Raw genomic sequence first — 288,358 nt, 5'->3', positions numbered from 1 at the left:
GATCCCATGGCCAGTTTGAACCAGTCTCCTCTGTAGAACCTTCCTTAGTAAAGTTCATATAAATCAGATCTATTGCTGCTTTCATCAGTACACATTGTCACTTCTTCAAATAATTCAATCAACTGTCTCAGACAGGAGGTACCCCTAACAAATGCATGTTGGCCTTCTTTGATTAGCTCCTGCCTTTCTAAATGATCATCAGTGCTTTCCTCAGAACTTCTGCCAGTCTAATCCCCACCACTGATATGATGCTCACAGGTCTGTAACTATCAGCCTTTCCCTGCTACCTTTTTTTGAAAAGGAGGGGCCACATTTGCTGTACCTCAGTCAACTGGTAACTAAAATATGTGTCAAGTGAAGATTTAAAAATCTCAGCAGATCCCTAGTAATCTCTTCTCATAGTAGCCTAGGATAAATCCCATTCAGTGCTGTGGATTGATCTATCTTTAGATTAGGGGTTCCCAGCCTTTTTTATACCATGGACCCCTAGCATTAACTGAGGGGTTCGTGGACCTCAGGTTGGGAACCACTGCTTTAGGTAAAGACATTAAGTACCTCTGCTTCATTTATGGGGACCTGCACCAGAGTCACACCTACCCCTTCTGTGAATTCTCCAACAGCAAAGTCCATGAGGTAAAATTTATTTAGCTCGAGGCTGGTGGACCTATGGAATTCATTGCCACAGACGGCTGTGGAGGCTAGGTCACTGGGTATATTTAAAGTGGAAGTTGATAGGTCCTTGATTTGTAAGGGCATCCAAGGTTATGGGGAGAAGGCAAGAGAATGGACTTGACAGGGAAAATAAATCAGCCATGATCAAGTAGTGGAAGAGACTCAATGGGCCGAATGCTCCTATATTTTGTGGTTTAAGCCTGTTCCCTTTGTAAATACAAATGAAAAGTATTTACTTAGGACCTCACCTCTGCCTCCTGGCTCCATACAGATTGCCAGGTTGTCATCAATGGCCCTACTTCTCCCTTACCCTGTCAGCCAGTGATTTTTCAAGACTCCTTTACCTTCCTAACTTCCTTTCTAAAAGCCTCCTGACACATTTTATTATCTCGACATACCTCCCTTGACTTGTCATATATTTCCTTTTTTTCTCTTTATCCAATCTTCAATATCCCTCAACATCCAAGGTTCCCAATACATGTTATTCTTTTTATTCTTGTAGGAACATATTGGCTTTGGATCTTGCTATTTCTTCTTTGAATGTTTCCAACAGTGCTGAGGTAGACATATTTACACCGAGACTCTATCTCCATTTACACAACCTCGTACCCTACTAGCTCATCTCATCCAGGCCTCCACTTCACCATGATATGACTATTCCAATGCACAATTGGCTGCCCTCGCATTTCTGTAGAGCCACCTGTACTGATTAAGAACTTAAGCATTGGAACATTGTTTTATTTATAGCTTTAATTAGTCTTGTGTTGTTCTTTTAAATCCTCTGAAGTGCAACTTTGTCAGAAACATCTTGAACTGGGATATTTAATTAACAACCTGAATAAAAGCTGTTCAGCAAAATGCTTGTTATCTCTATACTGTATATCTCATCAATACGAAGAATGATCACCATAACAGTTTTTGTGTGATGCTGAGAGACCAGTGTATATGGTTGAAATCACTTAATTATGAAGATTTTTTTAAGAATACCTTTAATAAACACCCAGAGGGGATAAACCAGCCTTTCTAAACAAGTAGTTAATGAAAAGCATGGGTTTGAGTTGAACTTTCTTTGTCATGCCACTGGGGAATTTGTAGAAGGAGGGGCTTAAATTTTTAATCATTGGAGACTGAGCATTGAATTTGAAGAGCACTAATTAAATGTTTCAAGCTCAATGCTTCTAACAGGCTAATAGTCAATGATATAAGACATTGGAGCCGTAGCATATTGTGATAAGAAAATGAGGAAAGTTTGGAACGTAAACGTCCAGGATTGAACAAAGATTGTGACGGATTGTCAGTTTTATGTAAGAGCCAAGATGCTATTATATTGCACCAGTGTTTCCATCATAGATCTAGGTATAGAATACAGGTTGGCTGTGTTGAGGGGAAAAAGTGGACAGAAAGAGGCAGGAATGCAGCCAGCAAGGATGGGCTAATGGTGGGTTGTGAGCTTGAGGACATCAAGATCTGGGAAGATATGGAAATTGATGAACAGCGCATGGAGATTCAGGTGGTAGGGTTTGCTTGTGGTAACAGCAACAGTGGGATAGAGTCTGATTGGTAGGTAGAATCAGAGACATAATCAAACATCAGAAACATTTATTAAAGCAGGACTTATCTCGGAGAAAATCCAAGCATTGGACTTTATTTCAGATAGTGTAAAAACATGCCTCAATTCTCTTACTAAGGCACAATATTTGACATCAGTGCATCAATATCCTTTATAATAGTCCATCTACCAAACATTTGTCTCGTTTAGCCTAGGTTATATTCCTTTCCAAATGCTTTGTATTCTCCTCATACCTGGCTTTCACACCCATCTTTGCACGTCAAGTGATTTAGCTACCAAATGCACAGCTATAAAAATTTGATTGATTTTCACCTACATCTGGTGTGCCAAGTGGGCTCCAGGCCAGATTACTACACTGGAACTCTTGCTTTAAGGGAGTGGTTTGGGAAGGCACAGTGGAAAATTGAGATAGAAGGGATAATGTAAAGAAGGGAAAGAGTAAACTGGAGCTAGGGGAAGATAATGAGACTCCCTGTGCTATAGACTGGGCACTGTGCCATGTTCAGGCTGCTGCTTCAGTGATCACCAGGACAACAGCGCTGCCTGTCGACTAAAGTGCAGTACTCATAAATCAACGTGAGAGAGGAAATGAAGGTAGTATCAGTGCCCCAATGAGTATCCTTCATTCTAGATATGGTTTCTAGCTTTATGTGTAAAATTAGATGCAATTTCCATTTGTAAATCAAATGTACTCAGTGTGCAATAATGAAATAACTACAAACGTACATATATGAAATCTGATAGAGAAATGTCATCCTCATTAGAGTAAAATGCAACAGGAATTGACCAGCCCTGTTTCCTGGTAAGCTTGGACATTTGGTGGGCACAAACACTACGTGAAATACATTTTATGCACAATTAATGCATTATCAATACTCTAGTCTCCAAGACATTCACCATCTACTCTCTTCCTTTTAATGTATTTGCACCTCTAGTTTTCTGTTCTGATATTTCTGGCGAATAATTAATTTTAGGCCTGTTAATTTTGTTTTAGAATCCTTTGGATTTTTTAAAGATCTTGCAATTTTCTGGGATGCTATTTAATTGGCACAAAATATATGGTTTCTTTTAATTTAATACTCTCCTTAACTTCCTTATTTAGCCATGGATGGATTATTCTTCTTGCAAAACTTTTCCTCTATGATCTCCAGCCTTCAAAGGAGTAAAATGAGTGGGGGTCAGGGAGATCAGTGGAGCAGATTGTTAGAGGGATTGTAGACTTTGGGCAATGGTATTACATGTAGGGAGGATTGATTACTGAGCAAAGAAGACTGGGAACTGTGTGAAGGTGAAGGGATATCTCAATGGGCAGTGGAAACAATCAGTTGGGGAGCAGAGTTTAAGGCTTGCGTCTTTCTTGAGACTCCCAGGAATGGTGACTATTTCCACAATGGTAGTGTAGCGGGTAATGCAATTGATTTACAGTGTCAGTGATCACTGATTGGGGTTTGATTCCTACCACTGTCTGTAAGAAGTTGGTACATTATCCCTGCGACCATATTGGTTTCCTCCATGCTTGAGTTTCTTCTCACATTCCAAAGGCCTATAGGAAAGGGTTAATAAGTTATTGGCATGCCATGTTGGTGCCAGAAGAATGGAAGCACTTGTGGACCGCCCAGCACAATCCTTGCTGATTTGAAGCAACTTATGCATTTCACTGTGTGTTTGATGTACATGTAACAAATAAAACTAATCTTTAATCTTTTGATTTTGAAAATTTTGAGGATTTCATATTGATTGGTGACACTGCTTGGACAAGATGGTGCAAGTAAACAATGGCGACGTTTTGCAGACAATTCACAAACTATTTCTTCTTCTGAACTGTGATTGCAGCAGCCTGCAGCCTGCAATTTCCCTTTTAAGGTTGCACTTTTGAACCAAGTAAATGATCTGGCACTTTTGTGATCTCCTGGGGGATTTGGCAAATTAGACTCTCGAGAGTGCAGGTATAGCCCGGGCAGCCATTTGTGGGGATTGATGCTACATTGAGGCCTGATGGCAGGTGATGAACCCGTGGTCAGTGCCATTACTTTGAGCCAATTGAAACATTGAGCAAGATGAAAATCATTGAGGAAGAGAGTGGAAAATGAAGAGGTGTTCAACACTGTCCCCAGTCTCCCTCTCTTTTCATTGCTGCCATTGGGTGGGAGGTGCAAGAGTCTTGGCTCCCATGCCAGTAGATTTGGGGGCAGTTGTTGCCCTGCAGCTATCGGGATACTGGACAGGCTTCACTCACCTGACCGCTGAATGGGGTCTGCAGCTGTGAACTCACTTTTGGGGACTCAGCAGTTGATGTTCCATGTGCTCTTGTTCACTTTTTTTTTACTATTTGCACAATTTGATCAAGTTGTCAAGGCCAAGGGCAAAGGGTGAACTGGTGCCCAGGTCACTACTCCACAAGGTTTCCTCGCTTCAACGCTGAAATGATTCTGCAGCTGTGCCCTGCAGTCATTGGCACTTGCCTCAAGGCGGCTGCAGACTGACTTTCAGGGACACCATGGTTCGTGTTCTGTGTGTTACTTGTTTACTTTTTATTGTTTGCATGATTTTTTTTATTTTTATTGCATACTGGGTGTTTTATGGTCTTTGCTGTGTGAGTTTTTAAAAAAAACGGATTCTATTGTGTTTCTTTGTTTTGTGGTTGCCTGCAAGAAGACAAATCTCAAATTTGTATACAGTGTACATACCTCGATGATAAAAGTACCTTGAACTTCAATGGGCTCCAGGCAGATGCACATAAGACTTGGATTAAAGATCCCTAAATATGTTAGTGATGAACATCATAATTTTGGTAGAATTCTATTTTGTTGTGCATTAAAAATTACATGTTGCATAGAATTTCTAGGCCTTAACCTTTCTCGACATACATTTTATTTTTCATGTGTGAAGACTCTTACAGCACAAAATCAGACAAATTAAGCACACCTCCTCTAGAGCCAAAGTTCAAATTTTATGTGTAAAATCCTATAAACTTTTTATGAAATGGTAGCAAAAAGAACTGAATGCTGAATTGGGGCAGAGCTTTAGAAAATTGGCTGAATGCTTGGGCAAAAGATGTGGAATATTTGTTTGATAGTCAAGAAATCTCTTGTGACAAAAAGAAAGAGGGGTGTAATGGATCAGAGTTGAAAGAACAGCTTAGAGGAGGTTACAGAGGTTAAGTACTGAAGCCTCGCAGTGATTGGAAAGGAAAGAAAGTGATTCTATATTTAATGCATCCAGAATTAGAGAAGTATTCTAGGTCAATGAAAGGAGAGCAGGCTAATATAGGCTGGAATAAAGGATACTATCTTTTGTACTGTTTGGGAGTATAACAAAGGTAATGATAAAAGAGAACATGTGAATGATTAGGTTTAGAACTGAATACAGGCTCAAGTATATTTCTCAGCAGTGAGGTGTCTTACAGAGGATTGGAAGCAGATACTGACTGACTTTTACCGCCATATCTTTGAGAGCATACTCACCAACTGCATCTCAGTGTGGTATAGCAAATATCCTGTATCGGACCGCAAAGCAGTCCAGCATGTAGTGAAAGTTGCCCAGTGGATTATCGGCACCCAATTGCCCACCATTGAGAACATCTACCATAAACGTTGCCTGGGCAGGACGAAAAGCATTATCATCAAGGATGCATCTCACCCTAACCAAGGATTTTTTACTCTCCTCCCATCCAGTAGGCACTACAGGAGCCTCCACTCCTGCACCAGAGGCACAGGGAGAGCTCCTTCCCTGTGGCTGTGACCCTGCTGAACCTTACATCACGGCATTAAGCAGTATTGCACCCATATTGTACTGTCTCAGTACTTTTATATTTATGTGCTGTAGCATTTACTTTCTATTCACAGTTATTTTGTAAATAACACTATTCTTTGCATTTCTGGTTAGATGCTAACTGCATTTCATTGGCTTTGTATCTGTACTCAGCACAATGACAATAAAGTTGAATCTAATCTGATCTAATAAATTGTGAAGCAGGATATGTTCAATTATGGTTGACAAGAAGGTGGATGATTTGAAGCCTTATTTGGGGTGAAAGATACTTCAAGGTTCCATTGATGTTCATTAGCATGAAAGTGTCATTGGAAAGTGGATGGAGATTGTTACAGATCCAAGAGTAATAGCGTGACTCAATTGTTACATGTGGAAGTTGATAACAAGATGGCTATAGGAGAAAATAGTGAATTTCTTTAGGAGAAATATGTACAATTTGTTTTCATAAAGCTTTCAGATTTTTTAATATGGGAAATAAAAAGAAATGCAAGTCTTTGTTCTTTGTTGACAAGAAAGAGCTTAGTTTCAGAAGAATATCTATAAAAGTTAATGACAGGCCAATATGCAATAGCAGAAGAGTTAATGTATAGATGAGGGGAAACAGAGACCCAAGGCCAGTTTGTGAGTGTTGCATCTCTGCCTGAATGTGCAATGTGCAAATTATAATTTTTAATAAACAGCATGTACAGTAAGATATACAACAGAAGTCAATAAAGCTTAGAAATACAATTGTGTCAGTGTGAATTAATCAGTCTGATGATCTGGTGGAAGAAGCTGTCCTGGAGCCTATTGGTCCTGGCTTTTATGCTCTGGTACCGTTTCCCGAATGGTAGCAACTGGTTGGGGTGACTCGGGTCTCCAACGATCCTTTGGGCCTTTTTTTACGCACCATTCGCTGTAAATGTCCTGGAATGTGGGAAGTTCACATCCACAGATGTGCTGGGCTGTCTTCACTACTCTCTGCAGAGGCCTGCGATTGAGAGAAGTACAGTCCCCATACCAGGCAGTGATACAGCCAGTCAGGATGCTCTCATTTGTGCCCCTGTAGTAAGTCCTTAGGATTTGGGGACTCATGCCAAACTTCTTCAACCATATGAGGTGAAAGAGGTGTGGTTGTGCTTTTTTCCACCACACAGCTGTATGTACAGACCAAACCTATACATTTGGTCAGATCAGGCTTAAGTGTTGTAATGAACCTGATGAGTGAATGCACAACATCGTGAAATTTAGTGTTAAAATGATATCATACATACAGTCATATAGCACAGAAACGGCTCTTTTGCCCCACTAAGTCTGTGCCAACTGTCAACTCTCCATTTACACTATTCTAATTACTTATTCTCCCCACATTCCTATTCAATGCACCCATATTCTGCTAGCCACTTATATTTCAGAGGAAATTCACAAGTGATGTACCAACCAGCAAGTTTTTATGATGTGGGATGAAATCTGGTCATGTGAAGGAAACTGACATGACCAGAGAAAGAACATGTAAACTTCACACAGACAGCACACAGGGTCAGGATTGGACCCAGAGTAGATATCAATAACAACAGTTGGAAAGATATTGCAAATAATGATGTTTCACTGATTAGAAGGTGGGTAAAGAGAGGGTCAGGAAAGAAGGGAGTCACATAAAATACATCATTTTGTAGTCAGCAAGGGAGGGAAAAATGCAAAATATTTAAGACAGGGAGATGGGTCAGAGAGAGCAGGCACTGAAAAAGTTGCCTTAATAGAGTCAATCTTGGGAAACTGAGCTTGTTGCATTGGATATGAGATGGAAAGACAAGATGCAGAAGTTTGAGTGGATCTCTTAATGACAAAGAGGAACTTGGGATTTAATTTTTTTGTATTCAAGCTATTTTGGAATACCTCACAGTTTTGGCAGAGAATAAAGCATAGCAAACTTAAAATGGTTAAGCATTATATAGCAACTTAAGAGAAAGGAGTCAGTGTGCTGAGTTTTAAAACTTTAATTATTTCACATGAACCACAGTAAATCAGTTTGAAAGTTATCACATAACTTTAGAAAAAACTCTGCAGCGTGTTAACATTGTACAAGGCAAAAATAAGTTATTTACAGAACATAAATCACACATTGTTGCTGACATAGTTCCCAAGAGTCAATGACACTTCATAATTTATTTGCCAAAAGATTTATAATGCAGTGGAACGGATTCTGACTGTTTGATATTTGACCTTTTGCTTTACTTACAGAAGGCAGCATAAATTCAATTAGTAAGCTGTCAACCTTTAAATCTCTCTTCAAGTTAATCATACATGAAAGAATCAACAATCGGAGATGTATGCAGGGGACTGTTTCTCCCCAACAGGAAAATACTAAGACGACATCAGCGAGAGCATCTATACATAACATTTTCCAAATTCCTCATGATACTCCAATCACCAGATAACAAAAAATTCTGCAGTAATTAACTTGTTTACTTGTTACATCTTCAAAGAATGAAAGCAAATAGGATATACTCAGGAGATTCTGCAGTTGCTGGAAATCTAGAGCCACGCATACAAATTTGTCTAGGAATTCAGTAGGTGAGAAAGGAACAAACAGTTTACGTTTTGGGTTGAGAGTGGTGCCTGATCGTCCTCCAACATTTTGTGTATATTGTCAATAGGATTTCTCTTTTCCTAAAACTATAATATCTCTACCTTATTGCGTTATGTTTTTCTAAATGTCCTTGATAACAGATTACAGCATTCCTCATAACAAACGTGAGGCCAAATATTTTACTTTGTGCCCTTTTTAAAAACCAAAGGTGTTATATTTCCAGTTTTCTCATTCTCCAGCAGCTCTACAGGATCCAGCGGATAGCGTACAACAGATTCATTCACTATCCCTGCAGCCACTTCCATTAACACCCAATGATGCAGGCCTTTAGACCTATTAATTTAGTTAATTTTTTTAAACCCACAAATAAGAGCTATTGTTTTAAATTGTTCATTTCCTATAACTCCTTGATTATCTACACTTATTATTGGGATGATTTAGTGTCTTCCAGGGCTAAATCCTCATGTTTTTCCCAAGTCTAAATCCCCACAATCATCCACCACTTTAGCTGCTCTCAGCTTTTTAAGATAACGAAGAGCCAGAAGAGTAAAGGTTAAAGGTAGAAATAAGAATGATAAGCACAGGGGCAGATGAGATGCATTGGGAAGGTGTCCCGGGCGACCAGTCGCTCCTCACCGCCTGTCTTGCTTTGCGCCGAACCGGGAGCGGCCTCTAATTGGCTGCGAGTGACCCCCTGGCGACCCCAGCGCCGCCTCTCCATAGATACCGAGTCTTACCAACCAGCCGCCATTTTAACATCGGGCTCCCGGGGTTGCTGGACTGGGCGGTAGGATTGAGCGTTGCTGAGGGAGAGACCCGGGGGGAGGAGAAACCCCGAGGCGTTGGCCGCTAGCGATCTGAAGTTAACTCACACTCCTTCCCCCCCCCCTTTCCCCGTTCCCTCCCTGGGCCCCTACTGAGATGAGCAGCTCGGATAACCAGACGGACGGGAACGAGATGAAGAAGCAGGGCGGCAGCGTGCTCAATAGGATAAAGAGCAGGAAGAACCCAGAGCCCGATTGCTTGACTCCGGTCACCGAGGCCGAGCTGCTGCAGAAGGACTGCATCAACCCGCTCAACGTGCTGTGCCTACAGAGTGCCACCGAGAGTAAGTGTCGGCTCCAACCTCACAGCTGGCGGCTGATGGGTGGATGTGGGTGTCCAGCGGTTATCCTCAATTAGGCCCAGGACTTGGAGGTTCCTTATCAGAGCCCAGCACTGGGGCCAAATGAATATCCCCCTCCCCATTTAACACCCCTGATACCTGTTCATGTTTAATTAATATACACCGATCAATTAAAAGAAGCCGCGCTGCCCATTTGCTTCAGAGTTCGCGATTCGCTGTAATACGAGGTTGGTAGTGAGGAGGAGGGTCGTGGAAGATGTCTGGCCACGGAGCAACCCCTTTCTCCACTATCAACCCTTTTAAAGATAAATACTTCGTTCAGTTGAATTTCCGCAGCAGGCTCACTGTTAAATTAGCGTTACATGTAACTTTAAATGCAATTGCCCATGCAATAGGCGTTAGTAAGTATCTTACTTAAGACATTAGTTAACGCCTATTACTACTGCCGACAGCAGCTCGCCAGAGTCTTCTATCCTGGGCCAGTCTTTCAAGTTGTCCCCGGGTACAGCCCGTCTTCTGGGCGAAAATCATTCCTCTCCCGGAACTAAGGTTTTTGGAGCTTCTTTTCGCATTTATGTACCTATGAGGTGTTTTTACGGATTGAGGTTGCTAACACTACGTCCGACCCTCCTTTCGTAGCCAGGATTGAGACCGTTCATCGCGGATTTAGGTAATCAGGATTGCGTTTTTTAAAGAAGTCATCTGTTTTGTAAACAAGGCCGTTACAGACATCCAGACAGAAACTGCGAATTGTGTGGGGAAAATTTGCAATTTTGGCCTTGGTCGGTACCTCAAAATTACCTTCATTGTTATGTCTTTAACATTAATCACTGCTGATACAATGTTGACTATTTAATGGATATAATGAACCTCGTGTTTGAAAGTTTTTTAAATTTAAAATTTGAAACACCTTAATTATTCTGAACTTGTCATAACATGGTTTCTTTTGCTTCCTTCCCTTTCCACTAAAAGACGGAACTTAAATTACAATTCGCTGCCATACACTTATTATTTAAGCATTTTCTTTGATAACGCAAGTACAGACTACTGGCGATAACTAATGAACCTTGGAGAAAATAGAAGTGAAAGCAGCATGCCCATGCATTTTCAAGTTATTTCAACAGCTGTGCATAATGTTTTTCCTTTTTGGTTAGCACCTCCTTGTACAGAGCAGCCATAAGTGCATGAAAGCAAAATATAAAACAGTTTCTAGGTCTCTGTAAAGCTGACTTCAACGTGATTAGCGTTCAAAAGGGAAGCTTAAAATAGCTTCTAAGATCCTGTTTCGATAAGGTTGACTTCAATATGACAGAACAAAGACTGCCCATCAGAAGCCAGAAATATCTCAATGTATAAAACAAGAGCAGTACAAGAGATACTGCAGATGCTGGAATCTGGAGGAAAATATAAACTGTTGGGGGACATAGTGGGTCAGGCTGCATCTGTAGAGACAAAGGGATAGTTGGAATAAGGCATTCATCAGTAAAGTAGAAATAGACAGAATAAAGAAGTGAGAGGAAGTGTGAGACAGGAGCTGATATGTGGAACCAGGTGAGGAAGGTTATGATGGACAGATTGAGCCAGGTGGGTGAGAGGTAGAGGTGGGCTACAGTGGCTAGAGGGTGATTGATAGTGACAGATAAGAGTTTGGGGGGGGGGGGGGTGGAAAGCAGATGAAGTTTGACCTGCTAAATTCTTCCAGCAGTTTTTTTTGTATAAAACAACAGATTTGTGTTTGGTGATCAAAAAAACAATTTAACATGTGGGACTGGAAGATATAAAGATGGAAATAAGAAGTCAAAAAAGAAGTTAGTAGTAACAAGATCAATGCAATCCTACAGATTTTGTTGGGGGGAGTTATTTGGGACCTCATTCTTATTTTCTGATGACGTAGAAGGCCTTTTGAACCTCTGCCAATTCTATTTGTCCCGTTCCCCCACTTATTTTCCTTTAACTGTTCTTTCTTGCATATGTGTCAAGTGTCTCAATTCTTCTGCCACACAACTATACAGTAATTCACAGTAGATAATTAACCTACCATCCAGCAGATCTTCAGGATATGGGAAGAAACAGAGGAGCTGGGGAGCTGCTCTTAAAATTACAGCAGTAATATTGTATTTGGTAAAACAAGGAAATTGTAGATGTGTTGAATAACTAGATTTCAAAACATTTACATTGGAGTAAGATATCCAGTGGAAACTACTGTTAAATCGGATAAAGGAACTCTCCAAACTTGACTGAAATAAAATTAAAAATAATTAAGAAGATAAAGATGCTGAAAATAAATCCTCTGACCAGATGGTTCCATCCTGAGTGTCCTAAAGGAAGTATTTTTATTTAATCCTTCTGCCCTTGACTCCTCCAATCTCATCACAATATTTGCTGATGTTCATGGAGCTCTTTTCCTCTAAGATTGAAGCAGCCCCCTTCCTTTAGATTAAACTTTAAGGTAATTCTTTATGAACACCTTTTCCTATTTTCTCCCCTCCTCCCAATCCCCCCTTTCATGCTCATCTTGTATGCTTGATCCATCTGCTATTCTCTTGACTTTATTTCCACTTCTCCAACTTATTATTTATTTCCAGCTTCTCTCTGGCTCCAGGTTTAGGTGTTATTAAGTTTTCTTTCAACAGTTATTATACTGTTTTCTTCAAGTCTGTCACCCATTTAAAATTCTTTTTGGAAACTGCACCTCATTTGGCTGTTTCTTCAAAGTTTTTAAATGTGATGCAACCTCTCAGATTTTATGCCCCTCATTCCTAGAGTTGAATTCTTTCAATAAGGTTTCTGTCTTGCCAGAGTACTGCTAAGTGTTGTGAAGTTTCACAGGGCATGTATCCTTGCATGTTGTTTAGCTGCAGTCATTGTCAAAGTTACCATTCTCATGTCTACAGAGTATACAATCATCCTTCATATACAAGCTGTGGTCAATGAGCCCTACCTCATTGTTACCAGTCTACTATCTCTAAATTGTATGGCTGCTCATGGGAGCTGAAATTTCTTCTTTGGAATATTCAGAAGTCTGTTGTTTTCAGACCCCAAGCTCTGTTCTGTAAGTATCAACTACGTTCTCTCCCTGGAATCTCTGAAACTGAACCAGCCAGTTTGCAATATTGGTGTAACACAATTGACCTCCGGATGACCTTTACATCACTTGTGTGCACCATCATTAAGCGTATCCATTCTTTTACCAATGATGTTTACTGAAAGCCCTTCATCCTAGCTCATCTCCCACAGAATATTTTATGCATTCCTTTGTTCAACTGTTTTAAAGTACTCCTGGTCACTCACCTTCATTCTACCCATTGCTAAGTTGATGTTACTGAAAATCCTCGTCCTTTTGCTTTGACACTACTTATCCATCCCTCTTTGGTTCCTTCATTAATTATGAAGATTTTACACTTGCATTCATGTCTGCTCTGTTCCATATCTTGGTCACTTTTTCCAGAACTATGCCTCGTTGATCTGGCTGCCCTCTGAGCATTCCCAAATTTAAGTGTTCCACCTTTAGCAATGCTTTGAGTTGCTGAAATCTTAAAAACCACGACTCCCTTCAATTACCTCTCTACCTTCCTTTAAGTTTTTTTTCCTTAGAAGTTACCCTCTGGCCACGCTTTTAATCAAGTTTTCATTGTTTGTGTCTTTATATCTTAGAAGGGGCTAGGAATGTTTTGCTATGTTTAAAGTGCAACACTTTTGTTTTTGGAGGACAAACAGCACATTGCGTATACCCAATAAGTTCTTTAGAGCTATCTCTTTTGATTAGATGGTTGAACAATGCCACTTTGCCATTTAAGTAAAGAGGATCAATGCAGGGATTTGTAGATCAGTTAGCTTAGTGGCTTTTGGGAAATTACTGGAATCTGTAACAAAGGACTAAGCATCTTGTGAGCATTTTTACTGAACAGAAAGCCAGCAAAGAATCACGTGGGGAAAGCCACAGCTATAAAACCAATCATATATTTTTTAAGGCTACAGGGAAAGGACTTGAAAGGAAAAAAAAATGCAAGGCTATGGTGAGAGAGTGTGGAAGTGAGATGAGATAGATTGCACATTGAGTTGACATGGGCACAATGGGCCAAATAGCCTCCTTCCATTCTGCAACCTTTGAGATTCTGACAAGTGCAAATGTTAAGGAGTTGTACAACTCATAAACAGGTCTTTGGTCTTTTAAGGGTGTACTCATAAAGCAGTTATTTTATTCTCCCCTCATTTCCATCAAATCTGCTCTCACCCTACCATTGTTCTACACTTTAGGGGCAACTTATAGTAGCTGACTAACCTGGTAAGCTGAAAGTCCTTGGGTTATGGAAAGAAACAGCAGCACAGGAGGAAACCCATGTGATCACAGAACATTGCAGTTGTGTGACACTATCCAATGCATTATTTTGCTATGGAGTTAACTATATAAGTGAACTGGGAACTCCTGTATCACATTCTAGAAGGTATTTGAAGAAGTCCCTCAAAAGTCTATCAGCTAACATCAAAGATCATAGTATTAAAAGAAAATTGTTGACTAGGATAGGGAGAAAAGAGGCTTACAGGAGATAATGGGCAGATACACCAAAAATAATCGAATTGTTTAGATGAGTGAGGAACTCGTGTATTCAAATTTGTCAGAAACTCAAAGATGAATAGTATTGTAAGAAGCATTAAATGCAAAGAAATATGAATAGATGCAGTGAATGGACAAAGCTGTCACTAAGTAGGATCAAATGTTAATAGATTGGAGCATCAGTAGTTGTTTGGCCGGATGAATTAAATTTTCTATACAGTACTCTAGATTTCCACAGGAAGTAAAGGAAAGCTACTTGACCATTTAGTCTAAATTGGCTCTTCTAGCAACCTAATTAATCTCATCCCCCTCACTTTCCCTGTAACCTATTCTCTCTCATGATGATCACTACACACCTAACTGTGCCTGGAACAATTAACTTAACAACAAATATGCCTTTGGGGTGTGAGAGGAAAGTGAGGACAACCTATGGCAGGGGTCGGCAACCTTTTTGCCTCTGTGGGCCGGATCATGTATTAATGAATGGACGGTGGGCCAGATAAATGCCATAAAAACTTGAAATATGGGAATTATCCATTTAAATGCATCTAGCAATGTATTGCCTCAAATTAATGAATAATGCATGCTAGAAAATCATTTGTGCTTAAGGTTGCCTACCCCTGACCTATGGGGTCATCATGCGAATGTGCAAACTCCAAGCACATTTCTGGAGGTTAGGATTGAACCCAATATTCAGGAGTTATAAGGCTCCTGGAGGAGTTGTAATGTGTTATCTGTTGCACAACTTTGCCACCCTTAATGGTAAATAAAGTTCAAAGGACCACAACATCTGTTCTTCACAGGTTCTTGATTGTTGGAATTATACTTTTTGTTTTTATGGAATAATATTGCTACTGTCCAAAAATTAAAAACAAATCTGTTATTTAAATTTGCATCAATAATTAAATAAGTTTGGCAAAATAATTTTGCACAAAGTCATTTCTTATTATAAATAGATGCAAGAGTGTGATGTATCGTAATTTTGAAAATGTCTTGACTTCTGTATTGTTACTTGTATTGGCTTATTTGAAGTTATTCTTTTGCACTTTCTTTAGTTTACCAAGTGGTAAACGGAGCTGGATCAGCAGGGCCTTGTTTTTGCAAATAAATGTTGTTATATTTTCTAAAACTGAATGGTATATTTGTGACTTTCTACTATAATCATGATTACATTTTTGAATGAGGAATAAGTTTCTTAGTGAACAGAATAAGTATAGTCGGCCGTCCTTATCTGCGAGTTCTGCATCTGTGAATTCAACCAACCACGAATTGAGAAAACCCGTAAGTGCTCTTCCAGCACTTGTTGTTCGAGCATGTACAGACTTCTTTTTTCTTGCCATTATTCCCTAAACAATGCAGTATAACAACCATTTTACATAGCATTTACATTGTATTAGGTATTATAAGTAATCTAGAGATGATTTAAAATACACAGGAGGATGTGAGTGGGTTATTGTGGATCAGGATCGAAAAAAATCGGAAGTTCTCTTACTAAGTAAGTCAGAACAGGTACATCCGGTATTATTTAGCGTCAGTTAGTCAAATGTTTGTCTTGGTATATAGTATATATTTTACCTTTCTATGCATATAAAATACTTAAGAACGTATGTTTCAGCACCGGGCTCAGGAACGGAAGTTCCCAAGTTCGATCTAGTAACAGACTGCTATCGAGTGCGCTCTCCAGGTTGATGTGGAGGATCAAAAACTCAAAACCCCAAAACCCAATAATTGTAGCTTTCATTGGGGCAGGGCCTTTCTCACTTTATCCTTTAAAATTGTTCCGATCATTGACTGACGTAGCCTAACTCTTTTACAATGACTGATGGCATTTCACCTCTTTCCGATCACATTATTTCCACTTTATTTTCAATCATGATTATTTTCGTGAACAGAAGCACTGCGGTTTCAGAGCACCGCCACCGGGTACTAATGTCCTCCGCACTGAGAAAGGTTAAATAAGGTCTTGGGTTCCGCTGGGTCCTAATATCCACCACATTGAGCCAAGTTGAATAAGGGACTTGAGTATCCGTGGTTTTTGGTATCCACAAGGAACCAATCCCTCGCGGATAAGGAGGGCAGACTGTACTCTGTGTGTAAATTTGATAGTAAGCATGCATTACTCACCTCTTTTGAGTTAGCCAGACTAATCTTGAGGGTTGTGCTTGTATTTTCAGTTCAGAAAATCTGCTTCTGATTGCAGTGGAGGTGTATCTGTGGAAAATGCATGCTTAAGTATAATGGAGTCATGGTATACCCAATGTAGTTAACAGTTGCTGACAATAACCATGCAGATTATATATAAACAAAGGTCAGTTTGATGCACTAATGAGATTCCATGATGAAGCAGCTTTGGGAGAGGTGAGAAAGCTCATGAGAAAATTGTATATGGCGTTCTTTAACAGACTGTTCTTTGATCACTGAAGAATTTTTTGGGTTGAATCTGCTTGGTGCTGAAAAGTTGAAATAAATCCAAGATAATTTGATTGTTTACCTTCATTTCTAAAGTTAGAATTGTTTTCTTTCAAAAACTGTGCTGAAGGACTGCCTGATGATTGTTTTCTGCATTAATCCTGTGATAGCTGCAGTTCAGTTTGTATTGATCAGTTGATTATTCTGATACTGAGATAGAAGATGTCTTGGTTTGCAACTCAGTGAAATTAGTGCTTAATATTATGGTTGAGAGTTGCAAAGGCAGTTTTCTTCAGTAGATTGATATCAGTCCTTATCTCTAATCAGCATGTACAAATACAGATACGTAATGGACTTTTAAGTTTTTATTCATTATGAACTAGCTGTTTAACGAGATATTTTTCATGACTTCCGAAAACAATGTTTATTTACTTTGCATTATTTTCTTTGATAGTCTTTAGCAAAGTTAACTTGACATTTGGTAGCTAATTGAAGCAGCACCTACTGCGAATTACTGTGCATTTCTGGCCTATAATTTAGATTTGGGCATGAATTTTTGTCATTTAATGCTACTTTAAGATTGATTTAGTGCATTTGTTAAATGTCAGAGACTTGGCATAGCACAAAGTAACAAGCTATCAAATACTCTGAGCACATATGTTATTAAAATACAGTTATCACAATGACATTAACTGCTCAACTAAATTTAGCTAAATGTGGGAGTGTGATTGGTTATAGAATCAGTGAATCAATTTTGCTGGAGACTGTGCACTTATAATGTATTGCTTTCAGATCAAAGGGAAAAATTATGCTTACAAGCTGATTACAGTTATCACAGCAGGGATTTTGTTTCAAGTTGGCACTTTTCTTGGACTTTTTAGTCCTTTCAACTCAACAGTCCTTGCTGTGTTACATCGTACTCGCTTTCTGGAAAGTTTGGAGATTTGATTGTTGATGTCTCATTCTATCTTTTGATATTTAGTTTTGGAAAAGTAGTTAAGACCTCTCAGCTGCTTCATCTGAAAATTATGTTTTGATTCATCAATATAATTTTTCAACCTCCACAAACCCAACTTTCTCCATGTTCTGTTAGGAAGTGAGAATTCTTACTAATTTATTTTAATCATTTTAGTATTGGTGTGAGGTGTGAATAGTCATGGTTGTTAAACAAGTAGAAAAAGAAATATATTTGAGCTTAATTTTCTATTACAATTATGGTCATCTAACAATTCGTTTAATGGGACAAAAGGAGTTGTGCAAATTAGATGTAACGTAAGGAGGCAGTTAAAATGGAAATGTCATAAGGGGCCAGATATTTTGAAAACCTGAAAGACTCAAAATTGTCAGGTGCTTTTGATTAAGATTTGAAGAAGAGGGGGCTAATAGTGTCAGGCAAGCCAGATGCAGCAGAAACCTAATGTACAGATTTGCATCTACTGTCAGCTGACTCTTTTGATAACTCTTGAAATCATGAATTTACAAGAAAGGTTGAGAGGAGGTGGAGTCAAATCTATTTCAGCAGAAGTAACATTAAGCTTGTGCTGAAATCATATATGCCTTGCAGCTATACCCACTCATGGGGAAGCTTTTGGGAGTAAATCCTTAGGGAATATCTGCAGCTGGAGACCCTAGGCAATCCTATGTTGAGTTCAACGCTGACTGGCAAATCCTGCGATGCCACTGGCGTCAAACTGTATCTGTCTCTGTTTCTTTGAATTCACTGGCTGTATGGGGGGGTGGGGGATGTCTGCTTCACGGGCTGATTCTCCATATTGTATTGCCCTGGCATGCATGTGTCAGCTAGGGCCCATCCATGATGCACCTCAACCACTGGAGGCGTCAAACTTACTTTGACCTAATGAAGATGGTTACCAGCGTCTACTGGCAGCTGAATGAGGTATGGCTTTAAAATGTCATGGCATTCTGTTGTATTTGGTTAGTTGGTAGTCTGTTTGTTTATCATTCTTAGTATGTTTAATTTATCGTCACACTCCAAGAAAAATTACCCCAAAGTGAATTATTGCTTGTAACATAAATGTGAGAATAAACCAAAAAAACCACTGGAAATGCTGAGCAGATCATGCAGCATCTGTGGATGGGATAGCAGAATTAAAATTTCAGGTTGATAATCTTTCATCAGAACATCATGCTGTGATTGGATGCTGCTAATCTAAAGCTACTATTGTTAACAAAGTACGTATATGTCACCATATACAATTCTGAGATTGATTTTCTTGTGGACATTCACAGTAGGTGCGAGAAAAACAATAGAATCAATGAAGACGGCCCCAAATAGGATGGACAAACAATTAGTGTGCAAAAGACAACAAGCTGATTGCAGCAACAAGAAGAAAGCATGGCCTTGATAGATGACTGCTTTTCTGTGAGAGTGCTCCTTGTTGATCTGTTTAGTGGTGGGGAGGGCTTTACCTGTAATGGACTGCGTTGTATCCATTACTTTTTTTTTCAAGGACATTGGTATTCCCATACCAGGCTGGGATGCAACCAATTAGTAGACTCTCCACTGTGATTCTATTGATGCTTGTTCAAGTTTAAGATGTCATGCTGAATCTGCGCAAATTAATAAGGAAGTAGAGGTGCTTCAGTGCCTTGTTCCATTATTTCATTACTGGGCTTATATGCTTAGCATGGGAAGATTTCATAAAGATGGAATTATACTTAAATTCAAGTTCTGAAATAATCATGTGTGTCACTACTTGCAATATTGTGTTACATTTGGAAAGTTGCTTACTGTTTTCAAAGCACTGCATTGTAGTCTCAGTTTAATAAAATACTGACTCACAATGTTGACTACTATATTTAGCTTAATGAAATTTGGGGATTAAGAATCATAAACTGCAGCTACATGGTGGGCAGGGTGGGTTGTAGTACATTCTTTTACTAATTTTGAAACTGGAATGAGAAAACTAATGCTAAATCTTCACTGAAATCCTGGCTCAAGAGTGTGCAAAACCTTGTGTCTGAAATAATCATGGAGCTTTAATTTTTGGTCCAGCCAGTACCTGTAATGTATTTGTACAAAACCTGATGATGATTGCGATTTCAGAAATCCTCTTTGTCTGCTGAGCCTTGATTCTCTGTCTAAATATAACCTTGCGATAACAGTGCTTGAGGTCACTCCAAATAGCTCACAGCAATCTTGCCAGGTTGCAAGTGAGAATTCAAGTTGAGTGTCCTATGTTGTCATTCATTTTGATGTTAATTAGTCTGGATTAGTGCCATGATAATTTATTAGATAAGAAAATCAGTCATTTACAAACAACTTCAGTTAAGCACAAGATGAGCTTGGTGTAGCCTGATGGCATTTTTGTGGGTGTGGTTAGGGGAATAGCCAGACTAGTTCAAGCTGACAGGAAAACATCAGTAACTCAAAAAAAACACAAGTTACAACAATGGTGTGTGGAAGAGCATCTCAGAATGCCCATGTCAAATCTTGAAGTGGATAGGCAATAGCAGCAGAGGACCACAATGACTTCCACTGCTATACCCAACAAAGTGGCCACTGAATGATATGTGCAATAGTGGATTGTAAGTGCTCAAAACCAAACTACTTTGATTAGAAATAAATGTTTAGGCAATGTAGAAGCATTTCTGTTTTTGACCTCTAGTCAGAACTGAGAAAAGTTGGAAAGAATCATTTTAAGTTACAGAGAAAAAGGTGAGGAAAGAACAACGGGGAAGTTTTCTGCTTGGGTAGAAGACAGGCAAGATTGAGTAAAGAAATGATGGCTGAAAGGGGTTAACAGAGAAGGTGTAACCAGACATAGATGAATGAAATCTGAAGTGCTGGAAGTACAGAGGAGAGGTAAAAATGAATGTTGAAAAGTCAGATATATGACTAAGGTGGCTAACTGTCTGTAATTGCTGAATCTGATATTGATCTGGAAGTCTCTAATGCATTTGGCTTTAAAAAAAAATTCAGAGTAAATTTATTATCACAATACATAGGTCACCATATAGAACCCCGAGATTCGTTTTCTTGTGGTCATGCACAGTATGTCCAAGGAACACTGTAGAATCAATGAAGGACTACTCCCAACAGGACAGACAAACAGCCAATGTGCAAAAGACAAACTGTGTAAATACAAAAAAGGAGAAAAAAAGTAAGTAAGCAATAATTATCAAGAATGTTAGATGAAGAGTCCTTGAAAGTGAGTCCATAGGTTTTCAATCGTTATAGTGATTATTTTCGTGAACAGAAACACCGCGGATTCAGATCTCTGCCGCTGTGTCCTAATGTCCGCCGCACTGAGACAGGTTGAATAAGGGACTTGAGCATCCGTGAATTTTGGTATCCGTGAGGGATCCCAGAACAAATCCCTCGCGGATAAGGAGGGCCGACTATTTTAAAGCAAGATTTTGATGAATGATGTTTGCCACTTGATTGTGCCTGTGTAAGTAATCAAATTGAGTTAAACTGCTATAGGATCCTGTAACGTGTTGGATTACTTCTGGTTTCTCTTGGCATTTTCTGTATTTATCGTCTGAATTTGTTCTTTATTATGCATTTTTGATTTTTTTTGTGTTAGCCAACTGGTCCTGTATTGCCACGAGGAATCCTACTGTTACTGGGAAGCAGACTCTTAACTCTGAGCCAGGTGTTCAATGCTTCATTGTTAACATCTAGTCTGCTCATACCATAGGGGTGTCTTCCGTAGAAGGTCATTCTCTTCCATTGGTTAACTTTTTCTTTTGTAGTGATAATTTCTTCAATTTTCTGGGTTGTGCTCTCATTTAAGTTTAATGTCTTGAACTTGTTGGAATTGCATGCACTCGCATACAATGCTGAATCATGTTTTCATTGATGAAAATATCCTTGGGAGTTTTTATTTGAATGTTGTGTAAATTTTGAATGTCTGTTATTCCTCTTCCTCTTATTGTCTTGGGTAGTGTTAATCTATGTGTGTTTCAGTGTATGTCGTGTTTCCCAAAATTTGTCATTTCAATTTTTATTTTTCCTTGTATGTTTTCGTGATTGGACCAAGATAATTATGTCAAAAGAATATGTTAATATGGACATAGTGGAAGTGTTTATTGCCTTTGTTATATTTTTACTATTGAGATCTGTTGGCAGATTTTCTTGAGCCTGAAATAAATTCTGTTACGTTTTCCTTTTATTGCACTATGATCTATTTTGTTTGCTTGTTGATATCTCAGATACTAATGTTTCATATTCACCTATTAGTTTTATCGTATCCTGCTGCTCTGTTTTATATTCTGTTAGCTCTATTGCACTTTCTTTATATTTAACATTTTGCACTTCTGTAAATCCAAAGTACATCTTTGTATTGTTAGAAAATGGTTCTACTATTTGAGTTAATTATTTTAGCTTTACTAATGGAGTGTATCATTTCAAATTATCCATGTATAGGTGTTTCAAGGTATAATTTGGTTGTTTCTGATCCAATACCCTATTTTCATCTGATTCAGCAAATTTGAGAGTCGTCTTGAAAAAAGTGTTTTTCATAAGATGTTCATTTTTGATTACTAATAGATAGTGATTGTACTAAGCCAATACTTCATCAGATGTAGGAATTTCACAAGTATTGGGTGTTTATAAGTATTGCCTCTGACTTCCACCATGCCTCTAAATTTACGGTCCATCTTTGATACCTCCTTCACTTTTCTCGATCTTTGGAGACAAACTGTCAACTGACAGCTGACCATCTTTTATAAGCCCAATGATTCCCATGATTATGTTGGCTATACCTCTTCTCACCTCAACTCCTGTTTAAAAAATATGCTATTTCCTTTTCTCAGTTTCTTCACCTCTGCTGCACTTGTTCTCAGGACATGCTTTCTATTCCAGGACACCAGAGATGTCCTCCTCCTTTAAAGAAGGGGTTTCTCTCTATTATTGATGCTACCCTCACCTGCATCTCTTCCATTTCCCATACATCCGCGCTCACTCCTGCACTCCATTTTCCTGCCGCCTTATAGTAAGAGTTCCTCTTGCTCTTACCACCTTATCAGTCTCTGCATCTGATACATTATCCTCTGTAACTTCTGCCATCTCCAGAGGGATCCTACCTCTAAATATATCTTTACCTCCACCTCCCCACTCTCCTTCCCCTGCTTTCTGCAGGGATCGCTCCCTCCACAATTCCCTTGTCTATTCGTTCTTCCCCACTAATCTCTCTCCTGGCACTTATCCCTGCAAACAGCCTAAGTGCTACAATTGCCCATATATCACCTCCCTCACTTCCATTTAGGGTCCCAGGCAGTCCTTCCAGATGAGGCAGTTCACTTGCAAATCTGCTGAGGTTGTCTGTTGTGTCCCGTGCTCCCGATGCAGCCTTCTCTGCATTGGTGAGACCCGTCATAAATTGGGGGACCACTTCATTGAGTGCCCCTACACCATCTGCCACAAGTGGGACTTCTCAGTGGCCGAACATTTTAATTCTGATTCCCATTCCGTTCTAATGTGTCGATCCGTGGCCTCCTCTTGTGCCAAAATGAGGCCGCCCTCAGGGTGGAGGAGCAACACCCTATATTCCATCTGGACAGCCCCCAATCTGATGATATGAATAACAATTTCTCTTTCTGGTAAACAGATTTACCCCCCCCACCCCCAATCTCCATTCTGACCTGTTACTTCTTCCTACCTGCTTAATACTTTACTTGGGTCCCCTCCTCCTTCCCTTTCTCCATTGGTCTTTTGTCCTCTCCTATGAGATTCTTCCTTTTCCTGCCCTTGACCTTCCTCATTTACCTGGTTTTACCTATCACCTTCCAGCTAGCCTCTTTCCCCTCCCTCCCCCACCCATCTTTTTACTGTGGCATTTTCTCCTTTCCACCTTAGTCCTGAAGAAGGGTCTTGGCCTGAAACGTCGACTATCTATTAATTTCCATTGATGACTCCTGACCTGGTGAGCTCCTCCAACATTTTGCAGAAATATTCCAGGATTTCCAGCAATATTTTCTGCTGGGCCTGGTTTAGAGTTACAGAATCTATTATCAGTTGCTCTTTCGGCATCCTTTCTGCTCTTCAAGTATATTGTAGTTATCCAAGTGAGTGGAGATTAGTTATGAGGTGCATGATTTTACACTTTTATATATAGTTTGTAAACGAGTAGTAAGATGATATTTTGATGGGTCATTTGTGATCTCTGCTTTAGGTAAGAGATACGTTTTACCTTCTGTCAAAAATTCGGGCACTTTTTCAGGATTTTTAAGAAAATAATTTATGTATTAATGGGTATGGGTTATTATTATTTTTCTCTTTTGTATTTGCAGAGTTTGTTATCTTTTGCACATTGGTTGTTTGTCCAGATGGAAGTGGTCTTTAATTGATTCTCTTATGGTTCTTAGATTTACTGAGCATACCTGCAAGAAAATGAATTTCAGGTTGTACAAAAATGAGAAAATTCAGGGTTATATATGGTGACATGTATGTATTTTGATAATAAATTTACTTTGAACTTTGGATTTCTCATGCTCAGGTTCAACTCTAGAGACCAAACATAGTCAGGATGAAGTAGACAATTATAGTGACGGATAACTGAAAGGTCAGGGTCACAGTTCTTGACTGGTCTTGGATTTTGTACAAAAGTCACCCATATGGCAACACACTTACACCTGTGCATAGGAGATCATATGGTGCACACCAACTGGAATAAGCAAACTACAAAATGGAAAGTGTGCAGGTTATTTCCTTGCCATTTTAATTCCCCAGATGGTGGGAAATGAGGTGGTAAAGGGGTGATCTTATGCTATTTTATGAGAAGATGCCATTAAACTGGGATGTGGGATGTTAGTGGATTTTGAAGGTGATGTAGGGCTTTGTGGGAGGGAAAAGAGACTGGACATCCATGAGAAAGTGGATTGATTGAGACCAGGTAACTGTTACTGTGTAGGAAGCTGTTGAAATTTTTGCAATGTAGGTAGAGTCTGGAGGAAGAGAGAGAAAAAATAAATGAAGGAAGAAATTGTTTTGTGGAACATAACCAGGCCCGTGATAAACCTTGCAGTTAACACAGGCACACTTCAAGGATGTGAGCTTTAGCCCACTGCTCTGCTCTCTCATGATTGTGTGGTTGGGCATGCTCAAACACCATCTATAAATTTGCCAATGACACCACTGTTGGCAGAATCACAGATGATGATGAGGGGGCATACAGGAGTGAAATCGATTGGCTAGTTAAGTGGTATTGTAACAGAAACTTTGCACTCGACGTAAGTTTGAGGAACTGATTGTGGTCTTCAGACAGGGAAGGTTGGAAGATTGTATACCAATTCTCATCAAGAGGTCTGTAGTGGAAAGGGTGAGCAGATTCATTTTCCTGGGTGTCAGCTTCTGAGGGGTTCTATTCTGGGCCCAACATATTGATGAAAACATGAAGTTGGCACACTACCAGCTAAACTTCATTAGGAAATTGAGGTGATTTGGTATAGTATGTCACCAAAGATTGAAGCAAATTTCTATGGACGACCAGGGGAGCTTTCTGACTGGTTCCATTACTACCTGATATGGAGGCTTCAATGCACAGGATTGAAAACAAATTCTACAGAGGTATTTATGCTCAGCCAGCACAAGCCTCTCCACCATCGAGGATTACTTCAAAAGGCAATGCCTCAAGAAAGCAGCATCCAACATAAAGGATTCTCACCATCTGGGATATGTCCTCTTCTTACGACTACCATCAGAGAGTTGGTACTGGAGCCTGAAGAGAGATACTCAACAATTTTGGAATGTTTCCCCCTCCTCCATTAGATTTCTGAACGGTCCATGAACACTACCTTACTATTTTGCTTTCTTTTCACTGTTTATTTGTCTATTATAACCTACAGCATTTTTGTAACATGCTGCTGCTGCAAAACAACAAATTTCATGGCATATGTCAGTGATAATAGATCTTATTCTAATTCTGTCTGTTAATATAGTCTTTATTAAATTTTGGAGAGGAGATAGAAATTGTGTATTGTTGAGGAGCTAAGGTTCCCAAGTTGGATCTCCAGAGGATATTAACTTAGGTACATTCTGGGAAACACTGTTTGATGTTTTCTGATGGGATCCTTATTGTAAGGGAGGTATGATAAGGTTTCAAACAATTATTGTTCAGCCTCTGCTAGTTTACCCAAAAAAAAAACAGACTTTTCCTCTAGTTTGAAATAATGTTGGTGTTGATCATTGGTGAGCAGAGTGTTAAATGCTCAGAGACAGGTGAATTAGATTGGGAATTTCATTCTCACAGTATTTGCAGCAACAATACCAGAAGATGTTAAAAGGATCCAAGAGAAAAGATTTGGGTATTTTCAGAAATCTGAATTCAGGAGGAAGAGACATAAAGATTTCTTTTGGAGGAAATAAACACAAGACAAAAGCAAGTCAAGTCAAGTTTGTTGTCATTTGACCATGAACTGCTGGTACAGTACACAGTAAAATCGCAACAATGTTCCTCCAGGACCCTGGTGCTGCATGAAACAACACAAAACTACACTAGACTATGTGAGACAGCACAAGGCTACACTAGACCATGTAAAATAACATAAAAACTACACTAGACTACAGACCTGCACAGGACCATATAAGATGCATGAAACAGTGCAGGGCAGTACAATAATTAATAAACAAGACAATAGGCACAGTAGAGGACAAATTACAATATAATAATAAATGATGTAGATGTCAGTCTGGACTCTTATTGAGGATTCTGATAGCTTGGGGGAAGAAACTGTTGCATAGTCTGGTTGTGAGAGTCCGAATGCTTTGGTACCTTTTGCCAGATGGCAGGAGGGAGAAGAGTTTGTGTGAAGGGTGCATGGGGTCTTTCACAATGCTGTTAGCTTTGTGTGTGCAGCATGTGGTATCAATGTCTGTAATAGTGGGAAGAGAGACCCCAATGAGCTTCTCAGCTGACCTCACTAACCTTGCAGGGTCCTGCGATCTGAGACGGTGCAATTCCCGAACCAGGCAGTGATGTAGCTGCTTAGGATGCTCTCGATACATCCTTTGTGGAATGTGGTGAGGATGGTGGGTGGGAGATGGACTTTTCTCAGTTTTTGCAGAAAGTAGAGACACTGCTGGGCTTTCTTGGCTATGGAGCTGGTGTTGAGGGACCAGGTGAGATTTTTTGCCAGGTGAACACCAAGAAATTTGGTGCTCTTAATGATCTCAGTGGATGAGCCGTCAATGTTCAGCAGAAAAGCTCCATATTGCATCAGAATCAGGGTTCATTGACATGGGGTTGTAGGGGATAAAGCCTACATTGGCCTTATCCAATGGATATCAGAGAGAAGATTGGAAGAGATGCTGAAAACAGCACGAATAGGTCTGAAAGATGGGGGTGGGGTGAGGATGTAGACTGCATTAGAATTAAGAATTGAAGGGTGTGAGCTTTAGACATTTGAAAGGAAGGAGAAAAGTCCTCAAGCACTGACTTTTTGGAGGAAGAATTGGGACAATGGATCATGACAGCTTTGAAAGAGGGCAAATCAGTGCTGATGGATGCGAGGACTCTGAGATGCACAGTATTTTCTATTTCAACTTTGTTATTGGCAATGTTGTAAAGTCTTGTTTTACAGCACTAGTGGAGGACATAAAATTAGTTACAAATAAATAGTGTAAAGATAAATAACAAGGTAGAGTTCATAGACTGAGCAGAAATCTGATGACGGAGGCGAAGAAGCTGTTCTTAAAATATTGTGTGTGGGTCTGCAGGCTCTTGCAGCTTCTCCTTGATTGTAGCAATGAGAAGAGGGCAAGTTTTGGTGAAGGACTTTAATGATGGATGCCACCTTCTTGAGATTGTACAGTACAATGAAATCAGTTGTGCAAGAAATGCTTAATATCTATAGAATCTGTGGAAACTGTTGATGTGTTGATTGTTTGTTATACTCTACCAGGAATAGATGTTATTATCAGAAATCCAAAATGCTAGAGGAACTCACATGAAGGGTCTTGGCCTGAAACATTGGCTTTATATTCCTTTCCACTGACACTGCCTGACCTGCTGAGTTCCTTCAGCATTTTGTGTATTACTTTTTCAAATCTGTCTTATATACACATTCAAAAATTATCCAATACCAGAGATGATTCAGAGGCCACATTGTCTGTTTTAAAGCCTTTGGGTTAAAAATACTATGGTGGAGTGCTTCTTGTTGGTACTGATTTATTTTTCTTAATATTATCAATGGCAAAGTTTCCTTTCTACATTTGTCATTAAAAAGAAGGTAATAGAATTATGTAAAGCATGAAAGCAGCCCCTTCAGTCTAACTTGTCCAAGTTACCTACCTGAGCTGGTTCTATTTGGCCACTTTTGAATCTTTTCTTTCCAGATACTCCTAAGTGTGTTTTAAACATTGTAATTGTACTATCACTGCCACTTCATCTTATTTCCTCTGGAAAAGTTGGTCTCCCATGCCCCTTTATAAAATTTTTGCTTCTCACCTTAAATCTCTGCCCTCTAATTTTTGACTTTCTATCCAGGAAAAAAGACTGTAACCATTCACCTTCTATGTCCCTTATGATTTTATATACTTAAATAAGGTCACCCTTCAGAATTCTTCACTCCAAGGGGGTTGGGGGTGGTGGGTACGCCAGCCTTCTTAATATGTCCTCGTAACTCAAGCCTTTCAGGTCTGGAAACATCCTTGTGATTTCTTTTCTCTCTCTGCTCCACTTCCAGCTAAATAAGATCATCCCCATAGCTTGGGAACCAGAAATGTTCACAGTACTTGTCAATGTCTTGTAAAATTATAACACAACATCCCAACTCATGTACTCATTGTCTGGACTGATGAAAGCAAGAATGCCAAAGCTGGTTTCAAACTGTCACCACTTTCAGGGAACAATGCATTTGAATCTCAAGTTCTCTCTGTTCTCTAGGACTCTGCCATTTACTTTGCAAATCTTGTCTTGCAACAGTTTATGTTAAAACTCCATTAACTATTCCATGGCGTACCTTCCCAGTTGATCTAGATCCTATTGCAATAAGTTTCTTCGTTGTCCACTGCACTGCTAATTTTGATGTCATCCACAAAGTTGCCATACCAACGACATTCTCATCCCAATTGTTTATACATTTAGCAAGCAACAGTGGACCCAGTACCGTTTTTAGCAGTACTGTTAGTCACAGGCTTCTAATCTGAAAAAAAAACTCTCCAATGCCACCTGTTGATTTATCCCACCAAGCCAATTTTATATCCAATTATCTAGCTCATTGGATCATGTGATCAGTTAGTTTTCAGTTTTCAGTTTTCTTATTGACAATTGCTCTTTTTTGCCTTGCACCATCATCCCTTTTATTACTTGCCCTCTCCTGCCCTCCACTATACCATTCTTCTTTCCTCTGCTCCCTTTAGTTTCATCTTAAAATTCATTACATCTACATTTTTTTAGTAATGATGAAAGGATGTCGCACTGAGACATTAATTCTGTCGTTCCTCATAAACTCTGCTTGACCTGCACTGGCTGCAACATGCTGTATTTTATTAAGGTTTTTATTAAGGTTTTTACAAAGCTGAAAGTAGAACCAGGAGTGGACCATTAGGCCTCTTATGCCTGCTTGGGCACTCATTAAGGTTATAGCTAGTCCTTCACCTTAGCGCCACTGTGTTGGAATATCTCTTCTACTGAAGTCACCAGTATCATGCTTTTCCTTGGAATTTTGGAAACGTTAGTTTGCACAACAAAAAAAATTGCAGCTGAACTCTTCCAAGGAGATAGCACACAGTGACACTTTGCCAGAAAATGTGTGCTCCTAAAAGAATCCAGCTGCTAAGGAGGTACCTCGCCAATTACTGGAAATTAAGGAGATGAAAAGTAGTTGCCAAAAATAGTTTATTTAGCCTTCATGCCCTTTCTAATTATTGCTTTATTACTAATATTACTGCATTAAACCCTATATTCTCTTAATATTTCAAATTCTGTCAACTCTGTCTTGCATATATTTGATGATGGAGCCTCCGTATTCCTGCTAGTTGGAAAATTCTAAAAATTCAGTACACGCTGTCTGAAAAAAATCTTTCTGAAGAATGGCCAACCAGCTAGAACTTAAGCAGTTGGATCAAGAGTAGGTCCTATAGCTCTTTGAGCTTACACTGCCAGTCATTAGGATAATGATTGATGTATTTGAGCATTATCTTGTTGCGCACTTGTATATCTCAATTCCCTTGATGTCTAGAAAACTCTGCTTGGAAGTGAACACAATGCCTGCAATTTCAGAGCCTTACAGTGTAGAAAAATTTCAGTGATTCACCAATCCCTGAGTAAGGAAATCTCTCTGCTGTCCTAAAAGACCTATCATTAATTCTAATACCATGCCTCTAGACCTAGATTATTGCAACCAGGGAAATAATCTTCACTCCATCAAACCTATTTAGCCTCATATTTTGTAATTTCTTTCTTCTAAACTCGTGTGCAAGCTCTTTCTGCTCAACTGCTCCCTATTTGTTATAACTGACATGCCACTGAATCAATCTGAACCTTTACTGGATCAAAGTTCAAAGAAAATTCATTATCGAAGTATGTCTGCCACTATATACAACCCTGAGATAACTTTTCTTCCGGGAATTCACAATAAGTACAAGAAACGCAATAAATCACATCCAACATGATGGAAAACACATGTGCAAAAGACAACAAATTGAACAAATGCAAAACAAGTATCACATAATAATAACAACAAATAACAACAAGCAATGAACATAGAGGACATGAGATGAAGAGTTCTTGAAAGTGAGTCCATAGGCCTTAGAATCAGCTCAGTGTTGGGGTGAGTGAAATTATCTGCTCTGGTTCAAGAGCCTGATGGATGACATGTAATAACTATTCCTGAACCTGGTATTGTAGGTCCTGAGGCTCTTGTACCACCTCTGGCAGTAGTGCGAAGAGAGTATGGCATGAACAGTGAGGCCCTTGATGGATGCTGCTTTCCTGTAATAGTGTTCCTTTAGATATGCTCAATGATGGGGAGGGCTTTATCTATGATGGACTGGGCAGTATTCACTGCTTTTTCTTTGGCTTTTCCGTTCAAGGGTGCTTCCATACCAGGCTGTGATGCAACCAGTCAATATACTCTCCACTTCACATCTTTCGAAATTTGCCAAAGTTTTAGATGACATGCCGAATCTTCGCAAACTCCTAAGAAAGTAGAGGTGCTGTTGTGCCTTCTTTGTAATGACACTTACATGCTGGACCCAGGACAGATGCTCAGAAATGATAATGCTGAGGAATTTAAAGTTGCCAAAGTGTAATTGTTTCTTTGCTTGTATTGAGAGATCAGCCCGGAACATAGTATTCCAGCTACAGACTTGTAATTCTGCGTAACTGGAACAAGATGTGTGTTCAGAGCTACACCATTGTAAAAAAAGATAGCATGCATAATATCACTGATTTGCTTTTAATCTGTACCTGCCACTCCATAAAATATAATAATTCCTTTTTTAAAGAGGTCTATATATTTGGGGCTTGCAACCTCAAAGGTAATTTGAGAAAACTTAATTGTGCAACAAAAATAGTTCTCATCATTTGCACAAAGCTCTTACTTGCTTTTTAATATACTACCAGCTTGGCCAAGGTTTTGAATTGCATGATGGCTTGATCAAAGTCATTTTCACTAAATCACTGGGCTAAGTTTTTAAAAAGAATATCTTGTACCTTTCATTTGTGCTAATAAGTTTAAGTAATTTTGTTGCTATATCAGTCGAGCCTCAAAACAACATTACTTGTTTTCTAGCCTACTTGTGTAAGCCTGAAGATAATGTATACAACATTGACTTCACACGGTTTAAGATTCGCGATATGGAAACTGGGACGGTTTTGTTTGAAATTGCCAAGCCACCATCCTCTGGTAAGTAGCCACTGGTAATGCTCCTAAAGTCTTTAAAGCTGAGAGGTTGTTGATGGTTTTCTTAGATAAAACTTTATTTGAGTCTATGGCTAGTTCTAGACAGTGTTTCAGTAGTTAATTCGTTTTTTGTTAGTTCCACCTTTTTTTTATGTATGTTATACTTTTGTGTAGAGTGAGCGAAATCTCTGAAAGTTTTAATGTTCTAATTAATCAGGTTGGTTGTGAAAAATTGAAGCTGCTTGCAAATCTAGGGCAATCTTATTGCTACAATATTTGCTCTGAATTTTGGATCTTTATATATTTGTAAATATAATCACTTCACGTCATGAAGGTTTGTTTCCTTCAGTGCACTTATCTTTTAGTATGTCCAATCTATCTTTTTATTAGTTTCAAAAATGCTTCGATTTATTTTTCCATTTCTTCCCTGGACTATGAGACATCTAATTATTTTTATTAGTAGCCTGTAATAACAAGGTATTTTTAAATTTCAAGATCCAAGCATGAGTTGAAACTTAACCAATGACCATTTAGCTGAAGTAGTCCCTGTTCCCTTAGATCTCTTTGAATCCTGAAACCTTCGATCAATAAAAAGGGAGGGACAAGAGTGTGAAACCAAGCAAGTGGGTAAAGAGAAAGGATCTACACATGCTAATATCAGTAGTCCCAGTGTTTTTTTTCATTTCCATATTGATCAGCTTCCATAAATAATTACTTGATGTCAATTAACACCAACTTATGTTATTTATTTCGGTCTCTACCTTCACGTAGTCATTACCTTTGTTCTTCCCATTCCCTCTCCGTAAAAATTGATCATTTTTTAAATTTTTCCAGTTCTAAATATCACTTGTTTACCCTGTTTCTATCTATAAAGTCACCTCTGAGCTTTCCAGCATTTTATGTTTATTCTTGGGTTCACAGTAATTTTAAAACCTGGATTTCATAGCTGCATTCTGGGGTCTCTACAAGGGGTAACTGCAAGAATATTGCATGCACTTGTTGTATTACCTTTTCTAATTTCCTATATTCTTGGAAGATTCCAGCAGATTGGAAATGTATTCTGGATTGCCCCTAATGCTAGTTTACCCTTATTTTAAAAATAGGAGATCAGCAAGTGGAAATGGAGAGGATGTTTCCATTAGTAGGGGAGTAGGACCTAGGGGCACAAACTTAGGATATAATGACGTTCCTTTAGAACAGAGATGAGGAATTCCTTTAGCCAGAAAATGATTAATTTGTGTAATTCATTGCCACAGACAAGTATGGAGGCCAAGTCATGGGTATATTTAAAGCAGACATTGATAGATTCTTGATTAGGAAAGGCGTTGAAGCTTACATAGAGAAGGCAAAAGATAGGGCTGAGAGGGATAATAAATCTGATTGAATAGCGGAGCAGACTCAATGAGCCGAATGGCCTAATTCTACTTATGGTCTTATGGTCAAAATAGGTGCACACTATTCTAGGTGTGTCCTCACCAAAATGTTCAATGCAACAAATCTTCTCTTTTAAATTCCTGCAACCAAGCAATAAAGGACCATATGCCATTTGTCTTAATTTCATAAGCAGCTTGCTTGCTAACTTTTTGTGTTAGACAGTTAATGGCAGGGCTGTAGAGAGCGCTGTTTAATAAGGAGATTCATGATTTGGAGCAACACCTATAGTTAAGTTGATAAAGAAGGAATTTGCTGTAACAATGGGCATTGAGTACATGGTTTGGGGCATTATCTTAGGAGGCATTGGTGAGAGTCCACAGAGTATTCTGTGTAGTTCTGGTCTCCTAGCTATAGGAAGGATGTCATTTGAGTTGAAAAGGGTGCAGAAAAGATGTGCGAAAATTTTGCCAGGACTGGAGGACTGGTGTTTGAGGAACAACAGTATTAGCAGGGGCTTTTCTCCCTGGAGCAGGGGAGGCTGAAGATGACCATATAAAGATAGAGAAAATCATGAAGGGCATAGAAAGAGTGGTTTGTTTCTGCCTTTTACCCCAATGTGGGGGAGGGGTGGGCTTTAAAACTAGATGGCATAGATTTAAGGTGTGATGAAAATTTGTTGACCTGAAACTTCAATTTGGGGAGAGGGTAGGGAAGTTGTATTGTGAACAGCCATCAACTCCACCTTGAACTGGCAATTTTGGAACCGATTCAGTTGGCTACACAGTCTATATTAATTCCTGCTCCTAATGTCTGGAAGGATCATTACAAAGTGGATTATATATTTCTAGAAGGAAAGTGTCTCAATTAGAATGTGATTATAATTTGATTTTTGAGGCATTTTTACACTGAGGCTTGTTGTGAGAGTAATCTTGCATTGTTTGCAAACTAAAAGAAAACAAATCGTCCCTCTAATTGATATTTACTTAAAAGCATTGAAGTTGTTCATTTTGATTTTTTTTTTAAATCCTCATTAAGTAACTGGAACACCTCAGAAGCAACATGTTCAATGCTCATTTTGTTCTGAACAAGCTAATTTCATCCAGAGATGAGGATGCTTTCCTGTAGGTATTACTGTTTGCTTCAATCCTCATTTTGTTTTAATTATAAGAGGTGGTGGCGGGAATTGTTCTTACTGTGTCCTGTTGAAGTGAATGTGCATAATTTTCTGTTGAAGGCATGGTTGATTTTTTTCTATCTCATTACCACCCTTCTCAAATATTGTGCTTTCAAGTGGCAAGGTGTAAATACGCAATAAACAATAACATATTGACAATGGAGAGGTTTTGACATGTGCAAAACTAATCTTAGAAAATTGATAGAAAAGCACATGTTTTGTTTCTCCTGTGACAATTATGAAACTAAATTCAGTAAATATATTAACTCCTGATAGGGTACAGAGGTTAGATTTCATCTAGATCAGAAGTTCCCAACCTCTTTTATGCCATGGATCCCTACCATTAACCGAGGGATCTGTGGATCCCAGATTGGAAACCCCTGATCTAGCGGAATGTTCCTTGACTGACTCACACATTGGTTGACTTGCAGTGATGTGGACCCTTCATTGTACAAGTTATGACAGAGCACCATTTCTACCTTATGCCAATTCTAGTTGCCAATTAATAGATAATCCATTGACTTTTTAAAAGTAGCACATGGAAATTTTTATCTTTGTTCATTACAACTATGGATGGGCATCCTTGTATCACAGCGAAACAGCATAAGATACTTCACAAACCATAAATGACAACTATCACAATTCAGAATTATTCAGTTTATCAGATTTTTCATAATGTGCAGTAGGGTGTCTGTAGATCTTTAAATGTTGAATTGTTAAATTTACATCTTCAGAGTTAGAAGACGACGATGATGAGAACGGGAGAATGGATTCCAGTTCTGGAAGGTTTGTTCGTTACCAATTCACTCCTGCCTTCTTGAGGCTGAGAACAGTTGGTGCAACGTAAGTTCAATTTATTTTTCTTTCTGCTCCTTTAATATTCGGTTAGAATTACCTGTAGAGTATGCATAGTATTTGATCTGCTTACAGCCTGATACTATCAGTGATGAGGGAAGATGTCTACCACTTTCTTGTGTAACATTTCTTTTCCATTCTTGGTCTACAACAAATGCCAAGACGATAAATCATATTTCATCCAATCCTCACCTATGTATCGCTTGTAGATTTATCTGAACAAGGCAGAATTGGCAGAAGAGACAACCTCACAGTTCTGTCTGAGGGTACCTGTAAGTGCTGAGTGGAACTATCATCCTGCTGTCATCCTTGGATCTGGGGATCAGCTTTAATGAGGAGTTGTATACACAGTGTACAAAAGTAGATACAGTAATACACTATACAAAGCAGAAGAAACTGAAAATGAAGTACTGTACAGATAAAGCTACACCGTAAACTTAAAAGGTATGCTAAAGCAAGTTACAAACAAGTCTGAACTATCTAACAAGCAGTCAATTACAACAAAGTTTTATAGTCCAGCCACATAGTGTAAATGTATTTGCAGGTGTCTTCAGTCCTTTAAAATCAATGGAGCGGCTGATTGTAGTTAGCACATTAAGAGTTAGGGATTCTAGCAACAACAGTTGTAATGCTGAAATTTTGCACTCCAGATTTAGCTATGCTTTTTTGAAGTTGTTTCAATATAGTCATAAAGTGAAGAAGTATTAGAACATTCAATTTAGGTTCCACTCAGGACTACATATACAACAGGGCTCTTAACAGTCTTCTCCAAAATTAAGCCAAAGAATTGAATTCCAGGTGTATGTCTGCTCTTGATATCAAAGCAGTACTTAACAGTGCGACATGCAAGACCACAGTAAATTTTAAGTGAATTTGGATAGAGAGAAAGTGCTCCAGTTGTAGGGGTAATAGCTAGAACAAAGGAAAACATTAAACACAAGAAAAGGAAAATATTGTTGTTGAAGCCAGTCATTTTACTTGCAGACATTATTGTTGCTGAATCTTAGGTAGTATTCCAGCACCAGCCACTTGCTTCATCAGCAACCTTTGCTCCATCATAAGGGCTATCATAAGGATATTTACTGATGACTATGTATTCAGTTCCATTTACAAATACTTGCATAATAATTGGACACAAGTCATGAGGTCAATGTAGGTTGTAGAGTCCGCCAAGTCAATGGCTTGCTGTCTGCCAATCTGTCAAACTGGTCTCATGCCCCCACTCTGTTCCTGTAGCACTGTGAGCTTGTTTACCTCCTGTTTATCCATTTTAATTCCCAACTTATTAATCATCATTACTTCAATCCATTCTGTAGGTGATGAATTCTTGGTCAATACAACTGTTTTGAAAAGTTATTACTTGCTTTCCTGCATGAATCTTGCCCAATTCTTGCACCATTCATTCTGTCAATTTTATCCAAGCTTGGTATGATTTTATGCATTTCAGTCAAATTTCCCCTCAACATACCTTCCTCCAAAGATGATAGTCCCAGTATCTCCAACCAATCTTGAAAGCTGAAATTCTTCATCCTTGGAGCCTTCACAGTGATCTACTCATCACCCTTGAGTACCTTCATTTCCATCATAAACTGGAAGTAATATTCTAGTTGTGAAGAATATCAGAATAATTCTGTTGTCATTACCTCTTCTGAAGCCCAGGATTCTGCATATTAACTGTTCTCTTAATGTATCTTTCAAAAATGGTTGCATATGCAAAGTAGAAGCTGTCCTTGAGCCTGGAGGTACATGCTTTCAGGATTATGTTTCTTCTGCCTGATGGGGGAGGGGAGAAGGGAAAATATATTCATATTTTTCTGAATTGGGATGTGGACTGCTGTCAGGATAGCTGAAGTGAACTCTCTGGCAGTTAGTATGGGCAACACTTTGCCATTAGATAATCCAACCAGGTAGAGTAGGAGCCCATCAGAACCATTACGTATAAATCTATGAAATACTGTAAAGAAATTAACTCAACATTTTTTGATTGTACCCTGGTTTCCTCACTTCCTTAAACTGTGTCTAAAACTATACAATACAGCTTCCAGTTATTAAAATTACACTGCAGAATCATTTTAACATTTTGTCTCAGCAAGTTGTTTCTATCCAGATCAATGGAAGTAAATTGGCACTGTAGATCCATATCGCATAGAAGGGAGATAGTTGGCATTTTGAACCATCACTTTGAAAAGAACCGTCTAATTTATTGCACTTTTCTACTTCTGTTCCATGGCCATGCAGTTATTTTTTTCCCCATTTTTTAATTTACATATCCAGTTCCATTTCTTTGAAGTTACTATTGAGATTGTTTCACTCATCTGATCAATAAGTACATTCTATTCACGACAAATGGGTACATGAATACTTTTCAAAGTTCAAAGTAAATTTATTATCAAACTACATACATGTTATCTACTGCCCTGAGATTTGTTGTCTTATGGGGCATTAATTAAAGGTTCGTCCATCATCATCAATGAAGACCTCGACACCATTAGTACTTTTTACGAAGTTGAGTTGCTAGCTCGACGCTCAAATAAAGGAGACTATGATGGTATGAGAGCGGAATTGCTTAAGATGGATTGGGAAAATAGATTAAAGGGTAGATTGGTACTTGATCAGTGGTGTATATTTAAGGAGTTATTTTACAACTATCAAGAAAAATATATTCCACTGAAGAAAAAAGGGTGTAAAAGAAAAAATAGTTATCCGTGGCTAAGTAAAGAAATAAAGCAAAGTATACGACTAAAAAGAAAGTTATATAAGGTAGCTAAATCTAGTGGGAAGATTGAAGATCAAGAAGCTTTTAAAGATCAGCAGCAAATAACAAAAAGATTGATTAAGAAGGGGAAGATAGATTATGAAAGTAAATTGGCGAAAAACATAAAAGCAGATAGTAAGAGTTTTTATAGTTACATAAAAAGAAAAAAGGTGGCTAAAGTAAATGTTGGTCCCCTAGAAGATGAGACTGGGAAATTAATGGTAGGGGACATGGAGATGGTGGAAACGCTGAACAAATATTTTCTATCAGTTTTTACAGTAGAGGACACTCAAAATATCCCAACACTGGATAAACAGGGGGCTCTAGGGGGAGAGAAGCTAACTACGATTCAAATCACCAAGGAAATGGTACTTGATAAATTAATGGGACTGAAGGTGGATAAATCCCCTGGACCGGATGGCTTGCATCCTAGGGTCTTAAGGGAAGTGGCGGTCGGGATTGTGGATGCATTAGTGATAATTTTTCAAAACTTGCTGGACTCGGCAGATTGGAAAAATGCTAATGTAACTCCTTTATTTAAAAAGGGCAATAGACAGAAGGCTGGGAATTATAGGCCAGTTAGCCTAACATCTGTGGTTGGCAAAATGTCGGAATCAATAATTAAGGAAACAGTAACAGGGCATTTGGATAAACATAGCTTAATAGGACAAAGTCAGCATGGCTTTACAAAAGGGAAGTCATGTTTGACAAATTTGTTGGAGTACTTTGAGGGCATACCATATAGGGTAGATAAAGGGGAACCAGTGAATGTGGTGTATTTGGACTTCCAAAAGGCATTTGACAAGGTACCACACCAAAGATTAATACTTAAAGTAGAAAATCATGGGATTGGGGGTAATATTCTGGCCTGGGTGGAGGATTGGCTTTCTAACAGAAAACAAATGGTTTATTCTCAGACTGGCAGTTGGTGACTAGTGGTGACCCCAACTCTTTACAATCTATATTAATGATTTGGAGAAAGGGAATAAGTGCAACGTATCGAAGTTTGCTGATGACACAAAGATGGGAGGGAGTGTAATGAGTGCGGAGGACATTGAAACCCTGCAGGGGGACATAGATAGGCAGACATTTGGCAGATGAAATATAATACTGACAAGTGTGAGGTCTTGCACTTTGGCAGGAAAAATAATAGAGCAAGTTATTATTTAAATGGAGAGAAACTGTAAAGTGCTTCTGTGCAGGAAACACAAAAAGTTAGTATGCAAGTGCAGCAGGTGGTCAAGAAGGCCAATGGAATGCTGGCTTTTATTGCTAGGGGGATGGAGTATAAGAACAGGGAAGTCTTACTGCAGTTGTACCGGGTATTGGTGAGACCACACCTGGAGTACTGCGTGCAGTTCTGGTGTCCATATTTAAGAAAGGACATACTGGCTCTCGAGGCAGTGCAGAGAAGGTTCACTAGGTTAATTCCGGGGATGGGTGGGTTGATGTATGATGAGAGGTTGAGTAGATTGGGACTCTACTCATTGGAGTTCTGAAGAAAGAGAGGCGATCTTATTGAAACATATAAGATTATGAAGGGGCTTGATCGGGTGGATGCGGGGAGAATGTTCCCAATGATGGGTGAAACTAGGTCTAGGGGGCATAATCTTAAAATAAGGGGATGCCGTTCCAGGACTGAGCTGAGGAGAAATTTCTTCACTCAGAGGGTAGTGGGGCTGTGGAATTTACTGCCCCAGAGAGCTGTGGAAGGTACTACACTCAATAAATTCAAAACGGAGATAGACATTTTCCTGGATAAAAATGGCATTAGGGGATATGGTGAGCGAGCAGGTAAGTGGACATGAGGCTAGGTTTAGATCAGCCATGTGATCTCCTGGGCCAGTTTTCGATAACCTGGATGGGTCGGAGAGGAATTTTCCAGATTTTTTCTCCTCAATTGGCAAATCGTTTTTTTTTCCTCAGGTGATCTCATGGGTTTGGGTGGGATGAATAATAAAATAAAATGGGCGGCATGGTGCCCTGTTGGTTGGCACTGTTGCCTTGTGGGATTCGGTGATAACTAGAGTTAAGATTGGATCAGCCAAGATCTTGTTGAATGGCGGAGCAGGCTTGAGGGGCAGATTGGCCTACTCCTGCTCCTATCTCTTATGTTAACCCAGCACGGATGGAGGGCGTGCATAGGAGCCGGCCGGATTCGAACTCCAGACCTCTCACCCCAAAGTCCAGCGCTGATGACTAGAGCTTGATTTGGATTTAAGTGAAGGAGAGTTGTACAGCATCAGCCTCACTCTTTCTTCCCAATTCCCATTTGGTTCCAGTGGCAAGACAAGAGTTTAGATGGCTGGAGATGGGACTAGGTACAGTGGATGATCCACTATGCGTACCACGACGCTTGCAGAGTCTGCCTTTTTGACCGTTGGGCCTTCCATTGGTCATCTCCACTCAATTTGTATTCACATGCTGGGATAGACAACTCCCAGGGGCATTCATAGTAAATACAAAGAAACAATAGAATCAATGAAAACAAATCACACAACAAAGATGGGCAAACAATCGATAAGTAAATGAGAATAAACTGCAAATACAGAAAAATACTAATAAATAAGTAATAAATATTAAGAACATGAGTTGTAGAGTCCTTGAAGTGAATCCATGGTTGTGGAATCAGCTCAGTGTTAAGGTGAGTGAAGTTATCCATGTTGGTTCAACAGTCTAATCATTAGTGGGTAATAACTGTTCCTGAAACTGTCATATAGGACATTGGCTATTGTTCCATCTCCCTGATAGCAGCGGAGAGAAAGGAGCATGGCCTAGATGGATGGGGTCCTTGATGACTGATGCTGCTTTCCTGTGACAGTGTTCCTTGCAGATGGACTCAGTGATGGTCAGTGCTTTACTTGGGATGGACTGTGTGGTGTCCACTACATTTTGTAGGCTTTTCCATTCAAGGGTATTAGTGTTACCATACCAGGCTGTGATATAACCAGTCAGTATACTTACCACCGTCCATCTATAGTTTATCAAAGTTTTACATGACATGCCAAATCTACTGCTGTGCTGTCTTTGTAATGGTAGTTACATGCTGGACCCAGGGCAGATCCTCAGAAATGATAAAAGGATTTCTTCTTTTTTGTCTGTGCTTTTTTGCCATTTATCTTCATTTCTTGTGAAAATTTTCTTTTTTAAAATGTTAAAACTTCTTGCCATTTTGGCCACCTCTTTACCCTGCCTCCCTATTTTGAGGACAATCCTAGCTTCAGTCTTTCCACATAACTTTAGTGTGCTCAAACGTCTGATATTCTTCCTGAAAACCAGTCACAGTGTTCTGTGTGAGGCCAGCCTATGCCTGATGCAATTTTAATCTTTCCTGGCTTTTGTACTGCATGTCTTCATGAGTGAAATTAAGGTTTTCATATGCATTTAAGCCAATCAATGTTTCTGCTGGATTTGATTTGTGTGAATGCCATCCCTTTTCCTAAAACTTTTGTAGAATTGTGTAATTTAATTTACAAAGTCTTTCTCCATTCTTCCTTCCAAATGAATCTCTTCTCTTCCAAAATAGAAATCTTTATTATGTTCAATGGCCAATAGTTATTTAAATAACTATTAAATAATTACAACGAATAGCTAACTATTACAACGAATAGCTAATTAAGTACTTTGAAAGATTGGTGGAGTTGTGAATGGGGAAGTGTGACTTTGAAAGATTGGTGGAGTTGTGAATGGGGAAGTGTGATCGGGTTGGGTTATGTCAGGGGTTGCTGAGGGGGTGTGGCTCTCAACAATTCTACTGTGTCCTAAACTGCATGATTTCTACAAAGCCACTATTTATGCGGTGGTTTCCGGTTAATTGTAACACATCAGGACCAGTACATTTTGGCCCAATTAAGTGCCAGCCCCAATTAGCTGAAGTTTCATGGAAATAGTTTTTTAAAAAGTATATAAAAAAAAGACAAACTACCATTTAACTGAGTAACAAATTGTTCTGTATTTCATTTAGTTATGCAAATTAGAACACTACCATTACTACTGCAGTATTATAAAACTATGTATCTGTGTCTAATAGTTATCAACAGAGGAATTCATCTAGTGTACACCACTATGTTCTTTTGATTTCCTGTAAATGAACAAAATCAGCACAGGCACCTAATGCAAATAATGGTCTACCTTCATTGCCTTCCTGCATGAAGCAGTGTCATAGTCCAGTAATAAGTTTCCTGGCATCCTTTGTCGTCACTAGTTCAAGTTCAGATGTGTCATCTTAATCACTTCCTTTGTCTTCATATTTTCTGCCTTGGTGTTTGATACAATGTTCTCGATGATTGCATCCTCCCAGGTCTTCACTGCTTTTTGAATCGGTGTCCATTGGCCCAAATAGATAACACAACAAGCATACTCAATTGACACATGTTAGAAACTGTTTGCCAATTAAGCAGCAGAGTGTCCCATATAAGTAAAGGGAATCCTGGCTATTTTCTTGATTAGCTTTTGAGTTTTGCCAAATAAGCAGCTCCCCCAGTTTAACTAATGGCCCAATGAAGTAGAATCTACTGTATAAATGGAAGACATTGATGTACAGAGGGATCTTGGCGTCCAGGTCCATAGCTGCTTGAAATTGACAACACATGTAGATAATGCATTGAAGTTGTTGAATAGCATACTTCATCAGTCAGGGCACTGAATATAAAAGTATGAGTCAGGAAGTTGCATTGCAGTTGCATAAAACCTCGGCTAGGTTGCATTTGGAGTATTGTATTCCGTCCTGATCAGGGCGTTGCAGGAAGGATGTGGAGGCTTTGGAAACGGTGCTGAATAGGTTCATTGGGTTGTTGCCTGTATTAAAAAGCATTAGCTATGAGTCAGTTCTCCAGCATTTTGTGTGCACTAGATTTCAAGATTCTGTGGAATCAAGGGTATTTTCATGGTGAAGAAGGTATCTTGTCTCGATGAGAATCATTTGGTGGTCACTTCCACTGATCCTTTTGTGGAAAGGTGCATCTGTGATAAGTAGACTAGTAAGGTTGAGTTCCGGTATGTTTCTCCCTCTTGCCTGTTCCCTCGTATGTTGAATTTGCTAGAAGTCAGCCTCAAGTAGCACGTAGTCATATCAGGGCATTACTTTAAACAGATATTAGTTTCTGATTGCAAGTGTTTACAAATAAGCAGAGTCTGTGTTTAAAAAAAAAAACTTTTCCCACTGAGGTTGGGTGAGAGTAGAACAAGAAGTTATAGGTTAAAAGTGAAAGGTGAAATGTTCAAGGGGAACATCTTTACTCAGAGGGTGCTGAGAGTGTAGAATGGTCTGCCAGCAGAAGTGATTGATGCAGGTTTGATTTCAGCATTTAAGAGAGGTTTGGTTAGATAGATTGATGGAAGGGATATGGAGGGCTATGATCCAGATTCAGTTTTGATGGAACTAAGCAGAATAATCATTCGGCATGGACTAGATGGGCCAAAGACCATGTTTCTGTGCTGTAGTGCTTTATGACACTGACTCTACAGGTTGGGCAAACATCGATTGTTCTCTGTTGTATTGGAGGTGACCTTATAGAAGTTTATAAAATTTTAGGAGGCATATGTAGGGCTGACAGTCTTTCCCAGGGTAGAAATTTCACTTGCTACAAGATGTAGCTTTAAGTTGATAGAAAGTTTAAAGATGTACTAGGCAAGTTTTTCTTACACAGTAATAGATACCTGCAATAAACTGCAGCAGTGGTGGTGGAATCAGAAATGATGGTGGCCTTTACAAAGCATTTGGAAAGGTACACAAACAGGAAATTAATGGAGGGATATGGATCATGTGTAGAAAGTTGGAATTAGTTTAGTTTGGCATCATGGCTGGCACAGGTATCATGGGCAAAGGGCTATTCCTATGCTGCCCTCTTCCTACATGAGTTAAAGCACTTTGTCCCTGATCAATTAATTCCAGAATACAGCTTCAGGTAGTGTTCAGTTTTGTAGATTACTATGCCTAGAACATTGATGGCAGCATTTCAGGCCTTCTTAGAATATGAGCTAATAGTTTATCAAAAGATTAGCATACCCGTGTTTTGTTACCAACAATTAAAACTGAATTGATTATTGGTAATTTGTCACATCTATTGAGATACAGCAAAAAACTTTGTTTTGCATGCTGACCTTGCAGATCATTCAATCACATCAGTACCTTGAGAAAGTACAAGAGAAATCAATAACAGAATGCTGTTATAGTTACAGAAAAAGTGTAGGCAGACAATAAACTAAATCCATAACAAACTAGATTGTGAGGTAAAAGCCCATCTTATCGTTCTAGGGGAGCATTCAGTAGTCTTATAACAGCAAGATAGAAACTGCCCTTGAACCTGTCGGTATGTGCTTTCAAGCTTTTGTATCTTCTGCCCAGTGGGTTGGGGGGAAGAAAAGGAAGTCTGGGGTGGGTGAGGTCTTGATTATGTTGGGCCTTTAGCTCACATAGCTAGGCGGGTGCTTTTGTTTAAATGGAAAGATGTTTTTCCTCCTACTCGTGCTCAATGGTTATGTGAAGTTATGTCATGTTTAGATTTAGAGAAGATTCGTTGATCAATTTCTGAATCTCGTCAAGACTTTCAAACATTGTGGGGACCCTTTCTGAATTATTTTCAAAGCCTTCAACTCGTCGTTTAAATTCAGATGTTGGCTATTATCAATTTTTATTATATGAGAAGGTATTTTACCTTTTCTCCTTAATAAACAGTTTCAGTCTTGGTAGGGGTTAGATTTTGTAATAAATTAGTATATTTCAATATAACTATTGATTAACTTACATGAATACGGGGTAATGAGATTGTTGTTATGAACAGATATAATGTAATTGGTAGTTTTTAAATTTTTTTTGACTTTTTATATATACTTTATTGTACTGTATTCTTTCTTCTATGTAGAAACTAATAAAAATATTGGAAAGAGATTACGTTGTCTGCTTGTGGTCTCAGGCAGAGCGTTGCCATACCAAGCCATAATGAAAAGGATAGGATGCTTTGTATAAGTGCATCTATAAAAACTGATGAGATTCCAAGTGGACATGCTAAACTTCTTTAGCCTTCTGAGGAAATAAACACACTGGTCCCCTCTTTTGGCCATAGTGTCTGTATGATTGGAACCATGGCAGGCTATTGGTGATGTTCATTCAAGGGAAACAAACTCTTTTAATCTCAGCACTGTTGAGGTAACAGGAGTGTGCGCACTGCCCCCTTCCCAAAGTCAATGACCAGCTCCTTTGTTTTGTTAGTATTGAGAGAAAAGTTGCTGTCATGACACCATGTTAACTAAGCTGTCTATCTTCCTGTACCCTGATTCATTATTAGTTCATCATTATATCATGGATTGAGAATTGGCTTGCCCACAGAAAGAAAAAGGTGGTTGTAGATCAAGTATACTCTGCCTGGTGGTTGGTAACCAGTGGTCTGCAAGGATCTGTTCTTTGTGATTTTCATAAATTAGTTGAAGAAGTGGAGGGCTGTGTTAGTTAATCTGCAGATGAGACAAAGATTGATGGTGTGAATAGTGTAGAAGGTTGTTGGGGGTTGCAGTGGGCATTGGTAGGATGCACAGCTGGGCTAAGAGGTGGCAGTTGAAGTTCGATGTGCAAAAGTGTGAAATAATACATTTTGGAAGGTCAAACTTGAAAGCAGAATACAGAGTTAATGGCAGTGTGGAGGAACAGTGAGATCTCAGGGTCCAAGTCCGTAGATCCCTCAAAGTTGCTGGGCAGGATGATAGGGTGGTAAAGAGGTTTATAATGTGTTGGCCTTCATTAGTATTGAGTTCAACAGCCACAAGGCAATGTTGCAGCTCAGTAAAACTTTGGTTTGACCACACTTAGTACATTGTGTTCAATTCTGGTCACCTGGTCTTAAGAATGTCGAACTATAGAGAGAGTGCAGAGAAGTTTTTCCCGGATGCTGCCTGGATTAGAGAGCATCTCTTGTGAGAAAAGACTGAGTGATGTAGAGCTTTTCTCTTTGAAGGGAAGGAGAATAGGAGGTGACTTGTTCCAGGGTAGAATTGGCTAATTTAAGAGGGAATAATTTTAAGCTAATTAGCAGAAAGTATAGGGAGGATTTCTGAGCTTTTTTTTAAACAGAGGCTGGTAGATGCATGGAATGCATTGCTAGGGTGCTGGTAGAGGCAGATACATCAGGGTACATTTTAAGAGACTCTTTTGATAGACACATGAGTGAAAGAAAAATGGAGGGCAATGAGGGAGGGAAATACTGGAATGATCTTAGAGTAGTTTAAAAACTTAGCACAACATAGTGAGCTGAAGGATTTGTTCTGTGCTATATTGTTCAGTTCTTTGCTTGATGTCTCAGAACCCTCCTAGTGCTCTTTTGAACTGTACCATTTCAGTTGAAATCAACTTTATTCTCATTCCTTTTATCAAAATGCATTTTATCTACATATTCTGCCAACCTTGGGTTCTTGGTTTCATTGGGACTTGGAATACCTGGCCAACGAAAGTGCATATATCAGGAAGTTCTTTATTGATCAGCATTCAATGTGGTCTTCACTCAAAACTAATCACTAAGCTCCAGGACTTAAGTGGCACCACTCTGTACAATTGGATCCTCAATTTCTTCACTTGCAAGCCCCAGTCAGAATGATGGGCAATAACATCTCCTCCACAGTCACCATCGGCACGAGCAACACAAAGCAGTGTGTTTAGTCTCTGCTCTACTCGCTTTATACTGATGGACTGTGTGGCTAAGTGCAGCTCCAATGCCATATTTAAGTTTACTGATGACACCACTGTTGTTGGTTGATTTGAAGGTAGTGATGAATTGGTATACAGGAGTGAGATTGATTACCTGGGTGAGTGTTGCCACAACATGAACCTCACTCAGTCAGCAAATCCAAAGAGTTGATTATTGACTATAAAAGGAAGAAGCCAGAAGTACATGAGCCAGTCCTTATTAGGGGATTGGACGCGGAAGCGGTAAGAAACTTTAAATTTCAGAGGAGGTGTCTTGGGACCAGTAGGTAAGTGATGTCACAAAGAAAGTGTGACAGCACCTCTACTTCCTTAGAAGTTTTCACAGATTCAACCTGTCATCTAAAACTTGGAAACACTTCCATAGATGCATAGTGAAGTGTATCCTGACAGGTTGCATCATAGTCTGGTATGGAAACAAAAATGGAAAAGTCTAAAAAAGTGCCTGTCCGTCACAGGCAAAACCCTCCCACCATTGAGCACATCTACAAGGAGCACTGCCACATGAAAGAAGCATCCATCATCAGGGACCCCACCATCCAGGCCATGTCCTCTTCTTGCTACTGCCATAGGGAAAGAGGTACAGGAGCCTTGGGGCCCAACACCAGGTTCATGCAATGTTCTGTAGACTCACCTTCAAGGACACTACAACTTGTGTCTGTCTGTTTATTATTATTCACTTTGGTATTATTTATTTTTAATTGCACGTTTGTTGTTTATCAGTCTTCGTGTGTAGTTTTTCCATTGAGCCTATTGTTTTTTTTTGCTCCACTGTGAATATTGGCAAGAAAATCTCATGATAGTACTGTGGATTCCAGTAAATTGAGCCTTCAACTAATCAGGCCAGCACTTATTTGGGACAACTCCCTCAACTAATTTCTATTACCTATCTAAATGGCCCTTTCCTCCTTGTAACCTGCTCTTACCTATTTGTCCAGTTACCTCGCTTCTTTCTTGCCTCGTCTCTCCACCACTCTTCATTGTCCTCTTTATTGTCCAACTCTATTTGTCTCTTCCCATATTTTCACATGTATATTAAAAAAAAATTCCACTTTGATATTTTTGAAACATTTCACACTAAATTAGCAAACTCCCCCCTCTGTCCTGCTGCCAACCATTTGCCCCCTCCCCATCCTGATTGTAGTGTGAGCCAAAGGTGTTTCTTCAGTTACTGTTTAACTGGAGGAATGTTAAACTTAACCAAGGCTGAGTATTAGGCATTCTGGGAACAGACAGGAATTGGAGATTGAGAAATAGTAGGGATGTAGAACTTTGCAAGATAGTGATGTACTGAGGACGCTGTATTGCTCAACATAGACTGCACCATTAATCCAAAAAGATGTTCAGCTCTTTCCCCATGTGCTACTCAAAATTCATAATCAGATATGACTGACGAACGTTAAACCACAGGCCATGCACTTTCCAGATGTTGCTCTCTATTTGTGAATTATTATGGGGATCAAGGATAATGCCATTCTTTTCTCCACCAACAGCCATCAATCCTCTGTACTAGACAGAAGCACAAGGTGTTAGTTGTGATAAAGCCATTCATTTTGCTGTTTACAGTTACTGTTCTATAGATTTGCTAAGTGTGCCATGTGTACCTTGATAATAAATTTTACTTTGAACTTTGAATGTTAGCTGCACCTGATTCTTAAAATATAGATTAAATAGGACTGAACATTCAAAGACCTTAGTTTCAAAATGATCTTATTGTTTCCATGGCAATGTTAGACTTTTGCTTTGAAGTAACAGGTGATGTTTTTCAGATTTGTTTTCACTCTCGTACAGCCTGTTGAAACTTAATGAAGAAGCATGATTAGTTCTGGCAGATTTACTATAAGTGAACAAATTCATTGAAAAATATAATTTGTGATCAAAACAAAATAAATGTACAACTTGGTTCACATGTCTATTTGTTGATTTACTTCCTTTATATTATGTATTCTATTTTTACCCTTTTCCTTGCTTTTACAGGGTAGAATTTACAGTTGGAGACAAGCCTGTGAATAGCTTCAGAATGATTGAAAGACATTACTTCAGGGAGAAGCTGTTGAAGAGTTTTGATTTTGACTTTGGATTCTGTATTCCTAACAGCAGAAATACGTGCGAGCACATATATGAATTCCCTCAACTTTCTGAAGAAATTAGTATGTATTTTTAGTTTTTAGAATCAGGTTTATTATCACCAGCATGTGACATAAAATTTGTTAACTTAGTAGTAGCAGTTCAATGCAATACATATTATAGAAGAAAAATTAAAAATAATAATGAAAAAATATAATAATATATCAATTATAGTATACATATAGATAGAAATATAGATACAAATAGATAAATAGATACAAATAGATTTTAAAAAGTCAAAAAAAAGACTGTATATTTTTTTAAAAAGTGAGGTCGTGTCCAAGGTTTCAATGAACATTTAGGAGTAGGATGGCAGAAGAGAAGAAGCTGTTCCTGAATCACTGAGTGTGTGCCTTCAGGCTTCCGTATCTCCTACCTGATGCCCTGATGAGAAAAGGGCATGCCCTGGGTGCTGGAGATCCTTAATAATGGACACTGCCTTACTGAGACACTGCTCCCTGAGGATGTCCTGGGTACTTAGTAGGGTTGTACCCAAGATGGAGCTGATTAGATTTCGAAACTTCTGCATCTTCTCTCGGTCCTGTGCAGTAGCCCCCCCCCCGTACCTGACAGTGATGCAGCCTGTCAGAATGCTCTCTACAGTACATCTATAGAAGTTTTTGAGTGTATTTCTTGACATGCCAAATCTTTTCAAACTCCTAATGAAGCATAGCTACTGTCTTGCCTTCTTTATAACTGCATCAAGTCAAGTTAAGTCACTTTTATTGTCATTTCGACCATAACTGCTATGTACAATACACAGTAAAAATGAGACAACATTTTTCAGGACCATGGTGTTACATGACACAGTACAAAAACTAGACTGAACTATGTAAAAAAAACAACTACACTAGACTACAAACCTACCCAGGACTGCATACAATAAATAATAAACAGGACAATAGGGCAGTAAGGTATTGAGGAGTCTGATAGCTTGGGGGAAGAAACTGTTACATAGTCTGGTTGTGAGAGCCTGAATGCTTTGATGCCTTTTCCCAGATGGCAGGAGGGAGAAGAGTTTGTATGAGGGGTGTGTGGGGTCCTTCAAAATGCCGTTTGCTTTGCGGATGCAGCGTGTAGTGTAAATGTCTGTGGTGGCGGGAAGAGAGATCCTGATGATCTTCTCAGCTGACCTCACTAGCCGCTGCAGGGTCATGTGATCCGAGATGGTGCAATTTCCGAACCAGGCAGTGATGCAGCTGCTCAGGATGCTCTCAATACAACCCCTGTAGAATGTGATGAGGATGGGGGGTGGGAGATGGACTTTCCTAAGCCTTCGCAGAAAGTAGAGATGCTGCTGGGCTTTCTTTGCTATGAAGTTGATGTTGAGGGACCGGGTGAGATTCTCCGCCAGGTGAACACCAAGAAATTTAGTGCTCTTAACGATTTCTACCGAGGAGCCGTTGATGTTCAGCGGGGAGTGGTCACTCTGTGCCCTCCTGAAGTCAACAACCATCTCTTTTGTTCACATTCAGAGACAGGTTGTTGGCTCTGCACCAGTCTGTTAGCCACTGCACCTCCTCTCTGTAAGCTGACTCGTCGTTCTTGCTGATTAGACCCACCACAGTCGTGTCATCAGCAAACTCGATGATGTGGTTCAAACTGTGTATTGCAGCACAGTCATGTGTCAGCAGAGTGAACAGCAGTGGACTGAGCACACAGCCCTGGGGTGGCGGGGGGGGGGGGGTCCCTGTGCTCAGTGTGATGGTGTTGGAGATGCTGCTCCCGATCCGGACTGACTGAGGTCTCCCAGTCAGGAAGTCTAGGATCCAGTTGCAGAGGGAGGTGTTCAGGTCCAGTAGGCTCAGCTTTCCAATCAGTTTCTGGGGGATGATTGTGTTGAATGCAGAACTGAAGTCTATGAACAGTATCCGAACATATGTTGGGACCAGGTTAGATCCTCAGAGATCTTAACTCCCAAGAACGTGAAGCTGCTCACTCTCTCCACTTCTGATCCCTCTATGAGGATTGGTATGTGTTCCTTCGTCTTGCCCTTCCTGAAGTCCACAATCAGCTCTTTCGTCTTACTGATGTTGAGTGCCACGTTGTTGCTGTGGCACCACTCCACTAGTTGGCATGTTTCACTCCAGTACTCCCTCTCGTCATCACCTGAGATTCGACCAACAATGTTTGTATCATCAGCAAATTTATTGATGGTATTTGAGCTATGCCTAGCCGCACAGTCAGGTGTATATAGAAAGTACAGCAGTGGGCTAAGCACACACCCCTGAGGTGCACCAGTGTTGATCATCAGTGAGGAGGATATGTTATCACAAATCCGCACAGATTGTGGTCTTCCGATTAGGAAGTTGAGAATCCAATTGCAGAGGGAGGTACAGAATCCCAAGTTCTGCAACTTCTCAATCAGGATTGTGGGAATGATGGTATTAAATGCTGAGCTATAGTTGATGAACAGCATCCTGATGTAGGTTTTTGTGTTGTCCAGGTGGTTGAAAGCTGTGCGGAGAGCCATTGAGATTGTGTCTGCTGTTGACCTATTGTGGCGATGGGCAAATTGCAGTGGGTCCAGGTCCTTACTGAGACAGGAGTTCAGTCTAGTCATGATCAACCTCTAAGTATTTCATCACAGTCGATGTGAGTGCTACCGGGCGATAGTCATTACGGCAGCCCACTTTATTCTTCTTTGGCACTGGTATAATTATTTCCTTTTTGAAGCAAGTGGGAGGTTGAAAATGTCCTTGAATACTCCTGCTAGTTGGTTGACCCAGGTTTTCAGAGCCTTACCAGGTACTCGCAACGGGACCTTCTGCCTTGTGAGGGTTCACTCTCTTTAAAGACAGTTAACATCGGCCTCTGAGACAGATCACAGGGTCATCAGTTGCAGCAGCGATCTTCACAGCTGTAGTTGTGTTTTCCCTTTCAAAGCAGCATAGAAGGCATTGAGTTCATCTGGTGGTGAAGCATCACTGCCATTCATGCTATTGGGTTTCGCTTTGTAGGAAGTAATGTGTTGCAAACCCTGCCAGAGTTGCTGTGCATCCGATGCCACCTCCAACCTCATTCGAAATTGTCTCTTCGCCCTTGAAATAGCCCTCCACAAATCATACCTGGTTTTCTGGTACAGGTCAGACATGAATGCTGCCGATCTAGCCTTCAGCAGGTGATGTAGCTCCTGGTTTGTCCATGGCTTTTGGTTTGGGAATGTGCAGTAAGTCTTTGTGGGCACACACTCATCCACACAGGTTTTAGTGAAGTCGATAACAACTGCAGCATACTCATCCAGGTTCGAAGATGAATCCCTGAATACAGTCCAGTCCACAGATTCAAAGCCATTCTGTAGCGCTCCTGTACTTCCCTTGTCGAAACCTTCTTGTCCTCACTGCTGGTGCTGCAGTCTTCAGTCTCTGCTTATACTCGGGGAGTAGAAGTACAGCTGGGTGATCAGACTTCCTGAAGTGAGGGCGTGGAATAGCACGATAGGCATTCTTGATGGTGGTGTAGCAATGGTCCAGTGTGTTTTTTTCCTCTGGTATTGCCAGTGATCTGTTGATGGTAATTGCTTAGTGATTTTTTTTCAGATTGGCCTGGTTAAGATCTCCCAAAATGATGGTGAAGGCATTAGGATGCGCTGTTTCGTGCATGTTGATCCCATTGCTCCAATCATCTAAAGCCTACTTGCCACTTGCCTGAGGTGGAATATATATACCTCTACCAAAATGGGCCCAGAGAATTCCCGTGGTAGGTAAAAAGGACAGCACTTAACTGCTAGATATTCCAGGTCTGGTGAGCAGAATTGGGACAGCACTGGTATATTTGTGCACCAGGAAGAGTTGATCATGAGGCATACTCCACCTCCTCTGCTTTTGAGAGAATATAGCTCTTATCCTGACGGTATAGTAAACCCGTCGATCTGAATCAGCATCCGGTATGGAAGGGGTTAACCAGGATTCCGCAAAACAAAGGATACAAGTGGTCCTAATTTTCCTCTGATTCAACACCCTAGCTCTGAGATCTTCGATTTTGTTCACCAGAGACCGCACATTTGCTAGCATTTAGATTTAGAGATGCTGCTTGGTAGTAGGCCCTTCTGGCCCAGTGAGTTTGCGCCACCCTGTTACAGCCTTGTGACTAATTAACCTACTAACCCTGCATCTTTGGAATGTGAGAGGAAACTGAAGCACCTGGAGGAAACCCATGCAGTCACGGGGAGAACGCAGAAGCGGCAGCGGAATTTAACCCAGCCCATCAGTGCTATAATTGCATTATGCTAACTGCTATGCTACTGTGCTGCCTAAATTTCTAAAAGCAAAATTGTTGGTTAACCAGATTTATCTCTATTTTCTAGTGTTTGAATATCAGGTGTGTGCAGAGTCTAGTATAGATTTCTCTTTTTTTTATTACATAGTTCAGTCTAGTTTTTGTACTGTGTCATGTAAACCACGGTCCTGAAAAACATTGTCTCATTTTTACTATGCACTGTACCAGCAGTTATGGTCGAAACGACAATAAAAGTTGAATTGACTTGACTTGAGTTGGGTTTTTTATCTTCACCCAAGGTTTGTGAGTCTAAAATTAGGGACATAGAGTTTAGAGTGAAAGGGGATAGATTTAAAAGGGACCTGGAGGATAACTTTTTCATGGAGAGGGTACAAAGTATATGGAACAAGCTGTCCAAGGAAGTGATTCTGACAGATATGGTGCAATCACTTGAGAAGCACTATAGGTACGTGAAGGGGTTCGACTTGGAGGGATGAATGCTGAACACATGAACTGGATGGTACCTGGTCAGCATGGACTCGAGGACGGATGAACCTCTATCCATGCTGTATGATGCTGTAAGTGAGTATGCATGCTCAGCTTGGAAATTGAAGTTGAAATGACCTGGGATCTGAAGTGGATCTGCCACTGGTCGCTTCCTTTTTGTCTTGAAGATTGCCACCAATCAAAAAACCTTGTTGGTGCCAATTTTTAACATTGTGACAAAAAAGAATTAGTGTTGAGGTGATGTTTCAGTGGGGCTTGATTTCAGTCCACGCTGAGATTGGGTCTATTACTGATTAAAAGCACAGCTTGCTTGCTGTTATGTAGCAGGCGCAAGATGAGGTGACTTTCTGTTGGCAGACGAATCACAAGTTTGCTCCAGTGCCCTCTTAATGAAAACTAAACTTAGTGACTTTTTTTTTTAAAAAGAAGGCTTTCTGTTGTGGCCTTTGCTGGTCCTTGGATTTTTCTTGGAGTTAGAACGTGGTGAAAATCATGTCCATCATGCTGCTATGAAATTGGAATCCACTTTGTGATTTGGGGAGAACTTTGTGGCCACTGGAAGAAAATTGAGGGTTCATGGCAATAATGTTCCCTGTGATAGAAGGCACACCACATTGTAGTTACTGAAATGGGATATGTATCATTTCATTAAATACTTGTGCTCCACAACACATTATCCTCTAAGACATCATCAAGTGTGCTTTTGAGTCTGTGACTAACATACTTCTCCATGAAATTTCAGAAATTCAGTGGGTTTACAGTTGTATTTTGGCAGAATTATTATTTTCCAAATGGCAAGTCTGGACCAAATAGTTTGCTAGAATAGTTTATATGCACAGATTCAAGCAATGAATATAGTTTTGGGCATTAGAATTGTAGGAGAGATTATACAATCAAAATAGTTGTACAATCATGCAAACTTCCTATTCTGAAATATTACAGTTGGAATTTTTTGCCTGTGGTCGGCCAGATTTTTTTTGGTGAAGTTCCTTCGTGGAGATTGTATGTAGTCTGTTAAAGAACAAAACTAATTAGCATAACCCCTCTTGCAAATTTTGTAACTGAAATAAAATGTTTTGGAATATTTGCCAAGTTATCCTTAATAGATGCAAAATTTACTTTCAATTAATTTCTAAAGCTGGTATAACTATTTGGAGCATTTCATGAATAAACTTAAATGTGATTGAAAATTAAATTTGACCTTTAAGCTCCAACTATTTTTGTTACATTGGGTATTCTACTGGACCAGTACTGTAGCAGAGCACAATGATCTCTCATTGGTTCAGCAGATCTCATACAAGCATCATGTAAATCTATTAGCGTGAATAAATAAGTTGAAACTTTTTCTCTGTGACATGGCAGGACACTATTGCGTCTACATAGGTTTAGAGACAAGCCCATCAGTCTCATTCCCCCATAGCTCATTCTCTCGCATAACCCTTCATTAGTTAGAGCATGAAAAGATACAGGGAGAAGACAGGAAATTGGGCCTGAGAGGAAAATTGGATCAGCCATGATGAAATGGTGGAGCAGACTCAATGGGCCAAATGGTCTAATTCTGCTCCTACATCTTATGGTCTAATGCCCATCAATAACTCCTGAGTTTTCTACTGCTCACTCACACTCCGGGCAGTTTACTATAGTCAATTAAACTTTGGGAAGTGGGAAGAAACATCATAACCCTAGGGAAGTCATGTGGGCACAGGGAAAGGTGCAAATTCCAAAAATGGCCCTCAAGATCTGAATTGTACTCTTGACTGCTGGAGCTGTGAGACAATTGAACCATCCTGCTGCCCAAACGTGGCATAGCACCAATAGGAACAAAATGCCTAATTTTTGAAATGAATTTACTTTCTAAATTGTTCAAAACACTAAATATTTCACCTTAAGTTTTCCGTAAGCTTTTATTACATTACCAACACTTGCTTTCTCTTTCTTTGCAGTCCAAGAGATGGTGGACAATCCTTATGATACACGGTCTGACAGTTTTTACTTTGTGGACAGCAAGCTGATCATGCACAACAAGGCAGATTATGCATACAATGGAGGGCAGTAGTGAACCTGTGCACAATATATATTTCTGCAACACCACCCATTCGGTCTAAGCTTGCACTGATAACGAAGAGGTTGGCTTTTTGGCTGGGTGAATGAATTACGTTTTATCATTTCTATGCATTCTGTATCAGAAGGAAATCATTTGGTTAAGTTTATAAAGGTGATTCAGTTGGAAACTCCATCCCTCGGTGTATGTATTGTTTACTATATCTAAAATGAATGCCTAGTTGTGATGAAAGATTCCTCATAAAAGAAGTACATTTATTTTTCTGTAATTATAGTCAAAGATTAATGCCACTGAGTTTGAACATAGCCTTGAACTATGTTCGAATAAGAGGGAGTTTGATTAGTGGTTCAAATAATTCCCCATTTAAACAAAAATGGTTTCAGGCTGCTGAGCCACTTTCTGTTACAGTGCACATTTTTCTAAAAACAAAATCCATTTACTTTGTGACCACATTGCAGTACTTCAAATCTTCCATGGAGCAGTAAGTATCCAAGGCAGAACTTGAATATCTACATTGAATGTTACATATTTATCACCAGCTGGAGTTAAGTCTTCTCAAACAATTAAATGAAAAGACTTGCAATATTGTTTATTTTTACATTGAGGGTGGAAAATCTTAAAAATGTTGTTGTCCTGGTTTCTAGTTCAGACATTGTTTATCTTTAATTTAAGGATCTGATCCTTTCCAGGTCTATGAGTACTTTTTCATATTAATTGTTGAATATGAGTAACAAAATAAGCACCATTGAAAGCTATTTAGAGCATTACCGAGAAATAGTTTTATGATAGTCAAAACCATTGTGGGGCACTGAAGGTTCCTGGTTTTATTTAATTTCCTTGTTTTCTCACATTGTTACAATCTTCAACCAGCAAAATAAAAATGACTTTCCTGTAGTTGATATATGAAAATACTATCTCAATTCTAGATTAAAGTTTGAAGTTTTGAAACAGAACTATAATAGTTATTAGTTCTATTAATTTCCTATATATCTTGGAAAACACTGATATCATTCCGTGATGTCCTGTAGCATAGCTTACAAGTCGGTAAAGTTGGTTATAAGGGATACAAAGAAGGTCATGATGAACTAAAATTTGCTCTTTAATTTAGCCAGTGCGTCTGATTTCCATTTAATTCCATTGACATGATTTGAATGTATTTACCAATATTGGAAGTGATTATGTTAAAAGCATAAATTAGATGAAACTGAAATAACTCATATTTAATTTCTGCCTGCTTTTAATCATAAAAGCTATCTCTGGCACACCATTTTGTATATTTTTAGTATATCTGTCTAAAACATGACACCAACTGTTAATTTTATAGTTTGCATCCTATAACAATACCTTTTGATTGCTGCTAAATCTTTTGTGTCTTGGCTAGTAGTAAAAAGCAGCTGTGAGTTTAAACCTGTGGGGTCTCAGAACTAATCACAGACTTTACAGGAATTTCATTTCTGATTTAAATTTCTGACTGCAAATTCCAGAAAAGTCTACTACCAGCATCTTTGTACTGATATCATTCTGAGCACAGAAAAATCTGATATTGTCTCCATTTTACAGTCATAGATGAAAGAAGCTGCTTGGAATTGATCATGAATACCAGTTGAGTCAAAGATTTGACTTAGTTAAAATATGTTGCTTGCATTTGGTCTGTGCACAGTTTAAAATTTAGATGATAGCTTGTCACTGGTAGGCACAGGAGTATTTTAAGGGTATTAGGATAATTGTTTCATACCTGATTGATCTCGGAACATGCTGATAGTGCAATGCTGCTATCAGTATTTTCACCAGAATCAGTTCAGCATCAGGTCATTGAAAAGTCAAAGTAGCGGTGGAATGGTTAATTATTTCTTGATAATTTAAAACCATATTTTACTTTAAATTGTGATGTGAAGAACTTCCTCTGTGTGATTAAATGTTATCAATAGTTGAATGTTATCATCTTCCACCATTGCATTGACAGTCTCCTTGAGACTTTCTTAATATTACTTCCATGCTAGTATGCATCAATGTATGCTTTTTTAAAAAAAATGTAAGCACAGCAAGAATTGCAATGGCTGATGTCCCTTGAGGCAAAATGTAAGTTACTTCAGATATATTAAGTGCTTGGAATTCCACTGATCTTGGCAAAATGTTGATTAAGGCTACGTCCACACTAGACCAGATAATTTTGAATATGTCGGTTTTGCATAAAAACGATAGGCGTCCACACTATGCGTTTTTAAAAATATCTCTGTCCACATTGAAATGGAGATTTTGTCGAATCTCCTACTGTGCATGCACTGGACACATCAACCAAAAACAAGCGACATGTTTGGTGTTGAATCTCGCTGTGAAAGATGGTGCGTGTTTGTTCAGTTGGCTGTTGTGCAGGAAGATTTAAAAGTTAAAAAAAAACACAAATTGCAAAAAAACAAATACTGAAGCATATGGCGGCAACTGATGGGGAGTTCACAGACTGTATGACCTGGCTCATGAACATTGAAAAGCTGACTATTTGTTGTATTAATAAAGCACCTTGTTAAATGTATAAAACATGTCTGCATCAGTGTTATCTTGTATTTCCATACAATGTTACATTAGGCTGTTACACATGTATTGTCAGAAGTACTTGCATAAATAGGTAAACCACTTTCATACGAGCAAGGACAGAAAACAGGGCAAAGTGAGTACAATATACTTATTTATTCAGTAAGTTATGGGTCAAAGTATTTGGTGAGTACATTTCTAACTCTTCTGGCTTCAGTCTTGCTGTCTGTTCTGAAATTGTTAGGTTGCATTCAAGAAAACAATGAAATGGTGTGCTGCCGTCTGACAGCGTTTTCAGAAGTCTCCAGTTACCCTGTCCACACTGATCTGCCCGAGCAGCATTTTCAAAAATACCCACCCTGGAAAGCATTTCTGAGAAGCTCTGGTTTTGGGGGATGAAAACGCCGTTTTAGTGTGGATGGAGGGTAAAAACGAAGAGAAAAAGCTTCGGTTATGGATTTATCTGGCGTAGTGTGGACATAGCCTAATTTTCAGTTTTAATTTTCAAGTGTTCTTCCCTAATTTGCTTTACTATTTCTAATGCTCTGCTACTCCTTCCCCTCTCCTGTACCTCCTCCCCCCCCCCCCCACCCCCCAAATCATTTTCTTTCTCTGGCTTTTCCTCTTCATTTCCACTACTGATAAAGGCTTGTATCCCAAAATGTCGACTGTTTATTCCTGAGTTCTACCAGCAGTTCATGCGATGCTCTGGATTTCTGCATCTGCAGGTCTCTTGTGTTTATGGCTGTTTCTATTTTTCTCTTGCTATCTTTTCACCGTAGTTTTCAGCAAAAGAGAATTGCCCAAAGATCGAGCAAACACCACTGATAAAAGAAACCATTAGGGAAGAGCTTGAATGTGGTTGATTGAAACTGATGAACCCAGGGTCTATTAATAGGAAATGGTGAAGTTGGCTGGTTGCTTTTTTTTGATAGATGGTGAGGGAGCTAGAGGCAATCAGACTTCCTTTGTAGGAATTGGCAGATGAACTTTTGTTATTGATTTGGTTGTTTTTACTAGCCAATGGAAACTTGGGTCTCATGGCTTGTGTTAATCTACTCATACATAGTTTCTGAGCACAGACTAACATTACTACGAGGGTAAATGTGTTTACATCTGGTAATAAATTTGGGTAGAGGTTATAGTTAATTTCTGTTCAGTCAGGCCTTTTGATGTTCTAGACAAGCAAGGAATCACAGTAAATCTATTACATGTAATTTATCAAGAACTTTATTATTCTGTCAACTGGTGTTATTTGGTAGTTCTGCACATTTGTTTTTAACTGTTCTGATTTCTGATCTACTTATGGCTCGAAAATTTATGGATATTGTTTGTATTTCTAAGCTGTTAGCTGGCACTGCCAGAAATCAGAGCAAATGTATAAGAAGTTTTTTTTTGTTTTACTATTAGTTGCTTTTTATAATATGTATATCTGTAGTATCAGAATCTCTTGCCCCTTTTCAGTTAGTTGCCAACATAATTTAAATTTTTTGAAACATTTATGAAAAATTGAAATGCCACTATCTGATACTTTTACGGTTGCAATTGTACATTTCAATGGTTCAATGGTTGCATTTAAGATCAGAGAGTGTATACAATGTACAATCTGAAATTCTCACTCTCCGCAGACGTCCTCCAAACACAAGAAAAATATCCCCAAAAAGGAATGACAGAAAAAAAATGTAAGAACCCCTAAAGACCCGTACATCCCTCCCATGCACGAGCAGCATCAACCCTCTCCCCCCCCCCACAACCACTATGCAAGCAACAGCAAAGCCCCCAAAGAGAAAGCATGGTCTACAGTACATTAGAAACTAACTGTTTATTCCAACATTTCAACATCCCACAGTGTCTCTGTCTCTCCCCCATCTCCCCCCTCCCCCTTCTAGACTTCCCTGACTCCAGAATTGTTAGCAAACTCTCACCATCAAGAAATCAGGGTCCAGAGGCTTTTCATTTGGAAGTATTTGACAGGCTTCCTAAAAGAGTCTGTCTTCATGAGTTTGGGGTCTGATTTGGTTTTCTTGCTCAATTTAACCTACAAATACAAGCTTGATGTGAATCGATGCACAATTTATTCTGATTTTCAATGTAGAGTGTTGGGTTCTTCTGTTTAGTTCTACCAAGTTCCTACTACAAATTCTGTTCAATGATATCCCCTTCACCTTAAGTTTGTATATTTTTCCTCTATGTTAAAGGACTTCAATTGCTGCCATTTGACACCTTCAAACCCCACCATAAGTTAGTGGACCCCCACTGGGTCAGCTTTCTTTACCCGCCACGTTCTTAAAAAGAAAGCTGAAAATGTCAGAGTTGCTTTAATTTGAAGGTCTGTATTTATGAATTAGTTTTAAATTACAATTGTATGGTCAGCCGCAAGTGAAATTATAGCAGGAACAGTAATCATTTTTTTCAGCTGTTGGTAAATGAATGTTATCTTTCTGTGTGTAGGTTGCCATTAGTTAACAGCATTTGTCTTTAAAAATTGTCATTGTTTTACAGGTATGATATTGCAGTCCATTGCTGTATTCTTTCTCCCCAAGTCCCTTTATGTATTTTTCACTCTAATTTTTGTTCCACATTGCGGTAGATTTTTGTCTTCAGTTGATGATTACAATTCTCTTATTAATAAAAGACCCCTGATAATGTTTCACATTGTTTTTCATTTGGAGCCATATTGTGGCCTAAAAAACTATTAAATGTTTTATTTACAATAGGAAAGCTTTGTAATTTTTACTCTTGAGAAACTGGAAAAGAGGTGGTGATACTTGCAATGTACTAATCCCTTGGACCAATTACTATTATGTAAATATGGAAACTTTGCAGTTTACAGGCTGTGATTCATGAACTCAAAAGCCTAAACAAGTTGAGGTGCATAGTTCTACTAGGAAAATTAATTGGGTGAATAACGGAAGCAAAATAGAAAACAGTTATCATTTGGACTATATTAAAACATTCCAGATATGTTATTAGATATGTTAACATCTAGAACTTAATACTTTTCCCATATTGGTTTCCTTTTTAATCTAATATCCACCATGGAAAATATAACCTGGCAAATAGCCTTCCATTTATATTAATGTATTGCATAAGCTTTCCTACATTGCTATAGAAATTGCAGAAACTAATAAAACAAGTCCTGATTGAGGAAAAAAATACTAAGATTGCTTTCTCATTGGCAAGAAAAGTCCATCTGATACGTAATCATGTAATTACTTTAAGTGTCTGAACATCTGGATCATGACTTAGTCTTTACATTATGTTTCCCAACCTCTATCTATGTGGCTCTAGGGTTGAAATGCGATGGAGGAATTGAAACCAGGTTACTTGTTTTGCTTTCTATTCTGAAAACCAATAATTCTGTTAATGACCAACAAATGACTGGATTTCTCAAATATAGCCAAATGTATCTGAGGATGCCTGGATGTGACTATTAGTGTTACTGAACTGTATTTTCACTGACTCAGTGTTCATTGTCTTCTGAATAAAGAGGGGTACATTAAGTGTTGTTGTTACTGTTGAAGTTTCTATTGTACCAAAAGTCTCTACTGTGAAGTTCCTGTCCCTTGGCATTTGCTGACAGAATTTGGATGAGATTGATTGTACCAACTTACATGAGTGAACTTTTGAATTAAAGCCATTGTATTTATCACTCATTGATCTGGATTCTCTGCAATGAAATTCAAGGTCTTCAAACTATACTTAAACTTGAAAGCTCAAGTTTTTTTTTCATGTGCTATTTCCAAAAATCCTTCTAGAAACTAAAATGTTCATCTGAACGAGGCTCAGATACTGAAGCTAATTGGAAATGCATGCAAAATATAGCAGTTTGGAAATTTCTCTTGGTGATGGTGTAATGGTTCTTGTATTTGCATACAAATCTATCTGTAATATTTTTGATGTTTCACTCTTACACAGTTTACTTTTTCATTGTTTCACTGTTTCATCAAAACTTTGCCCATTCCATATTGTTACCAAATTGAATTGGTGATGTGAAATGTATTTTGGGGACTATTATGAAAGGTAATAAATGTCACTGAGTAAATTCTATATTTTTGAACAACAATTTGTTTAATATTTTCACAGCAAATGTAAAATGCATACATTCATATCTGTGACTGGATGCTTTGTAATTGCATTAGAACGTTGAATTGTATTTTGTAACACCCTGTCATCAATTTTTCATGTTTTAAAGTGATAGGTGGCTTGTTTGTATAAAATGTTATTTTGTCACAACAGAATAGTAATAAAGATTTTTGATTTTCAAATTTGCATTTGCTAATTGTGACGCTAGCCTTTGGAGCCCTGAGCAACATACTACTCCTTCAGACAAAACCATGTGAGTGACATAACTAACATCTTCAAAACCTTTTTACCCATTTGGGGTGTAGGAGTAAGGGCTCTCTGAAGAGTTTCTCTGCCTTTGTTTCTCTACAGGGTGCTGCCATCCTATAAGATAGCTGCTACACCAGTAAATTCTAGCACCTGTCATATTACTGTATTAAAGTAAACAATGGTGAACATAACTGGCTTCAGATGTTAAAAACACTTAAGTCACATCTCTGCAAATTCATCGTATCTTATCCACCACAGAATGGAAGACCTGACATGATCCAAACTATCGTATAAGAGGGTCAAAACAATGTATGTTTTAATAGTGATGAGGAATCAATGTTTTAATTTAACAGTAATGTTCTGAGCAAAATCCTTGTCATTAACCCTGCAGAACTAAAACCCAAATTATATCCTCAATGGAATTTATTGAAGGTGTGTCATAATTTACACTGGCAAAAATTAAGTTTCATTAGCACTGCAGCAGCAACAAACATGGTCAAAATTTATACCCTTCAGGGAATGTGGTGGGCATCCTATGCCCCAGAATCAAATCCCGGACATCAATAATACTGCTGTTTAATAAGTGGACCAATTCTCTGCCATAGGTGTGTCCTCTTAAAACCCATTTCATCTGTGAAATTCTGCAACCTCATTCTGACATAGGACATATTTCTTCTGTATTGCATTATTCCACTTCAAGATGAATTGCTTTAACAAGTGGAACACAGAAATCTATGAGACCATTATCATAGCATCTGAGGACAGTTTTGCCTTTGCCCTGATTGCAATATTTTTTTTGTGTTCCCTTAGTGTAAATCATCTTGCCCACTCCCCTCCCCAGCATCTTGGCATCTCACCATGCCCAATCGCTTCCAAGGGATAGAGGATGGTGATGGTGAAACCTACTGGATCACCAACCATTATTTGACTGCTCTAATGGTAGTTAATGGTATTTTTAACAAACTTTTAATAGGATACCGAGATAGTTTCACAATTAAATGCGATGGAACTGTGGTTCTGCCTGACAATCTTAGCATTGACACCACCCAAAATGGCCTTAGTCATATCATTTATAACACTTCTTTGATATCTCTAGCAAGGAAAATTGTACCACTATACAAGATGGGCAAAAATGACAATTTCTTATAAGCAGAGACAACTGCTGCTTTTATGAAGACGCTGCTTTTGTATGTGAGTGGTTGAAATATCAAAAGAGGGCTGGATATGAATGATTGTAAAAGTATTCAGAGTCAAATTGTAGAAGTAGTTAATTGTAGTGTTGAAGTGGGTGGTTTATTGTTTCCATTATCTGCCTGTTACATTGCTGGCTTTTAGGGCAGTAATGAATGTCCTCCATTTCTGTCTTGATCTTGGCAGTGTTTAGGGCTTCCTTTATTGTGCCAGTACAGTTGCAAGAAAAAGTTTGTGCACCCTTTGCAATTACCCAGTTTTCTACACTAATTACTTATAAAATGTGGTCTGATCTTTAAGTCACAAAGACAAATGCAATCTGCCTAAGCTAATAACACACAAATAATTATACTTTTCATGTCTATTGAATGCATTGTTCAATCATTCACAGTCCAGGCTGGAAAAAGTATGTAAACCCTTGTATTTAATAAATGGTGGCAATAACCTCCACTAAATGCTGATCAGACTTACACAATGGTCAAGAGGAATTTTAGACCATTCCTCCATACAAAATAGTTTTTCATCAATATTTCTTGGATACCTTACATTGAACAACCTTCATTTCAATTGGATTAAGGTCTGGATTCTGACTTGGTCATTCTAAGATACACTTTCTTCTAAACCATTCTGTTGTTGATTTACTTGTCTTTTGGGTCATTCTCTTGGTTCATCATCCAACTTCTATTAAGCTTCAGGTGATGGACCACAACCCTGACATTCTCCTGTAAAATGTCTTGATACAATTTTGAATTCCCTCAATGATTGCAAGCTATCCAGACCCTGAGACAGCAAAGCAGCTTCAAACCTTGATGCTCCTTCCACCATGCTTCACAGTTGGGATGAGGTTTTGGTTTTGCTGTGCAGTATCTTTTTTCTTCTGAACAGAGTTGTATGCATTTCTTCCATAAAGTTAAAATTTTGTCTCAAATGTCGTCCACAGAACATTGTCCCAGCAATATGATGGAACATCCAGGTGGTCTTTTGCAAACTTGAGATGTGCAGCAATATATTTTTTGGGAGAGCAGTGGTTTCCTCCTTCCATTCTTGTGCAGTGCTTTTCTTACAGTGGACACATGAATAGAGACTTTAGCTAGTTCTAGAGATTTCTGCAGGTCGTTTACTGTTACCCTTGGGTTCTTTTTCACCTCCTTCAGCATTGTACATTGTGCTCTTGATGTGATCTTTGCTAGGGAGAGCAGTAACAGTACTGAATTTCTTCCATTTGTAGACAATTTCTCTCATTGTGGACTTAACATTAAGGTCTTTAAAAATGCTATTGTAGCCTTTTCAAGTTTCATGCATCTTTACAATTTTTCTAAGGTCCTCTGAATGTTGTTTTGATTGAGGCATAAACCGATCTTCCTGACAGGCTCTGTCAGTAACCTGACTTTGTGTGTCTTTTTTATAGGGCAGGGCACCTCTACAACCCATGCCTCCAATCTCATCTCATTGATTGGAACACCTGACTCCAAATAGCTTTTGTAGAAGGCATTACCCCAGAGATTCATATACTTTTGAACCTAGACTGTGAATGTTCAAATAGGGTACTCAGTATTGACAAGAAGTAGTACAATTGTTTGTGTTATTAGTTTAGGCATATTGTGTTTGTCTATTATTGTGACTTGAGTGAAGATCAGACTGCATTTTATGAGTATATGAGTAATGTAGAAAACCAAGTACTTGCTCATGCAACTGTAGCTTGCTGTGTTATTACTGTCAATCATGCAAATCCCAGGTGGAGACTCAGAAATACAATCATACACAAATTGAGGATTCTTCATTGTATTTGCCACAATACAATATAATAAAAAGGCAGGGGGTCGTGGTGGAATGGAACATCAAATAAGCCAGAATTAAATATGTTACTGTTGAAGATACTCCCATTGGCAAAGGAAGACCATTACTGAAAAATTGCTTCTTGAAATAATCCATGATATACTGGCTGGGTAGGAGCACTGTTATTGGATATATTCTTGAAATTTGCAATACAACAGCAATGTTGGGGGGGGGGTCACCTACAGTAACTAGAAGCAATGTAACAGTTCAAGGAAATGGTTCACCAACATCACCTACAGACCATAGCTGTTCCATTAGAAAGATCCACAAAGGAAAAGCCATTGAAAGTTGTCCCCACTTCTGTTATTAAATTTATTTCCTAAAATACATTAAAATTAATCTTACCATCCTTTCTAGTCAGAGTAGGAAATGGAGAGAAAGGAGGACAGTAACACAATAGAGAGTGCAAATATTGGAAATCTGGTCTCGGCCTGAATGTCAGTTGTTCATTTTCCTCCATTGATGCTGCCTGAAAAGCTGAGTTCCTCCAGTGTTTTGTGTGTGTTACAAAGGCGGATAGGTTTGGCAAATGATACACAGGTAGAAATTCAGCCAGGATCTTTACAATTGGTCCTGTCATAAAACAAGACACTGGAAACACCGTAGCAGGTCTGACAGGATCTGTGGAAAGAAAAAGTAGAGTTAATTGTTTGGGTTGAAGACTCTTCATCAGAATTGGGAATGTGAGAAAACATTTGAAGTTGCCGAGTCGTGGGGGGGGGGGGGTGGTGTTGGTGGGATGGAATTGATAGAACAAAAGGAGACATTGGATGAGGTTCTGGTGCTCCGCTGATAAGTACAACCTGAGGCATCTGGTTGATAGGTAATGAGGGCAGCTTGAGGAACGGAAAATAAAGGATCGAGTAAAAACTGTAAAATACAGAGCTGTGGGAAATACCCAGCAAATCAGCTTATGCTGATGGAGAGAAAAAACAGAACGGCACAGGCCTTTAAGTCAATTAAACTATATTCATAGTTAAGGTAGATATCCACAGTACACGTGGAATCGGACGTGCACGGAAATCTTGAGGTACCTGAAGGTCATGAATTTGATGTCGAATCTGGGTGGCTGCAATGCGCCCAGCCGACGATGGGTTGATGTATCTAAAGCTTGCATTCAGCTTTTTTTTATATATATAGCATCTGTCGGAGACCACTGATAGGTCAGAGTGGGAATGGGATGGTGAATTAAAGTAGCAAAATCTTGGAACTGGTGAGTACTTTCAGCTTTTTAAATCTTATATTTAGAACATTGGAGGTTTTTTAAATTTTCATCTACACCTGCTCCAATTTCTTACGCCTTAGCTCCAATGGTAGTACAAAACCCGAATGTGTCAGTCGCCTTTTTTGTCTCACTTCCTATTTTCCGTCACTTGCTTTCTCTTTACATTCACAGTGCTGCTTTAAAAGAAAACATTTCAATTATTACCCAGTTGTTCTCTGTGGTGAAAAGTTTTAGTTTACATTTTGCCCCTGCAGCCCCAGGGTTGTTGTTTGACAGAGTAATGCACAGTAACTAGTTTCCTCTCGCACTAAAAGTTGCCGGACTCATCACGACACCGAGACTAAGGTGACGTTAACGTAATACGGCAACGTTTTGCGGCAGCTCCCCAAAATACCGGACTTGCTGTGTATTGGAAGTTTAACTTTGGACTTTGGACATAGCAGCTCTAGGAGTGCAGGCCGTGTGCTTGGGAGCGGAACGCGAGGCCCGGGTCCGGGGGAGTCGGGTACGCAAAAGCCGGCCGGATGGGGTCGTTGCTATGGAGAGTCGTCGGAGCTCCGAGTGAGTTTGATAAGATGTAAACTTGTCAAGTAAGGGGAGGGCTGCACAGCGAACACTACGAGAGGATGGAATGAGGTGCCGCCGGAACCGGTGAACCTCTTCTGACGGAACCCGCCCTTTAAAATGACAACATTAAACATTCATCAGTTCACAGAACTCCTGTGGAGAGAGGAGCAAGGCGAATGATTCAGGTCTGGAACCACATTGTTGCTGACAGTCGAAACAGATGAAATATCAGTTTCTTTCCCCCAAAGATCATAGCTAACGCAGTGGATAGCCATTATACTGTCACAAGGATTTTATTAAAGTTATGGGAAAGGTTTTCACTTGAGGGTATGTTTACGCTCTTGTGATACGTATTCAGAAGTTGTTTGCCTTCATGTCAAAATATATTGATTGAAACTTAAAACAATTTTACAGGGCTCCACAATGAATGAAGGGCTGTTGTTTCCCCTAGGCTAAGGTAAATCCAGGAAGGGTAAAGACTAGTCAAGGATAGACCATTTGAAACTGAGAGCAGGCTGGAAAACTGTAAGTATAAGTAATGAAATGTTTGAGTCTGCAGGCAGAAAGCACCAAAAATGTGCCTTTGTAATGCTGAAAGAAAGACTTGCAGTACCTTAGCTCCACACACATTCATGCAGATAAACAAGATGTTAGTGGAAATGAAGAAGTTGTGCAGTGTGAATTTAGATTCAGCCAGGTAAATGAGTGTATTGGTTGAGGGGCATTGATTGGGCTTCCATTCAAAGAGAAAGTGGAGGGCCTTCGTTGGAGGTAGGGAAGGGTTTACATCCATTGTGGTAACTTCTACTTTACGAAAAGACCACTCACAATTTGATGGCCAAAAGAACTCCTTTATCTGGGACGGCAAATGATATTTACAATACAGAGGCTTCCAGGTACCTCGTGCGGCATGGGTGGAGGAACTATATACAATGCATACTGGGAATAAAAAGAACGGAAGTAAAAACCCCATCAACCCGGGATCCCACCTCTCGTTACCAACAGTTTCCCGATTAGTATTAACTTACTTTTAATAATACTCACATTACTACACTTCTCCCCCTTTAAAATCCAACATTCCCGAATATAGAAGAACTGGGAAATAAAAACAGTGGTATCATTAGCAACAGGTTACCAATTCAAAAACACCTAAAGAAAACATGGCAAATTCAACATTCAATCTAACAACAAAAGAAACTGTCCAATCAAAGATTCAGTCTGTCAGGAGGTTTGCGAGGGCGCTGTGATCTACGCACTACCCCCGGTGACCCAGCAGGCACCACTGGTGAGGATGTTTTGGGTGGATCTGGTGGTAGGGACACGAGAGGGGCCTGTGTGTCCGCGTGAGAATGTCCATCCTCCTCAGGGGACTCTGCCCCCTCTGGCAAAGTCACTGGTGGACATGCTTCCCCAGTAGTCTGTCTCCCCATTGGAACTCCATGGATCTGTCCACCTCTGAGCCGGAATCAGACGCAGGCGCACGTGGTCCTGATGTCTGCGGAAAACACGCCCATCGGTCAGCTTAACAACATAGGAGACTGGACCACTCTGCTTAAGAATAACACCAGGTAGCCATTGCTGATTGTTTCTCACATAGACATTGTCATCCAGTTCGAACTGTCTGTCTCGCGCATGTTGATCATGTCCCTCCTTCTGCTTTTTCTGCTTTCTCTCCACTTTTGCCTTCATGTCCGGGTGCAGCAAGTCCAGTTTTGACTTGGGTCTACGCCCCATCAGCATCTCTGCTGGAGTGCGTGCAGTCATAGTCTGTGGAGTGAGGCGGTATTTAAACAGGAAACGTGACAGCCGGGTACTAAGAGAGTCCCCTGTCATCCGCTTCAGGCCTTCCTTCACTGTCTGAGCAGCTCGCTCAGCCAAACCATTTGAGGCTGGGTGGAAAGGGGCTGTCCGAATGTGACGAATGCCATTCTGCCCCATGAACTCACTGAACAGCTCACTGGTGAACGTTGGGCCGTTATCAGTGACCAGAGTGTCAGGCAACCCGTGGACTGCAAACACTTGCCTGAGTTCGTCTATGGTTGAGGGGGCTGTGATGTTGCTCATGATGTGAGCTTCGATCCATTTGGAATGCGCATCTACCATTACAAGAAACATCTGTCCCATAAAGGGGCCAGCAAGGTCCAAATGTAGCCTAGACCAGGAGTAGACTGGCCACTCCCATGGGTGCAAAGGAGCTGGTGGTGGCATGTTCTGATTGGTCTGACATTGAGTGCGTGATTTTACCTTGTTCTCCAGATCCTGATCCATTCTTGGCCACCAGACGTAGGATCTTGCAAGGCTTTTCATTCGAGACACCCCTGGGTGAGTCTCACGAATCTCTTCCACAATCTGTGAATGGCCAGGGGGAGGCACGATGACACTTATCCCCCCCAGAAAATGCAACCATCCTGCAGACTCAGTTCAGTCTTGTGTTTGGCATAAGGCCTCAGTTCCTCTCCTTCCACAACTCTGGGCCAACCTTGTAAAAGAAAAGTCTTGACTTGAGACAGCACTGGGTCCTTCTCTGTCCGTTGCTTGATCTGGGTCGCCTTTACAGGAGTCGCGGACAGCCTCTGCAATGAAAACACAGTCTCTGGAGGCACATCTGGAGTAACAGGTGTCTCAGGTAAAGGGAGTCGACTCAGCGCATCGGCGTTTGCATTATCCCCACCCGCTCTGTACACAATAGTATACTGGTAGATGACAATGTGAGAGCCCAATGCTGTATCCTGGCTGAGGCTAGCAGTGGGATGCATCTGGTCTCCCTAAAAAGGCTCATCAGTGGTTTATAGTCCGTATAAATTGTGAATGCACGTCTATAGAGGTACTGATGAAAACGTTTGACCACAAAAACATTATCCAGACCTGTGTCTAGCTGTGAATATCCCTTCTCAGCAGCTGTCAGGGTACGTGAAGCAAAACCAATAGGCTTCTCTGAACGGTCCTCCATTATGTGTGAGAGAACTGCCCTGACTCCATTGGGCAAAGCATCGCATGGAAGGGTGATCTCCTTGTCTGGGTCACAGTGAACGAGCAGCTTCGCTGAGTGGAGGAGTTCTTTCACTTCCTTGAAAGCTTCCTCCTGCTCTTCACCCCACTGCCATTTAGTGTCATTGTGAAGCAGCTTATACAGTGGGGCCAAAACCTTTGAGAGGTCCGGAAGAAACTTGCCATAATAATTCACCATGCCCAAAAATGATCTGAGTTCAGTGACGCTCTTGGGGCTTGGGGCCTCCTTGATAGCTCTCACTTTGTCCTCCACTGGGCAAAGCCCCTCACCTGTAATCTCGTGTCCCAGGTTGGTCACACTCGGAGCCAGGAACACACATTTTCCGCATTTTCAACCACAGACCTGCATCTGAGAGTCTCTTCAGCACCTGTTCTAAATTAGCCAGATGCTCCCCCTCTGTGGCTCCTGTGATCAAAATATCATCAAGATACACTGCTACGTGCGGAATTCCCTGCAGCAAAGAGTCCATTGTCCTTTGGAAAATGGCAGGGCTAGACGCCACTCCAAACACCAGGCGACTGTATTTGAATAATCCCTTGTGCGTATTGATGGTGACATACTTTGAATCCTTGTCAAGCAGCAGCTGTTGGTAGGCGTGGCTCACGTTCAGCTTTTTGAACAGCTTACCCCCTGACAGGGTCACAAACAGGTCATCCACCCGTGGCAATGGGTACTCCTCCAGCTTAGAGACCTGATTCACCGTAAGCTTGTAGTCCCCACATATCCTCATCGTTTTATCTGCCTTCAGAACTGGAACAATAGGAGCCGCCCACCTTGAAAACTGGACAGGCTCAATGATGCCCAGCCCCTGTAAACGTTCCAGCTCCGCCTGGACTTTGCCTTTCATGGCATAGGACACTGACCTGGGCTTAAAGAAACATGGTGTGGCCTCAGGGTCGACATGGAGTTTCATGGTCACACCCTTCAGTGTGCCCAGCTCGTCCCTGAAAACGTCACTATACCACTGCAGAATGTCGTCCATTGTGCGTGCATACTTAATTTCATGCCAGTTGAGCTGGATTTTGCAAAGCCAATCACGGCCCAAAAGACTGGGCCCAATGTCCTTAACTATCACCAGCCTGGCTTCAGCCTTCTGGCCCCCGGCCGAAATATCCACAGATAACACCCCTAAGTGAGGTATGGGCTGCCCTGTATAGGTCCTGAGTTGGAGCTTAGATGGTCTGATGGGAGGCAGGTTGGATCCCCATGTCCTCCTGTAGGTCTCTTCACTAATGACCGATGCTGTAGCCCCTGATTTAATCTTGAACTTAATGTCCTTTCCCTTGACAGTGACTGTGGCATAATATGGTTCAGGTGGTCCCTCATCTGTTTCCACCCCAAACACGTTGTAGGCACATGCTGCCTCTCCGTCTGCTTCTCCTCGGTGGTGTGTGGCTGCCCGAGTCTGCTGAGCTTTCCCCTGCCCAGGCTTAACCTTACCCTTTATGCTCCTGCACTTTTTAACTAAATGTCCCTTCTTGCTACAAGCATGGCAGACAGTATCTTTGAATTTACAAACATTTGCATAGTGCATTCTTCCACACTGAAAACATTCCACCGGCTTTGCCTGTTTACCAGTCTCCCTCCTGACTTGGAGCACTGCTGCTGACTGCAACCCCCCATATCCTTTCTGTATATCCTCGGCATTATTAGGACCCATCTCCATGCCTTGGGCAATCTCTAGGACTTTCTTGGAAGTCAATGGTGGGGTTTGTTCAAACAAGCTGCGTTGTGTGACGTCATTATTAATGCCGCATACTAATCTATCACAGAGCATGTCATCCAACACGCAATGCTCTGCCAGCTGCCAAAGCTCAGCCACAAAATCGTCCACAAACTGACCTGGCTTCCGGACATGGCTGTGAAACTTGAACTGTTGAACTATAACCAAAGGCTTTGGATTGTGGTGGTTCCCCAAGAGCTTGACCAGTTCGTCGTATGGAATTTCTCCCGGTTTCCACGGTGTAGCTAAGTTCCTTATCAGCTTGTATGTCCATGCCCCACACACACTCAGGAGAATAGAGTGCTTCTTAGCCTCCTCAGTAATTCCATTAGCACTGAAAAAGTGGCCCAACCTTTCCTCATACTCCGGTTAATCCTCGATTTGCTCGTCGAACACACCGATTGTTCCGAATGTAGCCATCCGAACACAAGGCTCCTCGCCCACTCACAGCTCCTGATCGAAAACAGGGCCGACCCGTCCACAAAACCAGTTTACCTCGTCTCCAAAAATATGTGGTAACTTCTACTTTACAAAAAGACCACTCGACAATTTGATGGCCAAAAGAACACTTTATCTGGGCCGGCAAATGATATTCACAGTACAGAGGCTTGCAGTTACCTCGTGCGACATGGGTGGAGGAACTATATACAATGCATACTGGCAGTAAAAAGAGCGGAAGTAAAAACCCCATCCACCCCGGATCCCGACCAACAGCTTCCTGATTAGTATTAACTTACTTTTAATAATACCCGCATTACAACATCCATGGTAAAGGAAAGCAAGTTTGGACCAGGAAAATGGAAATTTTCAGAGTGCTGGGAGACATCAGAAGTGTCACAGATGTATGCAGGTATAGGCTGGACCTGGGGAGAAAGGAGGGAGTCAAAATAGGAAGGAACAATTTTAGTGGAGCAAGGGGCAGGCTCAAGGTTTCCTGCAGAAACATGCTAGTAGAAATAGTGTGTGCTTAAATGAATGTGACTGGTGAAGGGTGACTAGTCAGTTATTGGTAACTAGAAGCAAGAGGAGGTTCATCTGCCCCTTCTTCCACTTAGTAAGATGGTAGCTGATCTTTTACTTCAACAACAACTTTCCTGCACTAACAGATATCCTGATTTCCTTAATGTCTTCCTTCCCATTGATCTCTGCTTTGAATATAATTCCTGATTGAGCCTGTACAGCCCCTCTTCGGCAGAGATTTCCAAAGACTCAGCATTTTGAATTTTAAAGAAGTTATTTTTGTCTCTGTCTTAAATGGCCAATCATTTGTAGTGGATCTAGTCTCCCCAGCCAAGAGGGACACTATATATCTTGTCATACTCCATAAAAATTCTGCATGTATCAGGTCAACAGCAGACACAATCTCAATGGCTCTTCAAATGGTCTTAGACCACCTGGACAACACAAACACCTATGTCAGGATGCTGTTCGTCGACTGTAGCTCAGCATTTAACACCATCATTCCCACAATCCTGATTGATAAGTTATAGAACCTGGGCCTCTGTACCTCCCTCTGCTATTGTATCCTCAGCTTCCTAACTGGAAGACCACAATCTGTGTGGATTGGTGATAATATCTCCTCCTCACTGACGATCAACACTGGTGCACTTCAGGGGTATGTGCTTAGCCCACTGCTCTATTCTCTCTGTACACATGACTGTGTGGCTAGGCATAGCTCAAATACCATCTATAAATTGGCTGACGATACAACCATTGTTGGTAGAATCTCAGATGGAGATGAGAGGGTGTATAGGAGCAAGATATGCCAACTAGTGGAGTGGTGTCACAGCAACAACCTTGCACTCAATGTCAGTAGGGTGAAAGAGATGATTGTGGACTTCAGCAAGGGTAAGATGAAGGAATACATACCAATCCTCATAGAGGGATCAGAAGTGGAGAGAGTGAGTAATTTCAGATTCCTCAGTGTCAAGATCTCTGAGGACCTAACCTGGTCCCAACATATTGATGCAGCTATAAAGAAGGCAAGACAGCGACTATACTTCATTAGAAGTTTCAAGAGATTTGGTATGTCAACAAAAACACTCAAAAACTTCTCTAGATGTACTGTAGAGAACATTCTCACAGGCTGCATCACTGTCTGATATGGGGTGGGGGGGGGGGGCTACTGCACAGGACTGAAAGAAGCTGTAGAGGGTTGTAAATTTAGTCAGCTCCATCTTGGCTACTAGCCTACAAAGTACTTAGGAACTCTTCAAGGAGCAGTGTCTTAGAACAGCAGCATCCATTATTAAGGACTCGATCCCCAGCACCCAAAGCATGCCGTTTTCTCATTGTTACCATCAGGTAGGGGGTACAGAAGCCTGAAGGTACATATTCAGCAAATCAGGAACAGCTTTTTCCTCTCTTCCATCTCATTCTTAAATGGACATTGAACCCATGAACTCTACCTCACTTTTAAATATATATTATTTCTGTTTTTGCATGATTTTTAATTTATTCTATATATGTATACTGCAAATGATTTATTTTTTCTTCTATATGATGTTCTGCATTGAACTGTTGCTGCTAAATTAACAAATTTCATGACACATGCCACTGATTATAAATCTGATTCTGATTCTGAAATAATATAAGGGCAGTTTGCTTAATCTCTCTTTGTATGACATGCTTAACATACCCGGAATTAATTTGCTGAACCTTTCCTGCACTCCTTTAGCCAGGGAGATCAGATATATACAGTGCTCCAGAAATGGTCTCACTAGGGCCAGGTGTAACTGAAGCTAGACATCTTAATTCTTGTACTTAAACCTTCTTTAATAAAGACTAGTGTAGCTTTGGCCTTCCAAATTGCTGGCTGTACTTGATGTTAACTTTCATCTTCCCATCAGTCATGACCAGGTTTCCAGTCCCTGCAGCTGAGAAACATCCCCATGGCATGATGCTACCTTAACCATACTTAACAGTAGGGATGGTGTTACCTGGCTGATGCACAGCATTAGATTTAACCCATACGTACCACTTAATGTTGACATCAAAAAGTTCCACTTTGGTCTCATCCAATCTTCTTCCACACTTTTATAGTATCTTCTAAGTTATGCTTCACCAAGTCTTTACAGAAAAGGATGTACTTTTTTTAAAAAAAAATCCAGGTTTCTTCCTTGCCACTCTCCTATAAATACCCTATTTGTGCAAGGCTATGAATTTGTGAACTGTTCAAGTGGGTAGATTAATCAAGCAATTTCAGAATATTCTTCATTTTGCTTTATCACAATGCGATTCAGCTGACATTTTCTCCTTCTAGCCATGAAATCAAAATGTCTACGCCAACTGCACACTGTTTATCAGATGGTTGAGCTTCCAGAAACTCATCAGTTGTTGAGAGACACCTGCAGAGGGTTTGCAGAAAAAGAACTTGTTCCAATTGCTGCGCAGCTGGACAAAGAACATAAGTTTCCTGCAGAACAGGTAATGCGTTTCAAAGAAATCTGTGGATGCAAATGGAAACAGAAAATAGACTCTTCTCCACACTTCCACCGTTAGTATCACGTCTCTCTTGCTTTCCCTCCCAATCAGCCCACTACCTCAATTGATGTCTGTATTTCTAAGAGTACAAGAGATCTGAAGTAATGATATCAGTGAAACATGGGTTTAAGATTTGTTTATTACAAATTGGTGGTGGTAATGATCTATTCTTCCCCTCCCTCCACAAGCTTTGGCCTGCCATCTTCTCCCGAACTTCAAATTATCTTTTGTTTTATCCCTTTTTCCTAGTACTGATAAAGGGTCTCAGATCTGAAACATTAATTTTGTTTCTCATACCAACTTGATTGTGGATCATTGACTTTAGTAATGCATTAGAAAGTCTGAAATAATGCCATGGGATATCTACTGTAATTATTTGATTTACTGTTCACCATAAAATGGGATGAACATAGTGTAACATGGACAACATAGCAGATCTTATTGTGCAGTTTAATGTATAAAAACAAGATGACATGTATTTTAGAAATAAAGTTGAATAGGAATTGTTTAATAAATTAAAATTGGAATAAGAGAGCAGTGTACTTTAATCTGAAAATGCACAAATTATTATAAGCATTAAGGTAATTTGTTTTTTCTCTTTTCCAATTCCCACAGAGGGTCCTTGACTAGAAATGTTAATTATGTTTCTTTTTCCACGGATACTGCCTGACCTACTGAGTGTTTCTAGTGCTTCCTGTTTTTATTTCAGATTTCCAACATCTGGAGTTCTTTTTGACTTTTCTCCCTGTCTCTATTCTCTTTCTCTTAAATAGTCTCTTCTTTTTCGCACTTCCCACATTTCCAAGTAGGAAATGTGTAAAGGAAGACCGGGAGTTCTATAACTCAATATACTGTATACTTCTGAAACCCTTTGTGAATTGATATATGGAGAGTTGATTACTTCCTGCTCATAGTGGGAGTAGGGTGGGGTGGAGATTGGGGCTCAGGTACAGGATGTTCCTTCTCTTGTCCACTGTCAGTACCCTGGACTCCAAGTTAGCAGCAGAGAACCATAATATTATTTCAGACATTGTTACTGTTTTAAAACCACAATATGGTATTTGCTGCCATCTAGTTTGTATCAAAGATGCCAGACATCTGATGCCTCTCCAACTTCAATGGCTTACATAGATTAAAGCTCACTGTAGTATAGGTTTATAATGATCAGACACCATGTATATTATGTATTATCCATGCAAAGAGGTATATGTTCTAATCTCCTGAGCACAGCTTTCTGAACACTATAAGACTTTTGGCAAAGATCAAAGGTTTGAAAGGTACATTTAATGTCAGAGAAATGTTTACAATGTACATCTTGAAATGCTTTTTCTTCACAACCATCCATGAAAACAGAGGAGTGCCCCTAAGAATGAATGACAGTTAAATGTTAGAACCCCAAAGCACCCCTCCAGCTCCCCCCACATGTAAGCAACAGCAAAGCAACAACTCCCCCCCAGCCAGCAAAAAACACATAAAGCGTGAAGCAAAGCAACAGCAAAGACAGACACAGTTCTCCAAAGACTACTCGTTCACCTAGTATTTGATAAATGACTGTGTGTGTCTCTCCCCCTCTCTCCCCCTCTCTCCCCCTCTCTCCCCCTCTCTCCCCCCTCTCCCCCCTCTCCCCCCTCTCCCCCCTCTCCCCCCTCTCCCCCCTCTCCCCCCTCTCCCCCCCTCCCCCTCCCCCCCCTCTCCCCCCTCCCCCCTCCCCCCTCCCCCCTCCCCCCTCCCCCCTCCCCCCTCCCCCCTCCCCCCCTCCCCCCTCCCCCCTCCCCCCTCCCCCCTCCCCCCCTCTCCCCCCCTCTCCCCCCTCTCCCCCCTCTCCCCCCTCTCCCCCCTCTCCCCCCTCTTCCCCCCCTCTTCCCCCCCTCTTCCCCCCCTCTTCCCCCCCTCTTCCCCCCTCTTCCCCCCTCTTCCCCCCTCTTCCCCCCTCTTCCCCCCTCTTCCCCCCTCTTCCCCCCTCTTCCCCCCTCTTCCCCCCTCTTCCCCCCTCTTCCCCCCCTCTTCCCCCCTCTTCCCCCCTCTTCCCCCCTCTTCCCCCCTTCCCCCCTCTTCCCCCCTCTCTTCCCCCCTCTCTTCCCCCCTCTCTTCCCCCCTCTCTCCCCCCCTCTCTCCCCCCTCTCTCCCCCCTCTCTCCCCCCCCTCTCCCCCCCCTCTCCCCCCCCTCTCCCCCCCCTCTCCCCCCCCTCCCCCCCCTCCCCCCCTCCCCCCCCTCCCCCCCCTCTCCCCCCTCCCCCCCTCTCCCCCCCTCTCCCCCCCTCTCCCCCCCTCTCCCCCCCTCTCCCCCCCTCTCCCCCCCTCTTCCCCCCCTCTTCCCCCGTCTTCCCCCCTCTTCCCCCCTCTCTTCCCCCCTCTCTCCCCCCTCTCTCCCCCCTCTCTCCCCCCTCTCCCCCCCCTCTCCCCCCCCTCTCCCCCCCCTCCCCCCCCCTCCCCCCCCCTCTCCCCCCCTCTCCCCCCCCTCTCCCCCCCCTCTTCCCCCCCTCTTCCCCCCCTCCCCCTCTTTCCCTAATAAGGGAGAAAGAGGTGTCTCAATTTTACAGCGACAGGAGAGACATAATAAACAACTTGCTGATTTACAAAGTTAAAAATCTGTTGCATTGCTTTTTCCGAGCTTTGTGCCCAAAGCTCTCTGGTCTCTGGGCACACAGCCAGAGATATTCCGTCTCTCACTGCCAGGCCACTGACCTTTAGTCCACCCGTCTCGAGAGCCACGAAATCCCGGATCTCTGAAGGTGAGCTAATCTCTTAGACGGCATGTTTGGCATATTGAATAATGGCCAGTCATGAAACCCCTTCCAGCAAAGAACTGAAGTCAGCATGTAACTCCAGGTCAGAATCTTCAAAAGTACCCTGAAAGGGAAAAAGAGAGATACTGAAGATGGAAATAGAGCTGTTTCTGAAGATGCAAAGGAGTCACCATTAGGTGCCATTTCTCATCCTAAGCTCTTTATTGCTACGTAAATGAATGATTAAAATAAGCAGACAGAATAAACAGTTCTTTAAATGAAATTATTTAAGTTAAATTCTATCTTAGCAGACTTGAAACATGATTTCAAACTTGCATTAAATACCAGGAGGGGTCAATTCACTCAATTCCAAATACTAAAGACAGATTTTTACTTTTTCAAATTTCTAGCCAGGAAATTTAATTGTGTAACCCATTGCTAGCCCAACAGTGGATAAGGGACAAAGGGTTAATTTTGCTGTAATGTGTAGTTCAGTAACACTCTGCTTGACTAATCTCTGAGGGTAGGTTGGCTGATTGTTTTATTTTGAAGGCCATTTAATTGCAGGGTTATTATCTTTGGAGTCCTGTTTCATCAATGTCACAAACTGTTTGCTTGTTTTCCCTGGAAACAATTGATTGTTTAATTTATTATACAGCAGCCTAATTTTTCCTCAGCCAGTTTGTGTTGTCCACAGAGATTCTGATCCTTCCTATTTTCCAATAATAATGATTGACGAACACACTTGCATCACTTGTAAACCCAGTTTCCATCTTTCAGAGACAGCAGTGAGCCCAGTGCTGCCATTGCTCGTGTACTTACCCCACAGACATCCAATTCATCAACTTTAAAAATGCTATTCCTTTAAGATCAGGAAGATATTTGGAATCAGAATCACATTTAACATCACTGATATACATTTTGACATTTTTGTTTTGCAGCTGCAATATAGTGCAATATGTAAAAATATTATAAATCACAGTAAGAAATATATATTAAAAATAAGAGTGCAAAATTAGAGCAAAAATAGAGAGGTGGTATTAATGGGTTCATTGTCCATTCAGAAAGCTGATGGTAAAGTGTTCCTAAAATGTTGAGAATGTGTCTTCAGACTCCTTTTATCTCCTCTTTGATGGTAGAAATCTGAAGAGATGTGTGATGGGGGTTCTTTGATGTGTGATGAATGCTGCCTCCATCACCTTTTGAAGATGTTTTTGATGCTGGGGAGCCTGGTGTCTATGTTGGTGTTGGCTGAGTTTGCAACCTTCTGCAGATTTTTCCAATTCTGTACAGTGGCCCCTCCATATCAATCAGTGAGGTAACCAGTTACCTGCTCTCTCTGGTACTTCTGTAACAATGTTAAAAAAAAAGCAATATTTTCTATAAGCTGTTGTGAAGTGAATAGAAAAATGTAAAAAAATGTAAATCTGAAATTAAAACTGAAAAAGAAATCTGAGCTTTTACTTCATATTGATACCTTGGATCATCTCCTTAGTCTCTTTACTAACCATTTATCAGATGCTGCTTGACATGGTGTGTTTTAACATCTTCTATTTCGCATAATCATGAGGTAACATTTTCTCCTTTCAGCTAAAACATCTTCTATGTTGCATTAATAGAAACTAAGTCTTCCAAATGGATAGGAGGAGATAGAGATGGCATGCTGGTAAATCTGAGATATATTTAAAAGAGGAAAATTAGATTGCTTTGATCTTCAATTTCTTCACTTACAGACCCCAGTCAATTTGACTTGGCAACAGCATCTCCTCCACAACCTCCATCAGCACAGGTGCACTACATGTCTGTGTGTTTAGCCCCTGCTGTACTCACTGTATACTTGTGACTGTGAAGCTAAGCACAGCTCCACTACCTTATTTACATTTGCTGACATCAGCACTGTCATTGGCCAAATCAAAGATGGTGATAAATCAGCATATAGGAGGGAGATTGAAAATCTGGCTGAGTGGTGCTGTAACAACCTCTTTCTCAATGCCAGCAAGACTGTGGAGCTGTTTGTTGAATTCAGGAGGAGAAAACTTGGGGCACATGAGCCAGTCCATGTTTTTGGGAATCAGAGCTGGATGGAGTCAGCAACTTTAGTTTCCTTAATGTTATCATTTCAGACGATTGGTCCTGGATCCAGCACATAAATTCTGTTATGGAGAAAGTATGCAATTCCTCTACTTTCTTAGAAGTTTGTAGTGGATAAGGCCTAGTTCATCACAGTGAAGCCTTCCCAACCATTGAGCACATCTATAGAGAGCGCTGTCACAGGAAAGCAGCATCCATCATCAGTGACCTCCACCATCCAGGCCATGCTCTCTTCTCACTGGTGCCATCAGGAAGAAGGTACAGGCGCCTCAGGGCCCACTCCACCAGGTTCAGGAATACTTATTACCTTTCAACCATCAAGATTTTGAACCAGAGGGGATAATTTCACTCAACTTCACTCTTTCAATCACTGAACTGTTCGAACAACTTGTGGACTAATTTTCAAGGACTCTTCATATCACATTCTCTATACTTATTGGTTATTTATTACCTATTATTTCTTTTTGTATTTGCACAGTTTGTTGTCTTTTTCACTTTGGTTGCTGCCTGTACTGCTGGGTGTGGTCTTTCATTAATTTTATTGTGTTTCTAGTATTTACTATGAATACCCACAAGAAAACAAATTTCAGCCTTGTAGGTGGTGACATGTATGTACTTCATAAATTTACTTTGAACTTTGGTATAGTACCAAATGTAGTATTCAAAACATTGTGAAAAGCCTGTGATTGCATCCTACTGCAAGTGGGACTCTGCATTGAAAGGTCTTGGCCCAAAACCTCGACTGTTCACTCTTTTCCGTAGGTGCTGCCTGGCCTGCTGAGTTCCTCCAGCATCTTATGTGTGTTGCTTGGATTTCCAGCATCTGCAGATTTTTTTCATGTTTGTGATTAAAAATAATCATATCTGCTTAGTACCATCAGTCATTTAAGTAATTATAATTTAGTCAGATGAAAAACAGAAGGGTACCCCCTTGATAAATTGGCTGATTATTGAGTGTATACAGTGCAATATGACTGAATGTTTCTTTTTATTATCTTCCAATAAGTCAACTGTAATTTTTAGTTGTATTGTACATTTAATGTCTCAAGCTGCTTTACAGGAGAGAACTTGAAATAATATTTGTCACTCAGCCTTATAAGAAGCAATTTGGAATAGTTAATTAAAGAGGTAGCTTTTAGAAGAATCTCAGAAATAACCAAAGCTTCGATGAGAGCATTCTCAGATACCATTATTTGAAGTGCTGTTTGAATTTACTTACAAGGGATAGACACTGCCTTACAAACAGAGTTGTTTTATCTATATAAAAAAACAGAAATTTGCATTTTGAAGATAGCTTAGGAGTCTGCAAGCACATACCAGAATATAAATTCTCATATCCAGACCATTCCCCAGATTTGCTGGAAGAGTGATGCAGGTGCCTTGTTTGATATAGGCCAATTAGTATAGCCCTTTGTCTTATGTTTAGCTTTGGAATACAAGAACATCTCATTGTCACTTCACTTTGCAAGTCACATCTCCAGAGGAGTAAGCCTCCTTCTGTGGGCCAGCAGCATGTGTTCCATAGACACCTTTTTAATTGCAAAACTGAATGCATGTTTTTCTTTTGAAGAACAGTGGTTCTTGTTTGTATTAATACCTGCTGTCCCTATTTTGCACTCCCAAAAGATGTCCCGTGTGTGATATTAATGTAAGGCAGGTCACAGAAGTAATAAATAGTGGTGTAATACAAGAGATGCTGCTATTGTTTTTAATATAACCTCTCCAAAACAGTTTACCATGATCTAATGAAAGTAGAAATTTTACTACATATATGTGTTAAATACGTATATTCTTATATTTTACTGAATATTACATGTCGGGAGTGTGAAATTCTCTAAGCATAGCATTTTAACACCAAGAACAAATGTGCTAGGAAGAAGAAAGTAAGCTCATTTACATAGTGTCTTGTTGTGCAATCAACACACTTAAATTAAGTATTTTTGGAATGCAGAGGTCTAATGTAGTTAAATTTGTGTCATGTCTACTATGAATGCTCCTTTCCTTAATGAGGCAGACTCTGATTGGCACTGCACAGTAAAAAGATCATTTCATACAGTCAGGACCTTTGAACAGTCAGCCATTTCTCAATGCTGACTTTCAAAACTAGTGTTTGATTTTTGTGTATAGCCTTGGTTTCTTCCTTAGTCCCAATTTAGAACAATGAATTTATAAACAACTTGGGAAAATGGTATTCTTGCCGTCTCATACTAAGTCTGCCTGCGGATTAATAACTCAGAGAAGAAACTGCAACAGGGAAATCCAATTTAAGGTAATCCCTGTCTTAATTGTGTACCAAAATAGAACCTTTAAAAGAGGGATAGAATACTTAAGAGGTCTTCACATGAAATGGTTAAAAAAAAATCGTTCTCAAAGTGTGAACATTTCCTTAACCCCTTCCGATAGTGGAAGCCCTGATGTTAGTATCATGGTTTAGAGTCTGAGTAATTATGTGGGATGGAGGATATTTGATCAGTCACTGTTTTTACATCACTCACAGTTCAAAGCTCCTAATATTTCCAAGCAGTTACTGTGAGGTCAGATTGAGAGCTCTGAGCAGAAAGCTTTGGTGCCTTCATAGAACATAGAACAGTACAGCACATTACAGGCCCTTCGGCCCACAATGTTGTGCCGACCCTCAAACCCTGCCTCCCATATAACCCCCACCTTAAATTCCACCATGTACTTGTCTAGTAGTCTCTTAAACTTCACTAGTGTATCTGCCTCCACCACTGACTCGGGCAGTGCATTGCACGCACGAACCACTCTCTGAGTGAAAAACCTTCCTCTAATACCCCCCTTGAACTTCCCTCTCCTTACCTTAAAGCCATGTCCTCTTGTACTGAGCAGTGGTGCCCTGGGGAAGAGGTGCTGGCTGTCCACTCTGTTTATTCCCCTTAATATCTTGTATGCCTCTATCATGTCTCCTTTCATCCTTCTTCTCTCCAAAGAGTAAAGCCCTAGCTCCCTTAATCTCTGATCATATTCCGTACTCTCTAAACCAGGCAGCATTCATAGTCTCTTTACTTATTTCCTGTGTATTTGCACTCTCTTAAGACAATAAGACTATAAGGCATAGGAACAGAATTAGGCTATCTGGCCCATTCAATTATGGCTGATCCTTTTTTTCTATCTCCTCCACAACCCCAGTTCCCAGCCTTCTCCCTGAACCTTTGATGCCACGTCCAATTGAGAACCTATCAATCTCTGCCTTAAATACATCCAACGACCTGGCCTCCACAGCTGCATGTGGCAACAAATTCCACAAATTCATCACCCTTTGGCTAAAGAAATTTCTCTGCATCTCTGTTTTGAGAGGGCACCCCTCTATCTTGAGGATGTGCCCTCTTGTTCTAGGCTCTCCCATCATGGGAAACATCTTTTCCACATTTACTCTGTCTAGCCCTTTCAACATTCGAAAGATTTCAATGAGATCCCCCCCTTATCCTTCTGATTTCCAGCAAGTTCGGACCCAGAGCCATCAAACGTTCCTTGTATGATAACCCTTTCATTTCTGGAATCATCCCTGTGAACCTGCTCTGGACCCTTTCCAATGCTAGCACATCTTTTCTAAGATGAGGAGCCCAAAACTGTTCACAATACTCAAGGTGAGGCCTCACCAGTGTCTTATAAAGCCTCAGCAACACATCCTTGCTCTTGTATTCTAGACCTCTTGAAATGAATGCTAACGTGGTATTTGAATTCCTTACCACCAACTCAACCTGCCAGTTAACCTTTAGGGTGTTCTGCACTAGGACTCCAAGTCCCTCTGCATCTCAGATTCCTGGATTTTCTCCCTGGTTAGAAAATACTCTGCACATTTATTTCTAGTACCAAAGTATATGACCATGCATTTTCTAATATTGTACTTCATTTACCACTTTCTTGCCCATTCTGCTAATCTGTCTAAGTCCTTCTGCATCCTACCTGTTTCCTCAACACTACCTGTCCCTCCACCAATCTTCATATCATCTGTGAACTTAGCATCAAAGCCATCTATTCCATCATCTAAATCATTTATATACAGCACAAAAAGAAGTGGTCCAAATACCGACCCCTGCTGAACACCACTAGTCACTGGTAACCAACCAGAAAAGAATCCTTTTATTCCCACTTGCTGCCTCCTACCGATCAGCCAATGCTCTAACCATGTTAGTAGCTTTACTGTAATACCATGGGCTCTTAACTTGGTAAACAGCCTCTTGTCAAAGGTCTTCTGAAAGTCCAAGTATATAACATCTACTGCATTCCTTTTATCTATCCTGCTTGTAATCTCCTCAAAGGATTCCAACAGGTTCTTTGGGCGGGAATTTCCCTGAGGGAAGCCATGCTGATTTTTTCCTGTGTCACCAAGTACACCATCACCTCATCCTTAACAATTGACTCCCAACATCTTCCCGCCCACTGATGTCAGGCTGATTGGTCTATGATTTCTGTTCTGCTGCCTTCCTCCTTTCTTAAAGAGTGGAGTAACATTTGCAATTTTCCAGTCCTCTGGCACCATGCCAGAGACCATGGACTGCCCTACTTAGAACAACAAGAGAGACATTAGAATTGAATTGAATTACATCATTATTAAAGATCCATATGTAAATCTATTGATACTTTGTATTGGAGAGCGGGGAGAGAATTGTTTGGGCATTGGGAATCAAACATCAATGCTCCTTTTTCATTGTTGTTTCCAGTTGCCCACATTGCAGGAGGTAAGCGTTTCTGTACAGTAAGCTTGCATAGAAACACTTGCATGGCTTGTGTAGGACACCCATTTTTGTAATCTGCTTATTACCTGCCTCACATTGATCAACATCACAGGGGATTGTTCTGTACTTGGTAGGACAGGAGGCCTACCAGTTGCGGACAGATGAATGTAACAGAAACCTAGAGTTGAACGATCTTTTTGCACTATAAAACACCATTTTAAAGAGGGGGTTCTGACAGATGATAGTGATCTGCTTTGAAATATCTGTCGTTTAAATAATTGTCCAGTGATTTTTATGAAGGACGCAGGTGACCCCTGTGTTGTAGGTGGGGTTGCTTTCCTAGAAAAAAGGCCATGCAATGATTTTCCATATCTATTTAGAGATACAGCGCAAAACAGGCTCTTCCAGCCCTTTGAGCCTGCTGCCCAGCAATCCCTGATAAACCCCGATATAACCTGAGCCTAATCATGGACCAATTTACAATGACCAACTAACCTCCTAACCAGTTGGTCTTTGGATGCAAAGTCAAGTCATCTACATACAGATGAGTTGAAGAAAAAGGAAAATTTTGGAAAGTAATCTGTGAATTCTTTGAATTTTTTCCTCGTTCAGTCTGGTAATCTCTTCCCATAGTATCTGAATAAGTTTCAGTTTTCAGAGGTGCAAAAGACGTCACAACAGTAACTACTCTTCAAAGCAGTTGATTATTTGTGTGTACAATGTTCCTGGAATGATCTGAAGTTATGAAAGGTATCCTGTAATGCTGTTTATTTTTACAGAAGTGGTAAACCTTGCTATTGAACAAGGGTCCTGATGCAGGGTCTCAATGTGAAACATTATTTATTTCTTGAGATATAGTGTGGAATAGGCCTTTCCAGCTCTTTGAGCCATGCTGCCCAGCAATCCCCAGATTTTTAATCCTAGTCTAGTCACAGGACACTTTACAATGACCAATTAGCCTACCAACCAGTAGGTCTTTGGACTGTGGAAGAAAACTGGAGCACCCGGAGGAAACCCTCGCGGTCCTGGGGAGTACATACAAACTCCTTCCAGGCAGCGGCAGGATTTGAACCCAGGTCACCTGTATTGTAAGGCATTATGCTAACCACTACACTACCATCCCACCCATTTATCCCATGGATTTCATTTCTTTTATTGCATGGCTGCTGCGCGACCCATTGATTTCTGACAGCATTGTTTTGTGCCCCTTGTAAATCGTGTTGTATGAATTTTGAATATCTTCTGGTTTTGCAATCATTAAGAAAGTTCTTGCAATGCTATTCTCAGGTAAAGAAGATGGGAGAACTTGGACTTTTGGCAATGGATGTGTCTGAGAAATATGGTGGAGCAGGATTAGATTATCTGGCTTATGCCATTGCCTTAGAAGAGATAAGTCGGGGCTGTGCTTCCACTGGCGTCATCATGAGTGTAAATAATGTGAGTTTACAATAAACGTAATTGAAATCAAGGAATTGTTACAGCACAGGACATGCTTAATCCATGCTAGTGTGGTTAATGATTCGCTTCAGCTAAACTTTGACTGTTTCACAGAATTATTGATATATTTCTGATATTGTAAATAAAAAAAAATCAATTTTCAGTTTAATTTCCCTGAGTAAGCAGCCAGTTATGTAAGTTCACTTTCTAAATCCAGTCCAAAATTTTGTTAGCTCACTTTAACTGAGAAAGCTATAAGCCCCAAACAGTTCAGCAAGGCAGAAGAGATGCTGCATTGATTTGAGTAGTTTTCAGAAGAGGCGTTTTAAAGGGTGAGTGAATAGGGGGTGAATTTAAACTAAGTTGAGTTTGTAACTTCTGAAATAAGTTGAGTTCTGTGCCGAAGTTGCATACATGGACACAGGGTGAAGCGCATTGGCTCTCAATATGAATATATTGGAGGTAGGTGTCAGGGAAGCCACTGCATCCAAGGAGGTGAGAAAATCCAATGAAAGGGGAGTGTTGTAGCATTGACAAGTGCTGAGTAAAAGTAACAAGACTTGTGAATCAGTGAATCTTTTGTACAATTTTCTGCTATGAAGTAAAAGCCCCCTAATGAAGATTAAATTTTAATTTAGTTTTGCAGATTTCTTCCCATCCTTACTTTGAGCATCAGCATCAAGTCATTGATGGGTGTGGTTTCACAGATACTTGGTGCTCCAAAGTATTTTTTCAACTAGAATTGTATGTTACCTACTAAACAACACACACAAAATGCTGGTGGAACGCAGCAGGTCAGGCAGCATCTATAAGGAGAAGCGCTGTCGACGTTTTGGGCCAAGACCCTTTGTCAGGACTAACTGAAAGGAAAGATAGTAAGAGATTTGAAAGTAGGAGGGGGAGGAGAAAATGTAAAATGATAGGAGAAGACTGGAGGGGGTTGAGTGAAGCTGAGAGCCAGACAGGTGATTGGCAAAAGGGATACAGAGCTAGAGAAGGGAAAGGATCATGGGACGGGAGGCCTAAGGAGAAAGAAAGGGAGAGGGAAGCACCAGAGGGAGATGGAGAACAGGCAGAGTGATGGGCAGAGAGAGAGAAAAAAATCTAAATATATCAGGGATGGGGTAAGAAGGGGATGGGCATTAATGGAAGTTAGAGAAGTCAATGTTCATGCCATCAGGTTAGAGGCTACCCAGCCGGTATATAAGGTATTGTTCTTCCAACCTGAGAAGACCCCCCGGTCTTCTCCTACCATTTTGCATTTTCCCCTCCCCCTCCTACTTTCAAATCTCTTAGTATCTTTCCTTTCAGTTCGTCCTGACAAAGGGTCTCGGCTTGAAACATCGACAGCGCTTCTCTTTGTAGATACTGCCTGGCCTGCTGTTTTCCCCCAGCATTTTGTGTGTGTTGCTTGAATTTCCAGCATCTGCAGATTTCCTTGTGTTACCTACTCATGTGACTTTGGAATTTGCTACTGCAGAATCTGTTCTTGTCTCAGTTAGTGTGTTCCTGGATAGTTTGCAAACCTATCATCTTCTCCCTAACCTTGCAGCCCCTCAAGATGATCCTCCCACAGCCATTTAGTTGTTTGTGTTTACCTTACCATTATATTATTTGCTAAAAATGAATTTAAATATCATAAATTTCTCTTTTTCCAGTCTTTATATTTGGGTCCAATTTTGAAATTTGGTTCAGAAGAACAAAAGCACAAGTGGATTAGCCCTTTCACAAATGGAACTAAAATTGGCTGCTTTGCCCTGAGTGAGCCAGGTAAGGTACAATACTTGTATGAAGATAGGTGTATAATGTCAGCATACGATTCATTGGAGAGGGGTTGTGGTATGTTAAGGAATTACAACTTGGTTTTCTGCTAAAATTAGAAAGGTGTCTAATTTACCAAGGAGAATAGAATCACAGTTCAAAGTAAATTTTATTATCAAAGGTTTTATACTATATGCTACGCTGAGATTAATTTTCTTGTGGGTTTACTCATCTAATCTATAGAACAGTGACTATAACAGAATCAGTGAATGACCATCAAACCAGGGCTTTCAACCAGAGTGCAGAAGACAACAAACTATGCTCATGCAAAAAGAAGAAACAATAACATTATTAAAGAAACAATAAATATCAAGAACATGAGATGAAGTGTTCTTGAAAGTGAGTCCATTGGTTGTGGGAACAGTTCAATGAAGGAGCAAGTGAAGTTATCCCCTTTGTTTAGAGCCTGATGGCTGAGGGGTAGTATCTTCCTAAAACTGGTGGTGTGAGTCCTAAAGCTCTTGTACCTTTTTCCTGATGGCATCAATGAGAAAAGAACATATCCTGGGTGGCTTGGATCCCTAATGAGAGATGCTGCTTCCCTGCAACAGCATTTCATGTAGATATGCTCAGTGACTGAGAGGGCTTTATCCATGATGGACTGGGCCAAATCCACCTCCTTGAGTAGGAATTTCCGTTCAAGGGCATTAGTGTTTCTATACCAGGCCTTAATGCAGCCAGTCAATATATTCTCCACTACACATCTATAAAAGTTTGTCGAAGATTTAAATGTTATGCCAAATCTCTGCAAACTCCTAAGGAAGTAGAGGCACTGCTGTGCTTTCTTCATAATTGTATTTACATGCTGGGCCCAGGACAGGTTCTCTGAAATAATAACGCCTAAGAATTTAAAGTTACTGACCCTCTGCACCTCTGATCCTCCAATGAGGACTGTCTCATGGACCTCTATCTTCCTTCTGCTGAAGTCAATAATCAGCTCCTTGGTCTTGCTGATATTGAGTAAGAGGTTGTTGTGGCACCACTCAGTCAGATTTTCAATCTCCCTCCTACATGCTGATGTAGAATGCTGATGAATTGGCCAACAACAGTGGTGATATCAGCAAACTTGAATATGGCATTGGGGCTGTCCTTAGCCACTCAGTCATAAGTGTAAAGTAAGCAGAGCAGGGAAAGAAACACCCAGCCTTGCGGTGCTCCTGTCTAATGGGGATTGTAGAGGAGCTGTTGTTACCAATCTGAACTGACTGGGCAAGTAAGGAAATCCAGGATCTAGTTGCACAAGGAGGTCTTTATTGAGTAGATTTGAGGGGAGCTTGGCATTGAAAACTAAGCTGTAGTTGTTAAGGAGCACATTGATGTACGCATCTTTGTTGTCCAGATGTTCCAGGGTTGAGTGAAGAGCCAAAGACATGGCATCTGCTCTGGACCTGTTGCCCCAGTAGGCAAATTGGAACGGATCTAAGTTGCTTCTCAGGCAGGAGTTGATGTGTTTCATCACCAACCTCTCAAAGCACTTCATCGCTGTGGATATGAGTGCTACTGGACAATAGTCACTGAGGCAGGTCACCACACTCTTCTTGGGCACCGGTGTAATTGAAGCGTGCTTGAAGCAGGTGTGTATCACATGCTGCGAAGTGAGAGGTTAAAGATCTGTGAACACACCATCCAGTTGATCAGCGCAGGTTTTTAGTAAGTGGCCAGGTACCCCAATCGGGTCAGTTGCTTTTTGTGGGTTCACCCTCCTAAAGGCAGCTCACACATTGGCTTCAAAGACTGACGTCATAGGATCATCAGGGTATGTGGGGAGTTCATAGTGGTTTGTCATCTTCCAGTTGTCAAAGTGAGCATAGAAGGCATTGAGCGAACCCCTGCAGTCTCCCATGTCACTTGATTTAACTTTATAATAGGTAATAGTAATCAAGCCCTGCCACACTGTTAAGCATCCTTCATTGACTTAAGAAGGTCCAGAATTTCCACTTCGCCCATGAGATGACTTTCCAGAGATCATAACTGGACCTTGTGTAACTTTCTTAGTCACCAGACTTGCTGATCTGGCTCTCTACAGATTTCCGATCTTCTGAAATGGGGAAGATTCTGAATGATTTAGTAGGGACACACTCATCTACAGCTGTTTTAATAAAGTCTATTACAACCATGGTATATTCAGACAGATTCCCTAGATGAGTGCTTGAACGTGTCCCAGCCCACTGACTCAAAGCAATCTTGTAGCCAATTCTTCACTTCCTGCAACCACCTCTTTGTCCTAATCTCTGGAGCTATACTCTTTTGCCTCTGCCTGTATGCAGGTAGGAGAAGGACAGGCAAATAGTCTGATCTACAAAAATATGGTCTGGGCGAGGAATGGTAGGCATTCGTTATCTTAGTATAACAGTAGCCAATGGGTAGTCTGTTGGCACTTCTGGTTCTACAGGTTATTATGGTAATGGGCAGGGTTTTCTTCAAACAAGCCAAGTTGAAGTCTTCTGTGATCCGAAATGCATTGAGATGTACTATTTCTTGTTTGGTGATGCCATCATGCAGTATTGTGGGTGCTTGATTAGAGTGTGCTGCTGATGCTATGTAAACTGTGGCCAGGGTTACGGAAGAGAACTCCCTAAGTATTTGTTAGGCGTTCAAGGTCAGGGGAACACAAGTTTGACAAAACTGCCACATCAGAGCACCAGTGGGAGTTTATCATAAAACCCACCTCCTCCTTTTATCGTGAATCAGCAGTTCGGTGCATTGTGTAAATCAAGAAGCCTTCGGGTTTGATCACAGTATCTTGTGTGGCTGGAGAAAAGTCACGTTTCAATGATGATGACACAATACAATCGCACTGAAGGCAAAGGAAGGCCGCAGCAGTGAAGGATCCCCGTCTTTTTACCCTCCATGCCACCGTATCCTCCACCCGATGTGTCAAGGACCTTGTGGTGGTTGCCCACGCAGCACCCTATCCATGTTAAGCAAAGTCACGAACAACCATTCTCCATTAAGGGAATCCACCTTCTTGATTATGTGGATTCTGGATTGGTCTCGACAGCCAGCTGAGGAACCACATCATACTTGAGTGATTGGATTACTTCCACATCATCATATTGAATGACTGTGCGACCATGAGTGGCCAGTTCCTGTCCTGTTTTTTTTTGTTTCTTTTTGTCTTTTCCTCACACGTTATATGAGAAAGTTGACAGTGCAATCAAATGCAGATCTAATGTACTATATATTCCTCATGATTAAGATTCACTTAAACTCTTTGATCTAGTTAAGATTCTTTTCAGTAAAAAGACTATGTGATAGGTTCACAGGTTGAAACTAGGTAACATAAATTAATTAATATGGTATTCTTGGAGCTGGCGCTTTTTATTTTGGAGAAGTGTAGACTTGACAGAATTTTGATCTCTAGAGTACATTCTAAATTTTAAAAAAAAGATGAATCTGATTGCCAAGTTGTAAGTATTCTTTACCTGGCCTAACAAGTAAGTATAGGCACATTATGCAAACAAACACAAGGAATGGTTACTCAGGGCTCACACAGACTTTCAGTACTTTGCCCCTATGTTTTAAAGGGAATGGAAGTGATGCTGGTGCAGCCTTAACCACTGCCAGGCTAGATGGTGACAGCTGGATTTTAAATGGCACAAAGGCTTGGATTACAAATAGCTGGGAAGCTTCTGCTGCAATTGTCTTTGCCACCACAGACAAAGCACTTAAACACAAGGTAAGTAAAAGTGACATTTACTTGCAGATTCCCCATTACAGAGACTGTTTGAAAGCGACAGTGGTCGAATGATGGTGTGAGTTTTTACTAAAGTTCAAAAGTAAACCTATTGCTTGATTTTTGTGCATGTTGCTGTGGGTAATGGTTGGGAATTACTTTGATGCATGAAAGGAAATGTAGGCTGCACATATCCTTTAGGACTGAGTTGAGATTAGTCCATGCATAAACAAGGAAGTCGCAGGAGACTTGACTTGATCTGAACTGAAGAATTGAGAATATTGCTGCAAACCAATCAATGAAAGGTAGTCTCATTACAGTCAGATTTTTTATGATTTGCTGCATTAGTTTTAGGGTACCTTGATGAGTTGGTAGCAGAATTGCAATTCCTTCACCCTTGGTGAAGTGAGCACATGAGGAAGTATGATACTAGAGTTCTTCACAGATGTGGAAGAATTGTTCTGAACCAAGGACTGACAATTTTGTAATAATTTCTGAAGTCACTGTATACCTTCCGTTCTGATGATTTGTGACAAATCATTCTGATGATGTGCAGTGTTATGATAGGTACTATATTCTTTTAAAGGTGCACAGTATCAGGAAGTTGCACAAGGAGGTGACTTTTTGAACTAATGGAGTTCCTTTTTAACTTTGCTTTTGCTGTTTTTAGCAAGAACTTCCCTGCATTTTATGAAAGATTTTTGTTGAAATGTTTTGGATCATTTCTGATATTTTTACTGTATGGTGTTACAATAAAAGTAATAAAATTATGAAAGAAATAGTGAGGTAGTGTTCATGGGTTCACTGGCCATTCAGAAATGTGATGGTGGAATAGGAGAAGCTTTTCCTGAAAGTGCGCACTCAACGTTTTAGGAAGTGCTTCATCCTGTACACAGATTTCTGAACCCACAATATTTTTGCTGGTTATTATGAGGCACACCGCCTCACTATATTTTGATCTCTTTTTGCACTACTTATTTAATTTAAAAAGTATATATTAATATAACTTACAGTGAACTTTATTACACTATACTGCTGCTACAAAAGACAAATTACAGGACATATGTCAGTTACAAGTCTGATTCTAACTTTTTGATTCTGATTCTGAAATGGCAAAGTATTTTTAGTTAATAGCGTGCGTTAAGGGTTGTAAACCAGGTACTAAATAAGTAAAAAAAAAAATTGGTTGCTGTTTGGACTTGGTTTTGTTTATATGGAGAATGAAAATCCAGTTGTAGTCTTTGAGCAATTAAGAGTGTGGGTAATGTATGCATATGGATATGGATGATTTTGAGAACTTTTTTTGATGAATTGAGACCAGCATTTATTGCTGTACTCCAGGTGCTCTTGAGCCAGTAGTGAGCCTTTTTGGCCTGTTGCAGTTCAGGAGGGTAAGCTGCTCCCACAGTGCAAGGAGACTCCAGTGTTTTCACTTTGGAATGATGGAAGTGTGATGATATTTGATTACAAAGATGTGTGGGTGATTTTGAAAGTGACAACAATAGTATAGTGCCCTTACTCCTGTTGGTGGTACTGGATTTGAGTTGAATGGTACTGATGAAGGAGTAGGGTTAATATACATTGCAGATACATATGAATATTGTATAGAACAGAACACAGCTAGAATGTTTGTAAATAATATGGATGGTTATTCTAGATGTATCTGTAATGTACATGGTTTGGTTTGTTTGGAAAGTTTAAATAAAGTGCAGTGTTCTTTAAAAATCCCACCACATTTACTGCTGTCAGTTTTGAAAATTTAAATGACTTTTTAATGCTTTAATGCAACATGCAGTCACAGAACAAATTAATGAAAAAAGAGTTATTATCTTCCTTTAAAAAGCATCTAATGTAAGTAATGTAAGTGAGACCGAGACTTTTATCAGTTGGTGATTGGTGAAAAATAATTATCGGTCTCAGAGGTTGTAAGGCTACCCCTCTCGAAGTCTGGCAGCATGCTCTTCCCTTAGGAAATAGTTTGAAATTGCCTTATGACTGCCCTGTAACATTTGGGAGCATCTTCACCAGATGCTGTACAATACTTTAAGAAAAATTACCACTGACTTAAGTGCATCTGGGGTCGGGCAAGAAATGCTGGTTATAGTTGCAATGCCTTCATCAAAAGAAAATTATTTTAAAACCACCCACACCCATAAGTACAACTGTGTGTGCGTTATTGTTCTCATCATCATGTCTAAATTCTTTGAAACTTTTCTTTGTTTTTTCAATATTTGGTTCCTAATGTGATTTTACAAGCATAAAGAACGGAAACAATTTAAGTGTGAATTATTTATTATGTATTAATTTCAGTGCATATCAAAGAAGCTAGCAGGAAAAGTTTTCAAAATCTATAGTAAATTTATAGTAATTGTCCTTGCATTTTTGTTTCTAAAAAAAGATGTAGATTTGCTTTATCATAAAATTATCATAAAATGATTATAGGAAATATGATGATTAGTGAACAATGGAAAAGAAGATTAAGTGTAATGACTGAGCATCCATAATTCACTATTAATACCCGCATATAGTTTTTGTTGAGCTTTACATGTTTTAAGTTGGATTATTGCCTTTTGAATTTTTTTCTATTGCTGATCTCAGATAATGGGACTGAAACTGTTGTTATGAAACATTGGCATTATTGGCTCACTCAAAAGTTGAAATTGTGATTGGACTGAAAATAAATAAACAAGGTTGGAGGTCAGAGGTGTAAAGGAAAAGTCAATTATACAGGAGGGAGTAAACTGGCAAACAAATTGAAAAATGCATGAATGCTGCAGGAAGAAAGCAGGACAGAGAAGGCAACGATCATCTATGGTTCATGATCTAGTGCAGGGGTCGGCAACGTTTACCACTAAAAGAGCCAATATGGACCCATTTCCCACAGAAAAGAAAACACTGGGAGCCACAAAATGAAATAACACTGCATACAACGGGTTTTTTTTGCCTTTATGCTATGTATAAACAAACTATAATGTGTTGCATTTTTGAAATTGATGAACTCCTGCAGAGAAAACGAAATTACATTTCTGCATGCAACAAAAACATTTTGAACTCCGAAAAAAAGACGTTGGGTTGAAGGTTACTACATAGGTAGCCTACCTTGGATCGAAGAATTAAAAGAAAGCGCGCACTGGCGGGTGTCAGGCATTGGCTGTGGTGATGTATATTAATAGCGATAAAAAACACGTTGTAGCGGTGTAGCGCTACACGCAGCGCTAAAATAAAGACTGCAGTCAAAGGTAACTTTATTCGAACTAAACAGCCTTGCTTTTAAGCCTCCCTCAACCCATCCCCGTGGGCGCGGATGCTGCAAAAGACGCGTACTCACAAACCCCCGTAGGCTATCTCCCTTAGCCGGAATGCTGGCTAATTGTGAGGAAATGTGTCGCCACACTTAGATTGTACAAGATCACCATAATCTTCAAATTTAGAATTACATTTCAAAAGCTAACAAACTAACATAAAATACATTTTAATTAAATACTGACCAATTATTTCCCAAAGCCACAGGGAGCCGCAGCACAGAGGTGAAAGAGCCACAAATGGCTCGGGAGCCGCAGGTTGCCGACCCCCGATCTAGTGTGTTGTTTCGTAATAGTTAAAAAGTTATTGACCAAAAGAACCTGTGAATTGTCCAACTGACATCATGATTGAACTCCTGTTTCCACACTCAGTGTACTAAATTACAGAGGGGAATGCTAGCCATCACATCTAATTTGAGTACATAACTAACTCTGCTTCATACTGTCATGAAATTGGGTGCAACCTATTGGCATGGCCATAGTTCCCTGTAATTTCATGCAGTCCTGCTCTCATTGCCATCCTGTTGAATATACAACTCCTCCTTGAAACCTGTATAAGTTAAGTACACAGACCTTCCTTTATGCACTACGTTTCGACATGCTCCAAAATATGCCAAGTTCAATTCGATCCAGGAACAGATTCTAGTAAATTCCTGAACAGAGGCATTAGGCCTATTGATTTATATTTTCGTATTTAGTACCTATTCATGATATTGACAATTTTCTATGGTTTCTTTTTAATTTTCATATAAATTTCATGTTACTTATCCTTTCTCTCTACTAATCTATTAGAAAGCATCTGGATGAGCACTTGAATTGCCAAGAATATGTACATGACTATGAAAGAACATTTATGAAAACATGGAAGTGCCAGGTCTATTTCCAGATTGATGTGATTTCACCTGGACATGATTACTACTGCAATGTGTTCCAGTTTAAATCCCTTTCCTGCATGATATGCATATATAGACAGCTAATAATCTATCCAGTTTCATGGTGATTCCTTGGGATACTTTGTTTTTGCAGCTCTGCTAGATGCTTGTGTTCATTTGTAGTGTTTTATGTATGTTCCAGCCCATGGGAGCTCTTTTATTTTTGTTTCTACTTTTTTCACATCTCCTGTGGTACAGGGTTGTTTAATTTAAACAAAGGACCTCTTTCCCATTTTACACTCAGTGGCTTCTTCATTAGGTATACCCGTACACCTGCTTGTTAATGAAAATATCACCAATCACATGGCAGCAACACTACGCATAAAAGCATGCTGACATGGTCAGGAGGTTCATTTGTTGTTCAGACCAAACATCAGAATGGGGAAGAAATGTGATCTAAGTGACTTTGACCAGGGAATGATTGTTGGTGCCAGATGGGGACGTTTGGGTATCTCAGAAACTGCTGATCTCTTGGGATTTTCACGCACAGCAGTCTCTACCGTTTAAGAAAATGGTGTGACAAAGAAAAAAACACATCCAGTGAGCAGCAACTCTGTGGGTGAAAGTGCCTTGTTAATGAGAGAGGTCAGAGGACAATGGCCAGACCAGTTCAAGCTGACAGGAACTTTGAACGTAGAATAGAACAGTACAGCACAGGAATGTGCTCTTAGGCCCACAATGTTATGCCAAACCAGACGAAAAACACCCAAACAGTAATCCCTTCTACCTAAACAATGCTCTGTTTGATCCTAACTTTCATAGCTTAACATACTTTTCCTTTTTCTTCTGACTAATTTCATCACTTCTGTGGGCATCCAATGTTCTCTTATCTTTCCATCCCTGTCCTTCCTTCTAACAGGAACATACCTCTCCTGTACTCCATATAATTGATCTTTAAACACCCTCCACACATCTGATGTGGACTTGCCAGATAAACGGTGTTCCCAATTAACCCTGCTTAGTTCCTGCCTAATGCCCTCGTAATTTGCCCTACTTCAATTTCAAATTCTCCCACAAGACCATACTGATCCTTATTTATATTAAGAAGTTCTGGTCACTGTTCCCTAACTGCTCACAGTAACTTAAATAAACAGGTGTTACAACAGTGTTGTGCAGAAGAGCTTCGCTGAATGTACAACACATCGAACCTTGCTGTGTTACAGCAGCAGAAGACCATGAACATACTGTACAGTCAGAAACAGCATCTAAATATGGTTTAATATCACTGGCATATTGTAGCATTGAATCAGGTTCATGGGTCTGGCAAGTGAGACAGAAAGCACGGACTGCGAGTTGGTCTATTAATCATTTATTTACAAACAATTAATATTCTACCAAACATTCATGTTCCCCATGTTACAGAAGCTACAAAGCTGAATATTCAGCAAACACAAATTCAACAGGCATGCTTAGTTAAAAGTGCGCCCAGAGCATACCTCCCTCCCAATGGTAATGTGCACCACTTGCCTTAAACTAAGGAAGAGAGAGAAAGCCTCTTCCATGCGCTATTTTATATCTGGGATATTTGAAACTGCACACCAGGCATCTAACCATTGGGGAAAGCAGCTGCAGTTTCTCAACTAACCAATCATGACAAAGTGACTTTCCGACAGACAGAATAAACCATGATCTCCACAAGAAACATGTAGTGTAATTTGTTGTGTTGCAGCAGCAGCAGATTGCAATACATAATTAAAAAACTATTAAAAGTATATATAAAAATAAATAAATAGTGTAAAAAGTGAGAGAAATAGTGAGGTGATGTTTCTGGGTTCATTTTCCATTCGGGCAACTGAAGGCAGAGGGGAAGAAGCTGTTTTGAAAAGGTTGAGTGTGTATCTTCATGCTCCTGAACCATCTCCTTGATGGCAACAAGAGAAGAGGGCATATCCTGGGTGATGGGGGTCCTTGATGATGGATGCCACATTTTAGATGCATTGCCTTTCAAAGGTGTCCTCAGGCTGAAGAAGCTAGTGCCCGTGATGGAGAGGGCTGAGCTTATAACTTTCTGCAGCTTTTTCCATTCCTGTGTAGTGACCCCTTCCATACCATATGGTGATGCAACCAAATAGAATGCTCTCCACGATAATCTGTAGAAATTTGCAAGTCTTTGGTGACATATCAAGTCTCATTGAACTCCTAATGAAATATAGTCGTTGTTGTGCCTTCTTTGTAGTGGCATCAATATGTTGGGCCCGCATTAACTTTATTAAGAGATACCTGTTAAAAATGGCCACTGAGTGTATATAATGTATTCTGCTATATGGTTCTTTTAACACTTTTATCTGTATTTTTACTTGTTAGAAAAAATTAAGCTTTTTTTTTAAAAAAATGCCTGTTTATTATTCTTTCTCTCCTTATCAGACATAGTTGAATTTGTTCATGGTAGATCATTGTGAGCAAGTACTGTGGGATTGAAAACTAATACTGTATCCAGACCAGCAGATGGCACACTCTGACAGCTTTTCAGTGCAATCCAAATAAAACATTCAGGGGGATAAATATTAGACAATAGCTCCAATCTTTTGAATGATTCAGGCAGTTTAATCTTTTTAACTCATACTATGGTCAGGCTTTTTAGTTAAGTCGGGTTGATTGCTAATAATTTTATAAAATTCTTTTTTTTGCTGATTTTTATTGTGTGAAGTCCAGCCAGCCAGAGGCCCGGAAATGCAGCTAACCACAATTTTTGCCAGTTGTGACAAATACAGTTTAATTTTATCATAGTAGCAATTAGGATGGTATAATTAGTTAAGTAGTCAATATTAGCCTTAGTTACACTCTATTATAGTGACACTCAAGCTGCAGTTCCTTTAAATAAAAAAAACATTTCTGCAAAATTGTTACTCTATTGTCACAGGAGACACTTGTACTAAAAACTTTGTAAGTGCAAACTTAATGGCTAAACAAAAATTTAACCTTATCAATACAAGAGTCAAGAGTTATTGGGAAAAGGCAAAAAAGTTGGCTTGTCACTGTCATTTTTTGGGTTTATCTTCCTAGAGCGGGGGTCGGCAACCTGCGGCTCCCGAGCCATTTGTGGCTCTTTCACCTCTGTGCTGCGGCTCCCTGTGGCTTTGGGAAATAATTGGTCAGTATTTAATTAAAATGTATTTTATGTTAGTTTGTTAGCTTTTGAAATGTAATTCTAAATTTGAAGATTATGGTGATCTTGTACAATCTAAGTGTGGCGACACATTTCCTGGCACATCCGAAACGGCTCACAATTAGCCAGCATTCCGGCTAAGGGAGATAGCCTACGGGGGTTTGTGAGTACGCGTCTTTTGCAGCATCTGCGTCCATGGGGGCTGGGTTGAGGGAGGCTTAAAAGCAAGGCTGTTTAGTTCGAATAAAGTTATTCGACTGCAGTTTACTGACTGCGTGAGCACACCGCTACAACGTGTTTTTATCGCTATTAATATACGTCACCACTGCCAATACCTGACACCCGCCAGTGCGCGATTTCTTTAATTTTTCGATCCAAGGTAAGCCAACTATGGAGAATTCTAAAAAAAGAAAAGTGACTGAAGAAAACAGAACGTTTAATGATACGTGGACAGATTCATTTGCTTTCACTGTTAATGAGAAACTAGCAAACAACAAAAAGTCAAATGTCGCAAGGCATTTCCAGAATAAACACGCAGCCTTTGCTCAAAAATATCCGGATGGAGATGAGAGAAAAAAAGCCGTTTCGGAACTGATGCGGAAGGTTGATCTGAGCAAAAATCATTTCCAGAAATGGATGAAGTCTGGAAAATCAACGACATACGCCAGTTATATTGCCGCTCAGGAAATAGTCAGGCACGGGAAGCAGTTTACAGATGGTGAATATATAAAAGAATCTTTCATTAAGATTTCAGAACATCTATTCACGGACTTTAAAAACAAGAGTGAAATTGTGCAGAAAATCAGGGATATGCCCCTCTCTGCAAAGACTGTCAAAGACAGAACCATAAAAATGGCAGAAGACATCACAAGACAGCAAATTAAAGACATCAATTCAGCTGTGGCCTACTCGATTGCCTGTGACGAGTCTAAAGACAAAGGTGATATTGAACAAATAGCGTTGTTCTGCCGGTATGTAAACTCTGCCGGGCCACAGGAAGAACTGATTGAGTTGATACCTCTAAAAGACCAAACACGGGGGGAGGACATCTGTGAGGCTGTCTTGAATTGTTTAAGAGCCAAAGGAATAAAGACCACCCATCTGGTGTCAGTAGCTACTGATGGGGCACCGAATATGACGGGAACGCACAAGGGATTTGTGGCTTTACTGCAGAAGTCGCTGGACAGAAAGCTGCTGACTTTTCACTGCACCTTGCACCAAGAGGCACTGTGCGCTCAAATATGTCCTCTTGAATGCACAGAAGTAATGGATGTTGTCATTCAGATTGTCAATAAAATAATGGCAAAAAGTTTAAATCACCGTCAATTCCGTTTGTTACTGGACGAGCTGGAAAGCGCATATTCTGATCTCCTGCTGCACAACAAAGTCCGGTGGCTGTCCAAAGGGGAGGTGCTGAAACGCTTTGTCGCGTGTCTGGAAGAAGTGAAAACTTTCCTGGGCAGCAAAGGGCTCACCTTTCCTGAGCTGGAACAGCCAGAGTGGCTGGAAAAGCTACACTTCATGGTAGACATGACAGCGCACCTGAACACGCTGAACACAGCTCTTCAGGGGAAAGGACGCACAGCCCTGCACATGTTGGAGGATGTCTTGGCATTCGAGCGCAAGTTGACAGTGCTTGCCAGAGATTTACAGAAAGGCACTTTGTCTCACTTCCCCAATTTGAGAGAGTTCAAACAAGGTCACGACATGATAATTTCGGAGTATTTACATTCTGCAATCATCGCAATGCAAACATCGTTTGGGAAACGCTTCTGTGAGTTCAGAGAGGAAAAAAACACATTATCCTTCCCGGTCACTCCCTTAAGCATCGATCCTTCCCTACTGAATACGACTGCATTGGCAGGTGTGAGTCAACCTGATCTTGAGATGGAACTGGCCGACATAGCCGACAAAGACATATGGGTGTCCAAGTTTAGACGCTTGACAGCAGACCTTGAAGATGTTGCCCGTCAGAAGGCCGTTCTTGCTCAGAATCACAAATGGAGTGATATTGAAAACCTTCCAAAACCGGACAAACTTGTGTTCGAAACATGGAATGCTATGCCCGACATTTATGTAAACATGAAAAAGTATGCGCTTGGAGTCCTGTCGATCTTTGGATCCACATATGTATGTGAGCAGGTGTTCTCCAACATGAACTTTATTAAAAACAAACATCGCGCACGCCTCACAGATGACAGCTTGCGATCCTGTGTAAAGATGAAGGTGACGTCATACAGCCCTGATGTGCAGACGCTGTGCGCTGAGGTCCAGGAGCAGAAATCCCATTAACCAAGTATGATAAATATTTTAATTGCCTATTATTTTATGTATATTCATATTTTTTCATTGTTCAGTGAAATAGTCCTTTTATTTTTCAGGCTGACAGCTGGCTGATGTTATTTTTGGTTTGCTGCTGGCGGAAAATTTAAGTTCGGCGTTTTTCATAAATACAAGAAGGACTCAAATAGACATTGAGTATTTTACTTAAAAGTAACTTTCAACCCAACGTCTTTTTTTCGGAGTTCAAAATGTTTTTGTTGCATGCAGAAATGTAATTTCGTTTTCTCTGCAGGAGTTCATCAATTTCATAAATGCAACACATTATAGTTTGTTTATACATAGCATAAAGGCAAAAAAAACGTTGTATGCAGTGTTATTTCATTTTAAATGTCAAACGGGTTTTGCGGCTCCCAGTGTTTTCTTTTCTGTGGGAAACGGGTCCAAGTGGCTCTTTCAGTGGTAAAGGTTGCTGACCCCTGTCCTAGAGGCATCAGAATTTGTATAGGCCAATTTAGGAGCATAAGAACATAAGAAGTAAGAGCAGGAGTCGGCCATCTGACCCATCGAGCCTGCCCCACCATTCAATAAGATCATGGCTGATCTGGCCATGGACTCATCTCCTCCTACCTGCTTTTTTCCCATAATCCTTAATTCCCCAACTATGCAAAAATCTATCCAAACTTGTCTTAAATATATTTACTGAGGTAGCCTCCGCTGCTTCATTGGGCAGAGAATTTTACAGATTCACCACTTCCTGGGAAAAACAGTTCCTCTTCATCTCTGTCCTAAATCTACTCCCCTGAATCTTGAGGCTATAATCCCTCTTTCTAATTTGGCTTGCTAATTCAACACCTGGGATTAGCTTTTTTATTCTATAAGGGAAGGTTGGACTGATTGTGCCTTGAACTTCCAGGAATATAGAAAAGTCTGAATATCTGACTTTTTTCCTATAGAGATTTTGTTAAGGTTTGTGCTGAGAGGCCTGCTCTGTTACAGAGTCTAGAACCAGGATAAAACGTGGGACTGAAATAGGGACAAATGACTTCGCTGTGAAGGTGGTGAATCACAGAGGGCTGTGAATGTTCACTCTGAGTAAACTCGGGCTGGGACTGTTAGATTTTTGGGCATTGTGGGGATAGTGTGGGAATTGTAATTGATGTGGTTAATGATGATAATAGATTAAGTATGAGGTCCACTAGTGTTTCTTAATATGTTCTGTGGATAAAAAAGCAAAACTTGTGGAGGTTAAGTGAGAATGGAATCCCTTGATATCATCTCAACATTGTACTGAGCATGATATGGAGCCTCAATAGTATTTAAGTCACCGAGGAATGAAAATGAGGATAGAAATTGGATCATGCCTATTCTATGATGTTGTATAAGGTCCTTCGCATAAGATACAAAGTAATTAATTTATTGCACTACTATCCAAGAACCTACACTGTCGATGTCACTGAAATGAAATTCAGTCTCACCACATTAGTCTGGAATAAACAACTGACACTAATAATTGTAACCAGGATTACGGGATCGTTTTTTAAAAGAAGTCTGATTCACTAATAGCCCTCAAGAAGAAAATCTGCCACCCTTGCCTAGTCCATCGGACAGTTGGTGATGGACAGTAAATCCTAGCTTTGTTATAGATGACCATGCTCAACAAATGAATAAATAAAAGTTTGGAGCTATTGTTGGGGACTAATTGTCTTAGCCTGACTTATGTCAGTCATGTCAGAAAATGACAAATCATTTTAATTTTAATGATTTTCCCTCCCTCTCGAACAGAGTTCCTCCAGGTGTACCCAGTGAGTGAAATGTCTTTCGATGCGTTGTTGAATTTTTTTTCAGCCTGATTTTGATGTTATCTTTGAAGCATTTCCTTTGCCCACCAAGGCTCACTGACCTTCCTTCAACTGGGAGTTTGGGGAGAATTGAGTCAGGCATTCGAATGACATGACCTATCCATCAGAGATGGAGTTGCTTTATCATGGTGAAGATGTTGTTTGTGTAGGCCTCCTTCAATGAACTGGTGTTAGTGCTTCCAGCTGATCCTTAAAATCTTTCTTGTAGAAGGCACTGCACCAACTCACAAAGACTTCTTTGACATCTGTTCCCAAACTCATAAAGTCAAAGGAAAGAAAGTATCTCACTGACATTCATTTGCTGAGTTAATCTTCAGGAACTCCTGCATAACAACACTGTAGTGATACCTCTGCCATGTAGAGAAGAGCAGTTCAAAATAATGCCTCACCACCATTTCCCCCCCCCCACCCCCCAAGGGCAACTGGATTTGGTCAATTAATGTTACTCTTGTCAGACTCTTCACATAGCCTGAATGAATAAGCTGGTTCCTGATAGCTCTGTAGAGATCCTTCCTGGAAAGTACTTACTATATACATTAGGAAGGATAGAATGGGTTTGACTAAAATACAAGACAAAAATGTCATCATTCTATTTAATTACAGGAGTGCATGACACTTGTGTTCTCCTGGATGCCCTGCTTGGCTGGATTCCATCCAAATGGAGCAATTCCTTCATTGCTGGATGTTGGAAATTGGAAACGGACCAATAATTCATTTATAATAAGAACTTTAAGTGAGAAATGATCCACTTTAACAACATGATGCATTAAGCACCTTTAATTAAGTAAAATGACCCAAACACTTTGTGGGATATTGTCAAACAGAATTAGATTATGAGCCACAAAAAGGAAATTCTAAGGTAGACGATTGCGAGCTTGGTTGTAGGGAGAGCATCAAAGCAATTGGCAAGGCACTTAGGCTGAAAGCATTGGTATCATAATTGGACAGGTGTGGATATCACAGTGAAGATCAGAACAGGTGGACAGTAGGATTAGCTGGGTGGTAGTCAAGTAAATTTTAATACCATGTTAGTTTGGTATAGGATTGTTATTTTTAATTACCTTCATTTTGATTATTCCTGTTGCATTTTTACAAATGAACCTTTCACAGTCTTACAGTGTGATAAAAGCAGTAAACAATGCCAGTACAAAGGAAATTTTTCCAATTGATGCACAATATAATTTTCCCAGAGCCTTTTGTGCATGTTTGGGCACAATGGAGCATTGGCTTTGGTTACAATTTGAGCTGGTGATATGGAAAATAAATTGTAAAGAGAATTCATAACTGCTAATTGGGTCGAGATTGTTTTTGCTGGTATTCAATGGCTGGATTTCCAATGAATAACTTCTGTCAGAGAAGACAAATCAAAATGTTCAATTAAGTGGTTTAGATTCCATTAAAGCATGCAGGATCACAGGCAAAACTGTTTGCAGCCTGTCAGCTGCAATGGCATTCCAACTATGGAAGCAGCCCAACGCTATTATAAAAAGAGTTTTAAGTAAGAAATGATGCATCACTTAAGCACCTTTAATTAAACACAACTTTGCAAAGTACTTCATAGGAATGTTGTCAAACAAAATTTGAAACTGCATTACAAAATGAGATATTAGGATAGATGAACAGACCAGAAAATTTGAACCATTGTACTTTGATATTTGCTCTTCGTGAATATCCTTTATTTTGCTTTCACAGTCAATCTCAAATTTAAATGGGCAAGTGGAAATTTATCTCTTACTCTGGAGAAATGCCATTAGTCCTGCCTTTGGCAAGATGGCACTTGTGAAAAATGCTGATGCTTTGCGGGCAACTTATAAAACTTCGAAATACTCTCACTGCAATCTGCAGCTTGTAATTTCCCTTTAAGTAATGTACTCTTGAACTGTCTTAACGAATTAGAAATTTCATGATCTTTTGAAGGACTTGATGGACTTAACTCTCAAGAATGCAGGTATGGCACCTTTAAGCAGATGAAAGTACATCACCATGGCTGTAAGAGGGAGAGGAGGGGAGGTCTTCAGGCCAGGATAAAATGCTGAGGTATGAAACTTCCTCTACCCAGCATCTTATCAGCAAGTGTACATTCACTAGAGAACATAACTGAAGATTTTTGGGCAAGGTTACTGTATCAGAGGGAAATGAAGGATTGCTGCATTTGTATTTCATGTAGACATGGCTAACTCAAGACTTGCTGGATTTGACAATCAGACCTGATGGCTTCTCGATACACCAGATAGACCAGACTGCTGATTCAGAGAAGACAAAAGGTGGGGGTATGTGTTTCAGGATAAACTATTTGTGGTACTAGGATGCAGTGGTCTCGTCGCACTCTTGTTCATCCAACCTGGAAGGTGACTATTAAGTTCCGACTGTTCCACTTACCAGGAGGATTCTCCATGATCCTGATCGCAGTTTACATACTGCCAAAGGCCAGTGTTAAACAGATAACCAAGGTACTGAGTGCCATCACCAGCAAACAAGAAACTGTTCACTCTGACGTGGGCTTCCAACAGGTTTATTTGAAGAATTCTCTGCATCAAGTACAAAATGCTGGAGGAACTCAGCAGGCCAGGTAGACCTAGGAAAAAAGTACAGTTGATATTTTGGGCTGAAACCCTTTGGCAGGACACTTAGACTGGTTTAACTGCCTTACAGGTCCTGCTGAAGGGTTTTGGCCCAAAACGTCGACTGTACTTTTTTCTAGATGCTACTTGGTCTGCTGTGTTCCTCCAGTATTTTGTGTGTTTGTTGCTTGGATTTCCAGCATCTGTAGATTTTCTCTTATTTGCGACTGAAGAATTCTCTGCTCAATTACCATCAACATATCACCTGCAGGGTCCAAACATACTCGAATGCTGCTGTACTACCATAAGGAATGCCTGCAGTTTGATCTCTAGAGCACATTTTGGGAAGTCTGATCATTTGGCTATCCTCTTTCTACCTGCATAAAAACAGAGGCTAAAATGCAAGGTTTCAGAAATAAGGATATCAACGAGGTGTTTGCGGGAGATAGACAAGCGGCTATGGGATTGCTTCAAGTTGGTGGACTGGGCTGTGTTTAAGAACTCATCAGAGGATCTGAATGAATACACCATGGTTGTCACGGAGTTTAAAAACAGCTGTAGACAAGAGTATCCTCACAAAATCATTCAGCATCTTCCCCAACTAGAAACCCTGTGTAACCCTCTCACTGTGGCTCATAACCAGCCAGGCTTGTTAGCTAATTCTGGTTAACAGCTGTATGACTCAGCATTGCATGGGTAACAGTGGGATAGCCACCTACAATGGGCAATACATGTCTCAGGTTGGTATGATTTGGGTTCAGTCAAACAGGAAAGTTGTAATGTTCTGTTGAGAGAATGGTGAATGCTGTATAAATACTACCCACTGCAAAGTTGTCTTTCATGAGGAAATAACAGAACTTATACCAGCAGAAATATAAAGAAGTGCGTTTATAGATAAGTGTAACTTTAACAAACAGCTAATAGAAAACAGAAAAAGGGCCCATTACAGTTAAACCACTCTAGATGTGCACATATACATTGGAACAACACACAAAAAATGCTGGTGGAACACAGCAGGCCAGGCAGCATCTATAAGGAGAAGCACTGTCAACGTTTCGGGCTAAGACCCTTTGTCAAGGACATATACATTGGAGCTCATTTCTTGAATAGTTGGGTGCTTCTCTTCTATTACTCACGGCACTGAACCCACGTCACCGAACTTCCCTTGAGATTGGAGGGGATCATTAAAGGAAGTTTGAGGAATTGATGTTCATGCCATCAGGTTGGAGGCTACCCAGATGGAATTCTATGGTGTTGTCTTCTATTCTTTTAATGGCCACCAATTTTAATTCCACTTCTTATTTCCATTCCGATAAGTCACCAAGCACTCTCATCTTCCAGAAAAAGTGGGATCTCCAGTGGTCTCCTCCACCATAGTGATGAGGTCACACTCAGGTTGGAGGAACAACACCATCTGGGTAGCATCTAACCTGATGGCAAGAACATCAATTTCTTGAACTTCTGGTAATGTCACCCCCCCTCCCCCTTCACCATTCCCTTCCCCTTTTCCCTTTCTCACCTTTTCTTGTTGCCTGGCCATTGTCTTCCTCTAGTGCTTCCCCTCCCCTTTCCTGTCTTCCATGGCCTTCTGTCCTCTTCTTTTAGACACCCCTTCTCTAGCCCTGTTTCACCATTTCCCAGCTCTTTACTTCATCCCTCCCTTTTCAGGTTTCACCTATCACCTTGTGTTTCTCTCTCTCTCCTCCCCCACTTTTTAAATCTACTCCTCAGCATTTTTCCTCTAGTCCTGCTAAAGGGTTTCAGCCCAAAATGTTGATTGTACTCTTATCCATAGATGCTGCCTGGCCTGCTGAGTTCGTCCAGCATCTTGTGGGTGTTGCCTGATGGAATTCACTTCTCACAGAAGGATTAATTTGTGCCACTTCTCATTTATCTGATGAAACCCTGAAAGTCCATTCTTAATTTAATTCACTTTTTTTTTAAAAAACCATAACTTCTCTGTCTAAATTATGTGCTGCTTTGATTCCAGTAATTGGACATCAGGTTAGCTCAGGGAAGTTGTGAGATTTGAGCATAATTTTCCCACAGAGTGTTTGATTTATAGAGTGAAATACAAGTTAAAATGAGGGATTTATATCTGTGGAAGTAGAGCTGACTGGATATAATGGATGATACTGCGGCACTGCAGTTAGTGTAGTTGTTTCACAGCCCCATCTAGCCCTTTTTGATTTTGACCTCCAGAAAGGTGTGTGTGTATTTTGTACGTCCACTCTCTCACCTCATAGACTCCTCTTACGTTCCACAGACACACTAGTTGTGAGATTAACTGGCTGCTGTAAATTATTCCTGGTTTAGGTGCTTAGTCAGAAAATCAGTGAGGTGCTCATGGTCTTGTGTGAGAAAATAGGTTATAGTGAATTAATTGGGATTGAACAGAGAGGCAGTTTAGACTCATTGGGCTCAGTGGCCCCCTTTCTCTGTCATAAAGGAAGTAGGAAATATGATATCTTGTGTAATTAGCCATGTTGGTGAACTATGAAGATGTATAGACCACCAGAGGCCAAATCTGGTAACCCTTTGACCCACACTTATTTGCTGCATCGTGTTTACTTACTGTTAGAGCTAGAGGCTTTGTTACTCTCCGTCCTTGTCATAAGTCTTTTTTAAATTGGTATTTGCTTTAGCAATCACTGGAGTCTTCTGTTATTTGAATCTAAAGTTAAGTCTCCTCTGCAATATTCTCCTTAATGAATTTTTCAGTATAATATATACAAATACCATAAATCACATAATATTCCACGAATAATAAAGCTGACCAGTTCTACCACATTCCTTTCTGAAAACCAAATTCAGTGTCTATTGGTTCTTTAGTCATGCTTTTCATGTCTAAAAGCATGTTTTCCTTAATTTTAATCTGCTGTTGTTTCAAAAGGAAGCTTGTGATTCACTTTGTTCTGACATTCAAAGTTGCTTGCTTTGTTGTAAATGAGCAAGGCTTTGATGTTAAGGTATAGTAGTTTGCTGACCTTGATGGTGATGGCAAAATGCTCTACCCACTCCCAAACTAAACAGGAGGAAGGGAGGGGGCTCCAAGAATTGGATGTTTAGCAATACAAGATGAAATGAGAAAGCAGTGGCACAGGATAATGAGAGAGGAAATGGGCAGGCAACGTGTGACAGGTCACAGTTGAAAATGTAAAGCATGCAACAAATCCAAAGTTAAAGACCTGTTTAATGGCCTTTATTTGAATGCATACTGCGGTCACAATAAGATTGAAGAGTTGACAGTGCAGAAATCAACAAATGAATGTGATTTAATAGCTATTACAGAGATTTGGTTGCAATGTGACCAGGAGTGGGTGCTCAGTATTTCAGGTTATATGGTGTTCCAGAAGAGCAGGCCAAAAAGAAAAGGAGGCAAGGTAACGTTGTTATCAAGGAAGGTATCAGAGTGTAAGTCATGATATGGAGGCAGTGGGTAGTAATGTAGAATCAGTTAGGGTTGTAATAGTGAGAGCAAGGAAGCACAGGTGGGACTAGTCTATAGCCCCAAAATGTGACCCCTAAATAGGAAAATATCTAGGGTGTATTTGAAGGCAGTTGTAATTGACATGAGAGATGTTAATCTACATGTTTGTTTGATGAAATAAGCTGACAAGGGTATCAAAGGAGAATTTGTACAGTACATCAGCTGCATGTGTAGCTTCTTAGGGCAGTATATTACAGATGACCGCTGAGAGGCTATTTTAGATTGGGTCATGAGTGATGAGGAAGTATTAATAAGAGATCTTGTATTTAAAGACCCCCTGGGAGGTAGTTACCATAGTATGACAGGGCACAGGGTGAATGGTACTGAAGCAAAGCCATTGTCTTCATCTTAAATAAGGACAATTATCAGAGGATGAAAGCAGAGTATTCTCAGTTAGACTAGGAAATTTGGTTAAGAGACAGATCAATAGATGAACTGTGGCAGGTATTCAAGTAGCTTATTGTAACACTCAGTAGGAATTTATCCCTGTTAGAAAGAAGGCACTATCTGTGGTTAACTAAGAAGGTCAAAGATAATGTTAAATTGAAAATTAGACCTTGCAAGGTGGCAAGAGCAAGTGGTAGGCATTTGAAAAATTTAGGAACCTGAGGAGAAAGACTGTAAAGTTAATAAGGAAGGAGAAAAGCAGTTTTTGAGAGAAAACTACTGTGAATGTCAAAACAAGCAATGGGAGCTTCTTTGGATGTATAAATAGGAGAAAGACTGCAGAAACAAGCATGGGACTGACAGAACAATGAGAATGGTAAAGGCATAACTGGAAGCAAAGGCATGGGCAATATTTTCAAACAATTTCTTGCATCAGTTTTCAGAATCAGAATCATAAATCATGATGGTGGCAAAAAGGAGATGTTATGGATGGTGAAGGTCGTTAATGATGCATTGCCTTTTGAAATGCCCTGGAGGGCATGGAGGGTGGTAGCTGTGATACAGCCGGCCAAATCTTCAACTTTCTACAACCTTTTTCATTTGCAGTCTTTGCATTGACACTTCCATATCAGATGATGATGCAGCCAGTCAGAATTCTCTCCACAGTATATCTGTAGGAATTTGCTAGCCTTTGGTAACATGCTAAATCTCCTGAAACTCTTGATGATCTATAGCCACTGGTGTGTCTTATCAATTGTGTCATTATGTTCAGCCTAAGATGGATCCTCTGAGATATTAACACCCAGGAAACCGAAGCTGCTCACCCTTTCTACTGCTGACCCCTCAACGAGGACTGGTGGGTGTTCTCTCAACTTCCCCTTCCACATTTAATTCCTTGATCTTGCTGACATTGAATGCAAGGTTGTTTTTAAAATACCACTCAACCAGGCAATCTGTCTCATTCATGTACACATCCTCATTGTCCTCTGAAATTCTGCTAACAACAGTAGTGTCATCGGTGACACCATGGAGGACGCTGCAAATATCTCCAGCTAACAGAAGGGCTGATTTCAGATAACGGAGGAGCTTGTAAAAGTCCTAGCCACATCATGTGTTAAAGATAAACAGATAACCAGGACCCAGTAATCTGCACCGAAGGGTTGGAGGTGGCAGCAGAGATAGTGGACTCGCTGATTGAAAATGATAAGAACTCTAAATTCCAGGAGATTTCCAGAAGATTGTTCAAAAGGGGAGAAATACAGAAAGCAGGGAACAGTAGGCAAGTCATTTCTGTATTATTTCTGCTTTGGTGAGATCCAGCATAGATCAGCCATGGTCATTTTGAATAATGGTGCATGAGGGATCTGGTAACCAACTCCTGCTTCAAATTTCTTGTGCACTTTGTTTTATACTGCCTAAAATGATTTTTTCCTCTTCACAGAATTAGACAGTGCTACTGACAATCACAATGTTAACGTAATACTTAAATCTTATGAGTTGTCAGCATAGGCAATAGTATATGGTCCCCATGTCCTGTAGGTGTAGAACACAATTGTATATTGTAGTCATCTTCTGCAGACTTACTTTTTTGGGAGATATACACAACTACAGATTCTTGAAGGCAGTAAGTAAACAGATGGATGGTCTTGACTGGAAATGTCATCTGTCCCTCTACAAGTGCTGTCTGGCCTGTAGAGTTCTATCAGCAGATTGCTTTTTATTCTACAGGAATATGGCATGTGTGCCAGTTGAGTTCACTGCAGCAATTGAATGGAATCTGGGAATGGTTTTTGATGTCAATGCTGCACGTGGTGCATGATTGTGGCCAAACTACACAGGGGTTAGAAGTCACCGTGTAGTGTAAATCCTAAACCCCATTATGCTGGAGAGTGTAACATGTTTATTTATGGGCTATGGTTTTGCCACTTCCAGGATAGAGGTGAACAAATAGTTTATGGAACTACTAAGAGCATTTAATGGGTAATAAAACAATATGAATGTTGAAATGATATAGGACATGAGTTTAGTCAGCATTATAGGAAGATGATTTAATTTAACTTTGAGAAGAAAGGAAATTCACTTTAACAGATAAATGGGTAGGGTAGAGGATCTGTGTCTTCAAGAAAGAGACCAGCTTGATTCACTGTTCTTTTTAATTGTGTGCTTCTAGTGTCAATATATTCAAGATGCTGTAGCAGTCAGCCTTTAATGTTTTATCTGTACTGTGATATCTTTTCTGATACCAAGCATTGGTCGATACCAGCTGTATTTGCATTGTTGCTAATGGTTTACATTAGTTTCACTTGGTTAAGTTAGCACAAAAGGCATGCAGAACAGTAGCAATTGGATTCACATCCACTGCATTTCAATACAAGCTTTGGAATTTTGGATCATTTGGGTGGAGAATGAACGTTAAAGGAGAGGGAAAAAATCTAAAGGAGAGCGTTGTGTTATCCAGTAATTGGGATTGGACATGGACTGGGAGAGTCAGGAATACTTCAAGTTCTGCTGCATCTAATGTATTTCTGAAAAAATGATTTCTTTTTGAGAAATACAATAGCATGGTGATAGCTGACTGTGTTAGATACTGCATATCTGGAATTTCAATAAGGGGGCGGCATGGTAGCGTAGCCGTTATCATAACACTATTACAATGCCAGTGACCTGGGTTCAATTTCCACCACTGTCTGTAAGGAGTTTGTATGTTCTCCTTGTGAACTGCTTGGGTTTCCTCCTGGTGTTCTGGTTTCCTTCCTTCAAAGATGTATGTTAGTAGGTTAATTGGTCTCATGGGTATAAGGGGTGGTGAAACTCGTGCATTACTAAATAAAATGTTAAAAAGGTTGTGCATATTATTAATAGTAAAAATGAAAATATATGGAGTTAGATTTGATTTTGTGTCATGATTTGTAAAACAGTAGAGATGTAGAGTTGGATCTGTGATTGAATATAACAAGTAGTTTTCCTCAGGGATCTGTACTGGGTACTTTCCTCATAGGGATAGGTAGCTTAAATGAAAAGATAGTGAGTTATACATCTTAGTGTGCAGATGTTGAGAAGGCTGAAAGTTATTGCATTGCATGGAAAGGTGCAGTATATTTCAGGGGATATGGATAGAGAAAATAGTTTCAACAGTGTGGGAATTCAGTGAGGAAAGTATGAAATCTGAGAAAGACCGATCAGAAAAAATTCTTAAGGTAAAAGGCCAGAAGATGTGTGTGGTGAACTACATATACCTGTCTGGACACGCCCCCCCGCTGACTGCTCCTGTGGCTCCTCCCACTGACCGTAGCTCCTCCCACAGACCCCGGTATAAAGGCGATTGGCGCCTGAGCCCTGCCCTCAGTCTCCAGGATGTAGTATGGTGGTCAATTGCTGCTTGTTCTTTCGTCCAGCCAATAAAAGCCTATATCTCGCCTCACGTCTCGGAGAGTTATTGATGGTGCATCAATGTGAAAGAGTGTGGTGAACTACGTGTGCCTGTCTGGACACGCCCCCCCGCTGACTGCTCCTGTGGCTCCTCCCACAGGCCCCTGTATAAAGGCGATCTGAGGCCTATGCTCGGCCTCAGTCTCCAGGATGTAGTATGATGATCACTCACTTCTGGTTCCTTCTTCCAGTCAATAAAAGCCGATATCTCGCCTTACATCTCAGAGTGAGTTATTGACGGTGCATCAATTTTATTGACTGGAAGTTTTAAAACATGGAAACCGTTTTACGTCCGGAAAGGTTGGATTTGAACCCTCAAGACCCTGAAGCAGCTCTTGCTTTTGAACACTGGCTTGCATGCTTCCAATCGTACTTGGAGGAGGTTCGTGCAACTGAACCCACACCGCCTTCAGCTGCATTAAAGAGGACATTGCCAAAGCTACGATGCATGCGGTGGACAAGACCGTTCCCTTCCAAGTGGAGTGTGACGCCTCCGATTTCGCTCTGGCTGCTACCCTCAATCAGGAAGGTAGGCCAGTAGCATTCTTTTCTCGCACCCTCCAAGGCTCTGAAATTCGGCACTCCGCGGTGGAGAAAGAAGCCCAGGCCATAGTGGAGGCTGTTAGTCACTGGAGGCACTATCTTGCTGGCAAAAGGTTCACCTTGCTGACCGACCAGCGCTCTGTTGCGTTCCTGTTCAGCAACCAACAGCGGGGCAAAATCAAAAATGATAAGATTTTGCGGTGGAGAATAGAACTCTCCACCTACAACTATGATATCCTGTACCGGCCTGGCAGACTCAATGAGCCCCCTGATGCCCTATCCCGGGGAACATGTGCCAGTGCACAGCTTGACCAGCTGTACGCCCTTCATGCACAACTTTGCCATCCGGGGATCACCCGATTTTACCATTTTGTGAAAGCTTGGAACCTGCCATACTCCCTGGAGGACATCAGGACGATGACTAGGGACTGCCAAATTTGCGCTGAGCGCAAACCGCACTTCTACCGTCCTGACACGGCGCAACTTGTCAAGGCCACCCGCCCTTTTGAGCGACTGAGTGTTGACTTTAAGGGCCCCCTTCCCTCCACTGACCGCAATGTCTATTTTCTCAATGTTATCGACGAGTACTCGCGGTTCCCCTTTGCCATCCCCTGCCCCGACACCACTGCCACGTCCGTCATAAAAGCCCTGCGCCAGCTCTTCACTCTGTTCGGGTATCCCTGCTATATCCACAGTGATAGAGGGTCCTCCTTTATGAGTGACGAGCTGCACCAGTACCTGCCAGCTAGGGGCATTGCTACTAGTCGGACCACGAGTTATAATCCCCGGGGTAATGGACAGGTGGAGCGGGAGAATGCCACGGTGTGGAAGGCCACACTTTTAGCCCTTAAGTCAAAAGGGTTGCCGGTCTCTGGATGGCAGGAGGTCCTCCCTGAGGCACTCCACTCTATCCGCTCTCTGTTATGTACGTCCACCAATGCCACCCCTCACAAACGCCTATTCTCTTTTCCCAGGAAGTCTGTCACTGGGACCACCCTACCAGTTTGGCTGACGTCCCCGGGGCCAGTGCTGCTCCGGAAACATGTGAGGAGCAATAAATACTCCCCGCTGGTTGAGAGGGTTCACCTTCTACATGCGAACCCCCAGTATGCCTACGTGGTCTTACCTGATGGGCGGGAGGACACGGTCTCCATCCGCGACCTGGCACCCGCAGGTGCAGCAGACCACTACCCTGAAGACTCTCCAGTAACTATGAACCCTGCACCTGAGGTGACACCGTGCTCACCAGGCCCTACACAGACTCCTCACGACACTTATATACCGGGCGTTTTGTACGCATTTATACCAGGCGCCTCGCACATGCGTGAAGGATCACTGGCGCCTAGTGGGCTGGAACAAGCACAACCTCCGTCTCCTGTGCAATCACCAATGTCGCCGGCATCCGTGCAATCACAGCCGGTGCTACGTAGATCGCAGCGACAGATTCGACCATCTGATAGACTTGACTTGTAAGAAACTTCGCCACATGGGGACTCTTTTAAACAAAAGGGGGGTGAATGTGGTGAACTACGTGCGCCTGTCTGGACACGCCCCCTGCTGACTGCTCCTGTGGCTCCTCCCACAGGTCCCTGTATAAAGGCAATCTGAGGCCTATGCTCAGCCTCAGTCTCCAGGACGTAGTATGATGGTCACGCACTTCTGGTTCCTTCTTCCAGTCAATAAAAGCGGATATCTCGCCTTATGTCTCAGTGTGAGTTATTGATGGTGCATCAAAGAGTAAAACTCTAGAAGCATCTCCACAGTACGAAAATGTTAATGGGATGTTGCCCATATTTCCAGAAGGCTAAAGTATAAGGAAAAGATTATGCTTTAGCTGCATAGACCATGGTCAGATTGCATCTGTGGTGTTGTGTTTAGTTATGTCAATTCCCTCTCAAAAACAATATGTTCATCACAGATTCACCAGAAAAGTGCTCAAATTTCTCACAGTGCTCAGGATGCACTCCCGGGAATAAGAGCATTTGTACAAACAACCCCAAAAGGTGTCATTGGAGCATGTTGTTTAAAGGGATGTGTTAGTGACAGAGCTGCTGTGCAGGCAACCTCACCCAAACCCTTGTCCTGCCCACACAATGCTCTGCTATGCTGGTAACTTAGTTGAGGTCTAAGTGATCTGCTGATGCCCCCACAGCAATGAAATTGCTGAAGGGTTTCAGTTGCATAGTTTCCTGTAGAGTGAGCAATCAAGACAATGTCCAGTCACTGTCTTTGAGGAGTAATGCAGTCATTTGTTGCTGAGATGCACTGACTGATGTGGTGAGTACAGGCTTTACTGGGGATTCTCTGTCACTCCTCTATATGTCAACAGACCACCCAAATCTTGCAGTGTGAAGCTGCTTTCTCCCCCATCACTTTGTTGAGGACATAGCTTTCCCAAGCTTGGTTACAAACCAAGAGGGTGGTGAATCTGTGAAATTTTCTGCCACAGAAGTCAGTGGAACCAAAGTTACTGACTATGTTTAAGAAGGAAGTAGATAGATTTCTGGACATAAAACATGTTAATGGGAATGGAGGGAGAACAGCAGTTTGATATTGAATTGGAGGATCAGCCAAGTGTATATTCACTGACAGAGCAGGTTGAAGAGCCAAGTGGTCTATTCATGTTTTCTGTTGTGTGGGAGTTATGTTGTGAGGAGCACAGTCTGCAATAGCTGCTCCAAATGATGATGAGCACACTGTTCTCTAAGACTTTTCTGCCCTGTGCATTGTGCATTGCCTCTTGTTGTTGATTTATGCACCATCTTATTCTGCAAGAGAGAGTGTGGTTTTTAAGTTACTGTCATATAATAAGTTTTGATCTTGTATTTATCTCATTGTATGTTCATTAGTAAACTGCAAGCTGAAGGTGTGAAGCTTCTAATAATAGGAAGTGTGTTAGGACATATGCCAGTGATATCAGGACATATCAGGTTTAATATCATCGGCATGTGCCATTAAAATTGTTTTGTGGCAGCAGTACATTGCAATGCATAATAGAATTATAAATTACAAAAAGTAATGTATTTAAAATTAAATTAAGTAACTAATGCAATAAGAGAACAAAAAATATTGGGATCGTATACATGGGTTCACTGTCCATTTAGAAATCTGATGGTGGAAGGGAAGAAGCTGTTGCTAAAACATTGAGTGTGTGTTTTTTTAGGCTCCTGTACCACCACCTTGATGGTAGCAATGAGAAAAGGGTATGCCCTGTGTGATGGGCTTCTTAATGATGATGCTGCCTTTTTGAGGCATCACATTTTAAAAGTGTCCTCGATGCTGGGGAGGCTAGTGCCCAAGATGGAACTGGTTGAGTTTGCAACTTTCTGTGGCTTTTTCTGTTCCTGTGCAGTGGCCCCTCTATGCTAGACTGTGATGCAACCAGTTAGAATGCTCCCCACAGAACATCTGTAGAAATTTTATAGTCATACCAAGTCTCCACAAATTCTTGATGAAGTGTAACCCTTGCCATGACTTCTTTGTAATGGCATCAATATGTTGGGCTCAGCATAGATCTGTTGACACCCAGGAACTAGAAACTGCTTTCCCTTTCTACTGCTGATTTCTTGATAAGGACTGGTGTGCTTCCCTATGAGTTCCCTTTCCTGAAGTCTGCAATCGATTTCTTAGTTTTACTGATATTGAGTGCAAAGTTGTTGTTATGATACCACTCAACCAGCTAATCTATCTCACTTCTGTACTCTCCTTGTCACCACCTAAAGTTTTGCTAACAATAATAATTGTGTCATTGGCAAATTTCTGGCTGATGTTGAGCTGTGCCTAGCCGCACATTCGTGGGTGTAAAGAGAGTAGTGCAATGGGCTAACTGTGCACCGGTATTGATTGCCAGCGATGTAGAGATATTATTTTAGATTGCACAGACTGTTGACTCCTGGTGAGGAAGTCAGGGATCCAGTTGCAGAGGGAGGTACCGAAGCCAAGGTTTTGGAGCTTGTTGATTAGTATTGAGGCCATGATGCCGTTAAACACTGAGCTGCAATGAACAGCAGCAGACTATCGTAGTGTTACATACTCGTGACGTGACAGTGGTACCCTTGTCACGTGACTGGGGTTGAAGCTATACTGGACTTGAGGTAATGGTCTTGTGATGGTGGAGTGACGTCATTTTCCCACCAGTAGAGATCATGTGACAGGTTTTTTTTTACAGGTTATAAAAGGAAGACCCCACCCTGTGAGGAGGGGCAGTTCGTGGATGGATTTGCCAAGTTGACTTCATGCCGCTGCATGATTTAATGTGATGACGCAGTTTAGTTGAAAGATGAAGTTTTATCTAATGCCTAAAGTTTAAAAGGTCATTGCCAGCAGTTTCTTTACAATACTGCTAGTTGAGAATCAGTGGAGAGTGAAGATCGGGGTTCGGGAGTTAAAGATCGAGGAGAATCGATTTTCGACGGTGAAACGGGGTCGACCTTATTTAATCCTTATTCGGAAAGGAATTCGTTGACTGTGCTCGTGTTAATCTCTGCGGGATAGCAGAAGATTGAGGACAGTGTGATAAAGGAAAGGTCAGTGCCTTTAAGTCGTTTTGTTTCGTAAATTCTTCGTGGGAAAAGTTCGACGTCGGGGATCGAAGCAAAGCGACGTGAAAGAGAATTTAAATCTTCTTATAAATTCTCTCCTTTTAAATGGACCGTGAGCATTTCTGAACTTTTGGTAATGTCAGTGAGAACATCTGCTAGCTGGTCTGCACATCCTCTGAGACTCTACCAGGGATGTTGTCTGATCCAGCAGCCTTCCATGGGTTGACCCTGCACAGGGTTCTTCTCACATCGGCCATGGTGAGACACAGCACCTGGTCATTTGTTGGGGGGTGATGGATTTCCTTGCTGGGCTTGGGACCATCCAAGGCAGAGTCCTTGTAGGAAGTTATGGCCTGCAAACCCTTACAGAGCTGACGTGCATCTGATTCTGTTTCTAACTTCAATTGGAATTGTTTTATCTCTTTTAAAATAGACTTATGTTGGTCATACTTCATTTTCTTGTATAGTTCTGGATCACTGGTCTTGAATGCCACAGATCAAGTCCTCAGCAGACTATGAATCTCTTAGTTCATCTACAGCTTCTGGTTTCGGTATGTCTGTTATGTTCTCAAAGGTACATACTCTCATCCACACAGGTCTTGATGAAGTCAGTGACAACTGTGATGTATTCATTCAGGTTCAGTAATGAATCTCTGAATATTCTCCTGTCCATCGACTTGAAGCAGTCCTGTAGGTGCTGCTCTAGCTCCGTCGACCATTCCTTGGTCCTCACCACTGGTGCTGTAGTTTTTAAGTTTCTGCCTTTAAGGTGGGAGTAGAAGTACAGCCAGATGATTGGACTTTCCCAAGTGCATACTTGGAATGGCATCGTAAACATTCTTGATTGTGGTATAACAGTGGTCGTGTGTTGGCACTTGTGGTTCCATAAGTGAAATGTTGGTGGTAGTTATTCAGAGATTGGTAGTTGGCCTAGTTGAAATTCCCAGCAAAAATTGGGAAGGCATCAGAATACTTTGTTTCATTACTGCTGATCACGGTGCTCAGCTTCTCCCATGCCTGCCTGGCGCAAGCCAGAGGCGGAATATACACCGCCACCAGGATGACGGTGGACAATTTTCTTGTCAGATAAAATGGATGATACTTGACCTCTGGATGTTCCAGGTCAGGTGTACAGGATTGAGACCAAACCTCCACGGTTGTGCACCACAATGAGTTAGTCATGAAATATACTCCACCTCCTCGACCTTTAAAGGAGGTGCCCTGTCTCTTTTGGAGGATGGTGAAACCTTTGGGCCACAATGGTGGACGTTAGCCATGAAAGAATATCAGAAATGAGGTGAGCTTCCTGATAGATAGAGAACATTGTAGATGAGTGATGAAGGTGAAGGTGTGGTGTTTTGAGCAGAGTGTGATGTATTTGCTGTATCGTGACATCTGATACTTTTAACTTTGCACTGTTTGTGCATATGGAAGGTTATCAAACTTCTTTGCTGCCTGCATCCAAATTCTTGGGGCTGATCTCCTGGCACTGACCTTTGAAATAACTTCCATGATTTGTTTCAGCTGCAGCTCACCTCCCATTTTGGAGAAGAAATCTGGCATAAGATAGCTGGAACTAACGCAATCCACTCATAAAATTGGAGCCCTGGTTATTCGCTGAGGTATTCAGGCATGCTGGATGCTGAAATTAGGATAATGAGTCAGCAACTTAATTGCACATTTGATTCCAGTGAATTTTTCCCAATCCTATTCAATTTAACAATGTTTCAAATCAAATTTGTGAAGTACTGTATGTGAAAATGAAAAATATATTTAGAGCAGAGAAGCAGGATTAAATTCAATAGTTTCATAACAGCCTGATGAACTAACTAGTTGGCAACTTTCTGCTTTATCGTTACTATTGCCTTTATGAGAATGTATTTATCCACCTTAAGGGGTCTGGTTTGAATTACAGGCAACCTCTGTGTTGTGGCTTTTTAGGTATCAGTAATTCATAAATCATAACCTAAACTTTTGAGGTATGAGAAAAATTCATTCTCACTCAATTTATGTGGAAAAAGTACAGAATTTAAAAACAAAGCTTATTTTATTCAAATTGTGTTTCTTGATGAATGTGCAGCTGTTAAGGCTTTGAAGACTGAGCTATGATCATTTTTTTAGGAACAGAATCCCCCCCATTAACATGGGGATCACCTGTAATCAGAAGCTGATAGATGCAGTCCTAATATAAATGTAATGACCCAGTTTCAACCTAGCTTTTATTTGACTCAGAATAGCACATCACTGCATGGAATTTACCATACACTGGTTGTTGTAAAATTGTGCTTTAATCAACCTCTTGCATTTCAGCTAAGTGCTAATCTTTATGTCGAAATTGTCTTTCTCCTTGAAGTCTTTCCACCCGACTTAGTGCACTGGTTTTCATCACTAATTTGTTCTGTCTGTAAATTCCTGATTGTGACTTATTATTTTTTAAAATCTTTGTTATTCTTCAGTTGTGTCCGTAGTTCCCATTTATTCTTTTGTTTTAACCATATAACAATCACAGCACGGAAACAGGCCATCTCGGCCCTCCTAGACTGTGCCGAACTCTTAATCTCACCTAGTCCCACCTACCCACACTCAGCCCATAACACTCCACTCCTTTCCTGTCCATATACCTATCCAATTTTACCTTAAATGACACAACTGAACTGGCCTCTACTACTTCTACAGGAAGCTCATTCCACACAGCTATCACTCTCTGAGTAAAGAAATACCCCTCGTGTTTCCCTTAAACTTCTGTCCCCTAACTCTCAAATCATGTCCTCTTGTTTGAATTTCCCCTACTCTCAATGGAAACAGCCTATTCACGTCAACTCTATCTATCCCTCTCAAAATTTTAAATACCTCGATCAAATCCCCCCCCTCAACCTTCTACGCTCCAATGAATAGAGACCTAACTTGTTCAACCTTTCTCTGTAACTTAAGTGCTGAAACCCAGGTAACATCCTAGTAAATCGTCTCTGCACTCTCTCTAATTTATTGATATCTTTCCTATAATTCAGTGACCAGAACTGTACACAATATTCCAAATTTGGCCTTACCACTGCCTTGTACAATTTTAACATTACATCCCAACTTCTGTACTCAATGCTCTGATTTATAAAGGCCAGCGTTCCAAAAGCCTTCTTCATCACCCTATCTACATGAGACTCCACCTTCAGGGAACTATGCACTGTTATTCCTAGATCTCTCTGTTCCACTGCATTCCTCAATGCCCTACCATTTACCCTGTATGTTCTATTTGGATTACTCCTGCCAAAATGTAGAACCTCACACCTCTGAGCATTAAACTCCATCTGCCAACGTTCAGCCCATTCTTCTAACCAGCATAAATCTCCCTGCAAGCTTTGAAAACCCACCTCATTATCCACAACAGCTCCTACCTTAGTATCATCAGCGTACTTACTAATCCATTTTACCACCCCATCATCCAGATCATTTATGTATATTACAAACAACATTGGGCCCAAAACAGATCCCTGAGGCACCCCGCTAGTCACTGGCCTCCATCCCGATAAACAATTATCCATCACTACTCTCTGGCATCTCCCATCTAGCCACTGTTGAATCCATTTTATTACTCCAGCATTAATACCTAACGACTGAACCTTCTTAACTAACCTTCCATGTGGAACTTTGTCAAAGGCCTTGCTGAAGTCCATATAGACTACACCCACTGCCTTACCCTCGTCAACATTCCTCGTAACTTCTTCAAAAAATTCAATAAGGTTTGTCAAACATGACCTTCCACGCACAAATCCATGCTGGCTACTCCTAATCAGATCCTGTCTATCCAGATAATTATAAATACTATCTCTAAGAATACTTTCCATTAATTTACCCACCACTGATGTCAAACTGACAGGTCTATAATTGCTAGGCTTACTTCTAGAACCCTTTTTAAACAATGGAACCACATGAGCAATACGCCAATCCTCTGGCACAATCCCCGTTTCTAATGACATCTGAAAGATCTGCGTCTTTCTTTTCACTATTGGCATTTTATCTCATCCACTGGACATAGGTTCATAGAGACAGCACAGAAATAGGCTGTTGACCTAAGCAGCCCATGTCAACCAAGGTGCATTTCTGAGCTAGTTCCATTTGCCTGCATTGGCCCATATCCCTTTAAACAATGTTTTAAATCAAATTTGTGAAGTATGTGAAAATGAAAAGTGGTGCCATATACCTGTCTAATTGTGGTTTGAATGGTGTAATTATACCTGTCTCTAACACATCCTCAGGCAGTCCTTATACCCAGCGCCAACTGTGTAAAACAAAAACCTGCCCCTCAGGGTCCCCTCTCCTTTATACTCTCCAGTTTTACGCTCCCCTTTCTTGGGAAGAAGACTGATCTACCTAGTTTATGCCATTCACGATTTTATAAACCTCTAAAGTCACCTCCTTCATTCCAGAGAAAACAGGCCCAGTCTGTTCAGTCACTCCTAAGCCATCTTTACTTAATCACATCATTACTATAGTACATTGACCAGAAATGTGCGCAATATTCCGGGTGTAGTCTCACCAAATCTTGTACAGATGTTAACTGGCACCCAAGCTCTTGCACTCATTGTCCTGAACAATGAAGGCAAGTGTGCCATATGCCCTCTTCACCATCTTCACCAACTTCACCATCTTCACCAACGATGTAGGTAAGGTGAGTGAGGGGGTCCTGCTTAGAGAGTTCAGGGAGTTAGGAGTGAAGCTGAAAGGCAGGACCTCCAGGGTGACAATCTCGGGATTGCTACCTGTGCCACGTGCGAGTGAGGCGAAGAATAGCATGATTATGCACATTAATACGAGGCTGAGACCATGGTGCAGGAAGGAAGGGTTCAGGTTTTTGGATAATTGGTCTTTGTTCCAGGGACATTGGGATCTGTTTTGAAGGGACGGTCTACATCTGAACCGGAGGGGTACTAACATTCTTGCAGGAGTGTTTGCCAGTGCTGCTCGGGGAGGTTTAAACTAGATGTGCAGGGGGCAGGGATCCAGATCCAGAGGCTTGGTCAGAAGGAGCATGGGGTTAAATGTGTAGAAGGTTTGGGTGATCTTGAGAAGGTTATCAAAATTCAGGGTGCAATTAGCCCGATGGAAGTTCAAGGAGCTGGGTTAGGTACAGTAGACAGTGTTTTAAGCAAAGAGAGGAGGAATGGGCTAAGAATTCTATACTTGAATGCGCGTAGTGTCAGAAATAAGACAGATGAGCTTGAAGCTCAGATGAAAATGGGGAACTACGATATTGTTGGGATAACGGAGACATGGCTGCAAGGGGATCAGGCCTGGGAATTGAGTGTACCAGGGTATACGTGCTATCGTAGAGACAGAAATATGGGAAGAGGGGGTGGGGTGGCCCTGTTGGTGAGGAATGAGATTCAGTCCTTAGCAAGAGGTGACTTGGGAACAGGGGAAGTAGTGTCTGTGTGGATTGAGCTGAGGAACAGTAAGGGTAAAAAGACCCTAATGGGTGTTGTGTACAGGCCCCCAAACTGTAGCGTGGATATTGGGTACAAGTTGATTAGGGAGTTAACATTGGCATGTGCTAAAGGTAATGTAGTCGTTATGGGAGATTTCAACATGCAGGTGAACTGGGATAATCAGGTAGGTGCTGGACCCCAGGATAGGGAGTTTGTGGAGTGTCTAAGGGATGGTTGTGCTTGAGCCAACCAGGAACGAGGCTATTTTGGACTTGGTGATGTGTAATGAACAGGAATTGATAAGTGATCTTGAAGTAAAGGAGCCATTAGGAAGTAGTGATCATAACATGATAAGTTTTTATCTACAATTTGAGAGGGATAAGGGCAGATCAGAGGTGTCAGTGTTGCAATTAAATAAAGGAGACTACGGAGCCATGAGGGAAGAGCTGGCCAAAGTTAAATGGGCGGATGCCCTGGCAGGAAAGACAGTGGATCAGCAGTGGCAGATGTTCTTGGGCATAATACAAAAGATGCAAAAGCAGTTCATTCCAATGAGAAGGAAGGATTTAAAGGGGGGAAGGGGCCACAGTGGTTGACAAAGGAAGTCAGAGATTGTATAGCATTAAAGAAAAAGAAGTATGACAGGGCTAAGATGAATGGGAATACAGATGATTGGGAAAGTTTTAAGGAACAGCAGATCTTAACTAAAAAAGCAATACAGAGAGAAAAAATCAGGTATGAGCTCAGTCTAGCCAGGAATATAAAAGGGGATAGCAAAAGCTTTTTTAGCTATGTGAAGAGAAAGAAGATAGTTAAGAACAATGTTGGCCCCTTGAAGAATGAATTGGGAGAAATTGTTATGGGAAACAGGGAAATGGCAACAGAATTTAATGCGTACTTTAGATCTGTCTTCACCAGGGAGGACACAAGCAATCTCCCAGATGTATGGATGGGCCAGGGTCATAAGATATCAGAGGAATTGAGACAGATTGACATTAGGAAAGAAACTGTGATGAGTAGACTGGTAGGACTGAAGGCTAATAAATCCCCGGGTCCAGATGGTCTGCATCCGAGGGCTCTAAAAGAGGTGGTTCAGGAAATTGCGGATGCATTGGTAATCATTTTCCAATGTTCCTTAGATTTAGGATCAGTTCCTGATGATTGGAGAGTGGCTAATGTTATCTCACTTTTCAAGAAGGGAGGGAAGGAGAAAACGGAGAACTATCGCCCTGTTAGCCTAACGTCAGTCGTGGGGAAGATGCTTGAGTCCATTATTAAGGACGAAATAGTGGCACATCTAGATGGCAGAAATAGGATTAGGCCAAGCCAGCATGGATTTACCAAGGGCAAATCATGCTTGACTAATCTGTTGGAGTTTTTTGAGAGTGTAACAAGGATGTTAGACGAGGGTAAGCCAGTGGATGTTGTATACCTAGATTTTCAGAAGGCATTCGATAAGGTGCCACATAGGAGATTGGTGAGTAAAATCAGAGCTCATGGCATTGGGGGCAGGGTTTCAACATGGATAGAAAACTGGTTGGCAGATAGAAAGCAAAGGGTAGCAGTGAATGGGTGTTTCTCGGACTGGCTGGAGGTGACTAGTGGGGTACCACAGGGCTCTGTATTGGGACCACAGCTCTTTACGATTTATGTCAATGATTTAGATGAGGGCATTGAAAACTATATCAGCAAGTTTGCTGACGATACTAAACTGGGTGGCAGTGTGACATACGAAGAGGACGTTAGGAGAATACAGGGAGACTTGGATAGGCTGGGTGAGAGGGCAGATACTTGGCAGATGTCATTCAATGTGAATAAATGTGAAGTTATCCACTTTGGAAGCAGGAACAAGAGGGCAGAGAATTGTCTGAACGGTGAAGAGTTAGGTAAGGGAGAAATGCAAAGAGACCTAGGAGTCCTAGTTCACCAGTCAATGAAGGTGAATGAGCAAGTGCAATAGGCAGTGAAGAGGGCAAATGGAATGTTGGCCTTTGTTACAAGGGGAATTGAATACAAGAGCAAGGATGTCCTTTTGCATTTGTACAGGGCCCTGCTGAGACCACACCTGGAAGATTGTGTACAGTTTTGGTCTCCAGGTTTAAGGAAGGACATTCTGGCAATTGAGGAAGTGCAGCGTAGATTCACTAGGTTGATTCCTGGGATGGCAGGGCTGTCTTACGCAGAGAGATTGGAGAGATTGGGCTTGTACACGCTGGAATTGAGGAGATTGAGAGGGGATCTGATTGAAACGTTTAAGATAATTAAAGGATTTGATAGAATTGAGGCAGGAAATATGTTCCAGATGTTGGGAGAGTCCAGTACCAGAGGGCATGGATTGAGAATAAGAGGTCAGTTATTTAAAACAGAGTTGAGGAAGAGCTTCTTCTCCCAGAGAGTTGTGGAGGTGTGGAATGTACTGCCTCGGAAGACGGTGGAGGCCAATTCTCTGGATGCTTTCAAGAAGGAGCTAGATAGATATCTGATGGATAGGGGAATCAAGGGATATGGGGACAAGGCAGGGACTGGGTATTGATAGTGAATGATCAGCCATGATCTCAGAATGGTCTACTTCTGCACCTATTGTCTATTGTCTATTGTCTACTTTTGTCACCACTTCCAGGGAACTCTGTACTTGTGGCCCTGGGTCTCTGTTCTACAAGACTCCCTGGGACCCTGCTATTCACTGTAGACTGACATTGTACATCTATCTCTATCAATAACCATGCAGGTTGTTAAATGTAGTTCCAGTTATTGGCCTCTGCTTGAGGAATACACAGGCTCTGATCCTGCCTGTGACAAACTGATATGTAAACTTTAGTTGCTCTCTCAGCTGAACTGGATATTGTGCAGTTTGTGTGGGTGGCTTTTCACACAAACTGAGCAATTACCAGTACAGTCAAGAGTGCAATTATATTAAAGATGTTTCATGGTGACAGAACTTGACAGAGGAAGTTATATGAGAGAATTTGAACATTGTAAAATGGAAGTTGAAACCATTTTAAAAACAAACTCACATATTCAGCTTTTGTATGCCAATGTACCTAAAGTGTTTTGCTTGCAATACATTTACAGGGAATAAGTGCTTTCTTGGTTCCTATGCCTACACCAGGACTTTCCTTGGGAAAGAAAGAAGATAAATTTGGAATTAGAGCATCTTCCACTGCAAGCCTAATTTTTGAAGACTGCAGACTTCCTCGGGACAGCATATTGGGTGAACCAGGAATTGGATTCAAAATAGCCATGGTAGGAGCTAATACTGTTTGAATATCCGTGTGCATATTGTTTATAATATGGAATACCACAGCATGACATTGTACTTAAGTATCCATTGTTTATAATATTGAATACCACATTCTGTACTTGCTTCAGAATTGTTCCTTACTTGTCAGCGCTGTGAACTTTGAAACAGTATACAGGTCTCCTTGGATATCAGACATTTGTACCGTAAGTAGAACTCTTGACCTCACAATCTACCACATTATGATCTTACACTTTGTCTATCTACATTGTACTTTCTCTTCAGCTTTTACATGTTATTCTGCATTGTTATTGTTTTAACTTGTTCTACCTCAATACACTGTGTTAATGTTTGATTTGTATGAACACCATGAAAGGCAAGATTTTCATTGTATCTAGGTACATGTGACAATAATAAACCGATGCCAGTAGATAACCCGAACAGTTTGTAAGTTGGAAATATGGCTGACTGGCAGTATAATGGCCAACCAGGATGCTTAACTCAACTGTATAGATATTGCCTCCAACTGAGCGAGTTCTCTTATGGCAGATGCCTGTAGCCCTGCAGCTGTTGGCAGATTCTTCCCACTGGTCTCCCAAAAGCTTGTTTGTGTGTATGGACTAGACATAAGTTGAGCATTGAGAACCTAGGGTGGAACGGTAATATGAATAATTATGTGAGTGGTAAAATTTACATAACATGCCCAAAGGCAGAAAAATACTGTATTTTCAGTAAGAGCAAGTCATGTAATCAATGAAAACAACTATCATAATTTCTAATGCAGCAAAATTTATCCCTTGAATCGAATTGCTGATATGACAAATTAATACTATGGTGTGTGAAGTGTACAGTATATGGTAACATGAAACTTCCTCCAACATTACAAACGCTCCAAGGCTACCAAAACATGTGAGGAGTTAAGCCACTATGAAAGCTTCTCGATGTGTGTGTTATTGCTACTTTTTATGATAGGCTCTTAATTAGCAATAGAAACAACATTTTATTTGCACTGTTTTTTGGAACATGTTATTCCATTCATGATGAAAATGTTAGTTTCTCAGTATTATTTCAATTTAGTTACTAATATTGTTAACAATGTCAAAGACTAAGTATTGCAAACCCTTTTATTGTCTTTCAGGGCTGAACTGGTATAGTGTCTGCATTGGGTTGTTAAAATAAGTCAAGTCTAAAGAAACTTGTTGAATTTTTAAAGGTAATAACTAACGATACATCAGGGTGTCTCCAAGGACCTACTCATAAGGTTCAATGTAACAGGTCATTAACAAAAACTGAGAGGGGATGCAATTGTAGTCAAACCACTCATGAGGATAGAAAATAGGTTAGCAGTTAGAAGATAGAGAATGGGGATAATGTGTTAATTTTTTTCCCCTTTAATTGGGATTTGGTAGCGACTGGGCACTTGTAGTGACAGCACCAGTCCTCTTACTTCCACTTTTACCTGAACATGCCCAAGTGATTGAACACAATTTCAGCAGATTGCTTTTTCAGTTTGAAGGATGCTATGAATCCACCTGGGCTCCTGCAACTGGCTAGTGAAAGCAAACAATTGTATTGAACAAGGCTGAACAAATAGAATGTGAATTTGTCAACAGCTACTTAAATTTCACCAATGCTTTACTAGATATACTGGTGCAAAGCTGTTGTTCATAGAACTTGTGCTGAGAACGAGTACGAGTTTTATAAAACTTGGAAATAACTTTCTTGTAAACTTAGGAGGTTGCTCCATTTTATCTTGGAGTTGTTAGCTGTCACATCAGCATGGTGCATCTTGTTGTGGAACTCAAATGAGGATAAAGATAAACATTAGTAAGAGCAACATCAGAGGCTGAAGGAACAGTAGTTACTTATCTGTCAAAGATCTGCAGCTACAGAGGAGCGAAGGTTCTTGTGCAGTATGAATGTTTGCAATGGACTTATTTATCTGCAAAGTACATAGGCAGAAGATGAGCTTCTTCCATGTCTGAACATCAACTTCCACAGAGTCTCATATCAGTCTTTTGAAACAGGACATGCTGCCATTTGACCATCCATTTTCAGTGGAGCAAAATTTAAACATATGTTTGACATTATTATGTAGTGTTAAAAATGCATAATCTTGTTCAAGTAAAAATCTTTAGTCTTCTTCCAAGTTCTTCTGTGTATTATCATATGTGTCTTCAGCCAAAGCAGAGCCAAGGCTGTTTAAGACCTTCTGACTCCCAAGGAAGACTTGGCTGATATTCTCACGCCTTGGAAAGGATGTAGCTGGAATTCCCCACAATGATACTTAGGTTAGGATTATATTTCCTTGACTTTGTAAAGAAGAGGATATGGGAAGAGCGAGGAGGTGAGACAAGAAGGCCCAGAGACAGAACGAGAGGAAAGGGAGAAGAAGAATGATCAACTGCAGGGAGAATGGGAAAGTAGAGGAGAGTAGACATTGAGAGGACAGAGGATGAGAAAGGGTAAGTGAGGAAGTAGAGAGAGAGAGAGAGAGAAAGCAGTGAAAATATAGGGGAAGAAGAGAAAGGGTAATAGAAGAGGGGAAAATAGTGACAGAGGGAGGAGGAAGAATCAGAAGGTGTGAAAAGGAAAGAGAAAAATGGGAAGGGTAAGAGAGGGAGGGGGTGATGTGAGATAACAGCAGGGAAGAGTGGAGGGAGGTGCAAGTGTGAAGAAAGGGAAGATATGAAAGAGGATAGTGGAGAGGGTGACAAGAGGGGAAATAGGGTGACTAGTTTTTCCTCTCTACAGAGCTAGCTGTACCTCCCTATTTCAATTTTTTTCTGTGTCCAGCTGCCAGTTTTTAAAGTAATTGTTGCCATGGCAGTATTGATTTTTCCCTACCACAGTAATTTATTTGGTTCTCTCCATTGCTACCTCACAAGCAAATTAAATCTTTCTTTCTTTGTCAGTCCTTGACCTGAAACATTGTCCCTGCTTCTCTCCTCACGGAAGGTTGGTTAGGAGGGTTCAATCATTAGGTATTAATATTGAAGTAGTAAAATGGATTCAACAGTAGCTGGATGGGAGATGCCAGAAAGTAGTGGTGGATAACTTTATCATGTTGGAGGCTGGTGACTAGTAGTGTGCCTTAGGGATCTGTACTGGGTCCAATGTTGTTTGTCATATACATCAATGATCTAGATGATTCAGATTATTGTCATTTAGAAAGCACAAATGCAATGCAGTTAAGAAATGAAACAACATTCCTCCAGAATGATATCACAAAAGCATATGACAAAACAGACTACACCAGAAAATCCACATAACGTTTGGCAATCCCCAATCCAGAGTCTGGAGAGGCTGCTGCGTATTAATATCGTGCTACCGTCTTAGCCTGTTCCCCGGAAAGAAGCTTCAAATCCATGACGGGGCGGTAAATTGGATTAGTAAGTATGCAGATGATACGAAGATTGGTGGCGTTGTGGATAATAAAGTAGGTTTTCAAAGCTTGCAGAGAGATTTAGGCCAGTTAGAAGAGTGGGCTGAAAGATGGCAGATGGAGTTTAATGTTGATAAGTGTGAGGTGCTACATTTTGGTAGGATTAATCAAAATAGGACATACATGGTAACTGGTAGGGTATTGAGGAATGCAGTAAAACAGAGTGATCTAGGAATAATGGTGCATAGTTCCCTGAAGGTGGAATCTCATGTGGACAGGGTGGTGAAGAAAGCTTTGGTATGCTGGCCTTTATAAATCAGAGCATTGAATATAGGAGGTTGGGATGTAATGTTAAAATTGTACAAGGCATTGGTGAGGCCAAATTTGGAGTATTGTGTATAGTTCTGGTCACCGAATTATAGGAAAGATGTCAACAAAATAGAGAGAGTACAGAGGAGATTTACTAGAATGTTTCCTGGGTTTCAGCACCTAAGTTACAGAGAAAGGTTGAATAAGTTAGGTCTTTATTCTTTGGAGCATAGAAGGTTGAGGGGGGACGATAGAGATATTTAAAATTATGAGGGGGTTAGATAGAGTTGATGTGGATAGGCTTTTTACATTGAGAGTAGGGGGAGATTCAAACAAGAGGACATGAATTGAGAGTTAAGGGGCAAAAGTTTAGGGGTAACACGAGGGGGAACTTCTTTACTCAGAGAGTGGTAGCTGTGTGGAACGAGCTTCCAGTAAAAGTAGTAGAGGCAGGTTCGATATTGTCATTAAAAAAAAATGGGATAGGTATATGGACAGGAAAGGAATGGAGGGTTATGGGCTGAGTGCAGGTCGGTGGGACTAGGTGAGAGTAAGCGTTCGGCACAGACTAGAAGTGCCGAGATGGCCTGTTTCCGTGCTGTTATGGTTATGTGGATGTTACTCGAGCTGCTGAGCAGTTCAAACATTTTCTGTTCTGATTATTTATTTCCAAAGTAGTTTGCTCCTCCATTTGAAATATTTTAGGGTATCTAAGTGAGCAAATATTGAAAGTCTTTGTATTATACTCACAATATAGTATTATAGAGAGAAACTGTTTCCTCTACCAGAAATTAAGAACTTTGGGTACATAACCGTAAGTCAGAGTAAGGTTTATTATCATTGACTTATGTCATGAAATCTATTGTTTTGCGGCAGCAGTACAGTACAATATATAAATATACTATAAATTATAAGATAGATATTCCATTAAGTTTCAGTGAGAAAGAAGAACAAGGATGTGAAGGTAAGAGAACCTTGAATGTTGAAAGAAATGATGAATTCAATCAAGAAGAAAAAGGAAAAGCTTAGGAAGCTAAAATCAAACAGTGCCCTTGAGGAGTATAAAGAATCCAGAAAAGAACTCAACAAGGCAATTAGGCAAGCCAGGAGGGGCCATGGAAAGTACTTTGCAAGTATGATTGAAAATGATCCCAAGGCATTCACGAAGAGCAAGAGGAACCACTCAAGAGTAAAAGGGGGAACATTTGGTTGGATGTGGAGGATGTGGGTGAGGTCATTAATGAGTACTTTATATCTTTATTTACTGAGGAAAAAGATGTGGAGGATGGGGTGCTCGATGTTGAGTGTATTTATATGCTAGGGCACTTTGAGGTAAAGGAGAAGGTACTGCTAGGGCTCTTAAAGAGCATTATGGTGAATAAATCCTCAAAACTTGATGGGATATACTCTGAGTTATTGGGAGAGGCTAAGTCCTGGAGGACTTTCGAGTAGGAATGTTGTTTCATTAGGCAGGAAGGGAATAGGAGTAAATCTGGAAACTCTATACCAGTGATCCCCACATTGGTAGAAGGGATGCTACTGGATAGAATTCTTAGGGACAGGATTTATGAAAATTTGGAAAACCACGGCCTAACTAGGGAGAGCCAACATGGTTTTGTACAGGGCAAATCATGTGTTACTAAATTGATTGAGTTTATTGACGATGGTGATTGATGAAAATAGAGCTATGGATGTTGTCTACAAGGATTTTAGTAAGGCGTTTGATGAGGTCCCTCATGGGAAGCTCATCCAGAAGATTACAATGCATGGGAACGATGGTGATTTGGCCATTTGGGCTTGCCCAGAGAAGACAGAAGGTAGTGGTTGAAGGGGCTTATTCTAGCTGGAGGTCTGTAATTAGTTGTGTTCCACAGGGATTAATACTAGGATCTTTACTGTTTGTGATGTATACAAGTGACCAGGATGAAACTGTAGATGGGTTGGTTAGTAAGTTTGCACATGATGTGAAGATTGGTGGTGTTGTGAATAGCGCAGAAGATTGGCAAAACTACAGCAGGATAGAGATCAAGTGTAGAAATGGACAGAGGAATGGCGGACAGCTCAACCTGGCCAAATGTCAAGTGTTGCACCTTGGTTGGTCAAATACAAAGAGATTGATAAAGGCACAAACCTGAACAGTGATGATGAGCAGAGGGATCTTGAATTTTAGGTTCATATCTTCCTGAAAGTGGTTACATGGGTTGATAGAGTGGTCAAGAAGGCTTGCTTTTATTAGTCGAGACATTGAGCTCAAAAATTAGGAAGTTATGTTCAGCTTTATAAAACACTAGTTAGTCTGCATCTGGAGTGTTGCATACAGTTTTAGTTGCCTCATTATAGAAAGGATGTTCAGGCTTGGGATAGGATGCAGAAGAGGTTTACCAAGATGTTGCCTGGAATAGAGAGTGCATTCTCTAACAAGAGGTTAGACAAACTTGGGTTGTTTTCTGTGGAACAGTGGAGGCTGGGGGAGATATGATAGAGGTTTATAAGATTATGAGAGACATAAAAGAGTGCACAGACAATATCTCCAAGTGTTGAAATGTCTAATACCAGAGGGCTTGCGTTTAAAATGAGAGGAGTTAGTTCCAAAGGAGATGAAAGGGGAAAGTTTTTACGCAGAGAGTGGTGGTTGCCTGGAATGCATTGCCCAGAGTGGTGGTCCAGGCAGAAGCAGAAACACACTCACACTCTTCTGGTTAACTGGGACCAGTACATTTTGGCTCAATTAAGTTGCTGTCCCAATTAGCTGGTTTCATGGGAAGTTTAAAAGGTATGAAAGACAAACTGAGTAACAAATTATGTATTTAAGTGAATTACAGAACAAATTATAAGCTATCTATAGTACTACACTAGTATAAAAGTACAGTAGTTCCAAATAGTTATCGACGGAGGAATTCATCCAGTGTATCCAATGAACAAAATCAGTGCAGAAACCTAGTACTGATAATAGACTGCCTTCATACAATATCTAATTTTCTATTTCCATTGTAGTATTCAAGATGATTGGTGATACCTTCAAATTCTTTGTATTTCCTTACTTGATGAAATAGTAAAATTGTTTCATTTTCACTCCCAGCTATTTCTGGCATTTACAAGCCCAAATGTTTGAAACCGCATTTAGCAAAACAGTTCAGAATCATCTTACTGCTTATTTCTCACCAATTAACAGTAACAAAAATCACTGCTTTTTACACACAAGCACACGCAATTGATTCATTTTAAAAACAGTTCGCTCTAAGCATGGTGTGGCATCTAACGGCCAACCACACGGGACTGATGCTAGTTAGAACCAGTTCAGCAACAGTCTCCTGTCCTAATTAAGTGGCATAGTGTCCCAATTAATGGAAGAGAATCCTGGCTACTTTCTTGATTAGTTTTGTTCTTTAAGAGTTGTCCCAAATAAATGGCTGCCCCAATTAACTGATGGCTCAATTAACCGGAATCCACTGCATTTGGAATTTGCTGTCAGGGCTAACTGTTCACTGTAGCTTTCGTATACTGTGAGAGGATATGGCTCAACTGTTCATTGAGCATACAGAAAATTGTGTGTTCAAGTATTACTCCAGAAACCAGAGTGCTTAGAATAATCTAGGTTTACATTTGTACTACTGAAAATGCTTCAGGGGTTGGAGATGCTGGACTTTTGGATGAGTTGTTAAACTGAATCACTGACTAGTCTTCAAGATGTTGTGATCTCACGATACTTGATCAGCCAAGCTGTTCCGGAAACTTGGACAATATTTACCTCTCGATGGACGTTGTTCTGAAATAAACCTGAATACTATCACATTGCTGTTTTAAAACTTTGCTGTGAACAAATCGGCAGTCACAATTGCGAAATTACAACAGTGCCTATTTCACAGTGCTGCTTGCTGTAAATTATTTAATGATGTCCTGAAGGTGTTCGTGAAATGCAAATCTATCTGCCTTTTCATTAGATATTCATTTGTAATTCCAAAGCTTACCGAGATATACATTCCATTTTTGTCTCATTCACAAATGTCTTCAAGTTGACAGTGCTTTCTATGCAATACTGCTTACTGCATATTCCTGCAGTCGAAATCCATATTCCCACCAGCTTTCAAAGCTTACATGGCTTATTGCTCATCAGCTGATTGAAAATGTCAGTGATATTTGCATGCAGCTAGTACTGCCTTTGTTGTTTATTGGCTGTACACACCAATGGGAGTCTCAGTGATACAATTAAAATTTAAAATTGCCGTACATCTCCTTGAGTCTTATGGCTGCACGAACTGGTAGAAGATTTTTTTTCAAAACTGAAGCAGTGCTGTGATCCTTTGAATAATTATCTAACGCAGAACCAAAGAAGATGCTGTTGGAAGTACAGAGCAGATCAGTAAGCAGTGCAAAGAGAAAAGTGAAGTGCATGCTTCAGCTGATTGTTCACTGATCTGTGCATCGCTGTCTCTGTTTCAAATGTCAAACTTAGCATTTTTAAATGTAATTTTCACACTGAATGCTATTTCCTATTTAGCCCTTCTCTGTACATGCAGTTTGTACTTTTAAGTGTTAACTGTCATTATTTTTCTAGATCATTTTTGGAATTGTAAATATTTAAGTATAAATAGTTGCTATGAGATAAAATCTGACTCAAATGGATAAAACGAATTAGGAAGAAAAATAACAAAAACCTTGGTGAAGTAGAATTTAAGGAGCATTCTAAAGATGGGAAAGATTTAGAGGATGAGTTCCAGTATTGAAGAGCTTGGCAGCTAAGGATACGGCTGCCACTGGTGATCTGCACTGCGAGAGTGCAGATTTGAAGGAGCACGATATTTTTAAATTGTGGGATTGGTGAAGGTTTTAAAGCATTGAAGATTTTCACTTATGCATGTTACTAATTGATCCAGGGGTGACCAGTTATTAAAACATTTAAAAGTAATTCTAAGCTTGATTAATAGTCATTGCACATATTAACATTTTTCTGAATTGGTAAAATTGAGACACGAGATTCCGGTTAATGCAGGAATCTGGAGAAAGGAACTAAATACAAGAGGAACTCAATGAGTCAGACCACATCTGTGAAGGGAAGTGGACAGTCGAGGTACTGGGCCAAGCTTGATGAAGGGTCATAACCCGAAACATCAACTGTTCCATTTCTCTCCATAGATGTTGCCTCACCCACCGAGTTCCTCCATCATTTTAGACACCAGAAATCTACAGCATAGTACAGGCCCTTCAGCCCTCGATGTTGTGCCAACCCATATATTCTTAAAAAAAAAGTACTAAACCCACACTACCCCGTAACCCTCTATTTTTCTTTCATCCATTTTGTTTCTGAACAGTGAACCATAAACCTGAAGGGCAAACTAACCACATTATTTTACTCTATAGTCAATGTTATCTGAATATTCACTGCCCTTCAGTTGTGGTATTCTTTCTATATTTTACTCAGAGCACTTTAGTTAAGATGCTTAATCATTTACTAACATGAATGATCTAACATGAAATATGGTACAGGGCTTTTCAATTTTAACTGACATTGACAAAATTCTACGGACAATGAGAGCCCAGAAAGCAAAGTTTTGAGCATGTTTCCAAGTACGATGTAATGAGTATCACCTGCTGTTTACAATTATTTAGGAACTAAGTCCCACCAATGTTCTTCAATGTTGGATTTTATAGCTAAGAGCATTTAGATCTGACTGGAATATTGGGTGATGTTTGTGCAGTAGCTTTTACAAAGTAAAAGAAAATGAAGAGAATATGTGTCTACGTATAATCCCAAGATTTCCACATCTAAGCCAGCACTCAGTTTGCTTGAGGTTCCTGCAATTTAGTTTACTTCAGAAACATCAGTTGAAGATAACAAAATGAAGGAGGATGGCAGAAGAAACACATTTTTGAGGCTAAAATAATTTTGGATTGTTGTTCAGCTCTGAGGAGCTCCAGTTTAATGGGTGTCATTTGCTTACAGCTACTGTTAGAATATTAACTCACTGCACTCTTTAGGTCAAGTTCAATTGTCATTCAACTATACGAGAATATCCATGAATACAGCCAAATAAAACAGTGTTCCTCCAGGGAAAAGGTGCAAAACACAGTACCAACTGTCACATACAGCACAAGACATGGATAGCTCATAGCAGTAAACATATAGTCAAGCAAAAAAAAATAGCCCAAGTCCTTGAGTGACTTGTCTTGTAAATTGATGGATTGGTGGTTAGAATGCTTAATAAATATTTTCTTTATTGATTATCTTTAAATTTAAAATCAGTGATATTTTTTGCACCACAGAGCTGACCTTTTCTAGTTCTCTGATCTCATATTACCAAATGTTACGTGCTGAAACATATTTAGTAAATTACACTGTATGCCACATATTCCTCAGAAATCTCTACTAAGTTCTGCAACGTGCTCTGCAGATAAATGGCTGTGGGAATAGTTACCCTAGTTTCTCTTCCTCCTCAAGCAGTGAATTGTTACATCTTTAAATCTTCCCCATTCTCATTATTTCAGCTTCTGTATTCTAGATTGCTAGTGTTAGTAAGCATTTTTACTCTCAGAATTTAAATAGTGAACTTTGTGTCCTTTCATTTCTGGATTTGTCCTGTCATCCACTAAATCTTTATCACATTCTTAAAGGCCAGAAAAGCTTAAAACTTTGCAAAATTATCAGACGAACACATTGAATGTTTATAATATAGAGCTGTTTTTTACCTCTACATCTGAATTTTCCATTGTTCAATTTGGCAGCTCAGCCAGTCCTCTACGGCTTGCATCCTGGACCGTTTTATTCAAGTATTTTCATTTTCTCTGTTTAATAGCTTCTGATCCACCAGTGCCTCATTTTTTTTTACCATTCTTTAAATCACAAAATGGAATGCTAACTTTACAGAAAGAAGCTACTCACATCAGAACAAAAGTAATAGGATCATAAGCCATTCAGCCCCTTGAGCCTGCTCTAACATTCAGTAAAATCAAGATCATATATCTCTGTACCATTCTTCTGCCCTATTCCCATATGACTTCATTCCTCTAAGTACTCATTAATGTATTGATCTCAGTTTTGAATAAAATAATGACTACACCTCCTTTGCCCTATGGAGCAGAGAATTCCAAAGATTCATCAACCATTCTGTGAAAAAATTTTCTACTTATTTTAGTACTAAATGCCCCACCTCTTATTTTTAGACTGTGACCTTCAGTTTTTGACTCCTGAACCAGTGGAAATACTGTCACGCCCTTTAAGGATATTGTCTGTCCCAATGAGGTACCCACTCATTGTTCTGAATTTTAGAGATCAGTTAGAAACACAGTCTGCTAAATCCGTCCTCATACGACATCCCTAGAACCATGATAATGAACCTTCATTATAATCTCTTCTAGAACCAGTATAATGAATCTTCACGACAATCCCTCAGTAACAAGTATGTCCATTTATAGGTAAATAGACCAGAATTGCATTTCAGATATTGTCTCAACAAAGCACTATATAATTGCAGTAATTTGCTTCTTTAAAGAATTTTAGCTCCCCCCAAGAGCAATGCAGTTAGTTTTGCTTCCTATCCGTAACCCACAGACATGCAGAACTTCTGGTTTTTCCAATAAATGAGCATGGTTTACCTCTATCAACTCTGGCCAGATCACACACATGGCTTCCTCTCAACCATGTCTCTTATAAGAACAGCCCCAGATTCTCCTTTGACATGATGCAAGTCTCTCAAATATTTTAATAATTGCATTCTGTATTTTCTGCAAAATCTTCACATATTTCTTAAAGCTGAAATGGACATGCTTTTCAATTGTGGCTCACCAAATATTTTATAATGTATCTCTGTAACTTGTACTCTGCATTTCTATTTTGAAGCCTTTGAATCTGAATATATTTTTGATTACCTTCCTCATCTTACTCTGCCACCTTCAATGATTCATGCAAACATCCAGGTGTCTCTGAGCCGCCACCGTAAAACTGTACCCTTTATATTACAACAACTCGCCTTAATTAGAGACAATACTGTGTACTGTACCAGCAGTTATGGTGGAAATGACAATAAAAAGTGACTTGACTTGATTAGATAACTGAAGTTTCAGGAAAATAAAAATTGTGGTGCTGAAAGGAATGAGAGCTGCCTTGCAGTGAAATCTCTGCATCTTCATGAGAAAAATGAGAAATAATTAATTTGATACCATCATTTGAACTGAAATTTTAAAATGACAAAAATTGGCATCAGCTGAAAAGAAATGAAAATGGCAAAATCAGAGCTATTGCTGAATTTGGTACAAATAGACAATTCTAATGGGAGAGTGTAAGAAAATAAATGCCCAAAATATGACAAAATAGAACTGATCTTGGCATCCTTGGAAACTAAAGCATAAGATGATGGATGAATGGGAGATCTGACCTTCAGATGACTTGTAAAACAGTTGCACTTGTATGATATGTTCATAAATTGAATCACCTTGAAGCAGCTTACACAACAAATTCACTTTGAAACATCTGTGGGTCGTCATTTTGTGGCGTTGTTCAGATTGACATAAATGAGTGGCAGGTTAATATCTGGAACAAGCAAACGCTGGAGAAGCATTTATGGTGGGGTGGGGGGAGTTGCTGACGAGTTGTCGAGACCCTGCATCAGGAAAGGTGAATGGTGTGGGGTGAGGCAAGGGCCTGGAAGTGGATCAAGAAGGGGTAGGTGATAGGTGGAACAAGTACTAAAAAGATAGATGGAACCTGGTTGACGGGAGTGGGTGGCGCAGGAGGTTAGAGGTCGAGGGACTTGCTGGAGGGTGAAAGGTAGAATACCAAGGCTACCAGTGCTGGATTCTGATAATGGGAAACATTAAAGGAGAGATGAAGGGCATGGGAGTAGAATTAGGCCATTCAGCCCATCAAGTCTGCTCCATCATGTGATTTACATCTCAACTCCATTCTCCTGCCTTCTTTCCATAACTTTTGATGCCCATACTAATCAAGAAGCTTTAAACATATCAGAACATAACTTCTGCTTTAAACCTACCCAATGACTCGGCTCCCAGAGCCACCTGTGACAATGGATTTAACAGATTCACCACCTCCTGGCTAAAGAAATTCCTCCTCTACTCTGTTGTAAAGAGACGTCATTGTATTCTGAGGCTGCGCCCTCTGGTCCTGGACTCCCCTGCTATTGAAAATCTCCTCTCCACACCCACTCTATCCAGGCCTTTCAATATTCATATGTTTCAATGAGACTCTCACGCATATAGGCCCAAAGCCATCAAATGCTCCTCACGCATTAATCATTTCATATTCGGGATCATTTTCATGAACCTGCTCTGGACCCTCTCCAATGCCAGCACATTCTTTCTAAGATAAGGAGCCCAAAACTGCTCACCATGTTCCAAGTGGAGTCTGACCAATTCCTTATAAAGCCTCAGCCTTATATCCTTGCTTTTATATTCTTGGCCTCTCAACATGAATGCTAACATTGCAAATTGGGGGACCAGTTTGTGCGGGGGGGCGGGGGTGGCAGGAAGGAAGGGGTGGGATATTTTGGGTGAAATATTGAAGGACAAAAAAAGGTAATGGAGTGGATATGGGCAAGAGAGCAAAATTGAGAGTACTGAAGGAGAGAGGAGAACATAGAGGTAAGGGTTACCTGAAATCTCTGTTTTGAGGAAGGAGTGCAAAATGCAGTACTGTGCTTTATCAACCACAGAAGAAGGAAGCCACATTTGTGAAAAAGGAGATTTTTTAAGAGGAATTCAATCTCTATTCTTATTGGAGGGGTTAGGGGGATGGGGTGGTGAGAGAAGTGGGAAAGGCAGATAAATATCTTTTGTTGGTATTACTAATTAAATGAGGTAAATTAGTAGGGTGTGGGGAGTCAGTCTGGCATGTATTGGTATTCACCTATTTTTGTTAGCCATGTCATTAACATAATTCCTTGGTGTGCACATAATGGACCCACAGCATCTCCTCACTACTTAAGAAGGCACAGAAGCATCTACACTTTTTGAGGAGATTGAGGCATGCAAGGCTCCCCACTCCCACTCTAACAACTTTCTACAGGAGCACCATCAAGAGTGTTCTGTCTGGCTGCATCATTGTGTGATACAGAAGCTGTAAGGCAGTGGACCGCAAGTTCCGACAGAGGACAGCAAAAACTGCTGAGAGGATCATCAGGGTCTCTCTCCTGTCTATTTAGAACATAGAAATCTACAGCACATTACAGGCCCTTTGGCCCACAATGTTGTGCTGACCATGTAACCTACTTTAGAAGCTGCCTGGAATTTAACCTACTATAGAGCCCTCTATTTTTCTAAGCTCCATGTACCTATCTAAGAATCTCTTAAAAGATCTTTTTGTATCCTATTTGTGACATTTATTTGGGCCTTGCCACCCAACCCACAATCTCTTTGCTCCACTACCACCAGGAAGGAGGTATAGAAGCATCAGAAGCAGGACTGCCAGACTGGGGTAATAGCGACTTCCCTCAGGTGGTAAGACTAATGAATACTCTGCCACCACCAAGGTCTCATCAGTAGGACAGCGAACTGCTTACTCTACTCTTTACTGTATACTTGTGTTACATGTATTTTGAATTATATTTTATTTATTGTATAATATGTTGGTTTCTGTACTGCGTAAGATATATGTTGTGTGGGAACACTATGGTCTGGATGACATTGTTTCATTTGGCTGTATGTATGTGCAGTTGAGATGCTAATAAACCTGGACTTGAAGAATTAATCATTATTCCATAATATGTGTGTATAATAGAATGGAGAAAATGTTCTAGTTTTGAAAGAATGATTGCCAAATGTCCTGGTATTTTTACCAAGTAATTAAATGAGTTATGGTAATCAGATATGTGGCTTGTTAGCATGGAAGATCAGGAGGTCAAGAGCAGCCTATGAAGTGAAGTGTGTAGAGATGTTTTAGATTTGTTCTAATCACAAGCAGTATTATTCATTAGAACTGATTTTGTTTTGAAGTTGCTTGTTCATCTTTGTTCCCTACTGGGCTTCAAATTGAATATTTCATAAATACCCTGCAGCTTGTTTTTCCCATTGGTAATTTAATATTTCCTGTATCCTTCTAAAAGACTGTCAGGCTGTCAGAATACTCAACATGTCTTTTCACCTTATTGCGGTGGGTGGGGGGTGGGGAGTCGATTGGATATTTTCTTTATTTTTCTCTTGGGATTAACAGTAGTTAAGAATGGTTTCAATTAATGCAAGAGAATTTCTAAGTGAAATGTGATCTAAGAATCTGTAAAATAAAGACTAACGATGTTTATAATCGTTACCATCATCTAAACAAAGCCCAAACATTCTCGACTTCTGATCTGTATCTAAAAGAAATACAGTTTATGTAGAAATAGAAATAAATTTTGAATACTGATCAATACTGGAATTCTGTTGAATAATTTAGCTTGATAGCTCATTAGCAATTTCCATTATTTTACTGATGATTGTGAGTTGATCAACAGGGCTTTCACCAGGTTGGTCTGGATTTTTCCTGCATACCTGGGCAATTTTCTACATCGTCAGGTAGATGTTAGCAGCTTGGCTAGAAAAAGCATCTAGTTCTGGAGTACTGGAATTCAGTACAACGCTTAGGTGTTTTCTGATCCAATAGCCTTAGCTGAATCCTGTGCCCTCTGCTGTTTGGTAGTATCTTGCAAAAAAAAATTGAGTTGGTTGATGACTGGTTTCTGTGATTGTGGGGATTTCAAGACAAGATTGACTGGTTGTGAATGTTTCAGCCTTATCGTAAGCAGTTGCATATAGGATCCTGCTGTTGTTAAGGAAGGTGATGTTTTCCTATTCACTATTTAATTGTCCATCACCTTTTGCAATTAGATGTGATAAGATTGCAGTTCTTCAGTCTGATTGGTTGTCAGATTGTTTAACTTTTCATATTGCGTGGCGTCTTTGCTGTTCAGTTAGTGTTTGGTCCTGTGTTTAGCTTCACCACACTGAAGGCCTCATCATTTTTGGGTATGTCTCATGCTGTGAAATAGGCCTAAAAGGCCAGTTAGTCTACTCCTATATTTTTAGCCTTTCTTAAATGTATCTATTAACACATAGAACATAGGAACTGGTCCTTTAGCCCATCTTGTCTGTGTTGGGCATGGTGCCAAATTAAACTGATCCTTTCTGCCTGCACATGATCCATTTTCTTCCATTCTCTGCATATTCATGTGCCTATCTAAAAGCCTCTTGAACGCCATCTGCTTCCATTATCACCCCTGATAGTGTGTTCCAAGCACTTGGCACTTGCCTGCATGTGCCTATTAACTTTTCCCCTTCTCACCTTGAAACTATGCCTTTGAGTAATTGACATTTCTACCCAAAGAAGAAGATCCTGGCTGTCTACCCTATTTATGCCTCTCTTAATTTTATTAACTTCCAACAGGTCCTCCCCAGCTTCCAAAGCAATCCAAGTTCATTCAACTTCTCCTTATAGCTAATCTGTCCAGCATCCGAGTAAACCTCTTCTGTACTCTTTCGAGAGCCTTCACATCCTTCCTGTAATAGGGTGACCGGAACTGTGCGCGATACTTCATGTGTGGCCTGATCAAAGCTTTGTACAACTGCAGCATGCCTTCTTAACTCTTATACTCTATGCCCCTGGTTATGAATGCCAAAATTCCCACTCCATTTACCAGCAGTACCATTTTCAGGAAGGTAAGGACTTACTGTACATCAGTACTGTTACAGGTCCTGCCATTAACTGTATCCTCTCCCCTTATTTTGATATTTTGTTCTCCTTTACGCTTACGTGCTGAAGAATGACAATAGACTATCTTGAATGTTACATTTGATCTCTTAAAATTCAACATCTCATATTTGTCCAAGTTAAAGTCTATCTGCAATTTTCCCATCATATCTGTATCTCAACTACATCTATTGGAGTATAAAAATATTATGGAGTATAAAACTTGTATCATTTGCTGTGTAACTAGTCAGTTTGCTGTGCATGTACTCAATTTAGTAGAATGAAATCTTAGGAATGTAGAAGACAATGGTGTGTTAATGAGAGGTAGCTAAAGAAATGTGGATTAGAACATTGCTCAGTTCTGAGTTTATTATTTGCTATGCATGTACCCAATTTGGTAGGAGACTGAAGTCTTAAAAATGTAGAAGACAATGCTATGTTAATGAGAGGTAGCTAAGAGATGTAGATTAGAACATGATTAAACTAATTGATAGGAACAATAGGGACATGATGTACGTGTAGTACGTGTAATATGCAACTATAGATCGATTACATATGCTAATACAACTGGACAAATACTATAAAAAATGCTGTGTCCAGAGATCGGTGGGCAATCAGCGACTAGCTCAATGACTGTCTCAGCTTTGATTTGCAAATTAAAGTTTAACCCTTCTTGAAGAATCTTCTGTGTCTCCTAGTCATTTGTGAGGCACGAAAAACCACGGCACATCCTGCCATTTCCTTTGGCAGCCCTTACTGTCTGCAGCCCCCATCAAGTTTTGTGTTGTCTGACAACTTGCTAAGCAACCTGTTTATATTTTTGTTCATTATTTTGCATACGATGCCTATTAAAAAGTATTCACCCGTCCACTTGGAAGTTTTCATGTTTTATTGTTTTACAACAATAGATTTAATTTGGCTTTTTTGTCACTGATCAACAGAAAAAGACTTTTTCCTGTCAAAGTGAAAACAGATCTATACAGAATGATCTAAATTTATTACAAATATAAAACACAAATTAATTGATTGCATAAGTATTCAGACCCTTTAATATGACACACCAAATTATCACTGGTGCAGCTAATTGGTTTTAGAAGTTACAAAATTAGTTAAACGAGATAACCGTGTGCAGTCAAGGTGTTTCATTTGATTGTAGTAAAAATACACCTGTAACTGAAAGGTCCAACTACTGGTGAGTCAGTATCCTGGCAAAATCTACACAAAAAAACACAGAAATTTACAGCACATTACAGATTCTTCGGCCCACAATGGTGTGCCTAGAAACTGCCTAGAATTTCCCTAGTGCATTGGCCTCTATTTTTCTAAGCTCCACGTACCTGTCTAAGAGGCTCTTAAAAGACCCTATTGTACCTGCCTCCACCACCACCACCACCGTCAGTGCATTCCATGAATGCACCACCCTCGGTGTGAAAAACTTACCCCTGACATCCCCTCAGTACCTTTTCCCAAGCACCTTAAAACTATGACCCTTCGTGTTAGCCATTTCAGCCCTGGGAAAAACCCTCTAGGTATCTACACGATCGATGTACCTCATCATCTTATACACCTCTATCAGGTCACCTCTCATCCTCTGTCGCTCCAAGGAGAAAAAGCCAAGTTCACTCAACCAGTTCTCATAAGGTACACCCTCCAATTCACGCAACATCCTTGTAAATCTCCTTTGCACCCTTTCTATGGTGTCCACATCCTTCCTGTGGTGAGATGACCAAAACTGAGCACAGTACTCCAACGGGGACTGACTAAAGTCTCGTATAGCTGTAACATTACCTCATAGCTCCTGAACTCAATCCCACGGTTCTTCTTAACAGCACTGACAACCTGTGCAGCAGCTTTGATTGTCCTTTGGACGCGGACCCCAAAATCTCTCAGATCCTCCACACTGTGTCAAGAGTCTTACCATTAATATTATATTAATAATATTAAATATATTAATAATACATTGAAGACAAAAGAACACTCCAAGCAACTCCACAAAAGGTCTTTGAAAAGCACAAGTCAGGGCTGGATACAAGAAAATTTCCAAGTCACTGAATATCCCTTGGAGTACTATTAAGTCAATTATCAGAAAGTAGTAAGAATTATGGCACAGCTGTAAATCTGCCTAGAGCAGGCTGTCCTCAAAAACTGAGTGATCCTGCAAGAAGGGGAATACTGAGGGAGGCCACCAAGAGATCTATGACACCACTGCAGGAGATACAGACTTCAGAAGCTGAGATAGAGACTGTGCATACAACAGTTGTGCTCTAGGTGCTTCACCAGTCGCAGCTTTATGAGAGAGTGGCAAATAGAAAGCCACTGTTGGAAAAAAAACTCATGAAATCTTGGCTAGAGTTTCCCAGAAGCCATGTTAGAGACTCAAATCAGCTAGAAGAAGGTTCTATGGTCTGATGAAACCAAAATTGAGATTTTTGGCCATCAGAATTAATGCTATATTTGGCGTAAGCAAAGCACTGCACATCATCAAAAAACACGCCATCCCTACCATGAAGCACTGTGGTGGCTGCATCATTCATTGGGGATGCTTCACTGCAGCAGGCCCTGGAAAGCTTGTGAAGATTGAGGGTAAAATGAATGTAGCAAAATCCAAGGAAATCCTGGAGGAAAACTGGATGCAGTCTGCAAGAGAATTGCATCTTGAGAGAAGATTTGTTTTCCAGCAAGACAATGACCCCAAGCATAAAGCCAAAGCTACACAGGAATGGTTTAAAAACAACAAAGTTTATGTCCTGGAATGGCCAAGTCAGAATCCAGACCTCAATCCAATTGAGAATTTGTGGCTGGAGTTGAAAAGGGTTGTTCACTCATGATCCCCATGCAATCTGACAGAGCTTGAGCAGTTTTATAAAGAAGAATGGGGAAAATTGCAGTGTTCAGATGTGCAAAGCTGATAAAGACCTATCCACACAGACTCAGGGCTGTAATTGCTGTCAAGGGTGCATCTACTAAATACTGACTTGAAGGGGGTAAGAAATTATGCAATTAATTATTTTGTGTTTTATGCTTGTAATTAATTTTGATCACTTTGTAGAGATCTGTTTTGACTTTGACACAAAAGAGTATGTTTCTGTCGATCAGTGTCAAAAAAGCCAAATTAAATTCACTGTGATCCAATACTGTAAAACAATAAAAACATGAAAACTTCTAAGAGGGTGAATACTTTCTATAGGCATTGTATATCAAAAACAGCAGAGATCTTAGCACTGATATTTGTGGAGCATACTTACTTCCAGCACTTCCCTATAATTAGCTTCAATCACTCCCTGCATTATCAAGAAATGCAGTCTCACCACTTGTTGGCTAAAGATTTTTCTTCTGAATTCCCTACAGTAGTGAATGTAACATGCATGCCTTTGTAACAATTCTTGCTTTAATGGTGTCATACCTGCTGGGATTGCATTGTGCCTTACAACAGTGTAGTATAGAAAGTTTCAAAGCAGGTATTTTGTTTGAAAATAAGTTTCATTTCAAGATGGTAGGTGACAATGTCAAACTATTTTTCAGGATACTGGAGAGTTAATAAAGAAGATACTGAGAAAATGATCATGTGAAAATACATAATTAACCGTGAAGTCTCTTGTGCCTCAGCTGCCTGGAATATATTTCTTTTATCTTCCCTTTTAAGATAATTCTCCAAATCAGTCTCAGTAACTTTTTATTGATTGGTCCTGATAACTCCTAATATAGCCTAGTGTAAAATTTTCTTTGACCTTGTTCTTGTGAAGTGCCTTGGGTTGTTTTATAACATTTAAGGTAGCAGGTAAATGGAAGCTGTTGATGTTGCAAAGACCGGCATATTTGCCATTCCAGCACATCAAACCTGTAGTGAAATTTTGCTGCTTAGGAGACATCGAGGCAGATTGGAGCTGCCTGTTAGCTGCAGGTGTTAATGCAACAGATGGGACTTCTTGCTCTTTTGCGGAGCCAGAGCATGTCCCTATGGTTGATGACAGTTGGATTTCGATCCTTTTTCATGTTTATATGCAAGCCAGTTGTGTGTGGTGTAATGCTGACCTAACTGTTAAAGGAGCCAGACAAACAGATCTAATATGGCTGTGTTGGAAAAGGAAAAAGAAAACATGTGGGGCAGGGGTGATAAAAGGCAGAGTGAGATTTATTCTGTGTCCATCTAAGGTACAGATAATCTGGGAGTCTGGATTTTAACAATGAATGCTTCCATTCCCAAGCATCAGTACTAAAACAAAGAGAATAAAAAAAAGAGCACAAAGCAGAATTTGTATGCTCAAGGTGTTTGGGGGAGGGGGATCACTGAACGTTCTGTAGCAGCTACCCTGCACTCTCACAAACTGGGTCCATTGTTTGCAGTTGTAAATGGTGCTAGTTTACTTTGATATTTTGCCCATGCTGTTCAACTCTACATGTGACCTCAGGGCTTGAAGGGGAAGAAAGAGTTTGGCCAAAGGAATTATTTTTAGTTCTGTTTTTATCAAAAGCAACTACTGTATTCGGGAGTTTCTGAACCATCAACCCTTATCCTGCATTTTTATACTATTATGTTACAGTAACCTTTGGTACAGAAAACTGACTTTCCTTTTGCACAGTGTTACCACACCCTCAACATGGATTTCTTTCCTCTGTAGCAGAACCAGCTAAATTCTGTGTTCCTGTACAAAGTACTTCCAAAATGAGCTCAAAGCAAATGTATTATCAAAGTATGTACATGTTACCATGTGCTACATCGAAATTCATTTTCTTACAGGCACTTACAAAAAAAATTCAGTAGTAGAACTTATGAAAAACTATGCATAAGGACTGACAAACAACCAATGTTCAAATAAAAAAGAAAATCACAATGAATGCAGAAATCACATTACAGGCCATTCCCGGGTGATGAAAGCCTGACTTATAGATACCCCTACATTTGAACGAGCTCCCATAATATTATTAAATTCGGAAGTCTGGCACTGTACATATGTTTGTTCTTACAAATAGAAGAACTAGTTTCCTCTTTCCACTTTTAATAATTGTTCATTCTTATCAGTCTTTTATGTGGTTTTGATGCTTTTCATTACAATATTCTGGAGGCAAGATTATCATATTGATTAACTTTTGTGTATTTTCATTCTTTTGGAAAAATCTACTTATAATGATTGCAAAAATGGAACTCGTTTGTTACCTAGGACTGCCAGTATTTTTTTTTTAGCTTGCGAAGCACAATTATGCAAACTTTAATCAGCTGGGACTTATTACTTATTACTTACTTGTGAGTGCTGAAATAAAAACAGAAAGCACTGGAATTATTTAAACCAGCAGGCAGCATTAAAAACTCCTAACATTGTTTTAAATCGAAGCACATGAATGTCCAGAAATGAAAATGAAATTTCCAGTACAGTAAATAATACATTCCTCCAAGAGGATCACAACCTTGTTGTGGTTTGGAGGCTTGCATGCTTTAATGGCCCGGAAAACTATGTTGGCTGGAGTCAGGGCTTTATGTTTTGGCTCTTGATAGGGTCACCCATGCCAAACAAGTCAAAGGGTAGAGACCAGACTAATCCAATCCTCCAGGTTTGGGGGTTCAGCTCTGGGCTAACGACTCTTGACTGGTCAAACAAAATTGTTACAGAAACAGCAATGGAGAACTCTTCTACATCTGGGTGCAATGGTATTCCTGAGTCTCCACCCAGATCTTGCATAATTGACAGTCAACCGAGAGAAAGCTACGGACACAATGTAAGAAGCCATGAATGCTGTCAGAGATGGAGGACCTTCATTGCTGCCAGTGTTGTAATGGGAAAAAGAAAGGAGAATAGGTAATACAATAATAAACCATTTAAAAATTCAGAACCCTTGAGAGTACCAGGGCTAACTGGCACTTCACGTTTCCATGTTATTTAATGGCAGTCTACCAGCAATATACTGCTAGAATGGAAGCAGTAAAGGAGCAGGGTAGTTGGATGGTAGCTTTCATATTTCCACATTTAGTTTTTAAATTTCCATAACAGCATAACATGCTGTTAGGCCCACCATTGTTTTAACACATAGTGTAAGCCTGTGCCTTTCTGAAGCACGTAATGATATTACCGTTTGCAAGGCTGTTGTATGAATGTAGTCATACAGTGGGGAAATAGCCCTTTCAGCTCAGCAAGTCCACAGCACCAATCAAGCACCCACGCACGCTCACCCTACACTAATCCCATTTTACTTTGCCCATATTCCCATCAACACCTCTTAGAACCTTTCATGCATTAGAGGCAATTTTCAATAGCCAGCTGAACAATCAACCCACACATTTTTGGGATATGAGAGGAAGCCAGAGCACCAGGGTGTGGGGAACAACTAGATTGCATGGATGTTGAGAGGATGTTCTCAATAGTGGGGGTGTCTTGGACCAGAGAGCACAGCTTCAGAATAAAAGGATGTCCCTTTAGAACAGAGATGAGGAAGTTGTTTTTCTTTAGCCAGCAGATGGTGGATCTGTTGAATTTATTGCCACAGACAGTTGTGGAGGCCAAGTAGTTGGGAATATTGAAAGGTGTGGTTGATAGCTTCTTGATTAGTAAGCTATTGATTAGTAAAGCTGTTTGGGGATAAGGCAGGAGAATGGAGTTGAGAGGGATAATAAATCAGCCATGATCGAATGATGGAGCAGACTCGATAAACCAAATGACCTAATTCTGTTCCTATGTCTTACTGTCTTACAAGTCCCTGCAGTTACATTGAATTCACAAACTCTACATGAAAAGTTCTTAAGGTCAGCATTGAACTTGGATCACCAGAGCAATGAACTCCAGCTCTACTAGCTGTATCACTGTGCAGTCCCAACAAAGATGTTTGTTCTTTGATATTATGCCCAGTTTCCGATACAAATTCATGTTTTATTTTGAGGCTCGTCTCAGCAAGATTCGTTAGTGAGTCCTTTAAACAATCTCTGATCAGTGCAGGTCTGTAGACTTAGAGCAGCATTTTGCATTTATCTGCTGAATGCCCAGTTAATGTATAGTGAGCTCTTACTTTGTACTTTATTTTACTGCTTATATTCCAGTATATTCTTCATCAGTTTTGGAAAGTGATAGAATAAAATTTTGACACCAAAGAAGTCTAGTTGGCTTGAGGGCTTTTTAAAGTATTGGAGAGGTTAGTAGAGAACTGGGGAGGTTTGCCAGTTAATTCTAGAGCTTAGGAGTTTATTAATGAAGTTAGACCATCAACAGTGGATTAAAGAAAGCTAGATGTGCATTAGATGTTGGGATTGGAGGATTGCCATTCTTGGAGGTTTTTAGAGCTGAAGAAGGGAAAGGGGGAGGTTTAGCAGTAATATGAAAGTGTGACTGTAGATTTTATATTTGAATGTTACCAGGTAGGGAACTGATGTAGTTTGCAAGCAAAGAGTGAAAGGAAAAAAGAGGTTCTGACAAGAAAGTTGACAAGATCCTAAGTAAACCTGCTCCATCATCATCAAAATCATGGCTGATATTGTACCCCAGCTCTTCTCTTCAACAATTTCCCCCAACCCCAATTTTCATAAATTGCTTGCCTAGGAATCTATTAACATCTGACTGAAGTTTCCATAGTTGCACCTAGTAGAGAAGTTCAAAGGTTCATCAACTTCTGAGCAAAGTAAATTCTTCTCATCAAAGTCCTAAATGGTCTTTCCTTTAGTCTCAAACTATGTCCACTGCCCTAGACTCCTCAGTCAGCTCATTCAGGTGAAACACTCACCTCCAATGCTCTCCTTGCATCTAGCCTGTTGAGCCCTTTGGGAATTTTGGGAGGTTTAATGAGATCACATCTCATTCTTCTAATCTCTAGAAAATGCAAGCCTAGTCTACTCAATCTCTTAAGTGCCAAGCCAGCCATCCCTGGCAACATACAAGTGAACCTTAGTGGTATGTTAACCTTCAGTGACTTTTATATAAACGCTCCAAGATCCCTTTGAGCATCAACACTCCTTGGTCACTTACTATTTCACAAATATTAAAATTTTCTCTGTGTACCAAAGTAGATGCCCTCAAGTTTTCCACATTACATTCCCCCCATGCTGTTCTCACACATTCATCCAGCTGTCAGCATCACTCTGAAGCCTCTTTATATCTTTCTCCATTCTTGCAACCCACCTAATTTTATATAATTAGCAAACCTAGAAAGATGAAATTTTATCCTCTCAGCTAAATCACTGGTATGGGTCATGAAAAGCTCTGGTCCAGGAAAGCTGCAAGAAGGGAGATCAGGCAAGAAAACATGAAGTAGCAAGGTCTGGAAGTAACAAAGGGGCTGAAGCAGGATCAAGGCATTTAAAATGTGATAGTAGGTAATGTTGGAGATGGAGAGAACAAGGAGTCAAGAAGCTGAGGCCTGGGAAAATCGAGAGATTGGGAGGTCATGGTCATAGCCTTAGCTGATTGGAGAGCAAATTATAGGGAGTAAGTGTGTAATAGGACTTGCCTCAGTTGGAAAACAACCTAGAGGAGCATTATAATCTCTGTTGTCAAGGAAGCGTTTAATTAAGCCTGGATTTAGTTTTGATCAATTGCAAGTCAACTAGCTCTTCCAAATTAGTTGAAGCAGAGAAGGTATTGCTTCAGCATACCAGCAGTACACTTTACAAAATTTTATGTGTCAAGGTGGCTTTTAATGGTGTAATGCCACTCAAATGGATTGTGCGTCAAAGTCCTAGGATGTGCTATCAATGAATGTCTTTGTTGCTCAATAGATAGCTGTCAGTTTGTTGGGGTCCCTGAAGTAGTGTATGTACTGCAGAACCAAGACATCATGACATAAAACTGTAAGACATAGAAGCAGAATTAGACTATTTGGGCCTTTGAGTCTAGTCTGCCATTTGATTTATCATCTCTCTCAACCCCATTTTCCTGCTGTTTTCCCATGGCCTTTGACATCCCTACTAATTAAGAACTCATCAGCCTCAGCTTTAAACATACCCAATGACCTGGCATCCACAGCCATCTGTGTCAATGGATTCCACAGATTCACCACCCTCTGGCTAAAGGAATTCTTTCTCACCTCTGTTCTAAAGGGTGCCCTTGTATTCTGCAGTTGTGCCCTCTGGTCCTAGACCCTGTCGTTATTAGAAACATCCTCTATACATACACTCTACCTGGGCATTTTTATATTTGTTATGTTTCAATGATGTGTTTTTGTTCTAAACTCTAGTGAGTGCAGGCCTGGAGCCATTAAATGCTCCTCACACATGAACCCTTTCATTTGCAGGATCATTTGTGTAAAATCACCTCTGATCCCTCACCAATGCCAGCACTTCCCTTCTTAGATGTGGGTCCCAAAACAGCATTATATCCATACTTTTACATTCTAGTCCTCTGGAAGTAAATTCTAATTTTGCATTTTTACGACTGACTCAACTTTCAAGTTAACCTTTAGGGAATCCTAAGCCCCTTTGCACTGCCACGATGTACATGATGCATCACGTGCACAGTCATCCGCCAGATGGACATGAGGGGATTGGAATCTGTTTAGATTTGTGGTGCTTCTCAGGAGTTGGCATGCTGTGCCTGCCAGTGATATGAACACACTAATTAGCACCTGGACCAGTCCTCACAAAATCATGTGGTAGCTCCATCTGCTGCTTTCCGACAGGAGAAAATGAAGCCCAGTCCCCGAATAGAGAATGCCGTTTACCTGTCTTCCAAAACATTGGAAGGCATACAGTAAGTTGCAGGAATTGTCTCCAACTCCAGTATCAAAGGACCCAATCTTGAAAAGTTCATGGTCACAGGCACGTTAGCAGCTACTGGCAATATCATTATCACCTTGATATGAGATGCAAGGTATATTGGCAGTAACACTTTTAGTGATGGTGTCTTACTCAAGCAATATCTTTTCACTGAGGTTCAGATAGAACTGGTGTCGGAACACCTTGAATAAATAAAGCCCCTGCTGAGAAGTCTTCTGCTCTGTCTTTGAAATTTGTCCTAAATTGGATGTCTGCTTACCCTCCCGGTTCACTGCTCATAAGGGATTACTACTGCAAGCAAGTCCAGATTCATCTGGTTTGTATAAAAGCTTTGAAGTCAGAACAGCATTCTTCACCGCCTCGCACGGAACTCCCTCTAGAAAACACAAAACAGTTGTACGGTCATAGCAAGGATCAATGGAAATCTGTTAAAAGTTAACCAGCAGGCACTTAATAATCTGTAAAAATTGAACTGGTGAGCAGTCCCTCAAGTTGCATTACATATTCAGTTGTGCAAAGTTAAACTATGGTTTTAGCTGAAATGCTAAATGCCAAAATACAGCCGCGGTACCAAATCAATGTGGAGTATTTGGTTTCTGTGTTAGGCATACATGCCTTAACACCCTCGCTAATGTGAGTCCAGTGAGGTATGCACCACAAATGTGCCTTTTGATGCATCAGATTGGAACCAGTATACACAACAAATACACACATGGAAGTAAATTTTGCAGTCGAGTTATCTCATGTTTAATCTGTTCTAAATTAGTGTATTTTTCTCTCTAAGATTATATATTAAGATATTTAATAAAATATTTAATAATGTGAATGTTTCAAAAGTTGAGGCATATTTAAATGTAAGCCCATTGCAGTATTTGGCAAACTAGTCTGAAAATAAAATTACATGAATTAATAGGCAAACATAAAATTCAAGGTACATAAGATACAATGATTTAGAATCTAAATTATGTATTGTTACCATGCCATGTATTATACTATGTTTTATTGAAACTGAGCACTTGACTTTTTTCAGGTACAGCTGCCAACTAATTCTAGAAATCCTTGCTTGGAGATGACCTGCATAATAAGTGAATATTGTAAACTTCAGTACAAATAAATTTGTTATCAAAGTACATTTGTGTCATCATACATTGAGATACATTTTCTTGCAGGCATTCACAGTATATATAAATAAACACAACGGAGTCAATGAAATACTGAACACAACAAAGACAAACAACCAATGTATGAAGGACAACAAGCTGCAAATGCAATAAGAGAAAAAAATATTACTAATAAATAAACAATAAATATCCAGAACATGAGCTGTAGAGTCCTTGAAAGTAAGTCCATAGGTTGGAATCAGCTCAGTGTTGGGGTAAGTAAAATTGAATGAAGTTATTCCTTCTGGTTCAAGAATCTGATGCTTGAGGCATTTTAGCCTTTTCTGAACCTGGTGGTGTGGGACCTGAGACTCCTGTACATCCTTTCTGATGACAGCAGCAAGAGTAGAGCATGGCTTGGATGCTGGTATCCTTGAAGATGGATGTTGCTTTCTTGCAGCAACACTCCCTGTAGATGTGCTTGATGGTGGGCAAAGGCTTTTTGTGTGATGGACTGGGCTGTATCTACTACTTTTAAGTACAGTGGTTTCCAGTTAATTAGACCTTCGGTTAGTAGGGGCAGCCATTTATTTAGCACAGCTCCTAAAGAACAAAAGCTGAATTGATTAAATAGCATAGATTCCCTTTCTTAATTTGGGGACTATGCCTCTGAATTGGAGAAGGAGACTATTGTCAAACAGTTTCTAACTAGCATTAGTCGCATGCAGTTGCGTGGCCATTGGATTCTACTCAGTGCCTAAAGCAATCAGTTTTGACGTAGCATCAGTCGCAAGTATTTCTCTTCAAAATGCTTTAGTCACTGATAGTTAGTGAGAGACAAGCAATAAAACAGTTTGGAGTTGTTTTGCTCACTGCAATTTCAAGCATTCAGAATTGGAGATACCAGAAAAGGCCAGGATTGAAAATGAAATGATATCACTACTTCACCAAGTTAAGAATTATGAAGAATTTGAAGGTATCAGCAATCATCTTGAATGGCATAATGAAAATGAAGATTTGGAGGATGCAGTCATCTTAAGCATTGTTTGAAGGCAGCCCATTATCTGCACTAGGTGACTGCACTGATATTGTTCATTTACAGTCAATGATAACATAGTAGATGAATTTCTCCATCAGTAACTATTAGGAACTAATATGCAGTTTTATAGAACTGTAGAGATATTAGTAATGTTCTAATTTGTTCTGCATATCAGTAAGATACATAAATTGATAGTATCATAATTGATACTATAAAAAGTATTCCCCCCCCCCCCAGAAGTTTTCATGTTGATTGTTTTACAACATTGAATCACAGTGGATTTATTTAGGCTTTTTTGACACTGATCAACAGAAAAAGGCTCTTTCATGTCAAAGTGAAACAGATCTCTACAAAGTGATCTAAATGAATTACAAATATAAAACACAAAATAATTGATTGCATAAGAATTTACTCCTTCAAGTCAGTATTTAGTTGATGCAGCTTTGGCAGCAATTACAACCACAAGGTACCTATCAGCTTTGCACATGTGGACTTTGCAATTTTTCTCAATCTCTGTCAGATTGCATGGGGATCATGAGTGAAAAACCCCTTTCAAGTCCAGTCACAAATTCTCAATTGGATTGAGATCTGGACTCAGACTTGGCCACTCCAGAATATTAACTTTGTTGTTCTTAAGCCACTCCTGTGTAGCTTTGGCTTTATGCTTGGGGTCCTTGCCTTGCAAAAAAAGTCTTCTCCCAAGTTGCAGCTCTCTTGTAGACTACAGTTTTTCCTCCAGGACTTCCCTGGATTTTACGGCGTTCATTTTACTTTCTATTTTCACAAACCTTCCAGGGCCTGTTGCAGTGAAACATCCCCAAAGCATGATGCAGCCACCACCATGCTTCATGGTAGGGATGGTGTGTTTTTGATGATGTGCGGTGTGTGGCTTACGCCAAACATAACATTTAGTTTGATAGCCAAAAACCTCAATTTTGTTTTTAACAGACCATAAAGCCTTTTTACAGCTGACTTCAGAGTCTCCCACATGCCTTCTGGTAAACTCTAGCCAAGATTTCATGTAAGTTTTTTTTCAACAGTGGCTTTCTCTTTGCCACTCTCCCATAAAGCTGTGACTGGTGAAGCACCTGGGCAACAGTGTTGTATGTACAGTTTCTCCCATCTCGGCCACTGAAGCTTGTAACTCCTCCAGAGTTGTCATAGGTTTCTCGGTGGCTTCCCTCTCTAGTCTCCTTCTTGCATGGTCACTAAGTTTTTGAGGACAGCCTGCTCTAGGCAAACTTAGAGCTGTGTCATATTCTTTCCATTTCTTGATGATCGACTTAACTGTACTCCAAGAGCTAATCAGTGACTTAGAAATGTTCTTGTGTCCATCTCCTGACTTATGCTTTTCAATAACCTTTTTGCAGAGTTGCTTGGAGTGTTCTTTTGTCTTAATGGCGTAGTTTTTGCCAGGCTACTAACTCACCAGCAGTTGGACCTTCCAGATACAGGTGTATTTTTACTACAATCGATTGAAACACCTTGACTGCACACAGGTCTCCAAAAACATCTCAGTTTAACTAAGAGTCGTTTTCGGTTGATCAATGTCAAAGGAAGCCAAAATAAATCCACTGTGCTTCAATGAGGTAAAACAATAAAACATGACAACTTCTGGGGGTGGGGAGGGGTGCGGGTGAATGCTTTTTATAGGTACTGTAGTTAAATGGTAGTTTGTCTTTTTAGCACCTTTCCACTATTTCCTTGAAACTTTGGCTAATTGGGCCAAAATGTACCGGTCCTTTTGTGTACCAATTAGCCAAAATCCACTGTATTAAGTAAATTACTTTCTGTTTTATTTTCCCCTTTCTTATTTTGATAAATGTCCTTCAATAAATTGCTCAATTGTTCTATGTAACTGAGGCTCAGAAGATAGATTCATGCAATACTAGAGAATCTTGTAATAAATTGGATGTAACAACAGGAGTATTATCCTATTTAATGGACCTGTGTATTTTCAATTGCTGTGGTGGATTTGGCCAAGCTTTTTACTGCTGCATAGTTTAATTCCTATAAGTAAGCACATTCTGGGGCCAACCTATGTTTAATTAGTGTTTAGGGAGAGAGGTTTGCAAATTTAAACATATGTCTAACAGTCAGTTTTCAGACCAAAACAAGTGTTTGAAATGACTATAATTCTTTCTTTTTGTATACTTTTGATGCTTTGAAGATTACAAGTTCTGTAAAATATTTTTAGCTATAGATTTGATGAATGTTTCTCAGATTATTTTAAACTGTATTTTCCTGTTTCAAATTCTCTACAAGATATTGAATTACATATGTACACAGGTATAACCTCATAAGTGGTACCAGTGGATCTTATTGTATTATTTTTGATGCTTTTTCCTGGAGTCAAACAGCCTGTTGAGACTCATTAATATTCCTCACTTTTTAATAGCAACTATCTGAATGTATTACATGAAGATCAGTGCTTATGGAAGCATGTCCAGGATGAGGTCAATATTTTAATAGGTGTCTAGGGAAAGAGCATGGAAGAACAGAAATACTGTTGCAGTTAATTATTTTCTGCCCATTGTAAAAGTGTGACTTTTCATTTATTCTGTTATATGTGAATATTCTGACTCAAAGACAACAACAAATATCATAGCTTTGGTTTGCAAGCTCTGACCTATTCTGGTATTATTGAACTATTGTCACTGAAGTATGTCTTTGCTCATGAATCTGTATTATTTCATCTTCTGATTGTGAACTGGTAAAAGTATGATCTTGCTCAGGTATCATGAAATTAACCTCAAAGGGTAAGGAAAATTTGCATGTATTTAAATAGCAGAAAGAGAAACTTCTGCAACTTGTGAGGAAATCCCATAATCATATAAATGAAATTGCAATGAAAGCATGACACTTTTTCTTTAGAAGTCTGTGGAGATTCAGGATGACATCAAAAACATTGACAAACTTCTATAGATGTGTAGTGAAGAGTGAGTATATTGACTGGCTGCATCACAGCCTGGTATGGGAGCATCAGTGTCTTTGAATGGAAAATCCTACAAAAGGTAGTGAAATTGGCCCAGTACGTCATGGGTAAAGCCCCCCCCCCCAACCATTGAGCACCTCTACATGAAATACTGTCATATGAAAGCAGCATCCATCATCAAAGATCCTCACCATTGAGGTCATGTTTTTTTCTCACTGCTGCTATCAAGTGAGTACAGGTACCTCAGGACTCACACTACCAGGTACAAGAATAGTTACTACCCCTCAACCATCAGGCTCTTGGAGAGCCCCGTCATAGATTGAGGCAGCACTTCGTCGAGCACTTTTGCTCCATCCACCATAAAAGGCAAGATTTTCCAGTGCCCACCCATTTTGATCTGACTTCCCATTCCCATTCTAATATGTCTGTCCATGGTCTCCTCTACAGTAATGATGAGATCACCCTCAGGATGGAGCAGCAGCAGGTCGTTTTCCATCGACATTTTGGCATGAACATACATTTCTCTAACATCCAGTGATTTCTTCCCCTTCCTCCTTCTCTCTTTTTCCATTTCCTATTACGGCTCCCTCTTACCCCTTCTCTTCACCTACCCATCACCTTCCTCTGGAGCCTCTCCTCCTCCTCCTCTGTCTCCCATGGTCCACTCTTCCCTCCTATCAGATTTCTTCTTCTTCTCCAGCCCTGTACCTTTTTCACCTTTTACCTCCCAGTTTCTCACTTCCCCCACCCCCCCACCTGGTTTCACTTATAACATAGAAACATAGAAAACCTACAGCACAATACAGGCCCTTTGGCCCACAAAGTTGTGCCAACCATGTCCCTACCTTAGAAATTACTAGGCTTACCTATATCCCTGTATTTTTCTAAACTCCATGTACCTATCCAAAAGTCTCTTAAAGACCCTATCGTATCCGCCTCCACCACCATTGCCGGCAGCCCATTCCACGCACTCACCACTCTCTGCGTAAAAAACTTACCCTTGACATCTCTGTACCTACTCCCCAGCACCTTAAACTGTGTCTTCTTGTGGTAGCCATTTCAGCCCTTGGAAAAAGCCTCTGACTATCCACACGACCAATGCCTCTCACCTGACAGCTTGTATTCCTTCCCATCTCCCAACTTCTTATTCTAGCTTCTTCTCTCTTTCCAGTTCTGAGGAAGGGTCTCAACTGACACTCGACTGTTTTTTCTTCTCCATAGATGCTTCCTGACTGCTGAGTTGCTCCAGCATTTTGTGTGTATTGCTCTGGATTTCCAGCACCTACAAAATCTCTTGTGTTTGTGAGAATGATTCTCTGTAGAACTGCTGGCTAAAGGTGGTTATGCTCCAGCTCAACATAGAGTATCTTGTTCCTTGTACAAAAATGTATAACAATGTTTTTAGTTTTGATGTTTTTGCATTTTGCCTTTCAGCAAACACTAGATGCAGGTCGGATTGGTATTGCCTCCCAAGCTCTTGGAATTGCAAGTGCAGCCCTCGATTGTGCTGTGGACTATGCAGAGAAAAGAATGGCATTTGGTTCACCTATTTCCAAACTCCAGGCTATACAGGTAAACTGAGCTCCACTTTTCCCAAGGAAGCTCACTCACTTGTCTTTTATACTATGGTGGGAACTCTTGTAGATAACACTGCACTAATTGTATAAGTGGTATGAATGCAGTTTCTGCAGAAGTGTTCCATATCCCTTCTTCCATCATGCTGATGGATGATAATGATGGCAACATTTGCCAGTGATAATTAAACCTGATTTTGATTCAACTACAGATATTCACTTAAGGAGATTACATTAACACAGAATTTAGTTATGAGCAGCTTGGGGTGTGGTGAGGGAAGGTAAGTAGGGAATGGTTACAAGAGTAACTGTTTTATTGGTTTGATATACAGATTTCCAAATATCTTGAATTCATTGCTTGTTGTATGAACTTTGCTGGTAAATCCAACTATTATTGCCCATCCCCAATTGCGCTTGAGAAGTTGGTGGTGATCCAATGTCTTGAACCACTGCAGTCTTCTGGTAAAGATGCTCCCACAATGCTGTTGGATAGATAATTCCAGATATGACAATGAAGGAGTAATATAATTTCCAAATCAGGATAATGTGCAAGTTGGAGGGATCCTACTTCTGGTGCTGTTTCATACACCTGCTGTCCTTATTTTTCTTGGTAATAGAGGTTGCAGGTTTGGAAGCTACAATCAGTGTAGCCTCGGGGAGTAACCACAATACATCTTGTAGATGGCGGCCCTTGGTACTACCATGTACCCGTAGTCATTGATTGATGGGTTGACAATCAAGCTGGTCGCTTTGTCCTTGATGATGTTGAGTTTTTAGAGGTAAAATTTCATGGAAATAGCAACTTGGAGAAACAGAAATGTCTGTCTCCCTCACTGTCCAAAATTGTTCAGAAAGTTTTCAAAATGTGGTGTTCAGTAAACCCTAAATGAGGTTTACTTGCAGAATTTACTTTAAGTTCTCTATTGTAAATACTGAAGCAATTATATAATGTATTTGTTACTTTTCCAGTGTTAGCTATGTCTTCCTCAAAACAACGGCGCGCACTTAGACTGGATTGCCATCTAGGCAACAATGGACCAGCTCATCTCTACAAAAATCAATGTTTTCAAATGTTGGAAATCTCTTAAAAAATAATATGAAGGAAGTAATGGTGAACTTCAGAAGGATATTGGAATGATGCATTTAGTTGAAACACTGCAGACAAAATTTAATCCAGAGCAATATGAAGTGTTGTATTTTTATAGGAAGTATGAGGCAAGGCAAAATAAAATGAAAAGCATAGTTTTAAAAAGGACACAAGAACGTAAAAACTTGAAGGTCATTATATTCAAATATTTGAAGATTTTGGGACATATTGAGGAGGCTTCTGGAAAAAATTAGCATTTTTTAATTAATACAAGTAATGTGTTATTAAGAAGAGGGAGATTATGCTGATTGTTTAAAAGGCTAAAATAATTGGGCCATAGGCATAGGGACAGAGTTAGGCCCATTGACCCATTGAGTCTTCTCTGTCATTTCATCCTGGCTGATTTATTATCCCTCTCAAAACTATTGCATTCCATTTTGGGGCCCTTGCAATAAGAAAGTTATTAGTAAAGGTGCAAAAAAGCACAGCACCAGGAGGGACAAAATTAAGTCATCAAAACTCAAGCTGGTTTCCTTAGAACAGTAGAGATTGTGATGAAATTTGATGCTCAAAACTCTCATTGGGTTCACTAGAGTTTTTTTAAAAAATGGAAGATGTGTTCCAGACAAGTAACACATGGAAACACTTTTTTTTAGCCAGTTATGATTTGGATCATATTGTCTGAAGGGAAGGTGGAATGTAGGTACAGAACTATAATTCAAAATGGACATGGATAAATATGCAAAGCTAAAAGCATTGCATGAATTTGGAAAAGAGCCTCTTACTGACATAGTTAGATAGCCCTCCCCCACCAGAGAACAAGTCATTGGGCCAAATGGCATCATTTGCGCCATGCACACTTCCCTCATACTGTGATTAGAAATCCCTCCAATTAGCTGTTTACTCCTCTCCATAGATGCTGCCTGACCTGCTGAGTTCCTCCAGCATTTTGTCTGTATAACTGTGACCCTTTGCTCTTTTGGGGAATAGCATGTAATTTTATTGAATAATTCATAACTGAAATTCCAGGCTTGAGCCCAGTCCGATTAGGCTCAAGCGCACTTTTATAGACCTACAAGAACAATACTTTAGATTTAAAACAAAGGAATATCTTTGAATAATTGATGCTGGTGACATTTCTTTTATATTGCTTACAGTTCAAATTGGCTGACATGGGCCTGGCGCTGGAGAGTGCTCGCTTGTTGACTTGGAGAGCAGCTATGCTGAAGGATAATGGAAAATCATATATAAAGGTAATACAACAGTCTTTTATATAAACTAAATCATGACCCAACTTTGGTCTTCAAAGCTGATATCCCTCTCAGATATTTCCCAGTGGATTTTGACTGCTAGATGGCTATGACATATCAGGGCAATGAACTCTTTAAGTAATATTGTTTTGTAATTTCCAGTGCTCTTCCAGAGGTTTGTGCTCCTCAGCAATTGGGCACGAGTATTACCTTCTGATTTGGTGCAGCATTCTCTCAGGATATGTGAAATGTACAGCAAACGGTTAGGACAGCTGAAAAGGTAATTGGCTGCAGTCTACCTTCACTGCAGGACTTGTGCAAGCCCAGGTCAAAGAAGTATGTAGGAAAAATCATTGCAGACCTATCCACCCTGCAAACTACCTTTTCTTAAAGCTCCCTGCTGGAAAGTGCGATAGGGCTATTAGAACAAAAACTTCATGCCGTTTTAATAGTTTCTTCCTTTGGGCAGTTAATCTGATCAGCAAACTTAGTTAGCCACCCCACCCACTATCCTCCTCTAACCATTACTTCAATCACTGCACTACACTGGAAACTTTAAACCACTTTTAATAATGATGTTTATATTATAAATACATGCCAATATTTATTTACAATTTTATTCCATATCTGTACTTCTAACTTATGACTTGTATGTTTTCTGGAGATTACAAAAACTACTTACCATAAAAGACCAGAAAAGTAGGAAGCTTGAAATGACAGCCCCTTGGTCTCATTCCAATGGACTATTGAATAAACTACCATGGACTATTGTTAAGGACAAAATTAAATATTATTTAGAAAATGATTGTTATTAAATGATGGTATAAATTTAGCAAAGTTCACTCATGCTCTAGAAGTCCAGAAGTTTTTTTTGAGAAGGTTGCTGAATGTAAATGCATACAGTATATTGTATGTGGTAATTATATATATGTGGATTCTTACAAGTCATTTCAGTGAAGTTCTACAAAGTGAAGTGTTTATAAAATATAAGCACCTATTTTAAATTAGATATTCATTTTAAATTAGATATTCATTTTATCAATTTGCAGATGATGCAACATTTGACAATACAGTAATAGTAACAGGTTTCAGAGGGAGATTGTGACACAGGTAAATGTAAATTAATGTACATATGTGAAATGATGGACCTTTGGAGAAACAAAATAATCTAAACGTTGCTGTCTTGATTAGGCTGTCAAGTACTGAGATGTGAGGAACTGAACTCATTAAAGACTTAAGCTGGCAGGGGTGTTGATAAGGCATTCGAGAAAGCTGTTTGCAGATTTTGGCTTTGTAAGTGAGACATTGAACACAAAAGCCTGAAAGTAGTATTAAATCTTTACCATTCACAAAATTGACCTCACTCTTGAGCACTAAATCCATTTCTGGGTACTATACTTGGTGGAAGTATTGGTATTAGAGTTTTTTTCAGGTAATACTGGGACTGAATGAATTCAGATACGTGGGTGAAATCAGAGAAATTAGAAGTGTTCTCTGTGGGACAGAGGTAACTGCAAAACTGAATAGATGTATTCGAAGTCATGAGGAACTTTGATAGATCATAGTTGATAACTTGTTTCTTCATGGTGGTGGATTGATAACCAGAGGTCATCAATTTAATAATAAATGGTAGAAGAGCTGGAGTGAAAATCAGGAAAAGGTTTTTCCATACAGAGGGCTGTTATGATATAGAGTGCACTACCAAGAAGACTGATGAACTGGGACTCCACAGTAAATTCCAAAAAGCAATTAGACTTGTTTTTGATGATGGGTAACTTGAAATGTGACGAAAGAGAAACTGGAGGAAGGATTAAACAGAGTTTTTAAAGATGCAAAATGAACTGAATGACTCTCGTGTGCTGTAAAATTCCATGATTCTGCATTCAGTTCCTGGTATGGTGGGGACTTGGACTATGCAGGAAAGTGAGATGATGAGCTCTAGTTTAGTTTGTGCTGAATTAAACAAACTCAGATCGGGTGACAATTGAGCTTTTAGAGTTATGCAATATAGAACAGTACAGTACAGGTCCTTCAGACCATGATGTTGTGCCAGATTCTTATTCTACTCCAAGATAATCTAACCTTACCGTCCTACGTAGGCCTCCATTTTGCTATCATCCATGTGCCTATCTAAGAGTTTCTTAAATGTTCTTAATATATCTGCTTCTACCATCACCCCTGACAGGATGTTCGGTGTAAAAAAAACTTGCCCCTGACATCTCCCCTATACTTTCCTCCAATCGCCTTAAATTCATGCCCCCTCATATTTTGACAGAGTTTCAGTCATTCAGAAAAATAATCTTGTAATGATTGTGTGCAAAATGACCGCCTTATGTGCTATGCAGAGCACTTTGAGATTTGCGACGGTGAATGGTGCACTATAAAATACTAGTCAGTCTTTCTATGTCAGGAAAAGGAAATAATATTCTGATTTCCTGCACCATTTGCCATGGAGAGATCTTTCCTGCTATCACAAGATGAAGATCTGTTTTGATACTTTCTTCCTTGCAAATAGTCATGGATGGCACAAATCACTATTAGTAGCTTTTGTGATAGCCTGCTGTGAAAATAGCCCATTTAGTTCCAGAATATCAGTAATTAACCTATGCCAAGGTGCTTGTTCTGAACCCGTGTCACAGGAAGATGAAAATCAATCAGGGTTGTTGCCCTCAATCTCGGTTTTAAATTACTTTGATGTTAACTTTGGGTGAGGATGATATAAGGTGTGACTGAGTAGAATATCTTGTTGTAATTTATCATTGAGACCCACAGATGAAATATGATTATTCCTAAAAAAGATACTCAAGGGTGGATAGTATGCCTAACAGGAGAGAAGGGGAGAGAGTCAGGGAGATGAATGAAGAAATAAGATTATCAAAAGAAATATAGAGTGATGGGATATATTTACATAGTTCAAAGTTCTCAGTCATTTAATAAATAATGTCTGGGATGTGGAATTTAGTTACCGTGTAATCAAATTTGCAAAAATAGTATTATTCCTGTTATTTTGAGAACTGAGGGAGTCGTCTAAAACAGGCAAGCAATTTATTATTTGTGAACTAATCTTTAGAGCTACATTGTTTGGTTCTGCTGCAATTAGATTTTACAGAGAAAATACCTTTTCTTTAACAGTCTGATGAAATGAGAAATGTTAATGCCGTTGTGTTTTACCTGAATAGAATTGCCACTGATCTCCTCTGCTGAAATAATAATAAAACACTCAATGAAGGAAGGCAAATGAATGATCAGTTTTTAAATTGTGACATTGCAAAGCAAAAATGAAAGCTATTTGTGTAAATTCCATTATTGTTCATGTTTTGCTGGTGGAAACAGCTTATTCTCTTTCAGTTAACTGCCTCAGATTAGAAATTTCTGTATGATTAATAGTGTAGAGGAATAAAATCCTCGAATACATATCAAATTGATTTCCGGATCAATACATTGAGGTATTAACTTAGGAAATTTAAATCGATCACTGTGCAACTAGGGGTACTTAATTAATAATCTTGTTGTAAAAAGACTTCAAGGAAAGAATGACCCAAATATTGTAGAATTAAATTCAAAAGTGATGTAATTCAATGTGACATAATGAATGAATTGGCTGTGGTAGATTGGAAGAACTACATTAAAAGCTACGACAGTGAGCAAGTAATGGTTTACTTTTAAAGTATATGATTTACAACAGATATACATTCCTTTAAGCTATAAAGACAGAGTGGTCCAAAGAAAAGTGGTCCAACCATAAATAATTGCTAAGTTCTCAGAGTAGCCTTGAAATTGTTCCAGAATAAAGCAGAAACAAAATCAGCTGCAAGAGTTCTGTAGTTGTGTGAATAGGACAAGATTAGCATGGGCATGGATCTCTAGAAGATGGAGATGAAATCATTTCTATTTGGAAAGAAGAAAGTGGCAGAGTAATTTTTAAAAATTGTGTCTCTCACAGAAGACGAATCATGAAAAATACACCCACAAACACTGTAGAAACAGATGTCCTGTACAAATATGGAAGTAAATGTAATCAGCATTTTAAAGTAAGTTATAATAGAGGTCAATAAAACTGATAAAGTTGAAGTATCTGATGGTGTAGAAATGGGTGGTCATTGAGTCAAGTAGTGCAGAAACAGGCACTCCATGTCCACACAGACCAGTAAGTGCCTCAATGTTCTGATTCCATTTAACAACACAGAACTGCATGAAAATGTCAATAGAGAATGAAAAGCAATTTCAAAAGGATACAGAAAGCTCATGAGTGGGCAGCGTGATTGCAAATGGAATTCACTGGGAGCCCGATCAATGGGGTAAAGGTCTGCCAACCAAGTTAAAATACAAGAAGTCGAGGTACATCTTCTTGAAAGCCATCTCTCATGCAAAGTCACGATTCTGGATGTTCGACACTATGGCTGGGCTTGAATGCTACCACTTCCTACAAACTGAAACCAAGTGACATAGGTGACAACGAAGTTTCGCTCCCAGATGAGCTCAATGGCTTTTATGCTCACTTTGACTGACAAATCGTGGAGGCGCCTTCACAAGTGCCCATAGCTCCTGATGACCTTGTGATTTCATTTTCTGAGGTTGCGTTAGAATATCTTTCAGGATATTTTTAACCTTACACTTCAGCAATCTGAAGTACCCACCTGCTTTAAGCAGCCTTCAATATACCAGTGCCCAATAAGAATGTGGTAACCAGCCTCAATGACTATTGTCCAGTAGCACTTACAGTCATCATGATGGAATGCTTTTGGAGGTTGGTGATGAAATATATCAGCTCCTCCCTGAGGAGTGACTTGGATCTGCTCCAATTCACCTATCGTCGCAACAAGTCAACAGCAGATGCCATTTCATTGGTTCTTCACTCAACGCTGGAACATCTAGACAGTGAATGTGTGTACAATGATGGTCTTCATTGTCTACAGCCTGGCATTCAATAAATACTACCATTCCCTTCAAACTAATCAATAAGCTTCAAGATCAAGGCCTCAGTACCTCCTTGTGCAACTGTATCCTCAATTTTCTTGCAGACCCCAGTCAGTTCAGATTGGCATCAAGATCTCCACAATCATCATCAGCACAGGTGCACAACAAGGCTGTCTGCTTAGACCAGCTGCTCTACTTGCTTTATACTTATGACTGTGAGGCCATACTCAGCTGCAAAGCCATATTTAAATTTGCAGGTGACACAGCTGTCGTTGGCCAAATCAAAGGTGGCGACAAATCAGTATATAGGAGAGAGATTGAAAATCTGGCTGAGTGCTGCCACAACAACCTCTTACTCAATGACAGCAAGACCAAGTAGCTAAGAGGAAGAAACCAGAGGTCCATAAGCCAGTCCGTATCAGGGGATCAGAGGTGGAGAAGGTCAGATTCTTTAAGTTCCTTGTTATCATTTCAGAGGATCTGTTATGAGTCCAACACCTAAGTGCCATTACAAAGAAAGCAAGGCAGCACCTCTACTTTCTCAGAACTTGATGTGAAGATTTAGCAACTCATCTAAAACTTTGCCAAACATCCATAGATGTGCAATAGAGAGCAATGATCCCTCTAAAATGTGTGTGTGTGTGCAACTACACACTTCTTTTGCTACTAGCACACAAAGGAATTTAAACTGCGCACAAAAAGTTGTCAGCCTCTACCTCATTAGCATGTTAATTATAGACAATAGACAATAGGTGCAGAAGTAGACCATTCGGCCCCTCGAGTCTGCACCGCCATTCTGAGATCATGGCTGATCATTCACTATCAATACCCAGTCCCTGCCTTGTCCCCATATCCCAATAGACAATAGACAATAGGTAGACAATAGTATTTTATGATTGTACCCAATCATGTTTCCCTCTCTGGTTTCTGATGTGGATGGTGTTGACAATGTGGAGTTTGTGATGATGTGCCTGTTGCAGATTTTAGAACTGGCATATTTATACTGTTTTTATTGAAGAAGTTATTGATTCACTGTGCCAAATTCCAAAGGGCGTGAATGGAAAAGAACTGCGAGTTCATTTAAAGCGGAATGGCTTAACGAAACAGTAGAAAGTGCTCCACTGAAAACTCATGAGGTCAGGAGTGTGCAGCTATGAAAAATATTTATGTACAACACAGAAGCTGGTGTTGCCTGCTTATATTGTCATGATGCAAAAGTTGCTGGAGAATTTGCAAGTGGGAAGAAGTGGAGTGATATCTGGAAACTTGACTTTTTAAAGCATCATTTAGAAAGTAAATCACATATGGACAGTGTACAGATGCTTCGATGAGAAAATCCTTCATTAGCCATTACAGGCCTGGTACGTATATTTTGCATGAATGCAGATAAATGAGAGTGAAAATGATCAGACTAGAGGAGATCAAAGTCCTTACTGACAGTATTTTGCTAGCTGTTAAAATGAATACATCTATTTATTAAATTCACTGCATACATGTTGTTGCCACTGGGCAAAAAATTGCACAGCGGAAGATTTTTGTGCACATTGGTCATTACAAATTAGAGGGAACATTGATTGATTGTGTATTGACTTGGTACATCAAGGACTACTATGGAAACACTAATGCTCTTGAACTTGAAAACCTGCAAAAAGTAGTGGACACAGCTGAGTCCATCATGGGTAAAGTCCTCCCCAGTATTGAGTGCTGTCGCAGGAAAGTACCACCTATCATCAAGGCCGTGCTCTCCTCTGCTGCCATCAGGAAAGAGGTACAGGGGCCTCAAGAACCACACCACCAGATTCAGGGACAGTTATTATCCCTAAACCATCAGGCTGTTTAACAAATGTGGATAACTTCACTCAACGCAAACTGAACTGAATCCACAACATATTGATTAAACAACTCATGCTCTCGATATTGTTGCTTATTTGTTTGAAAAAAGATCTTTCTTTCCTTCTTTATTATTGTTTCTTTTTTGTATTTGCGTAGTTTGTTGTCTTTTGTACATTGGTTGATTGTCTTGTTGGATGTAGCCTTTTATTGATTTTATTGTGTTTCTTTGTAGTTACTTGAATGTTACTTGAAAGAAAGTGAATCTCAGGGTTGTATTTGATATTAATTTTACTTTGAATTTCTTTGAACTTTGAAAATGTGAAGTTGTCCCCTTTGGTGGAAGAAAAGCAGAAATGCTGAGTATCTTTAAAGAACGAGAATTATAGGATGCTAATGTTCAAAGGGCATCAAATATTTTTGCACACTTGGCATTGAAAGCTAGTGTGCAGCTAGAACAAACATTTATGAAGGTAAAGGGTACTTTATTGCAAGATGATTGGTATAAGAGTAAAAGAGTAATATAAGAATAAACATATCTTACTAAAGCTAAATGTAAAAAGTTTATAAGTATGGCAAAAATTAGTTTTGAGGGAAAATATATAAATAGGAAGAAGACCGCTAAAGTTGGTGTGGGATCACTTGAGCCAAAAAATGGTGAATTAATAACTGTAAACAAAGATGTGGCACATATGAATAATCAATTTGGAGCAGCACAGTTAGTGTAACACCTTATAGTGCCAGGGATAGGTGTTCTGCTGTAAGGAGTTCATAGATTCTCTCTGTGACTGTGCGAGTTTTCTCCAGATTCTAAGGTTATTAAGTTGTGGGCTGTGTTTGTCAATGATGCAAATGGCACATTTCACTGTGTGTTTTGATCTTTAAATCTTTATTCAGTCTGCACTGCAGATATCCTTAAGATAGACAAATAGGCTAATTTCAAATAACAGAGAGGAACTTCTAAAAATTTCAATTGCAAGTAATAAAATATTAGAGAAACTCACAGGACTAAAAGCCAGCATATCACTGATACTCAATAGCCTGACAATGGGTCTTAAAGGAAGTGGCTACAAAGAACAGTGGACCATTGGTTAAAACTTTCAAAACTTGCTAAATTTTGAGAGGATACAAGAAAATTAGAAAATAGCCTATATGAGTCCCTTGTTCAAAAAGGAGGGCAGACCTAAAGGTTAACTTGTAGATTGAGTCAGTAGAAAGTAAAGCAAATACAATGTTAGCATTCATTTTGAGAGGTCTAGAATATAAAAGGAATGATGTAATGCTGAGGCTTTATAAGGCATGGTCAGACTACACTTGGAGCATTGTGAGCAGTTTTGGGCCTCTTACCTAAGAAAGGATGTGTTGGCATTGCAGCTGGTCCAGAGGAGGTTCATGAGAATGATCCCTGGAATGAAAGAGTTAATGTATGAGGAGCACTTGATGCTCTGGGCCTGTACTTACATGAGTTTAAAAGAATGTGTGGGGATCTCATTGAAACCTATGGAATATTGACGTTTAGAGTATGTTTCCTGTACTGGGAATTTAGGACGAGAGGGCACAGTCTCAGAGTACAAGGTTGTCCCTTTAGAATAGAGATAAGGAGGAATTTCTTTAGCCAGAGTATGGTGATTTTGTGGAATTCATTGCCACAGACAGCTGTGGAAACCAAATCATTGGATTTATTTAAAGTGATGGTTGACAGTTCTTGATTAGTAGGAGTGTCAAAGGTTACAGGGAGGAAGCAGGAGAATGGGGTTGGGAAGGATAATAAATCAGCCATGATGGAATGGTGGAGCAGACTCGATGGGTAGTGTGGCCTAATTCTGCACCCCTGGCTTATGTGATGAAGAGCTATAATGCTGATAGTTTAACAGTCATTGTTGGCAGGATGCTAGTGTCAATAATTAAAGAGAAATCACTACCCACTTTAAGAAAAGTTTATTATCAAACCAACATGGTTTTATGAAAGGTAGACTAGGATTGACAAATTTGTATGAATTCTTTGAGGATGTAACAAGAAGAATGATATAGTGGAACTTATAGATGCAATATATTTAGATGTCTTATGCAGTTTTCTTTGTAAGAGGCTGGTGCAAAGATGAAGAACCCAAGATACTGGAAAAAATCTGTTAGCATGGATAGATTTTCCAGAATGAAGAGTATATCTTTGAGACAAATATATTTAGCTCCAATTTGAATAATACTTACTTGAAGAATTATTCCAAATTGACCATATACTATTTTATCTGAGGAGAGAACAGAGTTATTAAATAATGTGAAGAATTTGAACCAGTTTGTATGAACTTTCCTCATGTTGTATTCTGTGTGCATGTTATGCAATCTAGTATTACTTTCGTCTAATCTCTGGTAAGAATTGAAAGCATTTTGAAAAACACCCTTGCATGTGATTTTTACTGTGACAATAAGAACTTGCATTTGTATAGCAAATTTAATATAGGAAATGCAAGTGTTATTGAGCAGGATTTGAACCTGAGCCAAACAGAATGAAAGTGGAAGAACCATAAATGCAGGTTTTAAGGAGCATATTAAAGGATGCAGAAAGATGTTGAGGGTTTATTTAAGACTTCGGGGCCAAGCTGTTGAAGGCAGAACAATGCTTACTGAAGATGCACAAGGAATTCAGAATTGGAGCAGAGAGCTTAGAAAATAGTGTAGGACAGAAACATAATTCCAAGAAAGCAAGAAATTTCCAAAATCAAATTATACTTGCAGCTAAAAATTATTCATGGGTATAAAGTAACAGTTTCATTTGTTGAATAATTCTGGAAGTCCCTCAATAAATTAAACAGCTAATACAGACAATACGTATGCAGCATTGTATGAGGTATGGATAATGAAATATTTCTAAGATAAGAACTGTCAGCAAGATATGGCCGTGTGGAGGATCAGAGGGATCTTGGGGTCTGAGTCTATAGGATGCTCAAAGCAGCTGCGCAGGTTGACTCTGTGGTTAAGAAGGTATACGGTATTTTGGTCTTCGCATCGTGGAATCGTGGAATTGAATTTAGGAGCCGAGAGGTAATGTTGCAGCTATATAGGACCCTGGTTAGATCCCACTTGGAGTACTGTGCTCAGTTCTGGTCGCCTCACTACAGGAAGGATGTGGAAGCCATAGAAAGGGTGCAGAGGAGATTTACAAGGATGTTGCCTGGATTGGGGAGCATGCCTTATGAAAACAGTTTGAGTGAACTTGGCCTTTTCTCCTTGGAGCAATGGAGGATGAAAGGTGACCTGATAGAGGTGTATATGATGATGAGAGGCATTGATTGTATGGATAGTCAGAGGCTTTTTCCCAGGGCTGAAATGGTTGCCACAAGAGGACATAGATTTAAGGTGCTGGAGAGTAGGTACAGAGAAGATGTCAGGGATAAGTTTTTTTGTGCAGAGTGGTGAGTGCATGGAATGAGCTGCCAGCAACGGTGGTGGAGGCGGATATGATAGGGTCTTTTAAGAGACTTTTGGATAGGTACATGGAGCTTAGTAAAATAGAGGGCTATGGGTAAGGCTAGTAATTTCTAATGTAGGGAAATGTTCAGCACAACTTTGTGGGCCAAAGGGCCTGTATTGTGCTGTAGGTTTTCTATGTTTCTATATTAACTTGATTTAGTTGGCTGGAATACTAGCTTCCTCATGACCAGATTAAGTCTGATAATAAAAGCTGGAATTGTCAATTGTAAACTTCAGTTTCGCAGTGCAATACGTGGGTAAATAAAATCTACTTTTACATTTGAAGATAAGTTTTGGAGTAGATTATTCATATCGCACTGAAACCTGGATAGTAAAAACAAGTCTGATGTGATGTGTAAGTTGCTAAATTGGAGGAGCTTCCAGATTCCCAGAGAACTGAAGTTTTTGGGTCAACAGTTTTTCCCATGTTACTGACAAGGTTGTCTATCGTCATCTATTGCTTCCTGTTGAAAAATTTCCCCTCTGGTTATTCCATTTTAGTGAGAAATGATATGTGGTCTTGTTAACGGTCTAGGTGACAAGATAGTAAATGGAATTAGTACGTATATCTTACCCATGTTTATGGGATACATACCTACATCTAGAAAGACAACAGTTTATTTGGAGTAGTCAGCATAGCTTTGTGCATGGGAGATCATGTCTTACAAACTTGTCTGAGGTTTTTGATGAAGTGACCACAGAAGTTTATGAGGGCAGGAACAGGTTTCTATGGACTTCAATAAGACTTTTGACAATATTCCACATGGTAGGCTGTCCGGGGAGAGCTAACTAATTGGCTGTGAAGTGACGATGGTTTACTGTGGAGGGTGATGATTGAAGGTTGTTTCTTGAACTGAAGGCCCATGATTAGTGATGAGCCTTAAGTCTCAGTGGTGGGCCCATTGTTGTTTATCATCTTGCATCAACAATTCAGCTAAGAATGTACAAGGCGTGGTTAGGAAGTTTGTAGATGACAGTAGGTGGTATAGTGAACAATGAAGATGATTATCTTGATCAGCTGAGTAAGGGGCCAAGGAATGACAAATGGAGTTTAATTTGGATAAGGTGAAATGGAAAAGACTTCACAGGAACTTGAGGGCCAGCATATTTTTTTTACAGAAGGTGGTATTTATGTGAAATCAGCTGAGGCATTTATCAGCAAACAGGTTCCTCTATTGCCGAGAATGAGATTTTAAATGAATACTACTGATCTGCATTGATCAGTGTGAAGGATGTAGAACATAGTGAGTTCAAGGTAGGGTACCTAGTTAATCTGGAGCAGTTCAGTATTAAGAGAAAGGAGATTTTAGATAGGATGCATAAGGGATGAAATCAAAGGAGGACATAGCTGGGTTCCTGACAAGAGATCTTTTAAAGCTACAGATGAGTTGCCAGAAGACCAAAGCATATCTAATGTTGTTCCTTAATTTAAGAAGGGGAGCAGGAATGAGCCCAGTAATTCCAGTCCAGTGAGCTTTGCTTCAGTGCAGGGAAATTTAGAAAATTTTAATCAATAGAGTTTATGTATGGAAAGGTAGGGGCTTATCAGAGATTACTGGCATGGTTTTGTGCAGGGGAAGTCCAGTTGCTCTAATTTGACTTTTTTTTGGCTAGACATTAAGAACTTTAAGTACTGCAGGTCTACCCGATCAGCGAGTTGCTCATTGGCAGAGAGACTGAAGAAACTGGACTCGCTGCAAATGGTGCACTGCCTGGAGGAGACGGTGTGCGAAGACAGTGTGCAGACCAACAGCGAGAGATCATCTTAGTCGCTTTCCTTGTTGTTGCAAGATCCTGTTGGACATTCTCAATGTGGAATGCTGCAAGTCCATTCACTGATTTATTGGCGGACAGCTTGGGAGCTGTGTAGCCTCAGTTGTAGTGAGGACTGGGCCTCGAGCTGCAGTGACACCTGTTCAATGCCGTCCACAAGGGAGGTGTTGGAATTAGTGCACTCCACCGGAGGTGGCGTGGTATGGCATCCAACCTGGAGTCATTATCATCCCACCCTCCAGTATTCGCTTGACAGAAGGCAAGCTGTATTGTGTTTGTCTGCAAACTCAGGGGTTTGGATTAATTTCTTTGCGTGAGTGCATTTTACTGATATATTGTGTCTTATATGTGCTCTAGGTCCTTTATGCTACGTGTGACTGTTGGTACTGTGTTTTGTACCTTGTTCCCAGAGTAGCACTGTTTCATTTTGTTGTATTCATGTATGGCTGAATGACAATTAAACTTGAACTTGATGCTTTGAGGAGATAACTGGGAAGATTGATGAAGGCAGAGTCTACATGAACTTTAGCAAGGCACTTGACAATGGTCAGTTGGTCCAGAAGGTTGAGCACGTGAGATTCAGGGTGAGCTGACTAACTGAATCCAAAACTGGCTTGGTTATAGGAGCCAGAGTATGGTAATGGAAGGATGTTTTTCTGACTGGAAGTCTGTGACTAGTGGTATACATTCAGGGATCAGTGATGGGACCCTTGCTGCTTGTAATATATTTTAACGACTTAGATGTGAATGTAGGAGCTAAGTTTAGTAAGTACGTGGACGTTATGAAAGTTGATAGTGTTCTGGATAACGAGGACGGTTGGTTGTCTAGGGCTACAGCAGGATACTGATGGAGATGGAAAATCCAGGTATAGGAATTCATCCTGACTAGTATAGGGTGATCTTGGGAAGTCAAATAAGGGTAGGACACATACTGGAATGTTAATGAACAGAAGGACCCTGGGGCCAAAGAACATTGTTCTCTGAAGGTGATAGGGTGGTGAAGAAGGCATATGGCATACAAGTGTTCATAGGTTGAGGTGCAGAATTGAAAAATGATAACATTTTGTTGCAACTTTACAAAAGACAGGTTGGACCCCACATGAAGTATTGTGTTCAGTTCTGGTCTCCACTCTGAAGGAAGGGCATGGTTGCACTGAGGAGTGTGCGAAGGAGATTCACTGTGATGTTGCTTGGACTGGAAGGCTTTAGTTATGGTGAGAGGTTAGATGGGCTGGGTTTGTTTTCCCTGGAGTGTAAGATGAGGAGTCACCTGATAACAGTATATAAAATTATAACAGGCATAGGTAGGTTACATAGTCAGTATCTTTTACCCTTGGCTGGGGTAACAAAAACATGAGAGCACTCCACCTGAGAGACATTTTAGACAAGCATTTGAAAAGGCAAGGCACGAAGGATAGGGATCTAATGCAGGCAAATGGAACTAGTGTAGATGGGCAAAAAAGTCGGCATGAATGTGGTGGGCCAAATGGGCAGTTTCTGTGCTATATAGCTCTGACACAACAACTCATGGAAAACAACCTACCTTTTAAGGGGACATGTGAAATGGGTAATAAATGCTGGCCTTGATCATGACATACATATCCTGTGAATGAATTTTAAAAAAACAGAGCCAGCACAGTGATCCATAACTCATTAAGTCAATCATCATGCAAATGTAAAATGATCTAAGTAACTGTCTTCTGTTCACGGCTTTTTTTTAAAGACACAAATTTGAACAACCATCTGCTCTGGCTTTGTGCCCAGTAACAATGCACAGCTGTACTCCTGATACCCCTGTATAATTGTTCCTCTGTCATCCTCAGCTGTGTGTTCAGGAGGCAGCTGGCTGTTGAATCACTTACTAACACCTGCAGTTGTTAAAGAGGTATTGTCCACTCAGTTTTCCACCTCTTTACCTGTTGTCACTTTAGAATTTGCCACATCCTTTCTGTTGTCTGCAGATAAATACACATAAAAGTTTTCCTATAAATGTTCTGATTTAAAACAGAGCCACCACTGTAATTCATTATAAAATCTATAGAGCTTGGTCTATCTTCCCTTGAGCATGCTATTGAAATTTACAGAGGCTTCTTTGTGTGAAGAGCTTTTCAGTCCATACCAGCATGTACTGTAGATAATAGCAAGGCATCTAAAGGCTTTTGTATAGAACTGCTAAAACATTGAAACAGCAGGAACATTCATAGTTGTTGGACAAGCTTCCTCAGACAGAAGATAGAAATAATAATACTGCAAGAGGCTTTAAGCAAGCCTATCAGGATTATATTCATCAAGTTTTTTTTAAGAATGTGTTTACCTCACCGTACTTTGGGAAGTGCCACATTTAAGATCTGAGCGCTAATTAATATCAAAAACACAGCAGGATTTCACAGTACAGTTAGATAGCACAACCTACTGGCAGATCTCTGTGATGAAGTGGGTTGGCGTGGGGTAGACAAGGTCATCCAAGACCCTGCTATGTGACAACCGTGAAAAGAGATGACCAAATTTCACAAAGGGGCCTTGAAACAGAAGATTGCCATCCTGTTTACACATGAAAAAGAGCTGAAGTATGCTTTAAGTATAATAGTCTTCGACATCTCTCATCCTTAACAGGCAGCATACTTCTGGTGCTGAATGCATAAACTGAGGTCACTTTCCCTTTTAGTAGCTCAGTTGCCCATTTCTGCAAAATTAGTTTAGTATTATCTGGTTACTATGATTATGGTCTGTATACAGGCTGGAATTCTTTTGGAAACTAATTCTGAACTATGGCATGTATCTAATTGAGGCTGATGGAACATTCAAGTATTGACTTTGTCTGCAAATTTGGGAAAACTGACTCACTGGGATACGATTTCAAATTTTCACCCAAAATACTTATAATACAAACCGCACTTTCTTTTTCATGACGAGTGCTGGAGGATTTGTCACTGTGGAATCTTGGAGTTGTTATTTTTCTGAGGGAAGTCAGTCACTTGAACTTGTTCAGAATTTGTTTGGTGCTGCCATACTCACATGCAGTTTTTCATATACACTGAGGGAATATGACTCAAGTTGACCTAATATGTTGCAACTCTCATATTCAGTAACCTTGCCTGCGATGGCAAGCAAGCTAAAGTTCTTCTTCACTACCTTACCCAATTGTGTTCCCATTTTTAGGGAGTTAGAAGCCTGCACCCCTAGATTCCTCTGTACATCAACGCTTTCAAGATTCCACTATTTATATGTTTGGCCGGTACCAGATGACCCAAAAGCATTACCTCAAACTTGTCTGGATTATATTTGATCTGCCAATGCTCCACCCAAATTTCTATTTGATCTATGTAGCTCTTATCCTTTGGCAAACCTCACTATCAACCAAATCAACCAATCTTAATGTCATCAGCAAACTTAACCTATCAGGCCTTAGCCATTCTCATAAAGTTTTTTTTAATAAAGTATATATATTGATACCCAGGAAAGGTCCCATCACCCTTGCCTGTGCTACAGCCTAGGTTACAGCCTTCCACTCAGAGAAACTCCTCTGTCTTCTGTCACCAAGCTAATATTGGATCCAGTTTGCTGAAACATCTTGAATCCTTTGCTCTAACTTTCTTGACCAGGCCAACATACTGTATGTATTCTTGTCAAAGACCTTGCTAAATTCCATATATTACATGTCTACTGCCTTGTCTTCATCAATTTTCTTCATAACCACATCAAAATAACTCAGATTTATGAGACATGATTTCCCTTGCACAAAACCGTGCTGCCTTTTCCTAATCTGTTCCTGCCTTCCCAAGTGGTCATAAATTCTAACCCTAAGAATGTTTTAGTTTCTCTACAACTGACACAAGGCTTAGTGGACTATAGTTTCCTTGTTTATCTCTACTGCCCTTCTTGAATATGCAAACAACATTATCTAACTTGCAATCTTCCAGTACCTCATTCTTGCCTAAAGATAATGCGGAAATCTTTATCAGAGCCCTAGCAATCTCCTCTGCTTCCCATTACACCCTGGGATAGAGTTCATCAGCTCTTTGTAATTTTAGGGGCCAAACAGCTTGCTTGTGCTTTGAAGGGTCCCAGTCCAAAACATTGACTGTACTCTTTTCCATAGATGCTGCCCGGCCTACTGAGTTCCTCCAGCATTTTATGCGTGTGGCTTGGATTTCCAGCATCTGTAGATTTTCTCTTGTTTGTAGTTTATTCTCATGATTTTTTTTTGTAGTATAACACTTGTGTTTTAGAACAGAACAAGTCATAAAGACAGGAGATTCTGCTGATGCTAAAACTCCAGAATAATACAGACAAAATGCTGGAGAAACTCAGCAAATCAGGCAGCATCTATGGAAAGAAATAAAGAGTTGATATTTGAAGTCCTTATGAAGGGTCTTGGCCAGAAACATTGACTGTTTATTCCTCTCCATAGGTGCTGCCTGACTTGCTGAGTTCCTCCAACATTTTGTTCACTACTCTCTTTGCAGGGATCATCCACATTTCCACTTTGATTTTGATCCTCAATAAAGACATGTCCAAAAACTTGACTGCAGTATCATTTGTCTGCAAACTTGTGTCAGTATCTAGAGTTTATTTTACTTCTCGAAAATCTGCGATTTTTTTGGTTTTTAATTTCTTAGTCTCCTGGTTTAAAATGCTCTCAAGCATTTTCTAGATTATTCCCAAGTTTTGTCCTGCTTTCTATAATATCTCCCTTTATTTATCTTTGGATTTGACTAGTGTGAAGATTTCCTTCACAACTAATAGCAACATCCTTAGTTTACTTAAGTTCATGTTGGGAATTATGAATACCAGTAGTTGTTGAATAGGCCTATAGAAGATAGAAAATTTAGCACATATACTGATAAAGACAATGCAAAACATTGAGCTGAAAGTAAAAATCACGATAAGTACCTTCTGTTCAGAGCCAAATATAAATGGAGCTCTTACCTCTAAACACACCAATGTCTGTAACTCTCATGAAAGTTCTGTTCATTCTCCTTTGTAGCTACATTGGCTATACAGTGTATCCTTTGGAGAGTAATGTGTGTGTTGGAGGGGGGGGGGTGGTGAGAATAGGGTTGTAAACTTTTGCAGATTTCTCAGAACTTTGGCTGAGAAATTCTAATGTTGAATCTACCTGGCTCAAGTTCAGCAACACCAGTCATCTAAATGGAAGGGAAGATTGAATTGAGTTTATTTAAATATCCTGCTTTTTAAAATGTTTTAATAGTTTCCTTGCCTTCAAGAGTTTTAATATTTATAAATGTGGCTTTTTATCTGGTGAAGTTATATAGTATGTGAAGTGACCTTTAAAAAGTTTAAGTATTTTCAAAATCAACGCAAAATAGTGCTAGAAGATAATATCTATTTTAATCAATTGTAGTGTATTACAAACTAACCCATCTCCCCAAATCATACTTTCTTTCCTGAACATTTTCAAATAGCTTATGTTCTTATTTCTATTGTGGCTGATAATTTGCAAAACTCAAAGTGAAACTGAATCTTCTGATGTAAAGGGTGGATTTTCATCCTTGACCTTAATCATCAAATCTTTGAATCTCATTTATCTTGAGCAATTCAGTAGTAACCTTCCTCAGCTTTGAACTCTACAGATAACATCAATTTAATTAATCCAAAGATGCATAGTGAAAGTCTATACAGCTTCAGTCTCTGAATAAATGGCAGTCTTGAGCATGATTTAAAATATGCCATTATTTTTTCTTAAAGTAAATTGAAATTGAAGAAGAAGATTGTGTGTCTTATTTCTTTGACAAATGGTTGCTCTGTTACTACCTCACTTTAAAGAGTGTAGCCCACATTTCCAACTAACAATATGTGCTCTTCCACATTCAAGGTCTCATCCACCTTACAGATCAATAAGGTCTTTTGGAGACATATTAAAGAATTGTTTTCTTCCATTGAAATGAATTTTAAAGTGTCTGTGGACTTCACTAGCATGTGGTCTGCAGAACTGGTTGTGAGCTATTCTAAAAAGATCTTTCTTCTTTCAGTTATTCAGAGTTAGTGTTCTGAGCCACCAGTGAACGCCAAGGTGATGCTGTTATTTTCTCAGTGCATTCTAGTCTTTGAATAACAGTATCCAGGGATAACTTAGCCTTTGGTGAACGTGCCTCTGCAATATGTTCAGAAGCAATTTCAGCAGTGCTTTTCAAAAATGAATTGAATGTATATTTGGAGAGGAAACGTTTTTAAGTCTATAGAGAAATTATGTGCATTGAGGTAGATTTTTCAAAGAACCAGCATCGATATAAAGAAATGAACGGGATATCCACCTACCACAAGCGGACACAATGCTAGATCACTGTGAACTATACTACACTGGCCACTGTCAGATCTGAAGCAAATATTGCAGCAATAATTATAAAGGGTTTCCTTTCATTTTCACAAGTGCAGCTGCAAGGAAGCTTCAAGCTTCCATATCCAAATCTGCTAAGGAAAAAAATTGCTCTAATTTCAGTCCAAACAATTAATTAATAGCAACTGTCAAAGTTATTCACTTTTGGTAGGGAATACAGAAGGTAGGAATTATTCAAATGGTGACGGATTGGGAAATGTTGATGCACAAAGAAATCTGAATGTCATTGCTCACTAGTCACTGAAAAGAGCAGACATGAAGGTGCAGTGAGCAGTTTGATTGCAATAGCAAGGATACCTTATTGTAGCTGTCCAGGGCTAGAGACTGCAGCTACAGGGTTATGTCCAATTATGTCCTGTCTATATAAGAAAGCATGTACTTCTCACAGAAGAAGTGCAACAAAGGTTCACTTGACTGACCTCTGGTGTGGCAGGACTATTGTATGTTTGGGTCAACTGATCCTGTATTCACAAAGTTTCAAAGGGTGAGGGGGATCTCAATGAAACATGTAACACTCAATTACAATGGCTTTGGATCCTAGGATCTAGATCAATATGTAACCATCGTAATGGGCTTTATCAGCAGGTGTACCAAAGAGGTCAGTCTGGGTGTTCCCAAATCGAAAGCCATGGATGAACCAGGAAATTCATCCACTACTGAAATCTAAGACTGTGTTCAAATTAGGTAACCCTAGCCTATACATAAAATTGAGAAATGACCTCCATTAAATTATCGGGAATGCCAAGAGACAATGCCAGTCCAAATTTGAGACCCAGACCAGCTATCATTGTGGCAGGTCTTGCATGCTATGACAGGCTACAAAACAAAATTAGGCAGCGTCGCTCACAGCAGCACATTCCTTCCTGATGAGCTGAACAGACTCTTTGCGCACATGTTTTGAGCAGAAGGGAACTGGATTGTCACCGTCCACCCTGATTGTCACCGTCCACCCTGACAAGTTCCAATGCAATTGAACCCACATTCACCATTGCAGCTGTCAGGTCAGTCTTCTGGAGAGCGAAACATGGATAGCATTTGACCCAGTTGGTGTCACCAGCCATGTCCTTAGATCCTGCACAGAAGTATATGCAGACTTACCTGACTCATCCTATTTCAATCCTATTTTCCCATCTCCTTTAAGAAGCTACTATAATCTTGGTACTTAAGAAAAATCAGGCAACATGCCTTAATGACTGTAACACTCACAAACTGCTGGAGGAACTCCAGCTGAAGTACCTTTTTCCATAGATACTGCCTGAATCTGCAGATTTTCCCTTGTTTATGCTTTAATGACTACTGCCCGGTGTGATGGATATTCACTCCTGGCCAGTAGGTTGTTTGCTAATCTTGCTTTCTACACATAAGCAGTTGCCATTTGTACGATCGCAACTTCCAACTAATAGTTGTTAGACTTCTGGTTGTAAATGGACGTCAGTCTTCAGTTCTTAAAATGTAAACAGCAAGCAGTAATCAGCTTGAAGTTAAAACAAGTACGGTCTGTAGAACAGCTATGTAAACAAGTTTAGTAGATAGTAGACACTGTCTGTGAGAAGTAAGATTTAGCTCACTACACTGGTTTATTACTGCTCAAGATGCAGTATAAGACAATGGGTTGTTTAATTTGGCTTGTTTCAAACAGAAAAGCTGATTCTAAGTTGCTTAGTTCAAGGAAGCTTGCAGAACCAGATGAATAATATCATTAGCGTATCAAATATCTGATGTGTTTCTAGTTGGAAGGTTAATGTACTGTACTCAAGGAAATTAGCTTTTCAATGTTAATTGTGAACTGTGTAAGTGAGATATGTATTAAAAGGGTATCTGAGAAAATATGTACATGGGGTATAAAAGGGGTATCAATGTAGAGAGCAGTTCAGTCTTATTGGGAGTGGTTGAAGAACTTTAGAAAGATGGGATGACTGGAATCCATTCCTCTGGCTTGCATTCTATGGCGGATGATAAGCTTGTCTGCATGATTGGTATGTCTTTTTCTCTTATAATAAATTATACCTGTGCTTTGGAAATGCTTTGTGTTTTAAAAATGGTATGTGATTTGAAAATGTTTTATAAGATAGAACAACTCTCTGAGTTTTAAATGTGTTTTAAGTATGGTGTTTAAATGTTAATGTGTATCATTGAAAATAAATGAACTGTGTTTAAATTACTTTGTCAGCTGGAAGTACCTTGCTTTCGTAGGGAGAGGGATCCCACTACTCAAATAATGGGTATTGGCAGCTAAAACTCACTGTGGAGAATTAACAGGGCGGTAATCTAGTCTTTGAAGATTGGGTAGTTATAGTATAATCTCCTTTAGTGAGAGTACTCATGGCTATTTATATCCAATAGAACTTAAGGACATTATTTGAGTTTATAACTTCATGGTCAGTAAACACAATACCTTCATGCCAGTGGCTCTGATGTCATGAAGTGCTTTGAAAGGACCATCAAGTTACACATTAACTCCAGCCTCTGAGATAACCTGCACCTGCTGTAATTTGTCTACTGCCAAAACAGGTCTATGGCAGATGCCATCTCCCTGACCTTTCACTCATTCCTGGAGCATCTGGTCAGTAAAGCCTCTTATGTTAGACTATTGTTTATTGCCCAGAGCTTTGCCTTCAGTACTATAATTACAAGCAAACTCCTTTCCAAACTCCTAGACCTGGGGCCTAGCAGTTCCTTTCACAACTGAATATTTGACTCCCTGAACAATGGACCACAATCAGTAAGGATTGGCAACACCACCTCCACCATGACTATTCTCAACACTGGTACCCCACAAGGCTGCGTCCTTAGCCCCTAACTGTACTCCTGTACACTCAAAACTGCCTGACCAGACTCTGCTCTAGCTTCATCTACAAGTTTGCAGATGACACCTCTGTAGAGGGCCAAATGTCACATAAGGATGAGTTAAAATACAGGAAGGAGATATAACCTAGTGACAACATCCTTTCTCTCAATATCGGTAAAACAAAAGTCATTGACCTCAGAAAAGAGGGTCGGTGCTTTGGTTTAAATCAACAGTGCTGAGACAGAAAAGTTGAAAAGCTTCATGTTCCAAGGTGTGAACATGGCCAATAGCCTGACCTGGTCCAACCATGTGGATGTCAAAGCAAAGAAAGGCTAAGTGTGGGATGGAATAGAGCAGGCTACAAGTTGGATTTTAAACATACTGAGAATTTCTCAATAAGCCATGTGTGTTAGATGGGATGGTGGAAGTGTGGAATAGTGTTCAGTAACTTTCCTTATGGGTCTTTATACTGAAGGAATATATTTTTTATATCAAAACACCAAGTTAAGCCTAAAGCAATTTTTAAAAATCTTCACAGTGGCACACGCTTGAAAAAATATCTAAAACAGAAATAAAGAAGCGAAAGGGAGGGAAGAACAAAAGAATTATCAGTAGAGAAAATGCATCAGGTAAACTAATGGAACCAAGTGCTGACAGACTTTGGACCTAATGGCATGCATCTGACAATTTTTAAAAAGTATCTGCAAAGATCGTAGAAACATTGGTTTTGATCCTTTGGATTTCCAGAAAATTGAAAAATTGCAAATATACTTTTTCTAAGGATTGAGGTAGAGAGAAAAAAAAATGAACTAGAGGTCAATGTGTCTAATGTTTGCCATTGAGAGAATGCTGGAGTTCATTATTACCAAATCAGTAAAGCCCAATACTTTAAAAAATTAAGTAGAGTATAAAAAGGAAATTATGTTTAACAATTTTTAAAAGTTGTTTGAGAATCTAACCAATAGGATAAATAAATGGGAATCAGTAAACATAATATAATTGGAATTCCATAAAGCCTTTCATAAGGTATTGCATAAAAGGTTACTTCGCAAGGTATGAGGTATTGGTTTGGTGAGTAATACACACTCAGTGACCACTTTATTAGGTACACCTGTAAACTTATTAATGCAAATATCTAATCAGTCAATCATGTGGCAGCAACTCAATGTCTAAAAGCATACAGACCTGGTCAAGAGGTTCAGTTGTTTAGACCAAACATCAGAATAGAAAAGAAACGTGATCTAATTGACTTTGACCTTGGATTGGTGCCAGATGGGGTGGTTTGAGTATCTCATAAACTGCTGATCTGGGATTTTCACACACAACAGTCTCTTAGAACTTACAGAGCATGGTGTGAAAAGCAAAAAAGAAATCTGGTCAGTGGCAGTTCTTTGGGTGAAAATGCCTTGTTGATGAGAGGTCAAAGGAGAATGGGCAGACTGGTGTAAGCTGACAGGAAGCTGGCAATAACTCAAATAGTTACACTTTGCAGCAGTGGTGTGCAGAAGGGTATCTCTGAATGCACAATGTATCCAACCTTAAAGTGGATGAGCTACAGCAGTAGAAGACTGCACTGAGTCCAGACTTGTACCAAATAAAGTGACTACTGAGTCTATTTTGCATTTTGGAGGATTTGCTAATTGGCATTTAGCAGGGTGTGTAAAGTATGGGCTATTTTCATAACAGCAGTGTGCATTTAGTGAGTTGACACATCGACCAATGCTGGGACCGCCACCTATTTACAATTTATATCATAAACACAAGAGATTCTGCAAGTGCTGAAAATCCAGAGCAACACACACTCTGGAACTCAGCAGGTCAGGGGCATCTATGGAAATGAATAAACTGTCGACGATCTAGGGTCAGACCCTTCTTCAGGACTGGAAAGGAAGGGTGGAAGATGTCAGAATAAAATGGTGGTAGGGGGAAGGAGGACTAGCTCAAAGATAATAGTGAAGCCAAGTAGGTTGGAAAGGGAAAGGGCTGGAGAAGGAGTCTGATAGGAGGGGAGAGTGGACCATGCGAGAAAGGGAAGAAGGACTGGTATCCTGGGGAGCTGATCGGCAGGTGAGGAGAAGATGTAAGAGACCAGAGTGCAGATTAGAAGAAGAAGGAAGGGGAGAGAATTTTTTACCGACATGAGAAGTCGATGTTCATGCCATCAGGTTGGAGGCTACCCAGATGGAATATGCAGTGTTGCTTCTCCACCCTGAGAGTGGTTTCATTGTGGCAAAAGAACAGGACATGGACTGACATGTCAGAATGGAATTAAAATGGCTGGCCATCGGGTTATTCCACTCCTGGCAGAAGAAGCGGTCCTCCATTTTACATCAGGTTTCTCCAACGTAAAGAAGGCTGCATTGGGAGCACTGGATACAGTAGATGACCCTAACAGATTCGCAGGTGATGTCTTACCTCACCCAGAAGGGCTGTTTTGGACCCTGAATGGGAGAAGGTAAATAGACAGCTGTAGCTTTTGGCTGTTTGCAGGGGTATGTGCTCTAGGAGGGAGGTTAGTAGGAAGGGGCAAATGGACAAGGGAATCACAGAGGGAGCATTCCCCACAGAAAGCAGAGAGCTGGGTTTTGGAATTTAACCAACTGATCTATCTCACTCCTATATGCCTTATCTTTTCCATCTGAGATTTTAACAACAGCAATGTTGTCATTTATAAATTTTTAAATGGTGATTGAGCTGTTCTTAGCCACACAGTCATTCGTGTAATGGCAGTAGAGCAGTAGGCTAAGCACACATCCTTGATGGGCACCTGTGTTGATTATCAGTGAGGGTACTCAAATGGAATGCTGATCATTTTTGTAAGAACTTATAGAGCACAAAAGTAGGCAAGGCTTCCTGTAACCATACAGGAGTTAGACAAGAAAACACCTGGAAATCTGAATATGGTTTGGTCTCCATGTTTCAGAAGCAGATACTTCCAAGGGAGGGAATTGAACATTGGATTCACAGGATTGTTTCTTGAATTCAAGGATTTGCTTGATGAGAAAAGATTGAGGTAAATTGGGCCTATATTCTCTGAAGATTGAGGAGGAATCAAATTGAAACAATTAAGATTCATGGCATGCTCTGAACATGAATATGGTTGCATGGTAGTGTAGCAGTTAATGCGATCGTTTTACAATTCCAGTGATAATTGATTGTGGTTTGTTTCCCGCCACTGTCTGTGAGGAGTTTGTATGTTCTCCCCGTGACCATGCAGGTTTCCTGTGGGTGCTCTAGTTTTCTCCCACGTTCCAAAGGTGAATGGCTAGGATTAGTAAGTTTTGGGCATGCAATGTTGATATTGGAAGCATCGCGACATTTGTGGATTCCCCCAGCACAATCCTCACTGATCTGATTTGACGCAAGTGACACATTTCACTGTATGTTGTGCTGTTTTGACATACATGTGACAAATAGCGCTAATCTTTAGTTTTAATCTTTAAGCTGATGGGGAATCTACAACTCGAGATCATAGTTTTACAACAGGTAGGTGGATTAAGTTATTCTTTGAGGATTTTGAACTCACAGAATTCTGTACCTGGAAATATTCAAGTCTGAAATAGATTTTATTAGGCCATCAGTAAATAAGTAAATAAATAAATAGATAAAATGAGTAAATAAATCAGTATATAATCCGCTATCAGGAAGGAGGCTGATCATCAGATCGGCGATGATTTTATTGAATGGGGGAACAGGACCTGAGGGGCTACATGGTCATATCCTGCTGCTCTTTCCTTTGCTCTAATAGAATGCATGCCTTCCTTATGTCCTTAAGTATTACATGGGATTAGAAGGGCAATGCCTTCTTACAACACCATGTCTCTTAGCAGCAGAGCAGCTGATTGTTATTTGGATTAAATATAATCAAGGAGATAACACATTCACAGTAAGTCGATTTCTTTTAAAGCTTCATTTCGGTTTCAAGGTCAAACTAAGGCTTATCTACCTAGAGTAATTTTAATTGGTAGAAACATCCAAATCTGTATCATTATTGCTTTGTGGTTTATATATAAATGTTTGTACATACAATCAATCTATGTATATAAGCTATCTCATGTCTTTGTAGTTATTATGTTCTTTCTCCTATTGTGTTTTTTTGTGCTGCATCAGATTTGGAATAGCAATTATTTCATTCTCCTTTACTGTTGTGTACTGGAAAAGACATTAAGCAATCTTGGATCTTGAACCTTGAATCTATAGTGTGATTTACAAGGCTGGTTGTTGAGCTCATTTTTATATTAGATCAGATAGAATGGAGGCATTAAAACTGAGGGAGGATTTCTATGAAACTTGTCATTTGGATTGATATTTTATTCTATCATCAGATGCATCTCGGCTTTTTCAGCAGTCAACCTAAGTGCACTTTAACTTTTCAAAGGTTTCATTGTCTATATTGGACCTTCTGGTCAAGATGGTGGCAGCATACAGTGCTCCCCCTGTTGACACATTCCAGGTAGCAAAAGAAAATAGCTCTTTTACTTCAGATTTTCACCTTAAATGTGTTTCTGGGACTGTTAGAGCTTGGAGATCATTTAATTGATGCAGCACTTCGCTGACTCAGAAAAATGTTCCAGGAAGCGAGCGTGTACTCAGACGGCTTCAATGCAGAGAAACTTGGAGCCAGGCATGAGCTGATGTTTGACTCCATTTCACCATTTAAAGTGTGAGTTAATGGCTGATTAAAGCGTAGGGGAAGACTAAGACAATGAGGCAAATGCAGAAGGCGAGCGAGAGTTTCGGCAATGACTGCCTGCCTTTTGGTCACTGCTGGAGGAGGGTTCTGTGCGGCTCGCTGTAGGCCCCTCTGCCTCGTCTGGTGTCCCTCTCCCTTGATGAGTGTTGGTGATATCGTAGGATGATATTTTGGTTCTGTGCTTGTTGATTAGACTTTTGCGTTTATGCACTGCAGACTTCTTCAGGCTAATGGTTTTTATATTCTGTGTCTTTTTTTAATGGCCTCTCCCTTTTCCTTTTTGTTGTGCGAAGGGAGGGGATTCAGGGCTTGATATTCTGTTTTTTTGTGAGGGGGAAGGATTGTTTTTTGGGGGTCAATGTTCCTGTTCATTTTTGTGCAGGGGTGGGGGCATTGATGATTGGGATGCCGTTCTCTTTTGTACAGGGAGGGCGTTGGTGGGATTGATACTATATTTCTCTCTGAATGACTTTCATGTTTTTACTTTGTTTCATGGCTATCTGGAGAAATACAAATTTCAGAGTTGTATATGGGTGCATGTTTCAGTATTAAATGAACCTTTGAATATAAAGTACCTCAGAATCCCATATGATTTATAGTTGTGAATTTATAAATTGTGGAGAGTCAATATAATGTCAAATAGCAATAACCTTTCAGTTCAATTTAGTAAACTGTTGTAATTTTGATGAGGGTTGGTTAATTATATGTAACCCCCTGGGTCGCCTCAGGCTCGCTCAGCTTGTTCTCCTCTAGGGGGAGCAGCCTTCGGCCCCGCCAAACTGGGTAATCAGCTGGTGTGGATGCTGTGTGATGTCCCTGCCTCGCCCAAAAACAGACAGTACACCATAAGCGATTAAATGAGTACAATTTATAAAGGTTACTATAACTAAGTGATTAATAACGATACAGTATATATGAAGAGAAAATTAAAGAAAAGGCGCCAAACTTATCAAAGTCCAAACCACTTCGTGCACAACCGTTGGAGCTCAATTACTGAAGTCTTCTGGCCACCATTCGATCCCCTCCGAACTCCTGGACTCGCAGCTCAGGACCCTCCGAACTCCTCGACTCTCCAAACAGCTCAGGACCCTCCGAGTGGTCAACCAAGCACATCTAGCTTCATCCCCCCCCCCCCCCCTTGGAGAATCTCCCAGCCTCGGACCCCCCTTTGGGGTCCGATCCTCACCCAGCTTAGAGCATTGCGTCCTCTCTCTCGACCCCCTCGCGCCGATCTGCCCAAAAGCCCGTCAACAAAAGCTTACAGACTCAGAAGAAAGAACATTAATCCCCATTTGGTTTACAAAGGAATACCATTCTCGTTATCAGTAAATTAGCATTCCTGCTTGTTAACAAAAAGAAGAAACCCTCTTTACACTCTCCCTCCACCAAATAAAAGTCATGTCCTCATGACTACTAAATAACTCGCCACCTTTCCTGCCAACACACCGTAACCCAAGCACAAATAGTGACATCTCCTCCCCACACAGTAACCCTCATGCCCTGTTCCTCAGGCGCTACTTAGGCCAACTATCTGGGAGTTCCCTAACCCTTCTGAGGCCTCCGTACCCCCTCACCTAAACCCTTCAGGCTCGGACACAACTGGGGATACCTTGGGCCCACTACCAACTCCTCTCTGAACCTCTCACTCATGCCCCACACTGCACACAGCTAACCCTCCCCGCTACACCTGACTCAATGGGAGAAGGGCCAAAGGTCTCTTCCTCAATCGAGGGAAAGTCAGCAAAAGGCAGCATGTACCACACATCCAGCACATCATCCATCGAATCTGTATTCTTCTTCATTCCTGTGATCGGTAGCTGCTGTTTGATCTTCTCCAAACGGAAACACGTGGCCTGCGCTGCTCCCGCAGTCTCTTCAGCCTCCTGTTCAGTATTCACTGCACTTCTCTCCAGCTTTTTCTTCCTCATGACTTCTTCCAGATCAACTTTCAGGTTTTGCACTTCATTTGAACTGTTGATGGTCATCTTCAGGTTCCCTTCAAGCTTCCGCTTCTCTCTTCTGAGATTCGTCTGTAATTTCTTCACCTCCGCAAACTCCCCTCTCTGGGTTCTCAGTTTGCTATTACCCTCAGTCAGACAACTTTCTTCATTCTCTCCAACTTGTAAGTCTTCCGACTGGTTCCAGAACGCTTTCTCCGTCTCTCCGTCTTCATTTCAAACTTGATTCCGTAGAGACAGTCACTCACGAGCTGCGACCTTCGCCAGCCCTGGCACGTGTCCCGAAAACACTTTAACTCGGTAGTTCTCAGCTGCTCCTGCAACGACCTCACTTCATATTCTACTGAGGCAAATCCAAACACCAAGAGATCATCCACATACACCAAAACTCCAAACGCCTCCACATCCCCTATGGTCTTCCACCTGCCCAGCAGGAAGGTTGCAAGGGCTCCAGATATGCCCTGTGGCATCTTTTCGGACCCGAAGACTCCTAGGGAATTTATAACGGCCGTCTTCTCCTTGTCGGCCCCACTCGTCGGGATCTGGCAACATCCACTCCTCAGATCCAGCACCTTAAACCACTTCACACCACTCAGACAGGCCATCGCCTCTCCGGCCCTCAGGGCCATATTCTGGTCACTGACAGTGCGCCTCTTCAATGCAATACAATCCACACACACGCTGCCTACGTCTTCCACGGCTTCAGGGGCCAGTCGCCGCAACCTCTCTCTCTCCGAGGTGTCTTCAGCAGTCAACTCCCCTCCCTCGTGGTATTTCGCAGCGTCCACTAAGAGGGTCTCACCCTCAGATACTTCCCCCAGGCCGTACCACCACTGGCTCTTGTTTGAATTCGGTACCGGCCCAATGCTGCTACACACGTCCACACAAGCAGCTCGAAACCCTGGGTGCATCGACAATGCCTCCAAACAGCGCTCACCCGCCTCCTCTGGGCAGGCCCCCAAGCGCACCAGCAGGATATTGGTTCTCTCTAGAACAGAAACGCTGCCCGTCTCAACAGGGTCTGGACACATCAGCATTAACGATTCATGAACCTCAGTCTCCTCCACATTTGCCTCCAAGAACTCCATTTTCACTGACCAACAACCGTCGTCTGGATAATCACCAGCACTGGTACCCCGAATCTCCAGTGTCCTCAATGTCGTCAAGGGTAAATGCTTCCAATAACGGTTATGAAACAAACTGTACAGCAACTTAACCGGCGCCCCGGTGCCGAGGATGGCTTTAACTTGACTTCCATCCATCCGTAACAACACCTGTGCGCATGGCCCCTCTAAGCCTTCAGGAATAGGGTTTGTTCCTTTCGGGAGTTCCTTGGTACATTGCTGGGAACGTGCTCCCCCAGAGACCCCAAGCCGTTCCCCCACTGGGCCTCCTCTAAGTTTCCCAACACCTCTCGAATCAACGGAACAACTGATCCCCTTGACAGATCCCCATGGCACCACAAGCAATTTATCTGTCCCCCTAGGCAAAAAGGGATACCCTAAAAACTTCCCACCAATCTCCTGCCACGGATATGATAAGCCCCCCAGCTGCGGCATTTGACTTCCAGTCGAACCACACGCATTTTCCCACACTTTCCCAGAACTGGCAGCGGTCACTTCGAGGTAATTGCGCCCGACAGTTCTAACAAAGTCACCAGCCCGCCTACTCAAACTTTCAACCCGTCCCTGTCGCTTTCCCTCAGCCAAGCACTGCCACTCACCCAACAACTGAGGAGTCCGCTCCGCCCACGCCTCCGCCCCTTTAGGGCTGGACATTATTCCAACAACCGGGCGGAGCCCACCACTGCTGAAACATCCCAACCTGTCACTCCTCACTCTCCAAACAGTACGGACAGCCCATGGTCCCACCACCATTTCGTCAGCACTAGTTGGAACTCGAACAACGACCTCCAGGCTAGCAACAGCAGCCACCCCACCCAACACACATGCAGCGATAACCAGCAATCGCACACCCACAAAGGCACACCAACTCTTCGCCGCAGACACAGTTTAAAGAGGGTGATCACACAGCTTCCACAGAAATCAACCCCGGACGAGCACCTCACAATGTAACCCCCTGGGTCGCCTCAGGCTCGCTCAGCTCGTTCTCGTCTAGGGGAAGCAGCCTTCGGCCCCGCCAAACTGGGTAATCAGCTGGTGTGGATGCTGTGTGATGTCCCTGCCTCGCCCAAAAACAGACAGTACACCATAAGCGATTAAATGAGTACAATTTATAAAGGTTACTATAACTAAGTGATTAATAACGATACAGTATATATGAAGAGAAAATTAAAGAAAAGGCGCCAAACTTATCAAAGTCCAAACCACTTCGTGCACAACCGTTGGAGCTCAATTACTGAAGTCTTCTGGCCACCATTCGATCCCCTCCGAACTCCTGGACTCGCAGCTCAGGACCCTCCGAACTCCTCGACTCTCCAAACAGCTCAGGACCCTCCGAGTGGTCAACCAAGCACATCTAGCTTCATCCCCCCCCCCCCCCCCTTGGAGAATCTCCCAGCCTCGGACCCCCCTTTGGGGTCCGATCCTCACCCAGCTTAGAGCATTGCGTCCTCTCTCTCGACCCCCTCGCGCCGATCTGCCCAAAAGCCCGTCAACAAAAGCTTACAGACTCAGAAGAAAGAACATTAATCCCCATTTGGTTTCCAAAGGAATACCATTCTCGTTATCAGTAAATTAGCATTCCTGCTAGTTAACAAAAAGAAGAAATCCTCTTTACATATAGATAGGACAACATGCATTTTATTGGTAATTGCTGTGTTTTGGGATGGTGCCAAAAATTCAGAACAAAATGTTGCAAGTCAGTCCAACAGAAAAATGTCTTGGAAGTAAAAAATTAACAAAGTTGACTTTTTATGTAAGCCTTTGTGGAAAGCAGGATTCCCTAATGTATGCCACAGCCATAAGAACAAAGGAAATAGACGCTGGAGTGGACTATACAGCTGTAGAATACATATATAGATAGATAGGCACTGTATTTATTCTAACGAAAATTACAGCGTCACAGTGGCATTGCAAGTACACAGATATACAAATATTAGAAGAGAAGTAAGAAGAGAAAAAACATAGTTACCTCAGATAGTCTAACAGGAGGAGTTCATCATTTCCCCGGCTGTATGTTGACTCATTGTAGGGTCTAATGGCCGAGGGTAAGAATGATCTTATTTAGCACTCTTTGGAGCAGCGCAGTTGTCTTAATCTGTTACTAAAAGTGCTCCTCTGTTCAGTCAAAGTGGCATGCAGAGGGTAAGAAACATTGCCCAGAATTGCCAGGATTTTCTTTAGGATCCTCTGTTCTACCACAGCCTCCATTGTGTCCAGATTGATTCCTATAACAGAGCCAGGCTTTCTAATCTGTTTATTGAGCCTGTTGGCATCACCCATGTTGATGCCATTGCCCCAGCACACCACTGCATAGAAGATTGTACTGGTGACAACAGACTGGTAGAACATGTGTAGGAGAGGCCTGCATACTCCAAAAGATCTCCGACTTCTCAGGAAGTAGAGGCAACTCCTGCCTTCTCCTTGGTGGTGTTCCACTCAAGTCTGTCATCCAGGTGCACCCCTGGGTACTTGTAGGTCTTCACCACATTACATGTCCTTACTATTAATAGTAACAGGTGTTACGTATCCCATAACTGGATAACTTACCAGCAAAGATAGAGAGGTCCGTTGAAGTCTGATGTCACTATTTTCAAATGTTTTTATTTGAAAAGGGGCACAAAAGTAAGGTTAATACAAACATTCAGATAATGCACGTCGTCAATACTCAATCTAAAGCGCGGGTATAGTAATAATCATCATTAAGAAATGAGCTCTTCTGTTGTCTAGGGGATAATATATTGTCTGTTGGAACTATAAAAGTCACTTAGAAGTCTGCAGGCTTCAGCCTTTTGGGAATCGCTGGGTTTCATGTGGTGCGACAGAGAGAGAGATTGGGGAGAAGAGGAAAGACTTGCTGGGTCTTTATGAAGCTTCCATTGAATCGGGGGAGTGCTGGTTCCCCATTGTGAGTTCGAAGTCCTTTTCTGTGTTATCAGCCACCCGCTCCCCAGGCAAAGGAGAGGTGGAACACACGTGGCTTTGTATGGCTTCCCACTAGCACGGGAGCACTGAGTGGTGGTGTCCTTCTGGTGCGTCTCTGGGGTACCGCCTCCTGCAGTCCCCTTTTATCTTGACTTGCAGAGTTGTAGATGTCCGTCAACATAGGGTGATGCAATCCCCACCCCCACATTGCCCGAGGGTGTCCATATCCATGGTAGCTGTCACGTAACAGGGACATGCACGTCACACAGGTGTCTCTAAGAACAATGGCCAAAACCGTTGCATTGTCTCTCATTTCCTGGATCCGAGACCCGAATTAATAGTGATCTTGCGATTCTCTGGAAGGAGGGGGCTGCTCCCGCCCCTTCGGCCCCTCAGAGCTGTGGTACATTCATAACACAGGGAACAATGCAGCCTTGGTCTTCCTAAAGTCCATCACTGTCTCCTTTGTCTCACTAATGTTGAGCTGCAAATGATTTGGCTTGCACCATTTGACAAAGTCCTCCACATGGGCTCTGTGTTCACCCTCCCATCCTTCCTTTATACACCAAACTATTGCTAAGTCATTAGAGAATTCCTGCAGATGACATGACTCAGTGTTGTATCTAAAGTCGGAGGTATACAGAGTAAACAGGAAGGGAGCCAATACAGTCCCCTGTGGGGCCCCAGTGCTGCTTTAACACACAGACCTGAAACTGTACAAACTGTGGTCTGCCAGTCAGGTAGTCCATTATCCAGGGTACAATGGAAGTGCCAAGCTGCATTGTGCAGAGCTTTTCCCGGAGCAATGTGGACTGTATGGTATTGAGGGCAATCTTTCCACCATTCTTAAAGCTCATGGCAGTTCTTTGTTTTAGCTTCGACCCTGCTCTCCTCCCCAAATGCTGCAATTGAATTTTATGAAGTTTTTTGAAACATGGGACCAATTTGTGTATAGTGTACCAAAAAGAGCAAGGAAGTAAATTGCCAGGGAATCAGAGTTTGACTGAAGGGTGAATGTGATATTAAAAGAAAGCCCCTCTCTTCTAGTATCTCTGTAGGATCTACTATGTAGACCTAGAAGGGAAGGATGATCTTGGATTCATTGTTTCATCCAAAGGATCAAAGTCCAAGGTCAAAGTAAATATATTAACCAAGCATGTATATGTCACCATTTACTACCCTGAGATTTATTCTCTTGTAGGTAGAATGAAGAAATACACTAGAATCAATGAAAAGCTACACACAAAGACTGACAAGATAACCAATGTACAAAAGGCAAACAAACAGACAAATAAATACTGAGAACATGAGTTGTAGAGTCCTTGAAAGTGACTCCATAGGTTATTCAGTGATCAGTTCAGAGTTGTGAGTGAAGTTATCCACGCTGGTTCAGGAGCCTGATGGTTAAAGGGTAATAACTGTTCCTGAACCTGGTGGTGTGGGACCTAAGACTCCTGTACCTTCTTCCCAATGGTAACAATGAGAAATGGATGGTTCTTCTGGTAGCATAGCACTGTTATGCTAGCAATTAGCTTGGAATGGAGGAAGTATCTATCAGAAACAACAATAGAAAATATTGTCTGTGCAAATCTAGTCAAGCTGCTGACAGTTTTCCTGATATTTGTGTAATGCTTTACTTGTAACATAGGGGAAAAAACATAAATGAAACCCTGAAAGCTAGATACAAATGTTTAAAGCAAAGTTTGATTACCATTTTTACTCCTTTTTGAAAGATTTATAAACAGTAGCCAAGATTGAGATATCTTTCTAACCCAGTTCTTATATCAAACTTAACTTCCCATTCATGGCATTAAGACCTGTCTCATTCACTGGCATTGAGTTTCCCCTTTCATTTTCTATGCTTTAGTCCCTTCTCAGTGTCATTTTTTTTCTTTCCCAATCCACGTATGCATGTCCTTCCTCTACTACATTTCTTTTGTTCTTCCCCCACCCTCAATGCTTTTTCATTCATCTCTTCCTGTTAGCGTCCATTTCTGCCCATCCTCTCTCCATCCCAAGTGCAACATTAATGGAAACTGGTTCTCTTCCTTCACTTTTTTGTGTTTATTGAATCTATATCATAGGCTTAAAGTTTGCATTAGAGAAAAAATGAAATAAAAGCTTCTAGGAATGGGAATTTTCCCAGAGGAATAGGACTCATAGAATTAATTAAACAAACTCATTTTGAAATGGCAGGATCAGAAGTGGTCTGGTTTGTGCCAGAAGATAATAGCAAGTTAATAGGACCCATTGAATGTTGATACACAATACCACAATCAACAGCTGAAAGAGAAACACAGGTGCAAGTAATCAGAGATTGGAACTGAATAAAAATAGGAAAAATCTTTGAACATAGAAGATTCTTGTGGGGATTGAGAGAGGAACTGTAGAACTGGTGTTTTGATCCATTAGGTACATTTAAATCAGAGGTTGATAGGTTCTTTAATTAGTAAGGGCACCAAAGGTTACGGGGAGAAAACAGGAGAATGAGGTTGAGAGGGATAATAAATCAGCTGTCATGGAATGGTGCAGCAGTCTCGATGGGCAGAATAGACTAATTCTGCTCCTATGTCTTATAGTCCAATGTTACCCGTGGCTGGCATGTCTAGACTTAATAGTCATGATTTCAATATAAGGAATCAGCCATTCAGTTGAGAATACATTTCTCCATACAGGGTGATGCAGAAGCTAAGTTGACAAATATATTCAAGACAGAGGTTCATAGAATTTTAAGGAATCAAGGGATTTGGGGTTCACACAGGATATTCAAGCTGGTATTCATCATAATATTAGCAAATGCTTGAGCAGGCACAAGAGGCCATGTAATTCTTCTAGCTCTATTTTCCCTGTCAAGCTTTAAGAATTGATTGTGTAGGTTGTTGAATTACAATCAAAAACTGAACCTTAAGTTTGATTTCAACAATTTCATGGCTTGTTGCAGTTTACTGTATGCCATTGTAATGATGGTAATATGCAATATGCAGTCTTGAAAAGCTGCACACTACATCCCAGTCTATAATTTAAAATGTTGTAATCCATTAATTCTCTGGTAATTGCCAGCACCAGCTCCAGGGTATATTGTAGCCTGTGTCACTTTAATGAAACCTTGATACTTTGCAATCTTTTTATAAGCTTTCATATATATTTTTAATAGCTTGCTGAGTCTACAGAACACTCCAGCTTGCAATATATCAGCTATTATGGGCAAATTCATCTTCTGCTTATTTAATATTGCAGCACTGTAGCAACCAGCAACCCCGATATGCTGTAAAATACAAGAAACAATGGCAATGTACGCTGTTTGCTACTTTTTTCCCAGCTGTGAGCTTACTAAGTATTTGAGACCTTCTGTACAAACCCGTGGGATGAACAGTGGCTAGAACTGAAAATGATGATCAAATGTTTTTGACGTGCAAATGGTTCATTGTTACCATGACTGAGGAATTCACCGAGAAGTAGAATTGAGGTTATTTCCTATGTGATGGAACCTCAGTTTAGTACAAAACCACTTCTCCTGGTTCCAGTTGAGTCCTGTAAAGTGGTTTTTGAAATGGTTGCAGGGTAAATTTTATATTGATATTGCCCAACATAATCTGTAGCTTGCAGTAAAATCGAGACATAACATCTTAATTATCCATAGAATAAAATGCTGTTGGCTCAATATAACTGAAATTTTATGTTTTTACCCTAATTTACAGGAAGCTGCAATGGCCAAACTGGCAGCATCTGAGTCTGCAACATCTATTGCTCATAAAGTAAGTGCTGAGATTTTCATCACTGAATTTTGATTAAGATGCACATTAGCATTATGTGTGTTTATGCATAGATAAGGAGTGGCTGCTAATTCCCACCAGAGTTTCCTGACACAACGAGTTCTTCATTAGATAACCCTTTACACTGAGTATAGACTTTGAAGTGCTGATACAATACTCATCTAGTAATTGTAAAAGTGAAAAATAAACTATTGATTCAATATGGATTGTAACTCTCTGTCTCTGAACATCTGATCAAGGTTGTTTGATGTCATTTCAGGGTACACAAGTGTAAAGGAGAACTAAATAATTATTACTCCAGATCTGATGCAGCACTAAAAAACACAATAAAATAAAGAATGCTATAATAATAAAACATAATAAATATAAATACATATGATAGCTTATATATGTAGAATGATTGCATGTCCATAAATTGACACTGGGCAAAGTAGTGTCTGTACTTAAGGTGACTGACAGGAAATGATAAAGTAGTGGTGGCTGGGGGTGTGGAGAGGTGCGCTAGTGGGTGAAGGTGTTGTTCAGTCTTACTGCTTGGGGAAAGTAACTGGTGGTCCTGCCGTGGATGGTATGTAGCCTCCTCCCTTATGGGAGTGGAACAAGCAATCCATGAGCAAGGATGATCAACAGAACAATATTAATGATGACTGCCATCTGTCCACTCTTAGACTTGGAGAATATTTTATAGACCAGTGAACTTATATGAAAGTCTTATGAATACCCTTTAAATTTTTAGCATAATATTGTTGTTTTTCTAGACTATTGTGTTAAGATTCAATTACTCAATCATTGAAGGTCAGGAAAATGGCAAGCCATTAGAAATGCTAGATTAGCTTCTTAATGTTCTGAGACTGTGCCATGACATCTGTACATCTTCATCCCTGATTCATTCCCACATAATTTCAAATATTCTCGGCATTTGCATCATGTGTGGGTTGTAATTTCGAAGCAGATGTACTGTGATACCTGGAACAGATCTCTGAGTATAATTTAAAAAGAGAAATGGTATTAAATGTTTGAAAAAAGGTAACATTAGAGGGAATAAGAGACTTTACAGTAAGTGGAGAAACACAATGTTAAGGTAGGGTTCTGAACTGAAGTTGTTTCAGGTGTTAGCGTTGCACCATTTTGTGTATTTTGTTACATGATTTTACTTTCACATGGAGCCATTTTCAACATTTTAGTAAATTTATGTAATAAATATTGCCATGATCTGTCTTTGCCATCGGGTTTTTACCGCTTATAAGAAAAGGATGAAACAATAGCAAGTAGAGAATTACATATTTTCAAAAGTTCAAAGGTCAAATTTAATGTCAGGAAAATGTATACAATATACATTCTGAAATGCTTTCTTCATCACAAACATCCATGAAAAACAGAGAAGTGCCCCAAGGGATGAACGACAGTTAAACGTGAAAACCCCAAAGTCCCTCCCAGCTGCCCCTCCTGCACATAAGCGGCAGCGAGCGACAATCCCCCTCCCCCCACCAGCAAAAATAAACGCGCATTGATACAATCACAGAGCCTAAGCGTGTGCTAAGCAATAGCAAAGATACAGACCAAAGTTATCCCAAAGGCTTTGCATTTCATCCAAAATTCGACAACCCACAGGTTCTCTCTCTCCCTGGCAAGGGAGAGGGAGTTATCCCCCATTTTCACAGTGAGCGGGAGACATAACAACTTGCTGTTCTACAATGTTAGAAGTCTGTATTGTTGCTTTTATCGAGCTCTGTGTCTGAAGATCACAAACACCTCGGGTCTGCGGACCCACAGCAAAAGATTTTCCAGCCTCCCCAATGACACACGAGTCTCCTGCTGTGAGATTTTTTGAGATTTGAACATGGGCGTTCTCTGCAAATGACTAAATGTCATTCTGCAATTAATTAGAAAGTATAGATGAATTGTTTAGCTAGGTTGAGAAAAGATGGTAGAAGGGTTGGTGTCAAAGTTTTAATTTGTAAAGCAGTAACTTAATATGTTAGCCTGTAAGATGAATTAGCGAGTGCAGTTGGCCCTCCTTATCCGCAAATTCAACCAACCGCGAATCGCAAAAACCTGGAAGCGCTCTTCCAGCACTTGTTGTTCGAGCATGTACAGACTTTTTTTCTTGTCATTATTCCATAAACAATGCAGTATAACAACCATATTACATAGCATTTACATTGTATTAGGTATTATAAGTAATCTAGAGATGATTTAAAGTATCCGGGAGGATGTGCGTGGGTTATTGTGGATCGGGATCGAAAAAAATCAGTTCTCTTACTAAGTAAGTCAGAACAGGTACATCTGGTATTATTTAGCGTCAGTTAGTCAAACATTTGTCTTAGTATATAATATATATTTTACCTTTCTATGCATATAAAACACTTAAGAACGTATGTTTCAGCGTCGAGCTTGGGAACGGAAGTTCCCAAGTTCGATCCAGTGACAGACCGCTTTCAAGTGCGCTGTTCACTGTGCCGGGTTGATGTGGAGGATCAAAAACCCAAAACCCAATTATTAAACTACTGCATTGCTCAGTAATAATTGTAGCTTTCATCGGGGCAGAGCCTTTCTCACTTTATCCTTTAAAATTGTTCTGATTGTTGACCAACTGTAGCCTAACGCTTTTCCAATGACTGATGGTGTTTCACCTCTTTCTGATCACTTTATTATTTCCACTTTATTTTCAATCGTGATCATGATTATTTTCGTGAACAGAAACACTGTGGATTCAGAGCTCTGGCGCCGGGTCCTAAGGTCCACTGCATTGAGACAAGTTAAATAAGGTCTCGGGTTCCACTGGGTCCTAAGGTCCACCACATTGAGACAGGTTGAATAAGGGACTTGAGCATCCGTGAATTTTGGTATCCATGAGGGGTCCCGGTACCAATCCCTCGCGGATAAGGAGGGCTGACTGTATATTGGATGCAATTAGGAAACCCATTAAAAGGTGGCCTTCTGGTAGTTGAACATGGAAAGGTAATTATTAGATCACAATGTTGTACTGTGGTGTTTTAAAATTTACTTGCATGGTTAAATTGCGATGTTTTAGGTTCTTAGAGCTGAGGACATTGATGCGGGGAAGAGAATATTGAAGAACACCTATCATTCTGTGCACAGTGCACACTCAGAAGGAATGAAACACTCTGAGAAATTGTCCAGCAATGTGACCTGGGCATCTGAAGGCTCCAGAGGGCATGGGTGAAGAATGTGATTTATTCATGTCAAAGACTTGATAATCACCATACTGGCCCACTGATCGTTAAAAGCTACAGAGGCTCTGTACCTGCCCAAAGGAATGTGCTTTAAGATAGAAGGGCTGCTACTATACGGTTGTTTAGAAAGGGTGGTGATTGTTTTATTGTTGTCATGTGTACCAAAGTACAGTGAAAAGCTTTTATGTGCATGCCATCCTGACAGATCTTTCCATACATAAGTACATCAAAAGAGGGCAAAAAATACAGAATATAGTATTACTGTTACAGGAAAAGTGTGGTGTAGATAGACAATAGGATACAAGAGCCATGACAAAGTGCACTGAGAGTTCATCTTTATTGTTTAAGAGGTCATTTCGAGAATCTTATAACAGTGTGATAGAAGCTGTCCTTGAGTCTGCTGGTAGATGTTGATTCAATCCGTGGAGGGAGTCTAGTTTTTTTGATGGACATTGATACGATGAAAGAGATGAATAAAGTAATTATCCATTCTCTCCAGATAGAATGACACTGGAATTGCACCAAGGGACAGCTGTAAGGGAATGCCCACATTGGCATCAGACCAGTACTCAGTGAATGCTGATCAGGCTAACACCAAGGGAGGTCCAGGCTGTTAATTGGTTAACTGGAGTGTTTCCTTCATCAGCACCATGGAGATTTGGCATGAAGGCAGATGTGGGAGCTTTTACTATATTTGGCTGTATACTTCTGCTGTAACCTGCAAGGATCCAGAACAAGAAGATGGGATTAGACTGGATAGCTCTTTCACCTCAACTACATCCATTCATATCTTCCTGGTGAGAATAGTTGCCTGCCCACAGTAGCAGTTCCAGCAAGATGTGAAGAACTTAATCTACGTCTATTCTAAGTGATTGCACTTCATAATTGCACCGTGTCCCTTGTAGTACAACTGACATCATATAAAATGAGTATGCATCATGTCTACTTCACAGTTCAAAGTAGACACCAAAACGTGGAAATAAGGAAAAATAAGTGCAGTTGAACTTAGATTGCAGAATTTGACTAAATGACTTTCCATTTCTCAACAAAATTCTGTATCCCTTTGCTGTCCCTTTGATATTTATACCAAAGCCAGCAGCCAACGTTGTTGAATTAGATATAATGTGGAATTAAAATATGAGTTTTGGCTAATAAGTATCAGTTTGCTTGTTCATTTTTTGAAGCATAAATACGTAGGTCGTCTGGCATCAAACAATGTAAGGAATCTACTATTGACTCTAAGTTATTGAAATTATCAGCTGCTCTGCAACAGGATGAGAGAAATACAGGAAAATACATATCGCTCAAACTGATAAAAATCTTGAATTCTGATTTGTGTGGAGATGACCAGAGGAATGTATATTGAATGAGAAATTCAGTTTGGGGACTCACATTAATAAAATCTGTAAGATACAAAGGAAAACTTTAGAAATGCTTAACAATTGAAATGAAGTTCAATTACTGAAGGAGTTGATATATTACTCATGAATGATGATATCTCTATCTGCATGCAGGTCTTCAGAATGAATGTATCCCCGATTTCTCATACTTTGACTCTCAGTATTATACTTTGAAAACTAATGCTGGTCAGTTCATTGTAGAGAAGTTCACCTTAAAAGACATTCATTTGGATCCAGTACTGGAGCAGTAACATAGATGGGCTGAGATGTAAATAAATGATAAACACAAGAGGTTCTGTAGATGATGGAAATCAAGGACAAAACACACAGAGTGCTGGGGGCACTCAGCAGGTTAGGCAGCATCAACAGAGAAGAATAAACAGTTGATGTTTTGGGTCGAGGTCCTTCATCAGGACTGGAATAGAAGGGGCAAGAAGCCGGAATAAAAAGGTGGGTGGAGGAGAAGGAGTACAAGCTGGTAATAAGTAAAACCAGGTGAGGGGTAAAGTGTGTGGGTGGGGGAGGGAGATGAAGTGAGAAAGTGGGTGAAAGAGCTGGCTGAAGAGGAAGGATTCTGGTAGCAGAGGACAGTAAAGCAAATGTAAATAAATACATGGCAGTATAAATGGGAAAGGTAAAAGCAAAACACTTTTACTATAACAATTGAAATAAAGTTCAAAAACCAAAAGAGTTGATTTATTATTCATGAAGGATTAGGTCTCTGTCTGCATACAGATCTTTAGAATGAATCTGGGAAACAGACCCCTCAGTTAATGGTAGGGGTCCATGGTATAAAAAAGGCTGGGGACTCCTACTTTAAAGAGAGAGACTCAGGAGGAGGCGGCCCTTCTGAATTGATAATGGAATACATTTGCAAAGTACTACTTTCTCAATTAAGACATTATCCATTGTAAAACTGATCATCTGTAGACAAATGATTTATAAATCTGCCATCATTTTTCATCTTTTGGGAAGAGTGACCAGAAGAATTGAAATCTTAATGGATTAAGTTTTAAAATGATTTACAAGTGACTATGTGGAAGGAAGAAAGGGATATAATAACAGAGGAGCTCAGGAAAATAGGAGCAGGAGTGTCACAACCACGGATTCGGCAGCACATCAGATTCGGCAGTTGTGCTCGTGAATATGCACGTGTCAGCTTATTATTATTTCATTGTGATAGTACTTAACTCCATTTGTTCCATCATAGAAACTTGGATAGAGCTACTCTTCGTTATCTGCATTCCCTTGCCCAAGAAATTGGAGTGTTGAGTCAGCTGACTCTGAGTTCTGACGATTTTATTCCTAGTTGTTTTTTTCAGCCTCGGCGTAGGCTTCGTTTTCCATTTGAGTGTTTTAGACAATGGCCCTGTTTGTCCTGGTGTTTATTATTCTTCTTTTTCCCTTTAACATCGTTCACATTAAAGTCTGTGAAATAGCGACCCGTTTCAGTGTCTCTCACTCCACACTTGGGCCATATCTGAACCGGGTGACTAGGGCTAAACCATCAGGCCCTTCAAACTGCCCTGCCATTTACTACGATCATAGGTGACCTCAAGCCAAGTTATGTGAAGTTTCCTGTCATTTAAATAATACATGTGTACTGTCAAATGGGATGTTTCTCCGGACCAGGGTGTAAAGCACTGTAGTATACATAATACATAATAATTTATGAAAGTAAGGATGAAATCTACAGATGGATTACACATAAATAAACAAACTGAAATACATAAATTAAATGCATCAGGAATTTCAGAAACCTAATGGCCTGAGGGAAGAAAATGTTTGCTATCCTGACCGTTCTTGTCTTTATGCATCAGAGTCTCCTGTCTGATGGTAGAAAATCAAAGAGGATGCTGGTTGGATGGATGGGATCCTTAATAACACTGAAGGCCCTGCATATGCAGTGTTCCTGATAAATGACCCCGATGGATGGTAGGGGGACCCCTATGCTCCTCTCCACAGTTCTCATAGGGCCTTCCAGTCTGGTGATACTCCTCCATTCAAGCTTATCTGACTATACGCATATACAGCCAAAACAACGTTCCTCCAGACCAGGGTGCACTTACAATACATACATCACACACAGCACATAAAACAAAATATTACCACAAATAAGTTAATAAAACATTACCAGATAATTAATTATAATGAATAAATAATAAAATAATAATTAAGTTAATAAAATAAGTTAACAAAATGCATGTGAAGTTTATAGCACAAGTAAACAGTGAACAACCTGTCCTAGTGATGAGACATGAGTGCTGGCAGGTCTTCAATCTATCAAATATTTATCTACCCCCTATTTTAAATGCTTATACTAACTCAGCTTCCACCATCAATGGGCAGAGAATTCCTGAAATTTATCACTGTCTGTGAGAAGAAATTTCTAACTATCTTGGTTTTAAATGACTGGTCCCTTGTAGCAATGTTCGCTTGTCTCAGACTTTCCCACTGGTGAATACATCCAAACATTACCCTGTACGGCTCCAAAGAAATGCCAGGACATTAACTGACCACTGTAAACTACCCCTTAGCATAGGTGGATGTGAATAAGACCAATGAAATGATTGTGGGCCTTAGGAAGATGCAGGCTGACCACTCCCCACTGCACATTCACGGCTCCTCTGTGGAGAGAGTTAGGAGCTCCAAGATTCTGAGAGTGCCCATAATGGACAATCTAGACTGGTCCCTCAAATCCACCTCTTCAGTCAAGAGAGCACAATCTACTTCTTGAGGAGATTGAGATGAGCAATGTTTCCCCCCTTCTTCCATTCTAACTAATTTTTACAGGAGCACCATTGAGAGTGTCCTGACCAGGTGCATCACCGTCTGGAATGGGAATTGCAAGGCATCCGACTGCAAAGAGTTGTGAGGACTGCTGAGAGGATCATTGGGGTCTCTCTTCCACCTATCAGATATTTTTATCAAGGGTGTTGCATATGCAGGACACTTAGCATTGTCATTGATCCCCACCATCTATCCAACAATCTCTTTGAGCCCATTCTGTCAGAAAGGAGGTACCCTAATGTTGGGACAGGAACTTCTTCCCCCAGGCTGTAAGACTTCTGAACTCCCTGCCACCACCCAGGACTCTTCACGTATGAAGAGCCAGTAGAGTTATTCTGTTTATTTTTTAACGTGTCATAAATGCACCTTATTATTTGTTAATTTGTTTGTGGTAATATTACTTTTATGTCTTGAGTGTGGTTACATGTGCTGTGTTGTGTATGTACTGCCCAAGTGCAGAGCGAGAGACACTGAAGTAGGTCAATAGTTCACAGACTTCAATGCGAGCAGTGTTTTAAGGGGAAATAAAACAATAAATGATAGGCCAAACAGGGCTGTTAACTGAAACTTTCAAATAGAAAGCTAAATGCCAACAAAAGAATATCTAAATATAAAATGGATATTGCTAGACTCCAGCGTCTGTTGACTGAATGGTCCATTTTCTCAGGTAAGGCTGAATACAAGTAGGCAGCGTAACATTGCGGTGCTTTGCTCAAGTCTCAATAAGCACTGCAACGAAAAGAATAGAGTTAATTACTGCCATAATGAAATAGTAATTGGCACATGCATATTCACGATGCAATTGCCAGATCTGCTGCGCAGTCCGCCTATGGGAGTGCATAGACCCTGCAGCAGAGTCTGTGATTGTGACAGCACGTCTCTTCAACTGATGAAGATCTCTTTGAAATTCACTGTAACCTGCTTCACTATCAACCAAGCCCTCTAATTTAGTATCAGCAACCTCTCTATTCATGTATGCATGTTAATATCCAAATCATTTACAAAAATAATGAACAACAGAGGTACCAACATTGACCCACTAGTCAGAGAATCTAGTCTCCAGTCAGAGAATTGGCCTTAATTCATCTCCATCTGCTTCCTGTCATGGAATCCGTTCTGAATCTTGCTAGCTCCCCAGGATCCCAAGTGATCTAACCTTCCAGATAAGCCTGCCATGTGGGACCTTATCAAAGGCCTTACTAAATTCCCTATCGACAGCATCCATTGACCTACCTTCATCAAAATACTTCAAAATACCGATGTGACCTCCCTCTCACAAAAACCATGCTGACTATTTCTGGTCAGGCCTTGGTATCCAAGTGATAGTCGATCTTATCCCTCCAATAACTTCCCTGCAACCGAAGTCTGGATCACTGGCCTGTAGTTTCCTTGCCTGTCCTTGCTACTCTTCCTGAACAATGGAACAACATTACCCTTCAGTCTTCCAGAACCTTGCGAGTGGCTAATTACAAAATCCCTACAACAGCCTCTGGCTTAATTCATCTCATTTGGCCTGCAATGCTGTCATAGTTTATTTCAATATTCACTAGAAATACACTAAGTAGACTTCCTCCAGAAAGTGAATTTTGGAGCTGGATTATGTTTAGTATTGTTATGACATGAATGTGTAATTTGCTGTCAGCGGAGAACCATCTTGGCCCCAACTCAAAAGTAGATTGGGTCTGAGCATTTATCTATTTTTCGTTTTCAGTGTAATGTTGAGAGTGAGCTGTGGGATGAGCTATGATTTATACATGCTGCTTTTGCCATACTTCAAAATAGTATGTGAAGTGCTTTTGGAAACATTTAGAAATGCGATGAGGCTTTAATAGAGTATAAAAACATACACACTGAACCAAAGAACCTATTTTGGAACTGTGAACACTGTGTTAACGATTGTGGGTCGTTACAAATGTTGGCAATGCATTTGCTGTTCAAACATAAATTGGCTGCTATCAACTGGATTGACAAACATAATGAATGATTATTAAATATGGCAATGATGAGGCATGTTTGCATCTATGTATGGATATAAATTGGAATATGCTGACTTTGTTATTTCAACAGAACTTTTTGATTTATATAGAGGCCTGGAATATATTTAAAGCTATGAAATATATTGATGGGTTTAAATTCCATCCTGGGAAATAAGAAGAACCCAGTGCCTTCTGGTTCATTTCAGTGCACTTGAGTTTACAGGAAAAGAAGTTTCTAACCTTCCATCACTTTTTGCTCTGAATTAGTTGTTTTGTTCTTCCACTTTCAGTTAGCTGTGGTTAGTACATTTCAACTATTGACTTGGATGTCTACCAAAGACTAAGTTCTGAATTCCTCAGAGTCTTACTCTTGTGTTCTTGCTTCAGAACTCAGTTTCTTAAATCATGTTTTACTCACTTTCTGCAAGTTCCTACTCTGATGGGGCTGTTGAAGTATTGGAATTGTTGTTCCTATACCTTGGCTGGCAACATCTGTGAAGGCTACAGAAATTGAACTTGAGTTACTGATGAATTAGAGTTGTAGTCCTTTTAGCACAAAAGCAAAGTCTTGGTGTATCTTTTCTTAGGAGTACAGTGTTTTAAAAATAAATATTCTCAGTTCTCATAACAAACCCACAAAATGCATGATGAATTTTTTTTTACTAGGCCTGTGTTGTTGGTTGTTTACTTAACCATTTTTCTGTCTCCTTATTTGTTTAGGCCATGCAAATTCTTGGAGGTATGGGCTATGTTACAGACATGGCAGCAGAGAGGCACTACCGTGATGCCCGCATAACTGAAATCTATGAAGGAACCAGTGAAATCCAGCGCCTGGTCATAGCCAACCAGTTATTAAAATCATACAAAGGTTAAGGATGTCCTTGTGAACAATCTGCTGACAAAATTGAAATTGCTAAATTTAACAGCACTGATAAATAGAAACTGAGATCTAATTCATCGTTGATGCTCTGATAAAATGTTGATATCTCTAGAATGGAGAAGTTTTTGTTTGCAGATCAGAAATATATTTGTTAGGATACAAAGCAGGCTAATCTAAGATATCAGAACAATGCAAGAGAGCTCCACAGCCAGGGATCCCATTTCAAATGAAAAGGAAACGTGAACGGCTTTTCAGTAGAAAACTTCAGTGGTTTTAAACCCAATTTAACCTACCCTAATTACTTTTCTTCCCTGCAAAGTTACCTGGTGTATCTAGGAAGTTTACATTATTTATTGCCATCCTCTCATTTTGAGATGCCAGGTGGGCTTCGTAGCTCACTCTGCAACAGTGTAAAGTTGTACTAAACAGTGTACTAAACCAGAAGGAATCAGTAAGGGAGATTGTTTCTAATGTGATCTAAAATTATATGCAAGATTAAAAGGTATGCTCACAGAAGTTCACTAAATCATTTGAGGCAGTCTTCTGTATAATCTAGATATCATTATGATATTCTGTTAAATGTTTACTTACTGCATTGCAAATACACATTATTTTAAATTTCATAGAATGTTATTGCTGTTTCACTCAAGTAGAAAGGAGCTGGTAAACATAGATTTTTCCTTGACAACTTTTTAATTTGGTGTTCTTGTTTTACAATTGAAATCCTCACTAAAATGTCATTGAGTTCCCTGGTTACAGTAAGCACATTATTGTAATTTCTTACCAGAATTTACTTCTGGATCGGCAACTTAAAAAGAAGCTTAAGCTGTCATAGAGCAGATTAATAAAATCTATATATTTAACAGGTATGCAGATCATTTACTTTATGTACTTGTAAGATTAAGCAACATTTTTTATTGCAAGTGCTTTGAGGTTAGTGGAAAGTGATCTTATTAGTAACCCTACCTTTGGGGCTTGGTCGATGTTTGTACATAGCTCTGATGCCAATAATGATGAACTAAACAGGTTGAACTCAACCTGGAGAGATTTGCACCAGGAGCCTGAATCTAGATATAATTTAATATGGAATTGATGCAGTCACTTGACATGAACTGTCTAAGCTGCCTAAAGATAAGTCAAATGACAATTCTTATCCACATGTTCATTGCTGACTGAGGTACAATAGGTAGTCTTTCCACTTCTCTCAGTAACAGAATTAATACAGTTGGAAAATGACCCGGCATCTGTGATGTTTGATGGTAATTTCAATGTGAGGATGCTGGGGGAGCTGGAGATTGTTCGTGAGGGTTTGGGAAATTTAGAAGTTAGAGCAGGGCGTACCATTTTACTTCAAGGAATTTGGTCACCTTATTATCATTTAACCTGGGCATCAATAGCAGAGATTTGCATGGTGAAACTTTGAACTCCATGCTACCACTGATACTTTCAGGGCAAATAACAGATGTTGAGGGTAACCATATGTTCCAGAGAAGCCTTCACAACTTAGATTGGCACAGTTCCTGGTACCCCTTTAATCAGGTCCATGTGGTGCCTTGATGCTCACAGCTCATTACTACAAGGATGAGTACCACTAAATGTGTATTTCATGATGCTCTAAAATCCAGTCCATTTTCATCACTGACCATGATGTTATCAACAAATACTGCTCCATATACAGTTATAGGGAATTGTGTTGCACCTTTGTCAGGTTGGATGCTGAAAGTTGGAGGTGCACCATTTGGCTTGTAGCAACAGTCGACTAGTCAAAAAATAATATTTCAAGATCTAACCATCAGATTTCTGGATTAGTTAATGTTATAGTATAATTTGTACATCTTATTGAGCCATATTTATCAGGGTTATGGAAATTCTGTGTAATGAACAAATAAGGCATCACAGACTTGATAAACTGCTTATATGGTGTCATGTATTCGGTAAGTCACAGTGAAATTTCTGCCCTAAGCTTGCATTTTTCATTGCCAACAATGGTGTCATTTAACTGGTGAACAAACCATCATTTTTGTGGTGTGTTTACTCTGCTATTTGAAAAATGAGACGATCTCCATTTTTTTTAAAAATGAGGAAAACAAGCCTGCAAATTGAAGTAGCCCTGGAAAGCCGCAACCCTCTGACTATGGAAGTGAGGTGGGCAAAGGCAGCACCTTAACAAAATCAGCATTCCTCTGGGTTCAGAGAAGCTGTCCTCTAATGATGCGGTTTGACAAGAAGCATGGTTGGTTATTTGTAAGGTCTTTTGTCATGAGTACTGATGTGCATAGTCCATGTCTCTTTGGTCTCCTCAGAAAGCAGACGCACTGGCAAGCTTTCTTGACAGGGAGGCTGCCTTCTTCAACCGTAAAAGATTGTGCAAGATATGTGCTCCCACGACCTTGAAACTGCACATAGTCTCCACTACTGTGCCGCCGACGTGAGGAGGGGTGGGAGTGGCGTGAGGTTTCCTGAAGTTGATAATCATCTCCGTTGTCTTGTTGACATTGAGGAAGAGGTATTTGCCTGGCAGTGGGCCTTGAGGTCTTCCACCTCCTCTCTGTAGGCCTTCTCATCACTGTTGTTGATGAGCCCCACCATTTGAAGCTGCTTGACGTCCAGAAGCTTGAAGCTACTCATTCTTTCTACATCTGAGGACTGGTATGTGCTCTCCAAACTTTCCCTTCCTGAAATCCACAATCATCACTTTGGGTTGATTAGAGTTGAAATCCACAACCCTAATGCTGATATTGAGTATGAGGCTGTTGTTGCAACACCATCCAACCATTCACTCTATCTCATTCCTGTACGCAACCTTGTCACCATCTGAGATTCTGCCAACAACAGTGGTGTCATCATCAAATTCCCTCTCCTTCAGTATAGGATTTAACATGATTTACAAGTGAACTGTAACTGACTCCAAGAGGGAGAAGGCAGTATGGAAGAAAGAAACTTGCATCTCTCGTCTGTTGTCACTCTTTATCCCAGCATCCCTCTTTATCACCAACACACCAGAACTTACAAAATTGCTAAAAATTAATTGCACAAGTGAAAATTAAAAGGCTAAATGCAATCATTTAAGTGTCTAACTGTATTAAAGTCTGTATTCAGCTCAATTACTTTCAGCAAATGTAAGTTACCTTTTCTTTGACTCTCACAACTGTTACTCTTGTGTTTAAATGAATGGACATGGTTTTCCTATTCAACAGGCTGATTCTCCAGTACATAATTATGCCTTTACAGTACTAATGGATTCTGTGGGTGCTTAGCTTTAGAGAATAGTCAAAGTTCAAAGTAAATTTATTAACAAGCTCCATGTATTTACGCACTTGTCACCATATACTACCCTGACATTAATTTTCTTGCAGGCATTCATAGTGGAATAAAGAAATACAATAGAATCAATGAAAAACTACACGCAAAGATTGACAAACCACTAATGTGCAAAAGAAAACAAACTGCAAATACAAAAAAAGCAAATATTAAGTAAATAATACTGTGAACACGAGTTGTAGAGTCCTTGACAATGAGAGGTTGGGGCATTGCTAGTAAAGAGCAGTCTGCAAGTTAGGGAACCTTGCAATTGCACAGTAACCCTGGAACTTGATAGCTTTTCCTAATGTTATTCCCCATTTTCTGTTTATTATTATAATGCTATTTACAAGTCCTTGTTGTTCAACAAATCTGCTGCTCTGATTTCTAAATTGTAATGCTTGCAAAATAGTTCCTTGGCTATAATAGCCTCAAGGTTTCCTGAGGTCATGAAGAGCACAGTATGAATGCATCCTTTTATTCCTTTGTTTCATTTGGTATGATTCTGCCTTAGCAAGTGTCAGTCTTTGTCAGCTGCAGCAACAGCGCTACCTCTCCAAACAACTTCAGTGAATACCTGGGTCAAACAAGCTGCATCATCATCCTCGGGATTTCTTGCTGCAATTGTTGCACTGTGCTTCCAAGTTTTCTGTAGTAGTGGTGTGGAACTTGGACCTCTGTAGCTGGGCTGCTTGGTTTTGCACCCATTTGGAGGCTGAGCTCCAAGCCTCCATCAGTTCATCCACCAAAGCTCTTGTGAGGATGGAAGATCCTTGAAACTAAAGTCCTAAACCTCACCCTTCTTCACCTTTGTGGGTTCTTCACCCCGGACTGCTCTCTAAAAAAGCATACAAGATAACAGAAGCAACCTTTTGGCCATTCCTGTCAGATACCTTCTCCTCCATCTGTGGAGTATACTACAGTTCTCACATGGTCACGTCAGTCACAAAGCAGGAGGGGGGATGAATCACAAGGGATGTCTAAGAAGCAGAAATCCTAAATGGTGTCTTTCAGTGCTGACCTAAGGAACTGCTGCTGTGAAAAGACAAGTATTTTAGCCGTCATCAAGCCAGGTTTGACATTTTCAGTCACTTGGTTCCCAGTTTCACCTTTGTGGGTTCATAATAAATTGTATTTTGTCTTGCCTATCACCTTGCCTTTTTCTTTTCACTGAGTCACAGAGTGAGAGAGCATATTAACAGGCTCTTCAGCTCATCGAGTCTGCACCAACCCAACATCAATCACCCATTTAATAAATCACATTTTAAATCTCCCCGCCCCCCCAGATTCTGCCACTCAGCAACATTATTGGCGACTTGTAGTGGACAATTAACCAAATAATTTTGTGATGTGGGAGAAACCCATATAGCCACATGGAGAATGTGAAAGCTCCACTTGGCTCAGGTTGGGATTGAACCCAATGTCTCAGGCAACGTGAGCTCTACTAGCTTGTAAAGGCCAGCGGAATGTGGAATGGCGCTGAGCTACGGTCTCTGTCAGGGTCGCAGCTCAGACAGTTTTTTAGTTTGTTTTAGATTCATAGGGTTGGTTTTGGGGACAGGGGGAGTTAGGGTTTAGTGACAGGGATGTGGGGGAACTAAAAACAGTCTGGAGTCTAATCCTCTACACATCTTTAAAGGTTAATGACATGATGGGGTCAGATGCCGGCCCACAGACCAGGAGTGCCAGTATGTTTTGGGATTGGAGTTCCACGTGGGCAGGAGGAGTGGAGACCTGTGGCCTTCCCCTAGGTATGCAAATTACAAGTCAGAATTTGAGGCATCGTGTTTGGGGTCCTGTCATCTGCAAATGTGCAGCTCGAGGCCTAGGGTTAAGGTCCTCATCCAGATCTCCATTCACTTTCATCAGTGAGTCCTGGCTCCATACCGAAAACCAAATCCCAAAGGTCGACCAGAAGTCCAGATTGAAGCCCAAAGGTCATTTGAAAGTCCGGAAGCTGAGGTCCGATAGCTGAAGCTTCAAATCTGTGAGCTTCTGCGACTCCACTGGGGAAGTTGAAGGTCTAATATCTGCGAGTCAATCAGCCCACTGAAGGCTGGCGGCCGAAGAAAGCTGGTGTTGGAGGACTATTTCTGTGCATTGGTGGGTGAGTGGGAGGGAAGGAGGAACAAGGCCTGGTTCATTGTTATTGCTTTGTCACTTGGTGTGTTCTGTTCTCTGTTGGTTTACCAAGTATTCTCTATTGGCACTGGAATGTGTGGCAACACACCAGCACATCTTTAGGTGTGTTGGTTGTTAACACAAACAACTCATTTCATTATATGTTTCAATGTACTTGTGATAAATAAACCTGAAACTGAAATATATTTTGAGCAACACATGCAAAATGCTGGAGGAACTCAGCAGGCCAGGCAGCATTTATGGAGAGGAATAAACAACGTTTTGTGCTGAGACCCTTCATCAGGACCTACTGTATTTTGAGCCTTTGCAGACTGTAAGTGGCACATTCATATGTAAATTGATTTTTATTAGTTATTTTCCATTAATATTTAAATCTTTATGAAATTTCTGTACTCTATATAAAAATTGAGACATCCATAGTTGAGAAGATAGACATCTGGTAAACATATGTTTAAGGTTCTATCTGGTAGACATGTGTCTATGATCTTTATTCCACATTATGTGGGTTGATCACACAAGTGTTCCATTACCTAGAAATTTATTTAATAACAAAAGGCTTAATTTCTTATCTTTGCTAATGTTAGTCACACATCATTGTTATTGTGAATGGAATATTAAAAATAGTTTATCACAGAATCTTATCAAGGAAGCCTTGTGATGGAATTGATGTAGTTACTGTTTTGTATTGCATGTATAGTATAACTGTTTGGAACATTGTATAATTTCTCTCCAGTTCTCTGATAATGTAAGATAGATAGAGAGATTTATTTTAAGGCAACTTACTGAAACCTTTTGTTTATCTTCCAAGCATGTTGTTTTAATGAGTCAAAGCTATTTGAAAATTGATTTAGGGTCATAAAGCACTATAGCATGGAAATAGCCCTTCGGCCAATTTAGCCTGTGCCAATCTATTAATAGACCTGTATCTGGACCATTGTCGTCCATACTTTCCCATCCATGCATCTATCTGAATTTCTCTTAAATGTTGAAATTGAACCTACATCCACCACTTCCTTTGGCAGCTTATTCCATACTCTCGCCGCCCTCTGAGTGAATAAGTTCTCCCCAGTTTCACCTTTCACTCTTACCCATGACCTCCAGTTCTAGTCTCACCCAAACTCAGTGGAAAAAACTCTGTTTGCTTTTACCCTATCTATACCTTTCATAATTTTGTGTACCTCTATCAAATCTCTTACTCCCTTATGGTCTAGGGCAGGGGTCGGCAACGTTTACCACTAAAAGAGCCAATATGGACCCATTTCCCACAGAAAAGAAAACACTGGGAGCCACAAAATGAAATAACACTGCATACAACGGGTTTTTTTTTGCCTTTATGCTATGTATAAACAAACTATAATGTGTTGCATTTTTGAAATTGATGAACTCCTGCAGAGAAAACGAAATTACATTTCTGCATGCAACAAAAACATTTTGAACTCCGAAAAAAAGACGTTGGGTTGAAGGTTACTACATAGGTAGCCTACCTTGGATCGAAGAATTAAAAGAATGCGCGCACTGGCGGGTGTCAGGCATTGGCAGTTGTGATGTATATTAATAGCGATAAAAAACACGTTGTAGCGGTGTAGCGCTACACGCAGCGCTAAAATAAAGACTGCAGTCAAAGGTAACTTTATTCGAACTAAACAGCCTTGCTTTAAAGCCTCCCTCAACCCGTCCCCGTGGGTGCGGATGCTCCAAAAGACACGTACTCACAAACCCCCGTAGGCTATCTCCCTTAGTCGGAACGGTGGCTAATTGTGAGCCGGTTCGGATGTGCCAGGAAACGGTGTCTCCGCAAAGTTTTCATATTGTACAAGATCACCATAATCTTCAAATTTCGAATTACATTTCAAAAGCTAACAAACCACGGGGAGCCGCATCACAGAGATCAAAGAGCCGCATGTGGCTCTGGAGCCGCAGGTTGCCGACCTCTGGTCTAGGGGATAACGTCTTAACCCATTTAGCCTTTCCCTATAACTCAAGTCATGGCAACATGTATGTAAATTTTCTCTGTTACAATCTTTCTGGTAGGTATAGCACACAATACTCCAAATTAGGCCTCACCAACATCTTATACAACTTCAACATAACGTCCTGGCTCCTGTTCTCAATAAATTGATTTATGAAGGCCAGTGTGCTACAACCCTATCTATCTGTGATGGAGGAATCATGGATCTGTACTGTATTCCCCAATCCCTCTGTTTACCGCATTCCTCGGTGCCCTACTGCTCACCGTGCAAGTCCTACCCTGGTTTGTCCTCACAAACTGCAACATTTCATACCTGTCAGCAGTAAATTCCAGCTGCAACTTTTCCGTATGTTTTTCCAGCTGGTCCAGATATCACTGCACGCTTTGATAGCTTTTCTCTCTGTCCGCTACACCCTCAGTCTTTGTGTCTTCTGCATATTTGCTGATCCAGTTTACCACATTATCATCCAGATCGTTGATATCGATAGCAACAACAGTGCACCCAGCAGTCATTCTCATGGCACTGCACTAGTTACAGGCCTTCAGTCAGAGCGATAGCTATCTGCTTCTCCTACAAAGCTGATGTCATCCGATGTACCACCTCATCCTGAATGCCAAGCGACTGAACCTTCTTGACAGATACCTTGCTAAAGTCCATGTAGGCAATATCCACTGCCTTGACTTAATCAACTTTCCTGGTAACATCTCTGAAAAACTTTACAAGATTGGTTAGACACGACCTACCACACACAAAGCCATGTTGATTTCATCCTGGTGAAGGGTCTTGGTGAAAAATGTTGCTTCTTTATTCCATTCTTTATATGCTGTGTGATGCAATGGACAATAAAAATTAAATGCCATTGAATCTATATTAATCTATCTTTCAGGATTGCTTCACATTGAAGAGTTTTAAGTGGATTTTCCTCGGTCCAATCTTGACTCCATTGACTCCTGGGCCAACAAATGAATGCCGGGCAGTTATCCTTAATGGGGCCCGAAGTTTTCTGATGGAACGAACAGGCTTAACATGACCTCTGCTCCCTTTCATTCTAATACTTACTATTTTCCACCAAATTACTGCTTTAAACCTTCGGCAGCCTTATCCTATTTTCTGTTTCCTCTCACAGCCTTAAAGTCACTGGTGAAAAGTGTAGGCTTGTATATCCTGTGGCATGTGGAGTGAGCCACTGGGGGCTGTGGTAGATTGGTTGGGTATTAAGTTCAAGACTTGTGCACTCAAATATGCAGTCCTGAACCTGCTAGCAGGTAAATGCTGGCAACTATCAAGGAATTTCCAGCATTTCCCAGGAAGTCTGACCTGAGCTGTTGACTATCTTGTATGTATTAGGTTGCTTTTGACTTGGACTCAAGTGATAAGTCTTTATTTCCCTGAATAGATCTTTTATGAGGCCTGGATTAGACAAAAGAGGCTTTGTCTTATCTCCAACGCAGTAGCAATCTATCTGTACAGCAGCGTAGACTATCTGCTCAACCTAGAGTGTTCGTGAATTGGAAAGTGAGCTGGTGTTAAATATAAATGCTGCCTAATATTAAATGGCAATGGATGATCTCATTCACTTTAAATCCCTTAATTTAATGTTGGAGTGAATATATGCCTGGCTAATTGAAAATATAATTATTAGGCTATGAGTCAGAGATTACCAGAAATAATAGCTTTCTTGTCTCATGTGAGTGCATTGTTATAATGGTTAACAGCTTAGGTGCAGTCTGCCATTTTGATATGTATTTGTAATTTTGAGCCTGTATCAAATTTCAATAGAACTTAAGAAATTATAGAGTTTAAAATACAATGTCACTGCTAATCGTTAGTAAAGCAACTTGGCAAGTTTTCAGGAAATCAGACACAGTCCCCTTTTCATAAATATTAAGAACATCTCAATTTTTTCATTTGAAAATACATTCTTCAGCAAATTCTTCCTGATTTGCGTAATTCAGAGACATGCTGTTAAAACTACTGATATGGGAAGATACACTGGGTTTAGATTTAACCTCCCAAGTAGAAGGTGCAAAAGTCAGGTAAAGAATCACTAGCATTGGATTAATCCAGTCCCTTGCCTTCCTCGTCTACACAGCATTCAGAAATGCGGCAATCTTAGAACAGGCTTGGACTAACAGCAATGAGATTTCTAAATGAGGATGTCTTAGGGGTTATTAAGGTCCTTTTAAGCTATCCTGTACTTAAAGAATTTCCATTTCACACTTTCAAGTTAGTGAGGATTCTGCTAAGTAAGGATACTGAAGTGACAATAAATCAAAAAATATATATCTGCTGTCATGCATTCCCTGGTTTTCGTGCTTTCAGGAACTAATTGGTATGCACAGCCTGTTTTATTGTGTAAGCAGATCATGTACCTCCCTTAACAAGAGTAAAAGAAATAGTGGCCAGTTAATCGAAGAGAAGATTTCATGTCAGAAAGCCCTTCATACACCAAGAATCACAAGTACTGTATGTTCTATTGGTTCAACAGATGATGCCTCAAAAAGGTGGATCCATCATTAAGGATGCCACCCCCCCGCCATCCAGTACGTACCCCCTTCACATTACTACATTACTACCCTCAGGGAGAAGGTACAGGAGCCTGCAGACACGCACACAGTATTTTAGGGACAGATTCATCCGCTTGCTATGCATTCAGATTTCTGAAGAGTCTGTGAACACCTGAAGACTGTCTCCCTATTTTTGCACTACTTACTTATTTTTATATGTATTTCTTACTGTAATTTAGAAGGAAGAGAGGGGATCTGATTGAAACATACAAGATTATTAAGGGATTAGACACACTGGAGGCAAGAAGCATGTTCCCGCTGGTGGGTGAGTCCAGAACTAAAGGCCACAGTTTAAGAATAAGGGGTAGGCCATTTAGAACAGAGATGCGGAAAAACTTATTCACCCAGAGAGTGGTGGATATGTGGAATGCTCTGCCCCAGAAGGCAGTGGAGGCCAAGTATCTGGATGCTTTCAAGAGATAGTTAGATAGAGCTCTTATAGATAGCGGGGTCAAGGGATATGGAGAGAGGGCAGGAACGGGGGTACTGATTGTGTATGATCAGCCATGATCACAGTGAATGGCGGTGCTGGCCAGAAGGGCCGAATGGCCTACTCCTGCACCTATTGTCTATTTATGTAGATTTTTCTGTATTACTCTGTTCTGCTGCTGTAAAGTACCAGATTTTACAACATATGTCAAACATGTTCTTCTCCCAGAGAGTTGTGGGGGTCTGGAATGCACTGCCTCGGAAGGCAGTGGAGGCCAATTCTCTGGATGCTTTCAAGAAGGAGCTAGATAGGTATCTTATGGATAGGGGAATCAAGGGATATGGGGACAAGGCAGGAACCGGGTACTGATAGTAGATGATCAGCCATGATCTCAAAATGGCAGTGCTGGCTCGAAGGGCTGAATGGTCTACTTCTGCACCTATTGTCTATATACTATACCTGATTCCTTTGGCACTGATCTTATTGGATCCTGAGATCCAGCATGTTGCCATGACTTTTCTCTGCAATCAAACAACAACATACATGTCATTGGTATGGCCACACTTGGATTTCAGTGTATGGCTTTGGTCACACTCTTATAGGAAGGATGTGGTTGATCTAGAAAGAGTACAGAGTTGATTGGTGAGGATGTCACCAGGACTAGAGGGCTCGAGTTAAAGGGAGAGTTTAGCCTGAATAAGTCTTTATTCTAAGGAACATGGGAAAAAGTGGACAACCTTATAGTAATTATAAGAAGCATACATAATGTGAACGGTAAGTCTTTCCCCAGGATAAGAAAGACCAAAACTATGGGGCTTAGGTTTAGGATGAGGAGAAAGATTTGAAAGGCATCTGATGAGCTATCTCTTCAGGCAGGGTGGTCAGCATGTGGACAAAACTGCCTGCAGTGGTTGAGACAGCTACAGTAGTATCATTTAAGAAACACTTCAAAAGGTACATTGAGGGGCAAAGCTTAGGTGGCTATGGGCCAAATGCAGGAAATTGGGTCTAGTTTAGTGGGCACTGTGGTCAGCATGGACTCATTGGGCCAAGGGGCCTTTATCTGTGTTGTATTGCTCTGTGATCTAATGACTATAAAACTGACTGACTCCATCTTATGTGTTGATCCACAATTTCCCTTCATCCTTTGTTATGTTCGGTGCTGCAGTATCCTCTTCCTGCCCTCTTGTCAAAGGGCACACGTTTCAACAGGTCAAAGTCTGGATATTTTACCTCCTTCCCACTGAACTTGTGTTTTCCCTCCCTTTACCAAGCAGTCAGCTGCATTCCTATAGTGCAAGGGGATGTCGAAAGTAAGTTTCTCACACAGAGAGTGGTGGGTGCGTGGAATGCACTGCTGCGAAGGTGGTTGAAGTGGATACAATAGGGACTTCTTAGTTAGGTACATGGAGCCTAGAAAAATAGAGGGGGCTATTTGGTAGGGAAAACCTAGGCAGTTTCTCGAGTAGGTTACATGGCAAGCACAACATTGTGGACCGAAGGGCCTGTAATATGCTGTAGATTTCTGTTTCTATGTGGGTATAGTGGATATTAATTCAAATAAGAATCACTTTCAGTTCTTTTTGTGAATGTGAATAAGTTCAGGGCACTTGCAAATAGTCTTGAGTTCTTACTGTAAATTGCAAAAGGTAAATTGAAGCTAAAGTGGCCTATAAACTAAGAGGTTGCATATGCAACACCAAGTATAAAGACAGTGGTGTTGTGTTAATTGGCTTGCATCAAACCAAGCAACATGGCTAAGGTATTTGCACCACTGGGACTTGAGTTCAAGCTGACAGACCAGACTTATATTGCCACTTTGTATATCAAACATGGTCACAGGTACAGGCAATCAATAGTTCCTGTGTCCTGAGAGGCAGTCCTGACAACATTAATCTTAGGTGACATTTCGGGTCTTGACCCAAAACGTTGACTGCTTTTCTCAACGCATACTGCCCGACCTGCTGAGTTCATCCAGCTTTTTTGTACATCTTGATTTGACCACAGCATCTGCAGTGTACTTTGTGTTTATTAATTTTAGGTGCTTGGCTCTCTGTTGTCAAAAGGGTTTAAGTATATGTGTGTTAGTTAATTTCTCCCAAAGACATTTGGACCTTCAGAGGTGACTTATCAATTATCGTGTGCTTCCACTATGTATTTCAAAGGAATTATTTGTCAATCTGAAGTATTGGAGTAAACAATGTCAGTGTAACTATGGAAATTGTATTGAATCACCTGCTGCTGCCTTTGATCATAAGGGTATAAAACTGAAATAACTTTGGGTTTGTCAGCCTCCACCAAGAGTGTCTCCAGCATGATGCCTGCTTGTTGTGCTGAATAAAGACTTCTATATCACCAGTTTTAGTGTCTTTCCGGTGACTTTGATCTACAGTCACAACATCTGGCAATTGCCCAGTGGCACTGACATCAATTGTGATGAAGTGCTTTGAGAGGTTGGTATGAACCATATCAACTCCTGCTTGAGAAGTGGCTTGGATCCATTCCAAGTCAGCAGGTCAGCAGCAGATGGCTTTTCTTTGGCTCTTCACTCAATCCTTGAACTGGACAGTGAAGATGCTCTTCATTGACTACAGCTTGGCATTTAACACTGTCAACCCTTCAAAACTAATCAATAAGCTTCAAGATATGGGCTTTGATACCTGCTTGTACAACTGGATCCTCAGTTTCCTCAATGTCAGTTTGGATTTACAACATCTCCTCCACAATCTCCATCAGCACAAGGCCTTGTGCTTAGGCCCCTACTCTACTCGCTTTACAGTTATGATTGTGTGGATAAGCTCCAATGCCATATACCAATTTGCTGCAGTGGGCCAAATCAAAAGTGGTGGGGAACCAGCATATAGGAGGGAGACTGAAAATCTGCCTGTGTGGTGTCACAACAACTTAATGTCAGCAAGTCCAAAGAGCTGATTATGGACTGGGGGTACTAGTCAGAGGTGGAAAGGGTCAGTAATTTAAAATTCCTCAGTGTTAACATTTCGGAAGATCTGTCCTCAGTCCAGGACATAAGTACCATTATGAAGAAAACACGGCAATGCTTTACTTTTTTCAGAAGTTTGTTAAGATTTGGCATGTCGTCTAAAACTGACAAAATTCTATAGATGTGTGGTGGAGAGTATATTAACTGTATTACGGCTTGGTATGGAAACACCAATGCCCTTGAATGGGAAATCCTACAAAAATTAGTGAACACAGCCCAATCTATCACAAGTAAAGTCCTCCACACCTCTGAGCACATCAATATGGAGTGCTGTTCCAGGAAAGCAGCATCCATCATCAAGGAGTTCTCACCCTCCAGGCCATGCTCTCTTCTCACTGTTGCCATCAGGAAGGTGGTACAGGAGCCTCAAGTCCAACACCAACAGGTTCAGGATCAGTTTTTACCACTCAGCCATCAGGCTCTTGAATCAGAGTGGATAACTTCATTCACCCTGTTATTGAACTGTTCCCAGAATCTGTGGACTCACTTTCAAGGACTTTTCATCTCCTGTTCTCGATACTTATTGTTTATTTATTAATGATGATGATTATTATTAACATTTTTTTCTTTTTTTATGCAATGGCACAGTTTGTTGACTTTTGCACGTTGGGTGTCCATCTTGTTGGGTGAGGTCTTTCCTTGATTCTGTTGTGTTTCTTGTACTTAATGTGAATGCCCACAAGAAAATGAATCTCAGTGTTGTAAATGGTGATATATATGTAAGTTAATAATAACTTTACTTTGAATTTTACTTTGATGGGGTGAAGTAAAGCAACTGACATAGTTAACAAGAAGAACTGTCCATGATATGTTTTCAGCCTTGAAATCTTTGTAAGTTGACTTTCCCATTATAGCTCTTTCCTGTGGTACATTATTCATAAAATTCAGACTCATTCTGCTGATGTTTTCTGTTCCATTAAAACTCACTGTAGTCCTTCACCTCACCTCTTAAATGCTGTTGCTTTAGTAACCTACATCTCCCATTGATGTTCATTCTCAAAAAAATTTTCTCTTTCTAACTTTAAAGGTCTCCCCACCAGTATCTGAACTTGCACTATCCAGCTATGCTTTGAAGACAGCTGTACCTTTTCCCTTTTTGCACTGAAAAGATTATTTGCAAAGATGTATTGTTGCTTACTGAAGATCCTCCCTGGTGTCTGATAGCAAAGGACATTGACAGTGTAACAAATTTTCAGCTTCTTCATCTGATAACATTTATTGATTAATTGCGACAGTTAAAAATGCTTCCTTTCCTCTCATATCCATCTTGGTGATAAAATGACTTAGCATTACCACTGGTGAAATTAGAATACTCAGTCACTCATACATGAGAATAAAAAAAACATCTCATTTTCTGAAAATCCGAAATACTTTCAGAAAATGCTGGAACTACTCATCAGATATCAGATCAGACAACATCTGTGGGGGGGGGGGCAGGTCCCATACCCTTCAACAGAACTGGGGGAGGTTAAGTTTAGAGGAATAGCAGTGATGTTTCTTTAACAGAGAGTGGTAGGTATGTGGAATGCGCTGTCCGGGGTGGTGATAGAAACAGATATTGTACATCAGGGACATTTGAGAGACCCATTGATAGGCAAATGGATGAAAGAAAAATCGTAAGCTAAGTGGGAGTTGTTAGTTTAATCTTGGAGTCGGTTACAAGGATGGCACAGTAGCATAGTGGTTAGCAGAACGCTTTACAAGTGACACGGGTTCAATTCCCTCTGCTGCCTGTAAGGAGTTTGTACGTTCTCCCCGTGACCACGTGGGTTTCCTCTGGGTGCTCCAGTTTCTGCCTGCTATCCAAAGCCATACCAGTTGATGGATTAATTGGTCATTGTAAATTGCCCCATGATTAGGCTCCGATTAAATCGGGGGGGGGGGGGGGGTTTCAGGGTGCCGCAGCTTGGAGGGTCAGAAGGGCCTGTTCCGAGCTGTATCTCAATCAATAAATTGATTAATTTAAAAAAATCATGGGCTGAAAGGCCTGTACTGTTCTGTAATATTTTATGTTCTAAATCATCTGCCTAGTTTTAGCAAGGTGATTCAAAGACCTTCCTTTTGATCTTTATTCTTCTGAATCGGGAATTGGTTGGAATATCTTTAAAGGAGGAAGATGTTACTAGATATTTGCTAAGTGAAAGAAGGCTCTCAAGGTGAAGTCTTAAAGCATTTACACTTACACAAGGTCTCACCCATACCAGAGATATCTTGAAGTGTTTTACAGCCAATTGATTTGAAGTGTCCTTGTTTTTGTTGGTGGATTAAGTAGCAGCCAAATACACGTGGGAAGGCCATACAAGCAGCAGTGAGTAGATTCTATCAGTTTTACTGGTGATGATTTTTTTTTGATAAATATTGACCAAAGTACCAGGTCAGCATCTCCTCAAACTGTCTACGTGAAAGTCAGCACCACTGACAGTGTAGCACTCCATCACGTTTGTGCTCGTCTGTAGAGTGGAATTTAACAACACGGACAGAGCACTGCTACTGGAACACAGCCACCGCAGTATGATTGTGGGTGAGGACATTTCCAAGATGTGCTGTATGTCCTGTCAATACTCAGCCACTGTTGAGAGCCTAGAGCTAAAAAATCACCCACTAGCATTCATGTCAGTGTCCACTGCAATTTCGAAAGGATGTTTCCAGTATATTAATAATAGTAAATAACTTGTATGCGAATTTTGATAATAGTCCTTCAAGTGATGACTCCATTTTCAAGACCGATAGTCAAGCAAAAGTGGAGGAGAAATACTTCCAGAGCCACTTTATCAAAGAATCAAAAGGCCAACTCCATGATGCAAATACAGTGGTAAGTCATTTAACATAATTTCCTGACAAGACAATGATGATGTGATCAGTTAAGTTGAAATTAAGTGCCAGCATATCACCCTCTCCTTTGTCTTTATGCTCTCAGACATTTAGATAAACCTGGGCTGCAAGAATGATTTAAAATGTGCCTTTCCTCTGCGTAGTTATGGTCAGATCTGTGAGTTACTGGTGGCTGAAGTGATGTTCATAGTTGAAAATTGGTGGCCCCATGCTAGACAAAGATTCAAAGGTCTCGTCTGAACAATACACTTACGTTATTTGGAAATATAGAATATTTTTGTTCAAACTGTCTTGATTCAACAGGAAACTGCCCTGCAAATCATTTCAGCTGTCATCACCAATTTAGAAGCAAGCTCAAAGTTTTGAGTATACTAACCCTAATTCAACAACAGATCATAAAATGCAGAAAATGTGCAATATTTGTTAGAACTGCACATTTATTAAAGGTGAAATTAGTTCATCAGTCACTGTCAATCAGTTTTGACATAATTGTGACAGTTTGCTGATTTGATCCATGTCGATGCTACTGAAATGTCATTATCTCAGATTTATTGCAGATGCATATGCACTGGTGCGGAATCAAGCAAAACATTTCCAATGTAATTCATCCGTACAAAGATTGAGCAAATAAAAACAAAATACTGGAGGAACACAACATGTCGAGCATCATAGGTGACAGCAAAGGGATGGTCAACGTTTAAAGTCAAAAATCTGATGTGAAATCCTCTAAAATGTTGACTATCCTATTGCCTTCATGGATGCTGACTGACCTGCTTGGTTGCTCCAGCAGTTTATCTTTTGCTCCACCTGCAGCATCTGCATTCTCTTGTCTGAGTGAAAGATCAAGGTTAGCCAGCAGGAGTCCAGCTACTTCTCTGCCTCTGGCTCACCCCACCGATTTGTCCTTTATCTTGTTTCTTCCAGCAATACCTTCCTCCCAGTTCAGAATTTTCACGCCTAATGATAATTTCTTCCTTTGTTCACCATTTCTCTTGAGTTTCTGTATTTTTTCCTTTAGTCTCCTGCCTTTCTGTCTTTTCTCACAACAGCAGAGGTGCTAAGAGAGCCGTGCTTAACTTTAATGATAATGAATTCAAGACTCAGCCAAGAAAATACTCAAGAATCATTCCAATAGATTTAACAAATGGCAAAAAATGCTACTTAAGAGCTCAGCAAAAATCCAAATTATGTGTTTTATTCACACACTACTTGATATTTCTGGAATGACATACACTCTTTCATACACCATCACTATTAAAAGATGATATGTTCTCAAGCTGAATGCTGGGAGATGCAATGACTCCTTTTTGTTGACATCTTTTTGCTTTTTAAAGCTTGACAAAGCAAATAAAAAACCTGCAGTTGCAGAAAAGTCAGATTGGGCATGATTTTGTGGAGAGAGAAACAGAGATAATGTGTCAGGTCAATTATCTTTCATTGGAACATTTGGAAGACCATTAACTTGAAATGCTGATTTTTGCCACACACATGCTACCTGACCTGCTGAGAATTTTTATAATTTTCTACTTTTACTAGATGCTAATCACCATGTGATATGAATCAAAGGTTTAGTTATCATCTGATGGGTTCTTCTTTCTAAAAGCATGGTGTACATGAAGATGTAAACGTGGGCCAAGTACTGTTTTTTTCACTGAACAAGCTTTTTAAATAGTTACGTAAAAATAAATAACCATTTCTGAGCAGAGCGCTAAGGAAGGAGCTTTCAATATGCCACTTAAAGAAGAAATGTGAGAAAGCAAAGTCAAGAGGTTGAGGTTGGGCATTCTGGAGCTCAGTTTCAGTGCTCAACTTGTAGGTTTTTCTTGTGTTTGTTCTTCTCATCATTTGAGATTGAGTTTCACTGGTAACTGCAGCATCTTCTTCCCATTCATCCAAATCCGCACCAGAGTATACAGGCTAAATGAGCTCCTTATCAAAAGGAGGGTAGGTTCTGTTGAAGGAGCAATCATACCTGGTAATTAAAGTGGCTACTTGGGAGACTGGAGTTAATTCTGCTCAGATTGATGACTGGAATATTTGCCTTAATGAATAAACTCTTCTCAGGTTTCCAGCTGGGTACAGGTATCAATTTTAACCAATGTTTGGATGACAAATTCTGCCATCTTCATGCCTGGGCATGTCTCATGCTACAGAATGGTTACAAGGTGAAGGGAATCAATTGGGCCTTATAAGGTCCAACGGAAAACCAGGAAACCTAACAACAAGGATGAACCTGTCACTACTGCTTGTCTTCCCTATATTTCCATAGTTTCTGGAAGGATTGCCAGAATCCTGAAGAAATACTGGATTAATACCATCCACAAATCTGTAAGGAAGTTCAAATCCCTACTTATACAGGTCAAAAGATAACCCGTGAATCAGTACGGCTGGCATTTACAGGTGTCCCTGTGAATACGGACCAGCATATGTTGGCCAGTCAGGGCCCACGCTAGAAACCTGCATCAAGGAGCATAGGAGGCGTATCCATCTGGGTTACCCAGAAAAATCAGTGGTAGCAGGTTGGACTTCCATGGCTCAAAACAACTGTGCCACACCAATGGCTTCTGGGACCACCTGTTGAAGGAAGCCATTGAAATAAGACTAGTGAATAAGAATTTTAACAAAGACAAAGGTGTCGCTCTAAGTAAGAACTGGAATACAATTGTAAACAAGGTGAGACAGCAGAAATCTGATTGAGGACTAACTAATCAGGAAGGATGGATAATGAGGATATATACCATCTGACTAGACATCTTCCGTGATGAAGGTGGCAGAGTTTGTCATTGAAGCATCAGTTAAAATCCATACCTGTACCCACTGGAAACCCGAGAAGAGTTGATCTATTATGTACACCAGGAATGCATTAGGTACTTTTTCATTTGCCTTGACCTTCAAGGATACAGCCATGCTGGGACAGGTTTCATTGTTGTCTAGGTCATTTGTTTTAGCAGCTGGAATTTTAAGTTTCCCTGCGTCAATCCAAATTATATTTGTTGCACTTTTTAAAATGAAGCTTTAAGTTTTTAATCTTGTCTTCCATTCACCGAGCTAGCTATTTTTGTTTTGGGCCTGAATTATAGCTTATTCAAATCATTTGCTGAGTGGGTCTGTAACTCTTACAGTCTAATTTCCCTCAGTCATTTTCCTCCAATTCATTTTGTTAAAGGGCTAGATTGAGAGAGACTAAAGCCTATTTTGCAATATTGTCTGCTGACAAAATTGTCCTCAATTCCTGTTCAAATGATATAGAGATGTTCCTAAACTGTTCCCCATATTTCTTATATGTCACTCTTTACATTAAATTGTATAGAATAAATCTGTGTTGTTTATGGGTTTGTTACTTGTCATTTCTCCTACATTGCTGTTATGTATGATAGTTTGAAAGTTTAGGTATTTATTTGCCTTATATTTGTCAAAGTTTCCAGAATCAAATCGGAATCAGGTTTATTATCACCAGCATGTGTCATAAAATTTATTAACTTTGTAGCAGCAGTTCAATGCAATACATAATATAGAAGATTAAGTAAATCAATTACAGTATACATATATTGAATAGATTGAAAATCCAGCAAAAACAGAAATAAAATTTATTTAAAAATTGAGGAAGTGTTCACTGAATCAATGTCCATTTGGGAATTGGATGGCAGAGAGGAAGAAGCTGTTTCTGAATCACTGAGTATGTGCCTTCAGGCTTCTGTATCTGAAGGACATGCCCTGGATGCTGGGGGTCCTTAATAATGGATGCTGCTTTTCTGAGACACTGCTCCTTGAAGAATCCCTATACTTTAGACTTCTGGGTTTTCAATGTGTGGTGTTATGTAGATCTGATGTATCTAAGAGTGTGTGTAACCACTGTCAAAATGCAGCGAGCAGGTTTGTTCTTGCCTGGTTAAAATCCTCCAAGTTAGTGCTTCTGCTGCAGGAGTGTCAGCTATGTCTTTACAATTCCTTGGCCATCAGCTGTTGAATAGCAAATGTTTCTGTGTGGATTAAGGTGAGGAAAACAATGTCAGTAACTGAATTTCAGAGCCCAGATTTAGGGTGGTTATAGGGATGGGGGAAGAGTACAGAAATAAAGTGAGGTATGAAGGGGTTTGAAAAATGGATGAGATGTTTCTTTAGTGCTCTTCCCTGGGAACCAATAAATCAGCAAGACAGGGATAATACGTGAATGGGGATGGGCAGCAGCAATCTCAGGATTGCTACCTGTGTGTGCCACGTGCAAGTGAGGCAAGGAAAAGAAGGATTATACAGATTAATACGTGGCTGAGAGGATGGAGGGCTTCAGGTTTTAAGATAATTGGGCTTTGTTCCAGGGAAGGTGGGATCTGTTCTGACGGGACGGTTTACACCTGAACTGGAGCGGTACTAACATTCTTGCAGGAAAGTTTGCTAGTGCTTCTCGGGGGGGGCGGGGGGAGGTTTAAACTAAATTTGCAGGGGGCAGGGATGCAGAATACGAGAGAGGATAGCGAGATGAAGAATAAAGGACAGGTGGGAACTACACGATTCTGGAATATTAAGTGTGTAGTAGAGAAAGGTGAGGCGGAACAAGTGGTAAGGAGGGCACATGTACAGAGGGATGGTCTGACGGAACATGGAGTTAAATGTGCAGAAAGAATAGGTAAATTTAGGAAGGACAACAAAATTCAAAGGGTGTATAGCCCGATGGGAGTTCGGGGAGCTGGGTTAAGCACAATGGGCAGCGATTTAAACAGGGAGAGGAGAAATGGGCTAAAAATTCTATATCTGAATGCACGAAGTGTCAGAAATAAGGCGGATGAGCTTGAAGCTCAGGTGTGAATGGGTAACTATGATGTTGTTGGGATAATGGAGACATGGCTGCAAGGAGATCAGACCTGGGAAATGAATGTACAAGGGTATACGTGCTAACGTAGGGACAGAAATGTGGGCAGAGGGGATGGGGTGGCCCTGTTGGTGAGGAATGAGATTCAGTCCTTTGCAAGGGGGGACATAGGATCAGGAGAAGTACAGTCTGTGTGATAGAACTGAGGAACAGTAAGGGCAAAAAGACCCTAATGGGTGTTGTCTACAGGTCAACAAACAGTAGCATGGATAAGTTGAATAGGGAGTTAACATTGGCATGTGGCAAAGGTAATGTCGCAGTAGTTATGGGGGATTTCAACATGCAGGTGAACTGGGAGAATCAGGTTTGTGCTGGACCCCAGGATAGGGAGTTTGTAGAGTGCCTACAGGATGCATTCTTGGAACAGCTTGTACGAGAGCCAACCAGGGACAAGGCTATTCTGGATTTAGTTTTGTGTAATGAACAGGGTTTGATAAGCGATCTTTAAGTAAAGGAGCCATTAGGAGGTAGTGACCATAATATGATAAGTTTTTATCTGCAATTTGAGAAGGATTACGGCAGCTCAGAGGTGTCAGTGTTGTAGTTGAACAGGGGAGACTATGGAGCCATGAGGGAGGAGCTGGCCAAAGTTGACTGGTCGGATAGCCTAACAGAAAAGACAGTGGAACAGCAATGGCAGGTATTCTTGGGAATAATGCACAAGGTGCAAACACAAGTGTCATCTGAATACTGCAGTTCAACAACTCATCTTCTGGAACAAATACATTAGCAAAAGAGTTTTTTGAAGGTGAGATTGTGAGGACAGATATTGAAATGTTGGAGAATGAGGTAGCTCTGCTTGACATTGATCTGCACATTGTTTCAAGTCATTTTAAACAACTAGGATCTTTGGAAAATCATGCTTTTATTGTTTCAGAAAATATAGAAGCAGGTAAAACTGAAATGCAGAGCCCTCAGGCCTCCCATCCTGACTAAAGTAGTCAATAAAGAATGAAATTGAAGACCTCAACACAAGATTGCAGAGCCAAAGGGACGTCAGGGAATATTATGTACTCTACTTCAGAGCCATGCCTCAACCCTGGCAGTGCTTCAGCCCAAAGACTTCACCTTCCATTACATGGACCAGGCAGCGATAGCTTTAGTTTAATGATCAATTCATTCTGACTCAGTCCTGCTCCCCTGACCTGGAACATTGGCAGTCGAGTATCATCCATTCTATCTGCCGAGGGAGTTTAATACAGTCATCGTGCTCGCAGTGTACATTGCATTGCTGGCACGGGAGGACCTAAGCACTATGATCGGCAGCCATATGAGAGTGCACACTGATGCCTTCCTGATCATTGTGAGGGACTTCAAATAGGCCCACCTGAAGGCCAAGATAAACTACCATGAACATGTCACTTCAGACAAGGCAGACTGTGATCAAATAGGGTAAATATCTTTAAATATTGAAAACATCTCTATGGCCTTTTTTTTGGCAGGATAAACTGTCATTTCTTTGTGTTCTGAAAAGTGTCCATAAGATCAAGTCAGGAAAGCTGGTCTTAGTCATGTAGGGATCATATATTCTTGGTCTTATCTAATGCAATCTATGCATGTGTAGCAATAAATCACCCATTGGATTACCTGCTGCCAAGAATGGAAAAGAAGTACAGACGTGAAAATCAAACAAACTGCAGAAATCTGAAATACAAATGCATAATTGCTTGAATACTCAGCAGGCCAGGCAGTATCTATCAAAAGACAAACAGAATTGAAAGTTACTGACCTAAAGTGTTAACATTTCTCACCACTCAAATCTCAGTTACCTCCAAACTACACCATACACCCTCTGTAGCAGTGTTTGGGAGATCCCATGAAGAACTGTGTTCTAAGCCCTTACCATTATTGATGGAATCAAAAGCAGTTCATTGCAGAAACCTGCTCTCAGATTGTGAATGATGCATTGCACTTCTTCAGCATTAACTGGTGTGTTATAAAACTGTTCTGATGATGGACTAATTGCCTGCACCTGGTGGTGTTTGCAGAAATATGAATTTATACTCTTGTTAGGGCATATTCTGGAATTAAACCAACTTCAACAACCAAGCTTTAGACCTGAATGTGGATTGTACATTAAATTTAAAATGCAGCCACGGACAATAGTTTCTTGAAGCTGTGGACAGTAGTTAATAGGAAAAATACAATGCTGATTAACAGACATTCTGGGTGTCTGGAGTGTGGGTGTAAAGGTGGTGTAAACATTTTATGTCATTCAAAAGAAGCATTGTAGATACAATGCAAATATAGAATTGCCCTTTGATCTTTAACATATAAAATGTCATGTAATATTGGGTCAGGCCTGTTCCTCTGAAAATATCAACATCACGCAGGCTGCTTATTTTTGTTGGATTAAACATTTGTGTATCCACTAGCTTCAGGGTCTCTCTGGTGACTTTGTTCACATTACAACTATCATCGTTATGACCTTGCACTTTGAGTACCCGCATTGATCAATGTGAACCTTTTCTCCCTTTACATTTCTGAGAAGTGCCTTGAATGCCTTTCCTTTGGTAAAATAATTGTGCAATTGTCAAATGTAGTAGACGCAAACAAATCATTAAGACTAGTACATGATGGAAAAGAGCATCATGTGTTTAGTGCTGGGAAGACATGCTAAAAGGAATATACATAACATGAAACTGTAAATGCAACTAATTATTTTTCATTACTTGGACATACCTCTTCATACAGCATGCAGTTTGGAAGACTTCCATAATCTGAAAAGAACTTAATTGACTTTTTGATACTGTAGCGGTTAGTGTGACATTATTACAGCTCGGAACATTGGAGTTAAGAGTTCAATTCTGATGGCATCTGTAAGGAATTTGTATATCATCTCTGTGAAGGCATGGGTTTTCCTCCCACCAAGCTGTCTGGATGCACATGGCTGCACAGTAATTGAAAGGCTCTTGTGCACATAGCCTTTATTGCCACACAGTTGAAATTTTCCTTTATATGTTAATATAATTTTGAAATCTACATTGTGAAATACCGTTATTATGTTACTGGATATAATCCATAAATTTTCTAAATAATAAACATAAACCTTTAATTTGAAACACTTCAGAGCTTCAACATATTTACAATGCCAGTGTTTCAAATTATGACACTGTTATAAATTATTACAATAAACACAGAATGGAAGTTAGTAGCTCATTAATAAACTGCCAACCCATTGAACGCTGATGCTGTCTAAGTTTAAAAGTTTCTGAAATGTGAAAGTTTTGTTTTCTTGTACTGTATTTCATTACACCCTTTAATAAATGAAATCAAAAGCATGTGATTTTTCAATTTTCATTCTAAACATTTATTGTTGAGAGCAACGGTTGGTCTGTGCAGCTGTAAAAAATATTTGAGGGAATGTTGCCCATCATCCAAAAATACACTGGTTAGTAGGTTAATTGATTATTGTAAATTGCTCCATGATTAGGCTAGGATTCAGTTGGTGGATTGCTGGCAGCATGGCTCAGAAGGCCTGATTGGCTATTCTGCACTGTATTTCTAAAGAAATGAAACATCCAGCATAAGCAGGTCACGAACTGGTTCAAAAGTTGTAACTTTAAAGAGCTCCAAAGTGAGAAACTTTCCCCATCAGATTGTGAATGGATTGTTACACATTGTCAGCTCACCCCAGCTGATTTAAAACTCGCTATTACTAATGTGCCTAATTCACAAATCAATGTTGTTCTAACAAAACTCCTACCTCTGCAGGATTTACAATAAACTCAAGCAGTTCCCTTTGTTAATGTGAAACTTGCACAACCCCAAAAATAAACAACACGAGTGCACTTAAACTTTTGGTTTTATTTACAAAGGAATCTTGACTGCGCATGTTATATAGAGATGAAGATAATGTTCATTTCCAGGGGCAGAAATACACTAATGATGTACAGATGATTGTACAGTATCCATTCAGTCCACTTGAAGGCTTTCAGCAAAGCCATAGTCTAATAAAATGGCTTAGCAATTTGTCTAATCTACAGCACAAAAACATTACACTCAGTGGTTTTTTGGAAATGTGAATATTTCCTCCTTTAAAAGTGACACATAACACTGTTTGTGTATGCTCCAGTGATAGATGTGAAGGGATTGATGGCAGGGTAGAGGTGGGCATGGAAGAGCTTGAAGGACTGTTGGAATTAATTCATGTTGGTTCTAGGCCCTGCACTGGTCTTAAACAATATTTAGGTCTGGAGACTACAATGGCAGTCTTGTTCACTCAGTAACATCGCAACATTTTACAAGCACGCTACTTGCTGGTTTGATTTGCGCGCTGCCCAGTGTTAACGTGCTGTTGTGACAGCATCTGAAAAAAGTAATGGGAACCAAATACAAACCCAAGGTACAAAACAGATACTGCTTGTAAACTTGGACCAGATTACGCTTTTCAACAGGTAGAACTAACAACACACATTTAAACAAATGTATACAAAAAATATATTTACAAGGGTACACCACTATAATCAAGAGGGTTCAAATAACAAGTACTGCTATGATACATGCATTAGCTAAATTAATCAAACCAATAAAGAAAAAGGAGAAACCATAAAAAAGTTATTTTTTTTGCTACACCAATCATAATTGTGCAAGGTCAACTGGGATCATTAACACAGGTACGAGTGCAAACTACAATTACATTTCTAAACTCACATATGGCATAGGAGCATTTGGAAAAGGAGACAGTGGGTCTTATACTGAAGTGATATTTAATGCTATACATGCTAAAATTTACAACAGGCCACTTAAGTACACAACATGATTCATCTTGGCGTCTTTACCTTTCTGGATCAATGCAACAAAACTTTAAGGTGTAAAGTTAATTACAGCACAGATTTTTACTGCATACCCATCTCATGTCTGCAGGGAGACATACAAGTCACCTAACAGGTAATTACCGCATTCAAAAGATTTGTCGCTGCCTTGTCTTTTCCTTAGTCTAAAGTTCAAGACAATTAAAGAGTTGCTGGTCCCTTCAAAGAGGCATCTTCAAAGTTGCGTCTTCTGTATAGCAGCTGTATGTACAAGACTAAATTTGATATCTTGTCATTTTAAAAAGTGGGTTTGTTTTTCTTAAACTTGTAATATACATGGTAGGGTGTGAAAGTCTGTTGCTAATCCAAAGACTGCAGATGGGTTGAATTAATTGTACAGAGTCTGCATTCCACAAAAGGAAAAGAAAAACATTTCCTCCGCAACCTTTTTTTTTGTTAACACTTGAAGCACCAATCACGTTTGATGAAAACGATGAAACCACATGACACAAATCTTCTGGTGCCCAGCATACATTATTCCTGCGTTCAGCTACACTTCCTGCTATCATACCTCCAGGAACCTGGAGCTGTTTGTCTTGGTGTGGAAGGGCTCTGACCACATACGTCGTAGATCACCCTGTAGAGAACAAAACAGATCAGCAAACAGCAACTGACCTGAACAACAAACACCTACACTTTTAATGCATCTTTAACAGGGAAAAAAAGACTTTATATGGAAATGTTACTAAATGTGATGCTGAGCCATAAATTAAGGCAGGCTATAGACAAGTTTGGAGAATTACTCAAATCATTAAGGTTTAGCTAGAAAATTCTGAATTTCCTTGCTATGAGTCTTTACTTAAGAGGAACTAAAATATTCTGATAGGAACTTTATTAATACTGAGAACTATTGAGCAAATTTTCTTTCAATCATAAAACCCTAAGAATAGCCTGGCAAATTAAGGTTTTGTAATATAAAGAAAATTTGTTCAATAATCTTCAAGATTTATAAAGTTCTTAATTTATACTTCAGGATGCATTTCACAGTGTAAAGAAATCATTTAAAAAGTTGCTTTAAAAAAAACTGTTTTGTTATACAAAGTGGCCAACCAATACTAATCTCTGCAGTAAGCTACGTTTAGGATTCTGTTTAACACCATTGAACTGGTCTCAACGTTTACTCTCTGCAACCCGAGTTAACACCACAATTAGACCAGGCTGCAATGGGGAATGTAGATAGGAAAGGGACTGGATGGGGCCACTTTACCAAAAAATGGTTTAGATCAAGGTATTGAAGTGGGCCTCACTGGATCACTCTTCATAGCTCTGATGCACCTGGCTCTTTCTCCATCCCATAATTGCTCGTGTGTTGCCAAGATAGTTGTCATTAAATAAGCAACAGGAAAATTTTAATCACCTCAAGCTCCAACTCAACATACCCACGGAATGCACCTCAGTCTCGCATATCCAGATTCAAATGACCAAATGCAGGCAATAGGAGGTATTCCTTTGTACGCATGATCAATAACTGCAATAGACTTTTAGATAAACTGGAGACATAATAGGTCTTTTTGATGAATTTAAGATATTATAGAAAGCCCCTCTGATCTTTGGCCATGCCATTAAACCCTGAATGTTTTGATGATGGATGTTTTCATACACAATATTTTAGCATCAAGTGTAATTTGTTTAGGACTCAATTCAAAGTAATTTCCCCTAATGTCATCATGGTTGGTTTGAGGGTGCAGGAGATATTTAGGCAGATGTGGCCTAGACGAGAGGGCCTGAGTTATAGGGAGAGGTTAGCCATGCTGGATCTTTATTCACTGAGGGATAGGAGAATGAGGGATGACCTCACTGAGATTTATAAACACATGAGGGGTCATAGCCCTTTCTTCAGGGTTGAGGAATCTAAAACCATCAGGCACAGATACAAGAGGGGAGAGACTCAGAAGAGATCTGAGATGTAACTTCCTTACGCAGAGTGTAGTGAGAACCTGGAATGAGCTGTCAAAGGAATTTATAAAGGAAGGTACAATTGTAACATTCATGAGGCATTTGAGTTTGTCAGATGTGTTCAGGAAAGTTTCCTTAATCAGTACCTAGAAGTCCCAAAGAGAGAGTGTGTGATACTTGATCATCTATCAGGGAATGACACAGGGCAGATGAAAAGTTTGTGTACGGAAACACTTCACATCTAGTGATCATAATGTCATTAATTTCAAGGTAATTATGAAAAAGGATAGGTCTGGTCCTCAGACTGAAATTCTAAATTGGAGAAATGTCAACTTTGATGGTTTCAGAAAGGATCTATTAAGTGTGGATTGGGACAGGCTGCTTTCAGGCAAAGGTGTACATGGTAAGTGGGAAGCGTTCAAAAGAGAAATTTTGCAAGTACAAATCTTGTATATGCGTGTCAGAATAAAAGGTAAGGATAACTAGTGTAGAGAACCTTAGTTTTCAAGAGCCCTTGGTTAAGAGAAAAAAGGATGAGTATAGCAGGTAGGAACAAATGAGGTGCTAATGGAGTCTAAGAAATATTAGAGAACACTTAAGAAAGAAATCAGGAGGGCTAAAAGAAGGCTTAAGGTTGCTCTAGCAGGCAAAGTAAAGTAGACTCCTGAGGGATTCTACAGATATGTTAAGAGCAAAAGGATTACAAGGAACAAAATTGGTCCTCTGGATGATCAGAATGCCAACCTACGTGGTGCCAAAAGAGATGGGGGAGACCTTAAATGGATTTTTTGCATCTGTATTTACTCAGAAGATGGAAGCAGAGTCAACAGAAGTGAGGCAAAGCAGCAGCGAGGTCATGGGCCCAGTACAGATTACAGAAAAGGTGGTGGTTGCTCTTCTGAAACAAATTAGGGTGGACAAACCAGTAGGGCTAGACAAGGTGTTCCCTCGGATACTGTGGGAGGCAAATGCAGAGATTGCAGGGGCCCTAGCAGAAATATCTAAATCATACTCATTGATAGGTGAGGTGCCAGAGGATTGGAGGATAGTTAATGTTGTTCCACTGTTTAAAAATAAACCAGGAAGTTATAGGCTGGTGAGGCTGACATCAGTAGTGAGAATGTTATTAGAAGGTATTCTAAGGGAACGGATATATGAGTATTTGCATTGACAGGGACTGATTAGGGATAGTCTGCATGGCTTTGTGCGTGGTAGGTTGTGTCTAACCAATCTTATAGAGTTTTTCGAGGAAGTTACCAGGAAAATTGATGAGACAAGGCAGTGGATGTTGTCTACACATAATTCAGTTAGGTATTTGACAAGGTCCTGCACGGCAGGCTGATCAAGGAGGTTCAGTCACTCGGCATACAGGATGAGGCAGTAAATTGCATTAGACATTGGGCTTGCAGGAGGAGCCAGAGAGAATTAGCAATGGTTGCCTCTCTGACTGGAGGACTGTGACTGGCGGTGTGCTGCAGGGATAGGTGCAGGGTCCATTGTTTGTTATCTATATCAACAATCCAGATAATAATGGGGTTAACTGGATCAGCAAATCTGTGGATGACACCAAGATTGGGGTGTACTGCACAGTAAGGAAGACTATGAAAAGTTCAGCAGGATCTGGACCAGCTGGAAAAATAGGCTGAAAAATGGCACATGTAATTTAATGCAGACAAACATAATGTATTACGCTTTGTGAGGACAAAGCAGGGTAGGTCTTACATGGTGAACAGTAGGGCACTGAGAAGTGCTGTAGAACAAAGGGATCTGGGAATACAGGTCCATAATTCTTTGAAGGTGGTGTCACAAGTTGATAAAGAAACCTTTTGGCAATTTGGCCTTCATATATCTAAGTTCTGAGTACAGGAGCTGGGATGCTATGTGGAAATTGTATAAGATGTTGGTGAGGCCTAATTGGAATATTGCATTCAGTTTTGAAAGATGTAAACAAGATTTAAATAATACAAAGAAAATTTACAAGGATATTGCTGGGACTGTTGGACCTGAATTGTAAGAGAAGATTGAATAGGTTAGAACTTTATTCCTTAGAACACAGAAGACTGAGGGGAAATTTGATAGAGGTATACAAAATTATGAGGGTATAGATAGGGCAAATGTAAGCAGGCTTTCCCACTCAGGTTGGGTGTGACTACAGCAAGAGATCATGGCTTAAGGGTGAAAGGTGGAATGTTTAAGGGGAACATGCAGGGAAGCATCTTCACTCAAAGGGCGGTGAGAGTGTGGAACAAGCTGCCAGCACAAGTGGTCGATGTGATTTCGATTTCAACGTTTAAGAGAAGATTGGATAAATACAGGAGGGTATGGAGGGCTATGGTCTGGGTGCAGGTTGATGGGACTAGGCAGCTTAAATGGTTCAGCACAGACTAGAAGGGTCGAAGGGCCTGTTTCTGTGCTGTAGTTTTCTATAACTCTGCATTGAAGAGAGGGGTTTGAGGGTTATGGACCAAATGCAGGCAATTGGGACTAGCAGAGACGATAGGAAGCTGTGGTTGGCAAGGATCAGTTGGGTTGAAGTACCTGTTTCTGTTTTATTATTCTGTGACTCTAATCACACAGTGACTATTTTGAGTATGCATGATCATACATTGCATGTTAGCCAAAGCTAAATGCTATCATAAAAGAGACTGTTTATAAGCAACTTGGCTTCTCAACTGACCCAAAAACCCAAAATTTCTGAGTGGGGCCCATCACTAGTGTTCCTTGTTGTCTAGATTTGCCTTACACTTAAAGAGATAATTAAAAATAATCAAACAAATTAACTGAAAAACAACATTAGATTCTGTATTGCTTCCTAATAGTCAGGACTAAAATCCCCACTGAATGAATACTGATTCAGTGATGAATGTTGTTGCCAACCATCTATTAACAAATTTCATTTCTCTGGATGCAATTCTGAAATAAAAATGGCTGAAATTTCAGCCTGCTGGATTTGCTCTATTCATTTCTATGAGCAATCAACAGAAGCCAAAATTAAGTGTTAAGTGTTCATGTCTCTGTGATGGTACCATGTGATGGATAAGAATCTGCTTGTATTTCTCAGCACTGAAGACTCTATTAATTCTGACTAAATCACCAACTCCGTTTGCAGAACCTACAGGAAGCCTCCACCATGCTTCACTATTGGCTGAAGATACTCACCTATGTAGTGCTCTCCAGCTCTTGTACAAACTGTCTCCTGTATGAACCAAAAATTTCAAATTTTGACTCGTCAGTCCAGAGCACTCGCTGCCATTGTTCAGCACCCCAGTCCTTGTGTTTTTGTGCATAGGTGAATCAGTTGCTTTGTTTTCACTCCAGACTCTTCCATGAAGAACAGTTGTGACAAGACTTCTTCAGACTGTACTTGGGTTCCAGTGATTTCGGTGAGTTCAGAGCTGATAGTGGGGCTGGACTTCTAATTTAGAAGGGATATCAGCTTGATGCACCTTGACTTCTGCACTCAGTTTCTCCGGTCCACCACTGTGTTTCTGGTCTCAACCTTGCCAATTTCTAAGTGCTTTTTCAGAAGAGGTTGGACAGCACATTTTAATCTCACGTTTGTTGTGAAATTTCTGTTTGGGATGACCACCTTGTGTCTTGTTGCTGTGCTCACTCTTGCCTTGGTGTAAGAATTGATGATTTGAAGGTTAAACCATCACATCTTCCACACTCTCATCTTTTTGGTTTGGTTGTCTGTCACCCATTTTAATTCATTCTACACCATTTCTGTTTCACTTAATCAGTTTAGTTCATTCGACTCATTCTGTCATTGATCATTAGCATCCTGCTCACTATCTTTGCTTAATCATGAATTGGGCTATATATCTACAAACTAATCAAGCTTTTATTTGAAAAGTGATCTGTTACTTCATATGTTACGTTCTTTAAAGAAATACAAATATTTCTCTATAGCATTTAAAAAAAGTTTGGAAATTTAACACTTGCTCTTTTTTACTTACACTAATGCAGAAGACAATAAATATCTAAAGCAAAATTTATATTAAAAAAATCTAGGGTGTCTTAAGACTTTTGTACTATATTGCAGATTTTCAATAAGGTAGAGTTTATCAAGCAACATAACTACAAAGTACAACCCACATAAAATGATACATTATGGACTATATTCCAGTAAGGAAACAAAGCATAGTTTTCTATTGGAAACTATAATTAAATTTACCACTTTCTCTCACTGTCCTATCTACTGAAAATTACTAATCAAAATTAAAAGAGCAAGGTGGCCTTATTGTTTCCTTTCCTGCAATAGTGGACCACAGTTAACCCACTGACATAACAGTCTGAATAATATAAAGATTCAAAAATCATCCACAACATGCCTTCCATTCACTGAAAACTATATAATTTTTGAAAGGGTACCCAGGCTCAGTGAATAGCACTGGAGAAAAATACCAGAAATGAAATACTCCTCTTTCTAAATATACGGCCCAACCTGCAAAGTATTTTCCCAGCATTTTCCATTTTTATTTCAGATACTCAAATTGTGATACTATTTTGAATTTTCATCTGCATGCCTGGGGCAAATCATTATGCTTGTTGCATAAAACCTACATTCACAGAACACCACACAAATGTAAATATGAAATGTAATAGTGCATAGTGGAGGAAGATTTTTTAATGGAAGTGAAAGGGGGTGGTAGTAGTATAAAATAATTTGGAAAAAAAAAGGCTGTGACTTTTGCTGTTGTATTTTCCAAGTCTAAGCTGGAATGTACTCTATAAACTGGAAGTTTATAGATGTACTCAAAATATTTCTACATCAATAACCAAAATTCACCAACCAATGATGTTACCTAGACAGACAGATCAATAATCAGCCCTAGTTTTTGCAGAGACTTCCCTTCCTTTCTGGCTATTGTACAACTGCAAAGGCAGAAGCTCCTAATTTGTCAATGTCTACTCATCTTATCATCTAAATTTTGATGAGTAGTTTCATAAAGGACACAAGTATAATAGTACAAATTACACCAATGTAGGAAAATAGCATTAAAATAGATCTGTTGCTTTGCATAATAAAAAAGTAACTATTACAAAGAAAGTCTCATTGCAGTGTGATATATTCCTACCTTAACATTGAAGGTTTAATATCGTTTCACTTTTGAAAAAAACTGCAATTACTAGAGACAATACAAAAGGATCCAAGTCCTTCGACCCAACTTGCCACGCGGACCAAGCTGACTAAACTGATATGGTCCCATTTGACCAGGTTTGGATCACTGCCTTCTACATCCAACCTTCGAGCTTGTCTTAAATCTCATTCATTCTCAGTTACTCACTCTCTCAAATCTCTTTTCCCAATTCAAACCCTACCGATGAGCGAGAAGCAACTCCAATGAAGACAAACCTGAAAACATAAACTTCACTTTGAGGATAATTAGGGATGGGGGATGTTTGCAGCCCTTAGCAACACATTTCACATTGTTTAGACAGTGGTTTTGTTTAGCTTTGATATTTAACTTGCCTTTAAATAAGCCATGGTAAGAAGTGGCAGCAGTGTAAATGGAACAAGGTACAGAAGTGCCGGCTGGGCAGCCCGGTGAATTCTTGATGCTACAGTGGCAGTCAGAAGACCTAAATTAGAAGATGGATCAGAAGGACAAGGAGTTATAAAACAGGCAGAGTATGAAGATTTATATTTTAATTAAGTGCACATTATATTCTGTTCCTATATCTTATGTCTATGAACTTATATGTTACAGTATCCCATAAATGAAATGAACTGACCACCTTGCTTACCCTCAGGAAGATGCACAATAAGAACATTAAATGTAAATCTGAACTCACGTTGCTTCAAGAAAACATACCTGCTACAAAAATCTACAGAAAACTCTGGGAAAAGTTAATCACTCTGAGTGAAGTTAGTGGAGTGATAAATATACATTAGTAGAACCACTTACCTTGAATAGAATCCATGAGACTACAGTTCTTTCATAAAGTACAATAGTTACATTGTTCAACTGCAATGATCTAAAGTTACAACTTTATAACCCATAACAGTAGCAGATGTTAAGTAAAATTCGGAATTGAAAGTTAATATCTGAATTATGACCACAAAATACCACATTATCATAACAATTCATCTGGCTCACTAATGTTCAAAGTTCATTGTATAAAGTACACATTTACAACCCTGAAATTCATTTTCTTGCAAGCATTTTCAATAAATCTATAATGGAATAATAACCAGAATAGAATTAATGAAAGACTGCAGCAAACTGGGCATTCAGTGTGCAAAATACAACAAACTGTGTAAATAGAAAAAAATAAAGAAATAATAATAAATAAGTGATAAACATGGAGACTTGAGATGAGAGTCCTTGAAAATGAGTCCAAAGGTTGTGGGAACATTTCAGTGATAGGGGCAAATGAAGTTGAGTGAATTTATGCCTTTTGGTTCAAGAGCCTGATGGTTCAGGGGTAATAGCTGTTCCTAAACCAAGTGGTGTGAGTCATGAGGCTCCTGTACCTGGCAGGAGTGAGAAGAGAGCATTATCTGGGTGGTGGGGGTTCCTGATGATGGATGCTGCTTTCCTGTGACAATGTTCATGTAGATGTGCTCAATGATTAGGAAGGCTTTACTCATGATGGACTGGGCCATACCTACTGCTTTTTGTAGGGCTTTCTGTTCAAGGGCACTGGTGTTTTCATAGCAGATTGTGATGAAGCTAGTCAATATACTCCCCACCACACATCTGGAGAAGTTTGATTAAGTCTTAAATGTCATGCTGAATCTTTGCGAACTCCCAAGGATATAGAGGCACTGCCATCTTCAGGAAATAAGATTTGCCACATATATTGAGTTTGGTCTTAATATAACACCAGACCAGAGGTTTTAATATATTACTGCTCTCAATAATAGTACAGCAAACTACTCCATTGTACAAAGTCACTATGACAAGGACAGAAAAGAACAATATTTGAAGACACACAGTATCAACCAACGTATTGGGTTTTAAATAATAACATCTGGTGCTAATTTCTTCTGGGACACGCTAAAACTGAAAGAACTATACAATAGATAATGCAAGCAGGAACCTGACATAGCTAAGTTTAAAACAATAAACTACTAAACTCCCTTTTACATCCTGGGTACATTCTGTTCTGTTAGAATAGACTCAACTGAGGTGCACAGAATCAGGATGAAAGGCCACGTGGTCTTCATTAATGACATGGTGATTTGATATCAGGTGAAATATGTGTATCAGACTCATTCCACCAGCCAGTTGTTTAGTTCACTTGCACATGGAACATAATGAAAAAACAGAGAGCAGCTAATGCACTGTGGACTTCACCAGTTTTAACTTTGTGACGCCAACACCAATTAAACACTGCTGTCAAGCTTGCCTGATATACCTGTGACAGATGCTGGCCCGTCATACTGAAAGTGACCTCTGCAAAGTTCTCAGAGAAACTAGGTTCTATCTTCAGAAAGAGGGCACTGTCACTAAATGTAAAATAGGCTGGGTAATTCCAAATTGGGAACACTAGTCAAAAGCAGAATTCAATTTGACAACAACTTGTGCATGTACAATGTGGCTGAGCATGTCCAAGCCAGGAGAACAAATCTGGCTCAACAGGAACGTGCAGCAGCTTGCCAGGTACAGTTTCCTGCCGACTGAAAGTAAAATGGTAACCCACAGCAGTTACCACATAGGACTACAATTACAGTATAAAGAGAAGGTTGATAGGTTTTTGATTGAAGGATTCAAAGGTTACAGGGAGAAGGCAGAAGAATACAGTTGAGAGGGAAAATAAATCAGCCATAATCAAATGGCAGAGTAGACTCGATAAATCAGCTATGATTAAATAGTGAGCAAAATGAAGGAGTATAGGAGGTGACTTGACAGTGGTGTACAAGATAGTAGGCCTCCGTTTGTCTCAATAGACCATGGATTTGTGCCCTGGAAAGTTTCCAGGGCACAAGCCTGGGCAAGGTTTTTTATTATGGAAGACTGGCAGTTGCCTAAGCTGCAAGTCTCCACGCCACCGATGTTGTCCAAGGGAAGGGCATTAGACAAGATAGTAAGATTGAGTGGATAGCCCAAGACATTTTCACAGGTCAGAGATGGCTAATATGAGGGGTCATAACTTTAATGTGACTGGAGGAAAGATAGGGGGGATGTCAGAAGCAAGCTTTTTTTCAGAGCGGTGGGTGCATGGAATGCCCTGCCAGGAGCGTTGGTAGAGGCAGATACATCGGGGGGGGGGGGGGGGGCATTCAATAAACTACTAGAAAGGTACATGGATGATCAAAAAATGGAGGGCTATCTTTGAGGAAAGTGTTAGTTCTTAAAGTAGATTAAAAGGTTGGCACAACGTTGTGGACTGAGGGGTTTGTACTGTTCACTGTTCTATGTTCAGTGACTTGACAGGCAGAATGGCCTAATCCTGTTCCTATGTCTTATGGCCTTACAAGCACCTTTAACTGACCGGAAGATTTGCAGATTTCAATTCCTTTGGCCAAAGTTGTGCATGGACCTACCCTCCCATTTCAAAAGAATGGAAAAAGACATGTCCAGAACTCATGCAACCGCCCTCAGCGAGAGATGCCAAGCGAATAATTAATCATGGCCTCCTCATAAGGTCTCACCACTATTAAACCTATCATCTGTAAATGTGATAAACATCAAGATAGGTCCAATTACACATTACCAGCAAAGGCCAGGAGTCCCAAATATGGAGCTGATATTCTTGAGTTCCACCCAGAACTGCGAATGGATGTTGTACCCCCACCTAGACAATGTTGCAGGTTTCCACACAGTAGAAGCACCCCGTCACACCAGTGGACTACACGTAGAATCCACCAGTGTTGATGCGGATTCCCCATCGCTCTGGTTAGGAACGCTGCCAGGTAAACGTGAATCAGCAGCAGTGCCACTAAAGTAAAGAGACAAACTGGCTGCTGGGAGACAGGCAATTGGAGGTTTGATTTGACTGAACTTAATTAAAATTCTTGGAAATTGTTTGTGTATGAGATTTTCAGTCTTTTAACTTTAATATTTCACATCTCCTTAAAAGCCAGGCCTCAAGTGAATTTGAATTTGTCAAAGATATTCACAAATATTCAGCATCAGTGTAAGCTCTGAAAACTGCTGAGCCTAGTTGGAAGCTCATGGCTGTCAAAACTGTTGAGAGTACAGCTTGCAACTTGGGACAGGGAGAGGCCATGCACTGCACTGCTTTGTCCTAAGCTACACCACTGTTCTGGGAATGAGGCTCCATTCAAAACCGGACTGGAGGAAAGTGCAATACCCTGGGCCAGACAATCAGTGATCTTCCCCAAAGTGCTGCCTTTAGCACTGAAAGAACATGCTCCAGAACTACCTGCAACGTTAGCCAAACAGATAAAGAGCAGCAACCATGAATGAGTCAAAAAAACTGAATAGAAAATGGAATAACACACACAAAATGCTGGAGAAACTCAGCAGGTCAAGCAGAATCAATAGGAATAAAAAAAAAATCAGGACTGATTAAAGGACTTGGCCCGAAATGTCAACTCTTCATTTCTCCCATAAATGCTGCCTGACCTACGGAGTTCCTCCAGCATTTTGTGTGTGTTACACTGAAGCTCTTGTGTAATGTAGAAAATGCTTCATTAAAAGAGCTAAGCCAACCTGAAAAACTACTGCTTCAGCAACATACTTGCAAAGTGATGGAAAGGAATCACAGACAGGACCATCTGCTATCACTCTTACACTAATAACATACCCACTCTAGTTTTCTTCAGTCCCTCTTCCATTCCTGGTCTAAATACAAACCAAAAAAGCCAAACTCCAAGGGTGTGAAGATATCTGAGCAACATTTAACCCACAAATAATCTAGTAAAATGGAAATCAATGGGAATGGAAGGTGTCTATGGATTTTGGAAAGCAATGATCTCAGACCCAGAATGTCCCTTCATCACTGACATTTCCCAATAGAGTGATGTTAGTCTGGCAGATTTTCCAGGCTGCTGGATGTTATTCCCATGTGACATCCAACAATATTCCCATACAACACACATTTAATTCACTTTTAAAAATGTTACATAGTGTAATACGCTTTTCAGTAAACCTGATGAGATGAAAGGAAAATTGGAATGCAGGGCTCAGCAAGTTTAAAGGGAGCTCAGCAAACAGGGCATGGGAATTGGCCACCTACAAGTTTAATGGGAGCTTGGGAAACAGATCATTGCGAGTTTAATGGGAATGTGAGAAACTGGTCACTGGTTACTTAAAGGAACACAGGAAATGGGGACTCAGTAAGTTTAAAAGTAGTGTGGGAAACAGTACTTGTGAGCATTAAGGGAGCATGGTGTAACATTCAGACCAGAGACAACATTCAGAACTCACAAGGAGCAAGTAATACTCATGCAATGCAAATACCTTACCTATCTACCATGGCATTACCGACATCAGGCTGAGGGGAATTCAACACTGATCAAATATTTAATTGGCCCAGATATAAACACAGGAATGGCAAGTGCATCCTGCAGCCAATACCTCACACTCTGATCTCCACCATCTACAAGTCCTAGGTAAATGCAGCTTTTTAACACTCAGATTCAGTACTTTAAATCCAACATTTCCAGAACACTGTATCCCCTCTTGTTTGCACCTCATTCTTTAACTTAAACATCACTCCCTCCATCCCAGTGTGCAAGATGGACTGCAGTAACTTTGAAAAAGATTTTGAACAGCACTTTCCAAATCTCTACCACCTGTCAATGAATCTGTAACACTAGGACACAACATACAAGTTATGTACCAACCTGGCATGGGTAGATACTGAAGTTCAAAGAAATTTATTTTTAATAAGTACATCTTTTTTCTTTACTGCACATTATGCCACTGACATTTAGGGCTGCAATGAAGGTCTTCGGCCACTCAGATGTAGGATTCTTCATTGCTGTTTCTGCAACAGTTTTGTTTTACCAGTTAAGGTTGTTAGCCTTGAGCTGAACCCCCAAACCTGGAGGTCCAGTGAACCACTCTTACCCTTTGATCTGTTTGGCATGGGTGACTCTACCAAGAGCCTCCAGCCAGCAGAGCTCTCCGGGTCATCGAGGCACACAAGCCTCCAAACCATGACAAGGTTGTGGTCCTCTTGGGAGTATCAAACTAGACGTATGTACCCTGAGATTCATTTTCTTGTGGGGATTCACAGCAGGGACAAAGAATTGCAATAGAATCAATGAAAAGGTGCACACAACAAAGACAGATAAACAACCAATGTGTAACTGCAACAAACTGTGCAAATACAAAAACAATAAAATAATAATCAGGGACAGATAAATACTGTTTGTGCCACCAATGCCCATATCCAGAACAAGATTAAAATAAAATCCACCTGCATATACAGAAGGCTCAGCTGATCTATCCCCCACCATCAAGGACATTTTCAAAAGGCAATTCCTCAAAAAGGCAGCATTTGCATTTGGGGATCCCTACTGCCTTGGACATGCTTCCTTCTCATTGCTAGAACCAGAAAAGACGGTATATGAGCCTGAAGACATACACTCAATCTTTTAGGAATAGCTTCTTCCTTCCACCGACAGATTTCTGTACAATCCACGAATACTACCTCATGATATCGCTCTTTTTTCCCATTACATTTTAAATTTGTAAACGATAATTCTTATTGTAACATATAGCAATTTCTGAAGTATTGTACTGTTGCTGTGAATCAACACATCTCACACAATGACAGGAGAAAATCTGCAGATGCTGTAAATCCAAGGCAACACACATAAAATGCTGGAGGAACTCAGCAGGCCAGGCAGCATCTGTGGAAATGAATAAACAGTTGATGTTTTATTAAGTCAACTGTTTGTTTATTCCCATAGATGCTGCCTGACCTGTTAAATTTCACACCATGTCAGTGACGATAAACCTGATTCTGAATCCTCTTTATAACCATGCAGCCATATTCTTGTACTGCACTGAAGTATTCACCCCAATATTGAAACAAAGGTTCAGGCAAACATGTAATCCAGTTGAAAGAAGTTGTATAGGGAATTATTCCTGCTTGTGTAAACAGCTCACTAGATACTACAGTTTAATATTTAAAATAACAGGTGAGAGTCCAGGCACTACAATCTGCTAAAATACTCCTTCAGAAAACAATTTATTTTTATTATTTTCCACTTACCTACAAAGTAACCAATCAAGGTGCAATGGAAGTACGACACTTTCTGCATTCGACCGGGTATATTGGCTGGGATTGCATCGCTGTTAGCTAGTTTCTTGTAGTTGTCATATCGAAGAACAAAGCACAATAGAAGTCCTGGCATGACAATATCTCCAATCCCCAGCATAGAAAAGTGGGTGCCTGTGGAGCTGTGCAAAGGAAAAGCTACTGTAGATATTCAACTACTAACAATTAAACTCGAACTCAATTCTATGTAATTAGCAGCTAAATGCATACATGTCATGAGGGAAGGTGACTGAACCGAGGAATGCAAGAGCTTGACACTGAAGTGCAGACATCTCAGAACAACATACAGTTGGAAGAGGCTGGAAAAACTGGGATTGGACAGACCAAGGCTTGAAATATAGTTGAAAATTTCAAAATGAAGGTGATCATTAAAATGGAGCAGAATTTTTATTTACGGAAGATGGGAGTCCATTGGACTAGTCAAGTCTAGGTAACAAAGAAATGGACAAAGGGTTCGTTAACTGGTGAACCGAGGCAATCAAAGGTTGGATGTAAACAGATGTGGTGATGTTGAAGCTCATCTTGTCATCAAGTTACATGCTGTTTCAGAGAAACTCTGCAAAGCATTCTTAATAAGATACTTGGATTCACACTGGGCTGTTATTTATAGAATATTAAACACTTCCCTTCAATTCCAATCAATATTGTCCAACCATATATGTTAGTCTGAATACTATGGCTTGAGTTGGAATATAGGAAGTTTATTTGAAAAGTAGTGTCTCCACCAAGACTCAAATCTCTACGCTTATTATTCAAAACAGTAACTGTTGAGGAGATCATCAGCCTCTGCTACTTCATGAGACAACCAGTTACTCAGCCATCTACAATGCAGTGGCATGTGAAACAGGTCAACTTACATTCTGGAAGCAACAAAGCCAAAGTTATTACTATTGAAAGAACAAATAGCTCTGGGCCCGTACTCACTCGTTTAGAAGAAGGGGGGGGGGGTGCAATCTCATTGAAAACTAACAAACATTGAAAAGCCAAGATAGAGTGAATGTGGAAATGATGTTTCCTATGATGGGGTAGTTTAGGACTAGAGGGCACAGCCTCAGAATACAAGCATATCTCTTTAGAGCAGCGATGATGAAGAATTTCTTTAGCCAGAGCATGGTCAATCCATGGAATTTATTGCTACAGACTGCTACGGAGGCCAAGTCATTGGATATATTTAAAACAGAGGTTGATAGGTTCTTGGGCATCAAAGGTTATGGGGAGAAGGTAGGAAAACGGCATCAAGAAGGATAATAAATCAACCATGATGGAATGGCGGAGCAGACTTGATAAGTCAAACAGCCTAATTCTGCTTCTATGTCTTATGGTTTCATTACTATGTGGAAAATGTACATGACTCATTAATGAATTTCTTGAAAACACAGGACAGCAGCTACAAGATCTGCTCCAATCTCACATTACAGCTGCAGAAATACGACGTTATTTTTTTTCTTGTAGATATTTTACTCTTCCAGTAGATAAAAAGCAAAGCTTATATTGTACTATTTTTCACTGGCAGCAAGCAGGTAATTTGCTTCATTTATGCCTCCCAACACAACTGAATGGCGGTGCTAAATAATAAACTAGCAAACTCTATGTTGAATTGTGAAACAATAGCTACAACTGCCACCACTCTGGTTCCACCTAAATTTCTTTTTCATGCAAACACTACCATACCATTTCCTAGCAAAGCTCGCCCACATCTACAGTACTTCCATGCTCTTATGGAAAATTAAACTTCTAAAGACTTTATCTGTTACTGAATCTTAAAAAATATACACATGGAGCCATGTACTTAAAAATGAAGAATACCAATCATATGCACATGCTTCCTACCTTGGAAACACCAACTTCCCAGGGAGCGAAAGACGAGGAACATCACGTCCAACATTTGGTCCTAAATGAAGTTTTCTTGAGAGCACATCTAAAGGATTGTCAGCAGGCTGAGTGGCCACTTTCACCATCACGTTGCTGTTGAAGATGTAAGCAGAGAAGAATACCTGAAAGGCAAGAGGATAAACATGAGGAGAAATTATTAATTATTCCCACTCAATTCAATAACTTCCAGATTACTCCATTAATCCCTTGTATTCAGCAGCAATTTTTTGTAAATGACTATTTTATTACCTCTAATCATCTGAAAAATGAATAATTCTTCTGTTCCTCAGCACAATGTTGACCCAGTAGTTTACTTTAGCACACAACAAGCATGTTTTTGAGATAATATTTTTGCATCTAGAACTGCCCTGTACTCCACGCTCATCACTGTTCTTTCCCTAGTCAAACAACTCAAAAGTTCATTAACGAGAAACAGTTAATGCTTTGTGATGTCTAAACTAGCTGCTCTTGAGGACTAGTCACTATTAGATTATTCAAATAAGGCACTGTGTATTAAAGAACATTAAATGAGAGCTCTAATATGTCCTTCAGTGGTACTGAAAGATTAAGGAAAATTATAGGTAGCAAACAGGCTGCTTCAACAATCAGTTGAGTCAATACTGGGCTTGTTAACCTGATGCTAACACCAATGCTCAAAATAAAAAGGAAATAGTTTAAACTTAGCCGCAGATAGAGAATACTGTTGGATATCTCATAAATTCAACTAATCTGAAAGAGTCATAGTGCTCATCATCAAATGAACTCTAAGGTGAAGCAAACTACAGTAGGATTTTCTATTCAGAATCTAGTTCCATGCACTTCAATAAAAAGTAAAAATTGCAAGAGCAAAGTTTTTTTTAAAACAGCCTCAACATTTTCAGATCTCTGAAGTTCATAGGGCACAGAAGTTTGTATATAAATCTGTATTTTAGCAATACGTATTGTATTCATAATGCAAAGAAACAGAACTTCATTAGTTAAAAATATAATACAGATCTTAATTACCAAAGTATGCCATTTGGCTTCAAAACAACTGCAGTCTCAGGAGAGGACAGAAGGTGATTTGTTGCAGTCATGCTTAGCTGAGGCAGACTACAACATATGCATAGCAAATGCTGTTATTCAGTGAAGGATTTCAATATATAAAATTGGGTATGGAATCAAAGGACATTTTGTTCAAACACAATATGAAGACTCAGTGATTAAATACACCATGTTGCTGTACAGATCTGTGTTGGGGGCGAGTGAAACAAAAAAAAAGTCCCCTGCTAGATTCATAACCTCTTCTGAAAATGCGGATCTATAATTAGTTTATTTCCCTTGAGTGGAAAGGAGATGAAATTGAGAGATGAGCAAGGATACCCACTCAATGCAAAACTGTAGTCAGTGCCAGAGATGGATATAATGTTCGATGCTCTTCACTGCTGAACAGCTTGTTAACACTTCAGTGTCAAGGCTGATATGAAAAGTCTACACATAAGGTTTGGCAGTGTCTAACTTGTCTTAATTCCTCAAGGAAGAATGGAGATACAAGGACAGGAATAGGCCCACACAATCAAACAAACAACAAATAGCCATTGTAGAGATTCAACTAAGTGGGATAATAAGACCTTAAGATATAGGAGCAGAATTAGGCCATTTGGCGCACTGAGTCTTCTCCACCATTTCATCATGGCTCACCCATGGCCCGCTATAATTTAACGAAGTATACTATACCTGGAACAAAAGTGTGCTGTAACAGTTGTTTCACATCCCTCATTAATTGGCTAAAAGTTCTCTCAATTATTGATGATCATTAACATTATAGTGTTAAGGCTCACTGAAACACAAGAAGATAACTGGTTTGATCTGTGACCTGTGCTGTATTAACTTTGGAAAGGTGTTCCTTGGGGTTCAACAATTGTACTCAGCAACCCTGCTGGAAGTCTGATTATGGACTTCAGGTGAGAACAGGACAAGCTCAACTGTAACCGCCCTTGAGATGGACTGGCCCATCGGCACTCACCGTCAAGGCTCATGCACGAGGAATGGCCACTTGGTGGATGTACCAGAGGACCATCGCTACCCATGGAATCGTGCCAACACGAGCCACCATCTTCAGGAGAGACAGAGCAGGGGAGTGAATCAGGGATAAACAAACTCTTAAAAAAATTGCTATCTGAAGCCTCCCAAGCTTAAAACTACATTCTGTATCAATGGCATCTCCAATTGCTTACTGACATGCATTATGAGATCACTGTATATTTTCACTGCTTGTTGAAGAATTTAAATGAGCTAAGTTTAATGCGTCTTCATGCAAAGGCACAAAGATAGAGTTGAGTGAATGTGTTTACAATTATGTAGTTATTAATGAAATTGTAAAGAGCAGAACTATTATGTTAGTAATATTTAATTGCAACCTACCCAGAAGACATCATAAATAAGGAGCCCGGAAAGCAGCAAGCAGGAAACTTTAAGACTTGGCAATCGCACAAAAGCGATCATGGCGACGCAGAGTCCCATTGCCAGAGCTGTAATAGAACAAAAAGTGAATTGGTAAACCGAAATAATTCCCTTGAAAAATTAATTTTCTATGCCAAACTTGAAATAAAACATTTCAAAACAGCAAGAATCCAAAAAAAATTATACAATTAGCGCAATAAACAAATGCTGGAAGTTTGTATTCTCAGAAACCCTCTTTGCTGATAAAGTGAGCAGAAGATGAACACCTTTTAGAAGGCTCCCTTTTGAGTTCACCAAGTTGCTCTTTGATGTCAGCATACCTAAAGTCCTGGGAACTTTAGAGCAAAGTCAAATCATAAAGACATAAAGTTCTCTTTATGTCTAGGTATAATAATGTCCATTTTCTTGCAGCGCTAGTTGAAACCTAGAACTGCACCAGAGGAATGCCACAGATGCCTAATGAGTAGGTAGCTTACCGTCTTAAATGCTGCTTCCAACAATGTTGCACTGCTTAATATTGCACCAAAATGTCATTAAAATAACAATGTCTGCAGGAAGGTTTGAATGCAGTGTGTTTTAATATTTTTCTATTTAAAGAAAGAATTTTGCCCGCCATTCTTAGCTACATAATCAACATGTAAGAAGTAGCACTAATACAGGTTTATATACTTCAAATATAGTGATGACAATAGTTAGTGTTACGTGCCAGCAGCAATAGACCACAGACTCAGTTTTAATGTTAAACAACTATATTTTCAGTATCTACTCAAAATACAGACAATTCAACAAATTATTCCCCTAAACAAAAATTAACAGTGCTATGCATTTGTAGCTCACAAATGGTGCCAGGTTTGGGAACAGTTCTTCTCAAATCTTACTCAAACACAGCCAATCCAGATAATTCCAGAAATCCACGGAAACAGGTGAGGGGAAGAAACTTGTAAATCCACACTAAGATGACACGAGGCAGTGATCACGGAAAACTCCAGAGCATCCACGCTGGGAAAACAAGATAGCAGTCACAGCAGATTCCAGACGTTGAGCAGTGTTCCAAAATCCACCGAAGGATATCACAAGGTGACAGTCACAGAATATTCCTTAACACAAGTGGTCGCCATCTAACACATCCAAATCCATGTATGGGTTAACAAAAAGTGGATTTCACAGGAATACTCCAGAAATCCAAGTATGGATCATGTAAAGTGACAGTCACGTATCCAATACACTGAGTGCCGCTAATGATCACAATCCTGTGGAAATGGAGGAGGATTAGACTTGTCCGCTGCTGTAGCGAACTCTTCCAACTATCACCACCCAGCTTGCTCTCCTGCTGGTAGCTCGCAGTCCATCCGCTGGTTCTTCTCTGATGAATGTCCCAGAAACCTGTCCGCATTTTGTTATAATGACGTCATCCACCCGCCTCATCCAAGCACTTAAAATGACGCTCGCAGTAAAAACACGTAACATTAGAAGAAATCAATGGCACACATAGCATAGGGAAACTAAATGAATAAAAGACATTTAGGAAAGAGCTGCTAATGATCATTTGTTTTAAACGTCAGGCTGAGCTGACTTGCATATAGATTTCACGAATCAGAAAGTTATAACATTAACATGGTAGCAAGAATACAATTTAAAACGAAAGGTGTAGAAATCAGTAAGAAGAACAGTGCAGGCTCCAACAGGATACATATATTCAGAATGATGATATGAATGAATGCATGGCAAGTGACATGGATGTGCAGTGACATATTGTGGAAGGAAGATTGAGAGCCATCATGAATTAGGAAAAGAGAAGAGACTTCGCAGACTGAAAGAGATATTTAAAAAAAGTACTAGGAAAATATACTTAAATACATCTGTAAGATGGCTTTCAGTTTGGTGGAAAATCTGGGACTGATTACTGTATTTGAGAGGTGAAGTAAAAGGGAATATTGGAATGTTGAGCCTTGTTCATCATATGATTTTAAGAATGGTTATTGAGAAAAAAAACTTACATAACAATATCCCTTGAATAATTTACTGCCTTTATCAATTACTGGAAATTTACATAAATGTAAATGTTAATTTTCAGATTAACTACATGGAGGAAAGCATGAACAGGCCCATTGTAAAATGAAAACTTGTCCATTCAAATTATCACATCACTCATTATCTTGTCAAGGAAACAAATTCTTTTTTTGTTTAAAAATCATTTCATAAATTAAAACAGAACATTAAGAACAGTTTAAATATTAATATTACACAGTGTTAACCTTACAAAGAGCTCCAAAATCCATCTATCAACGATTACTTTTTTTTGGATTTCTTCCTTTTCTGAAAGCACCAATTCACGATGGGATACCATAAAGGTGCTTTCTCTAATTGACCACTGTTTTGAAAAAACACTTTTCACTTTTTCAGCATGGGCCAATCCTTGTTGTCTGTGACCTGCCATTTCTAATGCAAGAGCCAGTGTCAGTGCCAAGTCACTACCTGTGACTGAGACCTGAACTGAAGCATTACATTCGCCACTCTGCTCGATTTTTTTTTGTGTGCCATACTCTGCCAGAGCCTCGGCGACCACTTTTTTTTTCAAGTGGTTGTCTTGGAGGGAAGAGTCTGTGAGTGGTCCCCCACATCCTCCTCACAGCGCAGTTATTTTTTTTAACGAGGCTGAGTTGTGAGCTCGACAGTCAACCTGGCATGGATGGAGAGTGTGTCCGGTGTGACTGGTTTCAAACTCAGGAATCCTTCGCTCCGGAGTCTGGCGCTGATGTTACCGTGCCACCAGCCGGGTTTGATTGCTGGACTCTAAATGGAAACAGTCAGAGTCTTGCCTTGTTGACATTTTAGTTTTAATTAATGAAGGTAAGGAAAGTGGTTTTCTTAAATGTCTACAAAAATGTCTGTATTTTTAAAACATAATATGCATCATGCTCTATGTTTAATATTAGAGTTTAGCTCAAAGTTTCACACATGACATTCTATAATCATTATAGTAACAACAATCTGCATTTGAATACCACCTCAAAAGTAGTTAAATACCTGCTTTATTGCCACACATAAAATAGTACAGAGAGGACATGTTTAAAGTGAGAGGGAGGAATTTTGAAGTAGATTTGAGGGAATATCTGGAACACACTGCTTGAGGTGGTAATGGATATCAGATACAACATTTGTAGGAGATACTGAGATAGGCATACAAGAATACAAACATGGTGCAGGAAAGTGAGATTAGTGTAGGTGGGCAAAAAAGTTAGCATGGACATGGTGGGTCAAAACCATTCTCCTTCTTTCTTTTGAGCATTCCCAGCAAAGCCTCACGCCTACTGTTTTAATTCCAGGATGCAGATTTGAAAGGAACTACCAGGCAGCTAGTTTAACTCATTCACTGTTAGATACAACTGGATCATTAGGCCCTGCTATCTGTCAAAACTGCTCACCATCATAGGATCATTCTGACTTAAGGTAACCACAGTAGAGTCCTTTTTTAAGAACTCTACTGCAGTCTTAAACGCTTCTAACCTGTCTCATCATCTCCAATAATTAGTATGAAAAACTCATAGAATTCTTCATTTACACTGAAGCCATGCAGGAACAGGGAAACAAATTTGAAGGGCTTCAAATTCATTCAGGGGATTCAAAGGAAAGGATTTGTGATATGTGTCTATCATTTTCAAACCTTGACTTACAACCCCTGAAAACAGCTCCTGCTGGTGTGCCACATTCTTTTTCTATATATAGGTCATTCGTATCCATCACCCTTACACATTTTGGGCCACAATTACTCTTGCAAATCTTCTCCTGCCCTGTAAACTCTCACAGCCACATGCTCACAATTTTGGTCCCCCAATATTCAAGCACAGAGATTCCCTTTAACAATTTTTAATGGCATCTAAAAAGAAAGGAATATCATCTTAATGTTGTTTTTAACAACACAATCTTTGTTTACCCAGTCCTGGGTACAGTGTTGTTGGGTTTCCGTGTGTGATGCTGTGCTGTCAAATGTCAGCACAAACCATTATACAGTGATTTACTGTGAGCTTTCATGGTTCCTGGCTATGTCAGCAGCTGTGAATGTGGCCCTCATCCCATACTGAGAAGCACAACAGAAGCAACTTCAGTGGATGACTGCTGCTAAAGAATGGTTGCTGTGGTGATAGGAGGAGGGAAGAATTGTTAGCAGGGGCGTAGGAGGATCTGAGCATGATGGTGAAGAGCAGGATCCATAAGGAGACTTATTCTTTGATCAAGGTGATCACCAACACCCCCACAGCTACAGACAGATACTCTTGGCAGGTGATTATCAGGGAGATTTCTGTAAGGAGCTATCCTGCGTTTGTGCATTCAATTAATGTTCGTATTTTGGGAAAGGTTACGATATAGGAAATACCTCCTTCTGAGGGAGGAAGGGAAGTTGTCAGTTTCTCCTTCAATAAGGACAATGAATTACCTTCCTCCTCAGCAGTGAACAGGTAATCAGATAGTCAGACCAGATAGAGTCATACTGCAAAACTGCACAGAAACATGCCCTTCAGCCCATCTGGTCTGTGCCGTACTGTAATTCTGCCCACTCCACTGACCCGCACCTGGACCATAGCTTTCCATACTCTCCCATCCATCTACTTATCCAACTTTTTTTAAATGTTGCAGCCAAACCACATCCACTACTTATGCTTATTCTATACTCTCCCTGCTCTGGGTGATGTTGTTCTCCCTCAGGTTCCTGTTAAATTTTAACCTTTCACCCTTAACCTGTGACCTCTAAGTTCTAGTCTCACACAACCTGAGTAGAAAAAGACTACTTGCATTTACCCTATCTATACACCAGCTGCACTTCTGTGCATTGTACTAGCTATTCTTCACCCATTTACAGCAAAATAAACTTTCAATACATCTAGTTTTTAATAATCGTATGCTAACAACCTAACAGCATCAGGGGAGATAAGGATATATTAATTCATTTATTTTCAATATAGAAAATCTAGTTCAAATATATACCTTTAATTTTTTTGATAACTTTAGATACTTACTCTGCCCAATGCCATATATACAATGTCACTTCGCTTCCTCAAAAACATTGCAGGTGTTCATTTAAGATAAAATACATTCCATCTTCAAAATAGTATTTTTCGTTTGCTGAGTACTGCGCACCATTAATTTCTATACATAATCAAACCATTTAAATTTTTTTTATATACAGAAGTAGTTTTCTCAAATCAGCTGAGGGGTGGCTATGGGACTACTTTGAGTTGGGGTAAACTGGGCCATTAGAGGACCTGAACAAATACACCAGGGTTATCATAGACTTTATAAAAACAGTCATAGATGAATGTGTTCCTACAAAATCATTCAGAATCTTCCTCAACCAGAAGCAAATGGATGAACTATTTGCAACCAGCTGAGGGCCTGATCTGTGGCATTTCAGTCTGGTGACCAAGTAAAGTACAAGAGGTTCAGGTATGATCTCCGGAAACTCATCTCACATGCAAAATGACAATTCGGGATAAAATGTGAATTATTGAAGGATGCATGTCAGCTGTGGCAGGGCTCAATTGCTACCCACCTCTGACAAAGTGAAACCAAGTGACATAGGTGACAACAAGGTTTCATTCCCAGATGAACTCAATGCCTTTTATGCTTGCTTTAACCGTCAAAACATGCAGGCACCTTCACAAACTCCCACAGTCCTTGATGACCATGCGATTTCAGTCTCTGAGGCTAACATGAGAGCATCTCTCAGGAGGGTGAACCCACAGAAAGCATCTGTACCAAATGGGGTGCCTGACCGAGTACTGAAGACCTGTGCTGGTCAACAGGCTGGAGTGCTCACTGATATCTTTAACCTTTCACTTTGGCAGTCTGAGGTACCCACCTGCTTCAAGCAGGCTTCAATTATACTGTTGTTAGGAAGATTATGGTAACCAGCCTCAATGACTATTGTCAGTAGCAATTACAATACATCCACTATGTTGAAGTGCTTTAAGAGACTGGTGATCAAACATATCAACTCCTGAGGAGTGACATGGAGCCACTTCAATTTGTCTCCCATCACAATTGATGAATACCAGATGCAAGCTCATCGGCTCTTCACTCAAATCTGGAACATCTAGACAGCAAAGGTGCATATAATCAGGATGCTCTTCATTGACTACAACTCAGCATTCAGCACTATCGTCCTCTCAAAGCTAATAGGCCTCAGTACCCCCTTGTGCAACTGGACCCTCGATTTCTCACCTGCAGAAGATGTGTGCTTAGCCCCCTGCTCTACTCGCTTTATACTTACGATTGTAAGGCTAAGCATAGTTTCAATGCTGTATTTAAGTTTATTGACAACACTACTTTTGATGGCCAAATCAAGGGTGGTGACAAAACAGCATATGGGGGGGTGGGGGGCGACCTGGGAGAGAGATTGAAAATCTGGCGAGTAGCCCCACAACCATCACCTCTCACTCAATGTCTGTAAGACCAAGGAGATGATTACAGACTATAGGAGGAGAAAACTGGCAGTTCAGGAGCCAGTCCTCACGGGGGGGGGGGGGGGGGGAAGAGGGGGGGAATCAGAGGAGGAGAGGGTCAGCAACTTTAAATTCCTTGGTGTTATCATTTCAGAGCATCTGTTCTGGGTCCAGCACTAAGAAAGTACAGCAGCTCCTCTACTTTCTTAGAAGTTGGCAAAGATTTGGCATCTAAAACTTTGACCAACATTTATAAATGTGTGGTGGATAGTATAGTGACTGGTTACATCATGGCCTAGTATGGAAAGACCAATGCCCTTGTATGGGAAAAACCTACAAAAAGTAGTGGATGCAGCCCAGCTCATCACAGATAAAAGCGCTCCCAACACTGAGCACATCTACACAAAGCGCTGCCGCAGGAAAGCAGCATCCATCATCAAGGACCCCGCCATCCAAGCAATGCTCTCTTCTCACTGCTGCCATCAGGAAGGTGGTACAGGAACCTCAGGACACACACCACCAGGTTCAGTAAGTTATTAGTCCTCAATCATCAGGCTTTTGAACTAGAGTGGATAACTTCACTCGCCCCATCTCTGAACCGGACTCACTTTCAAAGACTTTGCATCTCATGTTCTCATTATTTATTTATTTATTTTTATTATTTCTTTGTTCTCTTACTTTTGCATTAGCAGAGTTTCTTTTGCATACTGGTTGTTGGCCACCCAGTTGGCTGTGTTCTTTCATTGATTATATTGTGATTCTTGTACTTACTGTGATTGCCAACAATAAAATGAATCTCAGGGTTGTATATGATGACATATATGTACTTCGATAGTAAATTTACTTTGAATTTAGTGGAGCTGGTATGGAAACACCAATGCCCTTGTATGGAAAAGCCTACAAGAAGTGATGAATACAGCCCAGTCCATCACAGGCAAAGCCCCCCTCACCACTGAGCACATTTACAAAGAGCACTGTCACAAGAAAGCAGCTTCCACCTTCAAGGAGCCCTACCATCCTGCCACTGGGAAAGGAGGCAGAGAAATCTTGCGTCCCACATTGCCAGGTTCAAAACCAGTTAGTACCCGACAATCACCAGGCTCATGAGCCAGCATGGATAACTTCATTCACCTTCAACACTGAACTGAGAATTGAACATAACTTATGGACTCACTTCTAAGTACTCTACAACTTATGCTCTCGGTATAATTTATTTATTTATTATTAGGGGTTTTTTTTGTATTTGCCCAGTTTGTCTTTTGCACATTGGTTGTTTTGTCAGTATTTGTTTGTGCAGTTTTTAACTGATTCAATTGTATTACTTTGTTCTATTGCGAATGCCTTCAAGAAAATGAATCTCAGGGTAGTTTATGATGACATATACATAATTCAATATATTTATTTTAAACTTTGAAATCCACAAGTATGAAACAACTGCAACTGAACAGGAAAACTAGTCACGTGGTCAATTACCGATACAAATGCACTGGAATCGTTATCTTTATTGTGACAAGGATAAGGAGGGATTTAGTAATTTATTATTAAACTATCATGTCCATTCTCGGGCAGCTCACTCTCCTTTGGTCTCCACCAGACACTCAGTTCTCACCTATGACTCCAAGTAGCTGTTTGTATGCAATAGTGGCCACATCCTGGTAAACCATTTCAACAGGCAGGCCCAACCAGATAAGGGTAGCCAGTGGCCCCTTACTCCGATGAGATAGGGACATGCCTGTTCTGGCATGCATGTTAGGACCAGGCGGATGTGGGATCCAATGGCTAAGAAGGCAGGTCTGCAATGCTCTGTGGAAAGCAAAGGGCATGATGAGGCACAGATGTCATGGTCATCCATGCAGTCAAGGAAGACCCTAGTTTGTAACACCTGTTCATACCGCTTCTGAGGTTGAGACAGTGGAACTGTCCTGTGCAATGGCCTTTCCACTTTAAAACTCTCCCATACAGATTTTCTGTCGTCACTGGGGGGCGGGCATGGTGGACAACCATATATCAAAAGACACTAGTTAAGTTCCATTGATCTTTCACAAATGGTGAAACAATATGGAATTTATGACACTAGTAATTAGTAATTACATGTTATGGCCAGAAAAGTAAATCAGCACCTCTACTTCTTAGAAAGCTAAGGAAATTTGGCATATCTCCAATAATCCTCACTAATTCTTACAGATGCACCATAGTGAGCATCCTATTCAGATGCCTCACAGCATGGTGTGGCAGCTGCTTTACTCGGTACCTCGAGAAACTACAGAATTTCGAACACAACTCAGCAAATCATAGAAACCAGCTTCTACACTCCCCCCAATCCCCTCCTCCCCCACGAGTTTGTCAGCAATCCCCATTGCTTCTGGAAAGCAGCCAACCTCATGAAATACCTCTCCTGCCCCTGGCATCCTCTCTTCTACCCCTTCCACCAAGGAGAACATAGAAAAGCTTGAAACCACACACCGCCAGGCTCAAGGACAGCTTCTATCCCACTGTTAGCTTTTTGAACCTCTTGTAACTTAAAGACAAACACTTGATATCTCAATCCATCACATTAAGGTCTTTGCACCTTATTTGTCTACTTGCACTACACTTTCAAACACCATATTCTGAATTCTGGTACTGTTTTCCCCTTGAACACGCTGACCACCGATTTTCTGGAAACTGATGGGTTGGCACTTTCTTTTAATTTGGATGAAATTACAAGACATAGTTTACTGGGCGGCCACCAGATGGCACTGTGTTTAACACACGCAGTGCCATCTGTGATGAGACTGACAAAAGCACACTATTTTTATTATTTACATTGCACATGTTGGTGGTAGCTCCAATATATTGTGTTTATTTTACGTAAACTTAACCCTAGCTATGGCTTCTAAGATAAGCGCAAGTGCCAGTGGTTGACCCTAATGTAAACATCATTCCACAATCAATCCAAGAGAAGGTTGAAATGTTGAAAAAACTGGACCAAGGTGTTTCTATGCATAAGCTGAGTGACTTATATTGCATTGGTTCATCAACTATGTATGATATAAAGCACCAAAGGGAACAAAATTTGCAGTTCTACACAAACAGTGATTCACGAAAGCAAATGAGTATTAGAAAAACTATGAAAGTTGGTAAAAGCACTGCACATGATCGAGTGGTGATTGTATGGTTTTGCCAGCATCGGAGTGATGGAGTTGGCTAGTTGAGCAGAATGATAATGAACAAGCTAGATTGTTCCATAAATAACTTAAATTAGAACATACTTGCGACTATAGTGAAGGATGGCTTCAAAGGCTTAAGAAGTGCCATGGAATTTCCATGCAAAAAGTCTGTGGATAAAAACAGTCTGCAAACCAGGAAGGAAATAACCGAGTATGTGGATGAATTTGCGAAGCTCATAGCTGACAAAAGCCACAGTCCTGAGCAGGTGCGTAATGCAGACGAAACTAATGATGCACACTTAGGAAAATATTAGCAACAGAAGACAAAGAAGATCCCACAGGATTCAAATAACCTAAGGAAAGAATTACCACTTTAGGGTGCTCCAACGCAGTATGTACTTGCAGATGTAAACCACTGGACCTTGAAAGGTGTTAAAGTTTACCCAGTGACATATCGCGCAAATAAAACTGGCTGGATTACCACTGGTATTATTTTAGAGTGGCTTGAAAAATATTTAGTGTCAGAAGCCAGAGCACATACCCAAAGACCGCAGAATTCTTATTTTGATAACTGTTCAGCTCACCCCACAGCTGAACTCCTGTGTAGGAATAATGTTTTTACAGCGCATTTACCACCAAATTGTACATCACATCCAATCCCAAGACCAAGGAACACTGCATTCTCTAAAGGCCAAGTATCGCTCACTTTTCATGTAATATCTGTTAGATGAGGTGAATGCTTGCAATTCTGTACAGCCATTTATTAAAGAATTTAACATGAAGGACATTCTTTGGTTCATTACCTGAGGGTGGGAGAAGGTAGAACCTTCAACACTTAAGAGTGGCTGGCACAAGTTGTGCGCTGCCTTGATGTTTGACTTAATTTACACTTAAGTTATGTTAAATTAATAATCCTTTTTAAGATTCTACAGTCCATTTTTGCCATTAAACATAGAAACATAGAAATCCTATAGCACAATACAGGCCCTTCACTCACAACGCTGTGCCGAACATGTACTCAGTTTAGAAATTACCTAGGGTTACCCATAGCCCTCTATTTTTCTAAGCTCCATCCAGAAGTCTCATAAAAGACCCTATTGTATCCGTCTCCACCACCGTCAATGGCAGCCCATTCCACGCACTCACCACTCTCCGCGTAAATAAACTTACCCCTGACATCTCCAAGCACCTTAAAACTGTGCCCTCTCGTGTTAGCCATTTCAACCCTGGGAAAATGACTATCCACATGGTCAATGCCCCTCATCTTGTACACCTTTATCAGGTCACCTCTCATCCTCCGTTGTTCCAAGGAGAAAAGGCCAAGTTCACTCAACCTATTCTAATACGGCATGCTCCCCAATCCAGGCAACATCCTTGTAAATCTCCTCTGCACCCTTTCTTTAGTTTCCACATCCTTCCTGTAGTGAGGTGACCAGAATTGAGCACAGTACTCCAAGTGGGGTCTGACCAAGGTCCTATATAGCTGTAACATTACCTCTGGCACTTAAACTCAATCCCACAGTTGATGAAGGCCAATGCACCGAATGCCCTCTTAACCACGGAGTCAACCTACGCAGCAGCTTTGTGGACTTGGACCCCAAGATCCCTCTGATACTCCACAATGCCAAGAGTCCTACCATTAATACTATATTCTGCCCTCAAATTTGACCCACCAAAATGAACCACCTTACACTTTTCTGGGTTGAACTCCATCTGCCACTTCTCAGTCCAGTTTTGCATCCTATCGATGTCCTGCTGTAACCTCTGACAACCCTCCACACTACCCACAACACCAACTTTGTGTCATCAACAAATCTACTAACCCATCACTCCACTTCCTTATCCAGGTCATTTATAAAAATCACGAAGAGAAGGCGTCTCAGAACAGATCCCTGAGGCACCCCACTGGTCACTGACCTCCATACAGAATATGACCCGTCTACAACAACTCTTTGGCTTCTGTGGGCAAGCCAATTCTGGATCCACAATGCAAGGTCTCCTTGGATCCAATGCCTCCTTACTTTCTCAACAAGCCTTGCATGGGGTACCTTATCAAATGCCTTGCTGAAATCCAAATACACTACATTTATCGTCTGACCTCTTTTAATATACATTAACTTTGCGTGACCTCTTTTACTTTAGCAAAAACGTTAATGCAGCAAGGCTCAGGAACCGAGAGTGTTGGAAAATCAGTGGTCAACCTGTACTTATCTTTGGAATGATCTGTCTGGATGGTATGAAAAACAAAAAGTTTCACTGTAATTCAGTACATGTGCCAATAATAAACCAATTACAATAAAGACAGATGCTTATAAATGCCAGAGAAACAATGAATGCTTCAGTGAAAATGGCATACCTGTGAAAGTTAAATGAGTGGAAGATTATCCAATCTTATACAAGGGCTAATGTATAATTTCCACTTCACAATTTAACAGGCAATTGTAATTACTCTTTAGAAGATGATCCCCATAAAAAGTTGATTTTCTGCACTGGGTTGGGAATAACTTTAAATAAAAATACCCTAAATGTTTGTGGATAAGTACTCAACACATTACTGGCAACATCTGGAGAGTTTCAAGAACACCTAGCATTAAGCATTGGCTCAAAATCCATGACACAAGTATTTTGTAAGAGCCCAACAGTCATGAGTGTACGTTATGGGCAAAGTATTTATTTAGCAATGTAGTGCAGAGTAGGCTCTCCTGGATTTTCAAGCAACACTGACCCAGCAAACCCGATTAATTCTAACCTAATCATGGAACTACTTACAATGACCAATTAACCTAACCAATATATATTTGTACTGGAGGACACTGGAGCCCCAGAGCAAATTTTATGCATTCCACAAGGAAGACATAAAGAAATTCCTTACAAACAGCACCAGAATTGAACTCCAGAGAGACCGAGCTGTAATAGTGTGGTGCTAACTGCCAAGCTACTGTGGCACCCAATATACGAGATTGAATAGTGGTTATTGGACCAGCGGCCATAGTGCTGCTTCACTGATCGAGACACGAGTTCAAATCCCACTATGCAGCTAGAGAATTAAAGTTATTTGGTTTGTTTCCATGACAGAAATCTACAAAATCTACAAAGTCTGCTCTGTGACCACACATATGCTTGACTCTTTCTGCCTCCTCAAGCCAAAGGGAAATTAGGGACAGACAACAAATGCTACCATTGCCAATGACTACCACCTCCTGTAAACATAGAACAGTGCTCGTTCTCAGGTTAATCCGTAGTTACATTAGCTTATTACTACTTCTACTAAGAAAACACTTGCACACTTGTGTTAAGTGTAACTGCAGTTATACGAACAAAAAAATTTAAGTCAGAAAAATCCTAGAAATCACGGAAAGATTAACTCATTAATTTCCCTAAAACAAACTAATTTTCATTTATTGAGGAAATAATACCAGTAAGGTCCGCTGTGTCTCCTTCCACAGATGCTACTTGACCTGCTGAGTTATATCACATCAAAACAAGCTGTTTGGCCCGGCTCATTTATGCTAACCACAATGACTACCTGAGCTGGTCCCATTTGACTCTTGACCTTTTCTAACCATGTATCTGCCCTAATGTATCTTAAACATTGGAAACTGTAACCACTTCAACAGATTCCACAACAGCTCATTCCATATACCTGCCTCAACAGCCCCCCCCACCCCCCGGTATGAAAACTTGCCTTTAGGTTCCTTTTAAATTTTTCCCTTTCACTGTAAACCATGTTCTCTAACTACAGACTCTCTTAACCTGGGGAAAAAATACTGTGGCATCCACCTCATCTACTCCAATCATGACAAACAACTGTCCACCATCACCCCTCTGACTCATTTCACTAAGCCAATTTTGCATCCAATTAGCTAGCTCACCTGGATCTCACATGAACTAGCCTTACAGACTAGCCTACCATGCAAGAACTTATCAAAGGCCTTGCAAATTCTAGTAACTCTTTGTTGAATATGTTACGAACCCCGTAACTGGGGTCACTTACCAGCAAAGATAGAGAGGTCCGTTGAAGTCTGATGGTATTATTTTTAACAGTATTTATTAGTAAAAATACACAAACATAATATCAATGCAAACATACAGATAATATACGTTGTCAATACTAAATCTAAAAGTGCGGGTATAATAATAATCAACAAGAAATAGCTCTATTGTTGTCTGGGGATAATGTATTGTCCGATGGAAAGATAAAAGTCACTCAGTTCATTCAGGCTGCAGTCTTTGGTTGGAGACAAGAGAGAGATTTTAGAAACTTGCCAGCTTTTCCTTTTTATGATGTCAATCCTTCGAAATTTCGTTGGTGCAGCCGGTCCTTTAGCTAAGCCGTTCTTCCATGGTAAGGACCCAATTCCTAGGCAAAGGAAAAGGACGCGCGCGAGCCCCACCGGCTGTCGCTATTAAATGCTGTCACGGGATTTCTAGCGTTTCTCCTGGTGCGTCTAAAGGGGTTGTTCCCCAGACTCTCTTTTATCCTTACTCATGGGGTCTCAGATGTCAATGGGGTCTCAGATGGGATGATGCAATCCCTCAACCAGCCCACTCTGGTCATTCCCTGAAGGCTTCAATGAATAGTACAGTACTCAATACACAATTCCATCTCCAAGAGACAATAGCCATTATCAAGGGTTCCGCCTTGCTGAGGCCAGGACACATTCCATGCCTGTGTATTCTGGACGTCTCTCTCTCATTTCCTGGGTCCCCGACTCAAATTAATAGCGATCTTGCGATTCTTGAAAAGGAGGGGGCTACTTTGTACCCTTCAGCCCCTCAGAGTTGTGGCACATTCGTAACAAATAGTATAGAATTAAAACTCTTAATGCGGCCAGGCAACACTGGAAAATGCACACTTTGTTGGTCATTCCTTTACGACGACGTATTTTGGGATATGACATTACACATTTTATACATCTGCTATGCACTGGGGTTTTCCTGGTCTAAATTTAGCCTTTCATAAGTAAAGGTTTACTAAAAAATAAACTCTTAATGCAAAATTCAACCTAGTCAATTATAAAATGGTACAGTTGTTTTTTGTTATTTGAAGACAGTGTAATTGAAGAATATATGCCAAATGTAATCAGTTGATATTGTCATAAAAATTAACTAGGAGAGTTTGATATTACTGAACATTATTCTTTACAGTCACTAGGATTTAATGAAGCCTTACAAAGGTAAATTATTCATTAAGGATGACTTCAGTTCTCAATTAACCTTTAAGTAATGAGCAGGGTTGTCGATTGGAAGAAAAATGAGTAAATAATTTCAAATCAGTTGGGGCGTGGGCTCAACAGCTCGGAAAAATATGGATACTGGGAAGGAGAGTGCATGAGAGCTTACTGAAGTCTCCAGAATAATGAATAAGACAATAAGTCTAGAAAGGCATAAGAATTTAACTTCAGGCAACATGGAGACAAAACTGAAATGAAGGGTTATGACTACCAGACTGACGGAACGAGTTATATTTGAAGTATAGAAAATATGGTAGATGATTTTGTGGTGCAGTTAGAGATTGGCAGGTGCAACAACGTGGCCATCACGTAGTCAGAGGCAGAGGGTGTGGGGTGGCTTTGTTTGAAATCAAATCAGAAAGACGTAAGATCAGAAGATAGAGAATCCTTGTCGATAGAGTTAAGAAATTGCAAGGATAAACAAAAAATCCCAGTGGGAGGTTAGATACACTGGTCTCCGAACAATAGCCAGGATGTGAGGTACAAATTACAACGGGAGATAGAAAAAGCATGAAAAAAAAGCAACGTTACTATGGTCATGAGGGATTTCAATATGCAGGTAGATTGGGAAAATCAAGTTGGTGCTGGATCCCAAAGAACAGAATTTGTAGAATACCTATAAGATGCCTTTTTAGAGCAGTCCACTATGGAAAATTTGGTGTTGTGTAATGAACCACATTTGATTAGGGAGCTTAAGGTAAAAGAACTCTCAGGAGGCAGTGTTCATAATATAACTGAATTCAGCTCCAGTCTGAATGGGAGTAAATAAAATCAGAGTGGTGGATATGTGGAATGCTCTGCCCCAGAAGGCAGTGGAGGCCAAGTCTCTGGATGCTTTCAAGACAGAGTTAGATAGAGCTCTTATAGATAGCGGAGTCAAGGGATATGGGGAGAGAGCACTGTGAAAGACAACAGTAGCTGCCAGAGTGTCAGAGGGCTGAAGTGAATGTAGTCGCAATTATTAAGGAGAAGGTACTTAGGAAGCTGACGATACTGTGGAAGCAGTAGTAATCTTTCAAGTATCACTGGAGTCAGGAATGGTTACAGAGGGCTGGAAAATCGCAAATATCGCTCCACTCTTTAAGAAGAGCAGGAGGGAAAAGACAGGATATTATGGGCCAGTTAGCCTGACTTCAATGGTTGGCAAAATATCAGAAGTCCATTACAAAGGATGAACTTTATGGGGAAATCGTGCCTGACAGATCTGTTGGAATTCTTTGAGGAAATAACATGCCAGATAGACAAAGGAGAGTCAATAGATGTTGTTCATTTGGATTTTCAGAAGGCCTTTGACAAGGTGAAGTACATGAGGCTTGTCAACAAGGACTCATGCTAGTACAGGAAAGATACTAATATGGATAGAGAATTGGCTGACTGGCAGGAGGCAAAGAGTGGGAATAAGGGGGAGCCTTTCTGATTGGCTGCTGATGACTAGTGGGGTTCCACAGCAAATGGTGCTGGTTCCACTGCTTAAATGTTAATGATCTGAAAAATGGAACTGAAGGCTCTGTGGCCAAGTTTATGTATGATACAGATAAGTGGAGGAGTAGGTAGTGTTGGGGAAGCAAGGAGTTTGCATAAGTACTTGGACAGATTAGAGGAATGAACATAGAAGAGGCTGATAGAAAGCAGCATTGGGCAGTGTATAGTCATGCACTTTGGTAGAAGGAATAAAGGTTTATTTTCTAAATGGGGAGTGAACTCAGAAATTGGAGTTGTAAGGGGGCTTGTGAGTCCTCTTGCTGGATTCCCTACAGGTTAACTTGCACATTAAGTCAGTAATAAAGAAAGCAAGTGCAACCTTAGTACTCAGCTAGAGAGGACTAGAATATAAAAGCAAGGATGTAATGCTGAGGCTTTATAATGCATTAGTCAGACCACATTTGGAATATTGTGAGCAGTTTTGGGCCTCATCTAAGACAGGATGTGGTGGCATTGAAGAGCCTAGAGGAGACTTATGAGAATGAACTTAGGAATGAAAAGGTTAACATTTGAGGAACATTTAATGGCTCTGGGCCTGTACTCTCTGGACTTCAGAAGAATGATGGTGGGGTGTGTGTGTGTGTGTGTGGGGGGGGTCTCTTTGAAACCTACTGAATATTGAAAGGCCTAAAGTGGACATGCAGAGGACATTGCAAATAATGGAGAGTCCAGGACCAGAGGGCACAGCCTCAGAATAGAACGACGCATCCTATTAGACCAGAGATGAGGAGAAATTACATTATCCAGAGAGAGGTAAATCTGTGTAATTTATTGCTGTAGCTGGTTGTGGAGGCTAAGTCATTGGGTATATATAAAGTGGAAGTTGATGGGTACTTAATTAATAAGGTACCTAAAATTATGGGAAGAAGGCAGGAGAATGGGGTTGAAGGGAAAAATAACCAGCCTTGATTGCTTGGTGGATTAGATTTGATGGGCCGAACACCCCAATTCTGTCCCACTGTCATATAGTTTTATTTGATATTCTTGCTTACTTCCAAAGTAATAAAGTTCACTGCTAGATTTAAAAAAAAAGGTTGATACATGTAGAATAATGAGCTCAGCAATTGGCAGAGATTCAAAGGTATTCTTAAAATGATTAAGATAAAAGTTAAATATATATTTCTTGTGAAAATGTAAAGCGCAATAAATTTTCATCCATACAATTTTCCAATTGGATTGTAGCTTAAAGTGGATGAGTAAAACAATACTAAGCCAGGTGTTTCCAGAAAGGAGTGCTATGTATCACCACTGCTTTTGTACACCCCCTACTGGCCAGTTCACAAATATTTACAATATCAAAACAGTGCAGAGTGGTTCATAGGCAAAGTAGTTAATTTTTAGCTGTATTGGCTATTAGCATTTCACTAACAGACAGTTTCCATGTGGTAATGTATATTTTGTCAGTTACAGACTGACAAATATTGTATTATTGGCTTACGTTGCGTATGTGTTGCTTGTATAAGTAATTCAGAGCCCAGAGCAAAAGAAAGAGCAACATCAAAGCCCAATCATAGCCCATGTGTAACTGTAGTAGAATTTGGCAGAACACAGAGACACCAACTAAAACACAGCCACAATGTGTGTAACTGATGCTGTATGTGATACATATGACCACACAGCTCTACTCAATCTTAATAAATGCAAACTTAACCACTAGGTTATGCACTGTGTCATCAGCAAATTCATTATTAACCCAGCAGATCACCAGTGCCAACACACAAAATGCTGAAGGAACTCAGCAGGCCAGGCAGCATCTATGGAAAAGAGTATAATCAACATTTCGGGCTAAGACCTTTCAGCAGGACAGCCAGTGCTGTTGAAGGTTGTTAGCCTGAAACAATGATTATACTCTTTTCCATGGATGCTGCCTGGCCTGCTGAGTTCATTCAGCATTTTGTGTGTGTTGCTTGGATTTCCAGCATCTGCAGATTTTCTTATGTTTGTGATTAGATCACCAGTGGCTTTGTTCATTATCCTGCTGGTTTTATAGATTAGATTAATTAAATCTAGCGGCTACTATTATTTCCAGCAAACACTGCTATATGATTTAAAAAGAATACTGAACTGTTTTCCTCCATTACCAGTGAGTGGGAACATAGTACTTTTCCAACTACTTTGTAGACTACAGTCTGTAAATGTGGGGCACAACTGGTTAAAAAAACAGAAAACAGTTGTGAAAATGGCCAGACAATCTTCAGTAAAATATTATGGAATTGCCATCAACTAGATGATTGCAATAGTGACAAAATAATAGCATATTACTACTGTGAACAGGTTTATTAATTACCAGTGCTAAAAAAATCAGTCTCTAATACTCTCCACAGCTTTCAGTGACACTTAAGGAAAAACTAATGCATTCGTTTTGTTGATAGAATGTTAAAGAGAATCACTATTTTGCCTTCCTTTGGCTTCAGGAAGAATGTTTTGATTAACAGGAAATATGGCAAACAACCTGTTAGATAAACAGAAAGACTTTTCAGCAAGGAAGCATTTAATATAAAATGCAAATATACAAATGTGCATTGCCTATTCAGAATTAGCTGGTGTGGGGAGGATATTTTTTATATAAGCAGATCGGTCTGGAAGAAGAGTACCTTAATCAGTAAATCTACCAGAAACTGTTTTGAGTACATCAATGCAGATAATTTGTTTACATTTGTTATCAAGTTTCAGGAAGAAAATGTCCCTCTTTACACAAATAAAAAATGAAAATGCCAGAAATACTTTAGAAGTTAAGCCATATCCCGGGAAGTGAACCAGAGTTAAGGAGGTGGCCTCCTATTGTGTTACAATGGAACTCAAATTACACTTGGAGAATAGCACCTAATTTTCCACCTGGGCACATTCTAACCTTCTGAACTCAATACTAAATTCTCTCAACTTCAGGTGACTTTATTTCTCTATTTATATCAATCCATTTTATGATAGTTCTCATCTTGTTCTTTCCTTCCTTTCTGTTCTTGTTTTAGATTTCCAGCACCTGTGGTTCATTTAGCTGAGATTCATTTTCAGTGCCGACAACCTAACATTGTTGACATGTTGTTAAAACATTCAAGTTGAGACAACCTAGAGCTATTTTAATGAAGATCATCTGGCTACTATTTAGAAGATATATATATATATACACGCTAATTTAAAACAGTGATCCCAACGAGGGCAGTTATATGTCCCAAGGGGGCCTTAGGGGAAATAGAAGCCGTGGGGGGTGTTCATAAATCTTGGGGGTTGGTGCGGTAGGCAGAACCCTAACTGGAGGTATGAGACCTGATCAACCTTTACTAGAGAGGCACTTTCAAAGAAAAGGATGAGGCACTGAAAAACAGGAAGAACCACAGCTCTGCAGGTGGTGAACACTTGTCGTCACAATGCACCTGAAACTCCGCATTTGCATTCAACCTGACCAAACAGACATTATTGGGGAAGTATAAATTAGCAACCAGGGTGTCCAACAGTTCCCCTTGACTCGTGGCATGGAACGAGCTCATACAACTTAACAGCTGGTAAGTCAAGTACACCCTGTCAACTCTCTCTACAGATCTACGGAAAACAGGTGGTGCAACGATATACACTGGCCGGAACCAAACAATGAAACAGAGCCAATCAGTGAATCTGCTGACCCCAAGGATTCCTCCTGAGGTGTTCCAAGCAACCAAAGCTTCTCAAGTGTCGTCAAGAACCACCTTCTGGGGATTACGAGACCTTAGGCGACTGGTCAATTGCACTAATTGTAATAGTATAAAGGTAGCTTGCCCAACACCAGCTTTATCCTGACTAACATTTTAGATTCCACTTTGAATCCTTGTTAATGTAATTTTTGCTGTCGTGACAGTCTTCATCTTTGCCATGCCTGTCATATGAGTACCACTATGATTGTTCCATCTATGTCAACTTGCTGTCATTGGCAACATCCAAAAGGCATTCCCAGTTATGTTAATTTATGTTAAAGATGGATAAATATGTATGGCGTGATTCAGTGAGTCTGAAGGTAGTGTGAAGCCTTACATTCTAATCCTGCTAAGAAACAGAAACTATAGAAAGTGTGTCAATACAATGTTACGTACCTGAAGTATGGTTTTATTCCGTTCCAGTCAGATCAGCGATGACCCAAGTGTCTTATTTTTAAAACTGTACTGTCTAATGAAGCCATGAAACCATCAAGATTGCAGGAACATTTCCGTAAAAGACACCATAAAAAGGCCACTTTAGGTATTACTCAGTTCCACACACTGAAAGTAGCATTTAAAAAGTGTTGCCCACTTGAGTCATTTGCCAAGAAAGCTAAAAATGACTTTGATAGTGGTCTCATTGCTTCTTATAACATTTCCAAAATGATAGCAAAGTGTGGAAAATCTCATACAATTGGTGAAAGATTAATAATGCCTGCTGTATCAGATATGCTCACTACTGTTCTCAAAATGGATACCAGTATTTTAAAATCAATTCTTCTGAGTAATAGCTCTGTAGTTGGTCGTATTGACGAAATGAGTGAAGACATTGAGTATCAACTATGCACAGAGCTACAAAAAACAGAATTTGGGATACTGTGTGAGACAACAAGGCATTCATTACTCATGGCATATGTATGGTTTATCAAAAACGGAGAAGTTTATGACAAGATTCTCTGTTGTAAAAAGTTAAAAACAAATATCAACGGACAATCAATCTATGTGACAAGCTCAAAACATATATTGAAGATAAAAGTATTCCAATTATGAACATGATTTCTTGAGCAACAGATGGAGCACCATATATGACAGGTCACCATGCTGATTTAGTTGCATTTATGAAAAAAGAAATTACAGTGACTTTTTCAAGCATGACTCTTGTAATATTGCTATCTATAAAATTAAAGCTCATCCATTAAGTTATTTTGCCAGTTAGGTCAAGATAATGACAAAGCATTTGAATGCTCAGTTCTTCACACTCATCCACACAGATTTCAACATTCACATAAAATCGATGATCTCAGAGCCAGAGTGCTGAATCAGAGGAATAGTAGGACCGTGTGTGTCCATTGTTTCATGGAATCCTGGTTAACCCCTTCTGTACCAGGTGCAGCCATTCAGATCGACGGGTTTACTATACACCAGTAGGATAGATCGAAAGAGTCTCTCAAAAGCAGAGGTGGAGGTGTAAGCCTCATGGTTAACTCTTCTTGGTGCACAAATATATCAGTGCTGTCCCAATTTTGCTCACCAGACCTGGAATATCTAGCAGTACAGTGTCGTCCTTTTTACCTACCACGGGAGTTCTCTGGGGTCACTCTGGTAGCAGTTTACATTCCACCCCAGGCCAATGTCAAACAGGCTTCTGAGCAATGGGATCAACTTGCACAAAACAGCGCATCCTAACATCTTCACCATTGTTTTGGGAGATTTTAACAAGGCCAGACTGAAAAAAAAACACTAAGCAATTACTATCAACAGATCATTTGCAATACCAGAGGTAACAACACACTGGACCATTGCTACACCACCATCAAGAATGCCTCCCGTGCTATTCCACGCCCTCACTTTGAGAAGTCTGATCACCTAGTTGTATTTCTACTCCCTGAGTATATACAGAGACTGAAGACTGAAGTACCAGCAGTAAGGTCTAGGAAAGCTTGGAAAAGGGAAGCACAGGACTGAACTGTATTCAGGGATTCATCTTTGAATCTGGATGAGTTTTCTGCAGTTGTTACCGACTTCATTAAAACCTGTGTGGATGAGTGTGTGCCTACAAAGACTTACTGTACATTCCCAAACCAAAAGCCATGGAAGAACCAGGAGTTACATTGTCTGCTGAAGGCTAGATCTGTGGCATTCAAGTCTGGCAACCCAGCTGGTACCAGAAAACCAGGTATGATTTGCGGAGGGCTATTTCAAGGCCAAAGAGACAATTTCAAACGAGGTTGGAGGCGATATCACATACACAGCATCTCTGGCAGGGTATGCAAGACATTACTTCCTACAAAGCGAAACCCAATACTATGAATAGCAGCGATGCTTCACTACAAGATGAATTCAACGCTTTCTATGCACGCTTTGAAAGAGAGAACACAACTACAGCTGTGAAGATGCCTGCTGCACCTGAGGACCCTGTGATCTCCATCTCAGAGGGCGATGTTAGACTGTCCCTAAAGAGAGTGAACACTCGCAAAGCAGAAGGTCCAGATGGAGTACCTGGTAAGGCTCTGAAAACCTGTGCCAACCAACTAGCAGTATTCAAGGACATTTTCAACCTCTCACTACTATGGGCAGAAGTTCCCACTTGCTTCAAAAATGCAACATTTACACCAGTGCCTAAGAAGAATAATGTGAGTTGCCTTAATGACTATTGCCCAGTAGCATTCACATCGACAGTGATGAAATGCTTTGAGAGGTTGGTTATCACAAGGTCACAAGACAAAGGAGCAGAAGTAGGCCATTCAGCCCATCGAGTCTGCTCCATCACTCCACCATAAGCTAAACTATTCTCCCATCTAGTTCCAATTTCCGGCTTTTTTTCTCATATCCCTCGATACCTGTCAATCTCCTCCTTAAAAACCCTCAATGATTGGGCCTCCACAGCTGTATGTGGCAACTAATTCCAAAAATCCACGACCCTCTGGCTGAAAAAATTTCTCCTCATCTCTGTTTTAAATGAGTACCCTCTAATTCTAAGACTGTGGCCTCTTGTCCTGGACTCACCCACCAAGGGAAACAGCCTTTCCACATCTACTCTGTCCAACCCTTTCAACATTTGAATATTCTAGTTATAACTAGACTGAACTCCTGCCTCAGCAAGGACTTGGACCCACTGCAATTTGCCTATCGCCACAATAGGTCAATCTCAATGGCTCTCCATACAGCTTTAGACCACCTGGATGACACAAACACCTACGTCAAGATGCTGTTTGTTGACTATAGCTCTGCATTTATTACCATTGTTCCCACAATCCTGATTGAGAAGCTGCAGAACCTGGGCCTCTGTATCTCCCTCTGCAATTGGATCCTTGACTTCCTAACTGGAAGACCACAGTCTGTGCGGATTGGTAATAACATACCCTCCTTGCTGATGATCAACGCTGGCGCACCTCAGGGGTGTGTGCTTAGCCCACTTTTCTACTCTCTATATACACATGACTGTGTGGCTAAGCATAGCTCAAATACCATTTATAAATTTGCTGACGATACAGCAATTGTTGGTAGAATCTCAGGTGGTGACAAGAGGGAGTACAGAAATGAGATAATGCCAACTAGTGAAATGGTGCCACAGCAACAACCTGGCACTCAACAGTAGTAAGACAAAAGAGCTGATTCTGGGCTTCAGGAAGGGTAAGATGAAGGAGCATATACCAATCCTCATAGAGGGATCAGAAGTGGAGAGAGTGAGCAGTTTCAAATTCCTGGGTGTCAAGATCTCTGAGGATCTAACCTGATCCCAACATATTGATGTAGTTATAAAGAAGGCAAGACAGTGGCTATACGTTATTAGGAGTTTGAAGAGATTTGGCATGTCAACAAACACACTCAAAAAATTCTATAGTTGTACCATGGAGAGCATTCTGACAGGCTGCATCACTGTCTGGTATGGAGGGGCTACTGAATCGGACCAAAAGAAGCTGCAGAAGGTTGTAAATCTAGTCAGCTCCATCTTGGGTAGTAGTCTACAGAGTAGCCAGGACATCTTCAGGGAGCGGTGTCTCAGAAAGGCTGTGTCCATTATTAAGGACCTCCAGCACCCAGGGCATGCCCTTTTCTCACTGTTACCATCAGGTAGGAGGTACAGAAGCCTGAAGGAACACACTCAGCAATTTAGGAACAGCTTCTTCCCCTCTGCCATCCGATTCCTAAATGGACATTAAAGCTTTGGACACTACCTCATTTTTTTTTGATATAAAGTATTTCTATTTTTGCACATTTTCCTATCTATTCAATATATGTAATTGATTTACTTGTTTATTTATTATTATGTTTTATTATTTTTTCTTGCTCTCTGCTAGATTATGTATTGCATTGAACTGCTGCTGCTAAGTTAACAAATTTCATGTCACTTGCCGATGATAATAAACCTGATTCTGAAGTGTGCTGGCTGCCAAAAGGCAGCTGCTTAAAATGGTTCTTTGATCTTTTTGACACTGTGGTTGGATTTTAGTCGAAGTTGACAAGTGTTTTCGAAACAAGATTGAACTTCTACATGGAGATGTGGCATACTTAGCTGACCTGTATGACAAAATGGATATTCTCAATATGAAATTGCAGGGTGAGAATCTCAATTTAATCCAGGCAAGAAGTGCAGTATCTACTTTTATTGGAAAATTGGAAATATATAAGCAAAACATAGGGAGAAGAACGGTCCCATAGACTCCCTGCATGGGAAGTATGGTACTCTCTTTCACAGATAATGATTTGAAAGAGTACTGCTCACATGTGGTCACTGAAGAAGGATTTTCACAATTGATTCAAGGACTTAAAAGATCTGGAAATTCTGGACTGGGTAATTAACCCATTTCTTTGCAAGGTGGAAGAACAGGAAGACAGCTTGCAAGAAGAAATTATTGAAATTCAGAATGATGAAGTAGCAAAAACGCTTTTAAAAAATGTCAGCTTTTGTGGTATGGGGTTACTCTATCATATGGAGTTTCCTGGCCTCTGGAGAAGAGCCAAACTGCTAATTTACATTTCCATTTTCCTACCTTTTTGAAAGAAGGTTCAGTGAATCATACTCCCAAAAAACAGAAACTTCTTGGACATTGTTACGTGTGGGGTCTTGAGGGTTTTGCTATCACAGCTTGTACCAGGTATTTTAACTCTTGCTAAAAACCATCAAGCTCAAGGATCACATTGATATTGAAGCTGCTGTAGAGAGCACAGGTACAGTGTAAGCTAGTTTAAAGACAAATAAAAATTTAAAGCAGAATCATTTTTCTCATGTTAGCATATGGTAGACATGTTTTTACACTATGGAGGCAGGCACCTGAAAGTATATTGTGCCAAAGAGGGCCGCTGGCAAGTATGAAGGTGCTTTAGGGGGGCATTGGGCTAATAAAGGTTGAGAAACATTGGTTTAAAACAATCAATTTATTCACAAACCATTTTTTTTTTGTTTTATTCAATCATATAGTATATGGCAAAGCCAGGATTTATCGCTCTTGAGCTTGTGCTTGCTGTCCCTTTCCTACAAAATGATAGAGACTATGGATTTTGAAGCAGTCTCGACAAGTCACCACAGAGCATAATGCAGAAATTGTCCACTGGCAGTACTGGACAGCTTTGTCCTGGGTAATGCCATACTTCTTAAATGGTGCTGGAGCTACACACATCCAGGAAATGGTAGAGCATTCCAACAAATTCCTGATATTCACACATTGTGGAAAGGTTTGGGGTGCCAACAGCCAAGTCACTCACTGTTGGATACAAAGGATTTGTCATTGGGCTAATGTGGTGTACCCATTTTGCATTTATGATCAATGATGACTCCCTTCTCCAAGACACTGATGGTACAGGCCCTGGCAATGGTAATGCCACTGAATATCAAGTGCAGGTGGCTATACTTTCTCATGGGAGAGCATCTGTTTTCATTGTCTGACACTTGCATGGTGTGAATGTTACTATTACTTCAATGTTATTAAACCTAACATACTAAACGTTGCCCAAGTTCTTGCTGCACGCAGGCAGAGAGGTTAGTTCTTATTTGAGTTGGAAAAGGAAAAATGCAGCCATCATTGAAAATCCAACTTTTTGATCCTATAATTGAAATAAGATATAAGAAATTGAAGCAAGTCTATAACACTGCACATATACTTCTGGTGCAATTTCCTGTGGCTGCAATGATTGATGTCCTGTCCAAGCAAGCACAACTGTTTTTACACAAGGTATAACTTCCTGAAGAAGAAATGTCCCAAGCTTCAGTTCCCAAACAGGGCTCTTTAATCACATGGTGCCTCAATGTGAAAATTAGACATTCCAACCTTACCTCAGCAATCAGGCCTTTTTAAAAATCCTTATGCAGGTCAATGCTGAAATGAGGTCTGTACGCTACTTCTCTCAGTGAACACAAAGCAAAAACACGCATACATTACCAAATTGTAAGACATCAAATCCAGCCTTATGTGGAATGTGCAAACCTGGAGCAAATAGCAATTTTCAGTTGTGATTGGCTAAATGTACAACACCAAAAATGCACATTTCCTCAATTAGAACTGTAAATAATGTAATTATTTCTGTTTTTATTAGCAATGTGGACAACCTTGCTACAGTTTAAACTGTTCCTAGTATATATTCTGCTGATTTATTTAAAACGTACTTTCATTCAAAGTGTTCTTGGAAACTATAATTTTATGTCAGATAACTTAGAGTGCAAAACACCCAAGTAGATAAGGCTGTGTGTACTTAGCATGCCCTCTCCATCACCGTACTCACTTTATACTTATGACTGTGAGGATAAGCACAAGTCCAATTTTAAGTTTGCTGATAATACTTGAGTTGTTGGCTGATCAAAGGTGGTGGCAAATCAGTATACAAGAGTGAGATTTAAAATCTAGCTGAGTGGTGCCACAACAAACACTTCTCACTCAATGTCTGCAAGACCAAAGAGCTGATTATTGACTTCAGGAGGAGGAAAATGGTGGTTCACGAGCCAGTCGTCATGAAGGGATCAGAGATGGAGGGCATCAGAAACTTTAAATTCCTAGTGTTCTCATTTCAGTGTAATTTTGAAGAAAGCAAACTTCTCTATTTCCTGAGAAGTTTGGGAAGATTTAGCCTGACTTCTAAAACTTTGAAAAACTTCTATAGATATGTGGTGGAGATTATACTGACTGGCTGCATCACAGCCTAATATGGAAACACCACCCCTGATTGGAAAATCCTACAAAAAGTAGTGGATACGGCCAAGTTCATCATGGGTAAAGCCCTGGATATAAAGCCCCAACACATCCAGCAAACAGTTAACAGTTTGAATAACATAGACAGTAAGCCAGTTAACTAGAATCACCTACTATTAAACCCAGTCCGCATTGGCAATGCCTCTATAACCAGAATAAACAGTGATTAAAAGGAGTGGACCACTCATCTCCTTGAGCTTGTTCCGCCACTTAATGAGGTGAGCTAATTATAAACACAACTCCACAGTTCTGTCTATCTACAGTAACCTTACAGAAAGGTTTACAACCCTGGATGAGCATGAATGACTTGTTGCAAGTGTCACCGAAGCTGACCATTCTCTTACAAGGACTGAATTACCATCAAACTTCCAAAGTGTGCAATGTGGATTACTCTCATGGTAACAAATAAACTGAAAACTAAGGGATTGAGAGCACCAAGGATAATACAAGGGACACTGATGAGTAATACTCTGAAACTACTTTTGCCTACTGAGTTGAATTGCAGCTATCAGTCATGTCCTTCTGAAACCCTAAACATAGCATAGGTACAAACATACACATCTTGGGCTCAATGACACAACTATGTCAATAGTGAGAAGAAAAGGAATTATAGTTGCTCTAACATATTTCCTGTATCCAAAACATCTCACTAGCAATCACACGACTGAAAAGCAAATTACTGCAAACGATTATAATTATTTTGCATCATATTCTATAAGTGACAATGATATAAACAAGAATTAATCTGTTGACCAAAGGAGGTATGGTAACCAAAGCAAAGTGAAAGCATACAACTTTCTAGTTTCTATCCACTTCACTAGGTTGCCCAGTTCTCTTCAAATACCACATTGTAGATTGAACAACAAACAGGTCGGGGCAGCAGTTTTTACTGCTTTAGCATCTATGAATTCCAAACAAAACTGAAAGACCAGAATTTTATCAGCTTTATGATCAGAACAACTATATTAAAATGGGAGCAAATTGTGCAAGATATGCAAGCCTCACGAGAGTTTAACTTTAGCAATATTATATAGATGTGTATAACTGTGCAAAAAACTATTTTCAGCTTATTTTAAAAATTATAGTCTCGTGTCATTCATTCATGGAAATGTTATCAGATATTTTACTTTTATTAATAAATCCACATGTTAAGTTTATGGAACTTTACATCAAGTACATTATTTGACTTGTTTGTAGTAAAATTTCTTCTCTGATAAAAACTGGTCATCTACGCAACCCCACCCATAATTTTAAACAGCAGTTTTGGCCACAATTTTATGGGGATATTTGGTGAAACCACTTCTGGATGCAAAGCTCGAAATCTTAGCTTGGATGAATCTCCTTGAGGTTTGTTTTACAGAGCTGTTCACCACTCTAAGTAAAATGACAGGGGAGAATGTATACAACTCAGAACTGCAGCTGAGTTCAAATCTCCAACATTATTAAAGACTAGTTTCCCTGTGAGTGAACAGTGGTAGTCATGGTTAAAACCAAAAGATTTGGGACCTAGCCCTATCACTGATGTTGCCAGATAAACAGCAGGATGTACAAAAATACCAGATCAAAATTCCATACTATCTGGCTTTAACCCTCCAAAGTTGTGTACAGAAACCGGTTGACACAGAATTTGTCTGTACAAAGCTGATTTTTCTGGCATTGAAAAGATATACTCCGAGGCCTTCATTTCAAATGATCACTTTTTTCTGAAAGTAATAGTAGCATCTTATGCTTTGACAGACTATTCTTTTTTTAAATTGTTATCAGATGTTTAAGTGGACTGGTTTCTTAAGAAAAATCCTAGATATTTTGGCAAAGTCAGAAGGAAAAGATTTCCTAATATATGTAAATAAATCTATTTAAAAACATCCTTCATAAAAGAAAATATCAGAGTGATTAAAGAATGAATTTTGTATCCATAGCGGAGGATGCCAGCACCAGGGAAATCAATGTAAAAGTCATTAATTCTGTGAGTCTGGTTATCACTTCAAATTTTCCTACATCAACCAGTTTCACAGTATAATGCTTCAATTCTTTAAACCAATTGGCAATGACAGTTCTATGCACGACAGTCATCACTCCCACAAATTTGCATTAAAGATAAATTACCACCTTTAAGGTTGTTTTATCTATGGTACTGCATTAAGAGTTGTAAAAGGACTGGGATATTAGAACATAGGTAGCCAGCTGGTGGCATAGTAGCATCCACACTGGACTTCAAGGCGAGTGGTCCTAGTTTCGAATCCTGCCGACTCCTTGGATGCTTTCCATTCATGCCGGGTTGAGCATCAAGCTAACAACTCTATCGCGTAAATAACAGACAGATGCTATAGATAGATAGATACTTTATTCATCCCCAAGCAACAAGGCTGCTGCCCAATCTGCCACAAGACAAAGCAGGAACAGCAATTAGAACACAATAAAGTATGTATTAAAATGTTTGCATGTTAGGAGCAATTTTCAAAATATGTCCAACATTCATTGATATATTAATAGCATAGGGAAATAAATATAAAAGGCATAGCTCTGTGACTTTCTCAGTCACTTCAAATTTTCACTGCTATGTTAAAAAGAAAAACATTTAGAACTGAGTACCTCAAAAGGAGTTGTCCTAGATCCAGACAAGGGTGTGGAAGAGCATGTATGCATACAACTTCCCTAAGTGCTGCAAGACTTGTTACAATTTTGGTTTCAACCAGACAAAGCAGGTTAGACCACTGCACAAAAACTTCCTGTTATACTTAACAAGCATGAAAACTGATGCTTATGTTTAAATGAACCACCCTGCTTACATAGTAAAAATGATAGCTAAGAAAGAACAGCAAAGTGACATTTGAGATAATTGGTAACTATAAATATAATCGATAAATTTAAATTTAAAACTGTCTGAAGGCAAAGGAAAAAAAATAGAAGTGAAATTTCAATAATTTAAAAAAATGGAGAGAGCCGAATGAAAGTCACTAAAATGATGCAATTCAAGTTTTCTGAGGCTTCTGCTGATCAGGGTCGACCCTGGATGTTGCGTCCTAGCTGTCTAGTTACACAAGCTAGGGCAGTACAATATGGAGAACAAGTTGTTGTCCATGTAGCAAGCTCCCCCTCTCTACTGCAGAGACCAATACAGTTTGGCACCCGCAGCATCGCAAGAGTTGCCAGTCAGCACTGAACTCAATGTAGGACTGCCTTAGGGTCTCCAGCTCTAGATTTTTCCCTTAGGGCTTACTCCTGAAGCTTTCCTCATGAGTGGATATAGCTGCAAGGCAGCAGAGGTTTGAGATCACTTTTCTTTCTTCTAGGTGAGCTGCCATTCATGGCTGACAAGCCCCATCTGCCTGAAGCAACTGGTTTTAAGGCACCAGTAATCCACCTTTGCCCCTTCTCCTGCCAGTAGAAATGCCTCTGCCAGGCTTAATAGCTAAGCCACACATGAAAGCCAGGAGCTGGATGGACTTGGTTGCCAGAGGCTATTTGCAGTGCATGCAACTGGGAGCATTTAATAGGTAGTGGGAGCTTATCCACATTACCTCCCTGGCTATAGCAACCTCAGGTTCACAGAACTTTTAAGTATCTAAACTAGCTTTATGTGATTCTCTGTTGAAATTGATACTAATCCTTCCTCCTGATTCCTGCCACCTTGAGGAAATTTCCTCAGGCCTTATTGAGAATCAATATGAATGTATTGTAAAAGTGATTAATCATATCTTTGAGGCAGTAACAGAGGTTGATCAAGGCAATGAAGTAATGTCCATAAAGATTTTCAGATAATGCCGCACAAAGTGGATAAAGGGCGAGAAGTAAGGTTGGGAAAAGTGAAGGGAAAAGGGTGCAAGAGCAGAGGAAGTGGTAGAGAAAGTACAGGTCCTTTCCATGGAGGAAGTGACAGCCTTTCCAAGTGTTCAATTAATTGATGGCCAGTTGCTTCATGAAACTGTGCTTTGCTAGGTTGGTGGATGTAGATATCTGGCTTAACGGTGGTCAGAGAACAGAGCAAGATCTACCCTGTCTTTTGTGACAGTTACAGTAGCTTCAAGCTCTAATTCCATGTTTTGGAGCCCATCAATTGCCAGCAAAATCATGAAGTTCTGTTTATCAGGAGAGCAGCGTTCATTTTCTGCTCCCTTCAAAAGAGAAGGGTAGGCTGTGCAATAATTGAGAGGTTTCAAATGTTCCAGGGAATATTAGGTCACATCTATATTGATCAAATGCAGGCATTAACTTCAAGGCATCAGTCTAAATTAATACCTAGACTAGCTCTTAACAGTCACCTTGAGGTGCCCAGAGCACATCCACAATGTCTTTATTCTTAAGAAATTCATTGATCCTTCAACCTTTGCTTAACTAGTTGACAATCATTCACTGTCCTAGTTTTCCCATTAACCAAATATTACTATTTAGGATATTAGAGCTGCAGATGAATGTTCATATAAGGGACACCACCTCATGCAACCTGATAGAATATACTTGGACCATATTTGGGAAAAGGACAAATCTAGTGCATCTCTTACTGGTTAGAGAGTGAACAAAGGAGGTGGGGCAGCTGAAATCAACTGAGGGACTATGCCATCAGCTTTCTGGCTGTGCAGTCATAAAAGGATCAATTTACGTGCATCAGCTAAATATTTGCCTAATTCACCAAATCTTGTCACTCTTCCTCTGTACCATTAATGGCCTGTCACCTAATAAACACTGAATCTCATTACAACACCTACATTTTTTAATCACTTGCCCTTCAAAATTCTCCAAGGAATGGGCTGATAAATGGCAAGTAACATTTAAGCTACTATAGTACCAGGCAATAACCATCTACACAAGACTGAGAGTATCACCTACCTTTGACATTCAATGGCATTAGCATCGAGAAGTCTACCACACAGCTCCACAAATAGCTGACCACAAACTTAACTGGACCAGCCACATAAATACCATGGCTACAAGAGCATGAAGGATGTTGGGAATTCTGTAACTTGTGACTCACCTCTTGACAACCCAAAGCTATTCTACTATCTACAAGACAGGCCAGAATGATGGAAAAGGCTTCACCTTCTCAGATGGGTTCAGCCCAACAATTCTGAAGCAGCTCAACAAAATCCAGGACAAGGTAGCCAGTTTGATTCCTACAACTCTAAAAATGAATTCCTCCCACACTGCATCAATGGCTGCAATATGCACTATCTTCAGTTTCTTGTGTAGGCTAACCTGACTGTACTGTCTGTCCAAACACGTGACTTCTACCACCAAAGAAGCAGGCACTTGAAAACTCCACCTTCATGTACATTTCTGATAAGCATCATCATCACCACCCTGAACTCCCTACCCATCATCAGTGTAGCAGTACGTTCATCACAAAGACTGCAGCAACTGAAGGTGACAGCTCACCACCACATCCTCAATGACAATTTACACATGGACAATAAATACTGGTCTTAGCAGCAATGCCCATGCCTTGAAATAGTAAGTGGAACTAAATTAATGATACTAAATACTCTATATTTATTTACACAAGCTTCAAGAGCCAAGAATTCCCATTTGTAGCAAAGTAACTGGTATCATTAACTTGCAAAGGCACAGCCATTCTGAAGCACCAATGGAATTTCCAAACACAACTTTCTACCCAAATATATTAGGGAAACTTAAAATCCATTACTTTCACAATGAAATATTCATACAGACCTAAGAGATAGATACTTTTCCTTTGAAAACACTATAATGATCAAGACTATCAGTTAATGCAATTCTAGCTAAAAAGCTGTCTTGAGTGAGCTTTATTTTAAAATTCACTACAAAAATGTACTTATCACATTATACAAGTCCTGTGTTTTGCATCGGAATCACAGGATAATGCTAAGTTTCTTGTTACATTACATGATGGTGGAAAGCTGCACAAAACGTTACAAACAATGATCATTTTCAAAAGTATAAATTGGCGTATCTTTGTTATAGATATTCCTGTCTGTAACAGTATGTAACAGTATGTTCACTGGATGTAGCACTGTTACAATTTTAGGGAGAACCAGTGGTTGTAGTTTACAAAGGCCCAAGTATGACCTGAGTTGTGACACATTTTCTGGTTTGGGTGCCAGTACCACTGTTTCAATCTTCTCTTGTGATCCAGGTAAGTCATGTTTGTCAATATGAGATTTCATTCTTGAAAAACTCACATTACTCTCTTTTGTGTGCAGACCATACTCACTCAGCCCGGTAAGCACTTTATCAAGGTTCTGGAGGTGCTCACAATCATTCTTGCCTGTCGCAACGATCTCATCAAAGTAATATTGTATTCCTGGGATATCTTGGTCCATTGCTCTTTGCCAAATTGCTGGAGCTGATGCGACACCAAAGATGAGATGATCATACTAGTTAGTCCCTTGTGAGTGTTGATTATGAGGAATTTCCTGCTTGAGTCCTCAGTCTCTATTTGCAGATAGGCCTGTGACACGTCAGTCTTTGAAAACCTCTTCCCACTTGCTATAGGTGCATAAACATCTTCTATTCGTGGCAGGGGCACTGCACAGTATGCAGCACTGGACCGATGCTCACCTTAAAATCCCCACGTTTGCAAACAGCTCCGGTCTTCCCTTTCTTGATCACCGGGACAATGGGTGTGGCCCAATCATTCCACTCAGCCTTGGAGAGAATTCCAGACATCTCCAAGCTCTACAGTTTAGCATCTACTTTAGGATGTAGTGCATATGGCACTGGATGCACTTTATGGAATCTTGGTGTTGCTGTTTCATCCAGTTCATTTCTGGCCTTCATGCGTTTGAGTTTACCTACCTCCTTCTTAAACATCTTCTCATAAGCATTAAGCAGTTGTGCCAGTCTCTGATTAGTGCTACATTTGGGCAGCCATTGCCTGCTGATGTCACATTGACAGCTCTGATTCAGTGCCAGTCTAGTTGGATTTTTCTCAACCATTCATGTCCCAAAAGTACTGGCCCTCCACTTTTCAATACATCAAGGTCTAACTGTTGTGTTTGGCCTCCATACGTCACATTTACTTTCTGTTTGCCTTTTGGAGACACTTTTTTGCCTTTAGCATCACTGAGGTCTTCTCTAACTGTAGCCTAGATAACAGTCTGTTGTAGTCAACCTCTGGAATCATGGACAAAGCTGACCCTGTATCCAGCTCCATTTTCAGTTTTACACCAGACACACCTATAGTGATCCAGATGATTTTATGATCTGCTTCAGTTATACTATGCAGTTCTAGGAATGCCAGTTCACTTTTGTCAGACTCTACATTGTCTGATTCTGTTTTACATTTGTTAACTTTAAATATTTGTTTAGTTTTGTGTTTGAGACTTTCCACTCAGTTGTGCTTTCTGTCTGCCTTACACACTCCATGTGACCTTGTCTGTGACCCTTTCTGCCAACTTTTGCTTTGAACTAATAGTCATTTGCATCATGGAAGGATCAGCCACATTGATAACATCTTTGGCTTTTTGCACCATTCAGGGCATTTTGTGCATTTCACATTCTAACCTCCTTTTCTGTAGTTCTGCTGCATCCTTTGCTGCAGTCTCTAAAGATATTGCTCTGCTCAATGCCTGTTTTAAGGTTAGGCCTGTTTCGGATAGTAGCCTCTTTTGAGTGCTTTGACTATGCATGCTACATACAAGCCTGTCCCTTAATGCATTAGATAGTCCACCTCTAAAATCATAGTACTGGGAAAGTTTGCGCAGTCCTGCAATGTATTCAGAAATATTTTCATCTTTTGATCGGTTCCTTTTGTAAAATCTAAATCTCTCAGCTATTACCAGCGGTTTAGGGTTCAAGTGATTTTGTAAAATTGTAACAATTTCTTTGCTAGCTTTGCAGGGGTTACTTAGCTGCATAAAACACTGTACATTCTTGCATCTGTTAAACTAAGAAGCATAGGGGCTTTCTTTTGCTCCTCCATGTTGTTCACATTACAATACAGTTCCACGCTCAGATGTCCTGACCGAAGCCATCACTGAGTTAGTTTCACTTTAAATTCAGCATGTCTTTCATGTCGTCCTTAGACTTTCTCTTGCTGTTTAACACTTGCTGTTTCATCCTGTAACTGTTGGTGCAGTTTGTGATTTTTTTGACATTCAGGTTTGTACTCGTTGCCAATTTGTTGTGCCTGTGCTCAACTACACAACTATTAAATAAAAGCATGCATGCGGGAGACGGCTTTAACTGGTGTATTCACATTGCAACAGGGGAAAGACAGAACAATGCATATGCACAGACAACAGAGCAGCTGCAGACAACAGATCAACACATAGTGCTAAGTAAGGGGTGGAGGCACTGCTCTAAATTAAATAGATCCATTCATTACAGTTATTATCTCTCAAACATCAGGCTCTTGAACCAGAGGGGATAACTTCACTCAACTGAACTATTGCCACAACCTATGGACTCACTTTCAAAGACTCATCTTATGTTCTTGATATTTATTTATTGATTGATTGATTATCATTTCTCTTTTTTCTTTTTTTGTATTTGCATGGTTTCATGTCTTTTGCATACTGGTTGTCTACCCTGTTGGTGTGGTCTTGCATTGTTTCTATTATGGTTAGTGTATTTATGGAGTACGCCTGCAAGAAAATGAATCTCAGGATTCTATATGGTGACGTATACAGTTGCAAGAAAAAGTTTGTGAACCTTTTGCAATTCCCTGATTTTCTGCATTAATTACTCATAAAATGTGGTCTGAGTCAATAATAGACAAATACAATCTGCCTAAACTAATAACACACGAACAATTATGCTTTTCATGTCTTTACTGAATGTATTGTTTTATCATTCAAAGTCCAGGCTGGAAAAAGTATGTGAACCCTTGTATTTAATAACTAGTAGAACCTCTCCTAGCAGCAATAATCTCCACCAAATGTTTTCTGTAGCTACTGATCAGACTTGCACAATGGCGAGGAGGAATTTTAGACTATTCCTCCATACAAAACTGTTTTAGTTCATATCACAACATCTCAATTGGGCTAAGGTCTGGATTCTCACTTGGCCATTACAAAACATGAATTTTCTTTCTAAACCATTCTGTTGTTAATTTACTCCTGTGTTTTTGATCATTGACTTGTTGCATCATCCAACTTCTATTAAGCTTCAGGTGACGGGACTGCTACCCTGACATTTTCCTGTAAAATATCTTGATACAATGTTGAATTCATTATTCCCTTAACGATTGCAAGCTGTCCAGGCCCTGAGGCAGCAAAGCAGCCCCAAACCATGATGCTCCTTCCACGATGCTTCACAGTTGGGATGAGGTTTTGGTGTTAGTCTGCAGGCCCTTTTCCCTCCAAACCTAGCAGTG

At 40.2% G+C, this 288,358-nt stretch overlaps 4 protein-coding genes across 10 annotated transcripts in view; 3 read left to right on the top strand and 1 right to left on the bottom strand.

Moving 5' to 3' along the window:
• The first annotated feature begins 9,322 nt into the window (after window positions 1-9,322).
• Window positions 9,323-59,659, top strand: unc119.1 (unc-119 homolog 1). Its single transcript, XM_059988348.1, has 5 exons — window positions 9,323-9,690; window positions 31,373-31,486; window positions 34,766-34,874; window positions 48,311-48,483; window positions 55,129-59,659. Exons 1-5 carry the CDS (start codon window positions 9,504-9,506, stop codon window positions 55,239-55,241), a joined length of 696 nt encoding a protein of 231 aa, XP_059844331.1. The 5' UTR covers window positions 9,323-9,503; the 3' UTR covers window positions 55,242-59,659.
• A 7,095-nt stretch (window positions 59,660-66,754) lies between these two features.
• On the top strand, window positions 66,755-208,438 carry acads (acyl-CoA dehydrogenase short chain). 6 transcript variants are annotated; one of them, XM_059988341.1, is made up of 12 exons: window positions 66,755-66,924; window positions 69,187-69,252; window positions 74,926-75,089; window positions 85,948-86,097; window positions 87,756-87,867; window positions 91,446-91,597; window positions 126,520-126,690; window positions 126,817-126,891; window positions 159,246-159,383; window positions 161,630-161,725; window positions 197,252-197,308; window positions 207,410-208,438. In XM_059988341.1, exons 1-12 carry the CDS (start codon window positions 66,888-66,890, stop codon window positions 207,560-207,562), a joined length of 1,371 nt encoding a protein of 456 aa, XP_059844324.1. In that variant the 5' UTR covers window positions 66,755-66,887; the 3' UTR covers window positions 207,563-208,438. The 6 variants fall into 6 exon arrangements, with proteins under 6 accessions (XP_059844324.1, XP_059844325.1, XP_059844327.1 ...); XM_059988342.1 differs by lacking the exon at window positions 69,187-69,252; XM_059988344.1 differs by lacking the exon at window positions 126,817-126,891.
• Window positions 98,845-101,431, top strand: LOC132403556 (general transcription factor II-I repeat domain-containing protein 2-like). The gene is made up of 2 exons (XM_059986945.1): window positions 98,845-101,230; window positions 101,316-101,431. The coding sequence occupies exon 1, from the start codon at window positions 99,325-99,327 to the stop codon at window positions 101,224-101,226; it is 1,902 nt and encodes a 633-aa protein (XP_059842928.1). The 5' UTR covers window positions 98,845-99,324; the 3' UTR covers window positions 101,227-101,230; window positions 101,316-101,431.
• A 24,027-nt stretch (window positions 208,439-232,465) lies between the features above and the next one.
• Window positions 232,466-288,358, bottom strand: part of sppl3 (signal peptide peptidase 3) — a 190,369-nt gene continuing 134,476 nt past the window's right edge. For both annotated transcript variants that reach the window (XM_059988339.1, XM_059988340.1), the window contains exons 7-11: window positions 251,874-251,980; window positions 249,429-249,592; window positions 247,533-247,720; window positions 240,865-240,974; window positions 232,466-234,069 (exon numbers count right to left, since the gene is read on the bottom strand). In XM_059988339.1, the coding sequence (XP_059844322.1) occupies window positions 233,998-234,069; window positions 240,865-240,974; window positions 247,533-247,720; window positions 249,429-249,592; window positions 251,874-251,980 (641 nt within the window). In that variant the 3' untranslated portion in view covers window positions 232,466-233,997. The remainder of the gene's footprint in view (window positions 234,070-240,864; window positions 240,975-247,532; window positions 247,721-249,428; window positions 249,593-251,873; window positions 251,981-288,358) is intronic.

Source organism: Hypanus sabinus, chromosome 13 (assembly GCF_030144855.1).
Source record: "Hypanus sabinus isolate sHypSab1 chromosome 13, sHypSab1.hap1, whole genome shotgun sequence".
In the NCBI taxonomy this organism is placed as follows: domain Eukaryota; kingdom Metazoa; phylum Chordata; class Chondrichthyes; order Myliobatiformes; family Dasyatidae; genus Hypanus; species Hypanus sabinus.
Note: the sequence above shows the minus strand (reverse complement) of the source record. Positions and strands in the feature narration are given on the sequence as shown.

Excerpts from the sequence above, each read along its gene's own strand:
- acads (XM_059988341.1), top strand. The coding sequence starts at position 66,888 with ATGGGGTCGTTGCTATGGAGAGTCGTCGGAGCTCCGA. Across the intron at positions 91,598-126,519 it reads ACAAAGCACTTAAACACAAG|GGAATAAGTGCTTTCTTGGT; the intron begins GTAAGTAAAAGT and ends ATACATTTACAG. Across the intron at positions 126,691-126,816 it reads TTGGATTCAAAATAGCCATG|AATTGTTCCTTACTTGTCAG; the intron begins GTAGGAGCTAAT and ends TACTTGCTTCAG.
- unc119.1 (XM_059988348.1), top strand. The coding sequence starts at position 9,504 with ATGAGCAGCTCGGATAACCAGACGGACGGGAACGAGATGAAGAAGCAG. Across the intron at positions 9,691-31,372 it reads CCTACAGAGTGCCACCGAGA|CCTACTTGTGTAAGCCTGAA; the intron begins GTAAGTGTCGGC and ends CTTGTTTTCTAG. Across the intron at positions 48,484-55,128 it reads TCAACTTTCTGAAGAAATTA|TCCAAGAGATGGTGGACAAT; the intron begins GTATGTATTTTT and ends CTTTCTTTGCAG.
- LOC132403556 (XM_059986945.1), top strand. The coding sequence starts at position 99,325 with ATGGAGAATTCTAAAAAAAGAAAAGTGACTGAAGAAAACAGAACGTTT.